Genomic DNA, 273,896 nt, shown 5'->3' with positions numbered 1-273,896 from the left:
CTCAGTGGATAGAGCATCGGCCTGCGGACTCAAGGGTCCCAGATTCGATTCCAGTCAAGGGCATGTACCTTGGTTGTGGGCACATTCCCAGTAGGGGGTGTGCAGGAGGCAGCTGATCAATGTTTCTCTCTCATCGATGTTTCTAACTCTCTATCCCTCTCCCTTCCTCTCTGTAAAAAATCAATAAAGTATATATATTTTTTAAATTGAAGAAGTCAGAAAATTAAACATTTTAAAGTGAGTGATTCAGTGCCATTTACCACATTCACAACGTGCAACCAGCACCACTATCTAGTTCCAGGACATTCTCATCATCCCCAAAAGAAGCCCCATCCTCATCAGTAGTCACGCCCCCTCTCCCTTCCCACTCCTGACAACCACTAACCCACTTCCCATCTCTGTGGACTTGCCTGTTCACAGAAATGGATGCACATACTGTGTGGCCTTTTGTGTCTGGCTTCTCCCACTGAGCATATGTTTCAAGGTTGATTCATGTTGTAACCAGTGTCAGTGCTTCACTCTTTTTAAAAATATATATATACATTTTTAACAATGTATTTTGTTGATTTCAGAGAGGAAGAGAGAGGGAGAGAGAGATAGAAACACCAATGATGGGAGAGAATCATTGATCGGCTGCCTTCGGCACACCCCACACTGGGGATTGAGCCCACAACCCAAGGAATATGCCCTTGACCAGAATCAAACCTGGGACCCTTCAGTCCACAGTCCTACACTCTATCAGCGGAGCCAAGCCGGCTAGGGCTTAAAATATATTTTTATTGATTTCAGAGAGAAAGGGAGAGGGAGAGAGACAGAAACATCAATGATGAGAGAATCGTTGATCAGCTGCTTCCTGCACACCCCACACTGGGGATCGAGCCTGCAACCTGGGCATGTGCCCTGACCAGGAATAGAACCGTGACCTCTGGGGTCATAGGTCAACACTCAACCACCAACTCACGACGGCCAGGCAGTGCTTCACTCTTTTTCATGGCCGAGTGATCTTCCATTGAATGAATGACCATTTATCCATTCATTCACCGATGGACATTTGGGCTATCTCCATCTTTTGGCTATTGTGAATAACACTGTTATGAACATTAAGGTACAGGTTTTTGTTTGAGGAAGAGTTTTTGATTCTTTTGGGTATCCCTAGGAATGGAATTGCTGGGTGATTCCATGTGGAAGTGCCCATCTGCTTTCCACAGCAGCTGCACCGTTTTACATTCCCACTAGCAGGCTGTGAGCTTCTAATTCTTTCACATCCTCACCAACACTTGTTATATTTCATTTTCTTGATCACAGCCATCCTGTGGGTGTGAAGTGGTATCTTCTTATGATTTGCACTTCGTTGATGACTAATGACATCGAACCTCTTTTCATGGGCTTGTTGGACATTTCTCTTTGAAGAAGTGTCTATTCGGGTCCTTTGCCCATTTTTTAATTGGGCCATTTATTTTTCTGTTGCTGAGTTGTAAGAACTTTTAAAAATATATTCTGGGTACTTGACCCTTAGGAGCTCAGTGAATATTTATAAATAAACTCACCACAGGAACCATCACCCAGATGAAAATATCGACAGTGACAGCTCCCCAGAGGCCATCCTCGTCTCCCTTCTGGCCACTGCTCCCCAGGCGGCCATCCAACTTCCATCATCGTAGATTCAGGTCACCTGTTCTTCTTATAAATGGAATTGCACAATGTGTTGTGTCCAGTTTCCCCACTCAACATCAGTGCTGAGGTTCCTCCAGGCTGTTGTGTGTAGCAGCTTGTTCTTTGTAAGGACAGTTCAGCGTGTGTTTGGAAGGCAGAGCCTTCTGGGTCTGCTGGTGGGTGGGACTGAATAGGGCTGAGAGAGAGGAGTCAATGGGATCACCCACCCCTCATCTCCTACATCCAATCCCAGCACATCCCAGAGAGGTTATATCCTCAGTCTCTGGGCAAGGCTAGATCCCCTACCAGTCAGGGAGCATAAGGTAGAACCTCACTCCACAGCCTTCCATTGGGTCTGCCACTCTCCTAGCCCTAGTGCCAAATCAGCCCTTACCCCACCCCCACCAGTACAGAGTAGGATACAAGGTACCGGACAGGAAACTGAGTCACAGAGAAGAGAGTGACCAGTCAGAATTCAAACCCAGGCTGTGTTGCCCAGGCAGGATGTAGAGGGCCAGGCCCCTAAGGGGAGGAGGAGCCTACAGAGACATGGGAAGGCATTGTGGGTGAGCTTGAGGGCTTGGGGTCTGCAGCAGCCCTGGTTCAGATCATCATCTTGCCACCTGCCAGCGTGGTGACTTTAGACATGTTGCTTTGCCTCTCTGGGCCTCAGTTTCTCCACGTGTGGATGAAAGGGGTCTGCAGTCCTGACGCGGATTCAGTGGGCCATCCTCTCACCAGCAGGGGTCCTGCAGTGTGTATACATACCTTATATAACCCTGGAGGGAGGTGCCTGTAATGTCTCCATTGACCAGGGGGAGGGTAAACTGAGACCCAGAGAGCCAGGCAGCCCGCTGTGAGTAGTGGAGCCAGGACTGGCGCTTTTGCAACTGATGTCAACCCATGGTCATTGGTGCCAATTCAACACCAACAGGAATCCCCTAGTTGGCGTGTGTTGAAGGAAGCTTTATTCAATTCTAACAGCTCTGTAGTGTGACAGCACCAGCGTAAGGTGGCCATCCGGGAAGGTCGCTGTCCAGTAAGACAGCTCTGCTCCATCAAGACCCTTTGGTGGTCCAGCCTCAACCAAGGAAACATAGTCCTCAAGTGAAAGTATGCTCCCAGGCTAGCCATAGGGAAGCTGACTTATATAGACAGGAGCCTCGCCCCTGGTTACACTAACATCCTTATGCAAATAAGGACTTCAAATCTCACAGTTTGATTGGTCCTAAAAGCAATGTCCTGATTGGTTGGAATGGAGCCACTCTGGTCAGTGAAGATGCTACGGACATACTGTAGAGCTGTGCAGCTATAATTGGACAGTGAAAACCTCCTACTGGCTGAAATACAATTCCAGCGACTCCTGTAGAAGAGTGGGCTCGGCCAGCAGGCAGGCAGGTCAGTGCAGGCTTCTCCCTGAAGGGCAGTCTGTCTGAGAGGCCTGGGTTTAGCAATGGTTGCTAGGCTCTGGTTTTACATTTGAGCCCAGCTAGCCACCAGGAGCCCTTCTTGGTAGGTATCTTCTTTCTCCAGGTCAACCCTGGACACCCGCCCCGTGCTCCTGACCTCCGTGGGGGGCATGGGTTTGCTCCTGGTGGGAGGGAGGGCATGCACATGCAGGTCTCCCTCTGCAGTGGTTCCTTTTTATTGAAGTCATTTTTTTCTCCTTCTGTCAGCAGACCCAGCTGCAGACAGCCCCTCCCTCCCACTCTCAGAAGAGCTGAGAAGAAAACAAAAGCTTAATTGAATCCCACACTGGAGGAAGGGGGTGCAAGCAGCTGGACAGAGGGGCAGGTGCAGCGGGAAAAGGACCCCAGCGCAGGAGGACCAAGGAAGCCACTGACCTCAGGGGGTCTGCTGGCAGCCTATAATTATCATCCTAATGTGATTATATTATCATTGCTATATTGTGCCTGCTTCCACAGAGCATGAGCTCTTTCCACACATGAGCTTGAGCCTCAGCACCAGGCTGAAGCATTGCTCGTGGGGAGCCTGAGACCCACACAAGTCACATGACTCGCCCACAGCCACACTGTGCTGCGGAGTGGATAGTCCCGGGCTGGAATTCCACCATGGAATGCTCACCGGGCATGTCAGGGTTCAGGTGTGCTGGGGAGATGGGCACCACACAAGCAAAGGCTCCAGGAAGGGTGCGTGGGCTTCCATGTGGGGCATGCACAGCATGTGGGGCCATGATGAGCCATGGAAGGTTTCCAGCAGAAGGCAATGGACAGATCGGGGCAGGCACTGCAGCCGAGGCTGAGGTGGAGTGGGATGGAGGCCCCAGTTGGCTGGACTCCTGAGCCGCTTCCCTTTACCTCTGGGATGTGCCTGCTACCCCAATACTTCTTCCCTATTTCAGGTTCTGTTCCTTCTGCAAACCCCTCCTTGATTAATGCTCACTCCCTCACCCCAGGCCCATATTCCCCAGCTCTCTAGGATGTACAAATCCCAGGTTCTAGGATACTGTCCTCCTTCCTGTCAGACTGGGGCACACCTAGCTCAGTGCATTTCCTCCTTCCTCGTACCAGAGGCTCTCTGTATCAGTGTTCCTTGGCTGCAAATAAATAAATAAGAAGTCAAGCTAGGAAAGGACTTTAGCCCTAGCCGGTTTGGCTCAGTGGATAGAGCGTCGGCCTGCGGACTAAAGGGTCCCAGGTTCGATTTCAGCCAAGGGCACATGCCCAGGTTTCAGGTGTGATCTCCCCGCACCCCCAATAGGGGGCATGCAGGAGGCAGCCAATCAATGATTCTCTCATCATTTCTCATCATTGATGTTTCTATCTCTTTCCCTTCCTCTCTGAAATCAATGAAAAAAAATATATTTTTTTTAAAAAGGACTTTATTGCTTCTCTGAACTGAAATGGTGAGCAGTTATGGACTTCAGGTACAGCTGGATCCAGGTGCCCACAAAGTCTCCAGGCATCTAACTCCTCATCTTTTGGCTCTCCTGTTTGCTGTGCTGGCTCCACTTTGAGAAAGGGGCACCATTTTGTGATTGCACCAAGTGAGGTGCCTACTGTTAGTGGTGGCCCTGGGTGCCCATGGCCCTTCTGACAGGAGGAAGCCTCGGGTGATAGCTGGGCTGGAAGGAGAGTGCAAATGTCACCTTTGTTTACACCGTGGGCTGAGCACTGGGATACTGCAGGTGCAAATAACAGATCATTCCGATCTGATCGATAGTGCAAGGCAGTGTGTTACACTCACAAGGAACCTAAGAAAGGCTCTGACTTTGTCAGGGTAGGGGCTGCCCTGAGGAAGAGGCAGTGGGTCGAGACCTGAAGTCTGAGTGAGAGGACATAGGTGAGGGTGTTCCCAGTGAGGAACCAGCATGGAGAGAGGGGGGAGGGGGCCTTCTGGAGCCACTGGTCCTATTATGTCCTTTTGGACATTGTGAGGCAGAGGGCAGCCACAGCACACACACACAAGCACACACATGGTGACACACATGTGCACAATTACATAGTAATACGTGTGCACACACTCACAAGGTTACATACATGTACATGGGTACGCACAGAAAAAAACCCATGTGCACAGCCCACATAGAAATGCAAGCGCGCGCACACACACACTTGCTGACACACATGGCTACACTTATGTGCATACATGCACACACATAATTATGCCCACACTGACACCTGTGCACAAGCACGACTGCACTCTCACATGTACATCACTACACTAACATGCACATACATACATGTGCATAAGGCATACATGTAGTTACACATGTGCCGAAGCCCACTGTTGTGTGCATGCACACATAGATGGTCCACACAGACACACACAGAGGCACGCAATCCCACATGCACACACACAGGCTGCCCAGTGATGAGTGGCTGGTGGGAAAAAGGAGAGAAGGCGCCCGGTTGCCCTGGCAACACATCCTGGGTCCCGACCAGGCCTCGTTAGCGCGGCTCATCTGGCAGTTGTCAGCCAGTGGAGGGCTGCTCAGGACCCCAACCCCACACAAAGACTCCTGGTGGCTTCGTGACAGCCCTGACCATCTGGGCCCTGGAGAGAGGAAGGAGCAGGCCTGGGGTCAGAGCCGGAAACAGGGACCTGAACTGGGGGCTCTGTGGGGAGAGAGGGCCTGACCTGGGGTATGTGAGAGGGACGGCGGGTGGGGGCTGGCCTCCTGGCTGACATACTTGCTTTCTGATTCCTGTCTGATCGCAGGGACTTGGGCAGACCAGATGAGGATAAGGGTAGGTCAGTGGGGGTGCTCCCGTGGTGGCAGCTGATGGGATCCAAGGGGGTCCCCATTAATGATGGCACCACATGTCCAGTCTCTGTCCCCAGGAAATAGAACCTGGAAGGGGCAAATCCTGCCAATTCTCTCCATGGTGGCCACAGTGAGGGCGCGAGTTCGAATCCTAGCTCCCATTAACTAGGCTGCCTTGACAGGTTACCGAACCTGCGAGATGAGGATGTGGACAGCCTTCTTAGGGGCTGCTGTGACGGCCATTCATGTTGTAGATGGAGAGTGCGAGCAGCGCCCACAGACACCTGCTGAGCAAATGTCAGCTGTTGTTATAACAGGGCTGGGGGTGGGGAGGGCGGCCACCGCATCGCCCTGGGCAATCTTGCTTCCTTGCCTCCTCCCCAAGCAGAGGGCCTGAAAGGGCTGAGGACTTCACTGATCTTGAAGGCTCCCGCCATCCTCCTTGGAATTCAAGACAAAATTCCTCTCTTGTTATTAAACAGCAAAAAAGGCAAATCTCCACCCCCGCATTCCCGAAACACCTTTATTGCACTAAAAACAGCATTTATAAACAAACACACTTAGGAAGGGTGTCATAAAGGTTTACCCACTGTCAACCTCGAACACAAAGATATGAAACAGTGCATGGGGCACTGAAAACGGGAGGCCCCGGAGGGAAAGCAGGGGAAGGGAGAGGTCAGGGTCAGAAAGAACAGGAGGGGCATGCGCTCCAAGCATCTAGCTCCCTGCAGGGCCCTCTGCTGCCTCCTCAGCCCACAAGCCTGGCCCTGGTGGTCTCCAAGTTCCAGAGTGAAGGCGGAGCCCCGATGACGGCAGGAGCAGGAGCAGGAAGGAACAGGCACAGGACAGAGACCAAAAGGGGCACTAAAAGGGACCCCAGCTCCCAGGGCCCCTCCATCTCGGTGCAGGGTGCCCTGGCGCTTTCCCCGGCCCCGGGGGAAATCTGCTTCTTCACCTCTCCCCTCCTGGGACTTGGAAACCACCAAGAGTCAAGAGGGGCAATGTTTGAACAGGGAGGGGCGCCCCAGGATTCAATGGGCTTCCCTGGTCCATCCACGCCCAGCAGGCAGCCCAGGAGAAATGAAGGGACAGAGCTGGCCTGGCCAAACTGCACCATTTGTTTCTCTGAGCTGGAAAACCTCCACAAAAACTATCCTGACACAAGCAAACCCTATGCAGCCCCCTAGCAGCATGGAAAGTCACACCAGGGTACCCCCCGCCCAGCCCGCCCCTTTGTCCCTTTATCCCACCCACCCTAACCAAAGCCTATTTACACACGTGGAGTAAAAGCCACAGCCATCCGTCACTGGGCATCCCTCCCTGGTGTCCAGCTGCCAAGTGTGCTGGGCAGGAGGGGGGGGGGGGGGGGCAGCGTGGGAGGGATGGGGGGATGGGAGTCGTGGGCAAGGGAGCTGCCCCCTGGATGCTTTCAGAGCATCCCTCTCCAGGGGAGGGAGGCTCCAGGTGCCCCAGCCGCGCCAGGGCTCCGAAGCAGATGCAGCCGACCAGCCAGGCAGGAGGCCTCTGCCAGAAAAGCAAGCAAAGAAGGTACTGGAGGGAAACGGCCCCTGGGGAGGGCTGTCTGGCTCCAGGGACAGAAGCGGAGCCATTGTTCCCATCATTGTTCCCATTTTCATCTTCTGGGATTTCCTGCACCATGAGCTCCTCAGCTCTGCTGCCTCCCACAGCCCCCTGGGGCATTGGTGGCAGAACCCGGGCCCTGGCACTGCTTTGGGAGGGGGGGGGTGGAGGGGGGAGGGAGGAGGCGTCTGGCAGACCTGGGGGATGAGGACACTCGTGCCACACAGGAAGAGATTCAGCCCAGCCTCAGGACTGGAGACCTCTAGGTCTTCCATCCACCCCGGCCACCTCCTGGCACAGGTTCCCAGCCACCTGAGAACCCCTTTCCAGACCTCTGTAAGTGCTGAGACCACATCAAGGGACATGGAACTTGGGGCACGGGGGGTAGCGCTCAGCCCTGCAAATGGCCTTCTCTTCCCTGGCAGCCCCCTCTTTTCCTCCTCCAAATAACCGAATCCACGAAAAATAGTATCCTGGTCACCAGGCAGCATCCCCGGAAAGCCCCCGCTACAGCTGAGCATCCGGGCCCAGCCCAGCCGGAGTGTACACCCACCTCCTCCTCCCAGCCCCTGGCGCAGCCAGTGAGTCTCCTGCCGCCCGCCCGTCAGAATTTGAGTGTGGGGGGGGGGGGGAGGGAGGGGGGTCTCCCCCGGGCACCCGCGGGAGGCACGGAGCGTGGGCAGCAAGGGGCCTTTACAAGAAGGGGAGCAGGGAGGTCAGGGGCAGCTCCTTCTCCCCCAGCAGCGTGTCCCGCTTGAGGCTGCTGCCCTTGTTGACCACCTTGATCCTGAGGGCCAGTTTCCGGGCGCTGGCCGGCCCGAGGCCGTCGAAAAAGAAGTCCTCGTTGAAGACGGGGTGGCGGCTGTTCTTGATGATGGTGCTGCGCTGCTTCTGGAGCTTCCCGGGCACCAGGCACAGGCCCACGCAGCAGTTGATGCTCCGGGCGTCGCACAGATGGTCGTACAGACCCTCGGCGGCCAGCAGCCGCACCCGCAGCCGCGCCTGGGCCGCCTCGTACTCGGCCAGCAGCCGCACGCTGCCCCGCGGGCCCATGCGCACCGCGTGCTCCGCGCGGGGCACCGGGCCCGGCTCCGCGCCCGGCTCCGGGGCGGCCCTGCGCGTCAGGCGGCGGCGCCGGGCGCCGGGGCTGGTGTCCGGGGTGCTGTCGTCCGCCGACAGGGAGCCGTGGCGGCCCACCGAGTGCTTGAGCTGGCTCACCTTGGCCTGGCTGTCCTGGGCGAAGCCCTTGAGCAGCGACACGGAGCGCGAGAGCAGCGGGGACCCGAACGGGGAGGACTCGGCCGAGGACCCCGTGTCGCTCTCCCCGCCGCTGAAGTAGCGGCTGGGGCTCATGAGCGCGCCGCCCGCCTCCCGGGACGCTCGGTCGCCCCCGTTCGCCTTGCCGCCCCCCGTGCGGCGCCGCGCCCCCGGGGAGCCCACCTGGGCCAGGGCCCCGTGCTCGCTGTGGAACAGGGACTCCTTGCGCCGCGTGTGGGGGCTCTCGGCCAGCGTGGCGAAGCCGTAGGACGTGTGCGCCTTGGGCACGGAGGGCAGGGACATGGCCCCCTGCGCCTGGGGGTCGGCGTTGGTGGCGGCCTCCTCGGCCGGCCAGTCCTCGGCGCTCTCGATCTGGATCACGTGCCGGGTGGCCGCCTTCAGCAGGCTCTTGCTCTCGGCCGCCAGCTTGGCGGGCAGCCGGGGGCTCCGCGGGGCTCGGCGGGGCGAAGCCGAGGCCGGGCTCTGCTCGGCGGCGGCCGGGCCCTGCTCAGCCGGCCCTTCGGGCTCCGCGGGGCTGGCCGGCAGCTTGGGGGGGATGAAGAAGTCGGGGATCTTGTCGGGCGTGAGCACGTTGCTGTACAGGGGCCCCTTGGAGGCCTTGTCGCCCGCCTCGCCCCCCGCAGCGCCGTTCTCCCCGGTCCCCCGAAGCCGCTCCAGAAACCACATGTTGGTCTTCTTCATGGGGGCAGCGCAGCAGGCCAGGAGGGCGCGCCGCGTCTGGGGAGAGAAGCGGGGGCCGGGAGCTGCAGGCCTGCACGCACTGGGGTGCTGAAAGGGGGTTCCGGGCACCTGACTGGGGGCCACCTGGACAGGGCCTGGGCCAGCAGGACCCAGGGGGGCGGGGCGGGGGCGGGGGTGGGATGGGCTTGTCACCCCCCCTCCTCTCCCCAGAGGTCGCGCTTAACTTCCACGCACAGCCGGAGGAGGTGGGGGTGCGCGGACTCCAGGGCAGCTCCCAGGGGAGAGCGGCCCCTCTCTCGCCCCCACCCCCGTTTTGAGGATCTCAAAGCGCTTTTTAAAAGGGTTTCACACTCTGTCTACAGGGACCACACCTCGGGGTGTGGGTGGACCCCCGCGTGTCCCAGCTCCGCCCCCCCCCCCAATCCGGCTCCCACCCACCTGTGGCTTCTCCCGGGGCTGAGGGTCCAGGCAAGTGGGGTGGGGGAAGGGAGAGGAAAGGAGTCTGGGGACCCACAGCGCAGCCGGCTGATCCCTTCCCCCCCCCCCCCGACACCGCCCCCCCCCAACCCACCCCCCACCCCTCGGTTAACTCAGCTGGGGGTGGGGGTGGGGTCCTAGCAGCCCCTGCGGGTCGTGGCGGGATCCCTGAACTCACCTGCCAGGGGTGGTGTCCCGAGGCTGAGGCTGTCCCGCGGGCTCGCCGGGGTCTCGGCGCGGAGGCTGCGGGTCTGGGGCGGGGGCCGAGGCTGCAGCTTCCACCAGGGCGGCGGCGGCGGCAGCGCAGTCGGACTCATTCACCGGCCGCGGCGGGAAACCGCCCAGCCCGGCCGCCGCGCCGCCGTATTCTCCCTAGTACCGCCGCCGCCGCCCCCGCCCCCCGCCTCGCGGCACGCCCCGCGCCACCCCGGGGCCCGGCGCACCAGGAGCCTCGCGGGGACCCAGGGGACGGACGAGGGTACGTGGGAGGGAAAGCAGGTGGTCGCCGTTTGCTGATGGACGCCCCTAGCGCTGGTCCCTGCGGGTGGAGGAGCAGGAGGAGCGGGAACCCCACGCCTCTGCTTCAGTTCGTTTGGGGAGGAGCGCAGACCCATACTTGCTGTGGGCCCTTTCTCTGGTGAGCAGCTTTCCCGACTTACAATGAAGAATAAAATAGCAGCAGCAAGAATAACCGCATCTGAATTTACTACTGAGCGCTTTCTCAGTGCCAGCCTCTAACGTCCTTCCCCCAACTCTCCCCTCCATGGACGAGAGAGGTGAAAGTTTCCTTCCAGAAATAAGGACCCGGCAGCTAAGCCCCACTCCTCCCGGTGAATGGGCATCGCTCAGCGAAGCCACCCCAGAAGCCAGAGAAGGGACTGCTCCTCCATTTCAGGGGCAGATGTTTATGGAGCACTTGCTGGATGTTGGACAGTGACACAGACGCTAGGGACACAGCTGTGACCGAGGGATGCGGGGCCCACTCCGTGATGCATCCCACAGAGGCGGGGCCAACTGAGGGACACAGGTGAGTAAGAACTGCAACAGGAGCATGTGATTGGAGGACAGCAGGGAGAGCGCAGGCGTGCTACCCACAGAGAGAGAAACCAAGGCAACCCCAGGCCTGGCAGCTTCTAAGATCTCAGGGTCCCTCTGGGGTCCCACCCCCGTCCTGCCTTGTGACCTGCCAGCCCTAACCCCCCTGCTTCCTCACTCTCTGCCCTCCCTCTCAGCCTCACTCTCCCCTTCTGGCACCCAAGTCCAGTCTCAGTTTGTGAGGAGCTGGCAAGATAATGCAGCCAGATGGAGGCCCCGCGCCTCCAACACATCCCCTGGACCTTGGAGTGAGGTGGGGTTCAGAGTCCCATGGTCCACATGGGGAAAGCGGGGCTCAGAGGGGGCCGTGACTCCAGGAGGCCTGTCTCAGAGTTGCTCACCCAGCAAACACTGAGCCCCACTTGGCCAGGGGAGGCAGATACCAGTGAATGCATCACCTCACCACTGCCTGGGCCAGCCCCGTGTTACAGCCTGACAGAGCCCCCGGAGCCCCAACTTTAGCTGTCATGAAGGGTGCCCTAGAGCAATTACGTGTTGATTCTGCTGCCCCACTGGGCTGGGAGCTGTGGTTGGAAGGGTTGTTTCGGTCTTAGCCCGGCCGTGTCGCCAAGACACTGGGGTCTTTAATGAAAACTTGCCAGACGAATGGGCAGACGACAGGAAGGATGACTCCTGGAACAGTGCTCCTTTCTGCAGTCGGGGCCTCGGCCACCTGCCTCCATGGACAGGACAGGGCCAGGGGGGGCCAGGGAGGGGAAGTGACCAGCTAGGGTCTGCAAGGAAGGGCAGCGCCAGGCTGACCTGGGAATTGGGGGCTTCAACCCCCACTCACCCTTGCCTAGCTGGGGGCAGGGTCTCTCTCCCCAGCTGAGTGGAAAGAGGATGCAGTGAACTTATTCTGTGCTGATTCCTGTGCTAAGCAACTCAGACATTAATCCGGAGCCACTTAATCAGGGTTTGAATCCTAGGACCAATATTTCCTGCTTTGTGACTCCTGGCAAGTGTCCAAACCTCTCTGCCTCCTTCTCCTCAGTGGTCCCCGGGCATCACAGCATTAGAGTCACTATTTGCAAAGTACTGAAACACGCCTAAACATGTGTGATGTAAGTACTGGTCATCCGTTCACGAAAGCAGCTACTGGTGAGGAAAGAGACTCAGCCGGGGGGGGGGGGGGGTCTTGCCAGGCCTCAAAGTGAACCCCAGAACCTTGACCACAGCCTTGCTCAGCCAGAAGCCCCACCCCATCACATTTGGGGGCTGGGGAAACTGAAGCCCAGAGGGGGAAAGTACCTGGGGATAGATTCCAAACACCTGTCCTGTGGGCCGCCCTGGAAGGGACCAGGGCAGGGAGGCCACCGGCTCTGACTCCCAACAGAAACCCCTCCAAGTCAACAAAACCTGCTGCTGCCTCTGCAGAGCCCTGTGACTGACAGGTGCGGCCGCCCCCCACCCCTCCGCCAGGACTCCCCCAAACCCTGAGCTGTAGCCTCCCTGGAATCAGAGATGAGGAGGCAGCCCGTTTCAGGCCCACGCTAGGGAGCGGGCCTAGAAGGTATCCACCATCCCCACCCACCCTAAGCTGTGCCCCTCATGCTGCGGCCTTGGTCTTCACCCCTCCCGCCTCAGTCCTCACCCTCTCCTCCCTTCCCAGGAGCATACTATATGGAAAGGGGAAGGTGGCAGGTCTCAGAGGAGAAGCAGGAAGGTGGTACTTCCCAGGATTCAGGCCTGAGTCATAGGCTGCCCCCTGTGGCATCCAGCAGACAGGCTTGGAGGACACACAGGGAGGCGGCTCAGAGACAAAGAGCCTGCCATCCCCGCTCTAGGCCTGAGGAGCCACCTTGTGCCCATGTAGCTCCGGGCTCTAAGCTGCCTTTTCCTTTGAAAAGGGGGAGGAAAGGCCTGCAAGCTCCCATGTTTAGGGGCAAGATAGGAGCAACTTGAGGAAAACAAGGAGCTTTTTGTCGGATATATTGGGATATCTCAAGAGAGAGGTTTGTAGCATTGGGGAGATAAAATAGGTGTTTCCAAAGAGAAATTAGGGTGCATTTAATAGAGAAGTTGGGGTATTCTTATCTCTAAAAATAGAGGTATTTGAGAAATGTTGGGGATTCTAGGAGAGCAGACTACCCTCTTACTCCCCCTAATAGGCCCTCAGCCCCCCAACTCCTCTAGCCCCCAGGAGGCCAAATCTGGTGCCACCTGGCTTTCCACTGGGGAGACTGACTGCAGCCCCCAACCAAGAGGGCCCCTTAATGTGCAGTGGGCTCACGCTCCTCATGGTCATTCCCAAGTTTAATTACAAACAGATTCGAAATGTCCAGTGCAGGTCAATACCCCCAAGACTGCCCCCCACTTCAACATCAGCGTGTGTCCTGGCCTGAGGACCCAAAGCACCTCAATTCTCCCTCAAAAACTGCGCACCAATTTTTCAGGTGAAAACACGGAGTTGGGCCAGAACAGGGCTCCAGCTCCATGCCAGGGACCTGGGAACCTTCCCCTCCCAGGGAGATGAGCTGAAGTCCAGCCAGGAAAAGAGACTGTGTCTCCCTACCCCACCAGGACCTCACCAGGACACCGAGGGTTTTTTTTAATATATTTTCGTTAAAGGCGAGAAATGGTTCTGTCTTTGGTATGTACACCCTCACTCCAGGCAGAAGAGAAGAGGCAGGGGGCTCGGTGAGAGAGAGGGGGGTCTTGGGCCCCCATCTCTTGGCATGGTTGACCTGGCCCAGCGAAGCGTGGGCTGGAGAAGAGAGATTCAAGGCCCACGTGGAGGAAGGAGAGACTGCAGCGGTTCAGCCTGACCAGGGTCCAAAGAAAGGCTGTAAGGCCACAACAGGGGCATCTGGGGAGCAGGGACAGGAGCCCGGGGTGGGAACCATCACCTGGAGGAGAAAGCGGAGAAGTCAAGGGTCAGCGGAGACAGCAACCAGAGACCTGGCCAGATTCACGTGTCAGGTGCTCCAAACCTTGGTTACACTGCAGTAAAGTAACCCAGCAAGGAGTCTCAGGCCCAGGGGCCCGGGTTCAAGTCCCAGCTCCTCCATTTTCTTGCAGTGTGTGCCCGAGGGGAGTGTCTTAATCTCGATGCCGTTTCTTCTGCAAAATGAGAACGCTGATAACAGTGCCTGTCTCTGAACCTCGTGGGAGATGTGGGGACGTGAGCACAGTCCTCAGACACAGCAATGGCTGCATTAGCAACTATTGTAATTGCCATTGGCGTAATTTCTCAGGCCACAAACAACTTCGGGGACAGAAGGCAATCAGGTCGTACCCTGGCACATGCCCCAGAGCACTGCAGATCACTTGAGGTGTTCCACAGGCCCACCCCCAACTCCTGAAGCTCTTCCCCAGACTGGGAACCCCATCTCTGCCAGCAGCCAGGCCTGTCTGGGGGCAGGGAGGAGACCGGCAATGAGTGGGATGGAGGCAGGAAGGAGACCTTTGTCATGGGGATAGGAGAGCAGCCCAACCTGGCCCAGAAGCTCCTCTTGCTCAGCCCTTGGGGTAATTCAGCAGCTGCCTTCCCTTCGGTCCCTCCCTCCCTCCCTGAGCCCAGCTCCAGCTCCCAGACCCTGGAATCCCCAGGCCCTGTCTCTCCCTCCTCCACAAAGGCAGCTCAGGTCACTCTACCCCTCACACCCCAGCTCCGCCATGTCCTCTCCTGCCTGGCCCACCCCTGAGTTCACCCCAGAGCCCTCCTCTCTCACCAGAGAGGTCCTATATCTGCCTGGCCCTCCCCCGCTCAAAACCTTCGGTTTTGACGGTGTGGCTCCCTGGCACTGAAATCGAACGGCCAAGGATGCACCTTCTCATCTCAATCTCACCACCCCCTGACACTCCAGCCCGCAGGACCCAGGCCGCACCAGTTCCCTCTTCCAGGGTAGCTAAATGCTGCCTCCTCCTGGAGATTTTTATCACCAGTTAAACAGTCACCATAACAACTCAGCCCTCCCACTCTTAGGTACAGACCCAACCAAGGGCAATGAAGACACAGCCGCACAAAAACCTGTACACACATGTTCACCGGGGCCGATGACGAATGGACACATACAACGTGGCCCATCCACACACTGAAATATTAATCATGGACAGGAGGTAAGTTCTGACACTCCCTGCAACGTGGATGAACCTTGAAGACATGACGCTCAGTGAGAGAAGCCAGACACACAAAGCCACACAGTGTGAGTCCATTTATGTGAGGTGTCCAGAGCAGGCACATCCACAGAGACAGGAAGTGGGTTAGTGTTTGTCAGGGGGTAGGGGAGGCGGTGGGGAGTGACTACTAAGGGGGACAGGGCTTCTTTTGGGGGTGATGGAATGTTCTGGAATTAGACAGGGGGATGTTGCACAACTCTGTGAAGATACTAAAAACTACTGAGGTGTCCACTGTAATGGCTAAACTGTGTGGCATGTGAATTCTTTCTCAGTTTTTAAAATGAAGAGAAGTGGGATGAATGGGCGATGGCCAGAAGCCAGCAGGGCCAAATACACACCTGGCTCAGGGCTCCCGCTTGACCACACCTCGCAGGTGCAGCTCGCTCTCAGCCGCCACAATGGGCTGCCCATTCTGCAGGTGATAGTCGATCAGGTGGCTGATGCTCTCAAACAGCACATCCTTCGTCCGAACCTGTGGGGACGGAGGTCTCAGCATCAGCACCACCAGAGAGCAAGCTGGGGCAAGCCCGACCTGCTGAACTGGAACCTGCATTTTCCAAGCGTCCCCGTGGCTCTGGTGCACACTCAAGTGTGAGAGTCACTAGATCCAAGGCTTACGGAGTTGGCCTCGGAATTCCAGAACTAGGTATGGTTCTGGAGCCACACTTCCTAGCGGGTTGCATAGTGGCCCCAGAATGATAGGTCCATGCCCTAACCCCTGGAACCTATGAAGGAGAATGTATTTGGAAAAGGCAACTTTGCAGATGTGATTACGGGAAGGGTCTTGAGATGAGCTCATCTTGGGTTACCTAGGAGTGCCCACATCCCAGTGACTTGTGTCCTTAAAAGAAGATCTTAGCCTGGTTGACATGCTTAGTGGTTAGAGCATCGGCCTGTGCACTGAAGGGTCTCAGGTTCGATTCCCAGTCAAGGGCACATACCTGGGTTGCAGGTTCAACCCCCAGCCCCTGTTGGGGTGCGTGCGGGTGGCAACTAATTAATGTGTCTGTCTCTCTCACAACAGTGTTTCTCTCACTCTCTCTCTTCCCTCCCTCTCTCTCTCTAAAAATCAGTGGGAAAAGTATCCTCGGGTGAGGATTAACAAAAAAAAAAAAAAGAAGAAGAAGAAGAAGAGAACAACTTGGACACAGAAACATAAGAAAAACGTGTGAGAAGATGGGGGCAGCCATCGCAGTGATGTGTCAACCGGCCAGGAACTAGCAAGGACTGCTGGCGACCAGGAGAAGCTGGGAGAGGGGCCTGGAACAGACCCTCCCTCAGAGCCTCCAAAGGAACCAGCCCTGCCAACACCCTGACTTCAGACTTCTGGTCTCCAGAGCCGAGAGAGAATAAATCCCTGTCGTTTCAAAACACCCAGTTTGTAGTCATTTGTAAGGCAGCCCTCAGAAATGAAGACATCCCTGGAATCTCAGAGACACAGATCTGAAAATCAGCATCACCAAATCCAAAAACCATCTGAGTCTTAGAATGAGAAAATCTTAAGCCAAAACCGGTTTGGCTCAGTGGATAGAGCGTCGGCCTGCGGACTGAAAGGTCCCAGGTTCGATTCCGGTCAAGGGCATGTACCTTGGTTGCGGGCACATCCCCAGTACGGGGTGTGCAGGAGGCAGCTGATCGATGTTTCTCTCTCATCGATGTTTCTAGCTTTCTATCCCTCTCCCTTCCTCTCTGTAAAAAATCAATAAAATATATATATTTTTTAAAATCTTAACATCGCTGCATGCTAGACCTGGATACAGCACAGAGACCCTGCCTGCCAGACCTGGCATGGGTAATGCTGGGCTCATTGAGCACCTGTCACCTGGACCAGTGGTCGCCAACCGGTGGTCCGCGGACCGCTGGTGGTCCGTGAGGTCCGAAAGGTTTGCGACCGCTGACCTGGACAGCAGGCTTGAATGCACATTTCCGGCCACACAACCGCCTTCCACCTGAGTATGCCCTTTACAAATGGACAAGGAGTGTATGCAGACCGAGGGCAATCCTGAGGATTCTTCTGGACGGGTAAGAGCAGTTGGTAAACTCTAAGGCTTTTGACACCTCCAAGCACCTTCCAACCTGAGAAATAACCTGTAAAGCCCAAGGCCCTTGGATGCTGGAAAATATTTCACAAACCCTAGAACTGCTTGTAAATTGGAGCACGGTTGCGTTTTTCTTTAATATGTTTTTATTGATTTTAGAGAGAGAGAAAGGGAGAGGGAGAGAGAGAAACATCAATCCATTGCCTCCTGCACACACCCCAACCTGGGATTGCACCTGAAACCCAGGTTGCCCTGACCAGGAATCGAACCAGAGACCCTTTGGTGCAAGGGATGATGCTCAAACCAACTGAGCCACGCTGGCCAGGCTGGAACATGTTTTGTAACAACTAAAATGCATTAGGAACTGTAAAAGACCAAATCTCATTGACTCAAAGCAGCTGTTAGCTGCATCACCATTTCATGAGCCATGGTGGGGGAAGGGAACATGAATAATCAAATAATAATGCTGCTCAGCCCTAGCTGGTTTGGCTCAGTAGATAGAGCGTTGGCCTGCAGACTGAAGGGTTCCGGGTTCAGTTCCGGTCAAGGGCATGTACCTTGGTTGCGGGCACATTCCCAGTGGGGAGTGTGCAGGAGGCAGCTGATCGATGTTTCTCTCTCATCAATGTTTCTCTCTATCCCTCTCCCTTCCTTTCTGTAAAAAATCAATAAAATATATATTTTTAAAAATAATGCTGTTCAAAGATGCAACTGATGGGTAAAAAAAGTAATTCAGGCCCTGGCCAGTGTGGCTCAGTTGACTGAAAGGTCCCAGGTTCAATTCCCACTCAGGGCACACGCCCAGGTTGGGGGCTCCATCCCAGTCAGAGGTGCATGCGGAAGCAGCCGATTAATGTTTCTCTCTCTCTCTCTCTCCCTTTCTCTCTCTTAAAAAAATCAATAAAAATATTTTTAAAAACACAAATTTATTATCAAAAAAGGAGACATTTTTAAAAATAATTCAGACCTTAAAAAAAAAATAATTCAGACCTCAGAGACATCAAAATGAGAGGAAAGAAAAGTGTGCATCAGAGGGTTGAAGCATTCAGTAACTTCAGACCTTAAGACCCTTGTAAACTGAAACCTGCTTTGGAACCCTAAAATACACTAGAAACTGAATATGTCATATTTATCAAAGACATCACTATTTGTAAGATGCATTAGTGATAGTAGAATATGAAAAAAAGTGCATCTTACAATTGTTGAAAGATGATATTTTGTAAACCCTGAAAGGCCTTGAAATTGGAAAAGATTTTGTAACCCCATAATGCCTTATAGACCAAGAAATACTCTGAAAATCCAAAAATTCTTAAACTGGAAAATAGTTTGTAATTCTAAAGTACCTGGTAAATAGAACAGAATCTGTAAACATACAGGGCTTTGCGATCCAAAAAAATACTTGATTAAACCTAAAGGGTGCTAAGAAGATGGGCGCCTCGGCTGGCCCTGCATGCCAGCCAGAAGCCTGGCCCGGCTCCCAGACGCCGCCCGGCCACGCCCCACCCGCCCCGGAGCGTCCCAAACCCGGCTCAGCCGCCAGCCCTGGCCTCGACCACCCCTCGTCCCACACCCAGCCCGTTCCCGCCCCGAGTCCCCCTTACCACACCCTCGGGGTCCACAAGAAGCAGGTGCTTGGGCTGCCCCGCGTGCATGCCTGTGAGGACGTACTGCCCGGGGTTGGTGACGCTGTCGCGCACGAGGAAGTCCCCGTCGGCTCGCAGCAGTTTCTCCGCCGCCCGACGGCTCATCTGGCCGTGGTACCAAGGCTCCTGCCGCAGCTGCTCCTCTGTGGGGGCGATGGGGGCCCTGCGGGTCGGGGGGCTGGGCCACTGGTCCTCCAAGGGAAGGGAGGCTGCCGCGCCCGCGGCCACGGAGCACTCGTGCAGCTTCAGCGCATCCTCGAAGGGTCCTGTGGCAAGGATGGGGTGCGGGAGGCAGGGTTGGGCAGCTGCCTTCTGCTGGGAAGGAAGGGGGCTGGACAGGAGGAAGGATCCACCCTGGGGACCTGGGTAACATGGATGGAGCACCTACTGTGTGCATCAGACCTGCACTAAGCCCCCCACAGTGAGTCACTGGCTATGTATGTATGCACTGTGTGCCCGCCGAGCGTGTGCTGGTCTGTGTGCTGTGCACTCAGTGTGCGCTGTGTGTGTTGTGTGCTCTATGTGTGTGTGCAGTGTGTGTGCTGAGTGTGTGCTGTGCTGAGGGTGTGCTGTATGCTGTGTGTGCTTAGTGTGTGCTGTATGCTGGATACTGGATGCTGTATGCTGTGTGTGCTTAGTATGTGCTGTATGCTGGATGCTGTGTGTGCTGTATGCTGTGTGCTGTGTGCACTGTGTGTGCTAATGGCAGCCTGGCAAGAAGCATCTCTTTCTCCACAGGGGCTGCTGGGCTCTGAGGTGTCCAGAGGGGACAGCCTGCCTCACAAAGAGCTCACATCCAGCTCCTCCTTCCCCATCGGAGAATCGTGAGGAGCCGGTGGGGCCACGCTCTGAGTCCGGTGCCTGGCACACGGTAGTGCTCAGGAGATCCACCGCACGTCATTAGTGCAATAAGATAGCCAGCTGTCAGGTGGCAGGGAACGGGCTTTGCAAACATTGTGAAGAAAGAAATTTCCAGCTGGCTTGGGAGGTGCTCAAGGAACGCCAACTAGGGGGTATCCTGAAGGAGGGGACCACTCTGCCTGGCCAACATGGGGCCACACCTCCCACAGTGCTGTGGAAGAGGATGGAATTGTGTGGGAGATAAGAAGGGCATTTTGATCACAAGCCTCCTCCATCAGACTGAGCCCTCCCTCAGGCCCAGGCAGAAGGAAGGAACGAACAAGCTCTACCATCAACTATCAGGACCTGGATTAGAACTCCCTCATTGGACTTGGGGTCCCCCAGAGAGCAGACAGTGCCTCCCCCATCAGGCTGGGATTCCCATCAGAATGGTTTTGGGCCTCCTCCCTCCCTCAGACCATAGAGTCACATGAGGATGGAGCTCAAATCCCTCCTCAGACCCAATGGTAGGGAGCTAGGCCTCCCCCAACAGACTGAAGAGTCCTACCCCCAAAAAAGGGGCCTGAGTCTCCCCCATCATACTAGTCACTCTTTCTAGGTATATGAACTAGGCCTCTCCCATCACACTGCAGACCCCCATAAAGAGGAAGCTGTGTTACCCCCAAGAGACTGGGCCTCACAGAGCGGGAGGCTCAGACTCCCTATCAGACTAGGGAGTCCCATAGGAAGGACCCACCCTCGGGTCCTGGGTAACATTGATGGAGCACCTACTGTGCATCAGACCTGCACTAAGCCCACCACAGTGGGTCATTGGCTAGGCACTATGTGCGGGCCAAGCGTGTGCTGGTCTGTGTGCCGTGCACTCAGACTTCCCACCCCACCAACATCAACTTGGAAAGTCCCAGGGGGAGAAGTCCCCAGGGGAGGAGGCTGTGCCTGTCCCCTAAGACCTTCCCCCTCAGAATGGCTTGTCCCCACATACGCATGTCAAACAGGTCCTTCTTAGGGCTGTCCTCAGGCTGCAGAGGCTCTGAGGCGTCCAGACCCTGCGTGTTGACGTACAGGTGGTCCTCGTAGTCTCGTGGCCCCTGGGCATCTGCCTGCACGTAGCCATCCCCTGGCGGGGCTGGGGAAGGAAGAAGGGGTGGTGAGGTCAGCTTGTGGAGCCAGGGGAACACTGAGGCCCTAGGGTACAGAGGGGGGCAGGGCGGGACCCAACCTGGGAGCCCCACCCACACCCATCTCACTCCAAGAAGGAAGCCTCATGCCCATTTGAGCAGCACCATCAAGAGCAAAAAACCCCAAAGATACCAAATCAGGGGTGAGGGGCACCAGAGGTCCATACTCTGGTGGAACAGCCAGAGGGAACAGCCACCCACCCAGCCTGCCCCCATCTGCCAGGCAGGAAAGTGGCCCAGGGGGCCAGAGCTTTCCAGTTTCAAAAGAAGCCAGAAATCTCGGTGAAAAAAGAAAAAGAAACTGATGCTGTCAAATCTCACAAGAGCTTGTGGAGTGAATACAGTCTCGCAAGTGAAAGCGAAATGATGCAGAGAGGAGAATCTGTGAAGGGGACCCAGGCACCCAGTGGGGGAGGGGCTGGGCCACTCCTATGGCCCAAGGGCATCCTACCCTACCTGAGGGGCCCAGCTCCCAATGCAGGCCGTGGGTATCTCTTCGAGGAGGAGATGCTCCCTGAAAAAGAAAGTGAGGGTTCCTCCTGCAATATGCAAGCCCCTCTTCCAGTATTCCCACCTAATCTGCCTAAATCACTGGGGACAAAAGTCAGATGGGAAGCTCAGCTCACACTCTCTAACCTTCCCCCAAGCCCTGGCTCTCCAACTGCCGGGTGTCCACCAGGCCCAGCTTTGCATCCACTGCCTACCTCTGCTACAGCTTCATAAGGCCATCTCCACTCCGGAAGGTGGTCTGCATGCACCCTCCTGCCACCCAGCACATACTATTCTCTCCTTCCCTGCACTGCTCTCCTGGGCAACTCCTATTCACCAGTCAGAGCCCAGCCCAAACACTGCTGCCTCAGGAAAGTGTACCTGACCACAGACAAGTCAGTCCCCCTTTTGTACATTCTTGTTACCTTCCTGGTAAGCCCTTTGCACAGCCCTGATTGAATCACTGATATCATGATTTGCTCAATGTCTGAGTGTATACATCTGAAGGGTCTAGAACAGGGCGGAGCAGATGTGTGCAGTTTGGGTAAGGAGGGAAGGGTAGGGGGCCTGAGAGACCCTCCTCTAGGATCGAGAACAGGAACAGAAGGGGAAGCTAGGGACAAGGCCCAAGGAGTCAGCACGTGGGGACAGCTGCCACCATCCCTCCCCCATGAGCCCACAGGCGCTGACCTGGCTGACAGCTCCTAGGGTCCCGAGGGCACAGGGCTGTGTCAAGGTGAGCCTGGAGTCCACCAGTCCACCCAGGGGCGGCTCCTTCCCCGGGATGCTGTTGTAGTAATTGTGTTCCATGTCCTCCTCGTCCCCCCAGGCCGACTCCTCCAGCCCGGTCAGCCTGAAGACAGACAGCAAGCAGGCACATAGGCAGGGGCCCCGGGACACAGGGCACAAGGAACAGGGACGCCAAGGCCTTGAGCTCTGAAGGGTGAGTGGAAAAAGCCAGGCCCAAGGGGACTCTGATCACACCTCCCATCCGCCGAGCTTTCACCCAGGAAACGCTTGCTGGGTGCTGTCTATCTCTTCCCTCTTTCATACAATGGGACATGGCTCAGCTACCGCAGGTCCTCAGAAAAGGTGGTCTCCCCGTCTTCCTGTCGGCTTCTGGCCTGGCCAGGCAGCCAGGACACATCAGACTTGCACCCAGGACCGGGATGCCTGCTGTGCGTTATGGTAAGACACCCTCGGCATTTAAAACGCCCTCACCGTCTGGCCCTGTGGTGGCACCTGTAGAAATTTATCCCACCAGTGCTCGTTCAAGTAAGCATCGTTCCTAAGAGCAAAATGGGAACGACCACTGCCTGCCCCTCGATCAGGCACAAACGACAGGTTCCAGTTCGGGCAGCAGAGCAGGACTGTGCCGCCCGTGGAGGCAGAAGCAGCTCCAGGTGCCCAGCAATAGCAGGTGAAACCCGCCAGGCACGCGTGACAGATGTGCAAACCCATGAGAAAGGCAAAGAGGCCATCACATCAGGAAGGCCTTGCGCTGCACTGTGAATTCCTCTTCCTTCGTGTATGCTTATTTGAATTTCCAACAATTAATAGGTATTTAAGTAGCTGAGAGCAGGGTCAGCCCAGGAGCCATAAAACATTTAAATGGTTAAGAAAACATCCAGCCCTAACCGGTTTGGCTCAGTGGATAGAGTGTCAGCCTGCAGACTGGAAGGTCCCAGGTTCGATTCCGGTCAAGGGCATGTACCTTGGTTGTGGGCACATCCCCAGCAGGAGGTGTGCAGGAGGCAGCTGATTGATGTTTCTCTCTCATCGATGTTTCTAACTCTCTATCCCTCTCCCTTCCTCTCTGTAAGAAATAAATAAAATATATTTTTTAAAAAGAAAAGAAAAGAAAAGAAAACATCCAAAGAACAATATTTGGCGGCATGGTGAAAGTTCATGAAATTCAGATTTTGGTGTTTATAAATCCAGTTTTGCTGGCATGCCGCCCATCCATTGCTTTATTACCCTCCACAGCTGCTTTCTCAGACAACAGCCAAGACGCTGACAATATTGACTGTCTGGGCCTTTGCAGAAGCGTTGACTGCCCCCATCTGCACTAATGGCAATAATGACGGCAGCGCTGACTGGCTCCTGAACCCTCACCTCAGCCCAGGGAGCGGGGGCTGCCTTTATCTGGGTTTTACAGCCAAGGGAATGGGGATCCTGTGGTGAGCTTGCAGGGAGCACAGGGGGATGGTGGTGGGACAGAGGAGACCCAAGCCCAGGAGGAGCAGGTGGGGGCTGGTACCTTTCAGGGGGGACGACCACCTTGGGGGGGCTGTGCAGGTACTGTTTGAAGCGCAGCTCGAAGGCTTGGCCCACAGTGCTGATGACGCTCTGGGCGAGGCCCTCGCAGCACTCCAGGATGTGGCAGGCTGGGGGGGTCGTTTGTGACAGCATCAGTGTGGCCTGGCAACTGACTCGGTCTACACCGGGCCCCCCACCACCACCACACCCACTGGCCCTCACCTCTCTGGTTGATGGGGTCCTTGGCGACATAGGCCACATAATCTGTCATGTCCTGGGGAGAGAGGGGGAGGGTGAGAGGGGCCAGCTGGACCTGCCTGGGCCCACTGACCAGGATTCCTGGCTGCCCACCTCTAGCAATGCAGGGGACAGAGGAGGCCAAGTCCACCCACCCGTCCCCTTACCGTGTCGCCACCCGACGCGAAGGAAATGGACTGCATGTGGTGGTTGGCGATGATCTGCCAGAGAGACACACGTGGTCACAGGCTGTCCTGAGGTCAGGGACCTGAGGCTCTGGCGGGCACTAGACCAGGGCCACAGGGAGGGGACTGGGAGGGCAGGGATACACAGGCACATACAGACACACAGACACACACAGGCACACACTCGATGCCAGGAGCACCCCCAGTGGTGACAACTGTGGGGCCTGTGAGGGCAGCAGCTGCATCCCTCCTGGGCTCCAGGGTGGGGCCTCAGCTCACCTCCAGGTGAACATGTCACATGAAGCCCTGCACCAACCACCCCTCAGGGCTTCACCTCCTGTGAGTCCCCAGAGCCTGCCCTTCTGGGGTTGAGGACAGGCCACATGGCCCTCACCCGGCGTGTGGCCCTCACCCGGCGTGTGGCCCTCACCTGGCGTGTGGCAGGCACGGAGAGGTTGAGGCCATCAGTAGAGATGCTGATGGCAATGCTCATGCCAGCGAAGCGCAGGTTGCTCTTGCCCAGGATGGAGGCCAGCGCCTTGTTGGGGGCCTGAGGGGGCAAAGGGCCTCAGGGTGGGGGGCCTGAGGGAGTAGAGGGCCATAGGGTGGGGGGCTTGGAGGAGCAACACAGGGTCACAGAGTGGGGAGGCCTGGCCGGGAGCAGCGGGCAGGACAGGGCTGCAGGGTGAGGGGCCCAGGCTCTCGGTGGGGGCTGCAGAGGGGCTCTAGCTGGGCAGGGTCTGAGCGTGGCCTTGATGTCCCCTCCAGCCCCACTCGGAGACCACAGCCCCTCACCAACCTTCTTCTTCCAGGAGCCCCGGACTCCAGGCACAGCCTCGTGGAGTCGGTTGATGGCCTCCCTATGGGGGGATGAGAAAGGAGCTTAGAGATCTTTGGGGAGAGGGATCTGGGGAGGGGCAGGAGCTCAGAGAAGGGTGGGGGTCAGAGGGCATGGGCTGAAAAAAAAGGGGTGCAGTGGACCCTGAGATGAGGAGGGGCTCAGAGGAGGGAGGGGATGAGAGAGGCAGGGGTGCTAGGGTACCTGGGGAGAAGAGGAAGGGCCAGAGGCATGGGGTGGGTTCCCGGGCATCTGGCAGATACCCCCCTCAGCTGCTTCTCTCTGCGGGTATCAGATTCAACACAACCCCTGAACTTAGACCCCAACTTCTGTGTGGCCACAGAATGACCTCTGTGAAGGGCAGAGCCAATGAAATCAGCTTCCTGGATCCCTAACTCCATTCTCGCTTCCACAGCTGTCTGGAAGGCTCACCTGGTGACCTGGGTGCGAGTGTTGAAGTCCAGGGATCGCATGGAGCGTAGCACCTCGATGCAGCCCATGTACTACGGGAAGAAAGAACGGGGTGAACTGGTGGAGCCCATAGAACCAGCAGAGGAGCCCAGCTGGGGCTGATAGATGAGCTCTCCACCTCCTCCCCTGCACCTGCTGGATTCTAGTCCTTCCTTCTGTCCTTGACAATGTCCAGCCTCAGGGTCTTTGCACCTGCCGTTCCCTCCCATCTATTTTCATACGGATTCCTCCCAATCTCCAGACTCAGCGTCACCTCCTCAGAGCCGGCCTCCCTGGCTCTGCATAATTTGTTCCACAGGATCTGGTTGATTCCTCCAAGCTCATTAAACTATCTGTTCAACCCTAGCTGGTTTGGCTCAGTGGATAGAGCGTCGGCCTGCGGACTGAAAGGTCCCAGGCTCGATTCCAATCAAGGGCGCATGCTTAGGTTGTGGGCTCAATCCCCAGTAGGGGGTGTACAAGAGGCAGCCAATCAGTGATTCTCTCATGGATGTTTCTATCTCTTTCTCCCTCTCCTTTCCTCTCTGAAATCAATAAAAATATCTATAATAATAAAAGGGCAATATGCTAATTAGACTGGATGTCATTCCAGACATCCATCCAGAGGAAGCCAGGACTGGAGAGAAGCCTGGGTCCCAGGTGCCTGCTGGCAGCCGGAGGGAAGCCCTCCTGGGTGCCAGTTGGAAGCTGGTGCCAGCAGCGGGGGAAGGAAGGCCTACTCTTGCATGAATTTCGTGTATGGGGCCTCTAGTATTTAAAATAAATAAACTATCTGTTCAATCTCTTTCTCTGTTCCACTAGAACGCAAGCCCAGGAGGACCAGGATAGTGGGGTCATCCCAGAGCCCAGCACAGGGCCTGCGAGCAGACAGGATGGAGACCGTCGGGCCTATGAAGCCCAAAGCACTGACCATCTGTGATCCATTACAGAAGAGCGTGATCCTGCCTAGGTCACCATTTCCATGGAAAGGTAACTCAGGATCTCCAAGAGAAAATGCTGAGGGACAGAGGAGGTGGAAATGACCAGCAGGGTTCCCAGGCAGCTTCTACTGCTGCCAAGGGTGGGGGCATGAGCAACAGAAGATGGCCATAACCATCCCTCCCATTCTAGGCTGCTGGAGGGTAACTGGTACAATTGGAGAGCGTACAAGTGGCAGCATCACAAGATCCCATTGGCATGAAATGTCCAGAAAAGGCAAATCCACAGAGACGGAGAGTGGGTCTGTGGTTGCCAGGAGCTAGAAGGGGTGAATGATGGGGGTGACTGTTCCTGGAGACAGGGCTTCCTATCGGGGTGATGGAATGCTCTGGAACTAGATAGTGGTGATGGTTGCATAACCCTGTGAATATACCAAATGCCACAGAATTGTACACGTTAGGATGATTAATGATTAAATTTGTTACGTGAATTTTACCTCATTTTTTAAGGTAAACTATGGTGATAGAAGCTGGGATAATGGGAGTGCTGTGAGTGGTGCCAGCGAGGAGGGCACCAGGCAGCTGCCCAGCTCAGTGTGGGCCCCATGCACCTGAGACTTGCCTACACGCTGTGCTAAATGTATGCTGTCCCTCAGTTTTAAAGTCTACCGAGGAGCTTTCCGCGCTACCCAGGGAGCGCTCCATAGGGCGTTGATCTCGGTTCCCACGTAACTTAAAGGGGAACTTTTCACCATGTCCGGCGCCCGTGATGTCCTGCAAATGAAGGAGGAGGATGTCCTCAAATTCCTTGCAGCAGGAACCCACTTAGGTGGCACCAACCTTGACTTCCAAATGGAGCAGTACATCTACAAAAGGAAAAGCGATGGCATCTACATCATCAATCTGAAGAGAACCTGGGAGAAGCTTCTGCTGGCAGCTCGGGCCATTGTTGCCATCGAAAACCCAGCTGACGTCCGTGTCATATCGTCCAGGAACACTGGCCCGCGAGCCGTGCTGAAGTTTGCTGCTGCCACTGGAGCCACTCCTATTGCCGGCCGCTTCACTCCTGGAACCTTCACCAGCCAGATCCAGGCAGCCTTCCGGGAGCCAAGACTTCTGGTGGTTACTGACCCCAGGGCTGAGCACCGGCCTCTCACAGAGGCGTCTTCTGTTAACCTGCCCACCATCACTCTGTGTAACACAGACTCTCCTCTGCGCTATGTGGACATCGCCATCCCTTGCAACAACAAGGGGGCTCACTCAGTGGGTCTGATGTGGTGGATGCTGGCCCGGGAAGTACTACGCATGCGTGGCACCATCTCCCGTGAACACCCGTGGGAAGTCATGCCTGATCTATACTTCTACAGAGATCCTGAGGAGATTGAAAAGGAAGAGCAGGCCGCCGCTGAAAAGGCTGTGACCAAGGAGGAATTTCAGGGTGAATGGACTGCTCCTGCTCCTGAGTTCACTGCTGCTCAGCCTGAGGTCGCAGACTGGTCTGAAGGCGTGCAGGTGCCCTCTGTGCCCATTCAGCAGTTTCCTACTGAAGACTGGAGTGCTCAGCCTGCCACTGAAGACTGGTCTGCAGCCCCCACTGCTCAGGCTACTGAATGGGTAGCAACAACCACTGAGTGGTCCTAAGCTGTTCTCCCACAAATTCTTAACAGAACGGAGATAAGGTTGATGGAAAATAAACAGTTTCTAAAAAAAAAAAAATAAAAATAAAGTCTACCAAGGAAAAAAGTACATCCCCACAGATACTTATTAATTACTAGTGGCTTGGTGCATGGATTCCTGCACATTAAAAGGAAATTAATTAAAAGAAAGATTCACCCTAACCAGTTTGGCTTAGTGGATAGAGCGTCAGTCTGCGGACTCAAGGGTCCCAGGTTCGATTCCGGTCAGGGGCATGTACCTTGGTTGCGGGCACATCCCCAGTGGGGGGTTTGCAGGAGGCAGCTGATCAATGTTTCTCTCTCATCGATGTTTCTAACTCTCTATCCCTCTTCCTTCCTCTCTGTAAAAAATCAATAAAATCTATTTAAAAAAATGAATTGGTTTATAAAAAAATTACATGTCAAAATAGTATATATAATATAGTATTATAAAATTAAAATACAGCCGAAACCAGTTTGGCTCAGTGGATAGAGCGTCAGCCTGTGGACTGAGAGGTCCCAGGTTCGATTCCGGTCAAGGGAATGTACCTTGGTTGCAGGCACATCCCCAGTAGGGGGTGCGCAGAAGGCAGCTGATCCATGTTTCTCTCTCATCGATGTTTCTAACTCTCTATCCCTCTCCCTTCCTCTCTGTAAAAAATCAATAAAACATATTTTTTTAAAAATTAAAATACAAACTATTTTAATATCACTATTCACCCATTGATCAGCTGCCTCCTGCACATACAGAAGTGTCTGACATGAAAGAAAATTAGTAAAATGTATATGAAAATAATATATAAATTGATTAATAAATAAACAATATTCTGTCGACAATGACGATGCTTTTTTTTTCAGCTTCAGAGGTATGTTGTGCCAATATGGGTCTTCAGATACATTCTGGCGTCGCCTGCAATTGGCGCCAGTGAGAGCTTTATATGTATCGCGCATGCCACGTCAACATTTATTTTTAAATTTCCAGTGCGGGTCCTATATACCAGTCAGTCTGACGGACAGACGGTAGGTCACTTAGCCTTTTATATACACAGATAGTTAAAGGAAACAAATGGTAACTTTACCCGGGAGAAAGGCCACCTTAACCAATGTGTTAGTTTCCTGGGACCGCATAACAAAGCACCACAAACTGGACAGCTTAAAACAACAGGGATGTATTCTCTCTCATTCTGGAAGCCAGGCGTCCAAAGTCGAGGTGTTGAGCAGGCTGAGCTCCAGTTGAAGAATCCAGGGAGGGCCATTCCTTGTCTACTCCAGCTTCCCATGGTGGTGGCCAGCAATCCTTGGTTTGCAGATACATCAGTCCAGTGATTGCCTCCATCTTCACATGGACTTCTCCCTGCATATCTACGTCCAAGTTTCCCTCTTTTTATAAGGACACCAGTCATATGAGATTTAGGGTCCCTAATATAGTATGACCCCATCTCAACCTGGTATCATATGCAAAGAATCTGTTTCCAAATAAATTCACATTCTGAGGTTCTAGTAGACATGAATTTTGGGGGACACCATTCTCCCCAGTACACTAAGTGATCACAGTTTCCAGTATGAGTGTTGGGCCACAATGGCACCCCAGCTTCCCGATTCGAAACACCGAGGAGATACAGCATGCCCCTGTGCTTCCTGCCCCCAGATGCACAGCCTGAGCAAATACCAGTCTGTAGCCAAATGGTGTGCACTCGTCAAAAGCTGGGTCACCCCTGGCGTTTCTCGCATTGACGTCCAGCCATATTCTTTTTGTGTTGTTGTCCAAATTTTCCTCTTCTTATAAAGACACCTGTCATTGCATTAGAGCCACCCTCCTCCAGGGATGACCTCATTTTAACTTGGTTACATCTACCAAGACCCTATTTCTAAATAAGGCCATGTCCGCAGGTTCAATGGACATGAATTTGGGAAGGACACTATTCAACCTGTTCCGGAGGAGGGGGACTTTGGTACAAAGGTACAACTAAATGCAAACATCACTTTTCAGGGTGCTGGTACCAAAAAGCCAGCAGAGATGTGAATTCTGCCCAATGGTCACTGACCCTCTGGGATACCTGATAACTTTCGTACGCGTGAAGATGAACTGTGCGTGTGCAGGAGGCCAGGTGGAAGCATTGAACAGCGAGTGTCATGCACTGGCAGCTCACTTCCTAGTGGCTCACCGGGATAGATAAACTGCGCCTACAGAACGTAACTTTTTAACAGTCATGGGTGCAGGCGCACAGGCGATTCGTCCAACGTTCCCGTATGTTTGAAAGGTTCTTAATTTAAAAAAAAAAAAAAAAAACTGGGATAAAGACCCATTCCTCTACCACACCACATTCTAGGTCCCCAGTCTCACAGGTCGAATCCTGAGGTCTGGCTGGGCGCCGCTCCTTTGTAGATACCCCTTCCCTGCGCCCCCTACCTCAGGCCAAGGTCGCAGCGGGTTCCGATTCTGTTGTCTACGAAGGAGCTTTTAATGGGGGTCTGGGTAGCAGAATGCCCCCACCTAGTCCCCTCGGTCCAGACTCTCCCGCCCGACCCGAATGGGGCGGAGGTGGGGGGAAATGCTTGATCTGCGCATGCGTGTCCCCCACCCACCTGCGGTCCTCTGCCCGCCTCTCCACACGTGATGCCGTGGGAACCCCGACCCCAACGCCTCCCGGCTGGGGGCGCCCAGCGGAGATCGGGCTGGAGATGGGGGCCTGGAGTGGTGGGGAGAGAAGGAAGGATGGAGAGGAGATACCTGGCCCTCAGGTCCAGGGTGTCCGAGAGAAAGAAGTGGGGGAGGGGAGCCCCAGCCCCCAGGTTGAAGTGTCCGAGGATGGCATCCCAGCAGACCCGGCCGGCGCACTCACCCGAACGATGTAGGAGACCCCGGGCCCCAGGACCCTGGCGTCTGGGTGTAGCCAGCCGTGCGCTGGCTTGTGGATGAAGCTTCCTTTGCGGATCCACTCGTCGGCGGCCGCGTCTGGGGCCCCAGCCGTCCCCCGCGCGCCCCGCGACCCCCGCGTCCCCGCAGTCCGGCAGCGGCTGAGAGTCGGCAGGGGGCAGGGCGCGGCGCAGCGCGGCTCGCAGGCGCCCAGGACCGCGGCCGCCAGCGCGGGGACGCTAGCCGGGCCGGCGGGTTCCGCCTGGGGGTCGGCGCCCCCGGCAGCTCCTGCGCCCCCCGCCGCCCGCGCCGCTGCTGGGCCGCGGCCCAGGAAACCGGCCGGAGCGGCGAACTTCCACTGTGGCATGCGCGGCAGCAGCGCGCAGAAGGTGGTGGGCGCCTCGGGCTCCGGGGGCGCTGGAGGCGCGGGGGGCGCGCGCCCGCCGGGACCCTGCGTCATGGCCGCGGCCGCCGGACCGAGCCCGACCGGGCGCTGAGCCTGACGCGGAGGAGGCCCTCTCTCTCCCTCCCGCTCCCTCCCCGCCCCCGGCCCGGTGATGTCATCCGCCCGGCCCAGCGCGCAGCCGCGGGGGGCTGCGCCCCTGGGACCCCGGCCCTTGGCGTCGCGGCGCCTGGCGGGGCGGCTGGGTGGGGAAACTGAGGCCCGCCGGGTGCAAGGCGCTAACTTCGATCTGGCCGTCAGGGAGGGAGATGTTTCCAACCCAGGACCCGGGCATGGATCCCCTACTTTGCCCCCAACCCGTAGACCAAGTTCCTAGGACAGAAGTGGGAGAGACTTAGAAATCCCTTCCCTTTTTGACTGATGGGGAAACTGGGGCCTGGAGAGGAGCGGAGGCGCGGTGAGAGAAGAGAGCCCCAACCCCAAGGTCAGCCCCCTCCATTTTCACTGTTCCGGCCGGAAGGTACTCTCCTAGGGAAACCGAGACCCAGGGAGGGAAGGGGTCTGCCTGAAGGCCGTGCGGGGACGGACTGGGGAGTGCCACGCCAGGTTGGCTTGGCTGCGTCTGGAGAGGGGGAGGCTCCGAGCGAAGCTGAGCGTCTACTCTGCAGCCTCTCCCGGAGCCTGTTTCCCAGGCTGGAAGCCAGGAGCACGCGCTAGAGGGTCACAGGCTCCCGCACTTGTGGGGAGCCCTATCGGGCAACAACCCAGCCGAGCCCTTAGGCCTCAGCCTCCCAGGCGGCCGGCCTCTCCGGCCCCAGCCAATTCGACCCCACCCAGGCCTCAAGGGTTGTCACGGTCACCCCAAAACCCAGCTTCTCAGACGGTCCCTGCGGATCCTCCTCCCCCTCCGGCCCCACCCAAGCGGGGCTGACTGCTGGGAAACAAAAGGAGGGGGCCGGGAGTGCGGGCAGGTGAGGAAGGCGGGGCGAGGCCGCTGGGAGCAGGATCGATAAATCAGAGAGATGAGATCACAGCCCAGCAGCCACGGTGGGGGATGGGGAGGAGCCAGCATGGCGGTGATTGGCCCATAACCGGTGGGAGTGGGGGGCGGGGAGGCGGTGATGCTGCCCGAGTGTCACACTGCAGTCGCCATTGTGAGTCCACGTCCACGGGGTCTGGGGTGAATGCGTGCGGAGGGCGTGGCCTTTGGGTCTGTGAGGGTAAGGCTTGTAGGGGTTGGGAGCCCCTATCTGGACTTGGGTGTGCTGTGTCTCTCTGTGGTGGTTTACATGCATGTGGACGGTGCGAGGGTCAGGTTGTGTGTATATTGTGTGCAGATGTGAACATGCAGAGGGGTTCTGGGTCCCCCCAGGTATATGGTTAGGGGGTCATGTGCATTTCGGTGTGGGTGTGCAGGGTCCTGGTGTGTGTCCATGTGTATGTAGGGGTTTTGGTGTGTGTCCAACTTCGGCACCCCCAGGCTGGGGAAGGGGACAGAGTTAGGAGAGAGCGAACACCCACCCTACGTCCCCTCTGGGGTCTCCCTGTGGTGCTGTCGCTGGGACCATCGCCTTCAGGAAAATGCAATGGCAGTTTGTTCCTCCCAAGTTCCTGAGTTAGGGTCTTTCTGGGTCGGAGTTTTTAAGGCCTAGGCTCAGGTGTCATCACACAGAGGGCTTGGTCACATGACATCATCCATGTGTGTGTTTCCTTTCTGTCCCTAGGAAAGAATGGCAGGAACAGAGTCCAATGGCCAGAATTCAGATCCTGGCATCAGACAAACACGAAGGCTTATCTTGAGCCCTTAGACAAGTATCCAATCTCTGAAGCACCATTTCCTTTTGGTAAACATCACCTAACTCCTGAGTTACTGTGAAGCTTAAATGATCTTTATCAACATCTGGCACATTGTAGAATATATCAAACTCCTATGCATCCTTCAAAACCCAGCTTCAATGTCCCCTCTTCCAAAAAGCCTACCTGGCTCCCCCCACTCCAAGCTCTGCCTCTACCTCTGGGCTTCCCCCAGCTCTGGATCCCTCCTCTGGTCCCATCCAGACTCCAAGGTGTTGCAGAGCTGGGGATCTGGATGTTGAGAGCAGTGTTTCAGATCTTCTGTGATGTAACTAGACCCTGGGTTAAATGAATGTGTGTGCGTGCGTGTGCGCTGCTGACAGCTCTTGATGCCACAGAGATTTATTGGCAAACAGCTAGAGGGTGGGGTGGGGAGGGGAGGGCATCAGGACTACTTCCAGCCTGATTTTGGGCTGGGATCAGGGCAGGAAGCTGTCTTCCATGAGTAACAGTTTAGATCCCAAGTTTGGCAGAAACCTGAGCTGTGTTGGGGACCCAGGTCCTAGCAGTGTGGACACCAAGTTCTAGGACACAGGAAGCTCCGTCTCCAGCTAGCCACTGGGGAGAGCCAGGGGTGTCTCTTTCTCTGCCTGGCCTTGCTTGGCCTGGCATGACCAGGAGAGAAGAAACTGGGGCGCTGGAAGGAGGCTCACCCTGCACAGGGCCATGGGGTCACAGGCCCCAGGGACTGGAGGACGCAGGTGGCCTAGAAGGACCTCAGACAGTTCAGAAAAGTGAAGGAAGGAGGTTCCTCCCCCTCCCCCCACTTCTCTGAGCCATCCCACCCCAGCCAAAGCCAGGCCCAGGCGGGGCCTGCCCACACCCCACTTCAGGGTGTAGGAAATCTGAGGCTTAGCCCAGGTGCTGGCCTGCATTCTGTCCCCCAAAGGCGGAAGGGTGCTGGTGTGTCCGGGGTCATGGTGGTGGCCCGTTTGGAGTGCCGGATGCCCATGGTGAATGCCGGGGCTCTGGCTTTGGTCACAGTGACCCGCTCAGGGCTGTGGGTGCCAGGGCCAGGAGTCTCATCCAGGGGACTTGGGGCCCGGGGCCGCCCCAGCATGGTGAAGGCAGGCGGGCGCTGGCGGTAGGCATTGGGGTCTGAGCTCTCATACTGGCCTGGGCCTGGTATCTCAGTGGGGTCCTGTGGGGGGCGGGCAGGGGGTGTGCGGCCCACCACTGTGTAGCTGGGGCTACTGGGCTTGATGAAGATCTGGGCGCCCCAGAGAGATGGCAGAGTGTAGGCGTTGGGGGCGGGGGCTGAGGTGTCCAGGGGCGGTGGACGCAGGCGGGAGCCCAGGGTGAAAGCCGGGGGGGTCCTCTGGCGCATGGGGGCCACCTTCTCCGGGCTGTAGGCCCCAGGACCGGGTGTCACCTCCAGACCTGTGAGAATGGGCAGGAGGTTTGGCAATGGACAGAGTGCTCCCCTGATCAACGACCTTGCATGACTCCCCATTGCCCACATGCATCCCGGAACCCACAGCACTTCTGAAGAAGCCCCCAGTTACTTCTCCTTCTTCCCTACCTTGCCACACTTCCCTACCTTGTTCTCTTTCAAGCCTCCAGGCCTTTGCCCAAGATCAACCCTCTGCCAGGCAAGCCTTCTGTTTCCCAGTCCCACCTCCCAGGAGCTGCTTCTCATCCTTCCAGAGCCCCAAAGTCCCTCCTCCCGGCTGCCTGTGCCACAGCCCTTCTAGGGGTCCCATGGCCTGATTCTTCCCCTCTCCCCAGACATGGCCACACTGAAGGGATGGTCCCCACCTAAATCTAACTCCACCATTCTGAGATCTCATAAAAAAAGCAAGGACCTGTCAAATCTACTTCAACTCCCAGCAGTTGGCCTAATATATGTTTGGGAGGGTGAATGAATAAAGAATGGGTGGTGAAAGGTTGGGTGAGTAGATGAATGGATCCATGGGTATATAGATAGATGGATTGATAGATAGATCCTGGATGGATGGGTCAGTAGATGGGCAAATGGGTCAATAGATGGATTGGATATGAACAGGTGAATGGGTGGGTAGGTTGATGAGTAGATAGCTGGGCAGACGGATGGATGAGTCTGAGTGAAGGAGTAGATGGGTGATAGGTGCAAAGATGAAAGGGTGGGTGAATAGGAGACTGGAGTCGGGTGATTAACACTTTAGGTAACAGTAAGCTGTTTGCAGCCTGTGAAGGGGATTTCCACATTTGCCACAGTGCCCACTGCACCCTGCTGTCTCCTGATGCTGAGGGTGAGCCCCAGATGCCAGGTCACCATCACCTTAGCCCACTTCACTCATTCAGGTCTCTTAGGGCCCCCAGCCCCTCTTCTGAAGTCTTCCATTTCATCATTGCAAAGACACTGAAGTTCTAAGAGCTTGGGGATAGGAGAGGAAGAAGAAGACAGAGGCAGGACAGTCACTGAGACCCTGAAGGGACAGGGTCCTCTTGGGGTAGCACAGGCCAGATACTCACCCCGAGATTTGCCCCTCCCCTGCATGGAGTAGGCAGGAGCGCAGATTCGGCCAAACCGGGTGACTTTTGGGTCCAGGAAGTACACTGGCCCAGGGCTGGAGTCCTGTGGAGATGCTGGAGGGAGGAGTTCAGGGTCCTGAATACATCCCTGATGGCCCCACTCCCCCCATTCAGTGCCCCTGGTTACCTTACCATGAGGCCCTTCTACCCTCCAGGAACCCACACCCCATCTTGGAGAGCAGAGACCTCAGCCTCCTGAGGTCTGATGGCCCTGACCGGGGACCTGGATCTCAGCTTGACTTTGTCTTGAGCACTCCTGTGCCTTCCCGATCAATGCTGTCCACCCCTCCACCTCTCCTCTGCCGTGAGCTAGGGGAGCAGTTCTAGAGAAACCAGCTCGTGGCTTGGTTAGAACTGTACATAAAGTGAGAGTACGCCGAAACCGGTTTGGCTCAGTGGATAGAGCTTCGGCCTTCGGACTCAAGGGTCCCAGGTTCGATTCCGGTCAAGGGCATGTGCCTTGGTTGCGGGCACATCCCCAGTGGGGGTTGTGTAGGAGGCAGCTGATCGATGTTTCTAATTCTCTATCCCTCTCTCTTCCTCTCTGTAAAAAATCAATAAAATATATTTTTTAAAAAAAAAAGTGAGAGTAACTAGGCTCTCACTAAGGTTCTGAGGGGGTTCCTTTTAATGCCCGGGCTTGTTGGCATGTGACAAGCTTAAGGGAAGGGCTCTAGGTCACATTTAAATCCCAGCAAGGCCTCTCTGAGCTGTCACTGGGCCTGTCAGTAGTAGGATGAGAAGCTTGACAAGTGAAAGCATGCATGGGAGGAGTGGTCCAGAGCCTGGCACTTAGTAATTGGGACCAATGACTGTGGTTGTCATTACCATTTATAAGCACCACCAGATGTAAGTGCATGGTAGGTTTGACAAGTATTAATTGATTTACACGTGTATGTGCACACAAAGGGCACCATGCACACACTGAAGCATGTTCTTGATAAATGAGAACATACCAACACCTCCCATTTCCCACCTCCAGGCTTTTGCCTCTGCTACAAACTCTGCCTGGAGTCCCCTTCTCCTCCTGGGGCCTCCAGCGAACTCCTACTCATCCTATAAAGCCCAGATCCCCTGCCTCCACCTCCAAGAAGTCCCTGAACATTCAGCAACGTCTACACTAACCACCCCCACCCTGATTTCCCAGGTGTGTCCTAGGAATAGAGTCGGGGACACAGGTTCCTCGGGGTCGTAGGCTAAGTTTTTAACCTTCCTGGTGACAGATGTGACACTGACTCCCTCACTTGCCTTCTGGGCCCCCTTGCACTTCTTGAGTTCTCTCTCTCTTTTGGTTTGGGACGTTTGCTGATTCTGAAAGTGTGTCTGCCAGCTGCTCCCTCCCACCAAGCCTCTGTCCATGTGAATCAAAGTCCCCACATGGGACCCTCTGGGCCCCGAACCTGGCCTACTTGGTACCTCAGAGCAGCTCTAGAAAATGGGCTGATGCCCTGACCGGTTTGGCTCAGTGGATAGAGCGGTCGGCCTGCGGACTCAAGGGTCCCAGGTTCGATTCTGGTCAAGGGCATGTACCTTGGTTGTGGGCACATCCCCAGGAGGGGGTGTGCAGGAGGCAGCTGATCGATGTTTCTCTCTCATCAATGTTTCTAACTCTCTATCCCTCTCCCTTCCTCTCTGTAAAAAATCAATAAAATATATTTTTTTTAAAAAGAAAATGGGCTGATGGAGTTGGTGGTCACTGATATGAAGGTACGGGCTTGCTGGATGACTGATAGGATGGACAGCTGGGAGCCACCCGCATCCCTGCACTTGGTGTTCCCTCACACATTCTGGCCGGGAGAAAAGTGGACATCACAGAGGTCAGGTCACCCGCTGACTAGGTGAGCCCCACTTCCTTCGGTCTCGCCACCCCTGGCGTGACGAATAATTTTCACTCTCCTCTCACCACACGCTGTGAAGTCAGCAAGGCCTGGAGAGCCCCTGGCTTGTTGATGGAGCAACTGAAGCGGGCGCTCCCTCTCCGGGGCCTCTCTCCTGAGCACTGACCAGATACCCAGCCTTGTAGCTACTTTTAAGGCATTTAACCCTCACCTAATAAACATCTCCAGGCACCTAATGTTTATTTAATCCTGACAACTGTGTGTGCAAGAAGCGCTCTGTCCTTGTTTACAGAGGAGGAACCTGAGGCACAGAGCAGTCTGGTGGCAAGAACTGTGCTAAGTGCGGAAGGCAAATGCGGGTCCTACCCACCACACTATTCCTTGCACTCCCTTCCTCCCTAAGGAAGCAGAGGACCAGAGCGGCTCAGCAGCTTCCTGAATCCCATAGCAACCCACAGGATCCCTGCCTCCCTCAATAGGGCCTAGATCTATGCAGTGAGACAGTGCTCCCTGGGGGGAGGTTGGAGGTTCAGAAGGCCTCTCAGAACCCCTTCTCCCACCCCCACCTCCCTGCCCACCGCTGGCCTTACCCTCGCTGGGCCTCCGGAGGAGGGAGTAGGCAGGACTGGCCACCCTGGTGCAGTCGTGGTTGATGTAGCCGACAGTGGATGGCAGGGCGTACAAGCCTGGCCCGGACCCTGTGACCAAAGCCCCCAGATCACGGCCTGGGCCTAGGTCCCCTGAAACATGGTGGGGAGCTCAGGGCCCAGCCCTGTGCCCCCACCCAGGCTCCCAGCCACCCTCCATGGCAGGGGTGGGGGGAGCAGGGGCTGCCTGCTGCAAATAAGCATTGTGAGTCAAACATGAATCACAGGGGGAGGGGCTGTGGAGCCAACAGCCTCCTCCCACCCAAGGGCACAGGCGATGGGATGACCGAGACCTGCACACACAAATGTGCTGTCACAGGTGGGGAAACGGAGGCCCAGACACAGAGATATCCCGTTGCAATGTTTGACGGCCTCTGCAAGAACGTCAGTGCTGCAAGAGCCAGGAAACCCAGCCATGGAGCCTGACTCCAGATGTTTTGTTACAGACAGGGAAACTGAGGCACGATCCAGGACCCAAACTGAGATCCCACAGTGCACGTCACAGTTGGAGCGTTCAGCTCGCTGATTAATACACCACAAACTCCCCCCAGTGCTTTGCCTGGCATCTGTCCCCCCAGGGCCCGTGGCTGTTTGGTTCGTGGCTGTACCCTCAGCACCCAGAAGGGTACGTGGCCCATAAAATGCTCAGTTCTTGGTGGATGGAGGCATATGCAGGGTCATGGAAGCCCTATGTTCACACCCATCCTACTGGGCAGAAAACTGAGGTTTGGGGAAGGGCAGGGACTCCTCAGAGGCTCCCAGAAGGGGTCCCACCGCCATGGCCCGCCTCCTCCACGGCCCGCATGTACCGTTCTCCAAGGTGGCCATCCTGCAGGTCTTCCTCAGGCCGGTCTCTGGGATCTGGCACTCTGTGCACCGCCGACCCGGGGGTGCTGGCGTCTGCCGCGGAGTGGGGTCGCAGCTGAGGGTCCCCATGGTGAGCAGGGGTGGGCTGCAGGGGGCCCAGGGCTGGGCAGCACTGACTTGATGCTGTCTCAACCGCAGCGGCTCTGGGTCGCAGGGTCCAGCACCGTCCCCAGTCCTCGAGGCTTCTGCCTGTGTTGGCAGAGCCCTGGCCTCACCACACCCTCCCAGGGCCCGCACAGACAGCCTCTTGTCCTTCAGCAGGGAGTCTTGGGGCCCTGGCCCAAGCAGGCTGGTCGGCAGACGCTGGCCTGGAAGTGGGGCTGGGATCGAGTGTCGGCCAGATGGCTGGACAGTCCAGGAAAGAGTCCGGTGTCAGCAGAGCGGGTCCCCTGGGAGACGGTGGAGCTGGGCAGCTGGGGCCAGAGCAGGCCCCGGGGGAGCTGGAGCCACAAACACAACACCCACAGCCTTGTAGCGGGCGGGACTGGTGAGGTCATGGACTTCATGGCCCCATTTCTACACCTGGGGAAACTGAGGCATCACTCAAGGTCATACAGCAAGTTTGCCACTCTGGGCCAAGAAGTTTACCTACTTCCTTCTTCCCTTCCTTCCTTTCCTTTTTCCTTCCTCCCTTCCTTTATCCAACAATCACTTAATGAGCACCGGCCGTGTACTAGGTTTTGTTTGGGTTGGTGAGGACACAACAGGACAGACAGACAGGAAGCTGATGTTCTTGGAAAGAGAAAGAGAAAATAAACAATAGTCCAGCCAGCATGGCTCAGAGGTTGGCCAGGAGGTCACGGTTCGATTCCTAGTCAGGGAACATGCCCAGGTTTCGGGCTCAATCCCCAGTGTGGGGCCTGCAGGAAGCAGCCAATCAATGATTCTCTCTCATCATTGATGTTTCTATCTCTCCCTCTCCCTTCCTCTCTGAAATCAATAAAAATATTTTGTAAAATGATAAATTAATAGATGAGTGTAGTATATTACAAGGTGTTAAATGTGTTGTAAAACACAGAGCAGGGCCGAAACCGGTTTGGCTCAGTGGATAGAGCGTCGGTCTGAAAGGTCCCAGGTTCAATTCCGGTCAAGGGCATGATGCGGGCACATCCCCAGTAGGGGGTGTGCAAGGGCAGCTGATCGATGTTTCTCTCTCATCGTTTCTAACTCTCTATCCCTCTCTCTTCCTCTCTGTAAAGAATCAATAAAATATATTTAAAAAAAGAAAAATATATATAAAAAAAAAAAAACACACAGAGCAGGGTCAGGAGTCCAAGATGGCAATGAGGGAGCCGCCGAGTTCTATTAGGGGAGGATGAGAGGTCACTGCACTGAGAAGGTAGGAAAAGAGGATACAGAATGGCTGTGCAAAGGCTCTGGGGCAGGAGCAAGGATGGCAAGGAAGCAGTGTGGTCCTCCAGAACAGCCACTGCCTCCCAGGAGCCCACAAGGATTTATTCCAGCCCCATCTAGAGTAACATCCCTGCTCACCGAAGGCTACTGCTATGTCAGGCTGCAAGACAAGGCTCAGGAAAACTTGGCTGAACAGAATACAATCCTGTCTCTTCCATGGTATCCTTGTTTGTGGCTGTATTGCTGGGCCCTTTTGAACTGTAATGTTTTAACAGCTTTACAGAGTTACTAGAGGCCTGGTCATGCATGGATAGGGTCCCTAGGCCTGGCCAGCGATCAGGGTCAATCTGTAGGGTGACTGGCAGGACAATCGGGGGGCCCCTGCTGGCACCCGCCTTGGCGGGCCTAGGGCCTACTGGCTGGGGGCAGCTCCTGCAGTGAGTGTTTGCCCCCTGTTGGTCAGTGTGTATCATAGCGACCAGTTGTTACACCAATTGTTCCACCGTTCGGTTGATTTGCATATTAGGCTTTTATTATCTACACTTATAAAAGAGTAACATGCAAATTGACTATAACTTTGTGGCACCCACCAGCCAATCAGGAGTGAGTATGCAAATTAACCCAACAAAGCTGGAGGGATAATTTGCATGTGTAGGCGCCACCAGGGGCGATGACGCAGGCGTTCTGCACCATCCCAGCCACTCTGGGCCTCTGGGCAGCGTGGGAAGGCAGAAAGGTGGCTCCGGCCAGAGCAAAGACGGTGCCGGCAGCCAGGGGAAGGATGGCCCATTCTTGCACAAATCTTCGTGCATCAGGCCTCTAGTATAGGATAATCACATACCATACAATTCACTCCACAATGTAATTTTAATACATTCTGTCATTTTTAAACTTTTTAATAAAAATGTTATTGTCTATGTAAAAGGTTACAAAACAAGTCTTAAATGCTTGTATTAGAAAAGAAAAAAAAAATCTTAAAATCAATGACCAAAGGTTTCACCTTAAAAATTTTGAAAAAGGCCCTGGCTGATGTGGCTCAGTTCATTGGAGTGTCGTCATCCCATACACCAAAGAGTGGCAGGTTGGATTCCTGGTCAGGGCACATGCCAGGGTTGCAGGATCAATCCCTGGTAGGGGCATGCAGGAGTCAGCCAATTAATGTTTCTCTCTCACATCAAGGTCTCTCTCCCTCTTCCTCTCTCTAAAAAATCAATTTTTTAGAAGTTAGAAAAAGAAGAGTAAGTGGCAAGAAGGGGATAAAAAACGTAACAGCAGAGCCCTAGCCGATTTTGTTCAGCATCGGCTCAAGGACTGAAGGGTCGCAGGTTCAATTCCAGTCAAGAGCACATACCTTGGTTGCGGGTTCAACCCCCAGTCCCCACTTGGGGCTTGTGTGGGAGGCAAACAATCAATGTGTGTCTCATACATCAATGTTTCTCTGTCTCTCCCCCTCCCTTCCACTCTCCCAAAAAAAAAAAAAAAAAAATCAGTGGGAAAAATATCCTCAGGTGAGGATTAACAAAAAACACACAAAACAAAGAAACAAGCAAACAAAAATGTAACAGCAGAAATGCATGAAATAGGAAACTGTAGAAAGAATTAACTACCCTCCTCCCCCCCGCCCCCCCAAAAAAGCTGGTTCTTTAAAAGAAACAACAAATTTGATCAACCTCTAGCCAGACTGATCAAGGGAAGAAGAGGAAGAGATACAACATCAGGAATACAAGAGGCACAGCCCTGCAGACCCACACATGGGAGTGAGCGCACGGCCCACATGCGCATTCCGTACGTGCATCATCTTTAATGATCACAGCAGCTCCCTGAGGAAGGCGCTGTGACTGAACCTCACCTGTGGTCACAGACGGAGAAACAGGCTCAGAGAGTGCAAATAACATGTGTAGGTCCCTCAGTAACTCATCAGCAGAACTGGGCCTTGAACCCAGGACTTTGTAATCAAAGCTGAGAGTCAAGGGCTTCTTCTAGGTTCTAATCCCAGCTCAGCTTTCTGGTGGTGCCCAGAGTCACGGTGGATTCCTGTGGCCCTAAGAATAAAAGCCAAGTCCTCACTGTCACACCAGGCTCTCTTGTCCCCTCTGCCCTCCCTCCACCTGGATGCCTTGACCAGCAAATGAGCCCACAGTTGGCTCCAGCCTCAGTCCCCTGTGGGCCCCCCACATTGGATGAGCCATTTGATTTTTTCCAGAAGCAGCAGAAACTTCAGAGCTGTGGCCAGAACCAGGCACTGAGGAGGGAGATGACAGAAAAATACCCCAAACTCTCTCTCTCCTCCTGCCAGTCAGAGCCTCCCATTGACCAAAACTGGCCAGAAGTGCAGGAGCCCAGGGACCCCACCACTGAGGTCAGCCAGGCACAGAAAAGACAGATGTCCCTCTGCAGGTTGCTCCCCGAAACCAGCCCACGCTGCATCAGCCAGCAGGCAGTGCACATCACTGGAGACCCTGGTTCCAGCCGGAACTCAGACCCAACTGCCTCCGTTTCCCACTGAAGGGAAACTATGACCACCTTCCAGGATTCAGCTGGGGCTTGGCCCTGATTGCCTCGGTCTCTCCATTGTCACTCGGGAAGGAACCAAGAGCAAGTGCAGAGTGGAATGGCCACCTGAGCCTGTGAAGGCAGCTTTGAGGGCCTGAGGGCCCGGCCACCTCCCCAGACAGAGATCAGCCCCACTTCAGTCCTAGGTCCCCCACTGATGGCGCCCGATGGCACCCCTTCTGACTGTGACTCACATTTATCGCAGAACTCTTCCCCAGCTGCCAAATAAGTGGCATGCAAATGAGCTGCTATTTCATTTAAAGCATGTGCAAACAAGCCATGGTGGGGGTTTTTATTATTGATTTCAGGGAGAGGAAGGGGGAGAGAGAGAGAAACATCAATGATGGGAGAGAATCATCTATTGACTGTCTACTGGAACGGACCCCGAAACCTGAGCGTGTGCCCTGACTGGAAATCAAACTGTGACCTCCTGCCTCATGGGTCAACGCTCAACCACTGAGCCACACCTGCCGGGCAAACAAGCCATGTTTTTAACTCAGTCTGACCCATTGACAGAAGAGAGCTAATCAGGAAAAGACAAAAGGAACCTGGATTGGGAGTGAGAGTGTGAGGATCCAGGGCATCTCCCTGGGCCTCAGGATTCTGAAGGATTGATACAGTTGGTGCTCCCTAAATTACAGCCTTATCCTGGTTACTAATTCAGCCAGTATTTATCTGTCTTCCCACTATGCGCCGGGCGGGTCTGAACAAAACACATACACTCCCTTCCTCACCGTTTTGTCTCGAGGGGCAAATAACTGAATTTCACACGACTTTGGAAGGTAAGGAGTGCCGTGAAAAAAGATCAAGAACCGGGAGGGTTGGCGGTGTGGGGAGTTTGCAGTTTGAAATGGGTGGTCAGGCCCTAGCTGGTTTGGCTCAGTGGATAGAGCGTTGGCCTGCTAACTGAAAGGTCCCAGGTTCGGTTCTAGTCAAGGGCACATGCCCGGGTTGTGGGCTTGGTCCCCCAGTCGGGGGCTTGCAGGGGGCAGCCAATCAATGATTTCTCTCATCATTGATGTTTCTATCTCTCTCTCCCTCTTCCTTCCTCTCTGAAATCAATAAAAATATACTTTTTTAAAAAAGAAAGAAAGAAATGGGTGGTCAGGGGAAGCCTCGCTAAGAAGGTGACATTGGATAAGAGACCTGAAAGCGGTGAGGGGGGCGGGGGGCGTCTGGAGAAAGGGCTTGCTGAGCAGAGGTCACACAGCCGTCCAAGGCCTGAGGCTGGCCTGTGCCTGGCATGTTGGAGGGACAGCAGGAAGGCCCAGGGGGCTGGAACGGAATGAGTGAAGGGGTGAGAGGGAGGAAGTGAGGGCAAGGAGGTGACAGGGCAGGCCGTGCAGGGTCCTTTTGGCGCGGGAGGACTTGGGCTATTACCCTGAGGCACGTGGGAGCCGTGAGGGCTGTGGACAGAGCAGGAGCCTGCCCACTCGGTGCTCATCGCATCCTCTGGTGGCTACTGCCGGGAGGACAGGCTGTGGAGTCCGAGGGCCGAATCTGACTCGGCTGCTCACAGGCGCCTCCTGGTGGCTGCGAGGGAGAACAGGCCGTGGGCGGCGCCGGGAGACCACGGTAGAGGGGACTGCCTGGTCCAGGAGGGATAGTGGGGGAGGTTGGGGGAGAGAGATAAGGGGACAGGGGGTGGGAGGTTGGTGGTGAGGAGGGAGAAGGATGGTGGGGTCCACCTAGGTGGAGGTGGAGGATGGGGGTGATAAACAAGTGGGTTCTGGGTGTGTTCTTAAACTGGAACCCACAGGTGTGCGTTGGGTGTGGAGATTGAGGAAATCAGATGTATTCAGGCCGCCTCCAGGATTTGGGCCTCAGAACCGGGAGCGTGGAGCCGCTGTAAGGAGGAGGGGGGAGATGCAGGAGCAGGGAGGTGCAGGAGGGGCAGGTGTTAGGAGAAGACCCAGAGTTCAGTTTTGGAATTGTACGTTTGGGGCTCTGCTAGGAGGTGCATGTGGACACCGGTAGGCTGGTTATCTATGCATCATAACAAATCTCCCCAAAAGCAGTGGCTTAAAACAACACGTATGTTATTTATCTCACAGTTTTCAGGCTGCAGAGCTGGATTCTCTGCTCGGACCTCACTGATGGTGTTGGCCAGCACTGGGCCTTACTAAGCTAGACTGGGGAAGGGTACACGCTCAGCTCCTGCAGGGCGTCGTGGGATTTATTCACATGTTGTCCTAGGACTGGGGCCCCCCTCCTTGCTGGCTGTTAGCTGGAAGCCGCTCTCAGCTTCTGGCCGTGTGGCCTTTCATCCCAAGTGAGGCGGGAGCCAAGGAGGATTCGGGGCAGAGGAGGGACGTGGTCTGGTGTAAGAGGAAGGGAAGAGTCAACATGGCTGTTGATTTCTTTAGTTGTTCATTATCCATTTCTCCCATGTAACACGCACACATGCACACGCACAGGAAGAGGCAGGAGCCGAACCCCTTGTGTCCTGAGGGTCCAGAACATCACTGGCCCACGGCAGGTGCACAACAAATACCTGTTGAAGAGAGGGGTGAAGGGGGTCTCGCATCAACACTGTTGCTGCTGCTGGTCTGAGTTTTCAGCATCCTTTTCTAAAATCATTTGGGGCTTCAAGTAAGGACACACACACACACACACACACACACGCACACACACGCCCACGAGGCTGGGTTTATCTGGTGACCCGTTGTTTCCTGCCCTTGGTGCACAGGAGTGGCAGGCCAGGTGTTCACAAGAGCTGCCACCCCATCCAGTGTCAGCTCATGCCTGACCTGTCACTTCCCACCTCCCCAGTGCCTCAGAACTGTCCTTTGTCCAGTGGCCAGTCTCCTGACTCAGGCTCACGTGCCTCCGTGGCCGCCTGCCCCTTTTTCCGTGAGGCCTCTAACAAGGCAGCCTTGTTCTTCCCAGAGGACTAGGACGCAGAGAACCTGCCAGCCACCGCCCCCCCCCTCCTCTATCCTAGAAAAAGCTGGCTCTGCATATGGGACCGAAACAACTTTGTTCTATTGGGTGCCCTGCTGCATGACTGCCAAGCCCCCGTTTTACAGACGAGGACACTGAGATTCAGAGGAAAAGGTGGCTCACATTCAGAGGACGGGGAGACTGAAGAGGGGTCCCAGCAGGCTTTCCTGGAGCCCACAAAGTCCTACCTGACCAGGTCCTTTCTCCTCTCTGGCTTTATCCATCCCTCTGGTACAGCCCCTCTGGCCCCTTACCCCCTTGCCCGCCCCCCCCCCCTTTTTATTTTGAGAACAATTAAACACGTTTATTACATGAACCAAGATAGGAGGGAGGGGAATTTATTTGCCGTTCTGGGCCTTGGTTTTCCTCAGCTAGAACTCCAACGCATAGCCATCTGCATGGCCACACTGGTCTGCTTTTTTTATCCTTACCCAAGGAGTGAGGATCTTTTTTCCATTTATTTGTTAGAGTGGAAGGGGAGGGGGAGGAGGAGGAGAGAGAGAGAAACATCAAGATAAGAGAGACACATTGATTGGCTGCCACACACACACACACACACACACACACTTCACTGGGGTCTGGAAATTACCCACCCAGGTATGTGCCCTTGACCAGGAATCGAACCCGATACCCTCCAGTGCCCAGGCTGGCACTAACCACTGAACCACGTGGGTGAGGCACTGGCCTGGTCTTGAAGCAAAGCATGCAAGAAGCTTGCCCTGTTGGAACTGCTCCTCTAGAAAATTGCTGATTTGGGCATTCTTTTCTCTTTCATCATATTTTTTCTGAATTTTCTTTGATTTTTTTTTTTGTTTGTTTGTTTAAAATATCTTCCTCCTCAGTAGTTAGCTTGGCCTCCTTCTTGTGGCCCAGGCGCAGTGCATAGTGGGACTTGTACCACTGTCGGTAGGGTGTGCTGTCAATGAGCACCAAGCAGTTCTTTACCAGGGTTTTGGTGCAAACTAGGTCATTGTTGGATGCATTGTAGACAACATCAATAATCCCTGCTTTGCACATACAACACTCTGAGCCCCAGAAGAAGTTGCCCGTGTCCAGCCTCGAGGCAAGGTACCTGTTGCCTCCCTGCATGCAGTCTGTGTGCATTCAGTAAGGGCCAGTCTTAGTGGTAACAGCAGGGTGCCCCGGCTCATATATTCAATTTTCTGTGGTAGGGCATTCTCTTGCCCCTGGTCTTATGGTGCTTGTACCAGTTGTCCTGAGAGATGCCCATGGCTCAGCATCCCCTAGAAAGAGGCGGCCCACTTGCTTTTTTTTTTATTTTTATTTTTATTTTATTGATTTTTTACAGAGAGGAAGAGAGAGGGACAGAGAGTTAGAAACATCGATGAGAGAGAAACATCGATCAGCTGCCTCTTGCACACCCCCTACTGGGGATGCGTTCGCAACCAAGGCACATGCCCTTGACCGGAATCGAACCCGGGACCCTTGAGTCCGCAGGCCGACGCTCTATCCACTAAGCCAAACCGGTTTCGGCCCCACTTGCTTTTTAAAAACATACCAGGTAACTCAGCCAGGCGTGACTCGGTGGTTTAGAGTCTACCTGTGAAACAGGAGGTCACGGTTCGATTCCTGGTCAGGGCAAATGCCCAGGTTACGGGCTCAATCCCCAGTGTGGGGTGTGCAGGAGGTAGCTGGTCAATGATTCTCTCATCATTGGTGTTTTTATTTCTCTCTCCCTCTTCCTTCCTCTATGAAATCAACAAAAATTCAAAACAAACAAACAAAAAATACCAGGTAGCCCTGGCGAGTGTGGCTCAGTTGGTTGGAACCTTGTCCTGTGCCCTGAAGTGCTGAGGGTTTGATTCTAAGACAGGGCACATACCCAGGTTGCAGGTTTGATCCCGGTTGGAGCGCCTGGGGGAGGCAACTTATCGATGTTTCTTTCTCTCTCTCTCTCTCTCTCTCTCTCTCTCTCTCTCTCTCTCTCTCTCTCCTGCCCCCCTTCCTTCTTCTCTAAAATCAATAGAAACCTATCCTCGGGTGAGGTTTAAAAAAAAAAAAAAAACTCCAGCCCTCACTGGTTTGGCTCAATGGATAGAGTGTCGGCCTGCAGACTGAAGGGTCCCAGGTTCGATTCCGGTCAAGGGCATGTGCCTTGGTTGTGGGCACATCCTCAGTAGGAGGTGTGCAGGAGGCAGCTGATTGTTGTTTCTCTCTCATTGATGTTTCTGACTCTCTATCCTTCTCCCTTCCTCTCTGTAAAAAAATCAATAAAATATATTAAAAAACAATAAAAACTCCAGGTAGCTCCGGCCTCAGGGCCTTCGCACTCACTGTACCTTCTACTTGGTACATCCTTCCCCACACAGATGTTTGCTAATTCTCTTCCCTTCTTTCAAGTTGGTGCTCACATCTGTTGATCTGAACAAATCTTCCTCTGACCATCCAACTTGATTCTACAACTTGCCCCAGCTGCATGTTGCCAACCCCCCTTCCATTTCCCTTTTTCTTTGTCTCCTAGCTTATCGCCAGCTGGGGCACCCAGCTGAGTGTATTTGTAGGGTAGTTACTTGTTGCACAAGGGGGGGGGCTGGAATTTGTCAGAGGTGTAAAATGTGCAGTTTTGCAAGCTGGCTGATGTAGCTGTGATGCAAGAATCAGGACCCACTACAAAGCAGGGCTGTTTGCCCTGGAGCGCCAGTCCTTCAACATTTACAGTTGTCTGTTTATTATGCTTAATGTTTGTGGCTACCCTGGGCCCCATTAGAATATAAGTTCCTGGGGCAGGGGTCTGCCCACCTTGCTCTCTGCTGTCACCCTGGCACCTAGGACAGTGGTCGGCAAACTCATTAGTCAACAGAGCCAAATATCAACAGTACAACGATTGAAATTTCTTTTGAGAGCCCAATTTTTTAAACTTAAACTTCTTCTAACGCCACTTCTTCAAAATAGACTCGCCCAGGCCGTGGTATTTTGTGGAAGAGCCACACTCAAGGGGCCAAAGAGCCGCATATGGCTCGTGAGCCGCAGTTTGCCGACCACCTAGGTCCTAGGACAATGCTTGGCAACTAGTTGGCACTCAAAAATATGCCAAGGTTGAGGGTTCGATCCCCAGTCAGGGCACACACAAGAATCAACCAATGAATGCATAAATAAATGGAACAACAAATTGATGTTTCTCCCTCTCCCTTCCTCTCTCTAAAAATCAATAAATAAAACATTTAAAATAAATATTTGTTGAATTAATGAGTGACCCTCGTCCGTAACAACTGATACTCACCAAGTTGGACCTCTCTGACAAAATCAGTCCTCACCCTGGTCCCTAGCACCATTATGTCAGTTCCCAGAGACATCTTTTCAACCTGAGATAAAACAGTGGCTGCTCCCTAGCACCTTGACCCTTGGCCAGGCAATAAGACTCTGGATGCCTTAGCAACATGACTCCATCCGAACAACACGACCTTTATCATCATCCCAGCCCCATAGCGAGATGCCAGAGCAGCTCCTGGCGTCCTGATCCCAGCCGGGGGCGGGGCGGGGGGGGGCGGGGCGGTGACATAGAAGAGACACTATGGCCTCGGACTCAGGTCCTAGGGATCATCCTTTGTGGGTTCATTCAGCACCTTGAGCACCTGTCGTCTGGGTTGAAAGATGCAGTAACTTTTTACCTTCCCCGTGACCTCCCCCAAGGCAACACGACCTGCCCCTGTCCCTGGTTCTAGGCAATGCATTGCAGCCAGGGGACAGAAGTTGGTTTAAAGAAGCACGGGGTTTTGTAAAAAGGGGGAGAGGGAGGACGGGAGGAAAGAAGGGAGGGAGGGAGGAAAGAGCCGTGGCGCAGGGTATGCGCAGCGCCTCAAGCCCAGCCCCCGAGCGGAGCCGAGCCGTGCAGGTGGCGCAGGGATGCGGGTGACAGGCGAGTGGGAAGGGGGGAGGCTAGAGAGGCCCTGCGGTGCGCGTGGCCTTGTGGGAAACGAAGCCCCTGGCCGCAGACCCGCGGCGCCCGTAGCATGCTGGGAAGTTTGGTCCCGCAAAGGCAAGGAAGGCACCGGAGCAGCCGGGAGAGACAGGGAGCGCGAGTGCGCGGCGATGGCAGCGGAAGCGGCGACTGAGTCCGGCCGGTCGTTGCTGACGCGATCGAAGCCAGACCCGAGTTCCCCCTCCCCGGCCCCCCGCGACTCCGGGCTGCAGATACGGGAGCCCCACTGGGCCGAGCCGGGGACCGCGGCCGGGGCCCCATGCCCGCGAGAGGAAGCGGATGAACCGCATTGTCCTGCTGGCCAAGAAGATCGTCCAAGGATGGCGGCGCCGTTAGTACCGGAGGGCCGGCCCGACGCGGAACCCCGCCCCCGCCGCTGCCCCTGACAGTGGGCACCCACAGCCCATCTAGACCAGCTGAGACTCAGCGTCCGCCTTGGAAGATGAACCCTGGCCTCATTCCCCGCTACTCAGGACCCGCAAACCCAGCCTGGTCCACCCAGGCACAGTCCTGCAACCCCGACTCCCCACCCTCCCTGCAGATCCACCCCCAACTCCACCTTGACCCTTCTCTGAATCTGGCCCCACCTCATCGCCCAGCCCTGGCTGCCAGCCTCCCATCCCGCCCAATCCCCTGGCCCCACTCGTGTTGCAGGTGCAGACACTGCGACTGAACGAAGCTCCTTTGGCAGAGAACTTCCCTGAGGGGCTCTGGTCTGGGCGCTGACCGAGACATACATCCCCATCCCCTCCCCCTCTACAGTCAGGCCTCTCCCACCCGGGGTTTCCCAGCCTCTGACATTCCCAGCACTGCTGGCATTGGGACCTGACTATTCTCAGGGCATTGTGGGGTGTCGAGCAGCACCTTTGGCCCCCACCCACCCCCTGATGTCAGGAGCACCTCCAAACTTGATAACCACTGATGTCCCCAAACATCACCCAATGTCCGCCAGGGTGGGGAGTGGACAAAATTACCCCCAGGTGAGAACCACTGTCCCAACCCCTTCAAACAGCAGGGGTTCCCAGGTCTCAGCCTGAGGTGAAGGTAGAGAGGGGAGCTCATCACGTGACCAAGAATATTTCCATTCTGTGTCCCAGGGGGGCACAGACCCAGTCTGGGGCCAGAACCCCCTGCCCACCAGAAATGGAATTTGAGCTACACAAGATCATGTAAATTCTCCAGCAGCCATGTTGAAAAACAAAAAAAGAAATGGGTGGCATAAATAAAATTAGTTTTAGAAAATATAAAATAAAATGTACTTTCCTTAACCCATGTTGACCTGGAGAAGAAGGCCAAGAAGGAATCCTTGTGGTTTAGTGGACCCAATTTCATAGCCAGAGTCTAGCAGCCATTGTTTACAGGGGCCTTTCAGCCAAGCTACATATTAGAGAAAAGCCACAGACTGGGCTGTCAGGCTCCTGCACTGTGCTTCTGCAACAGAGTCGCTCTTATGAGAGAACTCCGAGGATCAAAATTTGACCACTAGGACTGAGATGTTCCCCACCCAATTGGAGCTGTGCAGCTGTAGCAATTGCATCTTATGGACCAATCAGAGCATTTCATTCCAACTACTCTATGCAGTGCCTTTTTTTATATATCTATAATAATAAAAGCATAATATGCTAATTAGACCAGACGTCCTTCCAGATGACCTTCCGACCTTCCAGATGAAGCTGGGGCTGCGAGGGAAGCCCGGGTCCCGGGTGCCAGAGGAAAGCCGATGCCGGCAGCCGGGGGGAAGGAAGGCCTACTCTTGCAGGAATTTCGTGCATCGAGTCTCTAGTATATATATATATATATATATATATATATATTATTGATTTCAAAGAGGAAGGGAGAGGAAGAGATAGAAACATCAATGATGAGAGAAACTCATTGAATGGCTGTTTCCTGCACGCCCCCTACTGAGGATCGAGCCCGCAACCTGGGCATGCGCCCTTGACCAGAATCAAACTGGGGACCCTTGAGTTTGCAGGCTGACTCACTATCTACTGAGCCAAACTGGCTAGAGCCATGCAGTGCTTTTTGGACTAATCAAACTGAAGATTTGGAGTCCTCATTTACGTGAGAACTGACCAATCAGGAATGGGCTGGAACTCTTGTTTATATAAACCAGCTTTACCTCTGTCTCTGTGGAGGGCACTTTCAGTTTTCACTGAGGACTGTGTTTCCTTGACTGAAGTTTTCCAGTAACTGAGTTAAGTATCTGTTTTTAAGTTGAAATTAAAATTAAAATTTACAGCCTTGACCCATGTGGTTCAATTGGTGGAGCATCATCCGAAAGATTGCTCGATCCATTCCCAGTCAGGGCACATAGCCAGGTTGTGGATTCCATCCCCGGTTGGGGTGCATATGGGAGGCAACCAGTCCATGTTTCTTGCATTGATGTTTTTCTCTCTCCCTCTCCCTTCCTCTCTCTCTCTAAAAATAAAATAAGCCCTAGCCGGTTTGGCTCAGAGGGTAGAGCGTCGGCCTGCAGACTGGAGGGTCCCAGATTCGATTCCAGTCAAGGGCACATGCTCAGGTTGAGGGCTTGATGCCCAGTAGGGGGCGTGCAGGAGGCAGCTGATCAATGATTCTCATCATTGATGTTTCTATCTTTCTCTCTCCCTTCCTCTCTGAAATCAATAAAAATATATTTTTTAAAATAATAAATAAAATATAAATTTTAAATGACATTTCAGGTGGTCAGTAGCTGAGAGAGGCACAGGGCCGTGCCCTGTCCTGTTTGTTGTGACCTACCTGGTTGTTCTCTGCTGGGTCAATCATCCAGGTGCAGCCAGCTGGTCTGGGACAGGAAATGGCACACATGGGGCCCAAAGCTAGCTCTGGTACCCATGCCACATCCTTCTATTTTAATTCATCACCACCACCCGCTCTCTCCAAGGTAGACCGGATTCAGGCCACGCTTCCTCTTCTGTGCCTGCTCCCAGAGCCCCTTTCATCTACCAGCACAGTCACCTGGCCCTGCAGCCCAACACCCACAAGAAGCCCAGTGATGAGTCCCTGAGGCTCCTCTCCCCCCACCCACCCCACCCCTGCAATTCCCCAGGAAGGAGCTGCTTCTAAAGAACAGCATGGCCTCAGGTAGCCACAGGGCCTGAGGTCAGAGATCAAGCTTCAGATCCTCCTGCCTCAGGGTGATAGAGCCAGCACTCCCAAATCCGCTCTCACCAAGACATGCCTCCCTGCCCTGTGGGGCAAGTGAGGGGCCTTGGCACCCTCAAAGCTCCTCCCTACACCTATCTCCCTTGGAGTTGCTCCCCTGAACCCTGTTCCCCAATGGGGGACCAGCTGCAGTCTCGGGGGAGCTGCTAGCCACTTCCAAACAGCCTGAAACCCAGGTGTCACCACGCAAAGCTTTCGCTCCCCTTGACACTCTCAGGCCCCCAGATGGCCAGAGGGGCTGGGCAGCGTGCAGACCCATAGGATGGCCACCTGCCACCACCTGTTTTGCCAAACTTGAGTTCAGCTTCACAAACAGATTCATCAAACAATGTTGTCTTCACAGGCATTCTGTTAGTTATTTATTCGGGGTCCTGACCCCCCAGCTTGGTGCCCTGGGTGTCACCTCTGCCACGCCCCCTCAGCTTAGCTCAGGGGCCAGCAGGGGATGGAAGACCTGATGAACTGAAACAGCCCTTCCTACTCTAGAGCCTTCCGTGTGGTCATTTATTAAACAGACCCACCCAGGCTTCCACCATCCCCAAGACTCACCAAAACAGGGAGTTACCCCAAGGGGCAGGACTTGGGCTGACATTTCAGGTATGGGGTCCTCCAGCACCAGAGCTGGGTGGGGGGACCTGACAGGGGTCCCAAAGGACCCACCTGCTCTCCTAGCTGCAGCCCACTCCCAAAGAAAGAGCCTCGAGCCCCCAGCTGACTGGTGGTGCCGGTGGTGGCGGTGAGGGGAGCTTGCCCGGGCTGGTGAGAAGGGTGTTCCTGGAGGGAAAAGGCATCTCCAGGGCTCCCTCTCCTGGACACCCTCCTTGGCCCAAGTCCCTGCAGAGCACCAGTGTTGTCGTGGGGCAGGAAAGGCCAGGATGTTGGGTCTTGGAGAGGGGGCTGGGACCCTCTGTGGGAAGGCGGCTTCCTGCCGTGGCCCGCTGAGGACTTCCTCCCTGGTGGGGACAATGCCGGGAAGGGGATCTGCGGGCAGTCTGCAGGAAGCCCAGGCCAAGGGTTGCTGGGAGGAGGGATTGAGCAAGGACCTCAGCCCAAAACCAGGCGGCTCCCACGGACTGAGTCTTCCAGGAACAACACCACATGTCCCAGATGCAGGTGTGAAACTGGTTCAGTCCACAGCTATTGTTGCCCTCAGGCTTCCAGGGGTCTCCCCCTCCCCCCTCCCTGGGGTCCACCCAGATTCCTGCCCCATCCCTTTCTTCTCTCCCTGCACCATTCCTCCTTCTCCCCCACCCCCCACCCCCGTTGGCTGTCTCTTTCTCCTCCCCCTTCTTTCCCTTTTCCCTAGGCTTCACCTCTGCCCAGAACCTTCTTCATCTATTCAGCCCACCTATCCTCAGGGTGGTGGCCCTGACCACCACCCCCACCCCAGGTCATGGGGTTCTCCTCAGTGCTCTCTTACAGCCATGTGAACCTGAATGTGAAGATGCACCCATCACTTACACAGATCGAGCTCAGATCTGGGAGCTTGGGGTGGGCACAGTGGGGGAGGCAGGGCCCAGAGAGCTGGTCACGCCCTGCAAGGGGCCTCAACTGCCAGGGCAGCAGGAAGTAGGGTCAGAGCCGGGGAAGAGGCCCATTCACCAGGCCAGCTGGGTTAAGGGCCCAGCTTCCCGAGAAGGGCCCACACCTCCGGGCTGGGGAGGACCGAAACTTGGAGTCCATCTTCCTGTGTGGCCTTTCCCGGCACCAGGGCGGGGGGGGGGGGGGGTTGGGACCAAGGAAGATGGACACTGAGTTCACACACACGGACCCCTTGCCTCTTGAGGCCTCAGTCCCTCAGCCTCAGTTTACCCCTTCTGTTCCCAGCCCCTCAGAGCCTCCGTTTCTCCCCCTGACAAGAGGCTGGGGAGACACAGAAAGGCAGAGCGGTGGTGCTTAGAAATCCCACCTCCTGGCTGCCCAAGGGAAGCGGTCGCAGGCCACACCTTGAGTTTGGTTCAGGACAAACCAGGATGCCTCGTTCCTCCTGTGTGTCTGCTCTGATGGTGTCTGGGGTCAGGGGGGCCATGGCAGACAAGATCCCCCCCCCCCTTCGGGACAGGGGAGTTAAGGACTCTGAGGAAAGCACACCTGGATTAAGTGAGAGAGAGGAGAGGGCTGTGGGAAGGTGGCTGGGGAGGACGCTAAGGTGGCAGCATTTGGGCAGAGACTGAGCAGGGTGAGGGCACAGCCCTGCCAAGGCCTGATCCCCAAGGGCTCTAGCCAGCACGGAGTTGGGCTTTCCTTTATGCCATGGGCAGCCTTGGCGTGTCTGTGTGCTCAGAAGGTTGTGTGCTGAGTGGTGATCGGGTGGGGAGGGCAGACAGGGAAATGGGAACTAGGCTGAGAGGCAAATTCGGGCGTTGGGAAGATGAGGGCTGATGACTGCTGTGGTGGGAAGCCTGGCCAGGGCCCCTTCCTGGGAGGTTTAGTCCCGCAAAGGCCAGGAGGGCACCGAGGCCACTCCTGTGGACCCCAGACGCAAGTCTCTCTATGGAACAGAGTATGAAGGCACCCTCAGGCCAGGGGCTCCCAGGCTTCCACCAGCCTGCCCCTTTGACAGAGGGGAGCACGCTCAGAGGTAGGGCCTGACGTGTCCCAGGCACGGGTGGGCCTCAGCTCCATCACCCCAGGAGACCCCCACCACCAGGAAAACCCGCTCCCCCAGAAGTTCCATCGCGAAAGACCCTCGCCCCCCAGGAGATTCCCGCAGCCCAGGCCGCAGGCTGGAGCGGGACGGCGGCTGCTCTGCACTGACCCCGTGCGGCCGCTCAGGGCAGTGAAGGCCGAGATTCGCCCGACGGGGCGCGCGCGGGTGGCGCCGACCCTGGGCCTCCTCGGGTTTTCCATTCACATGACCTCACGGTCTCCTTCTCTGGCCCCACCTCCCAATCCTTTCGTCTCTGCAAGTGAGACCTGGAATTGGCCCAGAACTACGCCCCCGCCACCCCCCACCCTCCGCTTGATCTGTGGTGACCTTGGCCCCGCCCCCCTTGGCCCCCAGCCCCAGCCTCTCTGTCGCCTCCAGGGTCGGGGGTCAGGGTGGGAAACCCCCGAGGAACAGCTGGGCGGGGGGAGAGGGGGAGGGAGGAGAAGCAGGGTCTTGGGGCGGCAGGAAGGAGCCCGAGGCACCACTATTTAAGCCACTTTTCTCGAGGGCCTTGGACAGAGCCGGGGCCCCAGCATGGAACAGGGCCTGGCCTTCCTGCTTCCCCTCTTCGTGGGGCTCCTCCAGCAAGGCCGCGGTGAGCAGGGGGCGGGGCTCCGAGAGGGCAGGGGGCTCAGGAAAGAGCAGGAGTGGATGCGGAGGGAGCTCGGGAGAGGAGGGGGTTTAGATGAAAAGAGGGGGTTCTGAGAGGGGAGGGGGCTCAGGAAAGAGCAGGAGTGGATGCGGAGTGCGCTTGGTGAAGGGCGGTGGGGCGGTTCAGGGAAGGTGATGGGGAGCCTCCAGAGGACCGCTTTGGAGGGGCTGAGAGGCTGGGTGCAGAGAGGGAGCTCGGGGCCGGGGTCTGAGGCCGGGGGGCGGGGTGGGGGGGGGGGGGCACTGAGAGCGCTGTCTGCCCGCAGGTGGGCGCCTGGAGGTGGAGCCCCGCGAGCCCGTGGTGGCGGTGGCCGTGGGCGAGTCAAGGCAGTTCACCTGCCGCCTGGCCTGTGCGGGCCGCGAGGCCGCCTCGGTGCAGTGGCGGGGCCTGGACACGAGCCTGGGCGCAGTGCAGTCGGGCGCCGGCAGCAGCGTCCTCTCCGTGCACAACGCCTCGTTGTCGTCTGCGGGGATCCGTGTGTGTGTGGGCTCCTGCGGGAGCTCCACTTTCCGGCACCCCGTGCGACTCCTGGTGTTTGGTGAGCCCCCGCCCCTCCTCTTCTCGCAGCCTTCGCACAAGCCAGGCCCACCCAGCAGCCCTGCTTTATCCCTGTTTCTGTGCCACCTCTGCCCGGGAGCCTTCCCAGACTGCCCACCCTGCTCCAGCTCAAACTGAAATGCGATCCACTTCGTTCTCTCCACATCCATCCCACCCCCCCTCCAGGCTCCCAGCCTTCACTCCCACAACCCCAACCTACCCCCAAACCTCCCATACCTGACCCTCAGCACACACTCTTTCTGCGCTGGGCCCCTCTCCAGCATCTTTTTTGCATTATAGCCACCCAAGGTGTGACCACTGGGTCTGCCCTGTCTCTGCACCGGCAGTCCCTACTCCATCCTGCTGGTCCCACACGCACCACCCTCCTCAGGGCCCCGTCTTCACCCTCCAGGCCGGTGGTTCCCAAAAGGGCACTTTGATCTTTAAGGGGGGCAATTTGAGAATGAGTTATTAACAGTGAATTTTTTTTGCCTTTCTTCTGGTGCTAGGGGCCTCATATACAGCATATAAATATGTATTGTGACACATGTATGCATTTCAGTTCTCTATTATATGTTTTGAAACTTTATTTGCTATTTCTTTCATATCACTTCATGTTATTTTTAAAACAATTTCTTAGTGATTTCTTTCTCAGTACTTCAACTGTCCTTTCGTTCTTTTATTTTTCTCTTTCATGGATGCCATGTTCTTTGGAAGCTTGTTTAGACCAAGTTAATGGCCTTTTAGGCTTCCTCCACAAGAATAGAGTTCACTTTTTGAATAATAAGAATTATATGTAACAGGGGGGACATCAGGATTTCAGAGATGCTTAGATGGACCGTGGCCAAAAAAAGGTTGGGAACCACTGCTCTAGGCTCAGCCCATGCTCCTCCACACCTCCCCACACAGCCTTCCCGAACCAGCTGACTGTCTCCCCAGTGGCCCTGGTGGCCGGGCGGGACCAAGAGTTGGCCTGCACCGCCCACAACATCACGCCTGCCAGCCCTGATGCCCTCTCCTTGTCCCTGCTCCTGGGGGACCAGGAACTGGAGGGGGTGCAGGACCTGGGCCAGGAGGAGGATGAGGAGCCCCAGGAGGGCGAGGACCAGTTGTTCCAAGTGACAAAGCGCTGGCTGCTTCCCCCCCTGGGGGCAACTGCTCCACTCACCCTCCACTGCCAGGCGACCATGAGGCTGCCGGGCTTGGAGCTGAGCCACCGCAAGCCCATTCCAGGTGAGTCTGCAGGGTCCTGACTGCCCTGCACCTTAGTGTCCCCCAGGAAGTGGGCGAAGTCACACCACCCAGCTCCCACAAGCCTTGATGAGTGGTGTACAGCAACTCTTCTGTAATTCTGATTCTGCCCCTCACCTGCTGGGTCCCTATGTAGGACCTACTCTAGGTCAGAGTCCCGAGGAAGGTGGGAAAATTGCATTCCATCTTGAGTCTGTCCCTTAGTGGCAGCCAGAGAGATACTTCTAAATCATTTGTTTATTCATCCATTCAACAAATTTACTGAGCACCTACCTTCCATGTACTCTGGTACCAGCCCTGCCCTTTCCCTTGGTCCCTGGCTCCCACCCTCATCCCCCACAGTTTTACTTCTTGGTAGCAGCCACCAGAGGGCGCCTGTGAGCACCTGAGTCCAACCTGTTCTGCTCACTGCAGTTCAGGGCTCCCACCTCCCTCCAAATAAAAGCCCAAGACCTCCCTGGGGCCCCCAAGGCTCTGCAAGACCTATACCATCATCTCCTGCCCTCACTTCCTCCCTCTCTCCCCCTCACTCTGCTCCAGCCACAGAGATGTCCTCACTATTCCTCCAACAGACACGGTCCAGCCTCCAGGCCTTTGCATGTGCTGTGCCCTCCACTAGGAACGCTCTTCTCCCAAATTTTTCCTACTCACCTCTTTCGGGTCCCCTTCCCAGTGAGGCTTCTCCTGCCTTCCCCCTTCCCGTCACAGATGGACATGTTTACACACACACACGCCCTTTCTCTCTTGTTGAATGTTTATTGAAACATTTTTATTAACATCTGACCTCCCATATGTTCTTTTTATTTTTTCCCCATTATCTATCTCCCCTACTCCTGGCTTCACCAAGATAGGAATGTGTGTATTATTGATGGTGGTGTTCTCATTGGCTAAAACAGTGTCTAGAACATAGGTGTTGAATAGATACACTCTGAATGAATGAATAACTGGTATAGTGCCTAGCACATAGCAGGTATTCAATAAGCAGGTGCTGAGTGATGAACGAATAACATTTAACATGGGCCCTGGCACACAGTAGGTGTTCAGTTTGTGTCAGGTGCATCCTCCCTCTCTCCACCTCCTAGTCCCATAATAATAAAATCCAGTGCTCGTGCTCACTGACCCTACGCTCTGGGCGCATGTGTGGGCCTCGGTGGTGGGCCCTCATCTCCTTTACAGGTGAAGAAAGTGAGATCAGGAGATTCAGAAGTTCCCTTAGGCTGGGGAGGGCCACAACATACCCATCCCACTCTCACCCACTCGCGTACATCGCAATTCACCAAGTGGCCCACGGTGGGAGTTGGAGCAGTTCTGACCCAACCCCATGGTCCAGATGGAGAGGCTGAGGTAAGAAAGCAACTGGGGTGACAGGAAGAAAAGCGGCTGCCCTCTTTTCCAGTCCTGCACAGCCTGACCTCCCCGGAGACCCCGGTCACAACCTCCCTGGAGGCCACCCTGGAGCAGAACTCCCTGGAGGCCACCCTGGAGCAGAACTCCACCCACAGCCCCGGGAGTCCTGGCCCCACGGCTGGGAACAGCTCCACCAGGCCCTGCCACCCTGAGATCCACCAGTCGCCAATACCAGGGGGTCTGGAGCTGCTGTGTGAAGCAGCCTGTGGCCCTGGCGTCGCTGTGCATTGGACCCGGGCGCCCGGCGATCTGGCAGCTTACAAGAGGAGGGAGGACGGCGCCCAGGCTTGGCTGAGCGTGCTGTGGGCTGGATGCAACCCTGAGGGCTGGTTCCAGTGTCGCCTGGACCCAGGGGGCCACACAGCCAGTCTGTACCTACACCCAGAAATCTGTGAGTTTGGCGGGGTGGGGCGGGCACTGGGGGAGCCTAGGGGGGAGGAAGCCTGGCAGACAGGCCTTAGACAAGGAGGTGCCCTGCCCAGTCTGTTTCCCCAACTGTCCAGTGGGTTTACAGTTACCTGGCATGGCAAGGACTACATTTCAGGAACTACATAGATTTCACAGCAGTCTGTAAACTGAACTTTATAGACTACAACAGCCTATGGAATAAAAATAGAACACAGCCACTTAGGTCATTTCAAATGTTCTAGTAGCCATATTCAGAAAAAAAAGTAAAAATGAGTTAGATAATGTATTTTTTAAAATATGTTTTTATTTATTTTAGAGAGGAAGGGAAAGGGAAAAATAGAAACATCACTGAGAGAGAAACATTAACATCAATTGGCTGCCTCCTGCACACACCGCACTGGGGATTAAGCCCAAAACCCAGACATGTGTCCTGACCAGGAATCAAACTAGCAAACTCTTTTCTTTTTAATTTTATTGATTTTTTTTACAGAGAGGAAGGGAGAGGGATAGAGAGTTAGAAACATCCATCAGCCGCCTCCTGCACACCCCCTACTGGGTACATACCCTTGACTGGAATCCAACCTGGGACCCTTCAGTCCGCAGGCGGACGCTCTATCCACTGAGCCAAACCAGTTCGGGCCAAACCAGCAAACTCTTGGTGCATAGGTTGACACTCAACCACTGAGCATACTGGCCGGGCTAGATAATATATTTTATTGAACCCAATATAACTCAAATATCACTTCAACGTGTAATCTGTAAAAAGATATTAATGGGGTATTTTATGTTCGTACAATGTGTATGTTACACTAACAGCAAGCACTTCTCTACCCAGACAAGCCACATTTCAAGTATAGACATGTGAGAGGCTGCCTCTGTGGACAGCCCACTTCTAACTCTAAGGTCCTACATACCTTTCAAAAGATTCACTCCAGCCCTGGCTGGTGTGGCTCCATGCATACAGCGTCGGCCTGCGGACTGGAGGGTCCCGGGTTTGATTGCAGTCAGGGCACATGCTCGAGTTGCGGCTTGATCCCCAGTGGGGGCGTGCAGGAGGCAGCCGATCAATGATTCTCATCATTGATGTTTCTATCTCCCTCTCCCTCTCCCTTCCTCTCTGAAGTCAATAAAAAAAAATTTTTTTAAAAAAGATTCACTCCAAAGTCCTTTGGATATTCCAGTGGTTTTTAGACATTTCAAAAGACATTCTAAGCCAGTGATTTTCAATCAGCGTGCACAAGAATTTTCAAAACATGCAATAATACCTATTTAGTCAGGGGCACCAAACTCCTTTCCCTTATATTGTCCATTTTAAAATGACAAGAGCCAACACAACAATAGCCGTCACGTGTGAATGAATAAAAAATTACACCTATTTTTTTGTCATAACGGCAAAAAATACATGTTTTAATGTGCCACAGAATTTTAATAATTTATGTGTGCCATGGGATGAAAAAGGTTAAAAATGGCCATTCTGAGTCAGTAAGTCCTTGTTAAATTTTAGGGAACTTGGTAAATTTGGAAGCCCTTGGCAGGTTCTGCTGGGCTTATCCCCACAAACCGCCAAGAGGTGCTCAGGCTCCCGATGCTTCTCTCCCCAGGCTCCCCGCCAACGTCCGCAGCCCTGTGGATGGGCAGCTTGGTGCTGGGGCTGCTCCTCCTGGCGTTCCTCACCCGTCGCCTGTGGAAATGCCGCCAGCCACCAGGTGACCACAAGGCCCACCAGCACCTCTGAAGTGGCCTGTCTTTCCTTCAACTCAGTTGTGACTAGAGGACGACTGCAGGGCTCTGGACAGCATGAGGGCTGGCGGAGGGTCCTTTGCCCTGGTGGCCAGGACATCTAGGCTTCTCCGCTGGCCGGGTTTCCCCTCTGTGGGACCCCTGGGCACCTGCCCCCACCTGGGAGAATAAAGAGCACGTTGTCTGACCTCAGTGGCTTCTGTTGTGGTAGGAGGACCCTGGACTTCTCTGCCCTGGGCGACTCCCCAGAGAAACAGGATAGACAGACGCCCCAGCCCCACTAGCCTGGGGCTGGAGGCTAGATACACGATCAGCAGATACCAGGGACCGGGGCCTGTGAGCCTGGGGAACTATGGGGATGTGGAGAGCCCCAGAGGAGACAGTGTGAGGAAGATCCCCCCGGTGGTGAGGCAAGGTCACCGCCTCGGGTGGGGAAATGGGGATTGTGGGTGGTCTACTGACTCCTCAAACACGCACAGGGGTCAAGGGGCCGTGGGAGCCCAGCAGACCGCAGCCTGGGGGTGGCTGGGATGGGGGTCCCCACGCGGTGACCTATAAACTCAGACCAAGACTGGGTTGGGTTGAAGGCCAGGCTGGGGGCAAAGACTCAAAGACAAAAATAAAAAATGGGACAGGGCGGCGCTCAATCCTTGAATCCGGGTGGAACCATCCCCTCTCTAGCACTGCCGGCGGCTCCGGTAACCGAGGAGACTGGTTGCTAGGGAACCGTGCAAGGAAGGACACGCCCACGACCAAGTTGGCAAGCAATCCGGCTTCCTGTCAGAAACCAAGCCCTTCCTTGGGAGCCATTTTTGAGTCTGGCAAAGCTCGGGGCCTAAGCCAGGAAAGGCAACCAGTACACGTAAAGAGGAAACTGGAGCGGGGAATGCCAATTAGAAACTAACGGAAAGGGTGGCCTGCATTACTAATTTCCCAGTTTCCAAGAGTTATCCGGCGTCCTCCGCCCTTAACCAAGATGGCCGCCAAGAGGCGCCAGCGCGCTGTGGAAGGTGACGGCACTTCCGGTCCCGTTGCCCTCAGCGAAGATGGCGGCAGTGGAGAAGCGGCGGTTGGCCATGGCCCCGGCGGCCAATTTCACAGACAGCAGCCGGCCACCGGTGTCCGGGGCGGCAGCAACGACCGAGAGCGAGGAGGACTTCCTGCAGCAGGTCGGCGTGACAAAAATGCTGCGCGCAGCCCTGTTGAAGGTGCTGGAGGCACGGCCCGAGGAACCGATCTCCTTCCTGGCGCACTACTTCGAGAACATGGGCCTGAGTACGCCTGCAAACAGCGGCGCCGGGGAGCCCCCGGGCCAGCTCCTGCTTCAGCAGCAGCGCCTGGGCCGCGCGCTGTGGCACCTTCGCCTGGCTCACCACTCCCAGAGGTGCGGGACTGGGTCGGGCCTGGGCGGAGGGGTGGGATCGGACTTCAATTCCCAGCATGCTCCGCGCGGCTCTTCACCCCGGGTCCCGGTGCTTGAATGCGTGGCATGCTGGGAACTTTAGTCTACAGTGCCTCTGTGACGCTGGATCCACCCAGACCACGATGGGCTAAAGGTCCCCAGGGTATTCTGGCAGTGACCTGCGTGCTATGCGCAGGCTTCAACTTTTGTGATGCCTTTTTGTAGGTAATGAGTTCCCCTTGCAGCCCACCCAACTTTTTTAAAATCATAGAGCCCAGAGAGGACTTTGCCGGAGGTCACTGAGCAATCCTCTGAGCCAGGCCCCTCCTAGCTAGCATAGAAACTCCGTCCATTGAGCCAGAAAAAGAATATTTTATAGGGTTGGGCTGTGGAGACAGAAAGCAACCTAGTCACCCAATGCCCCTATCCTAGAGGGAGGCTCCCAGCGTACTGGAGGGGTGTCCAGGAAGAGCCCTGAGTGACACACAGAGAAAGGTGGTGCCTCAGGTGCACCTGCCTGGGGGCCGTACAGGTGCACTGTGGGACTCACTTCCTTCTCACAGCTGAAGCATGGTGGGGTAGAGGGGGTGGTGCCTTCCCACTCCCCTCAAGTCCCTGCTTACCCACAGTTGTAAGCCCAGGTAAGGTGGTTGAGGAATACGTGTTGAATGCGTGGTCTGCATCAGGTGGATTGGGGAGAAGCATCATCAACTAGACGAAGTCACTGACTGGATGTGGGTGGACTGGGTCTTGGCTAGGGGCATCTTCAGCAGCAGAGCCTGAGGCAAGCATTCATATGGGGGTGATTTTATAAGAGGGTGCTCCCAGGAGACCTCAGGAAGGAGGACGCCAACCAAGGGAGCATTTCAGCTTGATTCCCAAGGTATTTCCAGGTGCTTCTGGGCAGACCTCCAGAAAGAGTCCCAGGTGCAGACCACAAGAAGGAAAGTACAGAGATGCTGGGGAGGGAGCTCAGCTGTGGGAGTGGTGTGGCGAGCAGGCATCTGAGCAGAGCAGCCACATCACCACAAATTACCACAAACTTGGTGGCTTAAAACAACAGAAATGTATTCTCCCACAGGAGGAAAGAATGCAGGGTATGCAAGATGACAGCCAGACAAGAGAGCAGCAGGGTATCTGGATGCTGGGGCCACCCCTGAGATAGGGACTTGGGAAGAGGAGCAGGTGGGACATACATGGGCTCTGGACACGCTCTGAAGGCCAAGCTATGGATTTGCTGGGGCCAGGGTGGAAGGGGAGTGTGTAGGGCAGTCCCAGATATCTACTGAGATGGAAGGTTACTGGTTTGGGGAAAGTTCCCAGAGTCAGGGAGCTAGGAGAACCTCGCAGCAGGAAAGTGGACAAGTAGGTCTGCAACTGAGATGTGCAACTGGGACAGGAGGTTGTCAAGTGGGAGGAAAGGTGAAGGCCTCAGAAGAGCTGAGAAGAGCCCAGGCTCCAACTTTGAGGAGCCCCAGCCTCAGAGAACCCACAAAAAAGTATGTGAAGGCAGACCAGTTGTGAAGGTGGGAACCAGAAGAGAGTGGCATCCCGGGACATCTTCCAAGGAGGAAAAGTGGTCAGTGGCAGGGCCACCATGTGCAGTTGTTCAGGTCAAGCAATGCACAAGCCACTCCCCCCATAGACATCACACACAAGGATATTTATATGAAGGCTTTTTGTAGAGTTTTTCCCTAATTCACACAAAGACACCATGTGGGCAGTAGCCCTGTGTCCAATGGTCCAGTAAATGAAGGCTGAGAAGCATCTGTTGGATTTAGGGTCAACAGGAAAATGTATTAGTTCCCTCTGGCTGCTGTAACAAATTACCACAAACTTGGTGGCTTTAAACAACAGAAATATATTCTCCCACAGTTCTGGAGGCCAGAAGTCTGAAGTCAAGGTGTTGCAGGGCTGAGCTCCCTCTGGAGGTTCTGGGGGAGGGTCTTTCCTGCCTCCTAGCTCCTGGGTGTCCCTGGGCTTGTGGAAGCATCACTTCAGCCGTTGTCTCGTCATCACATGGCTGCCATCTCCTCTATGTCTCTGTCCTCTCTCTTCTAAGAACATTTGGCATTGGACTTAGAGCCTCCTCACCCTATCTCCAGATCCTGAACAAATTACATATTAAATACCCTAGTTCCAAATAAGGTCACACTCAGAGGTTCTAGGTGGATGTACATTTTGTGGGGACACAAGTCACTGCAGTGCAGGGGTATTGGGCTGCTGTTGTAGCCCAGTGGTCGGCAAACTCATTAGTCAACAGAGCCAAATATCAACAGTACAACGATTGAAATTTCTTTTGAGAGCCAAAGTTTTTAAACTTAAACTTCTTCTAACGCCACTTCTTCAAAATAGACTGGCCCAGGCCGTGGTATTTTGTGGAATAGCCACACTCAAGGGGCCAAAGAGCCGCATGTGGCTCACGAGCCGCGGTTTGCCGACCACTGTTGTAGGCAATTGGGAGCAGCAAGGGCACAGAGGGAGAGCAGTGAGCAGGGGCCCTTTATCACGCCTAGAATCGTGACCAGGAAGTCCCAGGTGTGGGAGACAGGTGCTCCACGGTTGGGCAACTTTACCTGATGCTGTAAGGTTGACCAGGCTATCATGAGGCTGTTCTTGAGCATGTCATCACAAAAGATTTAGGGAGAAGAGTGTTCAGGTGTCTCGAGAAGTCAGAATTGCTGGCCTGCAGGACTGGTGATGGCATCCCATCGCCCCCCTGCTGGCCTCAGGACCCTGGGTTTCATCTGGACTTGTGAGGGCTGCATGGCCATGAGGGGACAGCCAGAGTCAGACCCAGGCAGTGTGGCTCCAAGGACTCCTAAGCCATCATGTTGCTAATAGTAACTGCAAGAATGCCAGGCACCAACAGGTCCAGGCTAAGGCTCCTGAGCTCACGCCACCTCTGAGGGCTGTCCTGGGTACTGTGGAGTGCTGGGCATCATTCCTGGCGCCCACCTCAGTGTGACAACCAACTACAAATGTCCCCAGATATTATCCAGTGTGCCCTTGGGGCACAGTTACCCCTATTAAGAACCCCTGGTCTAAAGTGAAAAAGTCTCTGTGATTTTATGAGACATCCCATAAATACATTCTTTTTTTGTTTTAACAAATGCTCACATATTTCACAAATTGCTGACAGGAATGGAGCCCTCAGTAAGTGCCCAGTTCCAATTCACAGACAGGGAAACGGGCCCAGAGTTCCATGGTGGAGCCAAGATGGAACCCAGGCCGACAAGTCCAGAGCCGGCTGCCTTCTTGCCCGCCCCCCAGATGGCATGGTTGCCCCTCATGATTGGGAACCACCTGGGGAGCCCCCCAAAGGGGCTGTTATGAGGCCTCGGCCTAGAGGTTGGTTGTTGCCTTCCTCTGGGCTTCTTGCCCAATCCTCGTCATCGCTCTGATCTCACTGGGCTGTAATTACCCCTTTGCATGCCTTCCTGCCCCACGAGTTCCTCTCCCGAGTTCCTGCCATACAGAAACCTCGTCATAACTGTTGTTGCCATTTTAGGACACTACAGCCAGGAGTCTAAGATAAACAGCTTCTGGACAGCCCGGCTGAATTGCAGCCCAGGTTATAGCAAATGACAGGCACACATGGGGCCCCTCCCATGTGCTGGCACAATCTGGAACACTGGCATAAGATCTACCCTTCTGTCCTCACAAGACTCCGGAGGCTCAGATTACAACCCTCGCTCTCCAGATGAGGAAAGTGGGAGGCAGTGGCTAGGACTTGCGTGCAGGTCTGAGCTGGGGCCAGGAACCCCCAGGGAACCTACAAGCACCTAGAGGTTTGCCCCCTGATGGGTCAACCAGATTCCTGGAAGAGAGGCTTCAGGGCCCAGTGTTGGATGGATTGTGGGCCACTTATGTACCAGTCAGGGTGAGCTGTGTCCCATCAAAAGAACAAATACCCCTGAAACAGTGGCCTCAACACAGCTAAGGTTTGTGCCCTCACACCACTGGCTGCTGTGAGCTTACACCGTGGCAGTGGGCCAGGGGAATGATGTGATGGCTCTGAAAATTTCCATTAAACGTGGCCCTCGCGTTGCTCACATTCACATATCAGTCACCAAAGCAAGTCAGAGGGCTCAGTCACAGGGTGGAGGGTTGGACAGCACAGTGCTTTCCAGCCTTCGAGATGCCCCTGGAGGCCCTCACCTCTTGGTATTCACACCTGCATGCACTCGTCTCCCACATCTACAGGATGTGTCAACTCTAGGTGTCATGGACATGACAGCTACTTCTTCCTGGGAGCACATACTCCATGTGTGGAGGTGCTCAAGTCATTCCATGGGGACACCCAGGGCCGGGACCCAAGGCCTCCTGTCTGAACCAGCATGTGAAACACCTCCACTGTCCAGCTTCAGAGGACCATGGCCACAGCTGACATCCTGACCTCGACCTTATAAGGGAACAGGCCAGAATGCTCCAGCTAAGCCTCTCCCGAGTTCCTGCCATACAGAAACCTCGTCATAACTGTTGTTGCCATTTTAGGACACTAAGTTTGTTATGCAGCAATGGGTAACTGATACAGGCACTCATGGCCGCCACAGTTAACACTAGATTCCCCAACTTCCTTCTTCTGGTGAAAGGAGCTAATAAAAGCTCCTACAAAGGGTTATTATGTGGTAACAGTCGTAATCATGGAAACGAATGTTTGTTGAACATGAAGCTGTATCTGGCACCCCTTCTGCTTCCCTGGATGGTCTTATTCACTGCAAAGTGCCCAGCACATCAAAGGGCCCAATAAATGGGAAGACAGAGGAGTTGGTAGCCAGATGGGTGCGAACTGGGTCCCAGCTGGGAGAGAGACCTCCCAGGCTATTGCCCTCACCTCTGCACCAGTTTCCTGTGTAATGGGGTTTTGACCTACATAGCTCATCAGGTCAGCACAGCTATTTATAAGCCTCGTGCTGGGCAGCAGAGGCCACCAGAGTATAAGTTTACTGGACACCTCCTATATGTTGGTCAGCACTTACTGGGCACCCACTGTAACCCATAGAAATGTGAGGTGATGTGCCCAGATCACACATGAGATAAGAGTGGAGCTGCAGCCCTGGTCAGGTGGCTCATCATTGTCCCGTACACCGAAAGGGTGTGGGTGCAATTCCTGGTCAGGGCACATACCTATGTTTCAGTCCCCGGTCAGGGCACCTACCGGAGGCAACCATTCAATGTTTCTCCCCCTCCCTCCCACCCTCCCTCCCTTCCTCCCTAAAACATATCCTTGGAATTGTTTCTCAGTCTTTTGGCTAAGATCAAGTGTAGTATCTGTTCTTATCAGTTTGAAAGACATCCTTGAGTGAGGGTTGGAAAAAAGTGGAGCTGCAATGTGAACCATGGAGCTGAGCTCCCAGAAAGGATGAATATTGAGGCCTAGGGCAATGATGGCGAACCTATGACACGCGTGTCAGCACTGACACGCGTAGCCATTTCTGATGACACGCGGCCGCATGCCGAGGATGAAACATTTGCTGCTCCTGAGGATGAAACATTTGCGACTACAGTCTTGGAGTTAGTTTTTTCCTCAAAGTGACACATTACCCGAGTTATGCTCAGTTTTTTGGCGAAGTTTGACACACCAAGCTCAAAAGGTTGCCCATCACTGGCCTAGGGTCAGGCCCTTCCTCCCTGGGATCCTTGGCCCACCATCAGCCTGCCCTGAACCTCACTTCCCAGTTGTGACTGTGAAACTAGTAACAGGCCACCAGCCACCCTAGCCCTGGGCCACAGGCCAGGTACTAGGAGATGAGGAGAGAGACACTGGGCACCCACTGTACACTAACTGGTAAAGTGTGTGGGCTCCAGGCTCACCCTACAGCTCACACACTTAACCAGTGCTCCCCTACTTTGCTAATGAAGCTCACAGCACATATGGCCAGGGCACATAGTAGGACCTCAGGCTGCTCATGGCGCAAGGAACCATACCCACCTCATAGCCCCCACCTTACAGCGGAGAGCAGGGTTGACAGACTTCTGTAAAGGTGGCAAGTTCTCCCAGCTTTGCAGGCTGATTTCTGTTGTGAACGATGGGCTCGGCCATTGCAGCAAGAAAGCTGCCATAAGCAACATGTCACTGGATTAACGTGGCTGTGTGCCAATAAAATTTTATTTACAAAAACAGGCAGTGGGCTGGGTTTGACCCATGGCTGTAGTTTGCCGACTCTTGGCCAGTGGGACTTGGGGAATGGAATGAGATAGGCACAGTGTTTGGCCAAGAATGGCCACCCTGTGAGTGCAAGTGTCATCCTTAGAAGGGCAGTTGGAGAGTCCCGAGGGGCAGGTGCTAGTCAGCTGATTTAGCAGACCTTTATTGAGCACCTGCTGTGGGCCAGGCACTGGTTTTGCACAGTGACTGACAGATAAAACCTGATGTGGGCTCCTGGACATTCAGGTCGGAAAAACAAACTCATAAGGACACCATATAGTGAGTCTGATGGTAGTAACTGTTAACAAAGAAAAATAGAGGAAAAGGTTAGGAAGGGGAGGGCCCCACCAGAAAGGCGACTTGGGTTGCCATGGGGAGAGCTGTGGGAAGGGCATTCCAGGGGGAGGTCACAGCCTGTGCAAAGGCCCTGCGGCTGGACCAGGCCTGGCATGTTGGAGGAAGAACAAGGGGGGCCAGGAGCCTGGACTAGGCTGGTGGGCATGCGGGTGGAGGGCTTTGCTGGGCTGGCCCAACACCCCTGTCCGCCTGCAGGACAGCCTTCAACAACAATGTTGGTGTGGCCTATGAGTGCCTGAGCGCCAGCGGGCGCAAGAAGAAGCCGGGGCTGGATGGGCGTACCTACAGTGAACTGCTCAAGCGCATTTGCCGAGATGGGGAGGCCCCTGAGGAGGTCGTAGCACCCTTGCTGCGCAAGATCCAGTGCCGGGACCACGAGGCCGTACCACTGGATGTCTTCCGCACTGGCATGCTCACCTGCTTTGTGCTGCTGGAGTTCGTGGGGCGGGCTGCTGCCCTCTACCAACTGCTGGAGGACCCCACCCTGGCCGTTGCTGACCGCCGCATGGGCCAGGCAGTGCTGGACACCCTGGAGGGGGCCCTGCAGGCCAGCAGTGGTGCCTCTGCTCCCGCCCACTACCTGGAGGCTGGCTCACGCCTCGGGCCTGACAGCCTGGCGCTGGCCATGGACCGTGCTCTGGTGGCTCGGCGGCCCAGCTCCCCCATGACCCGAGAGGAGTTCCTGGAGAAGGCTGCTGCCCTCTTTATTGCCAAAGTCAAGCCAGTGGGCTGAGCCCCTCCTCACCTGCCTCCTCCTCCCTGACAGCTGGGGATGCTTTGAGGCCTGGCTCACCTGCTCCTGGGCAGAACATGGGTATGGGACCAGGACTGGGGTTTCTGCATGCAGGGGGAGGTGCGGAGAGCCTTCACCCAGCTTCAGCTCTGGAATGATATTCTAGCCCCCTTCAGGGGGAGGCCAAGGGTACCCTGAAGTGGACACCCCTCCCCACATACCTGTAAAGGCCCCTCTCCTCAGCAACAGTAATAAAATCTGTATCCAAAGCAGACCTGACGTGTGTGCTCCCCACACTCCAGCCCTGTGCCACAGAAATGTTTCTCCACCCAGCAGGCCCACCACTGCCCAGAGGCCATATTTGTCACCTGGAAATGCCAGAGTGCCCCTGGACACAGCTTTATGGGAGCAGAGGCCAATGGGGTATTCAGTGAGGTGCCCTAGACCCAAGAGGCCCTGCCTCAGGGCTGAGGACCTGCATGACCAATGCTCTGGAAGATGACCCAGTCCCCAGCCCTGCTCTCTACACATGCCCCACCCAAGCAGTTCCTCCCTGGGCCTCAGTTTTCCCAGCTATCAGAGGAAGAGTTCACAGCAGATATTAATGGCAATGATGACAGAACAGCTAACATGTTCGAGACCTGCAATGTCTTATTTGAGTCGTTACAACCCTATGAGGAAGGTAAGTCACTACCTCATTTGACAGACGAGGAAACCCCACGGGAAAATCAGGTGCTGTGGTCAGAAAACAGGAGGCAGAAACTCTAGACATCCACCACTGCAATTTCAGAGCTTGAGCAGGCTTTCCTGAGGGACCAGGCCCCATGCGGGACCAACCCAGGGCAGGGGGCAGAAGCCCAGCACTTCCTTTACATTTGCAGCACTTCCCAGTACATAGGGAGAGACTTTGGGAAACCTCTCTGGAAAGATCATGATTAATCTAATAACTATTTATTGACGAGCTGCCAACACTATGACATTGGTTTTATGGGCAGACAATGAGGGTAACACCTGGACCATTCAGCAAAGGCAACAGCCCATTTGACAGATGAGGGGGCCTGATCCAGGTCCCCACGGTGCAGGGCACAGGCGAAGCCTAGAGCTTTATGGTTGAGAAAGCCAAGGCCCAGCTCTGAGCAGCCATTTGAGCTGCTGCTCTGCCAGGGCTCTAACTCTTCTGTCCTTCCCCACTGTTGACGTTTTATTCCCTTTCCCAGACAGGCTTACCTGCCTGTCAGCTGGGGCAGGGCAAGGGGTCAGGTCCTGGGGCAGCTGGGTGAGGGTGTAATTTTGGCCCAGCCTGCAGTTGTTGCAGGTGTTGGCTGTCCAAGACACCTGCCAGGAAGGCCACAGGCACAGCAGGAAGCCTGGGCCACAACAACATGTTGGTCACCCTCCCAGGGAGTTGTCACCCTGTGGAGGTGGAGGAATGGAGACCAGGGCACCACACCTCACGCTCCTGACCAGGTGTCCTGGGTCCAGGGACTCAGCCAGATCAGAGCTCCAGCAGGTCAGGGTGAAGCCCTGGGTCAGGACTTGGGTGGGGTCAAAGGTCAGCCTGAGATGAGGGCCCAGCCAGGATTAGGGATCAATCAGTCCGGGGATTCCTCCAGGATGGGTGCCAAATGAGTGCTGAAGGGGGCGTGGACTGATGGATTCCCGTTTCTCTGTGAAGCAGCGTTTGGTCCATCTCTTCTGATTCCACTCGGTGGATCCAAATGGTGACTAAAGTTCTGCTCAGGCTTCCTCACCTCCCTCGCGTCCGCGTGGCCGTCGCGGGGCCTTCGCATCTGCCTCGGAGGGCCCGATCCTCAACCCCACCGACGAGAAACTGAGGCACAGCCCGCCGAGGACCGGGTGCGTGAGCTCCAGCGCGGGCTCTCACCTGTCCTCCCGCCTCACTATCGGTTCGGCGCCCCTTCTGGTCGCCCTCAGCGACCCGGGAAGGGAATCAGCCAGTCCCCCTCACTTACAGGAAAATAGTATCAGGACGGTAGGGTCACGACCGGGACACTCGGCCCCGCGGGGACCCCGCCCTGGCCCGGCCCAGTTCCCAATTCTCCGCCCCATCTCCCAATTCCCCGCCCCGGCCCCGCCCCGCGCCGGGGACGTCACAAAAAAAGACCCCAAAAGCCCGGCGTGCGGGCCACGGCGGCTCAGCCTAGTCCTGCCCTCCTCTCTGTGGACAGGCGTCAGGGGTGCTCGTCCGAGCGGGGGGGGCTGCAACAGCCTCCCAGAGGCCGGCAGCACCTAGGCACTTGGGCGTTCGGCCCCCTCCCTCCCGGCTGTCGCGCTCGGCGCGCGCCCGGCGGCCCGAGGGAGGGGGACTTCACTTCCCGGCGTGCCCCGCGGGTGAACGCAGGTGTCGTCCGGGGCCGGGCCGCGGCACGCAGGCGCGGTCGGAGCCCGGTGGCGGCGCGCAGGCGCAGCGCGGGGCGGGGCGCGCGGGCCGGGCCGAGGGGAGCGCCGGGCAGGCGGCGGCGCCAGAGCGAGTGGAGCGCTCGGGGGTCCCGGGCGGCGGCGGCGGCGGCGTAGAGGAGGAAGGCGGAGGCGGTCCCGGCGGCGCCCCCCCGGCCGGCGCGCGGCCCGGCCCGGCCCGCGCCCCCGCGGCGGCCCCGCCACCCATCGCGCCCCCGCTCCCGGGCTCCTCCTCCTCCGCCGCCGCCATGGCCCGGCCGCTGGTACCCAGCTCACAGAAGGCGCTGTTGCTCGAGCTCAAGGGGCTGCAGGAGGAGCCGGTGGAGGGCTTCCGGGTGACCCTGGTGGACGAGGGCGACCTGTACAACTGGGAGGTGGCCATTTTCGGCCCCCCCAACACCTACTACGAGGGCGGCTACTTTAAGGTGAGTCCGCAGCCCATTCGAATGCCGCTACCCTTCTCGCATGGTGACCCCCCTCTCCCTTTGCCCAGGCTCTCCGCTGTCACTCGGGGTTACTCAGTCACTCCTTCTCAGGCCCCAGGAGTCCCCGAGAACTTAAACTCAGACTCCCCCAGAGTGGAGGCTCAGAACGCTGTTTTATTTGGGTGGGTTCTTGTTTACTTCACTCCTGGGAGGTCTCAGCCCCTGGTGCCCCCTTCCTTCGGCCCGCCCGAGCTGACCCAGCCTTCTGCTGCTTTCCCAGCCCCCTGCCCGGAAGAGACAAAGGCCTCCCCAGAACCAGCAAACACTATTGTTGGGGAGCACCGGCCTCGGAGAGGGAAGAAGGGAGGGAGGGTGGCCAGCGGTGTGGGGGTAGGGGTCTGGCTCGCCACTTGCTCAGATTCTAACAAAGGCCTGGATGGGACCTTGGCAGCCAGGACCTGCTTGGAAAGCAGCCACCCTTGCCGATAGCAACGGGCCAAGCCCTCTCAGCTTTATCCGGAGCTATACAAACCTGTTCTCTAGGGAAGGGTGAGGCGGAGGTGTCACTCCTATCTACCCTGTCCCTGGGAGCCACACTACAGAGGTGCCCCCATGGGCCTCCAGGACCATAGCCTCAGAAGCTCCAGCTCCTCTCTCACCCCAGCTGGCCTTTCTTAGGTTCCACTAAGCAGATGGCCAGAATCGCACACTCTGGGCCTTTTATTCTGTGGTTTAATTCCAAGCATTTCCCTTTTGTTGTTGTTGGGATCAGGAAAGGGAAGTTAGTGCTTTCCCTGGGACTGGGGTGACAAAACCCAGGCAGCTTTCTCATCCTCATGATCTTAGTCCAGATGTGGCCTTGGAAGAACCCCTTTCAGGTAGCAGGACTTGACTTTTTGAGGCAGAGGGATGAGGCAAGGGGTCTCCCTGTGGGAGAGGTGAGAAAAAAATGAGCATAGGAACACACCCCATCACAGCCTGCCAAGAGCATGGCTAGGACCTGCCAGGTTTTGCCTGGCTGGGAGGCCTGGGTGGGGAGCAGAAACCACAGCTAGGCCAGGCTTGGGGGTGGGGAGGGAGGGGCAGTGCTGCCCAGACAGATGTCTCTGTTTGCACTTTTGACTAATGTTTTGGTCTCACCTGCTCAGTTGTCTATGAGGGAGCCGCCTGGCCTGCTGGGGTGGGATGGGGGGAGGAGCGTGAACAGCCCTGGTCTGAGTTCTGAATTTGAAGTCAGACTTCCCCATGCAGGGAACAGATTTGGGGCTGATTACTGAAAGGTTTACCCAGCCCCCTCAGCCTCTTTTGTCTGCTTGGAGAGCAGCAGGTTGTGAGGATAAGGGCTCCTTCAGAACCAGGACCCCACCCTTAGGTGAAGCCAGGCCAGGACTAAGTAAGATTGCTTAGAGTAGTAAAGGATGTGGTGTCTAGCTATGGCTTACTAAGTGGTTGCCAGGGATTGTGAGTAGAGCCTCCCAGGTTTTTCTGGAGATAATCTAGTTTTCCTAGAAAAGAATGGATTGTGGAGGGAGCCTGCCAGACTTTGATCACATCTGCCATAGGGTCTATCCTCAAGGAAGCCAGTATGGAGTTCAGGGTGGCTCTGCCACCCACCCAGTCCTCCCATTCAGGTCTGCATGTGGTCAGGTAGGGAGTGGGGGAAGAACCCTCTTCCCCAGGAGATGTGGAAATGCCCATGGGTCTCCATCACTTCGCAACCACTTCCTCCAGCACCTTTTCGAGGCCCAACCCAGCTGCCCCTAATTCTCCTTTATGAGCCTTGGAAGCACTGGGCCCAGGACAGGTCCCCGGACAGTATAGTGTGCTAAAGTGGTGTCAGAGAAACCAGGTTCTGGAGCGCCCTCCATGTTTCACTTGCTGTGTGCCCTTAGGGAAGGTGCTTTCATTCTCAGAGCTTTGGTTTGCTCAGAGGTAAACAAGACATGATGAGACCTGGTAGGTGCTTGGTGCAGGGGAGGCCTGTCCCCCCTGCTTCTGAGGAGGCCTCAACCATTTCTTGGGTTGTCACTTAGAAGTCCAGCACTGGGTTTGGGGGACCCAGGTTCCAGACATGTTCTGCTGCCATAGCTAGTGGCCTCATCATTTAGCCGAGAGCAGAGGGACTTGACCCAAATGGCCTCCACCCAGCAGAGACGCCCTGTTCCTCTGTGGCCCGTAGCCTGCTTTCGCCCCTGGGAGCCTGAGGCACTGCCAGGATCCTGGGCCAGATGTCCCGAAACCTGCGATTTGGGGCTTAAGCAAGCAAATGAAGCTTCCTCACCTACTGAAACTGTGTAGCTCTGTCATCCAGTCAGTCAGGTGGCCCTCCCCGTCTCCCACGTGACCTTCCTGTCTGCCTTCCTGATCTCCCAAGATGGACACCTGCGGGCAGAGAGTGTGTCCACCCAGCACTGACTCATCTCCTCCCACAGGGCCCAGGCCACAGAGGTGTCGGGAAGACCTGCCAAGTGAACACACATCTATTTTAATCCTCCCCACAACCTGGGAACTGATTAGGGACTCCAGCACTGTACTTGAGGCGCACAGCTCCCAGGGCCAGGGCCTAGGCCCCTGCTGGTCTGTGGAGCTGTTTGCTGGTGTGAGCCCACCTTGGGGCCCAGCCTCCTGACCCTCTACAGGCCTGGGCCAGATGAGCTTGGAGCTGCTCCTTGGGCAAGTGCCCACACTCCCCAGTAGCAGGGTGGTTACCAGGCTCAGCTCAGGTGACCCCCAAAAAGCCTGAGGCAACCAATTGTGCACCTGACCCCAGATCTATTAGGGTTTGTGCGGCATCTGGGATTCCTTGTGCACTCATGCACACACGAGTGCTGGTCCCAGCTGAGCAGCCCTTCTGTACTGGGGGTGTCCGTCCCAGCCTGATGTCCTTGTTTGTGTGTTTGTGGATGGAGTCCTCAAGAGGTATCCTGTCCTATCCAGCCTGAACCCATACTCGGCACTGATGGGACAACAGGGCCAGCCCTGGTTGAGTCCTCCTGCTCTCTGCCCACCCCCCAGGCACGCCTCAAGTTTCCCATCGACTACCCTTACTCCCCACCAGCCTTTCGGTTCCTGACCAAGATGTGGCACCCCAACATCTATGAGGTGAGCCTGCCTCTCCCACTTACCCCTCCCAGCCTCTCTGTAATGGGGGCGGGCAGGGGAGGGGCACTGTGTGGCCTTACGTGCTGGTATGGGCACTGATCCCTCCCTCCTGTCCCTGCACAGACAGGGGACGTGTGCATCTCCATTCTCCACCCCCCAGTCGATGACCCCCAGAGCGGTGAGCTGCCCTCGGAGCGGTGGAACCCCACCCAAAATGTCAGGTGAGGCTGGTCAGCAGGTAGATGTGTCCCCCCACCCCCAGCATTTCTGACCTCTTTGCTCCAGACAGAGGGAGACACACCTGTGTCATCCTTGGGGTCACAGCTCCTTGCAGTGCTTTGGCATCGGTTGAAACTGGTCTTCTGCCAGCGTGCTGGGGCCCAGGGGGTCCAGGGCCATCTCTGCTGGCCTCTCCCCTCATTTCCTGACACTCACTGCCCCATCAAATGGGAATCCTATGTCCATATCTTTCTGCTCACAGGATCTTCCCTCTGCCTTACCCTGAGGTCTCCTCTCCTTCAACCTCCACTGAGCCTAGCCAAGTCCCCAGGCCTGGCACCCCGCCTCTTTGTCTGCATATCCTTAGTCCAGTAGCAGGGTGGCCACAGTAAAAGATGGCAGTACAGAGGGACCCATTTGCCAGGCAGGGCACTAGGGCATGGGAGTGACGTGTTTCCAGTGGAAGGAAGGTGCTCCTGGGCTTGGCTGCCCACACACATCTTGTCCAGGGAGTTGGGCATGCGACAAAGGGCAGGAGTAGTCAGGGAAGGCCCAGTGAGAAGTCCAGACAAATGTTGCTTTTGGGATAGGGAGGTACAAGGGGATCTCTGGGTGGGTGTTGGCTTTAGGGTGTGTCCAAAAGCTCCCCCAGTGACATTCAGGCCTGAGAAGCTGCAAAGCTGGGACTTGGCGTGTTCTCCAATAAAAGGCAGGCGCCAGGGGGCTGTGCTCAGCCTGTGGCTCCTGCTACAACGTCGGACTTGGCTTCCAGGATGCAGCCAGTGACCACCACCCACACCCTGTACCTGCTGACTTTGTGTTCCCTCCCCAGGACCATCCTCCTGAGCGTTATCTCCCTCCTCAACGAACCCAACACCTTTTCCCCGGCTAACGTGGATGCCTCTGTGATGTACAGGAAGTGGAAAGAGAGCAAAGGCAAGGACCGGGAGTACACAGACATCATCCGGTAAGGAAGGGCTCTCAGATCAACCTGGCTTCTCACATCTGTCCACAGGGCAGGAGTCACTAATGGGGAAACCTAGGCCACTGGACAGTGGGAAAGATCCAACCAGATTCAAGCCCAACGCATTGGTTCTTTCCTCCTCCCCTCCCCTCCCCCTTTTTAAAAAAAGTTTTTTAAAGAAAATTGGGTGTTTTTTGCAATTTGAAATATCTTTCATACAGGTCCATGTATTTAATGTAGTAGACATCGTGTGTGTGTGTGTGTGTGTGTGTGTGTGTGTGTGTGTGTGTGTGTGTGTGTGTTGGGATGTGGGTGTATCACACACACAGGCATAATAGTGCAGCACAGAAATAGACACCCAGGTGTCCAGCAGCGAGCTCCAGAGGTCCTCCCAGTGATCCCTTTGCCCCTTGCTGCTCCCCTCTCTCCAGGGCAGCATCTTTGAAAATGGGGGCCTGTTACATTTGGCCTGTGGTAAGTGTGTCCAGCAAATGGGGTATGGTTTGCCTATCCACTTTTAGGTGCTTCATGACCCACATCTAAGCATACACGTGTCCTTCACTGCTCGCTTCTGTTCCTCATCAGTTTTTCATTTGGTCATTTTTCATGTTACTGAGATTATGCTTTGTGTAATGTTTTATCTTTTCCACTTAATAATTTGCTGCTGTGAGCATCACTTAAGTTTGTAATTTTGAAACTTGGAATCATTATTTAAAGGCAGAAAAACCATATGGTATCAGCATATTTAGAAAATAGCCTTTTTTAAAAAAAATGTTTTTTCTTGGTTCTAAGAGCAACATATTACTTAAGGATTTGCCAGAACTAGCCTCTTATTCTCATAGTTGTTCCCAGTGCTCTCCCCTCACAAATGAGCAGGCAAACATCTTCCAGACTTTATATAGTGGATTTTCAGCAGTGCAGGTGCCAGATCGGGGACTGAACCTTGTTCAGGGCCCTGGGTGTGCAAGCCATTGGCTTTCTGTCCGAGCTATGTGACCCATTCTTTTGCCTGTTCTATTTGTCGAATTCTGTGAGCTCTTGTGTCCATTGTCCATTGTCACTTTTTATCATGGAGTTTACTGACTTGTTTCATGACAAACAGCCCTTTATTAGGTTTTTTCCAAATACCTTTCAGTTTGTCATTTACCTTTTATTTTTTATTTATTTAAATATGTTTTTATTGATTTCAGAGAGGAAGAGGGAGGGAGAGAGAAATAGAAACATCAATGATGAGAGAGAATCACTAATTGGATGCCTTCTGCACGCCCCCTTCTGGGGATTGGGCCTGCAACCCAGGCATGTGCCCTTGACCGGAATTGAACCTGGGACCCTTCAGTCCACAGGCTGACACTCTATCCACTGAGCCAAACCAGCTAGGGCTCATTTACCTTTTAATTAGAAAAGTAAGTAAGTTAGACACACCCCTGCCTTATGGCCTAGTCATTCCAGACTTTAGTACTTACCCAAGAAAAACAGGCACTTTCTGCACCAGCATCTATGCAAATGTTCAAAACAGCATCAACTCCCCAAAAACAAACAACAACCCAAATGTACATCCACAGTGAAGAGTGAGCGAGCTGTGGCCTGTTCACCAGCCATGTGGACACATCTCCAAGAGTTAAGCTTCATGAAGGAAGCCAGGCAAACAAGGGAGCACGCTCCTGGACAGGAATCCTAGGAAGTGCATCTGTGGCCAACGGGGATATGAGCTTTAAGAGGCATAAGGGCCATAACCGGTTTGGTTCAGTGAATAGAGTGTCAGCCTGCAGACTGAAGGTTTCAGGTTCGATTCCGGTCAAGGGCACGTGCCCGGGTTGCGGGCTCAGTCCCCAGTGGGGGGTGTGCAGGAGGCAGCCAATCAGTGATTCTCTCTCATCATTGATGTTTCTATCTCCCTCTCCCTTCCTCTCTGAAATCAATAAAAATATATTAATAAAAATAAAGAGGCATAGGGGCATCTGGGGGTGATGGGTACATTTGTGATCTCATTTGTGGGGTGCTTTCAGGAGGCACACGTGGCTCAGAGCTCACTGCTGACACATGGGTACAGTTTGTGTTAATAAAGCTACGAAACAAATAACAAGAAGGCAAAAACATTTATGTACAAATAGAAGCAAAAGCCCCATGATCCTAATACCTAATGGTGAATGTCTGGGTGTATCCTTCCAGATGTTTATCCAAAAAATGGGACCATGCTGTATAGGCCACTTTGTAACCAACTTTTTAAGTCAGGTTTGTTGAGATGTCATGTCCAGTAGAGCTCATCCTTTTTGGACTCAGTTTGGTGAAGTGTGATAGTTAACATGATTATCTCCTTGCTGCGGTGCAGATCCAGCTCCACCACCTGAAACTTTCCTCCTACTCCTCCCTCTCTACCATCCCTTCCCTCCCACTCTACCCCGGCAGCCACTGTTCTTACCTAGAAAGTAGGAAAGAGCCTTTAGTAGCTTCCCGGTGCCTGACCTACGAGGCTGTCCATGTGCTTACTTGTCATAACTTGCTTTATCCCCTCCTAAGAAACCAACCATTTTTTTGTCTCTAAACAGCCCTCAGTTCTCCATTTCACCTCATCCTGCAGTTTGACTAATCCCTGTCTTACCCATGTGTGTGTGCACCTGTGAGCAGATGTACGTGTACACATGGCATTGGTGGCCTTGCAGTGTCAGGTCTTCTACCTCTCCTGTGGTACCCCTCTCTATTAACTTCTGTTTTATTTTCCTTTACTAAATTCTGCTGGCTTCTTTTAGTCTGGCCTGTTTTGGCTCGTTGTTCTGTAGTGGTTTATGTAACAATTTTCTAAACCACTTTGACACACACAGCCCCCAGGGGACCCATGAACAACAGGGTGCACCCTTCTCTGCATCCCCCTATGGTCCCGGGAAAGCTGTCCTTGATGCTGGGCAGTCCTGGTTTCCAGTTTGTGGAGCTGATGAAGAACTGTGATGGACATAGCAACACTAGTCCCCCACCAGCCATCCTAGGAGGTGCTTGACAAACACCTGCTCTGCCAGCCTCATTTGATACTTGTGCACAACCCTCAGGGTCTCAGAGTGAGTGCTGGGTGGCACCTTCAGAGTATCCTGCCCACGTGGCCCACTCCTTTGCCAGTTCTTCCCCGCCACCTCCCACATGGTGCTGAAATAAAATCCAGACTATTTTTATCCCTCCAGACTCCCTGTGGGCCAGCTCACATGTGCCCACGTGGGTAGCTGTGATGGCTGCTTTCTGCCTGTTTGTTCACCCCATCTGCATTCCCACATGTTCTTTCAGCATGACCAGGCAGAGCCCCTGGTGGGCTTAGAGGTTGTAGCATCTGTGGATTGGTCCTGCGAGGTTCCAGTTTCACATGTACATGGTGCTGGGGCTAGGGTGTTGACGGTCAGGTGTATGTCCCATGGGATGTTACTACCCTGTCACCTCATTTATCCTCCCTTTCACTGTAAACAGGAGCATTTCCCTAACCTCGCCTCCTGCCTCGTGAGCAGTGCAGTGCTGAGTCCGCACTTTCCTGGGTGAGCCCGTCCTATCCTTTCTCTCTCTCCCAGAGTGCTGTCCCCACCGTCCACTCTTCCTCCCCTCTGCCTGCCTCCTAGGCTCCTCAGCTATGGCCCTGGAGGACTAACCCCCTTTGATATTTTGTCATCTGGGTTAAGTGTACAGTTTGGTGGCAACCTTTTAAACCTAGTGTCTTTTAAACCTAGTGTAGCAATCTTCGGGGATCCTTGGTCCCTGCTGCAGTGTCCCCTGTGGCTTGGCCTCCGTCAGGCCCCTCCCTGGGGCTTAGTGCACAAGTCACCTTCCACAAAACTGCCTGGTCACCTCCTTTCCTCCAAAGGCATCTGGCTATGGATCCTGACAAGGTCATAACTCGCCTGACTCCCTGCCTGTCTCTCCCCCAGGAAGCAGGTCTTGGGGACCAAGGTAGACGCGGAGCGGGATGGTGTAAAGGTGCCCACCACACTGGCTGAGTACTGCGTGAAGACCAAGGCCCCGGCGCCCGATGAGGGCTCAGACCTCTTCTACGATGACTATTATGAGGACGCCGAGGCCGAAGCTGACAGCTGCTTTGGGGACGATGAGGATGACTCTGGCAACGAGGAGTCCTGACACCATGTCCCACGCCGAATAAACTTACAGATTTTACCTCACCAGGCCCAGACTCTGTGGGCTCTCGGGCACCTCCTGACGCCGAGACTACCTCAGGGAGGTGGCTCCGCTCTTGCCTTGTCTCCTTGGTCTCGCTTTCCTTTCCCCATGTTTGTTCTGGGTTTTCCTCTGCTTCAGAGAGGAGGGGCCCCATTAGTGCTGGGCACCTGGTGGGCCTCAGGGCAAAGGTGGCCTGAGGGGCCCGGACTCCAGCCCTGTCTACTGCCCCACTGGCTGGAGCCAGAGACTTGGGGCTCCCAGCTCATGAGTGGACAGATTAACTTGCCGTCACTTCTTCTCTCGGCTTTGGTTTGTTTGGAATCTAAATAAAACAACTTTATGAGAAGCCCAGAGACCAACCTTTCCTTGGGCTCCCCAGGACTACAGGGTACAGTGGCCGGGCCTGATGCCTGCAGCACCTAAGTGTGTGGAGCCCGGGGGCAGGCCTAGCACCTGGGGTGCACTCCTGAGGCTGAGGATGTGGGCCCAAGGTCCTGAGCCGTAGGCTGAAAACAACCTGCAACCTCCAGCCCTCAGGTGGCTCCACCCTACTGCCTGCAGATGCTACACCCAGTGTCACCCAAGCCTCTGACTTTATTTCTGTGTAACTGAAAAGCCTGGAGCAAGCTGGATTCAGGGTCCGATGGTGACATCCGAACAAAGGCCCGAGTGAGCCCTGGCCTGACTGGTTACTGTGGCTGGAGCCTGTGTGGCCCCCGTGCAGGTGGCGGACAGGGGCACCCAGGGCCCTGGCCGACCCCGCAGAGCCTACGCACCTGGTCTGCTTCCTGCTCCACGATGCACCACAGCCCCAGAGCCACACGGCTTTTATAGTTGGCCCTCAATTTTGTTTGTTAACATGAATGATTTTCCTACATTAAAATGTGCAAAGTTTCACCCAGTCGTTATAATTTCTTGCTTTCCTTAAATCAACTGGTGGGCAGCACAGGGCCAGTGAAGCTCTGCTCTTGACGAACACACCCACTCACCAGAGTTCTCAACTGGATTTGAGCAGAGTTCCCCACCCCCATGGCAACTACACCCATCCCTCTCCCTGGGCCTTGTCCAGGAGCCTCTGAGCCCCACTGTGCATTACAGGTGAGGCAGCCCGCAGAGCACCCCTGAGTATTCGTAGACCCCCACATGTGTGACCCTCTGCAGGCACCGAGGCTGGGACAGCAGCCTGTTTTTAATTTGCAGGCACCTCCTGCTGCTCAGGCCTGGGCATGTACAGCCTCTCTTCACTTCCTCTTTAAGTTAGAGGCATTTCCTGAGGGGGAAGCTGAGTCAGCCTCTGCACCTTGTGGGTGGTAAGGGGGAAGATGTCACCCACAGCGTGAGCTGCTCTCTGGGGCTCTGTTTCCTGTGAGCCCAGCAAGTTGGTGGCAGCCTCCGGAATGGCAGTGAAAGGGCAGGGCCTCCTGGGGCCCGGGAGCCACCAGCCTGCACCAGAAAGCCTTGTATTAGCAAACTAGGACCCTTGGCCAAACTAGCCACACCCACTTCACCTGGGTCTGGCTGTTTATGAACTGCAGCTTCAGTACTGAGTAATGGCCCAAAACGCCAAAAATACTTAGTTTGGCCATTTATAGAAAATTTTGTCAACCTCTGTCTTAGAGTCATGCCAGCACCCACTGCCACCCTCCGGCTTGTTGGTTCAGCCTCTCCACTCTCCTTTGGACCTCTTCCCTGTCTCCACACTCCCAGTGCTACAGAACAAACATCTGAACTTGGTGACATAGGGCCACTGCCACTTTATACTCAGCTTCTGTGTGTCAGGAATCCGGCGGCTTGTCCCCTCTTCACCATGTCTTAGGTGACTTAAACCATGGGACCTGGGGTCTTCTGGAGGCATCTTAACTCAGGTTGGGTGCCTGGGCTGGGGCAACTTCGAGCCCAGGCTCAGAAGGACTGAGTGCCCACACATGCCCCCACATCCATCACCAGGGCTTCCTCTCAGCATGGTGGCACAGGCTCCAAGGTGACCGTCCCAGGAGCAAGGTCGTTTCCGAGCAGCCTTGGAGGTCACACCATGCCGCTTCAGCTGCACATAATTGGTCTAAGTAGGCGCAAGCCCACCCAGATTCAAGGAGAGGGGACACAAGACTCTCCCTCTTGATGGGAGCATGTCTGAGAATCGGTGGCCATGTTCTAAAACCGCCACAAGCCCAGCCGGCGTGGCTCAGTGATTGAGTGTCAACCTATGAACCAAGAGGTCATGGTTCGATTCCCAGTCAGAGGGAATCGAACAGGACACATGCTTGGGTTGTGGGCTTAATTCCCAGTGGGGGTGGGGAGGTATGCAGGAGGCAGCCAATCAATGACTCATCATTGATGTTTCTATCTTCCTCTTCCTTCCTCTCTGAAATCAATAAAAATATTTTTAAATAAATAAAACCACCACCATCTGCCCTGGCCCTTGTGGATCAGTTGGAGCATCGTCCCAGACACCAAAAGTTCGCAGTGTGATTCCTAGTCAGGGCACTTACCCGGGTTTCAAGTTCAGTCCCCAGTTGGAGGCAACTGATCCTTGTTTCTCATATCAATGTTTCTCTCTCTCTCTCTTTCTCTGTCCCTTCCTCTCTCTCTAAAATCATAAAAGCATGTCCTTGGATGAGGGTTTTTAAATCTTTTTTTTTTTTTAATATATATTTTATTGATTTTTTACAGAGAGGAAGGAAGAGGGATAGAGAGCTAGAAACATCGATGAGAGAGAAACATCGACCAGCTGCCTCCTGCACACCCCCTACCAGGGATGTGCCCGCAACCAATGTACATGCCCTTGACCGGAATCGAACCCGGGACCTTTCAGTCCGCAGACCGACGCTCTATCCACTGAGCCAAACCGGTTTCGGCAAGGATGAGGGTTTTTAAAAAATAAATAAAACCGCCTCAATCTGTTCCCTTTTCCTCCATAGTCTGTACTGCACATGATTGCCAACAGAGCTTTTGCACACACAGATGTGACTAAAATATCTGAGGCCTCCGGTTTTGAATCATCTTTACTGACCAAGCCAAGGACAGGTGGCTTTGACATGCAGAACTTCAGTATTCTAAGCTGCAAAATGGGGTTAATAATTAGAGTTGAACCCTAGCCAGTTTGGCTCAGTGGATAGAGCATTGGCCTTGGACTGAAGGGTCCCAGTTCCATTCTAGTCAAGGGCACGCACCTTGGTTACAGGCTCCTCCCCAGCCTGGGCCGGGGTCAGGGCGCGTGCAGGAGACAACCAATCGATGTTTCTCTCTGTCTCCCCTGACCTGTGGTCAGCAGGATAACAGCCCCAAAGATGTCCATTCCCTAATCCCAGCATCTGTGCTCTAGGGAAAGGCAGGAAACAATTCTTCCCTGGAGGGTCCTGCCTACACCTGGGTTTAGCCCAGTGAGGCCCACTTACTACTTCTAGCTTCCAGAACTAAAAGAATAAATTTGGGTGGTTTTAGGCACTGAATGTGAGGTAATTCCTTAATCTGTTACAGCTGCAAGAGGAAACTAACATCCCCAAACTCAGCTTACTCTGTGTGGGCCTCATTTTCAGGTGAACTCTCACTTTGGGGCCACCCCCAGGCTGACATCCTTCCAGCTCCAAGTCCAGGAGAGAGTGAGGCCTGTTTCTGAAAAGTTCCAGTAGAAGAAACCCACACCATGGCCCTCAATGAGCCTGCTTAGAACATTCTGCCCCTGAACCAGAGGGGGAGTGGAGCAATCTGATTGGCCAATTTGGGTCACATGGATGGGGAGGGCTGAGGAGTAGCCTGGGAGGGAGGGAGGACAGAAGCCCCTGGGAGCCTTCATAAGTGCCCCCACCATGCCGGGCCCAGAACAGACATCACTGCTCAATACAGCACTCCATGCAGCTGTGCCTGACTAGGACCCTCAGATTTGAGGTCATCCCCCAAGGGCTCATAGCACACGAGTGTTCCTCTCATCCGGATCCAGAATAACCAAAGATTGGAAACAGCCCAAGTGTCCATGGAACGATGAATGGATAAACAAGATGTGGTCCATCCATCCAACGGAATATGATTCAGCCTTACAAAGGAAGGAAATGCTGATACTACAACATGTATGAGCCTTGAAGACATGCTCAGTGAAATAAGCCAGACACAGAAGAACAAATACTGTGTGACTCCACTCATAAGTGGTCCCTAGAGGAGTCAAATCTGTAGAGACAGAGAGTAGATAAGTGGGTGCTAGAGACTGGGAGGGAGGGGGGAAAGGTTTAGTGTGTAATGAGAACAGACTGTCAGTTTGGGAAGATGAGAAAGTACTGAAGATGGATGGTGGGGTTGAGTGGCTACACAACAGCATGAATGTGCTTAATGCTACTGAGCTGTATATTTAAAAATGGTTAAGATGGTACATTTTATGTTATATGTATTTTGTCATGATAAGAAACAGGGGTCCAAGAAAAAAGACACATTAAAACCACACACACACACACACACACACACACACACACACGTGTGAAATGGGGGTTGAACATGATGGGATATTAGAAGGTGAGAGGGAACTTTCGTTAATTTTTTCAGGTGTGATGTGTAGTGTGGTTTTCTCTTCAGAGAGCCTTTTAGAAAGACTTTTCTGAAATGCTTCTGGGTGAAAAGCAACTAGCTGGGGGTGGTGTGTGTGCAGTGGGGAGTGAAGCTGTGAATGTGACCTCCCCTATAGGAAGGGGTGGGTGGGGTTGGGAGGTGCTGGGGGCCCTGGCAGCACCCAAGGCTGAGTTCCCCAGAGCCATGAAGGCCTCCTTATCTCTGCTGCTGCTGCTGGCCCCGGGGGCCCTTTGGGCAGGTGAGTGGGAGCTAAGCAAGGGGGGAAACGCCTGGAGCTTTGGGTGGGCATCACAACAGATTGGAAACAAGTCCATTGTCCGCAGAAGGTGACTGATGGAAGAAAAGTCAGCCACTCCAAGAAGGAGGCGAGGCTGAGCAGGGGCCCTGAGGTAGAGAAGTCAGGTCACATCAGGGCAGACACTTTAAGATTTTTTCATTTTGACTTAACTTTGATCTTATAGAAAAGTCACTAGAGCCCTGACCGGTTTGGCTCAGTGGATAGAGCGTCGGCCTTCGGACTCAAGGGTCCCGGGTTCGGTTCCGGTCAAGGGCACGTACCTTGGTTGCGGGCACATCTCCAGTAGGGGGTGTGCAGGAGGCAGCTGATTGATGTTTCTCTCTCATCGATGTTTCTAGCTCTCTCTCCCTCTCCCTTCCTCTCTGTAAAAAATCAATAAAATATGTATTTTTTAAAAAGTCACTAGAATCCTACAGGTAACTCCCATCTCCTCCTCCTAGATTTCTCAATTGTAAACATGTTGCCTTATCACCCGCCTCTGGGTGTGTGTGCAAAAAATAAATATATATGTTATTTTTATGAACCACTGAGAGTTTCAGGTGCATGGCCTCTCACTCCTAAATGCCATGGCGTGTTTCTGTGAGCAAGGACATTCTCTGCACAATCATAGCAGGATTCTCAACACCGTGCATTCATATTAGCTCATCTACAGACCTTACTCAAAATTTCCCATAGCGTTCCTTGTGGGCACAAACCACCCCCTCCTCCTCCACTACGGGCAGTTTCTTCGCTTCCCCCTGGGTCTTGTGACACTGGTATTTGTGATGCCCACGGGTCTGCCTGCTGTGTCCCTGAGGATGGGTTCAGGTTGTGCATTTTCTGCAGGAATCACAGAGGGTTCACGCCTGCTTCCTGGTGCCATTATCTAGATCACTTGGTGAAGCTGGCATTCACCAGATTCCCCAGAGAAAATCATTAATTCCCTCTTGTAGTTGTTTCATGGGGAGACTTTGGGGCTCTGAGAATATCCTGTGCTCCTCGCATCTCACCCTGGAGCTGGATTCACAGAACACCACAGAAGGTGGGGCAGATGCAGGCTTTTTGCGTCCTGGCAGCACCCGCAGGCAGCGTCCTGATAAACGTGTGTACATAACCCTGGGTTGCCGAGCAAGAAACTACAACCCAGTGAGTGAGGCAACCTGCCCAGGATCGCCTGGTTGGGAAGGACAAAGCTGGAATTTGAGCCCCTGCTAGCTGCCTCACCAAACCATATGCTTAGCCAGGACTCGATGCCCGGGAGCTTAAGATAGAAGGTGGTGGGAGATGGGCATCCCAGAATTCTCGCTGGCCTGGATGAGAATGACTCTGTGATGAATTCGGGGCCCAGTGGGTACGTATTCAATCACCCACCCATCATCATTTCTCTCTCTCCCTTCCTTCCATCCATCCATCATTCTTTCTTGCTTTCTTCCTTCCTGCCATCTATCGTCCATCATCCTTTCTTCCTCTCCCTTCCTTCTACTACCCATCCATCCTTTTTTTTTTTCATTACCACCAAACCAGCACTGCAAGAAATGCTAAAGGCACTGTTGTAAGAAGGAGAAATAGAAAGAGAGGGAGGAAGGGAACATCGATGTGAGAGAAACACATGGATTGGTTGCATCCTACACATGCACCTCAACTGGGTGCTCTACCCACTTAGCAACACCAGCCAGGGCTATCCATCATTCTTTCTCTCATTCTTCCTTCCTGCCATCCATCATCCATCCATCTACCATCCTTTCTCTCTCTTTCTCCTCCTTCCTTCCTTCCATTCATTTATTAACCATCCATCATTCAGTCATCAGCCACCCATTCATCTGTCACCCATCTATCCATCATCCATTTATCATTCATCCATTCATCAGTTATCAGCCATCCATCATCCATTATCTCTTTTGTCATTCATCTATCAATATTTGCTGAGCACATACTGTTCAGGCCTATTGTAAACACGACAGGCACGGGGCCTGCCCCTGAGGACAAGTGGAGTAGACAGTCAATGAGCAAGTCTGTGCGATACACTGGCAGGAAGGGCTGAGTGCTAGGAAGAGAACAGAGCCGAGTAAGGGGGGGAGGGTTATATTAAGGAAGCTGGGGCACAGGGGTCTCTGAGGAGAAGGCTTTCGAGCAGATACCCAGTGAGGAAGCCAGAGTTGGGAATGTCTGGAGGAAAGGCTGCCAGAACAGCGTGTGCAAGGACCCTGAGGCGGGAATGAGGGCAGAGCACTGGAGGAGCAGCCGGGGGTGGTGTGGCTGGAGTGGAGTGAGGAGGTGTGGGGAGGAGGCCGGACTAGCTGATATGGCTCTTGTGAGTCATGGGGAGTTTGGATGTTTAAAGCATGAGGGGAATCATAGGAAGATTTTGATCTGATTTACATTTTAAAGCTTTTAAAAATATATATATTATTTATTTTAGAGAGGAAGAGAGAGGGAAAGAGAGATAGAAGCATCTATGATGAGAGAATCACTGATCGGCTACCTCCTGCACACCCCACACTGGGGATCGAGCCCACAACCCAGGCATGTGCCCTGACCAGGAATTGAACCGTGACCTCCTGGATCATAGGTTGACGCTCAACCACTGAGCCACACCAGCCATGCCACTTTAAAACTTTTAATCAACCTTTTAAAATTAATCATTGGCCCTAGCTTGTTTGGCTCAGTGGATAGAGCGTCGGCTTTCGGACTACGGGTTCAATTCCAGCCAAGGGCACATGCCCGGGTTGTGGGCTCGATCCTCAGTAGGGGGCATACAGGAGGCAGCCAATCAATGATTCTCATCATTGATATATTTATCTCTCTCCCTTCCTCTCTGAAATCAATAAAAATATAAAAAAATAAATTCATGATTGATTTTAAAATAATTTTATAACATCTTTATTTTTATTTTGTTTTTTAAAATATGTTTTTATTGCCGTAACCGGTTTGGCTCAGTGGATAAAGCGTTGGCCTGCAGACTGAAGGGTCCCAGGTTTGATTCCGGTCAAGGGCGTGTACCTTGGTTGCGGGCACATCCCCAGTAGGGGGCGTGCAGGAGGAAGCTGATCAATGTTTCTCTCTCATTGATGTTTCTAACTCTCTATCCCTCTCCCTTCCTCTCTGTAAAAAATCAATAAAATATATTTTAAAAAAATAAAATAAAAATATGTTTTTATTGATTTTTAGAGAGAGAGGAAGGGAGAGGGATAGAGAGATAGAAATGATGAGAGAGGAACATCATTGATGGGCTGCCTCCTGCACTCCCCCTACTGGGGATGGAGCCCACAACATGAGCATGTGCCCTGGCCAGGAATTGAACCTTGACCTCCTGGTTCCTAGGTCAACACTCAACTGCTAAGCCACACCATCCAGGCTATAACATCTTTATTGAGATATCATTAACATGTCATACAATTCACCCTTTTAAAGGATATAATTCAGTGTTTTTAGTGCATTCAGAGTGTTTTGCAACCAGCATCTCTATCTAGTTCCAGAACATTCCCTCACCCCAAAATGCAGCCCCATCCCCATTAGCAACCACTCCCCATTCCCTCTCACAGCCCCTGGCATCCATTAACCAACCCACTCCTGATCTCTGTGGATGTGCCTGTTCCGGGCATTTCACAGGAATGGAATCACGCTGTGTGGCCTCTGGTGTCTGGCTTCTCTCACTGAGCGTCATGCATTCCGGGTCCATCCACGTTGCAGTGAGTGTCAGGGCTTCACTCCATTGTGTGGATGGACCCCTTCTGTTTATTCATCACCTATAGCTGGACATTTGGACTGTTTCCACTTTTTCGCAATGTGTGAGTCCCACTACTGTGAACATGTATGAACAAGATGTGTGTGGATATATGCTGTCATTTCTCTTGGAGGGGAGTTTCTGGGTCAGGTGGTAACACTTTTAACCTTTGAGGAACTGCCAGATTGTATCCACAGTGGCTGCACCATTTTATATCCCATGGAGGGGATGTGAGGGTCTAGTTTCTTCACTTTATTTATTTATTTTTAATATACTTTTTATTGATTTCAGAGAGGAAGGGAGAGGGAGAGAGAGAGATAGAAACATCCATGATGAGAGAGAATCATTGATTGGCTGCCTCCTGCATGCCCCCTGGCATGTGCAACCCGGGCATGTGCCCTGACTGGGAATCAAACCCAGGACCCTTCAGTCCGCAGGCCCGATGCTCTATCCACTAAGCCAAACCGGCTAGGGCTAGTTTCTCCACTTTACACAGCTCCTCCAGCTGCTGCAATAGGCTGCCGCGCTGTGGAGCCCAGGGATGGGATGTGAATGCCAGATGGCCACCTGCTGGTAACCAGGATGTGGGAATGAAGGATGAGGAGGGATCAAGGGCAGCCCAACCTGTCAATCTGAATGTCTCAGGCAGGGGTCCTCAAACTTTTATTTTTTATTTTTTTTTTATTTTTTTAAAATACATTTTTATTGATTTCAGAGGGGAAGGAAGAGAGAGAGGGAGATAGAAACATCAATGATGAGAGAACCATTGATTGGCTGCCTCCTGCACGCCCCCTACTGGGGATCGAGCCCACAACCTGGGCATGTGCCCTTGACCGGAATCGAACCCGGGACCTTTCAGTCCGCAGGCCGACGCTCTATCCACTGAGCCAAACCGGCTAGGGCAGGGGTCCTCACACTTTTAAAACAGGGGGCCAGTTCACTGTCCCTCAGACGGTTGGAGGGCCGGACTATAGTTTAAAAAAAAAAAAAAACTATGAACAAATTCCTATGCACACGGCACATATCTTATTTTGAAGTAAAAAAACATAACGGCAAAAACACCCGCATGTGGCCCGCGGGCCGTAGTTCGAGGGCGCCTGGTCTCAGGCAACAGAGGGGGCTGTGTTAGGGTCCAGGCTCCTCGGGCCTGGGGTGGAGGGGTCAGGGTCGTGGTGGGGATGGGGATGGGGCACCCAGCCCTAACCTGGCACTCCGTTCCTCTCCCCAGGAAGTGTCCCATTTAAGACCCACATCATCGGTGGTCATGAGGCTGCCCCCCACTCCTGGCCATACATGGTCTCACTGCAGAAAGCCGGCGCCCACCTGTGTGGGGGAGTCCTTGTACACCGGTGGTGGGTGTTGACAGCTGCCCACTGCGTGGCTCAGCCGTGAGTGACCCTGACCTGCCCAGCCCTCTGTCACGCCAGGCATCGCTGACTCTATCTCGTGGTTCCCTAGTCTCACCAGGGGGTGGGTCCTGACAGATTTAAGCCAATTATAGGGTCATAGGGGCGTCCCCTTTCCCTCTCCTGTGATTGCTATGGTGTGTGTACTTGACATCGACCTGAGGCATGCGTAAGTGACATTAGACTGCAGGATTCCTAGGGAAGCTTTACTTGCTACCACAAAGCACCTTCCAACTGGACAGAGTTGGGCCTCTTGTGACACCCAGAATGTGTCTTCCACGGTGGCCACGGGGATAAAGCTGGTCTGTGGAGAGTGGCATAACCAACCCAGGAAGCCACCAAATCAATCAGTCTTGGAACTGCCCTACCTCTGGACTAGCCAGTAATAAAGACCCTAGCCCAGTGGTCGGCAAACTCATTAGTCAACAGAGCCAAATAGCAACAGCACAACGATTGAAATTTCTTTGGAGAGCCAAATTTTTTAAACTTAAACTTCTTCCAGCGCCACTTCTTCAAAATAGACTCGCCCAGGCCGTGGTCTTTTGTGGAAGAGCCACACTCAAGGGGCCGAAGAGCCGCACGTGGCTCGCGAGCCGCAGTTTGCTGACCGTGGCCCTAGATCAAACTGGTCAAAGGAACCAAAGGGGATCTGTTGGCTCATGTAACTGAAAAGTCTAGGAGGACATCAGGCTTCAGGAACAGCTTGATCCAGGTGCTTGCATGAGCTAGTCAGGAGCCTGCCCCTCAGCTCTTCTGTTTTGTCCCTTGGCCATATAATCAGGAAGGTTCTCACATGGTGGCAAGGATGGGCCCCCTTAGATCCTGTGGAAAGGTTGTTTCTCTATAGTTTGGGCAAAGTTATGAGGATCGATACTGATGAGCCTACCTAGGTCTTGTGCCAGCCTTAGAACAAAGCACCGTGCTTGAGGTATAGCATTTGCACCGGATGAGGCTGGAGCCCCTGCTGAGGGGAGCCCCAGACTGAAGGTCATCATTTTTGGACACACAGAGCCTACCTCTGGTCAGGAAAGAACTGGAGTCTGGGGCAGGGGTGGCAGCAGGGAGAGCTTCCTGGAGAAGGTGAGGAGGCAGTTGAGAAGGAGCAGGGGAAGGGCCAGGCAGAGAGAGGCCAGGGAGCAGGGGGAGGGGCAGGATCAAGTACCCCTTGGCCTTGAACACAGCCTAGATGGACCCTGGAAGCAAGGCTCAGGGTACGTGGAGGGGTCCGCAGGCTGCAGGATGGCAGCCCGTACCCTGATTCTGCCGCCACAGGACCCAACGGCTGAGGCTGGTGCTGGGGCTCCACAAGCTCAGAGACCCTGGCCTCACCTTCCGAGTCAGGGCAGCAGTCCTGCACCCCAAGTTCAAGCCGGCCCCCAGTCTGCACAACGACCTCGCGCTGCTTCAGGTGCTGGGGCTGGCGGGAGGAGTGACAACTGCACCTAGGTCCCCCCTCCCCCTGCCGCTACCCCAGTCTCTCACTCACCTGTCTCTTTCTGTCACCGGTAGCTGGACTCTAAGGTGAGTCCCAGCAGGATTGTTCGGCCCCTGGCCTTGCCCCGAGGGCACCAGGCAGTGGCAGCAGGAGCCAGGTGCAGTGTGGCAGGCTGGGGGCTGACCCAGCAGAGGGGGCAGCTGGCGGGAGCGCTGCAGGAGCTGGACATGCATGTGCTGGACACCAGGATGTGCAACAACAGCCGCTTCTGGAAAGGCAGCATCACCCGCAACATGATCTGCCTGGAGGCCAAGTCCAAGAATCAGGCCCCCTGCAAGGTGAGGGGCAGCAGCAGGGAGGCGGGGCAGCCTGGCCTGAGGGGAGGGCAGAAGCCTCGGCCAAGGAGGACTTGGGTCCCAGGTCTGTCCATTCTCTGGGGAATTCTGGAGATTCTCAGATACAGAAACTGAGGCACAGAGAAGTTTAATAACTTGCCCACGGTCACGTAGTCAATGAGCAACAGGGATGTGCTTTGAGCTCTAGCACTAAAGATAACTATAGCACGTGCAAAGGTCCTGGGGTGGGAAGAAGAAGCAAAGAGGGTTAAAAGAACAGGAAGGAAGGAAGGAAGGAAGGAAGGAAGAAAGGAAGGAAGGAAGGAAGGAAGGAAGGAAGGAAGGAAGGAAGGAAGGGAGGGAGGAAGGGAGGAAGGGAGGAAGGGAGGGAGGGCGGGAGGGAGGGAGGGAGGGAGGGAGGAAGGGAGGAAGGGAGGGAGGAAGGAAGGAAGGAAGGAAGGAAGGAAGGAAGGAAGGAAGGAAGGAAGGAAGGAAGTGGGGTGGGGGGTAAGATGTGTGTAGTGACATGTGGGACCAGGGTACACAGTCAGCCTCCCACCCCCAGGAATAATCATGCTTTGTCCAAGTGACAACAAATGTAACCTGTATCCTGTGGGTCTGGCAGGGGGACTCAGGCGGGCCCCTGGTGTGCAGCAAAGGCCGGGTGGCTGGAATCCTGTCCTTCAGCTCCATAGCCTGCACTGACATCTTCAAGCCCCCTGTGGCCACCGCCGTGGCCCCCTACGTGGCCTGGATCAGGAAGATCATCAGACGCTCGTCGGCCCCACCACACGCCTGATGCTCCACGGGTGACCCTGACCCCTTTGTTTGCAGGACCCTGCCTTGCAGAATTATGGGGAGGGGCAGCGAGGGGACCGGACACAGCTCAGAGGACCAATAAATTGTAATAAAGAAATTGTAAGAGTCCTGCCTGGATTTTTTTATTATTATTATTATTGATTTGAGAGAGAGAGAGAGAGAGAGAGGAACATCAATGATGAGAGAGAATCATTGATCAGCTGCCTCTTGCATGCCCCCTACTGGGGACCAAGCCCGAAACCCCAGGTGTGACCTCCTGGTTCATAGGTCAATGCTCAGCCACTGAGCCATGTGACAGGGCGAGGTTGCACTTTTGAGGCTGCTGTGAGGAGCCCAGCAGCAGGCGAGGGCAGGCTTCTCCCAGGAGGGGTTCCAGGGTGGGTGGAGCCCCAAAGGATGGCAGGGATGGCACTGGGCACAGCTGGGAGCCACAGCCAGAGTTCGGCTGGCAGGGGGTGTGCTGGTGCTGGGGAACCGGGTGGAGGTCACTGAACAAGCATTCCAGAATATTCTTCCTTTCATTTTTTTAGTAAATCTTTACAGTATTGAGATGTAATTCACATGCCTTACAATTCGTCCATTTAAAGTGCATAATTCAGTGGTTTTTAGTATGTTCATTAAGTTATATAACCATCACCTTTAATTCCAGAACATCCCATTATCCCAAAAAGCAGCCCTGTCCCCATCAACAATCACCTCTAGCCCCCTCCCCAACCCCTGACATCCATGAATCCACTTCCTGTCCCTGTGGATGTGTCTGTTGTGGAGTTATCTCATGAATGGACTCATACAGTGGGTGGCCTTTTTGGCTGGCTTCTCTCACTGAGCACCATGTGTTCGAAGCCCATCCACACTGTAGTGAGTGTCAGAGCTTCACCCCTTTTCATGGCTGAGTGATATTCCCGTGTGTGGACGGGCCACGTGTGTCCCCTGAAGCACCTCTGAGTCGTGTCCACCATTTGACTGCTGTGGACTCACTGCCATGGACACGTGTGCACCGGTGTTTGTGTGGGCCCACCTTTCAGCTCTCTGGGGTGGGCACCGGAGGGTGAGACGGAGTGGCAGTAGTGACTGTGACTGTCTGCGGCACTGCTGTTCTCCAGCAGAATCTTTCATCATGAACATCTGAAACACACAGCAAAGTTAACACAGGTGCTTCCCGCTCCCTGCCCCTCCGCCCCTCTGCCCCTCTGCCCCTCTGTCCATCTGGCTTAGCTGTGGGCATTTCACAGCACCGTTCCCCAGACCCTTCAGCAGGGGTCTGAGCCCTTCCTCTTCCTCTCTCTCTCTGTGTCTTTGTCTCCATCTCTATCTCTCTCTCTCCTTTTCTCTTGAATACAGTAAAGTGCATAAATCTAAGTGGATGGCTTGCTATTTTGACAAAAACTGACAATTGCTTGTAATCCCAATCCCAGCAGAGATGTGCATTAGTCACCCAAAAAGACTCCACTGCCCCTCGCAGTCTTGCCTGATATTTAGTTTTTACCCGGGTGGCTCAGTTAGTTAGAGCATCATCCTGATACAGTAAGGTTGCAGGTTTGATCCTTGATCAGGGTATATATAACCATCAACCAACGAATGCAAACACTATCCACTGGGCGGAGCCTGGCTGTCAGCAGCAGGCCTGCCCCACCCCCAGGGCATGTACCAGGAGCCTGAGCTGTCACCCCGCTTCCTCCTGTCCCTCACCTCACCTCACCCACCGTCATGATGAACCTGCCAGCCCAGATGTGAGGTTTGCTGCAAAGGCTGGTGCTTATTTTTTCCTGGTCCCGGAACAGCAGTCATATTCACTGAGCACTCACTAAGTTTCAGTCCTCGGTAGAGTATCAGGAAACATCAGAAGACTCTTTCCTTCTTTATCTATTTCAGAGCAAGAGTGAGAAGGAAGGACAGACACAGTACAAGGACAGGACGGGGAGGATAGAAAATGCAGATTCTCTCTCCTTTAAAGAAATGTTTTTTTATTTCAGAGAGAGGAAGGGAGAGGGAGAGAGGGAGAGAAACATCAATGATGAGAGAGAATCATCGATTGGCTGCCTCCTACACACCCGCTACTGAGGATTGAGCCCACAACCTGGGCATGTGCCTTTGACTGAAATCAAACCCAAGACCCTTCCGTCCACAGGCCGACACTCTATCCACTGAGCCAAATTGGCTAGAACAGGATTTTTTTTCCCCATTGATTTTTAGAGAGTGGAAGGGAGAGGGAGAGAAACATTGATGTGAGACACATAGATTAGTTGCCTCCCAAACTTGCCCTGACTGGGCTGGGATCAGAGCCTGCAACACAGGTACATGCCCTTGACCGGGAATTGAACCCGTAACCCTTTGGTGCATGGGCTGACACCCCAACCACTGAGCCACACCAGCCAGGGCTATAAGTACATTTTTAATGTTTAACTTTCTACTAAAGCATCACCTTTGCAGATAACACACCCAGGTCACAACAGCCTGGTGACTCCTCACAAACCAAACAGTGATGCTGAAATTTAATCGGAATGTATATTTGGGCTTCATCCACATTCCTGGCACAGGGTTTCTAAAACCTTGGGAGTTTCCTAACTGACAAGACCAACAAAGGGGTCTTTTGTTGATAATAAGCTCCCCTCAATCACATCTAGGACGGGGCTGACAGTCAGAGGGACCCCAGGGGTTAAAACAGCGATTTTCAACCTTTTTCATCTCATGGTACACATAACTACTAATATTTGTGGCACACCAAAAAACATGTTCTATTTTCTGCCTATCTGACAAAAAAAAAAAAAAAAGGTGTAATTTTGATTCATTCACACTGGACAGCTATTGTGTCGACTGTTTTTTAATTGGACAATCTACGGGAAAAGAGGCCAGTGCCGCTGACTGAACAGTCAGAAAGTGCATGTTTTAAAAATCCTTGTAGCGCACCGGTGACAATCGCTGGCTTAGAAGGTCGGGATTTTCAGTCCCAACCCGGGAAGGGAGGATCTGCCGATTGCGCTCTACACAAACTCACACCCTGCTCCTTGGAGACAGAGGCTCCTGCACTCTCAACCTTCTGGGTCTCACCCCGTGTGGCTCCTCTGCTGTCAGTCTGTGCCCTTCATCACCGCACTGCTTATTATTCTGTACTAGAGGCCCGGTGCACGAGATCTGTGCACTCAGGTGGGGGGTGGTTCCTCAGCCCGGCCTGTGCCCTCTTGCAGTCCGTGAGGAGCAGGCCTAAGCCAGCAGTCCGACATCCTTAGCGCTGCCACAGAAGCGGGAGAGGCTCCTGCCACCGATGCTGTGCTCCTGCTGTGCTCGCCAGCCATGAGCCCTGCTTCTGGCTGAGCGGTGCTCCCCCTGTGAGAGTGCACTGACCATCAGGGGGCAGCTCCTACATTGAGCATATGCCCCCAGGTGGTCAGTGTGCTCATAGCAACCGGTCGTTCTGCCTTTCAGTCAATTTGCATATTAGCCTTTTATTATCCTATATAATAACAGGCCAGGGATCATAAGCTTAACGACCGGAATGACCACTTGACCAGTCTCCATGACCACCTCTCGGTCCCTCCCTTCCCCCACCTCCCCTACCTCCCACTCCTGCCCACAGGCGAATGGGGAACCACAGGGAAGCAGGTGGGTGACAACGGGGCGGGACTGGGGACTGGCCAGCAGGTGGAATGGCTGACCTCTTGGTCCCTCCCCCCGGCCCGCAGGCTCCGATGGATCAGCGATAGTGAACGGGAGAACGGGGGTGGGTGGTGGAAGGACCAGGCTGGCTGTCAGGCCGTTGGGATCCCTGGCTGCTCAAGGGCTCAGGCCAGCGAGAAAGCGGGTGCTGGCGACTTCACCTCCATGTGCGCGCACCGGGCCAGCTGCTGATGGAACACGCTGTCCTCTCGGGGCTGCTCCTGGGGGCGCCACCGCTGCTGCCGCTGCTGCTGGGGCTTGCGGCACTGACGGAAGCTGCAGGGCGCGCCCACGACCTACCTGCCCCGCCGGTGGAGGTGACATTTGGCCTCAGGACTGGGGAACGGGTAGAAGATGGCCCTGATCACGGGCTAGGCCTTGGGACCCTACCTGCATGATTTCATGCGCTGGGCCTCTAGTATAGGATAATAAGCAGGTACCTACATGTAAGGAAGTCTTTTCCTGAGGTCTGTGAGCAGCTCGAGCAAATTAATCAAACCCAAGGAGGGGGCTGTGGAAACCTCTGACTGTAGTCTGTCTGTCGTCAGAAGCCCAGGTGACAACCTGGACTCTTTTTATTTTTTAATATGTTTTTATTGATTTTTAGAGAGAGAGAAAGGGAGAAGAATAGAGAGATAGAAACATCGATCAGAGAGAATGAGAGACGAATATCATCCATCAACTGCCTCCTGCACAGCCCCACTGGCTCCCTCAGGGCTCCCACTGGGGACTGAGTGGGGATTGAGCCTGCAACCCAGGCATGTGCCCTGATCACTGAGCCACACCGGCCAGACACAACCTGAACTCTTGACTGGCACCTGAAGTGGGGGCAGTCTAGAGGGACCTGTCCTCCCCTCCACCTTTCATGGTGTGCATTTTCAAACTGAAAAGTTGGAAGGTTTTACAGACAACAGTATATCCTGCCTCTGGATTGGGTAACATTTTGCCATATTTGCCTGACCAATCATATATATATATATATATATATATATATATATATATATAAAAGCCAAGCGACTGGAACAACTGGTTTCTATGACACCCACTGCAGCTGGCCAACTGGCCCAATCGGGGGTGAGACCGACCAGCCAACCTCCCACGGCCCCTCCCCTGGCCAGCCCTGATTGGGGCCGGGCTGACCGGACCCTACCTGTGCACCAATTTGTGCACTGGGCCTCTAGTATATATATAATTTAGAGGCTGAATGAAGCATTTGAAAGTGAGTTCTGGCCCTTCATCCCTACATTAATTTACTTGTCTCTTGTCCCAGGAGGAGTGAGCACTCCCCCCATCTCCCCATGAGGCCTTCACTAGGGGTCACCAGGAATCCCACCCAAATTCCAGTTCCTTTGCACTTTAAAAAAATATTTTTAAGCTCTGGCCGTGTAGCATTGGTTAGAGCCATGGTCGGCAAACTGCAGCTCACGAGCCACATGCGGCTCTTTGGCCCCTTGAGTGTGGCTCTTCCACAAAATACCACGGCCTGGGCGAGTCTATTTTGAAGAAGTGGTGTTAGAAGAAGTTTAAGTTTAAAAAATTTGGCTCTCAAAAGAAATTTCAATCGTTGTACTGTTGATATTTGGCTCTGTTGACTAATGAGTTTGCCGACCACTGGGTTAGAGCATCGTCCCAATATGCCAAGGTTGTAGGTTGATCTCCTGTCAGTGTACATACAAGGAGCAACCAATGATGCATAAATAAGCAGAAAAGCCCTGGCCGGTGTGGCTCAGTCGGTTGATCATTGTCCCATGCACCAGAAGGTCGCCAGTTCGATTTCTGGTCGGGGCACATGCCCGGGTTGTGGGCTTGATCCCCAGTGTGGGGCGTGCAGGAGGCAGCCGACTGGTGTTTCACATTGGTTTTTCTCCCTCTCTCTGAAATCAATAAAACAAACAAACAAATAAGCAGAGCAACAAATCGATGTTTCTCAAATCAATAAAAAAATTTAAATATCTTTTTAGCCCTTGCCAGTGTGTCTCAATGGTGAGAGTATTGGCCCGTGCACCAGAAGGTCATGGGTTCAATTCCCTGTAAAGGGCACATACATGGGTTGCAGGTTGTATCCCTGGCCCTGGTCAGGGAGTGTTCCGAAGGCAAACAACGGATGTGTCTCTCTCACATGGATGTTCCTCTCTCTCTCTCTCTCCCTTCCTCTCTCTCTGTCTCTTCCCTTCCCTCCCTTCCTTCTATTCTCTCTAAAAAAAAAAAAAAAAAAAAAAAAAATCAATGGAAAAAATATTCTGGGGAGAGGATTAACAGAAAAAAAAGGAAAAAAATCTTTAAAAATTGTGATGATATTTACATAACAAACTGTTGGAGAAGGGGGACTATTTCCTGCTCTACCCTTCTTTAGTGCTTGTGGCTGAACTAGTAATAAAATAATAAATCTACACAAGGACTAGATCAACAGGAGAAACACCAATTCAACACATGTGCATGGGAGAATCAGAATCTGATGCTCAGATCATAAGATGAGGCTAAAAAAGTGATCGAACCAGGCTCTTTCTATACTTTGTAGACAAAGAAGCGGTGCATTTGTGAGAAGTCACAGAAAGGAATCTGAGCAGGGCGTGAGTGTGGTGGGGAGTCAGCAATGTGTTTATAGAAGCTCCATGCTCTGGTAATGAGGGGAGACTTATATCCTGAGTTTAGGGGGACAGAGAGGTCAGGGTTTGCTTGTTGCACAGGCAGTTTCTTAAGTAACTTTGATGCAAAATAATTATGTGCCGTGAATGTGGGACCTCTTGGGGCAGCCTGCCCAGGGCCCTGACAATAGTAGTTACTCATTTAAAGTATACGATTCAGTGGTATTTAGTTCATTCACAGTGTTGTGCAACCATCCTCTCTATCTAATTCCAGAACATTCCATCACCCAAAAAGATGCCCCATCCCCATCTGCAGTCACTCACTAGAACCTGACAGCTACTGATCCACTTCCTGTCTCTGGATGTGCCTTTCCTGGACATTTCACATTGATCGAATCACACACGCTATGGCCTTGTGGCTTCTCTCACTGAGCATCATGTGTTCAAGGTTCATCCACACTGTATTGAATGTTGGTGCCTCGTCCCTTTTCTTGGCTGAATAATATTCCACCGTATGGATGGATAGAGTGTGTGTATCCATTCATCCACTGATGGACACTTGGGCTGTTTCTCTACTTTTTGGCTCCTGTGTACATGGCGGCCTTTCCTCTCTGACTGTTGGTTTCCCTGCTTAAGCTTCCAGAGACTGGCTGTCATCCCCTGCCCTCCCCTCTCAACCAGCACATGGTTCCTGTCTTTGCAAGAAGCTTTGGTTTTTATTGTTCTTCATCCTCCTCAAGTGAGACTGGATTTGTAGGCACCGCAGATGTGAGAGGCACCACTGGGCCAAGATCAGGGGAGGCCAGGCCTGTGTTTGCAGGGCGGGAGCCACCCTAAGGGAGAAAGCTTATCTTGCCTTCTCAGCTGTTCCTTCCTGGCCCAACTGGGTCCCGCTCCACCCCCAGGTGTACAGGAGGTCTGGGGTTGCTTAAAGGGACAGAGGAAGCCACCAGCTGGAATGAGATGCTGCAGCTCCCGAGGGCTGGCGGGCTGGGGGGCTGGATGGCTGGGGGGCTGGCGGGCTGGCGGGCTGGCAGGCTGGGGGGCTGGTGCGGACGGTGCTGAGCAAGGTCCTGCACCCGGGTGCCCCGTCCTGCCTGGTTTCTGAAGGCGTCCACGGCCGAGTGCGCTGTGCTCCGCTTTCTGATGCTTTCAACTGGACAGATATAGAGGGGAGGGCGACAGTGCCCCTGAGTGCTGTCCCTGTGGGGGCAGAACAAAGCACCACAGACCAGGTGGCCCAGAGAACAGACATTTTCTCCCCCACCTTTCTGGACCCACACATTGGAAATCAAGGTGTCGGGGGACCACACTCCCCCGCTGCTCCCGAAGCTCCAGGGGAGGGATGCTCTTGCCTCTTCCAGCTTCTGGGGGTTCCCCTGTCCCTGGGCCTATAGAAGCCTCACCCCAGTCTCTACCTTCTGGGGGCTTATCCTCTGTGTCTGTGCCTCAACTTTTTTTAAAAATGTGTTTTTATTGATTTCAGAGAGGAAGGGGGAGGGAACATCAATGATGAGAGAATCACTGATGGGCTGCCTCCTGCACGTCCCCCTTCCCCCACTGGAGATGGAGCCCACAACCTGGGCGTGCGCCCTGACTGGGAATCAAACCGTGACCTCCTGGTTCATAGGTCAACATTCAACCACTAAGCCACGCCGGTCAGGCTATGTCTCATCTTTGGTCTCCTATAAGGACACCAGTAACGTTGGATTTAAGGCCCACCCTAATCCAGGATGACCTCATCTCACGACCCTAAACTTAATTACACCTGCAAAGACCATTTTTCAAACTAAGCTACCACAGGTTCTGGGGGCGACCATTCAGCCCACTGCACCATCCTGTCCCCTACCCCAGTCCACTCCCAGCGCTCCCGGCCCCGCTCCCCTCCGTGGTACAGATGATGGTCCGCCCTTTCTCCAATCCCTCCCAGGGCTCCCTAGTGCCCAGAGAACAGAATCCACACTCAGCCCCACCCCTGGAGTCACCACCTGGGGAGGGGTTGGATTTCAAAGCCCCACCCTTTCAGAAAAAATACACATAGTTAAGCTGGAACATTTTAGGATAAATGGATGGAGTGGGTGTGAAGAGAATAAAAACCCTATGCCCTCTTCTCTCCCTGTGTCTGTGAGTACGAAAGGTTTTATAAGAAAAAGTAGGAAGCAAACAAACCGAAGCCAACACCCTGTGATGGAACCCTGTCTGGTGTCCTGAGTATGAGGCACTTGAGCCAGGACGGCCAGGCAGGGCCTCTGCCAGGAGGTGGCCAGTACCACAATATAGGGAAGGAGCCAGGCAGCAACCTGGGAAGGGCATCCCTGGCGACAGGCCAGCCCAGGCAAAGGCTTGGAGGCAGCAAACGGTGCCAGTGAGGCGAGAGCCAAGGCTTCGAAGAGACGGAGGGTGCTGACGCCCACGGGGTCAAGCAGGGGCCAGGCCTGTGGGCTGCGGAGAGAACCGTGGCTTTTCCTTTTCCTGCACGAGTAGCTGGAACAACGAAGGAAGGGCTGCAACCTTCTTCTGTGGCCTCTCTAACCAGGGAGGCCTGTCCACTGCCCAGAACAAAGTTGGAGAGAGAGTTGCTTGCCCAGCCAGCGAGCGTGGCTCAGTGGTAGAGCATCGACGGTTCGATTCCCGGTCAGGGGCCATGCCCAGATCTCCAGTATGGGGTGTGCAGGAAGAAGCTGATCAATGACACTCTCTCTCATCATGGATGTTTCTATCTCTCCCTTCCTCTCTGAAATCAATAAATATATATATATATATATATATATATATATATATATATATTTTTAATTATTATTATTATTATTTTTTTTTTTTAAAGAAGAGAGGTGCTTGCCTTGCCCTTTGTTGGAGAAAGATGTCCAGATCTATCCCAGAGGGTGCAGGCATCAGAGGTGGGGTGGGAGGGGAGGGGAGCGAGTGAGTGAGGACCACCCACAGCTAAGCAGGGCAGCTGTTGTGTGCAGATGAGTGCACAGCAGGAGCCCAGATGAGGTGGTTGTCCCTGACCACACACAAGGTCAGAGAGCGACCAGGGCCATGAGGGCAATTACAAAGGGGGATGGAGCCAGGCTGCCTTCAACTGGGTCAGAGATGCCAGGTGAAATACAGGCTGGCCAGTTAAGTTTGAATTTCAGATATAGAGCAGATAATGTTTTTAGTGAAAGTATGTCCCAGATACTGTGTGGGATATACTTCTACTAAATATATATGCTGATTTTTTAAAAATCTGAAATGCAAATTTAACAGGGAGTCCTGTGTTTTTACTTTCTAAGTCTGGCTACCCTGACCAAGTGGTCCTGAAGGCCTGTCCTGGGAAGCAGAGGGGGACTCAGATTCTTCTGCCCTGGGGTGGGGCCAGGCCTGAGCAAAGCAGGGATCTGGGAAGTGGGAGGGGACAAGGCAGGCTTTTGAGGGAGAGGATCAGAAAACTGGGTCTTCAGGAGACTGAGCTTTATTTTGAAAACAAAAGCAAAGGCTATTTCCCACGAGAGCTGTCCTCAGCCCGGCCTAGGGAGGGCAGGGTAGGAGAAATTCCACCGCCCCGGCTGTAGGGGTTTTGAAGCCAGCTGGCTGTCTTCCTCCCTCATTCTGCACGTAGCTCTCGACCCCCATCTGTGTGGCCTCATGGCCTTGTTAAGCCTGGGGCTTCTAGTTGGCTCTGAGGCTCCCAGAGCCTGAGAGTGGATCTCCCAGGAGTGAAATCCTCACCCTACAGTCCCATTATCAGCAGGTTGTGGCCTATCTGCTACATCCTTCCAGCCTTTTCCTTGAATGTCCACTGTAGCTGGGACTCCACACGCCCTGCCCAGCCTCCTCTCTGAATGCCTCCCCCACCTGACAGACTGTTGTCAGACTACCGCTCATTCCTTCCTATGGCTTCTGCCTCCTCCTCATTCTTATGTCACCTCATATGTCATTGACAGCAAGAAGCTGTCTGACCCCTTATGCAAAGCAGCCCCCCTTACATCACCTTATTATTTTTTTAATCCTCACCTAAAGATATGTTTTTATTGATTTCAGAGAGAGAGAGAGAGAGAGAGAGAGAGAGAGAGAGAGACATTGATGTAAGAGAGAAACATGGATGGGCTGCCAGGGCCACCCTTTTTTGTTGTTCATGTTCACCTGAAAATAGTTTTTTCATTTTATTATTATTATTACTAGTGGCCCAATGCACAAAATTCGTGCACGGGGGGCGGGGGGGGGGGTGTCCCTCCCCAATCTGGGACATCCCTCTCACAATCCGGGACCACTGGCTCCTAACCGCTCACCTGTCTGCCAGCCTGATCACACCCTAACCGTTCCCCTGCCAACCTGATTGACACCTAACTGCTTTCCTGCCGACCTGATCGCCCCCAACTGCCCTCCCCTGCCGGCCTGATCACCCACAACTGCCCTCCCCTGCCAGACTGATCGCCCCCAAATGCCCTCCCCTGCCGGCCTGATCACCCACAACTGCCCTCCACTGCCGAGACCTGCCTCCTCCGCCAGGACCTGCCTCCTCCATGTTTGTGGCCATCTTGTGGTGGCCATCTTGTGACAATGTCACCCGAGGGTCACCTAGGCTTTTTTTTTTAATTGTTTTTTGTTGTTTTTATATATATTTTTTAATATATTTTATTGATTTTTTACAGAGAGGAAGAGAGAGGGATAGAGAGTTAGAAACATCGATGAGAGAGAAACATCGATCAGCTGCCTCTTGCACACCCCCCTACTGGGGATGTGCCCGCAACCAAGGTACATGCCCTTGACCGGAATCGAACCTGGGACCCTTGAGTCTGCAGGCCGACGCTCTATCCACTGAGCCAAACCTGTTTCGGCACCTAGGCTTTTATTAGTATAGATTATTGACTAGAGGACTGGTGCATGAAATTCGTGCACAGTGTGGTCCCTAGGCCTGGCCAGCAATCGAAGCACAAGCGTCTGGTGTGGAAGGGCAGGTCCCAGCTGACCTCTGGGCCCTGGGCAGCACCTGGGCCCCTGGGCCTCCACACGCCCCCCTCCACCCAAGTCCCCACTTGGAGATGTGGTAAGCACGGCTGGATGCCATGGGCTGGGGAACAGTGTGGGTCTCTGGGTCACCCATCAGCACCACACAGAAGCCGGGCTGGCCTCGCAGACTGGCTCTTGCACAAACCCATAGGGAGCCCGACTGGCCCCTGTGGTCCCCGCGGCTGCGGCCTGGCTCACCCGGAAGACACAGCGCAGGTGTGGGGAAGACTCCTCACTGGCACCTGAGTGCAGGGGCTTCCCCTGCGCCTGCGCGAGAGCCCTGGTGTCCCGGGGGAGAGTAGCAGGGGGAGTGAGAGCAAGCTCAGCAAACACCCTGCATTCTCACGGCACCTCTGTCCCTGTCACCCCCATGTTTCACGCTGTCCCCTGGTGGTCAGTACACGTTATACCGAGCAATCAAACTCTCATTCTCCTGTCAAACTCCTGAGGGAACATTTTGCATATTAGCCTTTTATATATATAGATTTCAGAGAGGAAGGGAGAGGGGAGAGAGAGATAAACATCAATGATGAGAGAGAATCATTGAGTGGCTGCCTCCTGCACGCCCCACACTGGGGATCAAGCCTGCAATGTGGGCATGTGCCCTGACCAGGAATTGAACCATGATCTACTGGTTCATAGGTTGAAGCTCTACCACTGAGCTACGCCGGCTTGGCTGTTTGTGTTTTAATACTCATCTGAGGGTATGTTTTATTGATTTTAGAGAGAGGAAGGAAGAGAGACATCATTCATAGGTTGCCTCTGGTACACTCCCCGACCACGGATTGAACCCACAACCTAGGTATGTGTCCTAACTGGGAATCGAACCTGAAACCTTTTGGTGTACGGGACCATGCTCCAATAACTGAGCCACCTGGCCCTGACCAAAGCAATAATTGTGTGTTTAACTGTTGGGGTATTTTTTCATTGGTTGCACCATTCTGCATTCCCACAGCAATGAATGAGGGCTCTAGTTTCTTCACCTTCTCCAACACTTATCATCTGCTTTTTTATATTTATTTATTTATTATTTTAACTTTCACCTGAGGACATGTTGAGAGAGAGAGAGAGAGAGAGAGAGAGAGAGAGAGAGAGAGAGAGAGAGAGAGAGAGAGAAACATGAATCTGTTGCCTTCCATAGGTTCCCTGACTGGGGATCAAACGCAAAACCCAAGTATGTGCTCTGACCTGGAATCCAACCAGCAACCTTTTGGTGCACCGGATGACGCTCAACCAACTGAGCCACTCATTATCTGCCTTTTTATTACAGTCATCCTAGTGTTTGTGAAGTAGTGTCTCACTGTGGTTTTGATTTGCATTTCCCTGATAGCTCATGATATTGAGCACTTTTCATGCTCTTATTGTCCACTTGCTCGTCTTCTTCAGAGAAATGTGTATTCAGATTCTTTGTTCAGCCCTAACCCATTTGGCTCAGTGGATAGCGCGTCGGCCTTCAAACAGAAGGGTCCCAGGTTCGATTCCGGTCAAGGGCATGTACCTTGGTTGCGGGCACATCCCCAGCAGGAGGTATGCAGGAGGCAGCTGATCGAGGTTTCTCTCTCATTGATGTTTCTAACTCTCTATCCCTCTCCCTTCCTCTCTGTAAGAAAATCAATAAAATATATATATTTTTAAAAACCCACCCCAAAGGCTATTTCTCCTTGTGATGTGAGTTAAAAAAAAAAAGATTTTTGTTCATTTTTTAAAAATATATTTTATTGATTTTTTACAGAGAGGAAGGGAGAGGGATAGAAAGCTAGAAACATTGATCAGCTGCCTCCTGCACACCCCCCACTGGGGATATGCCCGCAACCAAGGTACATGCCCTTGACCGGAATCGAACCTGGGACCTTTCAGTCCGCAGGCCGACACTCTATCCACTGAGCCAAACCAGCTAAGGCTCTTTGTTCATTTTTAAATTGGGTTATTGTATTTTTAAATTAAGTTGTAAGTGTTCATTATCTACCCTAGATATAAGTTCCTTATCAGATACATGATTAACCAATATTTTCTCCCATTCTATGAGTTGTGTTTTCACTTTCTTGGTATTCTCTGAAGCACAAAAGGTTTTATTTTTATAAAGTCCAACTTATTTTGTTGGACTGTGTGCTTTGTCATATATAAGAAATTATTGCCTAATCCAAGGTCACAAAGATTACATTACCCTGCTTTTGTTTGAAATTATTTTGTAATTTTAAAAATATTTTTATTGATTTCAGAGATGGAAGGGAAAGGGAGAGACAGAAATATCAGTGATGATTTCAGAGAAAGGAAGGGAGAGGGAGAAAGAGAAACATCAATGAGAGAAAATCATTGATCAGCTGCCTCCCACACGCCCCATACTGGGGATCAAGCCCACAATCCCGGCATGTGCCCTGACTGGGAATTGTTAACGTAAAAAAAAAACACATTGAAACCTGTAAAGAATTTTTGTGAGTTTATTTGAGCCAAACTGTTGACATATGCTGGGAAGCAGAACCTCAATGAATTGAGATAATGCTCCGGAGCATGGAGGGTTACATCTGTATTTATACATTGCAATCAAAGGAAAGGGACGTAGGTGAGTTACATGAAATTCATTGGTGATAGATTAAGGAGGTGGGATAAAGCAAAGCGGGGAAACCTCTGGGATAGGGTAAAAGTGAAATGATGGACATGTGCTTCTTTTACAGAGATGGGTACAGGATACTTTAACGTAATTAACAGTTGACAATTAACTTGATAACAATAACAATGAGGGAATGTCCCGGTGCCATTTGTTGTGCCCTGAGGGGTCCAGAAAAAAAAGGGAAGTTACAAGTTACCCAGACATCTCACAGATATGTTATCTTAGAAGCAAAAAGGCAAATGGGCTCAGGAAAGATCTAAGTTGATCTTTGTCAGGGAAAATATTGGCCTAGGACATGACTGCCCACTATAACCTGTTTGTAGTTAAATATTTAATTTTCAAACCATCTTTTGTGGTTATTTTAGGTCTCTGAGTTTGCAAGACTGCCACGCAGGCCTCCCCTGAGCTTGTCAGGTTAGCATGTGGCTCCTTTCGTCCACAGAGTCAAACCGTGACCAGTTCATAGGTTGATGCTCAACCACGGAGCCACACCAGCCCGGCTATTTTGTAACTTTTTAAAGTGTTGGTTGAAAAACATTGGGATCTCAGGGTAGGTTTTCCAGACAAAATACAGGACTGACAGTTACATATGAATTTCAAATAAATAGTTAATGTTAGATAAATAACAAATACTTTCCTTGCATCACTGTGTCCAAATATTGCATGGCGTAGTTCCATTAATAAATTACTCATTTTTTAAATAAAATTCAAATTCTAACTGCCTTCAAGGTGTTTTCACTAAATCTGGCAGTCCCAGCCAGAGGACTTATCCCACTTGTTCACAGGGATCCCTATGGCCTCCCTTAATGTTTTGTGTGTTTTTTTGGAGAGTGGTAAAACACACAGGATATAAACTGAGCATTTCAACTACAGTCACAGTTTAGTTATCAACACTTTCTGGACAAATGAAGGCCCCGCCCCCGTTTCCTAGCAAGGTAGCCACACCCCAGCTCGCAGGGCGTGGCCCAAAGCGGTCACGTGATGCGGCCGTCCAGCCTTACGTAGAGCAGGCTGGCCGGCCTGCCGGGGCTTGCGTGAGTACGTGCGTCTGCACGCGTGCGCAGACGGCTCCTCCCTGTGCACCGGGGCCCGGCCCGCCTTCCGGGTTCTTATAGCGCCGCGGGCGGCGGTTGGCGACGGGGACGGCGGCGACATGGCGGCGGCACTACTCGTGGTTCTGGGGCTCGTCCTGCTGGGCGTCGAGAGCGGCTCCGGGGCGGGTGAGGACTGGGAGGGGCGGGCAAGAGCCGCAGGCGAGCGCGGGCTCGGCCTCCGGGGTCCTCCGGCAGGGGCGGAAGGGGATACCCGGAGAGCTCCGAGGGCGGGAGTACCGGGGTCCGGAGGCACCAGGTGTTTGGAGGCACCCACGGGACTCCCCGCCGAGGTAGTGTGTGGGGAAACCTTGACTTAGGGGACTGAGGTCCGACAAGGGAGATCCCAGGAGGTGAAGTCCTAGGTTTTCGACAGCCTGGGGGAGGGACGGGGTCCGGGAGTGGCCTGGCCCCTTGGGAGGGATTCTGGAGGCGGCCTCCCATACTCTCCCTGCAGGAAAGAGACCGTCCGCCTGGGTCTTGCAGCGTCTCCTTTGAACGGGAGCCCAGGAGCCTGGGGAGGTAGCTTGAGGATGGGCCCCCGCCCGGGGTGTGCTGGGGCGAGGGGTGCGGCGGGGGGCCCCCTGGACTCCCCGGACCCTTGGCTCTCTTCTGGAAAGCAGGCTGTTGTTCTTAAGTGGACGCTGGAAGCGAATGCATGTGAGTGTCCCTGAGGCAGGCGGCTCTGGGGTTGGCAGGGATTGTCATTCTTGACGGGATTTAGTTCTGAGTCTTGCTCCGGATATGCCCCTGCTCCTGGTATTAGCACAAACATTTAAGTTGAAACCCTGGTAGAAAGCCAACAGGCTCTGCTGCCTGTTTTTCTGATTTCTCGGCACAGATAAAACGTCTAAGTCCACCTACCTCCCTTTACAGGGGTGGAGTAGGCTGGGAGGGAGGGGGGATATTCCAAGGTCACCATAAGGTCGTCCCGGCCACTAGTAAAGAGCAGGAAGTGGAGAGAGTTTTTGCCGAATATCATCCGGCATTCAGTTTTAGAGCTCTTCTTGGGAATGGACAGATGTGTGGTTTGAATGCTCATGAGAAATGGACTGAGGTATAGTTTTCCAGGGCAAGGCCTGATAGAGACGTTTTTTCCCCGGATGAAGACTTCCCATTTGGTTCTGGGTTAAAGATTTCTAGTGACCAGAATGTAGGGAACAAAGTGCAGACCAGAATGGTCTGGGGCTCTTGTGGGGAGGCAGGACCTGTTGGGCTCTGAGAGGCTTGTCAGCTGTCCTGGGCAGGAGCCCAGAGAGACTGCCTCTAGTAGAAGCTTCACTGGGTTGTTCCTGATCTATTTTATGGTCTCAGTTCGCCTCTTTTGTCTTCATTATAATCAAAACAGCCATTTATTGAATGCTTCTGGGTAAGGGCCTGTCTTCCTGCCAGCACTCTCTGGAAAGACTCGGGAACCTGTAGACAAGTGAATTAGGAGGACACACAGCTGCATTTGGCAGCTTGAGCCCTTTGGAGATAGCCCTCGATGGCTGCGGACAGCCAGTGGGTGGGAGCCCCTGTGGTCTCGTCTGCTGGGAGCACAGTTCCTAAGTTTGTGCTTCTGAGCCCCAGCCAGGAAGCCAAGAGGGTCTGTGCCATTTTGCATCTTTGGAGCTGTTCTTGCACATTTGCCTGAGTCTGGCTCCCCTGGGACTCCTCTCTGTTTTGTTCTTTCACTTTTGACAGCTCCCCTTTTCCTAGGGTATCTTGGAAAGATCTGAAAGTCTTTCAGAGAACGTCACCACATGTCCCTTTTCTGCCTAGAAGTGTCTTAGTGACAGTGTTTGCCTCTCCTGGCCGGGTCAGCACCCCAGGAATGCTTTGGGGGCTCTGCCAGGAACAGGTTCCTTGACCTGAGCATCAGCATCAGCACCCTGTCCCCTGAGGCCCTGCGTCGCTTATCCTGCCACAAGACCCTGGCTCTCCCTGAGATTACCTAGAATCCTGGTGTGTTGGCCAGACAGGTTGGGAGGGCACGGGCTTTCCAGCTGGGTCCCTTGGGCTGATGACTTGGCCTCCCTGAGCCTCAGGTGAAGGGAGCAGGAGCTGCTTCCTGATGGGATGGGAGGGAGAGGTGAGGAGCCACGGCTGGTATCCCTGAAACATTCTTGGCTCCTATCTGAGCCCTGCAGTGTTGCCATGGGTGGGGAGAGGGCGGGTGCCTTGTCTCATCCTGCAAGTTCCTTGGCTGTTTACCACGAGGCCTGCCTGGCCCTACGCCCCGGCCTGGCTGCCGAGTGGGCACGGAGGAGGGGTAGCTGTTTTTAGATGAAGGTGACCTTACTTGAGAACGTGGGTTACAGTCACGGGGCCAGAATCACAGAATGGAGTTTTCACTTTTCTCTCCCTGGTCTCCTAGTGTTCTAAGGGTGGAGGCTCCTGCCTCTTCTCCCTGTGAATTCTAGGGGTGCTTCCCCCAAGTCACCTGGGCAATGGGTTTGGTCAGGGTTTGCCAGAGGATTGCTTTTCAACCTTTCTCCAGCATTGCTCAATCCCCTCCACCCCCACCCCCTTCCCCACCCTGCGCGGGAGCCTTTTGAGACTATTTTTCCTAATGGCCCTGTCCCAGTGATATTTTAATATCACAGATTTTAACATCACTTATAGCAGCAGGTCTCCGTTGTGTGGTGACCCTGGGTAGGGCAACAATCCTTGTAATGCCTAAGACATCCCCCTGAGAGTGTTGTGGCCCTATTGAGAATGCACGAGAGAGATGTGGTAGCATGGTGGCCAGCTCACAGGAGGCTCCTTGGTGGGAAGGCTGGCAGGTGGCCCAGGTGGGGCCTTGGTCCCCTGCTGTTCATGGCCCTCAGGCTGGAACAGGGGTGTCTGCCTACGGGGCTTTAGGCTCACTTTTGAGCCACCTCATTCTCCCACAGGGAGGCAGGTGCAGCTGAGACAAGATCTGACTGACCTCCTTTCTAGCAGCTTCTGGGTGAGGGAATGAGAGCACAGATGGGGGTCCCAGGCTCTAGAGTGGAGAGAGGCAGGCCTCAATAGGGCTGCCTTGGCCTCAATTCGTACCCTGACTGCTCCCAGCTTTTCATATAGCTGCTTGTTTCACAATCTTGGAAATTTTGATTCCTAAGTAGTGTGGATTACCAGGAGGCTTCCAGGACAGGCAGTGGAGCTTCTAGCTTCACGCCCCTGTCTGGTTGTAACTGTGCCTGTCCTGAGTCCTGTGAGTTGCTTTTGGGCCACCGCAGGTAGGGAGACTTGAAGGTCCACTTGTTCCTGGGGCTTTGGGGCCATCTTGTCCCAGAACAGATAGCCTGAGGCCCCAAAACCTCCTGGCCAGCAGTCTGTGCTCTCCTACACGCAGCAAGGGAGCAGTGTGCATGTATGCACATGCATATGTGTGCAGGTACACATCTATGTGTGTGCCTGCCCCTATCACCCACATATGCACACATGTAGTGGTGCATGTATGTACATGGCCTGGGAGCAGATGGGTGCCCCAGCCCCAGAGGCCTCCTTCTATTTCCTGTCTGGCTGTTGAACTTTTTAAAAAATATATATTATATATTTTTATTGATTTCAGAGAGGAAGGGAAAGGGAGAGAGAGAAACATCAATGGTGAGAAGGAATCATTAATTGGCTGCCTCCTGCATATCCCTTACTGGTGATCAAGCCCACAACCCGGGCATGTGCCCTTGCCTGGTATCGAACCTAGGACCCTTCATTTCCCAGGTGGATGCTCTGTCCACTGAGCCAAACCAACTAGGGTTGGCTGTTGAACTTTTTGCTTCATCCCCTGCTTGCCTGGAATTTTGAGTCATCGTGTCCTCTTTTAAAGAAAGCCAGCAAGTGGCCAGTGGTGGGTCAGGAGGACTGGCCTGCTCAGGAAGAGACCCTGCCTGGCTGTGCATGTGTCCTGTTCACAGCCAGGCCACCATCCTCCCAGACTAAAAACACAGCTGGGCAGCTGGGTCTGCATGTGTCAAGTTCGCAGTGGGACAGGATGGGGGTGCCAATAGCCCACTGAGGACATAAGTGCCAGGCCCCTAGCTCTTGCCCTGGGACCCAGTGCAGGTGTGGGGGCAGTACTGCACCCTCAGGGCATGCTGATCTCAGCTGCCCATGGATCATGTCAGATCCAGCTGTGATGTCTCTTGAATAAAGTTTTCCTGCTGCCCTTTGGGTTTTGAGGTTTAATTTTCTTTTGTTAATCATCCGGGGATATTTTTCCCATTGATTTTAGAGAGAATGGAAGGGGGGTAGGGAAGGAAAGAGAGAGAGAGAAACATCAATGTAAGAAAGACACATCAATTGGTTGCCTCCCACACATGCCCTGATTGGGGTTGGTAATTGAACTGTGACCCTTTGGTGCCCAGGCTGATGCTCTAACCACTGAGCACACTGGCCATGGCTTGAGATTTAATTTTCTTAATGACTAACCCAGTCTCTCTATGAATGGGTGAGGCTGAGCAAGCTTTGCTTATGTAGTGAGAACCTGGTGTCCAGTGGATGCAGAATACCTTTCCTGTCATTTTCCTCTGGATTGGCAGTTTTAGGCCTGAGCCAGAGGTTTGCTGCCCAAGGAATCAATTTGTACTGTTGCTGAGTTCCAGGCAGCTAAGATAAGCATTCAGACAGGGATCACTACCTTAGCAATTCTGCCCAAATTTCATGTGTTTTGTTCTGTGATTTCACAGTTTTGCTCTAAAAAGTCACTATGTGTCCCCAGTGAGGAAGCAGGTGTCCAGGTGGAGCAGACCTGCTGAATGGCTGCTAGACTGCTGGGTTTCTTGTAGCTGCTTTTCTGGAATGGTTGACTCTGAGAAGTTGTTCAAATATAGTCTCATATTCTGCTTTTTTGCCTAGCTTTATACCACTGGCTTCTCCCCACAAACTAAAAGGAAAAGAAGCTCATTGCATACAGTTATGGCTGGATTTGTTTATGCTCAATCCTGTGGGCATAGCTTTTAGAAGAGATGCCTCGCCCTGAGCATCATCCCAAGCATCAAAGGTTGCTGGTTTGATTACCGGGTCAATGTGCAGGTTGAAGGCTTGATGCCCAGTAGGGGGCGTGCAGGAGACAGCTGATAGATGTTCTGCTCTCACATAGATGTTTCTCCTCTCCTTCTCCCTTTCTCTCTAAAAATAAACCATTACAAAAAAAAAGCCATAGCCAGTTTGGATCATTGGCCCGTGGACTGAAGGGTCTTGGGTTCGATTCTGGTCAAGGGCACATACCCCAGTTGTAGGCTCAATCACTGGCCCCAGTTGGGGTGCATGCAGAGGGCAACCAAGGACATCCCCAGGGTTCCAGCCTATGGGTGACCATCCTGGAAAAACAGACACTTCTGAGTAAAGCTCTGCTTCGGAGTGGTTCCAAAGAAGACAAATGGAGGCCAGTGTGGACAGCCCTATGGTGCCTGGGACCCTGTGATGGTGGGCAGGGGTGTCCCCACAGCACCTGTCCCAACCTAGGGACGGCTCCGGTGTGGATATGGGTGTGCTTGCTGCCCCACCAATGGTGGCATGGCTGGGCAGTGGCAGGCCTGCCCTCAGAGGTCTCCATTTCCCGCACCCTCAACTTCTGGTCCATGGAACACCTGCCTGGCTTTTTTTTTTTTTAATTGATTTTTTACAGAGAGGAAGGGAGAGGGATAGAGAGTTAGAAACATCGATGAGAGAGAAACATCGATCAGCTGCCTCCTGCACACCTCCCACTGGGGATGTGCCCGCAACCAAGGTACATGCCCTTGACCGGAATCGAACCTGGGACCTTTCAGTCCGCAGGCTGACGCTCTATCCACTGAGCCAAACCAGTTTCGGCATCTGCCTGGCTTTTTATCTGAACACTGGGAGGGCTGGGTTTCACCTCCCATCCCTGGTCCCTGAGGAGGAGTTCTCCCAGCTTACTACCTCCAGTCTCTTGTGCTTCTCACTTTCTGATTCCTATTGATTTTCACATTTTGATTCTTCAAGAGACCATCTGAAACTAACGGGAATATTTGCCTAATTGGAAATCGAGTTGAAGGGCCTTTACTCGATTTGAGTCCACCCTCAGTGTCCTGGGCAGGACAACATATTGTCTCCTGTACAGTGGTTTTGTGGCTGTTGTGAGTGGGCTGTGGGAACTCTTGAGCTTCAAGGAAATTAGGATCTATTCTGGGCTGGACCCACGAGTTGGGACCCTGGGTGGGTATTGGTCTCTGTTCCCACACCTGTGATCCATGTCTCCTTGACAAAACCTGCATTGAGCCCTGCATCCTGCCCAGTAGCCCATCACACCCAAAGCCCATTAATTCTGTAGGAGGTATCCTTCCTGAACATGCCATGTGATTCAGACTTGTTAACAAGGCTGTGTGTGGAGGAGCCACTGTAAATTAGCTGCGGGACAAGTAGGCAGGTGGCTGTGGGGTCACAGGCTTTGTCCCTCTCTGGTCCCTTGGCTAATCTCCTCTCACTTGGCCACACAGGGAGCAATATCTCGACTTCCATAGTTGATGTTGGCTCCAAAACACGCCTCACCTGCACCTTGGATTCCAGTGACACTGCCATCCTGGGACACCGCTGGATGAAAGGGGACAGTGTGCTGCAGGAGGACTCGAAGCCCGATCTGACAACGCAGTATGAGTGCGTGAGGCCCATGGAAGCACCCAAGCCCCATGTCCCGCTGGTCCTAGCAGAAGAGGGGTGGGCCTCATTTCAGGGAGCTGGTTTCACTCTGGGCCCCCTGTTGCCCTGTTTGCTCTGATGTAGTCTCGCTGATAACAGCCATGTGGTCAGCAGGAATGAAAGCTGTGATCCGTGGGGCTCACTTTGGACAGACGTTAGATACAAGCTCTGTTCATATCCCTCAGTTGTGAAAAACTCAGGAACCAGGGAGGGACCAGTAGCTGCCAGACATCACGGCCTCCATGACCCTTTCCTTTTCTTCCAGGTGCTGAGGGGAGGGGGGCACTACAGGAGTCCCCCTCAGCCTGGAATCCCTGTGTTCCCAGTTTATTAAGGTCTTGGGCACTCAAAGCTGCCCAAGCTGAAGCCTTGTCTTAACTGAGCCCCAGCCAGCTCTGGAAACAGCTCTGTTGTTTATGGGCTTCTAGGGTCATTGGTTTGGGTGCCAGGTCAGGAGTGGGGCCAGACCCATCTGCCATCCCCAAAATCACCTCCGTTCTTGATGGGATATGGACAGTATGTGCCCTCCTGCAGGATCTCCTGATCATGACCTCCGAGGCTTGTTCTGGCCCCACAGGGTCACCGGTAGAGGGTCAACTCATGGCTGCGTCTGCTTGCAGGGTAGACACACACGAGAGCGCAGGACAGTACTTATGCACCTTCCTCTCGGAACCTACAGGCAGATCCACCAGCGTGAATGTGAAGGGTGAGTCAACGTGAAGGGTGAGCGGCTTTATGGCCCCCAGAGCACGTAGGAAGGGGCAGGCTCATCCATCCCTGGGGTGAGAGGAGCCGCACACTGAAGGAGGGTTGGCTCCTCCAGTCTGTGGGACTCAGGCTCCACTGTGCTCTGCTCCCCACCAGGCCCCCCCAAGATTAAGGCTGTGAAGAAGTCAGAGCATGCTACCGAAGGAGAGACAGTTGTGCTGGCCTGCAAGTCTGAGTCTTTCCCCCCAGTTACCGACTGGTTGTGGTACAAGATAAACGATGATGGGGTCCAGGTGAGGGCTGCACCAGCCTGGGGTGGGGCAAAGGCCTGGGCCTGTGCCCTACAAGGTCTGCCTGTCCCCAGGTTTTCACCAATGCGTCCCAGAGCAAGTTGGTGGTGTCCTCGGAGACCAAGACGGAGTTGCACATCCAGAACCTAGACCTGGAGGCAGACCCTGGCAAGTATGCCTGCAATGGCACCAATACAGAGGGCACTGACCAGGCCATCATCACACTGCGTGTACGCAACCGCCTCGCTGCCCTCTGGCCCTTCCTGGGTATCGTGGCTGAGGTGCTCGTGCTTGTCACCATCATCTTCATCTACGAGAAGCGGCGGAAGCCGGACGAGGTCCTGGATGGTGAGCTTGCCCCATGCCCTCTGCTCCCACCTGTAGGGACCTGGACACCATCCTGAAATGCAGTGTAATGGAGAGCGTTTGGGGTTGAGGGACAACCCCCTCTTATAGGTCAGGGTCAGGTCCCCAGGCTTCTCAGGAGCTGCTCCACCTTTTTATTTTTTTAAATTTATTTTTATTTATTTTAGAGAGAGAAACATCTATTTGTTGTTCCACTTATTTATGCATTGATTGGTTGATTCTTATATGTGCCTTGACTGGGGATTGAACCTGCAACCTTGGCATATCAGTGCTCTAACCAACTGAGCTACCCGGCCAGGGCCTCCTGCCACACCCTCTGAGGCTGGGATCTGCTGCCTCCATAGCCTCACTTGGCTGCTAGCAGGTATCCTCTAGGGAGCATCTGCCCTCAGTTGCTCAGCCTCCCTTCACATCAGCTGCTTGGGTCCAAGGGCCAGGGCCAAGCAAGCCTGTGACTACCTGATGAAGCTCAGGAAACCTAAGGCGCCCAGGCCAGGTGAGGGCACCTGCATGCCTACCTGCAGGTGGACAAGGAGAGCAGGCAGGGCTCCCGGAGGCCCTTGGGCTGACCCCATAGCTCATTTTGAGGGTACATGTCCCAGGGATGGACTGCCTCCCCACATGACCAGTCCCTGCAGCACAGGAACCACCTCTGACACCTGTTCTTCTCTTGCACATGGCTTGGCTGCGCGTCTGCACAGATGAGGACACGGGCTCTGCTCCACTGTGAGTCCTGGCCTGGCTGAGCGTGGGGGGATGGGGAGGTGGTGTGGGCAGGATTGGAGGAGCTGCTGACCTGGATGCCCTTCCATCTGTGACTGGGGGTGGGGGGCAGTTGTCTTGTCCTCCTGAGCATTGAAAAGCCCCCTCCTGTCCCCAGGAAGAGCAGCGGGCACATGAATGACAAAGACAAGAACGTCCGCCAGAGGAACGCCAACTGAGTGAGCAAGTGAGTGAGGTGAGGAGCGTGACAGGGTGGGAGTGAGGGCTCCTGCCCTGCCAGAGCTGGCGTCTGAGTGCCCCTTCCTTCCTGCAGGCAGTGAGGAGGAGTCCGCAAGGCCTGAGCTGCTGTCCAGAGGAGCCAGGTGTTCCAGGTGTTCCTGGTGTCCGCACCATTCCAAGTCCTCTCCCCTTAAAGGAAACCTACCTTGCAAAGTAGACCACACTGTTGACTCAAATCACATGTTTTCTCTTATTTTTTAAAGAAACTAAGCTAGAGTTTTCTCTATGTAGAATTCCATTCCTTAGGGGTTTTGTTTTTTTATTTTTAAGAGCACTCCAGGGGAGCTGCGCGGTTCTGTGGGAAGCCCCTGCTGTCCCCTGCCTATCCTCTCCTTGTTCCTTCCTTCCACCCCCAACCCGTACCCTTGGTGTCCCCTGGGCATTTAATTTAGCCTCTAGTCCGTCATGCTGGGGGGCTGTGGAGGGCAGACTGGCTTTTCCCTGAGACAACTCCTTCCACAGCTCACCTCCTGAGGCCGCTTTCTGCTGCTTCACTGCCCTTTTCAGGAGGTCATAGGTCACAATGCCTGGTGTCCTGCCTGCCTGAAGCAAGTCCCGTCACATCACTGCAGGTCTATGTGACCTGGTTCAGCCTGACTTCATGGCCACCCCTCAGAGTATCCCCCTCACTGCTCCTGCCCTCCCCACGCTGGGGGAGGGGCGTCTGGATGACCATCATGGAGTGGGAGTTGCTGTAACAGTCCCATTCGCACCTGTGCCCATGGTGACTGAAGAAAGCCCCTCCCCAGTTGGGCCTGAGGTTTCTTCCTTCATAGCATCCTGACTTACATGGGAGCCCCCAACCCCACCTGCCTGCTCACCAATAAAGGCTGACCCACCTCTCCCACTCCTGGCTCCTGTCTGTGCCTGTCCTGAATCTTACCAGGAGAGTTCATAGGGCAAGCGCTAAGCTGTACTGAGACCCAGAGGTTGCAGTGCACGTAAGAGCCAGGCAGTTCAGGGTGGAATGAAGCTGAGCACTTGGATTGGGAGATTTGTTCCTAGGACAAGGGGTAAAAGGACTGGTGGGCAGGCCACAGGACCATGGGGGGCCTGTACCAGGTCTGAATGGAATGATTGGTCACCAAGTTTTAGAGGTCCTGGACAATTCCTGGGATCCTTCCCACTGGCTCCCCAGTAAGGGATAGCAGCCTCTACCCACCCGTCCTGTGTGGCCTGTGAGTGGCCGGGGCAGCCGGGACTCCCCAGAGCTGTGTAGGGGAAGGTGCAAGTGGGAGCACCTGGAGCCTGGCCTCTTGGGACTGTTCCAGCTGAGGAGGGCTGGGCCCTAGAAAGCAAGAAGGAGGTGCCTGCTCATCCAGACTGCACCCCGACAGGTGAGGTATGGACAGGTTGAAGGGCCAGGGAGCATTCTGGTGGAGCAGGAGGTCTCAGGAGGGACGGCCTCACTGAACCCTGGACTAGCAGGTACCATATGGGCTCCCACCTGGTACAGTGGGGAAACTGAGTCCAAGAGAGGGGAAAGAGCTTGTCCCGGCTAAACCCATTTCCACACCTAGGGAACTCCTGGACACGGGCTCAGACTGTAAGCAGGTCTGGGTGAGGGTTGTGGGGAGCATTGGACCAGCTCTTCCCGGGTCTCCAGAGAAGCAAGCTTTTTCCAGTGTTGGGGAAAGGTGCAGCATAACTGCCACAAAGCTGACACTATCGGCTATGCCCACAGCCACCAGGTGCCCATCCACTGACCAGCACTTCACTGAGCCCTCTAAGGCCACAGCTGTCAGCTACCAGTCTGATTTCCCCAAGTTTCTGGGGGGAGAATAGAGGGTTCTTTAAAGGCTCCCTCACCCTGTTTGTCCTGCACCCCACAGCCTGGGAAAAGCCACCCCTTATTTCACAGAAAGGAACCAAAGTTGCTCCATGCCAGAAAACCAAAGCCTGGTTATTGGGGATGTCCCTACCCGGCCCTATCCTCTGGCCGCCACCAGAGGGTGCCACGTGCACACTGCTGAGCGGGATGGGCCAGGGAAGTAAATTCACAGAGCCCCTTGTTTTTTATTTAATTACCTTTTTTTTTTTTTTTTTTTAAATATATATTTTATTGATTTTTTACAGAGAGGAAGAGAGAGGGATAGAGAGCCAGAAACATCGATCAGCTGCCTCTTGCACACCCCCTACTGGGGATGTGCCCGCAACCAAGGTACATGCCTTGACCGGAATCGAACCTGGGACCCTTGAGTCCGCAGGCCGGTGCTCTATCCACTGAGCCAAACCGGTTTCGGCCTTTTTTTTTTTTTTAATATTTTATTGATTTTTTTACAGAGAGGAAGGGAGAGGGATAGAGAGCTAGAAACATTGATGAGAGAGAAACCTTGACCAGCTGCCTCCTGCACACCTCCTACTGGGGATGTGCCCGCAACCAAGGTACATGCCCTTGACCGGAATCGAACCTGGGACCTTTCAGTCCGCAGGCTGACGCTCTATCCACTGAGCCAAACCGGTTTCGGCTTAATTACCTTTTAACAATGTTTTTATTGATTTTAGAGGGAGAGAGAGAAACATCTATTGGCTGCCTCCTGCATGCTCCCCCTGCTGGGCATCCAGCCCACCACCCAGGTATGTGTGCCCTGGTCTGGATCCAACCAGCAACCTCTTGATTCATGGGTTGATGCCCAACCACTGAGCCACACCAGTCTGGTGGGAGCCCCTTGTTTTTACTGCCTGGTCCTGTGTGCCTTCCAGCTGGACACACCTGAGTGCCAACCTCCCTGAGCCCAGGGGTCCCTGGGAACCCACCACTTGAACTTTTCTGTGGCCCGTAAGTTACACATGCCTACTCATGCTCAGCAACATTGGTTGGGCACCAATGATATACATGGGGCTGAGGAGTCTTTGGAGAGGCCTGAGGTCCAGTGGGAAGAGCCAAACCCGTGATGAGGTGACAGTGAGGCTGACCCCTCACTAGGGATGGCTTGGCTAGGCCTCCTGGCCAGCCTCTCCAACGCTGAGGGCTTGAGTGGGTGTTTGCTTGCTTGGGGTCAGATGAGGCAGCTGCACTGGGTTCTTCAAGATGGGCAATGCTGCCCCAGTTGGGTGGCTCGGTTGGAGCATTGACCTGTGCACCAGAGGATGGTGGGTTTGGGGTACATACCTGGGTGCAGGTTTGATCCCTGGTTGGGAGTGTGGGAGGCAACCAATCAATGTTTCTCACATCAATGTCTCCCCCGCCCCCGCCATTCTTCTTTTTCTAAAATGATTTTAAAATTTGTTTTTGAAATAAAAGATGGCCAGGGCTATGGGGTGAGATGTGATTTTTGTGGAGCACAGAGCAGCAGATGGAGGGTATAGCATGGAGAGGTGAGCAGGACTCGGCCTCCTTGGCAGGTTTACATAAAGCATCCTTCCTCCAGGGAGAGATGCTGCTCATGGTGTGTAGATCGCCATCCACTTCTGTGCACATAGAAAATAAACATAATTAGCAACTGGGCCAGCAGCCTGGTCCTTTTCCTCACACTAGGTATTGTCCCTTCATCCACTCAGCAAGCAGCCCTGTGCCAGTGCGGGGTGTTCTTGGCGACAACGCACTGAAATCTACCTCAGTTTCCCCAGGGGTGAGATAGAGAAATCCAAGCAGCCAAGTCTGGATTTATGAGAACATCTTTGGCAAGTGCTCGGAGGGTTCAGGAACCAAGGTCTCAGGGTTACAGCCTGCTCAGGGCAGAGGGGCTGTCAGATGAACAAGGGCCCAGCCCCCAGACTGCTTTGAAATATTCCACCTGCTTCTCTGGGACACCATGAGCACAGGGACTGTGGTGGAGGCCTCTGTGGGCCTCCCTGAGCCTCTGCATCAACCCCCATCTGATGTCCATCTCAGACTACCTCTACCTGAAACAAAAAGGGCTGTCAGACTGGGCCTCCCACCCCTCCTGACCCCCGGCAGAGGTTCTGGGGGCAGTGAGCTCAGCAGGGAAAGGAAACCCAGATGAGTCCTAAGTCAGCACAACTGGAGACCCCACCCTATGGTGCAGACTGAGGCCCTGGGGAGGGATGCTCTGCCTAAGGTCACTTGCCACTTGGGGTGGACACAATGGTGTTTAGACATGCCACCCCCCCTTCCTAGAGGTGAATGTGGGGTCCCAGTCCTGCCACGCATGGCTGGCCGGCCAGTCAGTATTTCTTGAGTGTGGCCATGGATTTTCCAGGTAGCTCTTGAAACTTAAACTCCAGGGCTCCTCACTGGTCCCCAAACTATGGACTTTAGGGCTTTGAACCTGGGTCTGCCCCAGCTGCTGAGAGGGGTGTGAAGTGGTGGCTGAGAGGTCATGATCAATGCTGTGGGGTGGCCTCGAGGGAGGGGAACAATGGAGTAATAGCCTGGAGGCCTGGCTATAGCGGAGGCCTGTGTGCCCAGAGCTCTGGATGGTGGGAGAGACAGGTTCCTTTCAAAGCAACTGGGGAGTCAGGAGCAGTTTTAGGCAACAGACCATTATAAACTTAGAGTTTTATACTTGTCTACACAGTCTAGCCCTATGCTGCCATCTCTGGGTGTCATCTACACTCATCCCCTAGGTCCTCAATATCCCTTCCCACACAAGGCAGGCACAACCTACCTCAGGGCCTTTACACAGGCTGTTCCGTCTGCCACTCTTCCTGCAGATGATACAACACTGCCTCTCCCTCCCTCCAGGTCTTCATTCAGACATCACCTCCTGGGGCCTCTGGACATCACACCACACACCTTCCTTACCTCTTTCATGGCTCTTCATAGCTGTGTAGCACTTACCACCTGCTAAAGGACAATATGTTGCCCTAACCAGTTTGGCTCAGTGGAAAGTGTATCGGCCTGCAGACTGAAAGTTCTTGGGTTCGATTCCGGTCAAGGGCACATGCCCAGGTTTCAGGCTCGATCCCCAGGAGGGGGCATGCAGGAGGCACCGATCAATGATTCTGTCATTGATGTTTCCATCTCTCTCTCCCTTCCTCTGAAATCAATAAATAATATATATATATATATATATATATATATATATATATAATTTAAAAATACATATATATTAAATATATATTTAAAATGTTTATTTAAAAAAAGGACACTATGTCTACTAAACATAATGTTTGAAATATTGGTTATCTGTGTTCTCCGCTCAACTGTCAGCCCTACCAGGAAAGGGTGGCCCATTAGGTTCACTTTTGAGTCCCAACCCCTGATCAGATGCTTAATAAATATTTTGGAATGAATGAATGAGTGAGTGCATTCAGTGCAAAGAATCCTCTGACCTGGCAAGTAGTGAGAGTGAGTGGGAGAGATGTGGGAGGCTGGTGGCAGCCCAACCCAGGGGTGGAACCTGTACTTTGTGGAAGAGTCACCGGGACTTGGGGACAAAACTCCAAGGCTCAGAGAGAGGCTGGAACCCTGTAGGCCCCAGAGTCCTTTGACTTGAAGGTCTATCCCAGGTCCCTAGGAAGCAGTTGCAGGTCTGCCTCTCCGGCTGCCAGGCATGGTGGGTTCTCAGGCTGGTCCGCACAAAGTTCACTTCCCCACTCTCAGCAACCAACCCCAGGGGTTCTGGCGGCTTGCCCAGACTGACATCTTCCCAAGGCGCACATAAAAGATCCCCCTTCAGCGGGAACACACATCTGCCTTGGGGGAGGGGGGGCGCACAGCCTGGCACTGCCAAGTCTACCCAGCCTCTCTTGCTGCCTCTGGACAGACAGTGGTCCTGCCTGCCTCCCCAGGGTCTGGCTGAGGGCAGCACAGAAGTGGTCCCTGGTGAAGGCGTAGGAATTCCCAGGGCTCAGGGCAGCCTGATGGAGGCAAGAGATGGCCTAGCTCAGCTCACCCATTGTCCAAATGTGCAGGGAAAAGTCACATCTCCACTCTCATGGCCCTGACATCCTGGTGGGTGGAGGCACCCAATATGACAGCAGGCTGAAAAGTGCCATGAAGGCTGGAGGGTCCCAGGAGGTCAGGGCTCCTGTGTCCTAGGCTGGGGTGTTCCTCCCACTCTTTGAGACTCCTCCTTTTCTCTCCTCCCTCTGTCTTTCCTTTGTGTCCATCTCTAGCTATCTCCATCCTCCTCATGACACTCTCTGGTTGAGCTGGGGGAAACGGGAGGGGCAAAGGACAGAGTCCTGGGCCTGTGCCCCCTGTCTCCTAACACCAACTTGGCTCCAGAAACAGAACCTCGGGTGCCTTCTCGGAGCTGGAGGCAGAGGGGCTGGAGGCTAGGGGCCTGTCTGGGGCAGAGTAATTGGGCATCTGGTGGGAAGGGATGGCAGGCTCTGGGACTTACGATTTTTAAAAAATATATTTTTATTGATTTCAGAGAGGGAGAGAGAAACATCAATGATGAGAGAAAAGCATTGATTGGCTGCCTCCTGCACATCCCCTACTGGGAAAGGAGCCCACAACCCAAGGCATGTGCCCTTGATTGGACTGAACCCGGCACCCTTCAGTCTGCAGGCCGATGCTCTATGCACTGAGCTAGGGCCAGGGTTTTTTTTAATTATTATTTATTTCAGAGAGGAAGGGAGAGGGATATAAGAATGATAAGAGAGAATCACCAATCTGCCGCCTACTGCTCACCCCACACCGGGGATCAGGGATTGAGCCTGCAACCCGGGCATGCACCCCACCCAAAAATTGAACTGTGACCTCCTGAGGTCGACGCCCAACCACTGAGCCACACTGATTTTAAAGCCCACTAATTTTGTTTCGGTTGGGTAGCTCAGTTGGTTAGAGCATTGTCCCAATACACCAAGGTTTCCAGTTTGATCCCTAGTTAGGGCAAAAATCAACAAATTAATGCATAAATAAGTGGAACAACAAAGTGATGCTTCTCTCTCCTGTCCTCTCTCTAAAACCAATAAGTAAAATTTTAAATGCCCAGTAAATTCACACTGTGTTCCACTGTGATTTAGGACCCTGTTTGAGGGTGTGAGTCACCAGCACCCTTAGGCGGCTCTTCCTATTGGCCTCAGTTTCCATATATGCAGAAGGTGGGGGGAAGGGGCGACTGAGGAATGAGAACAGCGGCATTGACCCCACTTTGCCCCTTCCCACATAACACATTCTCACTTGAGGGGGCCCTCAAGTGAACAAGCAAGGCTCTCCTAGCCTTTAAAAACAGCCTTTTATTATGGAAATCTTCAAATCCAAAGAAAGGAAAGAGGCTGGCACGGGAACGCCCCACTTCTCCGCGTCCCGCCGGTAATGGTTACCGCCCCGCCGGGTGCTCTGGAAAGAGGAGAAACCCAAGGCCAAGGTCGCGTGCAGAGGTTCAGGCCCCGTGGCTGGACTCGGTGACCTTGAGCGCGTCCTGCCGTTTCGTGGGCCTTGGTTTCCCCTTTTGGGAAGATACCTGAACCGGTCTTTCAGGTCTCAGAGCCGCGTGACCTTGGGCTGTCCCCGACGCGCGGCCTCAGTTTCCCGGCGCGTACACGGGCGGAGGCGGGATTCCCGCCCCTGCCCAGCCCCTGCGAACCAGGCTCCACCCCACGCGACTCCGCCCCGCCCCGCCCCCGCCTCCCCCCTCCCTCGGGCTCCGGCCAGCGGCGGCGGCGGCGGCGGCTCCGCTCCGCACTGCCCGGCGCCGCCTCGCCATGGACGCGCGCGGGGGCGGCGGGCGGCCTGGGGAAAGCCCGGGCGCGACCCCCGCGCCGGGGCCGCCGCCGCCGCTGCCGCCCGCGCCCCCCCAGCAGCAGCCGGCGCCACCGCCGCCGCCCGCGCCCCCTCCTGGCACCGGGCCCGCGCCCCTCCAGCAGCCGCCCCGTACTGAGGCGGCGCCCCCGGAGGCGGCGGACGAGAGCGGCCCTCGGGCCCGGCTCCGCAGCCGCGACAGCTCGTGCGGCCGCCCGGGCACCCCGGGCGCGGCAAGCACGGCCAAGGGCAGCCCAAACGGCGAGTGCGGGCGCGGCGAGCCGCAGTGCAGCCCCGCGGGGCCCGAGGGCCCGGCGCGGGGGCCCAAGGTGTCGTTCTCATGCCGTGGGGCAGCTGCGGGGCCCGCGTCGGGCCCGGCTCCGGGGCCCGGCCCGGCGGACGAGGCGGGCAGCGAGGAGGCGGGCCCGGGAGGGGAGCCGCGCGGCAGCCAGGCCAGCTTCATGCAGCGCCAGTTCGGCGCGCTCCTGCAGCCGGGCGTCAACAAGTTCTCGCTGCGGATGTTCGGCAGCCAGAAGGCTGTGGAACGCGAGCAAGAGCGCGTCAAGTCGGCGGGGGCCTGGATCATCCACCCGTACAGCGACTTCAGGTACTGCCACCGGGAGGGGCGGGCTGGCGCGGAGGGGTCGCAGCGAGCGGAAGCGCCGGGGCTGTCCTTGGAGCGTCTCGGGGAGGGCGGGGCGGTCGACCCGCGGTTGACCTCGGGGCCCCTCGGTGACCTCGGGCGCGTCCAGGACCCGCCTGGAATGACCTGGGCGCGCGAGGCTCCGCCCTTGGAGGGGCACTGGGAGGTGCGCGCAGACTCCTGCCTTAACCCTGGTGCTCCCCCTCTCACGCACCCACACATCCCCAGCCTTGCCGGGAGGGCGCACGTCACGGCCGCAGAACTAGGGTCTGAGCGCGGAGGGACGGAGAGGACGAATAGAGGGGAACGTGAGCGCCAGGGAGGCGGCAAAGCGGAAGGAAGGAGGAAGGAAGTGCGCCCTGGAAGGACGCGCCTTGGAAAGGCTAGCAGAGAAAGGGTTAAGCGGACACGGCCCGCTCCACGATTTCCACCTGCGCTTCACACCCCTGGGAGGTGCGTCCCGTCCCGAGCCTGGGTATTGCGCGAGGAGGGGGCGCTGAGCATCCCGGGGTCTCCCGGCTGTGTCTTCTCTGAGCCGCCCAGCCTCTGGGTGGTATGCACATGTCTCAGTGGGTGTGTAGATGTTATGGATAAAACCGGTTGATTGATGCGTGGAAAGGCTCAGAGCGAGGTTAGGCGCAGGGTCACCACCGTGCCCCCATACTACCCCTTCTGCAGCCAAGAGGAAGCCTAGGGCCACCCAACAAGACCTGTATTATTGCTGTTCTTGTTCCTTGGCTTGTGCTCTGTGGCCTGCGAGCATGGACACTGCAGACCTTGTGTGTGATCACCAGCATGTGACTGGGGGGCGGGGGTCCTGGGGGCGTGTGCCGAGTAATGGGGAGGAGCGTGTTCCTAGGGGTGTGTCTGTGTGGTGGGTCATGGTATGTGTTAGGGGGAAATGGAGGTGTGTGTGCGTGTGCCCGGGTGGGTGTGCAGCGGTGGGCAGTGTTTGTGAGTTGTATGCACGGTGTGTGTGTGAAGTTTTGTGTTCGCGAGTGGGGTTCATGTGGGACGCTTCCAGGCCTCCCAGCCCAGCTCTCAGGGCGGGCGCGATTTCAGCACCACGGACAGCATCCCAGCCGAGGCTCCCAGCCCGCCAGAGCTCCCCACACAGAGGTTCTCCACCTCCCCCGCCATGTCCCCACGTCCGAGGTCTCCACTTGACAACTGGGGAAGCCCAGGGGCACACAAATCTGGGACAAGGCTGGAAGAAAGTCTGGGATTTCGACTCCTCAGCCCTCAGACCTTCCCTGTGAAGTGAATATAGCCTTAACCAGTGGCTTGAGTTTTGAGAGAGGCTGTGGAGGGTGAGGGATGGGGGGCCTAGGGGCAGCCCAGATGGTATGCATCTGGATGGTCTTGACCTGCAAGGGGGCTCAGCATTCCTTTGTAGATGGTACAGGCTGGGAGAGCTTGGGTCTCAGCTGTGAAGGGTCATGTTCCAGTCTATGAAAAGGGGGAGCTAGGGCCAGCTGGCTGAGACAGTGCACTGAGGACATGGTAGGCAGGGGGAGATGTCGGCAGGAAGTAACCATCCCCTCATTCCCTCCAGCACTCAGGTGGTCCTAGGCTTCCTCTTCTTCACAGAAGGGGTAGTGTGGGGCGTGGTTGAGGGGTGCTGGGAGGAGCAGTTGGGCTCCCCATCCTGTGTCCCTTGAGCACAGTCGCTTGTGGGATCCTGGGCAGGTTAGATAATTGTAAAATAGGATGAGCAAGTGGAGGGTAGCCTGTAGTCGGGACTAGGGGAGCCACCGTCAAATTGAAAAACTTAGGTAGGGGAGGCTGGGGGAAGGTCAATGGGGGTTTTTGAAAAAAAAAAAGAGATATATGTACTACTATATGTAATACTTTAAACAATAAAAAATATTTTTTTAAAAAGAAAAACTTAGGCTGCTGCCAAGCTGGGGTGTAACAGGACCTCCTCAACCCCACAGCTTTCAGAACTTTGCCACATCTAGAGCCTCGGATTCAATATGGAGACAGACTCCAAGCACGTGACCAAAACAGTTCCTCCTGAGCCCCGCCTGGGCCAGGTGTCGTAGGAGCACCTTAGGAATATTGATTCAGTCCTCCCATCAGCTGTGCCGTGGTGCTGCAGCTACCTGCATTTTACATGTGAGAAAGGTGGGGCACAGAGAGGTAAAGTCACTTGCCCAAAGCCACACAGCTAGTCAAGGGCAGACCAGGTATTTACACCTAGGCAGACTGGCCCATCCATGTTCTTGACTACTGGGCAGCCTGGCCTCTGGCCATGTGCCTTATGGGAGGAAAAGGCTTTCTGGGGATTGATCAAGATATTGGGAGCACCTGGGTGTGTGCTAAGTGGTTAGAGCGTTGTCCCGCACGAGGAAGGGCTGCAAGTTCAATTCCCGGTCACGGGCACGTACCTGGGTTGCAGATTTGATCCCAGCCGGGTCAGGTGAGTGTGGGAGGCAACCAATCAATGTGTCTCTCTCACTACGATGTTTATCTCTCTCTCATCTCTATCTCTATCTCCATCCCTTCTACTCTCTCTAAAAATCAATGGAAAATCCTCGGGTGAGGATTAACAAAACAAAAACAAACAGTTCACAGAGCAGTGGGGAGGGGCCTTTCTGGATCCACTTTTCCACTTCGGCTTCCTTGTGTCCTCAAACCCTGAAGATGCAGATACCACTTCCCGGGGTGTCCCTCCCTATCTGCACACCATTCCTGATTTTAAGTGGAAACTGGGGTGGTGAGATGGAGGTTCCCTCCTGAGCAGGCCCCAAGGTCCCACCTGGGGCCACAGAGTCTCCACTTCCTTGAGCTATGACTCCTTTGCTTGCCAGTGGAGCCCATCTCTGCACACTGGCCTGGCACTTGCCTGGTACCGAGAACAGGACAATTACTGTTTGGTGTCCTGGAAGAGCCCTGGCTGTGCCTCATTCTGTGAGGGCTGCATGGCGTGTCCAGGGAGGAGGGCATTTACAGAGGCCCGTAGGAGGGAGGCCTCTCAGCCAAGAGGTACTGAGGAGGGTGTCTTCCTCAAGCCCCTGTGTCGTCTATGGCTGGTCTTGAGTCCTCTCTGGAACTCCCTGCTCAGTTTCCCCAAATGTGAGATGGTGGTGGTATGAGCAGAAAGGGGTGTCTGGCTTTCACAGCTATGCCAGCATCACGCCAGGCCTCAGGTCTCACACTGTTCTCCTCTCCTTCCTGTGGAATGATAGCCTTTGTACAAGCTGGTCCCCCTGCCACACATGTCCTCACCCAGTGCTTCTGATTTCCAGCTCCCAGCCGCTTCCCCCCGGACCCCATGCAGCATGTGCACCTGCTGTTCCCACCTGCGTTGTGCCTGCTGCCTTTTCACTTGGGTTGTCTACTTGCCCATCAGTCCCCCACCATGGGCAAGAGATCCCTGTCACAGTGGGTGCCCACGACATCTCTGAACTCCCTGAGGGGCATGCTTGGGTGCTGGGCAGGTCGAGGGGAGCTCTCATCTGGGGGTGGAGTCATCTCCCAGAGAGAGTTTAGGCAAGTGGCTTCCTTGCTGCCTTGCATCTGTTGTTAAGTCTGTAAGTGCCTCTGAGATCTGACTTGAGTCTTTCCTACTGCTGTTGATTTTCAATATAATGTTCCTGAACTGTCTATTGCTGGGAGGCCTGGCATGGGAGGAAAGAGATGAGTGGGTCCCTTTCCTGACCCTCAGAGAGGTTTCTACAAAGCCAGCATCTGTGGATGCTGACCTGTTTTTGAGTCATGTCCTCTGGGGTCGCCCAGACTGGGGTAGTAGAGGAGGCTGACTTGAAGAAACTTACAGGACTGGACACCCTGTCCCCCCCAGAGGGCCCAGAGGATCAGCTGGAGATCAGGATGGGGGGGAGGGGGCTCTCTGCAAATCTCTACATTATCTCATAGGAATAAACCCCACTTTATCCAGAGTGGGTGGGCCAAGCCAAGGGCTAGGGTTCCCTGGCTCCAGACCCAACATGAAGGCACTTGGAGTCGGGAGCAGTGAAAAAAACCATTTCCCAGGTGGGAGGATTGAGGCCCAGCCCACCCCCCACCTGGGAGGAAGTTAACTCCATGATCCTTGTAAAGGGGTCAGGGCTGGGGTTCACCGAAGCCTCTCTCCTCACTCCAGAGGCTTCCTGCGAGAATTTCTAATCTCTGGTCCCTGAGCTCCCTGCTCTAAACGTTCACCTCCCCAAGCCTTCTCAAGGGGATGCTTGGGGGTTGGGAGGGAGGAGCTTCCCCAGCCACTCGCTCGCTTAGGCCAGACCCTGCCACACTTCCCGCCTCAGCAAACCCACTCCGCATCCAACCAGCACAAGTTATCTCATCTCCTGTCTGAATGTCATCCTCGGCCCACTTCCTGGCCTTCCGGCTGCCAGCAGGGGCGTCTCGAGGTACCTATAAGTCCACCTTTCCCCTCCCTTAAAGCCTCCCTGGCCCAGACTCCCAAGGCCCTGTAGAGCCATCTTCTGTCCCCTCCCATCATCTCCTCTCAGCTCCTTTGCTCCCCTCTGCTCCAGCCCCAGGCCGCCCAGCCAGCCTTGAAAGGGGAAACCCCACGGCAGCCACAGGGCCTTTGCACTTCCTGCTCCCTCTGCCTCGGCGCAGTGCCTCCCACACCCAAGCAAGGGTCCTTCTCCATAATCCGTTCAAATGCCACTTGCTTCAGGAAGTCCTCCCAGACCACCCTGGCTAAAGTGGTCCCTCTGAAGCACCCCTTTCATTTGTCTGTTTGTGTGGAACACCTGTCTCCCCGCCCGAGTTTGGGCCTGAGGGAGGGCCAGGTCTGTCTGGTCACTGTGTGTCCTCGTGGCCTGGCGCACCATCAACCCCACAGTGCACCCTGGCTTGGGCTAAGCTGGGAATCCGGCATCTTCCCTGGCAGGAGTATCCCTTTCCTAATCCCTGACACTCGCCTCTCCTGAGCTCTGCATCCGAGGGCTCAGGCCCCTAATCCTCTGTCCCAGCTCTCCCTTAATCACCGACGTGGCCCCTAATCCCTCAGATTTGCCAGATATGTAATTCCCACGGCTCTGGATTCTCGCATCCTGGAGGGAGGGAGCCGGCTGCCTTGTTCGCCGTGTCTCCCACCAGTGGCTGTGGGGGCCTCAACCCAGGTCCTGCTGGGAAGTCTGGCTGTGTGGGTCCTGTCCCTTAGCACTGGCCGTGCCTCAGGTTGTCTGTCTGCGCCAAGAGAACAGCTGGGCAGCTGCTAGAGGAGAACTGAGCTCATGGTGGTGGCAGCCACCAGGGCCCCACTGAGTTCACCAGCCTGTGGGGGTGCTCCTGGAAGAGGTTCCAGGCCCTCTCTATAATCTATAGCAGGCGTCCTCAAACTACGGCCCGCGGGCCACATGCGGGTGTTTTTGCCGTTCTGTTTTTTTACTTCAAAATAAGATATGTGCAGTGTGCATAGGAATTGGTTCATAGTTTTGTTTTTTTAAAACTATAGTCCGGCCCTCCAACGGTCTGAGGGACAGTGAACTGGCCCCCTGTTTAAAAAGTTTGAGGACCCCTGACCTATTAGGGTGTGGGGGCTGAGGATCCTGGGCCTGGGGCCAGGGGTCTTTGCTGCTGAGCCTTCCACTCGCTGTGTCTCTCTGGCCTGCTTTTCTCCGTGAACAAGGTGTGAACTGGCCAGTCTGTCCACTGCCCTCTTGGAAGAGCAGCCGGGATATGGGTGCCTCCACAGAAGCAAGGGCCCCGATACGATTTATTGGGGAGCATTTTAACATCCAGGACTTAACTGTGGTCGTTGGAGGTGCCGGGTAACAGGGCTGACTGTGCATCCGCTCCTGCTTCGCTGCCTGACGATATCCCAGTGGTCCCTGCATCCTGGTGGTACCTGGGGTGCCCAATGAGGAAGGGGCTGCTGGGATTGGGGGGATGAGGCATTGGGGCTCAGAGAAGGAGAGTGATTAGCCCCTGGTGGCACGGTTCAAGGGGTGGGCAGGGCAAGGAAAAGGGGAGGGTGCTGGGGCACATACCCTGGGTTCCTCTACCCTCAAGCCAGTTCCTTTACCCCCAGTCTCAGTTTCCCGTTGGGGGGACCAGGCTGGCTGGAGAGGATAAGGGTCAAGGCCCCAGGCCAATTTGGGGTCATCCAGTTGGAGCAGGTGAGATGCCCTGTGCATGATACCAGGTCATCCTGCCCATCAGCCCCTCTTCAGTCCCCTGCCTTCTGCTCCAACACCTTAAAGCCCAGGGGACACCACACAGAATGGGAAGGTTGTGCACAGCATGTGATCGGGCTGAGCCTCAGAGCCTGTGGGCAGAGTCCCAGACAGCGGGAAGATAGAGGACAGGCCCTGGGGGTGGCAGTTCTGGGTTCCAGTTCCTTGCCCCAGTTCCCTGGCTGGGGCACCTTCCTTGTTTGTCAGTGGGGAAGTGTGGTGCCTGTCCCTACCTCCCCCACCCCAAGAATAAAAGGAGAGAATGTCTGGAGAATCTCATGTCAAGGATGCCCTCATGCTCTGTGGCCATTTAGATAGTTTCTAGGCCCCCTGGTGGTTTCTAGGCCCCCCTGGCCTTCTGTTACTCTTTCTTGCTTACTCTGTAACAGGGTGTATGTCCAAAAATGGGGGTAGCAGTTGTCATTTCAGCGAGGGTGGGGATGGGATTAGGAGTTCTGTAGTGGATGCTCTGGGTATTGGGAGTTGAGACTAGAAGGAGCAAGCAGGTGGGGCCCCTCAATCCTATTGGATGTTGAGGCCTTGAGGTCTCAAGGATGAGTAGGTGTCTCAGATGGGAGGCCTGAGCCCCACACCTTGTCTAGATTCAAGTGAAAAAAGGTCTGGAATTTCTAGTAGTCATTTGATTTTGCCCTTAACACCCACCCCCAGTTCAAGTCAGCCCTTTAGTTCTCTAAGGTCTTTATCCCACCCCAGATGGGTTTGTCCAGGGCTCTCCCAAAGGACCGTGCCCTCCCCATCATGGCCAGAGTGCCCACGACCATTCCGAGAAGGTCCCATCACATGTGGGCGGGACAGTTCCCTAGGAGGACCCTCAAAAGCTGCCACGCCCTGGGCTCCTCGGGATGAGGAGAGGAGACTGAGGTTCCCAAGGACTGGAAGGACGTGCCCAAGGTCACACCTGCCAGTGGGCCAAAGCGGGTGTCAGCCAGCTCTGGCTGCGGCCACCACAGTTGTAGATGTTGGGTCTCTTCCAGCCTTTGGCTCTCCCAGGCTGAGCTATTGTGACTATGTTGGTACAAATAACTTTTTAATTTTTTTCTCTTCCTCTTGGACAGTTTCCTTGGGATCAATTCCCTGGAGTGGAACACCAGCCGGCAGGCGTGGTGTTAATAGCTCTCACAGTGCCATCAGAAAGGAGCCAATTTACAGCAGCTACCAAAACAGGGAGCTCACTGCAGCCAAGCCAGTGCTAGGGCTCGCGGCTTTTTATTTATGTGTGCTAGTTTGGGCGAGTCCCTCCAGCCACTGAGAACCTCAGTCTCTTCTTCTGTCCACCCGGGAGGAGCCCAGGGAGTTGTAGGCTTTGAGGTTCCTTCCGGGCAATGCCCCACCTACATGTGACAGAGCCTTCCCTCAGTGAACGTGGGGTCTCCAGCCATGAGGGGGAGAGTGCTGGTCCTACAGGAGAGCCCCGCACAAACCCACTTGGGGATTGAAGACCTCGAGAGACACCTGAGAGGACCGACGTGATGGGGGGAGGGGGGTGCCTTTCCCTCCACATTAAAGGCAAAATCTCATCATTGTCTGTTCAAAATTCGAGGCCCTCCTTTGCCTGAATCCAGCAGGTGTGGGCTCAGACCCATGATCTGGGGCAGCTGCTCATCTCTGAGACCCCCCAGGCTTCGTTTTGGTTTTTTATAATGTTAACGTGTGTGTGTGTGTGTGTGTGTGTGTGTGTGTGTATGACATAAAATTTGGCATTTACTCATTTGAAAGTGTACAGTTCAGTGGCATTAAGTACAATCACAATGTGTTGTGCACTCCTCATCCCACCCATGTCCAGAACATTTTCATTTTCCAAAACAGAAACTCCCTATCCCCCTCCTCACCCCCAGCAACCATGAGCCTACTTCCTGTGTCTATGGATTTGCCTGTCCTGGACGTTTCACATGATTGGAATCACACGCTGAGTGGCCTTTTATGTCTGCTTCTCTCACTGAGCATCGTTTTTTCAACGTTTACACATGTTCTCGTGTCAGTGCTTCATTCCCTTTCATGGCCAAGTAATATTCCTGCATGTGACGGACCACCGTCATTCAGGGATGGACATTGGGTTGTTTCCACCTTTTCGGCGTTGTGAATCGTGATGCTGTGAACATGGGAGCACAGTACCTGTTTGAGTCCCTTCTTTCAATCTTTAAATATATATGTATTTTAGAGAGGAAGGGAGAGAGAGATAGAAACATCAATGATGAGACAGAATCAGTGATCGGCTGCCTCCTGCGTGCCCCACACTGGGGATCAAGCCTGCAACCCGGACATGTGCCCTGACTGGGAATCGAACTGTGACCTCCTGGTTCATAGGTCGACGCTCAACCACTGAGCCATGCCAGCCGGGCCCTTCTTTCAATCTTAAGATGGAATTGCTGCATCATATGGCGATTCAGTTTAACTTTTTGAGGAACTGGCAGTTCTCGCTCAGGGTGATTTTGATTCACATTTTCTTGATGGCTCCGAGGCCGGCAGTTTGTCCATGTGGCCTTTTGCTGTGTCTGTATGTCCTCATGAACGCTTCATTCAGGACACCATGCTTGGCCATCTGTAGATATTCCTTGAGTGGACGGGCCCTTTTCTGAGAGCACTCTCCCGGTGGAATATCGGAATTGACCTTGGGGTCTTGTATTTGGGAATAGAAGCAACCCATCATCACTTTTTCAGGCGTATTTATGGCACCAAATGTCCGCACAGCTGCCAAGTCCTGTTGCTCAGGTTCCTCCCACAGTCTCAGCCCTTTGCCCTGGCCCCACCTCTCTCCCCCAGCTGGACTGCCCCCCCCCCCGCCCCCCGCTGCCTCCCTGTCTGTGGCACTCAGGGAGCTTCTGGAAATGGAAGTACAAGCACATGGAAGCCCACCTGCTGGTGTTGGTGTCCTGGATCACCAGGTCAAAGCTGACGTGTCCAGCTCCCACCCTGCACTCTCCAACCCCTGGCGCCCCCACTGAACCCGCCATCCTGTTCCTCCTTTCCTGCCACCACCACCCACTCCCCACCACCCTGGCCTCTCTCTGCTTAGCTCCCTCTCCTTTCAAGCCCTTGGACTCCACCCTTATGCCAGGCACATTGGGTGTTTTTGGTCAAAGGAAACATTTAGTCAATTTTTGAGTGACCTCTTTCTTAGGCTTTGTGAGGTCTGGAGCTTCTTCATGGAGGGAAGGTTAGAACTGAGCCAGCGAGAGGGCCTCGGGCTGGGGGAGCCCAGCGGGCTGTAGGGCTCTATAAGGGGTTGGGGGAGGGGGGTACTTCCTGGGTACAGAGTCCACACTAGCGACACTGGGGCCACAGTCTCGGATTTGCTGGAGGAGGAGAGATCTGGGCTGGTCCTCGAAGGCGCATGTGCACAGTGGGGAGGGCAGGCCTACAGAGCGCACGGCGTGGGCCGGGGCTCCAGGGCCGACGCCACGCCTCTCCCCAGGTTCTACTGGGACTTCACCATGCTGCTGTTCATGGTGGGCAACCTCATCATCATCCCGGTGGGCATCACCTTCTTCAAGGACGAGACCACGGCCCCGTGGATCGTGTTCAACGTCGTCTCGGACACGTTCTTCCTCATGGACCTGGTGCTGAACTTCCGCACGGGCATCGTGATCGAGGACAACACGGAGATCATCCTGGACCCTGAGAAGATCAAGAAGAAGTACCTGCGCACGTGGTTCGTGGTGGACTTTGTGTCCTCCATCCCCGTGGACTATATCTTCCTCATCGTGGAGAAAGGCATCGACTCCGAGGTCTACAAGACGGCGCGCGCCCTGCGCATTGTGCGCTTCACCAAGATCCTCAGCCTGCTGCGGCTGCTGCGCCTGTCGCGGCTCATCCGCTACATCCACCAGTGGGAGGAGGTGAGGGCGCTGTGGGCGGGGCCACGCTGCAGGGGCGGGGCTCTGAGGGCCCGGGAACCACCTGGCGGGCGTGAAGGGAGGCTCAGGGTGGGGCTATGAGGGCCCAGGGGCGGGGCTCCAGGCACAGGAGAGGGGTTTTGAAAGGGCTGGGCTGGGGTCACAAAGGCCGCAGTGAAGGGCCTGTGCCGTAGGGGATAGAACTTGGTGGCGTTGGGCACGTTGGGGTCTCAGGGGCCCCTACAGGGCGGAGCCCCGGGCTGTGGTCACGGGGAACACAGCGCGGACTCTTGACGCATCTGCGCCCCTTTCCTTCATTCTGCCCTGTAAGGAGGAATCCACTGCCCCGTTTGGCAGTGGGGAAACTGAGGCCCAGGGAAGCGAAGTCATGTCCCTGTCCCCCAAGTCGGGACCACCTCTGGACCGCCCATGCCCAGTGATGTCACCCCCGGTTTCCAGGGCAGCGACAGGCTCCGAGGGGGGAAGCGGGCAGGGACAGGGTTGCTGGAAGGGACAGTGGTCCTGCCCACACGCCCTCAGGACATTTCACTAACCAGAAAGGTGGCAGAGCCTCCTGGGAGTGTGGGATGCTGGGCGGGGATTTGGGTCCTGCGGGGCGTGGGGCGGTGTTGTGGCGGGAGGGTGGGGGGGTGCTCCTTTCTACCTCACTGCGTCCACGCCCCAGATTTTCCACATGACCTACGACCTGGCGAGCGCGGTCATGCGCATCTGCAACCTCATCAGCATGATGCTGCTGCTGTGCCACTGGGACGGCTGCCTGCAGTTCCTGGTGCCCATGCTGCAGGACTTCCCTCGCAACTGCTGGGTGTCAATCAACGGCATGGTGGTGAGCGCCCCGCCCTGGGCCACGCCCACCCGGGCCTCGTCCTGGGGACCCAAAATAGCGCCCCTCTGGGACCAGGAACAGGCAGCTCCTTGATCATTCCAGTGACTGTAACAACTTTTGTCACCCAGACATAATATCATCTGCTTACTGCCCCCGCCATTGAGTCTACTTTCTAATGTACATCATTTATTCAAAGACAAAGAAAAAAAAAGACAGATGGGAACTTGGTATCATGGGCCATAAGATACAACAATCCCTGGAGAGCCCGGTCACCCATCGCTGCCTCGCTGAGATGCCCACTGTTGTAAAGGGCGAGTCTTGGGTGCTCTTTAGCTCCACAAGGAGCCTTTCTCCCACCCCTGGAGTGCTGTGCCTCTGGCACTGGTGGGGTGGGTTGCACCCGGAGCTGGGCAGGAGTGGGAGGAGGGACTGGGGGCGTTGATGGGCGAGAGACAGCAGAGGGAGCATCCTCAGGCGCGCACCCAGCGCCTGGCACAGCTGCCTGGCTGAGGCAGCTCATTGTCTGGCCGGACACCCGGGCATGCTGTCCTGTTTCCTGAATGGGCCCCTCTGCCCCCTCCCACAGCCGGGTTAACTGAGGACTGTGGTGGGGGGCGGGAGGGGAGCATCCTCCTGGCCCTGCCAGATGCCTCCACCCTCCTGGCCCTCTGATCGGATGCTGGTGTCCCCAGCTCACCGTCCACAGGGTCCCTGGAACTTTCACTTCCTCTTGACCCATTCTAATCAGAGGCTGCAAAGGGGCGGGGCTCCTGAGCACCCAGGGCCACCCTGACCCCTCTGATCCTCAGTTTCTCCAGGAGTAAAGTGAGGAAGCAGCTCCAGACCTGCTCTTGCTGCTCACTCACTGTCACACGTGTACACGTCACATCACCTGCCTGCGTCTTAGTTTCTTAGTTGTCTCTGGACATGGGAAGCTCACCACCTTGGATGCCTGGGGGAGGACGGGCAGGTGGGGCCTTGGGGTCAAGGAGCTCCCTGGGGCTGTGAGCACCTGCCCACCTGCCCACCTGTGTATGGCCTTGCAGAATCACTCATGGAGCGAGCTCTACTCCTTTGCGCTCTTCAAGGCCATGAGCCACATGCTCTGCATCGGGTACGGCCGGCAGGCGCCTGAGAGCATGACTGACATCTGGCTGACGATGCTGAGTATGATCGTGGGTGCCACCTGCTACGCTATGTTCATCGGACACGCCACAGCCCTCATCCAGTCACTGGACTCCTCGAGGCGCCAGTACCAAGAGAAGGTCTGGGGGGCCCACCCCACTATTCCTCCAGCTCCATGGGTCGGGGGGAGGACCCTAGAGGGAAGTCTGGAGCCTGGAAGGGACATATGCCGAGGAGGGGGATGGAAGTCAGGGGTCCAAACAGGGCAGGGCCAGTCCATGAGGCATCAGGGAGCTCTCTAGGGGCAGGGAACACAGGGGGACCTCTCTAGGAGGTGAAATTCTGGGGTTTCTGGGCTGGCTTAGAAGGGGCTATGGTGGGGGGGCACTGAGCAGGGTCCAAGAGGACTGGGGTCACTTGAGTACATGCTGGTCAGCCAGGTCCATGGGGGAGGCCACTGAGGGAGCAAATATATTCAGCCACTTGGACCTGGCCTCAGGTTTGGGGGAGCCTCCATGGGGCTAGTCCAAGGGCCCGGGGACTGGAAAGGCTGAGGGAAAGCAGGTGCTGGCCCCGCAGACCAGCCCTTTCTGGAGTATGACCTTGATGTCTACCCTGTGCCTCAGTTTCCCTAAGGGCCAAGGGTGAGCTTGGCCCCCACCCCACTGCTGCCCCTATCTATCCTGCCCTGCTGCCAGATGGCTGACCCTGGCTGGGCAGCTGTGAGCACCCCCAGCAGTGCCAGTCGGGTCAGCCGGGTCAGCTGGGCCCAGCGCCAGCTATCCTGGCTGTCCGGAAGCCACGGCCTCACCCCCAAACATGAGCTGGTGCTGCCAACCGCCCACCATCACGGGTTCTGCTGAGCTCAGGGCAGCTGTGGCTGGGTGGGGCTGGAGTGGAAATGGAGCTGGGGCACCCCTGTGGGTGCCACCCGGGGGCTAGCAGGGCCTGGCACCTCTGCCACGTCCCCTGGGTTTATAGAAGGATCCTGGGGAGGAGCACCAGGGCCATAGACAGAGTTGGGGGTCTCTGAAATGGGGGACCAGCATCTTGGGGGCCTGGGGTCAAGCTGTCAGGGATAGGGTTGCTAGACAATTTAGGACACAAGGAGTGACTTCTGTTAGCATAAGCACATCCCAAGTATTGCACGGGATCCACTTACACGAGACATTTTTGCTGTTGATGTGAAATTCAGACGTAACTGGGTCTTGTGCTTGTTGTGGTTGTGGTTAAACCTGGGAGCCCCATTTAGGCTGAGGCAGGGGTTCCCTGGACCGCAGCCACTGACCTCGGCCCTCATGCCCCCTACAGTACAAGCAGGTGGAGCAGTACATGTCCTTCCACAAGCTGCCTGCGGACTTCCGACAGAAAATCCACGACTACTATGAGCACCGCTACCAGGGCAAGATGTTCGACGAGGACAGCATCCTGGGAGAGCTCAACGGGCCCCTGCGAGAGGTGAGGCAGGGCCACAGGACCCTCGCGGTTGGGTAAGGTTTGCGACTCCCCTGCTCTCCGGCTCCCAGTCCCCAAGACGAGGAGGGACGGGTCCAGCTGCAGTACGAAGGACTCAAGCTAGACTTGTACACACACCGGTGTCCCTCCCTGAGCCTCTGTCACCTGCACTCCCATGATGCCCCAGCCACCCTGGGTTCCTAACCCTAACCCCGTACTGCTTACCTTGTTTGGGGCTGTGTTAGACAGAGGGAGAAGGCGGAGGGAGGAAGGCTGGAGCCAGGCAGCTTAGGCGGGTTGTGGAGTCGATTCCAGCTCTGCCCCCCAGCCTGTGCGACCCTGGGCAAGATTCCTGGGGCAGCCATGAGGAATGACCACCCACTGGACAGCTTAAAACAACAGGAATTTAGTGTCTCCGATTCCGGAGATCAGGAGTCCCAGATCAAGGTGTCACAGGGCTGTGTTCACTGCGGAGCCTCCAGGGAGGGTCCTTCCTGCCTCTTCCTGCTTCTGGTGTAGCCGGCAGTCATTGGTGACCCTGGGCTTAGAGATGTGTCAGCCCGACCTCCACCGCTGCTTCGCGTGGCCATCTTCCCGTGTGTGTGCGCCTGTCCTCTTCTCGTCAGGATGCCAGTCATTCAGGGCCCGCCTACTCCAGTGGGACCTCATCTTAACTAATGACAACTGGGAAGACCCTATTTCAACATAAGGTCCCATTCCCAGGGACCCGGGTTCGGGACTTCAACGTACCTTTTGGGGAGACATGATTCAACCCACAACACTCGCCAAGCAGCTACTGAGCGAGTCTGTGAGCCCTGCTCTGTGCCCTCAGGGCGGTCCAGAGGGAGGAGCTTTGGGAAGGATGGGAAGGCAGAGGGGAGAAGGAGGTGACATCTTCTTGAGGCACTGTGACCCTGTGGGTATCCCAGGTGGAGGGCACAGCTAGGGAAAGGCCTTGAGGCGGGAAGATGTTTTTTTCTAATGCTTGTATAGTTTCATTCATTTTTATTTTTTAATCTTTATTGTTGAGAATATTATAGATGTCCCTCTTTTTCCCCCCATTGCCCCCCTCCACCCGCTTCCTGCCCCACCCCCAGTCTTCACCACATTTTTTTTTTCTTCTTTATTTTTTTAAAAAATATATTTTATTGATTTTTTACAGAGAGGAAGGGAGAGGGATAGAGAGTTAGAAACATCGATGAGAGAGAAACATCGATCAGCTGCCTCCTGCACACCCCCTACTGGGGATGTGCCTGCAACCAAGGTACATGCCCGGGACCTTTCAGTCCGCAGGCTGACGCTCTATCCACTGAGCCAAACCGGTTTCGGCAGTCTTCACCATATTTTTAAAAAATATATTTTTTTATTGATTTCAGAGAGGAAGGGAGAGGGAGAAAGAGATAGAAACATCAATGATGAGAGAGAATCATTGATCAGCTGCCTCCTGCATGCCTCCTACTAGGAATCGAGTCCACAACCCGGGCATGTGCCCTTGACCGAAATGGAACCCGGGACCCTTCAGTCCACAGGCTGACGCTCTATCCACTGAGCCAAACCAGCTAGGGCATTCACCACCCTATTGTCTTTGTCCATAGGTAATGCATATCCTATATAATAAAGATGTGCCCTGACCGGTTTGGCTCAGTGGATAGAGCGTCGGCCTGTGGACTGAAGGGTCCCAGGTTCAATTCTGGTCAAGGGCATGTACCTTGGTTGCGGGCACATCCCCAGTAGGGGGTGTGCAGGAGGCAGCTGATTGATGTTTCTCTCTCATCATTGTTTCTAACTCTCTATCCCTCTCTCTTCCTCTCTGTAAAAAATAAATAAAATATATATTTAAAAAAATAATAAAAAATAAAGATGTAATATGCAAATGGTCGTTACGCCTTGACGCGTAACTACCGACAGCATAACGACCAGATCACAGATCAGCAGGAGTGTGGGGCAGTGAGCCCTTCAATTCTAAATGATAACTTTGCTGGGTAGAATAATCTTAGTTGTAGATCCTTGCTATTCATCACTTTGAATATTTATTGTCACTCCCTTCTGGCCTGCAAAGTTTCTATTGAGAAATCAGCTCACAGTCATATGGGCGTCCATATGTAGGTAACTAACTGCTTTTCTCTTGCTGCTTTTAAGATTTTCTCTTTGTCTTTAACCCTTGGCATTTTAATTATGATGTGTCTTAGTGTGGGCCTCTTTGGGTTCCTCTTGTTTGGGACTCTCTGCGCTTCCTGAACTTGTAAGTCTATTTCTTTCACGAGGTAGGGGAAATTTTCTGTCATTGTTTCTTCAAATAGGTTTTCAACATCTTGCTCTCTCTCTCCTCTTTCTGGAACCCCCATAATGCAAATGTTGATACACTTGAAGTTGTCCCAGAGGTTCCTTACACTATCTTCATTGTTTTTCTTTTTGCTTTTCTGATTGGATGTTTTTTGCTTCCTCATATTTCAAATTATTTATTTGACTCTTGGAGTCCTCTGCTCTACTGTTGAATCCCTGTAAATTATTCTTTTTATTTTATTTATTTTACTCATTTATTTATTTATTTATTTTAATATATATTTTATTGATTTTTTACAGAGAGGAAGAGAGAGGGATAGAGAGCTAGAAACATCGATCAGCTGCCTCCTGCACAACCCCCACCGGGGATGTGCCTGCAACCAAGGCACATGCCCTTGACCAGAACCAAACCCGGGACCCTTGAGTCCGCAGGCCGACGCTCTACCCACTGAGCCAAACCGGTTTCAGCTTACTCATTTATTTTTTAAAATATTTTTATTTATTTCAGAGAAGAAAGGAGAGGGAGAGAGAGAGAGAAACATCAATGAAGAGAGAGAATCATTGATCGGCTGCTTCCTGCATGTCCCCTACTAGGGATCGAGCCCACAACCCGGGCATGTGCCCATTACTGGAATCGAACCTGGAACCCGTCAGTCCACAGGCCAGTGCGCTATCCACTGAGCCCTTTAGCTAGGGCTGTAAATTATTCTTTTTTTTTTTTAAATAAATCTTTATTGTTCAGATTATTACAATTGTTTCTCCCTTTCCCCCCCATAGCTCCCCTCCACCCGGTTCCCACCCCACCCTCTGCCCTTACCTCCCCCCCACTGTCCTCATCCATAGGTGTACGATTTTAGTCCAGTCTCTTTCCACACCCCCCACACCCCTTTCCCCCTGATAATTATCAGTCCACTCCCTTTCTATGCCCCAGATTCTATTATATTCACCAGTTTATTCTGTTCCTCAGATTTTTAATTCACTTGATTTTTGGGTTTACTTGTTGATAGATATGTATTTGTTGTTCATAATTTTTATCTTTACTTTTTTCTTCTTTTTCCTCTTTTTAAAGAATACCTTTCAGCATTTCATATAATACTGGTTTGGTGGCGATGAACTCCTTTAGCTTTTTCTTATCTGTGAAGCTCTTTATCTGACCTTCCATTCTGAATGATAACTTTGCTGGGTAGAGTAATCTTGGTTGTAGGTTCTTGCTATTCATCACTTTGAATATTTCTTGCCACTCTCGTCTGGCCTGCATAGCTTCTGTTGAGAAATCAGCTGACAGTCGTATGGGTGCTCCCTTGTAGGTAATTAACTGTTTTTCTCTTGCTGCTTTTAATATTCTCTCTTTGTCTTTTGCTCTTGGCATTTTAATTATGATGTGTCTTGGTGTGGTCCTCTTTGGATTCCTTTTGTTTGGGGTTCTCTGTGCTTCCTGGACTTGTAAGTCTATTTCTTTCACCAGGTGGGGTAAGTTTTCTTCTTTTTTTTTCTTTTTAAATATATATATTTTATTGATTTTTTACAGAGAGGAAGGGAGAGGGATAGAGAGTTAGAAACATCGATCAGCTGCCTCCTGCACACCCCCTACTAGGGATGTGCCCGTAACCAAGGTACATGCCCTTGGCCAGAATCGAACCTGGGACCCTTCAGTCCGCAGGCTGATGCTCTATCCACTGAGCCAAACCGGCTAGGGCAATGGGGTAAGTTTTCAGTCATTATTTCTTCAAATAGGTTTTCAGTATCTTGCTCTCTTTCTTCTTCTGGCACCCCCATAATTCTGATGTTGGTACGCTTGAAGTTGTCCCAGAGGCTTCTTACACTATCTTCAACTTTTAGGATTCTTTTTTCTTTTTTCTTTTCTGGCTGAGTGTTTTTTTTGCTTCTTTGTATTTCAAATCTTTGACTTGATTCTTGCATTCCTCTAGTCTGTTGTTGGGTCTCTATATAATATTTTTTATTTCAGTAAGTGTATGTTTAATTTCTAGTTGGTCCTTTTTCATATCCTCGAGGGTCTGGCTAAATTTATCGGCCTTTTCTAGGAAATTCTTGAAAAACCTTATAACTGTGGTTTTGAATTCTATATCCAGTCGTTTGTTTTCTTCCATTTCTTTCATTTGTGATCTGTTTCTTTGTCTCCGCATTTTCGCTGCTTCCCTGAGTTGGTAGGGTAGCTTTGTGTGCTAGGTGTCCTACAGGGCCCAGTGGCTCAGCCTCCCTAGTTACCTGAGGTGGACACTCTTGGTGCACCCCTTTGTGGGCTGTGTGTACAGCCTTGTTGTAGTTAAGTCTTGATTGTTGTTGGTATCACTGGGAGGAATTGACCTCCAGGCCAATTGGCTGTATCAGCTGTGTCTACGCCGGGAGACCTTCTGTGCTGGAGACAGCCTTATAGGACCAGACTGCAAAATTGCAAAAGCTTCTGTGCTCAGCTTGGATGGAGCAGAGTCTCAGGGCTGAGCAGACAGTCTTGGCTTCCCGTCAGCCCTGCCCTTGCGCATGCGCCTCTAGACCCCTGCCTTCCACGGATCCCCTGAGTTTCCGCCTGACAGTCCAGATTCCCCCTGTAAGAGTGTGGGTCCCCAGGGGCTCGCCCAGAACGGGTTCAGTGCAGTCGGAACTGGGACTCAATGCAGTCAGGAGCTTCTAACTCCCTTCCGCTACAGAAAGCCTGCGGCAACCTCCGCAGTCAGACCTCTCTGCGCGCACTCACGCCTGCACCTCCAGACCCCTGCCCGCCGCGGCTCCCCCGAGTCTCCGAGTCTCCGAGTCTCCGTGTACCTTTCTCTACAGTCCAGACTCCCCCTGTATGAGCCTAGGTCCATGGGGTTTCGGCAGGAGCTGGGGTTCAGTGCAGTCGGAACTGGGGTTCAGTGCAGTTGGGGCTTCCTTTCCCCTCCCGCCAGCCAGGCACTCGGCTGCCCTTCCTCCCTGTGCACGTGTCTCCATACCTCAGTGCTTTGCAGCTCCTCTGATCCATGAGCTTTTCTCTTTCCTTCTAGTTGTAGAATTTCCACTCAGCCAGCTTTCCTGTGGTTCTGGATGATGTCCGTTCTGTCTTTTAGTTATAGTTTTGAAATTGTTGTGCAAAGCAGCAGTTTAGGTGCTTACCTAGGCCGCCATCTTTGTTTCTCCTCTGTAAATTATTCTTTATTTCAGTTAGTGTGTGCTTAATTTCTGACTGGTCCTTTTTCCATATCTTTGACATTCTAAGATCCTTGAAAGTCTTACTAAGTCCCTTGAAGCTCTCATGAAGATCCTTGAGTAACCTTATAACTATGGTTTTAAACCAGGCGTCCTCAAACTACGGCCCGCGGGCCACATGCGGGTGTTTTTGCCATTTTGTTTTTTTACTTCAAAATAAGATATGTGCAGTGTGCATAGGAATTTGTTCATAGTTTTTTTTTAAACTATAGTCCGGCCCTCCAACGGTCTGAGGGACAGTGAACTGGCCCCCTGTTTAAAAAGTTTGAGGACCTCTGTTTTAAACTCTATATCCAGTAGTTTGCTTTCTCCGTTTCTTTCATTTGTGACATGTTTCTTGGTCTCCGCATTTTGGCTGCTTCCCTGTGTTTGTTTCTATGTATTGGGCAGAGCTGCTATGTCTCCTGGAGTTGGTAGAGTGGCCTTGTATAGTAGGTGTCCTGTAGGGCCCAGTGGCTCAGTCTCCCCAGTCACCTAAGCTGGGTACTCTAGGTGCACCCCTTTGTGGGCTGCATAGTCTTGTTGTAGTTGAGCCTTGATTGCTGCTGATGTCACTGGGAGGAATTGACCTCCAGGCCAATTGACTGTGAGAACCAGCTGTGACTACAGTGGGAGAGCTGCTGTGCAGGAAACACCCCTGTGGAGCAGGACTTGCTTCAGTGGGGCTTTGGTGGTTACTGAGTCTGCCCCTTGAGTGTATTGTGTGTCGCTTTCACACACAATACACTCAAGGGGCAGACTCAGTAACCTTGTAACATTAACTCAGTAAATGTGTAGAGTTGTAATCTGGTATGGTCTGAAGCCGTCTACTGGTACACTGGCTCTAGGGTCTCCAGGGAGGTGCAAAGTCAGCCACTGCCTGGGGCCACTCAGCAAGAGCTAGAGAAATCTGCAGATGCCTGCTATTTGTATTGGGCTAGGAAGTGCCCAGGCAAGACCTAGCTGTGAAGCAAAGCAGGCTGGTGCTAGTGCTGGGTCTTTGGCCTTTTATTGATAAGTTTGGGGCATGCTGATATCAGCTGCAGCTTATTTGAGAGGTTTTAACAAAGTCTGAAGTCTGAGCCAGGACAGGCCGTTCATATGGAAAAGCTGCTGCAATCAGCTTGGATGGGACTGCAAATTGGATGGGGCGGGTTTTCAGGGAACCACCAGGTGGAGCAAACAGTGTGCTCTAGGCCAGCATTCACCAACCTTTCGGACCTCACCTCACGGGTCACCAGGTCCGCAGACCTGATTGAGACTCAGCTATGGCGCCTGCCAGTCAGCCCTGCGACAGGGGAGGTCTGAGCACAGGAAACAATCCCCATCTGGGAGAAAGCAGCCCCCGAGTTCCTGCCTCAATGCCAGACAATCCAGTTCCTCCCTGTATGTTTCTGGGTCCCCCAACACCTCCTGGCACTGGAACTCAGAGGGATAGAGTTCAAGTAAGTTTGTGTGCTGGCTCTTTAAGAGGGGCAGCTGGGTCTCCGGCAGCCTCCCTTTTCACTGAGCCCAAATCCCCACTGGTTTTTACAGCCCAAAGTTACTGGGGCTTCTCTTTTCAGCCCTGGGAGCCGGGGCTGGGGGGCTGGTGTGGGGCTGGGCCCTTTGCTCCTCACAGGCAGCCTCTGCAGGGACAGTTTCCCTCCCGGTTGAGAAAAGTGGGCCACGTGGGGTGTCGGACCCTCTCGTTCTGCGCCTCCTTCCCTCCTACCAGTCTCAATGCGCTTTCTTCTCTACTTCTCTAGTTGTAAGACTTCCATTCAGCCAGCTTTCGAGGTGGTTCTGAATGATGGTTGTTCTGTATTTTAGATGTAATGTTGATGTGGTTGTGGGAGGCCGCAAGTACCAGCGTTTTCCTTCGTTCTCCTCATTTATTTTTTTATTCCCATTTCCCATCTCCTCCCCTCCGGCAACCATTAACTTCTTCTCAATATCTGTAGTTCTGTTTCTATTTTGTTTTGTTTATTCATTTATTTATTTATTTATTTTTTTTAGATTCCATATGCAAGTGAAGCAATACAGTATTTGTCTGTATTGACTTATTTCACTTGGCATAATACCCATAATAACCATAGACATACATGTCCATTCACGTTGCAAATGGCAAGATTTCAATTTCATTATATATATATATATATATATATATATATATATATATATATATATATAATTTATTTTATCCCTAGCTGGTTTGGCTCAGTGGATAGAGCGTCGGACTGCGGACTGAAGGGTCCCAGGTTGGATTCTAGTCAAGGGCACATGCCTGGGCTGCGGGCTCCATCTCCAGTGTGGGGTGTGCAGGAGACAGCTGATCAATGACTCTCTCTCATCATTGATGTTTCTCTCTTTCTCTCTTCCTTCCTCTCTGAAATCATCCGGGGCATATGCCCTGACCGGGAATCGAACCGTGACCTCCTGGTTCATAGGCTGACGCTCAACCACTGAGCCACACTGGCTGGGCTACTTTTTTTATCCAAACACCTAGGTTGTTTCCATATCTTGGTTATTGTAAATAATGATGCAATAAACATAGAGGTTCATATACCTTTTCAAATTGGTATTTGCCTTCTTTGGATAAATACCCAGAAGTGGGATTGCTGGGTCATATGGAAACTCTATTTTTAATTATTTGAGGAACTTCCATACTATTTTCCACAGTGGCTGCACCAATCTGCAGTTTCACCAACAGTGCTCAGCGTTCCCTTTTCTCCACATCCTCACCAACACTTATTCTTTGTGTCTTTTTTAGAATAGCCATTCTGATAGATGTGAGGTGATATGTCTCATTGTGGCTTTAATTTACATTTCTCTGATGATTAGTGACATTGAACTTCTTCATGTCCATCAGCCATCTGTAGGTCCCCTTTGGAGAAATGTCTATTCAGGTCTTCTGCCCATCGTTGAACTGGATTATTTTTTCTGATGTTAGATTCCTTATATATTTGTTTTGTTTTGTCTTGTTTTTGTTTCTTTTTCTGTTTATTTTCCCTTATATATTTTGGATATCAATCAAATCAGATGTATCGTTGATGAATACCTTTTCACCTTCAATAGGCTGTATTTTCATGTTGTGGTTTTCTTCAGTGTGCAAAGACTTTAGTTTGCTGTAGTCCCATTTGTTTTTCGTTTTCCTTGTCCAAGGAGACATACCCAAAAGGATTGCTAAGGCCCTGGCCGGTGTGCTCAGTGGTTAGAGCATCGGCCTGCGCATTGAAGTGTCTCGAGTTTGATTTCCACTCAAGGGCACATACCTGGATTACGGGTTCACTTCCCACCCCTGGTTGGAGCATGTGCAGGAGGCAACCAATTGATGAGTTTCCCTCACATCAGTGTTTCTTTTTCTCTCTCCCTCCCTCCCTCCTTCCTTCCCTCTCTCCTTCCCTCTCTCTCCCTTCCTTCCTTCCTCTCTCTCTCTGAAAAGCAATGGAAAGAATATCCTCAGGCCCAGCCATTGTGGCTCAGTGATTGAGCACTGACACATAAATCAAGAGGTCACAAGTTCGATTCCCCGTCAAGGGCACATGCTCTGGTTGTGGGCTTGATCCCCAGTAGGGGGCGTGCAGGAGGCAGCCAATCTATGTGTTTCTCATCAATGTTTCTCTCTATCCCTCTCCCTAAAATCAATTAAAAAAATATTTAAAATAAATAAATAAAATATTTAAAAAGAAAAAACATCCTTGGGTGAGAATTAACAACAAGATTGCTAAGACCCATGTCAAAAAGTTTACTGTTTTCCTCTAATAATTTTTTGGTTTCCGGTCTTATGTTTAAGTCTTTAATCCGTTTTGAGTTTATTTTTGTATATAATGTAAGATAGTGATGCAATTTATTTTACTTTTATTATTTATTTTAATCCTCACCTGAGGATATTTTTCCATAGATTTTTAGAGAGAGTGGAAGAGAGAGGGAAAGACAGAGAGAAATATTGATGTGAGAGGAACACATCGATTGGTTGCCTCCTGCATGCGCCTGACCAGGGTCCGGCCTGGGAGAAGCCTGCAACCAAGGTATGTGCCTTGACCAGAATTAAACTTGGGGCCCTTTGGTCCATAGGCCAACGCTCTATCCACTGAGCCAACGGGCCAGGGCAGAAAGTGATCCAAATTTAACTTTTTTTCATTTATCTGCCCAGTTTTCTCAATGCCACCTATTGAAGAACCTGTCTTTATCCCATTGTATTTCCCTTTTCTTTATCCTACATTAATTGGTCATATAAGCAAGGATTTCTCGGCTCCGTGTTCTCTTCCATCTATATGTCTGTTTTTATGCCACTACTATTTTATGCTATTTTTTTTTAAATTAAGTGTATTGGGGTAACATTGGTTAACAGAATCATACAAATTTTTTTAAAATATTTTTTAAAATATATTTTATTGATTTTTTACAGAGAGGAAGAGAGAGGGATAGAGAGTCAGAAACATCGATGAGAGAGAAACATCGATCAGCTGCCTCTTGCACACCCCCTACTGGGGATGTGCCCGCAACCAAGGTACATGCCTTGACCGGAATCGAACCCGGGACCCTTGAGTCCGCAGGCTGACGCTCTATCCACTGAGCCAAACCGGTTTCGGCCAGAATCATACAAATTTCAGGTGCACAACTTTGTAATAGAGTCTACTGGGTGTTCACTGCCTGAAGCCCAGTCTCCCGCCTCCACCATATATTTGACCCTTTTACCCTCTGTCTGCCCCTCTTCCCTTCTGGTAATCCTCTTCCTGTTGTCTGTATCAATTACTTTATTTGTTGCTTTTTGTTTTATATCCAACATGAATAAAATCATATGGTTCTTATCCTTTTCTATCTGATAATCTCACTTAGCAAGATTTGTTGCAAATGGCCATACTTCATCCTTTTTATGGCCGAGTAGTATTCCCTACCACCTCTTTATCCAGTCATTCATCAAAGGACACTTAGGTTGTTGCCATACATTGGCCACAGCCAACATAGGGATACATATATCCTTATGACTAAGTGCTTTCAAAATGTTTGGGTAGCCCTAGCCGGTTTGGCTCAGTGGATAGAGCATTGGCCTGCGGACTGAAAGGTCCCGGGTTCGATTCTGGTCAATGGCACATGCCCAGGTTGCGGGCTCGATCCCCAGTGGGGGGCATGCAATGATTCTCTCTCATCATTGATGTTTCTATTTCTCTCTTCCTCTTCCTTCTTCTCTGATTAAAAAAATTTTTTTTAAGTTATAAAAAAAATTTTTTTGGGGGGTGGGGGGGATAACTACCCAGAAGGATTGCTGGATCATGGTGGTAGCTCTATTCTTTTTTTAAAAAATATATTTTTATTGCTTTCATAGAGGGAGAGGGAGAGATAAAAATGTCAATGATGAGAGAGAATCGTTGATTGGCCACCTTCTGCACACTCCACACTGGGGAACTAGCCCGCAACCTGGGCATGTGCCCTGTCCGGGAATCAAACCGGGACCTCCTGGTCCATAGGTCCACAACCACTGAGCCACGCCGGCTGGATGTCTCTCATCCTTACGATAGTGAGGTTGTGAGGTTTTCTGTCTAAGAACACATGGTATGTTCATGTTTCCTTCAGTGCCTTTCAGGAGCATTTTCCAGTTTTCCTATATAGGTTTGGACACGTCCTACTACCTTCAGGCCACATCTGTTTGTGTAGCTCTTTATGCTGGTGTAAATGGGGTCTTATCATCCATTATATTTTCTTCTTTTTTATTTTTTTAAAATATATTTTATTGATTTTTTACTAGAGGAAGGTAGAGGGATAGAGAGTTAGAAACATCGATGAGAGAGAAACATTGATCAGCTGCCTCCTGCACACCCCCTCCTGGGGATGTGCCCGCAACCAAGGTACATGCCCTTGCCCTGAATCGAACTTGGGACCCTTGAGTCCGCAGGCCGACGCTCTATCTACTGAGCCAAACCAGTTATGGCTTTTCTTTTTTAATTAGAGAGGGAGAGAGAGAAATATTGATTTGTTATTCCACTTATTTATGCATTCATTGGTTGATTCTTGTATGTACCCTGACTGGAGATTGAACCCACAACCTTAGTGCATTGGGAAGGCGCTCTAAGCAACTGAGCTACCAGCCAGGGCTCATCCATCATACCTTCGCTGCGAAGTTACTGTTTGTGTATACAAAAGCTGCTGATTTTCTTTTAAGGTTTTTTTCCTTTTTATTGAAATACATCTTACAGAAAACTCATGTCATAAGGGCACACTCGATGTTCTATAAAATGAAATTCCCATGTATCATCACCCAGTTCAAACAGGAAACATTTAAGTCTCCCAGCTTTTTTGTCAAGGTTAACTGTCAACCTGACTTCTTCCACATTGGTTTATTTTAATGTTCTTAGTTTTTAATGTTTATTTTTTATTGATTTCAGAGAGAAGGGAGAGGGGGGAGAGAAACATCAATGATGAATCATTGATTGGCTGCCTTCTGCACACCCCCTTCTGGGGATCAAGCCCGTAACCCAGGCATGTGCCCTTGACTGGAATTGAACCCGGGACCCTTCAGTCCGCAGACCGACGCTCTATCAACTGAGCCAAACTGGATAGGGCTTTATGTTTATTTTTGTATCACTTGCTAGTATGATTAACTTCCACTATAGCTTTCTATTGATTCCTGGCAGTCACATTAAAGGAGATAGTTTTAATTTTTCCTTTCTAATTCTTATGTCTGCAATTGCTTTTTCTTGTCTCATGGCCACCATTGCCAATAGTGTTAAATTATAGGGAATCAGTGTACGTAATTTTCTTGATCCATTCTTTTTAAAATATATATATTTTTATTTCAGAAAGGGAGATGGAGAGATGCAAACATCAATGATGAGAATCATTGGCTGCCTCCTGCAGGTCCCACACTAGGGATCAAGCTTGCAACTCGGGCATATGCCTCACCGGGAATGGAACCCTGACCTCCTGGTTCACTGGTCAATGCTCAACCACTGAGCCACACTGGCCTGGCTCTCGCTCCATTCTTTGGTGGCAAAACCTCTAGCATTTGTCCGTTAAGTAAAAGGCTGGCTTTCAGGCTGAAGTGTTAAACACATTTCACAGACAAAGAAACTGAAGTGAAATAAGTCCCAAAGGTAGACTGAGATGGAAGCAAGAGCTCAACCTGTATCCTGATGTCAACCCTGCCTCCTGCCCCTACAGGAGATTGTGAACTTCAACTGCCGGAAGTTGGTGGCCTCGATGCCACTGTTTGCCAATGCTGACCCCAACTTTGTCACGGCCATGCTGACCAAACTCAAGTTCGAGGTCTTCCAGCCAGGTGACTACATCATCCGTGAAGGCACCATTGGCAAGAAGATGTACTTCATACAGCATGGCGTGGTCAGTGTGCTCACCAAGGGCAACAAGGAGATGAAGCTATCCGATGGCTCCTATTTCGGGGGTTAGTGTCTGTGGGACCAGGGAACAGGCCATACAAAGCTGGGCCCTTCCTGGGGATGGAGGGCTATGTGGGAAGGCCCAAGGTGTTGGCAGGAAGGACCTCTGACCAGCAGGGCCACATTAGCAGAGGGTGGGCTAGACTGTGTTCAGGGCAGCTGGGAGCACCCCAGGGATGAATGGGTGCAGCCCAGCCCCTGAGGTGCCTCCCTTGACCACACACAGAGATCTGCCTGCTAACGCGTGGCCGGCGCACAGCAAGCGTGCGGGCTGACACCTACTGCCGCCTCTACTCACTGAGTGTGGACAACTTCAATGAGGTGCTGGAGGAGTACCCCATGATGCGGCGGGCTTTCGAGACCGTTGCCATTGACCGCCTGGACCGCATTGGTGAGTGGGCCTGGTTGTGGTCATTGAAGAAATTGTGCTGAGATGGGAGATGGCGTGGCCTAGATGACCCACAGGAAATTGGTTCTGACTGGCTTTCTCCCCTGGCCAAACACAGCCCTGGTTTCCCAAGGAAGAAGTGTGGGGTGTTTCCAGTTGTGCAGAACTCTGATGATTTGGCAAACACTTGCTGAGCACCTACTGTGTGCCAGGAGGTATAGCTGGTGGGCCGTGAAGATGCCTCAGGCGCTGCCCTCAGGAAGCCTGAATCATAGAGGGCATATGGAGTGGTGGGGCTTCCTGGAGATGCTAAGTGGAAACTAGCATTAATAGGTGTTGCTAGGATGACATGGATACAATATGTGCAAGGGCCCTGAGTCCAGAGCCAGGGAAGCTAAGAGGGAGGCTGGGGAGGTAGGCAAGAACCCAGGCACACGGGGCCTAGTGGGCAGTGGGGGGAAGACATTTGGACTATAAATCAGGATTAACAGGGAGCCACAGACAATTCTAGGCAGGGGAGGACCTGACCAAATTTATATTCTACTAGGGTATACAGATGGGTGGTTACATGGTAGCCTTGGGTGTAAGGTGAAGTGGAGGGAATCTCGGGAACTAACTAGAGCAGTGACGGGCAACCTTTCGAGGTTGGTGTGTCAAACTTCGCCAAAGAACTGAGCATAACTCGGGTAGTGTGTCACTTTGAGGAAAAAACTAACTCCAAGACTCTAGTCGCAAATGTTTCATCCTCAGGAGCAGCAAATGTTTCATCCTCGGCATGCGGCCGCGTGTCATCAGAATGGCTACGCGTGTCAGTGCTGACACGCGTGTCACAGGTTCGCCATCACTGGACTAGAGGCAGGGAGATAGTGGCCCTTGCGGTATTTGTGGGAATAAAGACAATGGCTGAAAAGCAGGACTGGATGGGTCCGACAGGGGTTAGAGGGAAGACTTTTTTGTATACAGAAAGTGCTCGATACATGTTTATATACAAGACACTCAACAATGTGCTCTATACAGTAGGTATTTAACATATTTATGAGTGAGAGGTGCTTGGACTTATTTGCTATATACAACAGGCACTCAACACATGCCTATTATGTGTTATACACTTGGCACTCTGGCTGTGAACAGGCAGGTATTCTGGGTATGTTGCTGTATACTACAGGTGCTCAGTACATGATTGCTACATACAGGAAATGCTCCATGTATGCTGGCAGTTTACATAGGTATCTCATACCTGCTTTATGTATGCAGCAGGTGCTCTTCGCTCACTACACACAACAGGTGCTTGATACCTGTTTGTATATAGATCGTGCATACCTGCTATGTACAGAGGTTCTCAATTTTTGCTTCCCATACACAGCACACTAGTACCATCCCTTTGTATACAGGAGGCTTTCAATACACACAATAGAGAGTAGGTGCCGAAACCTGCTTGCTATATGCAGGAGGCCTCAATACACTTGATTCTTATCACTATATGCAGGAGGTGCTCAGTAGTGCCTGTGGTATGCTTTGCATACAAGCTATAGAGAGTAGGTGTCCGATACATGATGCTTGGTGTGTACAGGAGGCAATCGCTATACATCTGCATATGCACAGGCTGTAGAGAGTAGGTGAGAAGACCTGTTGGCTGTAAGCAGGAGGCCTGCAGTACACACAGGTGTATGTGTACTGGCTCGAAAGAGTAGGTGCCTTACCTGCTTGCTTTATGCAAGTGTTCTGTGCCAATACCTGGTTGATGTATGCAGGAGGTGCTCAGTACATGCAGCAGTATGCCTACTGGATACACCTGCTCACTGTATCCAGGAGGCGCTCCCCTGTGCACTGACAACTCCCCTGTCCCCAGGCAAGAAGAACTCGATCCTGCTGCACAAGGTACAACACGACCTCAACTCGGGCGTGTTCAACAACCAGGAGAACGCCATCATCCAGGAGATCGTCAAGTATGATCGGGAGATGGTGCAGCAGGCTGAGCTGGGCCAGCGTGTTGGTCTCTTCCCGCCGCCTCCACCGCCGCAGGTCACCTCGGCCATTGCCACGCTGCAGCAGGCCGTGGCCATGAGCTTCTGCCCACAGGTGGCACGCCCACTCGTGGGGCCACTGGCACTCAGCTCGCCCCGCCTTGTGCGGCGCCTGCCCCAGGGGCCTGTGCCTGCTGCCACTGCCTCACCAGGGCCCCCACCCGCTGCTAGTCCCCCGGGCGCACCTGCCAGTCCCCGGGCACCACGGACTTCGCCCTATGGCGGTGCACCCTGCTCTCCGGCTGCACCCCGAGCTGGGCCCGCACTTCCAGCGCGCCGCCTGAGCCGCGCCTCACGCCCGCTGTCTGCCTCACAGCCCTCGCTGCCCCATGGCGCTCCGGGCCCTGGCCCCGCAGCTTCCGCGCGTCCAGCCAGCAGCTCCACGCCACGCCTGGGGCCCATATCCACCACTCGGGCCGCTGGGCCCAGCCCGGACCGCAGGGACTCGGCCTTGCCCAGTGTCACAGGAGGCCTCGACCCGCTGGACTCGGCGCGCTCGCGCCTTTCGTCCAACTTGTGACCCTCGCTGCACCGCCCCACGGGCCCGGGTGGGCCAGGGGCGGGGCCTTCATCCAAACCAAAGCCATGCCATTGCGCGCTGCCCCGGCCGCCCACCCCAGAAGCCATAGAGGAGACGTAGGTAGTTGTAGTCGGACGGACGGGCCCCTGCCGTCCCCCCTCATCACCCTGCGCCCACCCATATTGCCCCCGCATCCCGGTGGTGGCCTCGCAGGCATGTGAGGGGGCTCCCTTCACCTCGGTGCCTCAGTTTCCCCAACTGTGAAACAGGGAGGGAGCCACCCCCTGGCCGAAAGGAGATAGCTGTGGACTTCCGCCCACCCCCACCCTCGTAGCTGGCCCGCTGTCCGATGAGGATTCTGTTTAAGTGCAATACTTGGCCTGCTGGCTTCCCTGCTGCCCACATCGCACTCACGCAATAACCGGCCCGGCCCCTGTCCATGCGCACCCCGCGGTGACCTCCCTGGAGCGGGCACAAGCAGCATCCTCCAGCACCCAGCGCCCAGGGGTCGGCAGTCCTGGCTACACCTGGGTGTGGGGGCAAGGCTGGGGACTCCCCGCCTTTGTGATGAATGTACTGACTAGCCGAGGCAGCAATGCTCCCACCACACCCCCCACACCCCACTAACCTCCACACCCCCATTCCGCGCAATAAACGACAGCATTGGCGCCCAGCCTGCCCGCATCTGCTTGCCGGGAGCCCACAGACAGCAGGGTAGTACACACCCTCTCCCTGCAGAAGGCAGCGCTCCCCTAGGTAGCAACAGAGCTTTATTTACACTATGGTACAGAGAGCCCTGGGGTCAGCCCAGCGGCCTGCATCAGCTGAAGAAGTACGTTGAGTGCTTTACCTGGTCCAGGTCGAAGGTCCCTGCAGAACAGAGCAGGAAGGCCATGAACTCTGGTCCTGGGATGGACTAGAAAGGCCCAGCCCCCAGCCAGCAATTGGGACACCCCTCCCCTGCCCATGGCCCTACCTGTCTTGGGTACTGACAGTAGCATTTCCTGCAACTTGGCGACTTGGGCATTGGTGGACCTGAAGTTGAGAGCAGAGTCGAGAGTGAGGTCCAGGAAGGATACGGGGAGGGGTGGTGGGAAATACAGAGGGTGCGGTGTCTCACCTGGGGCCAGAGCAGTACCGCTCCACCAGAAACCTGGACAGGTCGTGCAGGATGGGCTGACTGTGCAGGCGAACAAACTGCTCACGGCACACCTTGGGGATGAGGGGACTGCTTCAGGAGCTGGGAATAAGGGCCTGAGGGATGGTGACCACCCCCTGCCCCAACACCTGAATGGGCCCTGGGACCAAAAGCCAGACGGAGGCTTTGTGGTTCAAGGTCCCACATGGAGTGAGCCATGGGACCGGGGTGTCCATTCTTGGGCAGGTGGGACATGGCAGGCACCTGATTCATGATGGCGACATCAGCTGCATGGGTCCAGAAACAGTCGTGCACGGAGACAAAGGTCAGGCCCTGCCTGCAGCAGAGGAGGGGCTTTCATGAGGAGGGGCCAACCCTCTGGGTCCACTCAGGGCCCAGCTCCTGAACACTGGTCTGGGGGCTCAGTCCAGTGATGTACCACCACCCTCTTCTCTCACGCCCCACCTCCCCCCCATTCCTGACACTGTCCCCTCAGCATACAGATAAGTTCTCATCTCAGAATGAAACCTGCTCCACATCCTCTTCACCCTGCTCCCAATTGCGGCCTGGTTGATTCTCAGCGCCCTGTAGGGACCAATGAATGCTGTCCCCCAGCCCTATCACCCACCACAGGGCTTCATCCCATTGGTTCCCATGACATGCACAGGAAGGATGGGAGCAGAGAATTTGCCCCTGACTCCTAAGCTCAGCCCAGCCAACCCTCCAATTTTTAAAAAATGCATTTTAGAGAGGGAGGAAGGGGGGGGGGGGGGGCGAGAGAGAAGGAAATATATCAGTTGCCTCACACATGCATTCCTATGGGGGATCGAAATTGCAACCCAGGTATGTGCATGGGATGCTATAACCGAGCCATGCGGCCAAGGCTTTAAAGGTCATTTCTAACAGAACTGTCCACACACCTGCCCCATTACCACAGGTTCACTGTCTCTGAGAGGCTCAGGGCAGAAAATCAGGAGGCTCTGCCAGCTGCCACAGGCCCATGCACTGACATGACAACACAAGCCCCTAGAACTGGCCTGCAGTGTGTGCCTGCACTCACCTGGGTGGATGGGGTCACACTCAGAGGAACTCCCTTCCCTCCATGGCCCCACACTCCCCCATCACTTAGACCTCACTGCCCCAGGGCCATTGCACCTGCTGGCACAATGATCTTCTGGGCACCAGACCCAACAGACTCACATGGCTGGGTTCCCCGCCTGCTGTAGTCTCTGCCCCAACTCCCACCTGCAGGAAGGGCTGCACTACCTGTCTCCCGCACTCTGAGGGTCTCCCCATGTCCCCAGCACCAGGCCTGCCTGCAGGTGGTTAATGGATGTGTGCTGTGCAGATGTAGGACCTACCTGTAACAGTGCAGGGCTGTAAGCATCATGTGCGAGGAGTCCAGGGAGTGGATAAAGTTGGGTGGGAAACCATTCTTCTGCTTCAGTGTGTTGGGCTTCCTGTGTGTGGGGTTGGGCTATGCTCAGGTAGAGGACCCAGTACCTCTACCCTGGTCAGCACCCCCCTCTGTCCTCACCCAGCTGTCTTAGTCCAGCCACCCCCTCCTCTGCACTCACTGGTTGGTGTCCCCACTGCTGCAGAAGGTGAGACTCTGGATCCCTCCGCTGATCTGTAGGATTGGGATGGAAGGAGAATGGGGCATGAGGCCTGCCCTGGCAACTGGGGTGCAGGTGGGGGTGGCCATGGAGGTGGGGGCCATACATACCGACACTTTGGAGTCGTGATGATAGGGCTGAATGATGGGGATGCCCAGAGGAGTGACCCACTCCACAGCCAAGCCAGATCGAGCAATGAGCCGGGCACTCTCAGTCAGCCAGCGCTGAGGGATGGGAACAGGCTCAGTGTGGGGCCCAATCTGGGAAGTCACACTGGGAAGAGGAGGAGGACATACCTGGATGGCCCGAGTGCTTGAGAACATTTCCTGAAGACTGTTGAACACCTGGCGCACAAGGTAGTGAGAGGCCTGCCACACGAACTCCTGGGATGGGCAGGGCACAGAAGTGGTAGGGCAAACTTGGAGGGAAGGGGCAGCCTCCATGCCCACCCCACAGCCCAGGGCCAGGCAATCTCACAAGGCTGTCCCAGATACCTGAAGTCCGCACCCCCATTTTTCAGGTGTAGAAACCAAGGCCTGAGGGCCCAAGAAGATAGCTTGCTCCTCTGGATCCCTCCCCCCCTCCCCACAGTGGGGGGAAACAAGCCCCTCCCCCAGAGCTGCCTGCTGCCCAGCAGGGGACGCTGCAGGCTGGATTTGGGGTAAAACTGCACACCTGGGGGAAGTCGCTGAGCTCCCGGAGGCGCTTCTCAATCTGCAGGCGGCCCCCGTAGCGGGTGACCCCATACACCACGGTCATCACCGTCTGCTTGACCACCTTGCGGCTGATGAAGCCCTCCAAAACCTTGGCCACCTGCACACCCCGCTCGGCGTCCTGCCTGCGGAACACCTCCACCTGGGCAGGTGCTGGCAGTCAGTAGGTAGACCCCGGGACCCTCTGCCTGCCTCCCTGTCTGGGCTCACCCACCCTACCAGCAGCACCCCCATGAGGTCCCTTCTCTGTTGGCCTCACAGTTCCCCCTTCTGACACCTCCCCTAGGAAGCCTACCCTGACTGCCCAGTCACATCATATACAACAGGAGAGGCCAAGGGGTTGGCAACACACAGGTATTCACAGGACAGAGACCCGAAGTAGGCTTTGGGGAAGAGAACAGGTTAGGGGGCCATGGTGCCCACCTGTGCGGCTACGCTGCTGTACACATCCTGTGGCACGTCTGAGGGCACCAGGTTGACAGAGGCAGCCCCCACGCTGTCCCGGCCCAGGGCGGCATAGTGTTGCAGGCCATTACAGGAGCCATCCTAGCCGAGGAGGAGATGGTGAGGCGTCTGGGCAGGGCTGGCAGGAGCATCCCTGGCAATGAACCACAGCTCTGTGCTTCCGCAGCACTCTGCTCATATTGCCAGCTTGCTGGATCCCAATGCATAGGGGCAGGTGTTGTTAACCCACCACAAAGAGGAAACTGAGGCACATGAAACAGGGAATGTGCCTACATGAGGCCCCCAGTACAAGCCCCGGTGGACCCATAGGGGCTGGCCCCCACACAAAGACACCTACTGTCCTGCAGAACCTCAGACTCAAGACAACTTTGGATAGTCCCCCTCCACACCAGGGTCCCCACCAACTCACCTGGTGAACGGGGAAATGGGAGATGTAAGCAGCAGGGTTGGGGGCACGCACAGCCCGAGCAATCTCCATGCAGCAGGCCAGGGCCTGCCAGGGCTCATCTGCCTCCATCCACCACTTCCGGCCCTGCAGGAGGGCAGTGTGCTGGGTGAGGCTGGGTTGGGGTCAGTGGGCTGGGGCTTCCCGAGCATGGATGGGAGCTGGGCTGGCCCAGGTGATGTGAGGACACAAGGAGGCTGAGATAGAGCCTCTGGGACAGCAAGGTGAGGACAGGAGTGATGGGCCACGGAGGAAGACTGGGCCCAGCCCTGAGTGAGCAGCCAGGGGGATGGAAAGAGGGCTACCACAGAGGGGGAGGTGGCAGATGGACTGGGGCAAAGGAAAAGGCCAGAAAAAAAAAGTTTGTCCTAAGGGGAAGACTGGGGGGACTAGGGTTATTGATTTTGGCCTAGAGGGGATGCCTAGAGGGTGTCCCAGGTGGGTGCTGAGGTGGCTGGAGCCAGTGAGGACAGGCCAAGATACAGACAGAGGGAGAAGGCCGCCCCTACCGTCATGGGCTGGTCGGCTGAGTCCAGGATGTCGTTCATTATCTCATCAGCAAAGGCCAAGCGTGCCTGCAGTGACTCACGCTTCTTGAGCCCGGTGAGGTTGACCAAGTGAATCTTGAGCCAGTTAAGGCCATGGGGGCCAAGAGGTCGGCCCTGGGCAAACTCCAGCAGGGCACGTGCCAGGTCACTGCCCAGGTGGTTGAAGTGGGGTGGGCAGGGGTAGGTGCGTCCTCGGAAGTCCATGTTGTGAGGCAGCCAGAAGACACGGTGCCGCAGGTGCTGGGCCAACGAGAGGCGGTAGAGCGCATCCGTCCGCAGACTATGCATCTCCCGCGCCACCTTCAGGCAGCGGGCCAGCTCCCGCCGCAGTTCCGTCTTGAGCTCTGGAGAGGCATTGGCTGGCAGGCGGTGCTTGGATGGGCGGGGCGCCTCAGAGGCAGGGGATGGCACGCCCAGGCGGGGGCAGCCCTTGGCATTGAAGATGGTTAGCACCAGGTCCAGCACTCGCCCATTGACACGCCAGGCACAGTTGCCCAACTGGGTGAGGGCATCCAGGGCACCATGCAGCTCAGTGGGTGGGCAGCCCTCCAGCAGGCGCTGGTGCTGTATGGTGCCCTCCAAAGAGCGCATCAGCTTGGTGGGGCTCAGCAGGAAGGCACCTGAGTGTGGCGAAGTCCAGGGCAGTGGCGGGCACAGCATGGGCACTTCGGCTGCCTCAAAGGTCATTGTGCGCTCGGCCGCAGTTTCCAGCAGCTGTACGAAGGCTGGATGTGGCTTCAGGATCCCAATCTGGGTCAGAATGGGCAGACACCGATCAAGGAGTCAACTGCCCCAAAGGCAAGCAGCAGGCAGAGGGCCCCAAGGCCCCATCAGATGCCTCATCCTGAGATCAGGCCATGAGAGCAGGATTTCCACAGTACCCACCATGGCCCAGAGTTCCCACACCACGCTGAGCCCCTAGCCTCATCTCAGACCCCCACACTCTAAGTGCCTTCTGCTGCTGGAGACAGGGGAGGGCTCTTTAGGCCCAGAAGCCAGTTTCACATCCTTTTACCTGGCGAAAGCTCTGGAAGGAGTACACATGGTAGAGGACGGGGATGAGCTTCTGGGTGTCCTGTTGCTGGGCCAGGTTGCTGGGCATCTTCACTGTCTGCACGAGCACCTCAGCCAGCTGTTTGCCCAGCTGCACCACCAGAGTCAAGGGCCAGGGTTGGTCTTGGGAGGCCTCAGGCGTCCCTAGTGCCTCCCAATGCTGCCGTGGCAGACGGGACATCACCACCTGTGGGGAGCATTATATGGGTCAGGGGGCTGGGCACAGAGGACTCCCAGACAACCCCACAGGTGCAAAGTTACAGATGAGGAAACAAAGTAGGGGCAGCCAGAAAGTGACAGGGGTTGGGGGCATATCCAACTGCCCCAGGGAGGGAAGTAAGGGGGATAGTTTCCCCACCTGGAAACCCACCTAGGCTCCCTAGCCCTGAGGAACCCCTAAATCCCAGGCCCAGGAGCAGCTCCTCATTCTGCTCCCCTCCAGACCTTACCTGTGTGTCTGATGCCAGCAGGTGTAGGTACTTGAAATAGCGCTCCTGCAGTGCCTGCACCTCATCACTGAGCTGCTTCCTTTGCACCACGTGTCGGTTGAAGATGCGCATGCCCAGCTCTTGTGCCAGGGAGAGAAGTGACTCTCCCTGCTGGGACAGCACCTGCAAGGTCTGGGGGTGGTGCTGTAAGCCTCTTGCCCCACAGATACCCACACTCTACCCACCCCCCATTTCCTGTCCCATCCCCACACTGCCCACCTGCAGCATCAGCTGCGTAAGCTCCCCCTCGCTGAGCAGGCACAGGTACGGGAAGAGTGAGGGGCGGCCCTCACGGGCAGCTTGGGCCTCTCTGTCCTTTGTCTGTCGCAGCGCCAGGCACAGCTCTGCCTCCCAACGGGTGCGTAGCTCCTGCAGGGTCTTTCGCTGTGGGGCAGGGTACAAATGAGGGTCACAAAGTGCCCGATGAGCCCAGTGCTCCCAGGAGGAGTCCACCAGGAGGTGGTGCCAAGGTGAACCAAGTAGCTGCTCAGCACTCTTCTCTAGCAGTGAGAGGGCACACGGTGACCTCAGCTCAGGGAAAGGGAAGGAGGACAGGACAGCTGCAGGGCGGGAGGAGGGGATGCGGCACAGCAGGCAGCACGCCCAGACCAGGGGACGCCCGGTTTAGCCGAGCATGAACCTGAGCATAGCTGGGTCCCTTACCGCTTGCAGGACCTCCTCGGTCAGCGACGGGGCCTTCTCCACGGAGTCCACAGTGACAATGGTGGCCATCTCCACACTGAGCTGCTGCTGAAACAGGTCCTTCAGTGTCTCCAAGGGTAGGTGCTGCTTTGGGTAGGACGCAGGGTTGTCCTGCCAGTGGGGACAGGCAGGTGGTGAGGCCCCAGGTGCCTGCTCTGCAGACCTACATCTCTCATAGGAAGAACTCGTCCACAGCCAAGGTAGAGAAAGCAGCTGCCCGCCCTGTGCTGCCCAGAAACGCCGCCCCCTTGCAGATCACACCGTTTCTCCAGGTCTCCTGGAAATCACCCATCCTGCACATCACAGGGAAAAGGCTGGTGCGGAACAGCATGAAAAATAACTACACTGGTTTAAAAACAGAAAGCTCTGTATTTGCCTAGCCTCACTGGGCTAGGTGCTCGACAGCCCAAGAAGGCAATTCAAATCCCTGGATATCGCTTTTTGCTTTTTAAACTTGGAACTGAATGTGTGACCCGCTTCAAAATAGATAAATTAAAAATAGCAAAACTCAACATGCTGAGAATCAAAAACACAAAACTTGCCCAGCTGGCATGGCTCAGTGGTTGAGCTTTAACCTATGAACCTGGAGGTCATGGTTAGATTCCGGTCAGGGCACATGCCTGGGTTGCGGGTTCAATTCCCAGTAAGGGACATGCAGGAGGCAGCCGATCAATGTTTCTCTCTCATCATTGATGTTTCCATCTCTCCCTCTCCCTTATTATAAATTTATTATATTTAAAAAATATATATAAAATATTTTTTAAAAACACCACAAACAGCCCTAACCAGTTTGGCTTAGTGGATAGAGCGTCTGCCTGCAGACTGAAGGGTCCCAGGTTCGATTCTAGTCAAGGACATGTACCTTGGTTGTGGGCACATCCCCAGTAGGGGGTATGCAAGAGGCAGCTGATTGATGTTTCTCTCTCATGATGTTTCTAACTCTCTATCCCTCTCCCTTCCTCTCTGTAAAAGATCAATAAAATATATTTTAAAAAAACTAAAAAAACCACAAACACTTGTATATGCACACCCATAGCAGCGTGATTCACAACAGCCAAATAGTGGACACAATCCAAGTGTCCATCAGCTAATGAATGGATAAACACAATGTGTCTATCCACACACTATAATACAGGGTGGGACAAAAGTAGGTTTATAGTTGTGAATACAGATTTTATTCTTTCTTTTTTTAAAAATACATATTTTATTGATTTTTTACAGAGAGGAAGGGAGAGGGATAGAGTTAGAAACATCGATGAGAGAGAAACATCTATCAGCTGCCTCCTGCACGCCCCCCACTGGGGATGTGCCCGCAAACCAAGGTACATGCCCTTCACCGGAATCGAACATGGGACCCCTCAATCCGCAGGCTGACGCTCTATCCACTGAGCCAAACCAGTTAGGGCCAGATTTTATTCTTGTATTCTTATTTATTATATTGTTCTCCATGTCAACAACTGTAAACCTACTTTTGCCCCACCCTGTATTACTCAGCCATGAAAAAGAGTGAGACACTGACACTCGCTACAACATGGATGAGCCTGGAAAACATGACACTCAGTGAGAGAAGCCAGACACAAAAGGCCTCACAGTGTGTGAGTCCATTTATGTGAAATGCCCAGAACAGGCACATCCACAGAGACAGTGAGTGGGTTAATGGTTGCCAGGAGGTTGGGATTTCTTTTGGGATGATCGAATGTTCTGGAATTAGAAGTAAACCTATTAAAACATACTGAATTAGCCCAGCTGGGTGTAGCTCAGCAGTTGAACATCAGCCCAGGAACCAAGAGGTCACCGGTTCGATTCCCAGTCAGAGCATATGCCTGGGTTGCGGGCTCGATCCCCAGTGGGGGGCATGCAGGAGGCAGCCAATCAATGATTCTCTCTCATCATTGATGTTTCTATTTCTCTCTCCCTCTCCAAAATCAATAAAAATATATTTTTTAAAAAAATACTGAATTATACTTTAAAAGGTCAACTGTATGGTTGGTGAATTACATCCCAATAAAAACAAGAACCCAAGGCATCCAGGTGGTTATCCACCCTTAGTGCTGTCCTCTGTCCTGGGCAGCGGTGCTGAGGTCTTGCCCCACCAGCTGCCCCTGCTGCTTTAGACTGACAGTTACACCCTGCTCTGCCACCACTCCTGTGCTCAGCCTACAGCCGAGTCTCAAGCAGGACAGTGACTGCTGTGGTGTCCGAAGTGCATGTGGTTTTTCCTCCTTCTGGCACCTTCCAGCTTCAACCCTGGGGTGATGGCCCTGCTGGGGGCCAGGAACTTGCCAACTCTGAGTTGGTTCAAACTCCGAGGAGCAGGGAGGAAGTCCCAAATATGCAGGCAGCTCAGTGAGGAGAAATAAAGGGAGGGCTGAGGCTCCTGATGCCCCATAGGGACAGGATGACCGACACTCAGCCCACAAGTGATAGGACCCCACCTGCAGGCTGAAGCTCACCGTGCTGTAGATCTCCTTGAGCAGTGGGGAGGTGTTGACCTTGAACGAGGGCAGGGGCGGCTGTGGAGGTAAGAAGGTGGGCTCAGCCTTGCGCACAGCCCTCAGGAGTACAGCCTTGTCCTCCTTGCACAGTGGCAAGTTTGTGAAGAGCTCCTGCAGCTGCAGTCCATCCTGGGCCATCTGCTTCAAACACCTGTGGGGAATACATGGTGAACCCCCAACTCACAGAGCCACCCCCAACCAACCTAGAGGTCTCAGCACCAGGAGGCCATCAGGTCCCGCAGGGAATCTGGGCCCCCAGCGCAGGCTACGCCACCCTCCCAGGCCCCACAAGTCACTGTGTTCCTGGCAGGACCACCAGGACACCCACCCACCTTTGGATGGTGCTGGCATCCTGGTTCAGCCGTCCCATGCACTGCAGGGCGGCCGCATAGGACAGCAGGTCTGGGGCGAAGCCGGCATCTTTCATCATGAAGAACACATAAACCAGCTCTTTGAAGGAGCCCTGGGGAGACCAAGCCAGGGTGAGGGTCTGGGGTGGCCCAGCTTGCTGCTCCCAAACCTCTCTCTGCAGTTATAGAATCAGGCTGAAAAGGGCCACTAGTTGGGAGTGGCGAACTCAGCTGATGGCCCATCCAAGGTTTCTGTGTGCAGCAGAAATGCTAGCACTGTGGTAAAATCATGGCTGGGTCACAAAGGAAGCTTAGGTACCAGGGGGGAGGAGTGTTAATACTTTTTGGTTTTGTGGCTATGAACATGCACAATTTCAGGGCAGCTAAAAAGGGACCCCTTTCCAGGTCACTGAGCTGCAAGAAGTTCCTAAAGTTCTACTACCTTCTCAAAGCACCCACTTTCAGGCTTGTTGGTTTCCTGCTGTTCCTTTTCTCTATCATGGCCTTTGTATTTCTCCCTGACCACCTGCTTTGGGTTTCAGTTGCTTCTTTTCCCTAGTTTTCCAATGTAGAAGTTGTGTTACCAGTTGGAGACAGCTGTTGTCTTCCTTCCGAGCATGTCTCTACTGCGCCTGTACAGTCACTTAGTTAAATTTCAATTAAATATTCAGTTATTCAAATGCTTAGTAACTACACAGACTGGTGTAGGGAAAAAAAACATTTCCACAGGGAGTCTGAGATGGGGCAATGTGGAATTTGCCCCCTCCCATTCCAAACTCAAATATACCAGTAAGACAACAGTTATTTCTGTGAGACAACTGAGGACTATGAACAGCTTCTGACAACAAACAAGAGAAAGAGGTGAACAGAGAAGGCGGAGGGCCGCAGGAGCCCTCTGGGCGGAGGAGCCTTGAGCACCTCTGTACACGTCCCCTCCACCTCCACAGGGCCATGGGATTACCACAATGGTTCCCAACTACACTGCCAGAGCCTTTTGCCTCTGCACAAAGGGACAGTAGGACATCACCACACCTACCTGGCCTCCCAACCTGTGGGCCAGTGCTATGGATGCCCACTGACTTCCAAAAACCACCCAGCACACCCAGCCTGTACAGAGGTCACTTCTATATCAGGCCACTTTTTCATGACTGGGAGAGAGAGCTATTTTCTCTAATTCATATAAACAATTATAGAAAGTCAACAAAATGAAAAGACAGAATATCTCTCAAATGAAGAAACACGAAAAATCTTCAAGGAAAAAAGAAACCCTAAGAAAACAGATAAGTAATTTGATTAAATATTTAAAGAAATGGTTATGCCCTAGCCAGTGCTGCTCAGTGGTCAGAACGTCGGCCCACACATCAAAGGGCCATAGGTTCGATTCCCAGTCAAGAGCATGTACCTGGGTTTCAGGTTCATCCCTGGACCCAGTAGGGGCATGTGCGAAAGAACGAACCCCAAAACAATGAACAAAATGGCAATAAGTAAACACTTCTCAATAATTACATTAAATGTAAATAGATTAAATGGTCCAATAAAAAGATATAGGTTGGCAGAATAAACTCATCTATATGCTGCTTATAAGAGACTCACCTCAAATTGAAAGACACATAGGAACTCAAAATGAAGGGATGGAAAAAAAAAATATTCCACGCAAATAGAAACAAAAAGAAAGCTGGAGTACCAATACTCATATCAGACAAAATAGACTTTAAAACAAAAAAAGGACAATACATAGTTATAAAGGGGTCAATCCAAGAGGATATAATTGTGAATACCTATGCACCCAACATAGGGCCACCTAAACATATAAAGCAATTTTTAATGGACATAAAGGGAGAAATCCACAGTAATACAATAGTAGGGAATTTTAATACCACACTCACATCAATGGACAAACCATCCAGACAGAAAATTAATAGGGAACATTGGCTTTAAATGTCACATTAGATGAGATTGACTTATAGTCATTTATAGCCCTAACCGGTTTGGCTCAGTGGATGGAGCGTCAGCCTGTGGACTCAAGGGTCCCAGGTTCGATTCCGGTCCAGGGCATGTACCTTGGTTGCGGGTACATCCCCAGTAGGGGGTGTGCAAAAGGCAGCTGATCGATGTGTCTCTCTCATCGATGTTTCTAACTCTCTGTCCCTCTCCCTTCCTCTCTGTGAAAAATCAATAAAATATATTAAAAGAAAAAAAAAAAGAGCACATGCCCGGGTTGCGGCTTGATCTTCAGTAGGGGGCGTGAAGGAGGCAGCCAATCAATGATTCTCTATCATCACTGATGTTTCTATCTCCCTCTCCCTTCCTCTTTGAAATCAATAAAAATATATTTTAAAATAAAGTAATAAAATAAAACAATCCCATTTACAACTGCATCATTACCTAGGAACAAATTTAACCAAAGAGGTGAATGAAAGACCTGTACTTGGAAATCTATGACATTGAAGAAAGAAACTGAAGAAGATACAACTAAATTGAAGAATATAACTTGCTTGTGGATTGGAAGGATTAATATTGTAAAAATATCCTTACTACCTAAAGCAATATACAGATTCAGTGCAATCCCTATCAAAATACCAGTGCCATTCTTCTAAGAATTAGAACTAATCCTAAAATGTATGTGAAACCACAAAATACTCCCGAAGAGTCAAAGAAATTTTGAGAAAGCACAAAGTGTGAGGTATCACACTCCCTGTTATCAAACTACACTATGAATTGTGAAGAGGCTGTTCCTTGAGCTAGATCCAGCCAGATCCAAGCTGAACAGAGATTGCTTTCCATAACCTCCACAGAGACTGTCTGATCCCCATGTACTTACGAGTGGCCCATAAGTTAGATACTGTGAGAGTGTGGGGATGCTGGAAGATGCTGGCTGGCCTTATACATCTGTTTCCCAGATATGCTGGTTCCTGAGACAGGCCCTCACCCTGCCCTGGGCAAGGATGTAAGGAGCACCTGGTGGAGTTCATGCCCCAGGTATTCCATCCATCCTGCCCTGTCCTACATAATCGCTTAGCACCCGCCACATAGTGCAGAGGAAATCCACATCATCGCCACTGCCCAAGACGCACCTTGCATGTAAGTTCCCTTAATAAACTCTATTAATTACCAGACTAGAGTGGCACCCTATTTCTTGGGTCTTAACCTGCCCCCACGTATGGAGGTAGATTTCTAGTCTCGAGGCTTTTCCCTGGATCTGAGTGTACTGACAGTTGGTGAGCTGGCCAGAAGACTGAAGAAATGGGGTTTGGGAAAGAGGCATCCCCACAGGAAATCTCAGGCTGGCCATCCATCAACCCCCATGTGGGGAGGGGAGGTCTGAATGCTAGATACCACATGAGTATGGGGATGCCCTGAAGATGCAGGCTGGCCTTATGCGTTTGCTTAAGTACTCATACACCAGCAAGGAAGGGGTGCACTGGGCCACAGCTGTGGGCCGGCCCCTCTTACAGGTGATGCAGCTGGCCACTGACACCTAGATGGAGGTAGAAGCCAGGAGTAACAACTAGAGAAAGAACTGAAACTAGAAAAGGATGTCAGACTGTCTACAATTTTGTTAGCATTGGAACTGGCTGAGGTAGGGAGCAAGGCAATAGCTGGAAACCTTGGCTTGTCACTTTGTGAAACTGGGAGAATGCAGGCTCCCACAGTCTCAGGTCCAAGCACTTGTGACTAAGCCAGGGTTGGGCCAAGTTTCAGCAAAAGACCAGAGTGGTCCTAGCTGGTTTGGCTCAATGGATAAAGTGTCGGCTTGCGGACTGGAGGGTCCCAGGTTCGATTCTGGCCAAGGGCACATGCCTGGGTTGTGGGCTCAGTCCCCAGTAGGGGGCGTACAGGAGGCAGCCAATCAATGATTCTCTCTCATCATGGATGCTTCTATCTCTCTCTCCCTCTCCCTTCCTCTCTGAAATCAATAAAAATATATTTAAAAAACTAAAAAACTAAAACGTTTTTGCACAGCAAAGGAAACGATCAACAAAACAAAAGAACAACCTACTGAATGGGAGAATATATTAGTCAAAGATACATCCAATAAAGGGTTAATATCCAAAATATATAGGGAACTCATACAACTTAACACCCAAAAACAAACAATCCAATTAAAAACTTGGCAGAGGATCTGAATAGACATTTCTCCAAAGAGAATACACAGATGGCCAATAGACATGAAAAGATGCTCAATGTCACTAATCAGCAGGGAAATGCAAATTAACCACAATGAGCTCTCACCTCACACTTGATAGAATGGCTATCATCAATATACCAACAAATACCAAGTGTTGGCAAGGATGTGGAGAGAAAAAGAACGCTTATGCACTGTTGGTGAGATTGCAAATTGGTGTAGCCACCATTGAAAACAGAATAAAGGTTCCTCAAAAAATAAAAACAGAACTGCCTTATGAACCAGCGATTCCACTTCTGGTATTTATCTGAAGAAATCCAAAGACTACCAGTATATATGAGAAGACATATGCACCCCCATATTCACAGCGACATTATTTACAATAGCCTAGATATGGAAGTAACCTAAGTGTTCATCGAGAGACAACTGGATAAAGATGTGGTACACGTATACAATGGAGTATTACTTGGTCATAAAAAAAATGAAATCTTATCATTTGTAACAACATGGATGGTCCTAGAGGGTATCATGCTAAGTGAAATTAGACAGAGAAAAACAAATACTGCATGACCTTACTTATATGTGGAATCTAGAGAACAAAACAATTGAATAAACAAAACAGAAAGAAACCCATAAATAGAGAACAAGCTGATGGCTGCCAAAGGGGATGATGGGAGTACAAAATAAAAAAATAAAAGAGAATATTTCCAATTGGATTGCACTGGTCTAGAGTAAGCATATCTATCACACCTTCCAAAAACATTTTTCAGTAGTATCATCACCCATTTGAAACACATTTTAAAATATCACATAACTAAAGAATTATTTTTAAAAATAAAAAGATAAACAATTCACACACATACACACACAAACACACACCTCACATACTCTCCCAGCCCTCTCCTACACACATGTGGAGGAAGTCTTGGGTTCAGTGCCTCGCTCCTCCCAAGACACTAGCAGAACGGTTCCCCACCTTACAGATGAGAAAACTAAGGCTCATAAAGAAGTGCATGGCATGACTGCCAGTTCCATCCCACACATGCCGGCCATCCAGACACATTACTGAAGAAGCCAAGGAAGCCATGCAGCCCCTGCAGTGTCATGGGCCCCAGCTAATCAAACACATCCTGCTGTAACAGTGCTCTTTGCTGGGAATTCTGGAAGGTTCATGGACTCATCTCAACTAACACAGGGAACTGAGTACATCTCCAACAATGATGCAAGCAAAACACCAGCTGACTGTCACCTGGGGAGATGTCAGCATCTCCACGTCATAGCACAGTGATGCAGATGGTAGTCGCCAGCTGCTCCTCCCAGGGACTCCTGGGCCTCGCTGTTAGTACGTCAGTCAAGCACATGGACGTCTCCACCACAGATGTCCTCACATGTCGGTGCATGTGTCTACACAAAACTGGCTCCTTTGTCCCCTCAGCAGTAAGTTTTCCTACAGTTCCACGAATTGAAACTGCATGTGAAGAACATTCTCCTGAACAGCCAGAGCCAAAGAAGGAATCGCAGGGCGACTGGAAAATACTCGAGATGAAGAAAAGGGAGAAACACGGGAGCCGGCTAACGCAGCACCCAGAGGCAAGTCCATAGCTATGAATGCCTGTATTCAAAAAGAGGAGTCTTAAGGCAATCACCTACCCTTCCACCTTAGGAAACAAAGAAAAGGAGCAAACTACACCCAAAGCATGGAAGTCATTATCCTGGTGAGGGTCTGCAGGGTGCTCTAAACCCCAAAGTGTCCCTTGCCCTAGCCCAGTGGACCAGAAGGAAATGCACTAAACATGAGCAGGATTTCTTCCTTCATTTTGGTTATTTTCAAAACTTCTTTTGAGGGCCACATGAGATTTATATCCATCAAGCCTACAAGAATTAGAGTAGTAACAAAGCACTTGAACTTTGGGTCTAAAAGACAAAAGCATAAGAATCTAAGTGCAGCCACAGGCAAATTTCGCCCCCCAGCCTCACCTCCACCTGTGACAGGTGGTGACCCCATTTTCCCTGGCCCACCTAGCCCCGCTCACCTTGCGAGCCCAGCCAAGCAGAAGGGTGTTGTACATGGGCAGGGTGAGTGCCCGCTGCTGCCGGGACTTGCTGTGATGCATGACCAGCACGTGGTGGGCGAGGGGCAGCTGGTCCACAAGCACGCAGCACTCCAAGAAGGCCAGAAGCCTCTGCTGCTGGCCCTCGTACCGCATCTTAGAGATCCTACCCGTATGACCATGCTCCTCCTTGTGGCTCAGCCTCTTAGGGGCCTCCTGTAGCAGCTGGGCCAGCTGCTCCTCCCAGGGACACCTGGGGGTGCCGTGTTCCCAACGCTTCAGCCAGCCTGCCAGCTGCCTATTCAGCAGTTGGGGCTCCACACGCAGCTGATGCTTGCGGGCCTCCTTCTGCAGGGTTTCCTCCAGCTTTTGCTTGCGCTTCTGCATCACGAGCTTCTCCTTGTGCAACTTCTGTGCCCAGTGGGTGGGGAACCCCAGGGCAGCAGCCTCATTTCCTGCCTCCACCTTCCTGGGTGACTGGGAGCCATCGGCCTCTGGGAGTCGAGCCACATCCACCAGCTTCGCCCTCACCTCTGAAACATTGTCGGCCTGCAGCTGCCGCACTCTGGCCTCAAGCACTGTGGGGAGGCAAAGGGCAAGGATGTCAGGGGAATCTGGTTCAAATCCTGATCTCTCCAAACACCCTGCCAGCCAGGAGATAGGAGGCAGCTGGTCTCACCTGCTCTTGAGGCCTCCCTTCTATGTATTCGTTGATAACTCCCCCATGTCCCTGGACTTCTAAGCATATGCACCCCACTCACCTACTTAGCACCTCTCCACCCAATCCCCATAGACTCAACTTCCCATACAAGCTCCTGATGTCCCCTCCGCATCTGTCACCACAGCTCTGTCTTCCAGGCGCTCAGCCCAAAACCCCAGGGATGTCTACACCGCTCTCCCTCCAAGTCCATTCTGTTGGCACATCCCCGGGGCTGTTCTCAAAATCTACCCAGGTGCCCCCATGGCCTCCCACTGCCCTTACCACTCACTCTGCTCCAGCCATAATGGCCTTGGGGCCTTTGCACTTGCTGCTCTTGCTGACTCAAAGGTTCTCACCAGGGATTCCCAGCCCAGCCCTGCTCTACAGGACCAGCAGCTCTGTTCTCTGCAGTTCTGTTCTCAGAGTTGCCAAGACACTGAACTAGCAAATACAGAGCCACTGCTCCTGGGGAAACACAAGGTTCCTGAGAGCTTCCATCACATTTCTGCCAGCTGATCAGCACATCTGTCTTACATATGTTTCTGTTTAAGAGCCCTTACCTCACATATATTACTAATTCAGTAACATCAAGCTCACAGGAAACAGCACTATTGCTCACACCTGAACAAAGTGAGCTAACATTTTCTCCAAAAGGCACAGCACTGCCTTCCTGCTCAGGGTCAATGGACAGAACCCCAGCTTTACACCTGATGCCACTTAAACAGCAAAATCACCAACAAACAGCACAAAAATGTAAGAGCGTGGCACCAAGTACACCCTGAAAAGGCCACTGGTTTATAGGATGTACTGAAATAAAGCAGAACGTCCTTGGTTCCACCTCAGTGGGGTACATGCACATCAGGAAACTGCAATGTTCACTGCTCTGCACATGTCTATACACGATCGTGAACACTCCTCAAGAATTGATTTGAGGTTGCAAATGAAATTTAACTGCCTTGCAAATATGCAATCAGTGGATCAACTCCATTTATCTTCTGCCTGGGTTGCACCACTTATTAGAACATCAAGCCCCAGAGTAGGGGGCCAGCACACAAAAGGGGCTCTAGAAGGATTCATAGAAATGAAAAGACAAGCATAAACTTGGCCCTCAGAGTGGCTGAAATTCAGGAGAATCAAACACACAGGAGATACTTGCAGGCTGGGACATGTCGAAAAAGAAATGAGGCAGATGTGAGAGGGACCGGGGACATCTAAGCTGAGCTGGAAGACTCAATCCCTGACTCCTGTGGGAGGCAACCAATCAATGTTTCTCTCTCTTCCCCCTCCCCCCATCCACTCTCTCTAAAAATCAATGGAGCCAAAACTGGTTTGGCTCAGTGGATAGAGCATCAGCCTGCGGACTGAAGGGTCCCAGGTTCGATTCCGGTCAAGGGCATGTACATTGGTTGCGGGCATATCCCCAGTGGGGGGTGTGCAGGAGGCAGCTGGTCAATGTTTCTCTCTCATTGATGTTTCTAGCTCTCTATCCCTCTCCCTTCCTCTCTGTAAAAAATCATTAAAATATATTTTAAAAAAATAAAAATAAATAAAAATCAATGGATGCTGCCCTAACTGGTTTGGCTCAATAGATAAGAGCGTTGGCGTGCAGACTGAAGGGTCCCAGTTTTGATTCCAGTCAAAGGCACATGCCTGGGTTGCGGCTCAATCCCCAGTAGGGGGTGTGTAGGAGGCAGCCAATCAATGATTCTCTCTCATCATTGATGTTTTTATCTTTCTCTCCCTCTCCCTCCCTCTCTGAAGTCAATAAAAATATTTTAAAAATATAAAAATAGCCCTAACCGGTTTGGCTCGGTGGATGGAGCGTCGGCCTGCGGACTGAAGGATTACAGGTTCAGTTCCAGTCGGGGGCACGTGCCTTGGTTTCGGGCACATCCCCAGTATGTGCAGGAGGCAGCTGATAGATGTTTCTTTCTCATCAATGTTTCTAGCTCTCTGTCCCTCTCCCTTCCTCTCTGTAAAAAAATCAATAAAATATATATATTTTTAAAAATAAAATAAAATAAAAATTTAAAAAAATCAATGTATGCTGTACACTTGAAACTAATACAAAATAACATTGAACACTAGAGGCCCAGTGCACAAATTCGTGCACAGGTGGGGTCCAGCCAGCCCAGGCCCAAATCAGGGCGATCAGGGCTGGGCCAGCTGGGGGAAGGGGCTGCGGGCAATTGGCTGGTGGGCCCTGCCCGGGGTTGGGGCTGGCCATGGAGAGGGGCTGTGGGGTGTGGGGGATGCTGGTCGGGGGCCAGTGGCCTGGAGGGGCCATGGGTGCTTGGCCTGCCGGCCCTGCCCCTGATGGGGTGGGGGGGCTGATCTGGGGTGGGACCAGGCGGGAGGAGAGGCTGCAGGAGGTTGGCCGGCCAGCCCCGCCCCCTATTGGGGTGGGGGGTGTGATCAGGGATGGGCTCACCAGGGGGAGGGGCTGATCGGGGGCAGGGCAGGCTGGGGGAAAGGGAGGAGGTGTTTGGCCTGAGGCCAGCTCTTGATCAGGGTAGAAGTCTGATCAGGAGCAGGCCAGCAGGGGGAGGGGCCTCAAGGTTGGCCAGCCGGCCCTACCCGCTGATCGGCCAGTTCGCTGGCCACAGTGGACATCATAGTGACCAGTCATTATGGTCGTTATGGCCACTGGCTTTTTATATATATTTAGATAAACTGTAACTGAAAAAATAAAAAAATATTTAAATTAAAAAAAATCAATGGAGAAAATATCCTTGGGTGAGGAAAACAAAAACAAAAGAAAAAAGAAGTACCTGCAATAAACCTACGCAAAGCAGGTCTCTAGCCAAGAGCCCTGACCTGGGCTGTCCAGCCTCTCTCTTTATGCTCTTTATTTTTTCCTTAGATGCTCTGTCCTTGCCTTGCTTTCTGTATAGAACTCTATCTCCAGCTGTGATATAATATTTGTTTTGTTTCTGTTTTTTATTTTTATTTATTTTTATTTGCGTGTCATCCTTGTGCAGGAGCCATGCTAATCTTCTCTGTATCATTACAATTTTAGAATATGTGCTGCCGAAGCAAGCACTGTTTCTGTTTTTTAAATTAAATCTCTGGTTGTGTCCCTGTGGTGCATATATTAAATAAATACATTGTAAGCTGCAGAATGTGTATAAGTTGCATAGGGAGTGTGGATGTTGCAGAGGTGTGTGGAGGAGGGATCTTAATAATTTTAGCCCCTCCAAGGCAGAGACTCAGCCTGAGTCACCCAGCAGCATCTGTTGGGTCAGCAGCATGAAGGGCTTGCTGTGATGCATCGCAGGGGCCTCTTGGCCCATTGTGCTCCCACAGGTTGAGCTCCCGCCCATGTCCCTGAGCTGGTCAGGGGATCCAGACAACACTTCCAGCGGACCAACTGTAACCAGAGACCCAAGCAGATGACATCAGGAAGCACATGCTTTACTTCTACTATAGCCAAGTGGTGCAGGGCTTTGACTGCGGTTCCAAATGGCTGGGCGTCCCCACAGCTAACTTTCCTCAAAAAATCATCCTATCTAATAATAGAGTAACATGTAAATTACCATCACTCCGCTACGCCCACTATTGGGCGGCAGGAGGCTGGGGGGCGGGACTCGGGGTGGCCTATCCGGCCATTGAGAGGCATGGATCTGCTGCCACTGAAGGGGGGCTACCCTGCTGTTGAGAGGCGCAGGGGGCGGGACTCCCGCCCCTGCGCCTCTCAACAGCCAGATCCACGGCTGCTGAGGGGGCCTGCCGCGGACACCCAGCTGCACCTCTCAACGGCAGGGTAGCCAGGTGTCCGCGGCAGCCCCCCTCAGCGGCCGTTGAGAGGCGCAGGGGGCGGGAGTCCCACCCCCTGCGCCTCTCAACAGCAGGTTAGCCCCCCTCAGCGGCCGCGGACCATCAAAAGCGTGGGAGCTGGGTGCCTGTCTGCTCCGGCACCAGCGGACAGGCACCCAGCTCCACCGCGAAAAGCGAAAGCATGTAGGGGACCCTACACGTGCATGATTCAATCATGCACTGGGCCTCTAGTATATAATAAAAGCCTAATATGCAAATCAACCGAACAGTGGAAAGACAGGTGGAATAACTAGTCACTATGATGCGCACTGACCACCAGGGGGCAGACACTCAACGCAGGAGCTGCTCCTAACCTGCAGGCCCCAGGCCAGCCAAGGCAGGTGACAGCAGGGGCCCACCAACTGCCCCACTTGTCACCCCACAGATCGACCCTGATTGCTGGCCAGGCCTAGGGACCCTACCCGTGCACGAATTTCATACACCAGGCCTCTAGTAGTAGATATTCTTCCAGATAATGTATTCATTGGCATTTTTTATGGATGGGCCAGTGTTGTAAGTGGAGATGTCTATAAAATGGTGGTGAAAACAGGATGAAAATCATACTACAAGAATACAAAAAAGTCCATGGAAATTCATATTATGCATACTTTCAAAGAGGACTTCTATGAGGAAATCTTCAATGTGGCCACTGTTGGCTACCTCAGACCAGAAAAGAACTTTGATTCTCTAGAGTTACTTATTTCAACAATTCAAGATGATACTGAGGAAGCTAAGAAACAACTAAACTTACAAGAACATTTGAAACTCAAAGAAGACAATTTCTTATAGGTTCCTAGAAGTAAAATAATGGCCACTGATGAAAAATGATATTTACTCATTCACTGTTTTCTACTATTTACTACTCATAACTATTTATTTTGTTGTTCTTTTTAATCCTCACCCAAGGATATGTTTTTATTGATTTTTAAAGAGAAAGAGAAAGGTAGGGAGGAGGGAGTGGGGGCAGGGGCAGAGAGAGAAAGAGAAACACTGATGTGAGAAACATCGATTGGTGCCTCCCAACTGGGGATTGAACCCACAACCTAGGTATGTGCCCTGAGTGGGAATCAAACCCACAACCTTTTGGTTTATGGGACGATGCTTCAACCAACTGAGCCACTGGCTAGGGCTCATCTTGGTTATATTTTAAAAATCAAACAATTTCCGCCCTTCCTCCCTCTTTTTCAAATCAGTAAATAAATTTTAAAAAGTAAATGTATTTCCTTAGCCCAGTGGTCGGCAAACTCATTAGTCAACGGAGCCAAATATCAACAGTACAACGACTGAAATTTCTTTTGAGAGCCAAATTTTTTAAACTTAAACTATATAGGTAGGTACATTGTTATTAACTTAATTAGGGACTCCAAAGCTGGCCTTTGCTAAAAACTCAAGGGGCCAAAGAGTTTGCCAAACCTCGAGCCGCAGTTTGCCAACCACTGCCCTAGCTGCTTTGGCTCAGTGGATAGAGCACTGGCTTGTGAACTCAAAGGTTCGATTCCTGTCAAGGGCACATGCCCGGGATGCGGGTTCGATCCCCAGAAGGAGGCCTGTAGGAGGCAGCGGATCAATGGTTCTTTCATTATTGATGTTTCTATCTCTCTCTCCCTCTCCCTCCCTCTTTGAAATCAATAAAAATATATTTTAAAAAAAGTAAATGTATTAAACAGAGGTTGGATAATTTATTATAAACCTAAGGGGGGAAATTCATACATTGTATTTTCGGTATTTTGTTCATTAATATATTATAAACATGAAGACTTGTGAAATTTTATTTTAATTGGTCATTTCCTTTATAAGGTCAAATCATTGTATTGTGTTCATTTTTGTTACTGCTGCCTTAGTTCTAATTGGTCTAGACTCCCTCTGCTATCATTTTTTTGTCTGTCTTTTCAAACATTAAAATGAGTTTTTCAGGGGGAGTGAGGGGAAAGAATTTTATATATGACAAAGCTAACTAAGATTGGAATGGATAACTAAGCCAGTTGCATTACTTATCCTATCTAATAAAGAGGGAATATACTAATTGACCATCACTCCCTCACAAAGATGGCTGCACCAACAGCTGAGGCCAAGTTCCCATAAGGAGCCTTAACAAGCAATCAGCAGGGACCTGAGGCTACGCCCTCTCCTGCCCCCATGGGGCTTGACAGGGATCTCAGGCTGCGCCCCCCACCCGGTGGGGCTTGATGGTGGACCTCAAGGTGAGCTTCCGACCTGGTGCAGGGCTAGGGGACCTCAGGCTGCTCCCCCAGCCCCAGCACCAGGCCGGGGGACCTCACGGCGCACCCCCTGCCCGATGGGGCTTGACAGGGGACCTCAGGCTGCGCCCCCTGCCCCACCACCGGGCTAGGGGACCTGAGGCTGTGCCCTCCTGCCTGGCTGGGCTTGACAGGGGATCTCAGGCCATGTCCCCCACCTGGCGGGGCTGGATGGAGGATCTCAAGGCATACCCCCTCGCCCCCCACCCCGGTCTGGGCTGGAGGACCTCAGACCACGCCCCCCATCCTGGTGCCAGGCCAGGGGACCTGAGGCTACGCCCCCTGCCCAGCAGGGCTTGACAAGGGTGGGACTGACCAGGTCTGGGTCTCACGTGATTTTGAGGTGCATGTGGGTGGGCGGGGACTTGACTCTGGGTCCCATGGTGAGCCCCAGACTCTGACAGGAGGATTTTCATATACATTTTACTAATTTTCTTTCATCTCTGACACTTCTATTATAGAGAAAGGGCAAATAGCAATATTAAATTATTTCCTCTAATTAATCCCCTTTTAATGTGCACGAATTACACACATGCACTGTATATAGTATGTGTGTAAACTCTCATCAGATCTTTAATCATGGTCAGCTAAAAATCTTCTGTCACCCAACTGGTGTGGCTCAGTGGTTCAATGTTTGGTCAGGACACCTGCCTGGGTGGCGAGAAGCAGTCAATCAATGCTTCTCTCTCATCATTGATGTTTCAATCTCTCTCTCCCTCTCCCTTCCTCTCTGAAATAAAAATATATTTTAAAAAATATTTTTTTGTCATTTACAGAAAGTTATTGTTTTACTCTGATCAGTAAAATGTTTCTAAAAATGTTTCTTCTTCAGAGAAATTTATGGAGAAGACTGACACTCTAAGATACAGATTTCTAATTAACTTTCAGGTCACAACATTGAATACAATTAAGATTTAAAGAATTCTAAGAAAAACTGGATTCACAAACTGCTAACAGAAAGATCAAGATCAATAAGAATAACATGGGAATAAATGAACTGATAAGACTGTTGTTTTTTTTATCCTTGTTTTCCAGATATAAGAATTTTTTTTCCTCCTAGATAGCTATGACCAGCCCCCCAACCCCAGCATTTAGTAAATTATAATTTTGTAGGCAGAATTAAAACTTACCTTTCCTTCCTACTTGATTCCTTCAGAATTATATATATATATATATTTAACTGATTTCAGAGAGGAAGGGAGAGGCAGAGAGATAGAGACATCAATGATGAAAGAGAATCATTGATTGGCTGTCTTCTGCATACCCCCTACTGAGGATTGAGCCTGCAACCCCAGCATGTGCCCTTGACCAGAATCGAATCTGGGACCCTTCAGTCCACAGGCTGACGCTCTATCCACTGAGCCAAACCGGCTAGGGCCAGGTACTCTTAACTAATCCACATGACCAAATTTAAAGGTGTTGACTTTTGGATTCATGTTTCCCAATTTAAAGAAAACTCTTGCACCTAACAGACTGCTCAACCAAAAGAGAATGTGAAATTTAAAGTTACTAGGAAGTGAAGGAGACAAGTGGACAACTAACCCAAGATTTCAGATCAGGCCTTTATAATCTACACACCTTCCTTTTCCTTACTTCTCACAAATAATGAGAGGCCAAGCACTCACTATATATTTTGTTTCCCCTTAATTTCTGTCTGGTATGATAATGCCACAAAGGGCATCTTGTTTAAACCTACTTCACAGGTCAAAACATGCAACTATTTACATACATAGTCAGGTTTAATACCTGGCAATGTCAGCCCCAATGAAGGTACCCGGTTTGGAAGTATACTCTTCCTCGGGCAGGTATTACAATGAATAAATTTACACTATTAGAAACTTATCCAAAACCTTAGAGGAAATTGCTGGAGGTACCGCTAAAACAATAGCCAATCAGGAAAAAAAATCTTTAAGTTCCCTTGTGTGAATTATATTACACAACAGAACTGCTCTTGACCATATCCTAGCTGAGCAAGGAGGGGTTTCCTCTGTTAGTACCTACTGCCGTACTTGGATAAAACACCTCTGGTAAAATAAAGAAAAAGCTAGATAAAATTTAGGCACAGGTCTGATTAAAAACAGTGCCCACTGACACCTCATGGTTCTCTAACATCTTCAGCTGACTTCTCTCAGGTATCACCACTGGTTCAGATCTAGTCTTCATATTGGACTTAGCATTTTTTTTTAATAATTTTTATTTTTTATTTTTTTATATTTAATTAATTTTTCACAGAGAGGAAGAGAGAGGGACAGAGAGTTAGAAACATCGAAGAGAGAGAAACATCGATCAGCCGCCTCCTGCACGCCCCCCACTGGGGATGTGCCCGCAACCAAGGTACATGCCCTTGACCGGAATCAAACCCGGAACCCTTGAGTCCGCAGGCTGACGCTCTATCCACTGAGCCAAACCGGTTTCGGCAGCATTTTGTTTGTATAGAAACTTTTTAAAAAATATTTTTATTGATTTTAGAGGAAGAGGGGGAGAGAGAAACATTAATGACGAGAGAGACTCATTGATTGGTTACCTCCTGCACGCCTCTACTGGGGATCGAGCCCACAACCCAGGCATGTGCCTTGACTGGGAATCGAACCCAGGACTGATGCTCAATCCACTGAGCCACCACAGCCGGGCTGTGTAGAAACTTTTGCTGTTATAAATCATTGTTTTTCACAGCTCGATGTTATAAAGGTACCATTTTGATAATGGTTGTTCAAAGTTTTGAAACTATCACTAAGGCCTAAGACTTCATATGAGAAACCTCAAGAAACTACAGATGTTTATCCTTAAAGAAATATGATGATGGGCGGAGGGAGGGGAATATGATGGCAAAGCCTTCCTTCTGTTCTGGCACTCATTGCTCAAATGTATCCTGAGGCTCCTAAAAAACCACTTTCCCTCCTACAGGGACATGACATACCAGGAATGAGCCTTCCTGGTGATGAGGAACCAGCAATGGCATGACATATCCAAAATGAGCCACCCGACAACGAAGGGCCAACGATGCTTTGAATAACTGATCAGTGCTGCGTTTCGATGGATGACCAGCAATGTTTTCAAGGAAAGATCTTAAACAAAGGGGGGGGGGGGGGGTGAAAAAAAAAAAAAAAGGAGCCACTTTAAAATAGAGCTAGAGCAGCCATCCCAAAGGAACTGCCTCGCACATCTCTTACCTCAAACCTTGGAATGTTAAAACAGAGCAAGCCTGCCTTGCCAGTATGGCTCAGTGGTTGAGCATCAACCCATGAACTGGGGGGGATGGGGGGGGTCACAGTTCAATTCTCTTTTTTTTTTTTTAATATATTTTATTGATTTTTTACAGAGAGGAAGAGATAGGGATAGAGAGTTAGAAACATCGATGAGAGAGAAACATCGATCAGCTGCCTCCTGCACACCCCCTACTGGGGACACAGTTCAATTCTCAGTCAGGGCACATGCCTGGGTTGCAGGATGGATCCCCAGTTGGGGGCCTGCAGGAGGCAGCTGATCAATGATTCTCTCTCATCGTTGATGTTTCTATCCCTCTCTCCCTTTCCCTTCCTTTCTCGGAAATCAATGAAAACATACTTAAAAAGGATACAGGGCAAGATAACCTTTGGACTGGGCCTAAGCAAACTTGTGTCCCAAAAAAACTATTTGTAAAGATAGTAAGAAAGCAGATAATTATGACTACTGGACTGATGGCTATCGGACTAAAAATTTAAAATGTTGTGTAGAATTAGCACCACTTCATTATGTTACCTGCACCAATAACAATGCCTTCCTTCTATGGATGTAATTGTTCCCCTTCGCTTTCTCATGAATACCCTTTGCCTTTGTCTCCTAATTGAAACAGTTTGGGTTTCTGCCTGAATTAATGACTCCCAAAGAGCTATTCTTATTGGTCTCAATAAACACTTGTTGCCTCTCACTTTGAAAGCATTATTAAGTTAGCAATCCCACCAGGTGCCTACTCAGAAAGCCCAGCTGGGCCAACATGGATCAGTTCAGGGTTCTAATCCTGGCTCTACCCGTACAGCTTCGTGTGGCCTTGGGCCAGTCTCCCCAGCCACAATTTCGGTTGTCGGCTGTCTGGAAAGTGGGAGTACCTGGTGGGTATGGGAAAGGAGGGAATTACAAGTGTTCACTGCATCATGGTGGGCCCTCAGGACCACCAGAGAGGTGGGACCACATTAGTTACACCGTTTTACAGACTGACATCCCTACTTGTGGGGTCACTGTGAGAAACGAGGGAGGTGACCCCTAGCAGAGGGGACAATGAAGGGGCTTCAGGCCTCACCCTCCAACAGCTCCGCGTGGCCCCAGTCCCTCCGGCGGTCTTGTTCACAGGGGCGGGCAGACGAGCTCCTTCTGCAGCCCCGTAGGCCACCCAGGGTCCCTGCGGGAGAGAGGGGTAAGTTAAAGGGGGTCTGGAGCCGGGAGGAGTGGGGCTACTCACATGGACAGATATTGCAGGATCCAGGGGCAAAGAAGCCCTAAATTTTCAGTGGAAGCTGTCAGTAATCAGAGGTCTCAAATTGGAAAGAAGAAAAAAAAAAAAAGATCAAAGTTAAAGGGGACCCCACGCGCTAAGAAAATTGCGGTGAGGGAACAAGGATATAGAGTTCCTCGAACCAAAGGAACAGCGAATTCAAATGTCAAGAGCAAACAGGGGTTCAGAAGGCACCAAAACAAACCAAGAGTCGAAGGTCAAAGTGTCCTGCCGACCCCTGTCAGAAGAGTGTGCCAAGGGCAAGTGAAAGCGGGGTCGTGTTAATGGGTTCCTCGGAACCTCAGAAGGCAAAGGTCGTGGGTTTGTAGCTAGATCCCAGGGCGGAAAAGCCAAAGGTCACGGCCGGATGTTAAGGGTTGGGAGTGACAGTGGCCGCGACGTCGCCCCTGAGACTCCCCTGTGTTACCTTCCTCGGCCAGGAGGCCGGGGCGGCCCACCGGCCACAAGGCCCATCCGAGCCCAGCCGCGCCGCGGCCCCAGCGCAGCGCCGACATGCCGGACGCACGAGGACCCAACTATCCGCCCGCTCTGCGGCTGCGCGGCCCGTGCCTGCCGGGAGTTGTAGTTCCATGGCCTACGGCGGCTGCGAAGGCACTCCCGGGCTGCAAAAAACACCCTCGGAACCACAACTCCCAGGAGCAGCGAGGCCCCGGAGACGCAAGGACAGGCGCAGATACAGCTTTCTGATTGGCTCTTCCTCTGTCAAGAGAGGGTGGACAGAGCAGTTGTTTGGGCGACACTGGGCCGTCTTTGGGAGGATCCAGAACCTGTTTTTTTTTGTGTGTTTTTTAAATTAAGATCGCATAATAATTAGGACAGCGTTCTACAATTTAGAGATTTCTTTTTTAAAAAGTATGTTTTTATTGATTTGAGATAGAGGAAGTGAGAGGGAGAGAAACAGTGATGAGAGAAAAATCACTGATGGCTGCCTCTTGCACGCCCCCTACTGGAGATCCAGCCCCCAACCCAGGCATTTGCCCTGGCCGAGAATAGAGTGGCGAGCTCCAGGTTCATGGGTTGACGGTCAACCATTGAGCCACACCAGCCGTGCACAATTTAGATTTCTGTTCGAAATCTTCATTAATCCAATAACATCTTTGGGGCAAGAACTATTATTATACCCAGTTTAGTGTGAAGGAAGCTGGGGTTCAGTTGCCCAAAGGTACAACTCAATCAGAGTGGGGGTTGGAGAGAGGAAGCAGAAAGGACATTGGAGTGATGCTCAGGAGCCTGACCACAGTGGGCCTAGGGGCCTCAGCTCAAGCTGCCACCAGTCCCCTTATGCGCCTACTTCCATTTCCCCACTAGCTCAGAGTGGAGGTTGAATCTGTGCTCTAGAAGGGCCAGACTCCTGGGCCTGGAGGCCTCTTGACAGCACATTCCAGATGCACCTGCCCACATGGGCAAGTGCACTGTGAGGCACAGTGATGTCACTGCTGGAAATGTCTTCAACAGATGGCAGCATCCTCCCAAACCTATCCCAGTGCACTCCAAGATGCCCTGAGGGCCACTGACTTCAGACATGACTCAAACTGGTTGCCTTTCTGGTTCAGGGGGTGGTGGTGGCTGAATCAGCTGGGTCTGGTACCCTAAGACCTAAAGACACCCCCTTGTACCCCAAAAGTCTGAAAGAGCCAGGAACCTAGGCTGGAAGCCAAGACTTCTGAATTCTTTCATCTTTCCTTATGCCTCAGTTTTTCTTCTATTCTGTGAGACAACAGATGCCCTAAGCCAGTATTTCCCCAAGACCTGGATTCCTGGATCTTAGCGTCAAGAAAGCTACTCTTCTTTCAGTCCCACTAAAACATGGAAAGTCTCACTTGGTGCCCACCTCTATTTAACTCCTATCTCAGCTCCCTGGCTGTGATCCTTTTGATCTGAAACTTCTTCTTGTATTTCTATTTAAAGTCAATGTGTCAATATATGACACTAGCTTTCCACTCCCAATGGTGATGACAAGTTAGTTTCCTTGTAAACTTAAGCAAACAAAACATTAGTAAGACACAAGGTAGGTGGAAATAAATGTAATTAAATGGGGAATATGGGTCCTGACCGGTTTGGCTCAGTGGATAGAGCGTCAGCCTGTGGAATGAAGGGTCCCAGGTTTGATTCCGGTCAAGGGCATGTACCTTAGTTGCGGGCACATCTCCAGTAGGGGGTGTGCAGGAGGCAGCTGATCGATGTTTCTCTCTCATCGATGTTTCTAACTCTATCCCTCTCCCTTCCTCTCTGTAAAAAAATCAATAAAACATATTTAAAAAAGGGGGAGGGGAATATGGTATCAAGAGGTTGGAGTTTGGCCATAGGCAGCAAAATCTCAGCCATCTCTCGTTGCAATATGTTTACAGATGCATCTCCTAAGGCAAAGGAAACTAAGGAGAAAATAAACAATGGGACTACATCAAAATAAAAAGCTTCTGCACAGCAAAGTAAACCATCAACAAAATGAAAAGGGAGCTCACTGTATGGGAGAACATATCTGGCAATGATACATCTGATAAAGGGTTAATATCCAAAATATATAAGGAACTCATACAACTTAACAAAAGGAAGACAAACAATCCAATTAAAAAATGGGCAAAGGACCTAAATAGACACCTCTCCAAAGAGGACATACAGCCTCCTTTCCCCAGCTGCCGGTGAGGTGTTCGGTTCTTCCGAGGAAGCTAAGGCCACGCTGGGGGGAGGCCCTCACTTCATCTGGCGACTAGCACCGCTCCTGAAAGTGCTCGCCCAGCACTCACCCTCACCATGGCCTCAGTCTGGGAGCTCGCCTGCATCTACTCAGCCCTTAGACGACGACGATGAAGTGACGGTGACGGAGGATAAGACCAATGCCCTCATTAAAGCAGCTGGTGTAAATGTTGAATCTTTCTGGCCAGGCTTGTTTGCAAAGGCTCTGGCCAATGTCAACATTGGGAGTGGCATCTGCAATGTAGGGGCTGGTGGACCTGCCCCTGCAGCTAGTGCGGCACCAGCAGGAGGTCCTGCCCCCTCCACTGCTGCTGCCCCAGCTGAGGAGGAGACAGTGGAAGCAAAGAAAGAAGAATCTGAGGAGTCTGATGATGACCTGGGCTTTGCTCTTTTTGACTAAACTAGCTCATTTGTAACACATTCAATAAAAGCTGACCTCTGTTGCTGTTGGACTTTAAAAAAAGGACATACAGATGGCCAAGAGACATATGAAAAAAAGCTCAAAGTCACTGACCGTCAGAGAGATGCAAATTAAAATGACAATGAACCCTAACCGGTTTGGCTCAGTGGATAGAGTGGTGGCCTGCGGACTGAAGGGTCCCAGGTTCGATTCGGGTCAAGGGCAGGTACCTTGGTTGTGGGCACATCCCCAGTAGGGGGCAGCTGATCGATGTTTCTCTCTCATCAATATTTCTAACTCTCTATCCCTCTCCCTTCCTCTCTGTAAAAAAAATCAATAAAATATATTTAAAAATAAATAAATAAAATGACAATGAGGTATCACCTCACACCTGTCAGAATGGCATCAACAAATCAACAAATGACAAGTGCTGGAGAGGATGTGGAGAAAAGGGAACTCTAGTACACTGCTGGTGGGAATGCAGACTGGTGCAACCATTATGGAAAACAGTACGGAGTTTCCTCAAAAAATTAAATATGGATCTGCCATTTGACCCAGTGACCCCACTTCTAGGAATATATCCTAAGAAACCAATCAGAAAGAATGTATGCTCCCCTATGTTCATAGCAGCACAATTTACAGTAGCTAAGATCTAGAAACAGCCCAAGTGCCCATCAGTAGATGAGCGGATAAAAAAGCTGTAGTACAGCCCTAGCTGGTTTGGCTCAGTAGATAGAGTGTCGGCCTGTGGACTGAAGGGTCCCAGGTTCAATTCTGGTCAAGGGCACGTGCCCTGGTTTCCGGGTTGGATCCCCAGTGTTTGGTGTGCAGGAGGTAGTCGATCAATGATTCTCTCTCATCATTGATGTTTCTGTCTGTCTCTCTCCCTTCCTCTTTGAAATCAATTAAAAAATGTTTTTAAAAAATTTAAAAGGAAGAATAATGTGAATATATCTTTGGGAGCTGTTATTCAGCCAATCCCAGAGACTAGAGAAATGAATGTACTTGATGGTTTGGGAACAGAAAAAAAGCTATTCAAGGACACTATGGGAACACTAGGGGGCATTTGCGCATGGATGGTGAATTAGATTGCAGCGTGGTTATGACAAAGGACTGAGCCTTTAGGAGACACATCTAATGTGCTTACAAGGGAAGAGGCACCATTCCTGGGGCTCACTGTCAATTATCCACTTATGTAAAACATTACATGTGTGCCTTTTTAAATATATTCTTTATTGATTTTTTACAGAGAGGAAGGGAGAGGGATAGAGAGTTAGAAACATCGATGAGAGAGAAACATCAATCAGCTGCCTCCTGCACACCTCCTACTAGGGATATGCCCACAACCAAGGTACATCCCCTTGACCGGAATCAAACCTGGGACCCTTCAGTCCACAGGCCGACACTCTATCCAATGAGCCAAACCGATTAGGCCTACATGTGTGCATTTTTTGAGGTGTAATGTAAGCAGTGCATACATCAAGAATACAGTTCAGTTAACTTCCACAAATGGAATACATAAGTGTTCCAAAGAACATCCAGCTGCCCAAATCCCCTCATGCCCCACCCTGTCACTGCCCCTGCGGGTGACACACCCCTATCCTTATGCCTCACACCATATATTGATTTTCCTGTTTTAGAAAGTCACAGAAATGGACCTCTTCTGTGCCCGGCTGCTTCTACTTAATATGATGTCTGAGGTTCATCCATGTTGTGTTTCAGAAGGTTATTCCTTTTCAAGGTGGCATTGTACTCTCTGTGTGCATTTGCTACAGTGCATTAACCCATTCTACTGCTGATGGAGAGCAAAAAAGAAGATATATATAACTGGGGACTCCAGGAACAGAGCATGCATTGTGCTTTACCCACTAAGACGGCTATACTCAAAATGACAGACCATCACAAGTGCTGGTGAGAATATGGAATAACTGAAACCCTCACACACTGTGGACGGGCATGTAAAATGGTGCAGGTGCCGTGGAAAACAGGCTGGAAGCTCTTCAAAAGGCTAATCCTAGAATAACTATATGGCCCAGGAATTCTACTCCGAGGTATATACACGAGAGATATAAAAACGTATGTTCACACCAATGCCTGTGCACACATGTCCACAGCAGCAATGATATATAGCAGCCAGAAGGTAGACACAAGCAAGTGCCCGTCAGTGGGGAAACAGATAAACACAGTGTGGCCCATCCACACACTGAAATATTACTACTCAGCGGTGAACAGGAATGAAGCACTGACACATGCCATAACGCGGATGGACCTTAGAAACGCAAGCCTCAGTGGGAGAAGCCAGACACAAAAGGCCATGCAGTGTGATTCCATTGATGTGAAGTATCCAGAATAGGCAAATCCATAGGCATAAAGTGGGTTAGTGGGCGCCGGGGGTTGGGGAAAGTGGTAGGGAGTAGGTGCTAAAGGGGAAGGAGTTTCATTTTGGGGTGACAGAATGTTCTGGAACTAGACAGAGGTGGTTGGAAACTCTGCATGTACTGCAAGCACTGTGTGGTATGTGAACTATATTTTAATGAAACTGTCATTGAACTCCAACAACACTCGGGGCAGGGCCAGCTTCCCAGGCGTGGGTCCCACCTGTCACACAAGGCCCCCCAAATTATCCTCCTGGGGAGGGGCTGGGAAACACTCTAGGAAGTGAGGACCCCATTTCTGGCTGGCTGGCAAGTGGGGAATGTTATTTCGAGCCTGTGGGCTGTACCTCTGCCCAGCAAGGTGTAGAGTATCTCATTCCATCCTTCTAGCCTTTCCTTGCCTGGCACATTTCACAGAGAAGGAACTGAGGCTTGGGGAAGTGATGAACGCATGCAGGAGCCTCAGGTGCTGGCCTCAGGGCCTCCAGTGTGGCCAGACAGGCTGAACTGGACCAGGCCATAGAAACATCCTCCCCCATCGGGAGTCCTGGGGCTTGGGCAGCCCCTGTGGGGCCCTCCTGGGGCCAGGACGAGGGATCATGGAATCCCCCAGAGCCTCCAGGAAGATGAGTCAGTTACCCCTCCAGTGTTCCAGGAGGGTGGGCTTGTCACCTTTTCTTCACCCTGGTGCAATTTAAAGGTGCCACCTAGGGCTCTAGCTATAGGACTGGGCTGATGGGAGCAGAGGGTCAGGGATTGGAACCCTGGGATGTGTCCTCTGAGGGGCTGTGGGTAAGTTGCTGCCCCTCCCAGGCCTCAGTTTCCCCACCTATCAATGGTGCCTCTTGGCTTTGAGTCTGTGAGGTTCATTGTACTCACCATGCAGGACCAAGGGCACAGGATGGTTCCCGGTGAGGCTTGGACGTCTCTGTAAATGGTGAGCAGATGTGGGTATAAATGGGGCCACCCCACTCCTAATGCTTAGGACATGCAGCTCCAGACGCTGGGGATGGGGTGCTGGCTTCAGTCACCATCCACTGGCTACAGACATGCCCATGAGTCCCCATCCCCCCCACCCACAACACCCCATTCACCCACCTGCTCAAATGCCTGTGTGCACTGTCTCCCAAGCGATCATTTGCTCTTGTACCCACATGCTCCCCCACCCCCATGCCCACCCCTCAGCAAAGCCTCCTGCCCAGAGGCCTGGCTCTCAGGAAGCTCCAGTTTGGAGGGCAGACAAGTTCCATCTGGACATGCTCAGTCCAGGGGCCTGGCTAACACAGACAACAAACACTCAGGCCAGAACTTCCCACCCAATCTCTGACCCCTAATCAACTCCACTTCTGTCTCTCCGTCTGACTTACCCTCTGTCTCTCCCATATCTGTCTCTCTCTGTCTTTTCCAACCATCTTCCCGTGCCTCATACTCATCTCTCCAGCTTAGTCTGTGTCCCTTTGTAGCTCTGTCTCTTAGTCTCTTGGCCTCTCAGTCTGTGTATCTCGCTCTTTCCATGTCTCTCAGGTCTTTCTCTGCCTCATCCTCACTGTCTCTGTCCCTCAGTCTCTATCTCTGACTCTGCGTTTATGTCTGTTTCTTTGTCTATCTCTGTCTCTATCTCTCTCTCTCTGTCTCTGTGCCCTGCCTGCCTCACACTTACACCCCGCAGCACTTGCAGGCCAACCCGGTGATTCACAGACACGCACCGCCCTCCCCACAGCGCAAGACAAACACACGCCGCCGAGGCCCCAGCAGGTTTTCCCAAATGGGCCGCCCCCGCTCCCGCCCCTCGCCCACTGCGTCCTGGCGCCACTCCAGGTGCCCCGCCTTGTCCCCAGCCCCAAGGCTCCCCATTGGCCCAAACGGGGCGGCCCCTTCGGACTCTCCGCCCCTGAGTCAGCAATGGCTGAGCCGCGGACTGGCTCCGGGAGGCAAAAGCCGGCAGAGAGCGGGCGGCAAGGCCATGCGCTGCCGCCTGTGGCTGGGCCTGGCATGGCTGCTGCTGGCGCGGGCTCCCGGCGCTGCGAGGACCTCGAGCGGTCCCCGGAGACCACGCAGCTACCCACACCTAGAGGGCGACGTGCGCTGGCGGCGCCTTTTCTCCTCCACCCATTTCTTTCTGCGCGTCGACCCCAGCGGCCTCGTGCAAGGCACCCGCTGGTGCCACAGCCCTGACAGTGAGTCGCGTGGGGCTGCCGGGTGACGGGGGTGGAGGGGTGTGGGGGGGAGAAGGTTCTGGACAAATAGGCGGGCAATAACAACTGCAGCAGTAATCTTCACGATGAGCTGGGCCCTCCCTCACGCGACGGATGGTCCTGGGGGCTCCTGTGGTGGTATGGCATTGGCCAAGTCATTTACCCTTTTGGCTTCATTTTCCTCCACAGTAAAATCGGCCAAACCTAGATGGTCACAGAGGAAGCTCCCAGCTCCAGGCCTGGCTCACTAGCAGAGAAAGGGTGTTTACAGATAAGTTGAGTTTGGGGTCACTGGGCCCATTTGTAGAGGGGAAACTGAGACTCTAGAAAGTTACATAATGCAGTGGGGCAGAGCTGGGCTCTGAACTTGACTCCCACAATGCAAAACAAAACTCAGGATCAGCCTGGGTTAGGCACCCCTCTATTTCTAGGAAACTGAGACAGAGAGGGGAAATGACCTGCCCAGGGTCACACTGCTGGGGGGTTGCGTTGCTGGGGTTCCTTGATGCTCCAGGACCTCATCGAGATGGAGTCACTGTCCCAGTTGCCCCACCCAGTAAACAATAGGCTCTCAATAAGTATCTGTGGAATGTATGAGGCAAGAGGAGATGCAGGGGCAAAGAGAAGGGGGTTGGGGACAGTTGGGAAGCCAGGGCAGTTGGTGACGCCATGGGCCTGCCTCAGTCTCCCCACAACTCTGAGCCCTGGGTGGGGGTGGGTGGGGGGCTGGGGGAATGAAGCTAATCGCTGGCCACTGCCTGAATCACCACCATTAGGGCAGATAATCACCCCTGCCCTTCCCAGATGCTTTCATCTGGGGCTCCCAAGGCCCTCATTAGATTCACTAGACCAGGGCAATGACAGGGGACTGGCTGGGCCGGTTGACTGGTGGTGGACACAGCCAGGCAGGGTGGCCTCAGGCTGGGGTTGAGGCCTGGCTCTGCTGGGTGACCTGAGACAGTTGCTTCTTCTATCCCAGCCTCAGTTTCCCCATCTGGGCAGTGATGGAGTGATAGATGGTTGGTCGATGGCTCTGTGTGGGTTGGACTTGGAGGTCTTAATGTCCTTCATTAATTCAGTGGTTACTGGGCAACTCTTGTATGCTGTACTGGGCACGAGGGACATAGGGGTGACCAGGACAGCTCACCTTCATGCGGTGCCAGAACAGAGGGTAAAGCGGTTAAACATGTAATATAATTTCAGAGGGGACCACGTGTGGTGCAAAGAAAATGAAAACAGGGCAATGTACAAGAGGTGACTCGGGGACTGCTTTATCTGGGAGGTCTTGGGGGCCTCTCCAAGGAAGTGGGCTTGAGTTGAGCCTCATATCAAGGAAAGGAGCTGACCATGCACAAGAGGAGCCGGGGCCTGGCTGAGGGAACAGCAGGTACAAGTCCCCATAGGGCATGGGGTGAGCTCATTGTTATCTCAGGTATCCAAGTACAAACTGAAGAGGGCAAAACCTTGACTCCAGATTAGACCTCCGTGCACAGATTTGACCCCATGAAGGTGAGCTGTCTCTGGTCACCACTCTGTCCCTCATGCCCAGCACAGCATATAAGAGGTACCCAGATTAGACCCCAGTGCATGGCTGAGGGTGTGTGTGGCTCATCCTGAAGTCCTGCTTCACTGGACAGGAAACATTGGCTCAGAGGCAGGCAGAGCTCACCCAAGGTCACCCACCGACAGATGGGGCCTGAAGCTGCCTCTGCTCCTTCCCAGGCCTGTGTCCCCCTTGGGAAGTGGGCACAGTCAGCACCCAGTATCATCACAAAGGCCCTCAGAAGAGGAAGGCAGGAGGGTCAGATCAGAGATGGAAGAGGCTGCGCTGCTGGCTGTGAAGACGGAGGAAGGGGCCATGAGCCAGGGATGTGGCGCCTCTAGAAGCTGGAAAAAGCCAGAAATGGTTCTTCATGGAGCCTAAGGAAGGACCAGTCCTGCCTGCCCAGGACTGGTCCTTCCTTAGGTTAGCCCCCTAAGATTATGTAAGACGCCTGACCCCAGAACTGTGTGGGCTTAGTGGGGTACAGTGCTTGGCAGAGAGTTGGCACTCAGTGTTAACAGCTATCAAGTTGAATGCACTGTGCTATAAACACCCATGTCCCACCCTCAGGCCTTTGCCTGGGCAGTGCCTCCCTTCTGGAGTTTCATCTCCCTGTAACTGAGTGGCTACAGTTGTCAGGGCCAGACATGGCAAAGGCAGTGAGAACTATGGGGGAAGCTGCACGGCCCATGGTCACAGTTACACTCAGTACTTGTTCTTACTGAAATCAACAGCTCACTCAGGCAAGCACCTAACTCCTCTCGCTTGGTTTTCTCATCCCTGACCTAACCGGGACTCTCCTCTGCTCCACAGCTTGCTCTGGTTCCCCAGTACCCTTTGGAAAAAGCCCGACTATTCCCCACTTACATCCTCCAATGTGTCAGGGGCACATCCTCTGGACAGGCCCACACAGGTGAGCCTGTGTGGGCCCGTGTATTCCCATTCCCAGCACAGGGCCAGGCACACAGGTGGTGCTTGGTGAATGTTACTTGAATGAATGAATGAGAGAGCAAATGGGAAGCAGATGGGGCTGAGGGCCCTGACCGAGCCCTTCCCAGCAGGCATCATTGAGATCCGCTCCATCCGCGTGGGCGTCGTGGCCCTCAAGGCTGTGCACACCGGCTTCTTCGTGGCCATGAGCCGCCGGGGCCACCTCTATGGGTCGGTGAGTGCATGGTGGGGGTGGCCGGTGGTGGGCAGGCACTGGCAGGAAACAGGGTCCAGTGGCCTCATGTTCCTGACCCCCCGCAGCGGATCTACACTGCTCACTGTAGGTTCCAGGAGCGCATTGAGGAGAACGGCTACAACACCTATGCCTCACTTCGCTGGCGTCACCGAGGCCGGCCCATGTTCCTGGCGCTGGACAGGCGGGGGGTCCCTCGACGCGGTGGCCGGACACGGCGGCACCACCTTTCCACTCATTTCCTGCCCGTCATGGTCTCCTGAGGCCCCAAGGGGCCATGAGGAACAGCTAGACAAGATCCAAAAGACATCTGGGCATGTGGCCAGGGACCAGAGGCTGGAGGAGGCCCAGGCTGTGGCCAAACCATGTCTGGTCACTCATTCCTTTCACAAGCATTGAATGCCTGCTGTCTGCAGGGCTCTGGGGACCCTGCAGGAACCCCACACCCATCCTTGTCTGAATCTGAGGCGGGTGAACACTGAGCTGAGTAGGGGCTGTAGGTGTTGAGTCATGAGCTGGGGAGCGAGGAGTCCCCAACAAGGCACCTCCTGGACTAGAGACTGAAGGTCACCAGGTCTTGGAAGAGTACTCTGAGCCGGGATACAACCTATCAAAGACTCAGCAGTGGGAACCCATTGGAGTGTTGAGGTAGAGGAGAGGGGAAGCTAGGGACCAGGGAGTCTGGGGACCAGGAGGGAGAGGACAACATGGACATGTCCTGACCTGTGGACATGTTGCCTCACACTGTAAAGGGACTTTGCAGGTAGGATTAAGTCAAGGCGCTGAGATGGGGATGATCCTGGATTATGGGGGGGCGGGGGGAGCATTATCATTACAAGGGTCCTCCTAAGAGGGAGGTCTGAGCATCTGAGTCAGAGATGGAAGAGGCTGCTGCTGGTTGTGAAGATGGAGGAAGGGGCCACGAGCCAGGGATGTGGTGCCTCTAGAAGCTGGAAAAGGCCAGAAATGGTTCTTCCTGGAGCCTAAGGAAGGACCAGTCTTGCCCACACCTGGGGTTAGTTAGCCCCTGAGACTTATGCAAGACTCCTGATCCCAGAAGTGTTCAAGAATAAATGTGTGTGGTCACAGCAGATATAGAAACACACATACAGGGTCTGAAATTGAGTAATGTCTTCAAAGCTTCTCAGTTCTTCAGGGGGAGGGGTGCCATGTGCAGACCGAGGGGCTTCATGTCAGTGTCCTCCATAGGCTGGGGATGGAGGGGAGTACATGGGAAGTGCTGTGCCTGGGGGAGTGCCCACCACTCTCCCAGAACCCGAGAAACCCCCACCACAGGGCTGAGTTCTGGAGCCTTGGGTCAGACAATTCCATTCTGGGCCTCAGTTTCTCCTCCTATAAAGTGAGAATAATGATCGCCCAGCTGGTGTGGCTCAGTGGTTGAACGTCCACTTATGAACCAGGAAGTCACAGTTTGATTCCTGGTCAGGGCACATGCCAGAGTTGCAGGCTCGATCCCAGTAGGGGGCGTGCAGGAGGCAACCGATTGAGGATTCTCATTATTGATGTTTCTATCTCTCTCCCTCTTCCTTCCTCTCTGAAATTAATAAAAATATATTTAAAAAAAATAAAGTGAGAATGATGATGCCATTTACCCCATGGGGTTTTATGGGGGTGGGGGTCGGGGGGCTAACGTGGGAGCTCCTCCTAAACTAAGGTGGGACATTCTGCTTGGGGCAGGTAATCCCTGGGGAGTGAGGTGAGGGCTTCCACCCATCCCAGCCTCCTGCCACTTAAAATACAGAACACAAAGCCAGGGGTCACTTACGGGGGGGTGGGGAGTGGGGGGTGGAGGGGGGGTGGTAGTACAGAGTGGACACTCACTGTGGTCAGGGCCAATGGTTCCACCCTGGTGACCCTGCACTCCAGAATAGCCTTCGTACATGAACACCATCAGCTGCAGTAAGCACGGGCTGGGGAGGCCCCACCTGACAGCTCAGCACATTGGGGTTTCCTGTTTCATGTTTCCAACGCAGTGACCCTCTGCACCTTCTGGTCGAACGTCACCAGTCCACTTCCAGGGTTCTGGTTTGGGACAGCGGTGTTGGCTGGTGCCCAAGAGCCACAACCCAGGGTCCGGCGCAGAAGGAAAACGCCAACCACCTGCTTCTCTAAGTAGGTGTATTTTTAAATAACTTCCAAGATACATATATTTTTTCCTTTAAAAAACATCTGTCAGAGCAGTGTAGTTCTGTTTTGCTGGTCATTCTTGTGGTCCCGAGCCCCCTGCACTCAAGGCGGGGGACTGTTGGCCTGTCTGGTGGGGCCAAGACCCCAGCTGAGTGGCTCTACCCCGTCTTTCCACAGATCATGCAGGGCCGCATGTGAGCTAACGTCCATTTATTTCAAAGCAGTAATAATTTAAAATTATAAAAACCTTTCCACTGTTGAACATGTAGAGGGTGAGGTTAGAGACAAATGGGACAGGGGATGTTGGGGACGCCTGAGGGCGACATATGCCCTGCGCCCCTCTGTGCCCAGCCCCTCAAGGGACATCCCTGGGGGAGGGCCGGGCTTCCTCCACAGACTGGAGGCAGTGGGTCCTCCGAGCCTCTGCCCACAGCTGGGGGCACAGCTGGCACCGGAGTCCATGGGAGCCATGGTGGTGTGAGAGCTGAGGCAGGTGGGGGGCACCTCCTGGCCTCTGGGATGTCCATGTCCCCCCTGCCCACAGGGCCTGGTGCTGGCTGGGGTCCTGTGCTTACTCTGGGGACTGGTGGGGGGACTCAGGAGTTGCTTGATGGGTTCTCATTGCTGGGCGAGCTGGAGGAGGAGGACGATGATGAGGAGGAGAAGCTCACCGAGGTCAGGCCTGGGGGGTTGGTGGCCGTGTTCTGTCCTGTGAGGCTTTTTCGGCAGACAGGGCAGCTGTCGTGCTTTGTGGGGAGAGAGGGAAGCAATTCAGAGGCTGGCAGGGGGCAGGGGTGGAGAGGGCCCGTGGCCATAACCACCCACCTGCTCACCTGCTCCAGCCAGGGCACAATGCAGCCGTCATGGAAGAGGTGGTTGCAGGGCAGCTGCCGCACACGCTCACCCAGCTCGTAGTCGTCTTTGCATACAGGGCACTCCAGCCCAGAGCCTGCGGGGAGCGGGGATCCCGTGACACATCCAATCAAAGGTGTCCCATTGGGGAGACTGCCCATCCAGAGCCACCTTGGACCCAGGGGAGGGAAAGAGACTATGTCCTGAGTCTTGTGTCCCAGGGGAACAGAGGAGACATTGATAAAGCCTCCCCTTCAAGCCGACCTTTGGTCTAACATAAAAGTCCTAGGGAAAATACCTTGAAAATAAAAGAAGCTGGGTGACTGAGGGCCACGTACCTACGTGTTCCTCGGTGACAGTGACGGTGGGGAGGGCCTGGATTTTCTCTTTGTCTGCGGGTGGGGGGCCTGTGTTTTCAAACTGATTGAGGAGCTGAAAGACAAGAGGCCAGAGTGCAGGAGCCCTGCCCGACTCTGAAATGCAAGGCTAGGTTACCTGCAAAAGCACTGAGGCCGCTTTTGTCCTGGTCCCCCAGATCCTCCATTTAGGGATTAGAGGTCAGTCACCCCATGAGGCCCAGCCACCGGCTCCTGCCCACTCTTCTGCTCATCTAGTTAGTGTCACCTCACAGCCAGAGCAGGAAGACAGGGCCCTGGGCTCATGCGGTCTTGTGTCCTGTGAGGCATCAGCTAGAACCAGAGGGCCAGATCCCGTCAGAGACAAAATACTCAAAGGGGTCACTGGCGAGCAGCCCTGAAAGTGGCAATGTTCCTGCCTCACAAGTGCCACAGAGGTTATGGCGAACACCCATCCTTGGCACGCCGTTTCCTGCTCTACAGTGGTGCCATGCCAGGAGGAAGCATTTTGGCTGGTGTGCCCCAGCCTCAGGATGAAAGTTCTGGGGCACTAGGAAACTGAGCGTCCACGCCAGGGATGTAATCCACCAGAACATTCCTACAATCCTCTCATCCTCTCAATGCTGGGGGGCTGGCGGGGAGGAATGGCCTGTTGAAACGATGGTGATGACCCTAGTGCACCTGGGGAGGCCCACCCTGTACCTGCGTGATGATCGCATCCAGCCCGTTGGCCCCCCAGGCGTAGTCCATCGGGTTTGAGTGCAGGACACCCCTGGGCAGAGACGTGTGGGGTTCAAGTAGCAGAGGGGCTGGGGGGCACTTAGGGGACCCGCCCACCTACTCACCAGGGGCCCAGGCCCAGGTTGGGGATGGTGGCTGGAGTGATGATGCCATTGACCAGCTGCTGGATGATCCTGGAACAGAGCAAGGCCAGGCCTGTGGTCAGTGCCTTCCCAGGGTCAGGGCCCCCTTAGGGAGGACACACAGAAAACTGGAGCCCCGCTTCTAAATCCACAACATTTAAAGGTTGTGCTTTCGACCAGTAAGATTTGTGATGAGGAAGAAGAATGAAACATGAGAGGGACCCAAGAAGCATCTCCCTCACGGAGTTCCAGGCCAGGTTTCCCCAAGGCCCGGATGGCACCTATGGCTGTGACACCACATCCAACCCCCATTATACAACCTGGGGGAACATCCTGGAGTTCATGAGAGCCATGGGGTCAACCCTGCTGTTTGCAGCAGACCCAAACATCCTGCTGTACCCAGAGTCCAAGGTCTGTAGGGTGTGGGTGCTGCTCAGACAGGAGACAGCAGGGGCATCAGGAACTGGCTGGGCCGAGCTAGAAATGCCTCCAGCTCAGTGGGGGAAATGGATGGGCTGTATGTAGATTTAAGCCCATTTTAAGTGACACAAGGGCTTCATATACAGTCAAGTCTATCTCAGAGATGTGTGAGAAGCCTAGCCTCGCCTCCTCTGGAGAGATGGGGCCTGCAAGGAACAATGCTTTTATTCTCCGTCTTTCTGAGCGCCTTTCCCCTTCCTGTGCAGTCATCACGCTAAAAAGCTGTTTGGGTACCTGCACACAGGAGGGGGCAAGGGGCCCCGTTACAGGGCAGGGATACCAGGAACTACCAGCTCGCTGCTGCTCTGGGACAAAGACCTGAAGGTGAATCAGCCACATCCAATGAAGCCCTGCTCAGGACAATGGGGACACTCAGTGGACATGAGGCTCTCCCAGCCCTGTCCAGGTCCATGAGCCACACTTCAGCCTCCCCAGCCCCCCAGCGAGGGCCCCGACCCCTATCTGCACCACCCCATTTTGCATGGTGGGCTTGGGTGGCTCTGCCAGAACTCATGGGAGAACTGCCCTGCCCAGAGGTAACATCCAGACCATCTTCTGGATGGGCAGATGGTCTCCGAGTGGGGTGGGCAGGCTAGAAGCCCCAAGAGCAACCCACCCACCTGCCCCCCACAGCCCCCTCACCCTTCTAACGTGGGGACGCCTTCATGCCGGCCGGTGGCCCTCCTCGCAGTGAGGCGGGCTCGGGGCTGCCGGGCGCCATACCGGTGCCGGGACTGCTGCTCTCTCTCCCGCCGGCTCTCGGGGTCTCTGCCATTGTCGGCCAGCGCCCCTGGGGGGAACGTGGGGATCTCAAAGCTGTCATCAAAGATGCCGAAAGCAAACTGCCCGTAGCCCTGCGGCAGCGTGAAGAGGTGTTGGTCCACGTTCTGCGGGAGGAAGGCCGTGACCGTGGGCCCCTTGCATGGGCGCCACAGCTCCTCCCCACTGTGGCCACTGTTCTAGGCTCAGGGCTTCAAGGGGACAGGAAGACACCAGAGAAATCTTGGTGCACATGCAGGATGCAGGAGGCTCTCGGAGGAGGGACCAAGGATGGGGAGTTCAAGAGATCCCAGGGCTCTGGCCAGATAGCTCAGTTGGTTAGAGTATCATCCCAATACAACAAGGTTTCAAGTTCGATCCGTGGCCACAGCACGTATAACAATCAACCAATGAATACATAACTAAGAGGAAAAACAAGTTGCTGCTTCTCTTTCTATCCGCCCCCCTCCTCCCTCTTTCAAATCAATTAAAAAAAATTTTTAAGTTAAAAAAAAAAAAAGGCCCCAGTAGTCGGGGAGAAGGACAACCCTGCCTGTTGGGGAGCGGGGTGAGCAACCACCTGCAGGACGAGGGGCTGAGTCTGTTTCCTCAGCCATGCAGGGCATCATCCATTGTCAGGGGAGGCCAGTCAACTCACCTCAAATGGCTGCCTGCTTTGGTCTGTGGGGGCTGTGGAGGGAGCGGAACCGTTCTCTGTACTCCTGGGTGGACACGGTGCAAGTCAGCAGTGGGGCGACCCGCTGGAGAAGAGGCAGGACCCCCGCCTGACCCCCACGGGCCTCAGGGTCACTCTCCACCCTTAGCAGCCCCTGCCCTCATCCCAAGTCAGGAGAGTGAAGACCATCTTAATCTCTGGCTGCCCAGGGACTTGAGGGCACTGCCCCAAGCCCACCCCCTGCCCACTATCACCCTCCCAGGCTCTGTCCACCGAAACGGCTCTGAACCAGCACTGGGTGCAGCACGCACATGTCCCCTCGGCACAACTCTGCTCTCTCACCCCAGAAGCCTGGATCCTACCAGCATGCACCTGGGCCCGAGACCTCTGTGACCAAGGGGCTGCATTACCTGGTCTCTTCTGGCAGCTCCTCGATGAAACCAGACTCACATCGTGGGCAGATGTAATCCTGTGGGAGGAGAGAGCAGGTGAGTGTGATCTCAGGATCCTGGCCCCCATGGCATCTGCCTCTGTGGGCTCACTGGACATCCCTGCCTGGAGCAGGACACATCTTGGGCCCTGGTCTCAGGCCCCAGCAAGCAGCAGAGGATAGGAGTGAGGCCCAGGATGGGTGTCACCTCAAGAAACCCATCTGTGAAACTGCTGCATTCCAGGGTCAGAACCAGCAGAGGCCCAGCTGGTGGGTATGGACAGGGCTTGGGCACGGGCACACATCAACCAGAGCTACAACCTCTGTATCTTGACCTGCTCCTCTGCAGGGGATCTCCCCACCCACCCACATCCCAGTTACAGAGTTTCAGTGTGTCCACTCAGCATATTAGCTGATGAAGGCTCTGACAAGGCCTGTAGCAACCACAGGCCAGCTAATGAGGGTCCAGTAAAGCTGTTTGAGAGAATGTTCAAGTGACCCCCCTACACACACATGAAGGAGATGTGGTCCTGAGCAGGCCCCCGACCCTATACTCCTAGATGGCTGCACAAGAGACTGTGTATGGGACTCCAGGGCTATCTGGCCTCAGAGGAGGTTCAGCTCCTAGGAGGATGGCCACTGAGGGCAGAGGGACCGGCCTGTAGATGCCCCACAATGGAATTTCTGGAACATACTGGCAGCCCTGGCAGAGGATCTGTGACCCTAAGCTGAAGTGTGACCTCATCCACACTGGCCACGCCCCCTGCATCCCTCCCTCCCGCAGCCAGGTGGCAGAGGCTGTGATGTCGTGAGGGGAGAGGAGAGGACCAGCCTCAGGCACAATGTACATGAGCCCTGAAACCATGCTGATGTCCCTCCAACAAGCCCAGCCTACATCGTGTTGTTGGGTGTGTGCAGATTTCAGGGTTATCACAGGTGTCCCTAAAGCCATAAAAAGGACACAAGACGTGTGCAAGACCTGCTTCTGCCCAAGGTGACATTCAGAAGCACGGCCCATGTGCTGTGAGAGAGAAGGTGGGGCTGTTTACAGTCCCATGTGGCACCGCTGGTGGGGTGCTGGACACCTGCATCTGGACAGTGGGAGTAGCCCCATGGTGGGGTGCTGGACACCTGCATCTGGACAGTGGGCACTCCATAGCGCACCCCTGGTCCCTCTCACCTGCCTGGCTGCCAAAAGCAAAGCGGCCGGAGCCAAGTAGGGAGGGCAGGTGGGAGCTGCACAAGTCATTGGGCCTTGTATCCAATATATAAAGAATCCTTACAATTCAACATTAAAAAGACAACAACCCAGTTAAAAAATGACCAAAGGATCATTTCTTCCGATACACAAATAAAAAGACGCTTGACACCACCGGTAACAGGGAAATGCAGGTCACAACCAGTGAGACGGACTGCACACCCATGGGACGACTACACTCAAACAGACGACAGTGAAAAGTGCTGGCGAGGACATGGAGGAATCAGAACCTCCAACACGCTGGTGGGAATGTGCAACGGGCAGTCTCTATAACACAGTGAACAGTTCCTCTGAAGGTCACACAGTTACCACATGACCTTGAGATGCCACTGCTAGGTGTCCTCCAAGAGAAATAAAAACACACCTACAAAGAATCCTATCCATCCATGACCATGTCTCGAGTCACAAGAGCCACAACCCAAGTGTCCATCAACGCTTGAATGTGGTCATCCACGTATTGGAACATTCCTCAACCATGAAAAGGAGTGATGCACTGACACTCACTATAACAAGGATGGATCCTGAACACATGAAGCTCAGTGGGAGAAGGTACAAAAGGCTACACACAGTGCATGATTCCTTTTATGCGATCTCTCCAAAACAGGCAAATCCACAGGGACAGGAGGTGGGTTGGTGGTTGTTAGGGGAGGGAAATGAGGTGACTGTTGATGAGGACAGGTTTCTTTTGGGCTGATGGAATATTCAGAAATTGGATGGAAGGCTTTGGTGCAGGACTCCAAGTATACTAACCACACTGAAGTGTACATTTTAAATGGGTCATCTCAGTAAATTGTTATAAGAAATGGTGAGGATAGCAGTCCTCTGCCCTCCTAAGAAGGGGTGTGAGGGCAAGGGACAGCTCTACCACAGTGAGTGATCACCATAATCATAACCCAACACAGGATTCCCAGCCAGTGGGGTGTCACTCAGGTGCTCCTCCTAGCACCCACCTGCCAGCCCTCAACCTGTTGTTTACTTCAAGGTTTCACATGAGCTACAGGAGGCTTTGTGAACAGGCCCACAGGGAAATGTGGCTGCAGGGGCCACAGTTAGGATGCAGGGAACCAGACACCCCATAAACATGGCAAGGTCAGACAAACCTGCCCATCACCAGGAGTCTGCCCAGGGAACCCCTCAGCTCCGGGTTCACAGGAAGGTCCAAATCCTAGTAGAGCCCTCACCCCAGACTTGCAGATGTGCCATGTGGCCTCAGAATGAACATCAGCTTGACATGCTGGAAATGGGCAACCTATTCTCCCACTTTTAAGGCTCATTACAGCTCCTGGGCACTCACTTCTCTCAGCCTGTCTCATCGTCCTTGTCCTCCAAGGTCCCAACACCTGCCTGAACCCAACCACTCTGTGCAGGTCACTATGGAGCCCCATCTCAGCACTAAGCACAATCAGCACATGGTCAGGTCCAGAACCATCTGGCCAGGCCACTCCCACAGCTCCGCCCCCTCCAGACCCAAGTCCAGGCTGCCTCTGCCCTCCCCCTTGCCCTCTCACCCTGGCAGCCTCACGCTGGTCCTGCCCATCTCAGGGCCTACACACCATCCCCTCTGGAGGAGCACTCTTCCCCATATATCTACCTGGCTGGCCCCCTCACGGAAGCTGGGTCTCTGCTCAAACGTCACCTCCCGGCTGCAATCCTCGGTCTCCCCACCTGTAAACGGAGGATGGCCTCAACCCCAGGGCTCTGAAATCCAGCAGCTGCTGAGGACTCAAGGGCTGTGGTCTGACATTGGGTCGTAGTTAGGCTCTGCCTCTGTGCTCTGTGCAGAGTCCAGAGTGGCCCCTCTGAGCCATAGGCTGCCCCAGACTTGAGGCAGGGCTCCAGCCTGCTTGCAGGCGGTGGGGAGGAGCCAGAACCAGGAGTCTCCCATGCTCTCCTTCTCAGAGAGCATATACCAGAGATTTTTATTAAATCAGAGTGGCCAATGGTAGAAACCCACATCCCAGCAAGGGGACTGTGAGATGGAATGTATCCCTCCCACAAGGCAGAACTTATCTCCAGTGACAGGGCCAAGGTGGCAACCGCTCCTCTTCTAGGTGGGGGAAACAGCCCGCTTGCTGGGCCCTAACTTGTGAGCACCTATCCTTAGCCAATGACTTGTCAGGAATTACTTCTCCCCTCAGAGGAAGGGTGAAAGGGGACCACCCCAGCATCATCACCATAGCAACAGCAGTGGCCAGAGCACCAAGGATGACACACAGATGCTAAATTCACCGGGCACTCACTCCATACACTGGGCCCCTAGGACATGGTCAGAAGGTACTACGGTATTTGGATCCTCCTTGGTGACGGGAAGGACATGGGGGCTTTAACATGGGGGCCCATGTCACCTGGACTAGCCCTCAGGACAGGCACCATCCTTTGTCTAAGACTCCTTCACACCACACATAGGCAGAGGGCCCACGGTGAAGTTGGGAAAACTGAGGCAGGAGCTGGAGAGACGCCTGCCCCATATGATCACCTACTACAGTGACAGTGCCTCAGTGGCCCAGGCCCCTCAGGGTCCCTCGGGAAAAAGCAGAGCTCCAGGTGCAGCACAGACCCCATAGAGGGCTGGTGCAGAGGTGTAGCAGGGGTACATGGACTCAGACCCAAACACAGACAAAATGAGACCTCTATAGCCCCCAGACCCTTTGGGTGCACTTGCTGCTCCCTCCACCCCCTGTAAACCTCCTCAGATGTCACTGGGAACACTGTCCCAATCCCATCCCTGTCCCGTACACCCCAGTCATGCCCCATCTGTCTCCGTGAGCCCTACACACACTGCTGGATGCCGGAGTGCAGAGCCCTGCCAGGACCTGGCATCATCTAAGGCCCACTTCACACCAACCACACACACACAGACCTCAGCAGATAGTTTAACTCAGGGGCAGGAAGTGGGTTGGAACCTACCTAACCCAACCTTCCTCAATCTTCCCAGGCTGCTTTTGACACCATCATAGGGACTGAGACTCCCATCTCCCACGGACACAACTGGTGTGCAAGAACCTGCCCTGAAGAACTGACCTCTGCACAAGCCCCAAGGATGTCGGGCGCAGCAGGTCCACATCCAGGACCCTGCAGTCATGCACATCCACCACGTCCCCAGCACTCCAGTTTCCAGGTAAGGATCAAGTCTGGGCCTGTGCATCAGCCTCGAGGCCTCCAAGTCAGCTGGCCTGTCTGGTTCCTGCTCTCACATGCCACACTCCAGCTAAGCGACCCACCTTTCCCTTTGCGTTCTGGGAGTCAGGTGCTGGGCTCCTTTGTACAAAGATACTCCCAGTGGACCCCATCGAGTGAGTGTGGATTATCTCATCAAACCCATCTGACAGTGAGGAGACTTGAGGCCCAGGGAGGTTGAACACCTCACCCACACACAGCGGAGAAGACGTGCAGCTGGGTGCAGCCTCAGCAGGATCCTAGATTCGAGCCCAGCTGATAGAGCCCATGAGTCCAGGGTACCTGAGAAAGAGCTACTGTGACAACAGCCATTTCCTGTCACAACTGCAGTAGGAGCTGCATAAAAATCAGCCCAAGTATCTTATAGCAGATACAGTGGGGCTAGTTTCCCAAACATAAGTCCCATTTCTGAAGGCGAGTGCTGGCTGGGACCTTCTGCTATTACCAAGAACCAACTTTCCCTCCTTAAGAATACCAGGTGTTCCCCTTAATGATAAACATCACCCTGTCTACTGAACCTCATTGAATCCCACGCCAAGCACCCTTCCATCCACCCAGATACCCCCTCCCTGCCATACTTGCTCTTAGGATATTTACCACCATTCCTGACTAAATACTTGACAATCAGTGTTCCAGGTTCACTCCCTGACCAGTCTATAAACCCTGAGGGCAAAGGTGATGGCTATCTTGACACCACTGGATTCTGTCACTAGGAAGGTCCTCATCAGCCCAGTGACAGTCAGAAGAGGTCAGAGTCTTTCTGGTCAAAGGCCATATAGTCAGGAAGTGGCCACACCAGGCCAGGCCCCAGGCCCTGTGCTGGCCCCAGGATGGGAAAACCTAGGACAGCTAACTGTGCAGATGCCCAGCTGCAGCCTCAGCCTCCACCCAGGGCCTACCCTGGGGCTCACACCAACTGTGAGGGACTGTATCCGACTAATCCAGGCTGGTGGGCTGTCAGGCGACCAGCCCCTTCCTGCCACAGTGGAGAAAGCAAGAACCAAGAGCTGGGGCTCAGGAAGCCCGAAGAGACAGAAGCAAGACTGGAGTTCAGCTCCCCAAGTCTGTGCTCACCCACCCCTGGTTCCGGTTTCATTTTATTTTCCCCTTTCCCTAGGAAGGGGAGGAAGTCCCTTGCTTCTGGAAGCCACACCACTCCTACACTTTCTCTCCTCCTGGACCCTAGGCACCCCTCTTCAAACCCCAGCCCTAGTTCCTTGTCTTCTCTGTGGCTAGGATCCTTTGAACAGACTCCTTCTCCTGGCTCTTCCTGGCCCCCTCCCAGCAGCAATCCCTCTTCCCAGGGAACCCTAGAGCTGGAAAGGAAGGACTAAGTGTAGCTCTGAAATCAAAACAGGCTCCTCCACCCACCAGCCAGGTGACTGTGAGGAAATCAAGTACAAGGCGCGCACCCTGTAGGTGCTCAGTAAATCCTGGCCACTTCCAGATCCCACACCTGCTCCCGGTGAACTGGCCCAGCAGCAAACGTCAGGTCCGTGGCCGGCATGAGCCGCCGAGGGCCTGTTTTTCCACCTGTGAAAGGGGACCGGGTCAGCCAAGAGCAGGGGAACACTGGTCCCACCCCAGACCTACTGACTCAGAATCTCCGGGATGAGGGGCCTGGAGAACTGTCTTTATCAAGAAGCCCCCTCCTGTACCACTCGGCGCGATCAGGCCATCTTGGGAAATACTGGCCTAAAAGAGCAAGATGTTGGGTGGGCTCAAGCCCCAAGGAAGCGCAAGAACGCGGGCTCGGGTCAGCTGTCAGACCGGCGCAGGGCCACAGCCCCTCGTCCCGACGACGGAGCGCAGGTGGGGGGCCTTCCACCGGGCGGCCCACAGCGAGGCGCGGCGCCGACGACGCGCTCCGGGAACGGCCCCCGGTCACCTTTCCTCCAAGGCCCCGCTTCCTCCTGGGCGGCGCGCCGGAGCAGGTCACGCGGCCTCCACGAACCTCCGTTTCCCCGTCGGGGACCCAGCGGCCTCACGGGGCGGGAGGCCGCGGATCGGGATCACCGGCCCCGCTGCGCCACCGGAGACAGGCCCCGCCTCGGAAACCCCCGCAGGGCCCATGCCGCCGCCGCCGGGGCTCAGTTTCCTCGTCTGGGCCAGCTCGCCGCAGGACGCAGGAGAGAGCCCGCCGCCCAACGCCCGGCTCGGGGCTCACCGGCAGACGCGGTACGATCTCGACCGAGCAGCAGTGGCAAAAGTACCGTCCGGGCTGCGGCGACGCCTCAGCCATGGCCGCCGCCGCCTCCTCCGCGCCGCCCGCCCACCGCGCGGCGTTCGCCGCCGGCCGTTTGCTGCTCACTCGCCGGCCGACGAGCCCGCGCACGCTCACGCACGGCACGCACAGCGCACGGGGCGGAGTGGGGAGCGCGGGAGCCGGTCTGGCGGCGCGCACAGCGGGCGGTGGCCCGGTCGACGGTGGCCGCCGAGGGGCAAACTAGGTGCAGGAGCCTCCGGAGCTGGGCTTCGGACAGAGAGGCGGGGTCTGAATGGGGCGAGGTCGAGCTTCTTCTAACCTGTAGAGGCCCCCCACTTCCCCTCTTTATTCCTCCGACCTCAAGTCCCAATATCTCCCCTCACTGTCCTTATTGCTCCTGGAACGCAACAGGCGCGCTCTCACCTCCGGGCCTTTGCACTGGCTGTGCTTCTCCTGGGTGCACAGTTCTCCTAGACACAGGGGCATTCTTCCTCATATCTTTCAATTGTTTCAAAATGTCTAATCTATTGAGATGCCCTCCTCACTAGCACTATTTTCACCTAGTAAACTGTTGGGTCAGCTCCACAGCAGATGGGATGTTTGTATTTTGTTTCCGGCTAGACTCATAACTGCCTGGCACACGGGCATTCCCTAAACAATTGTTGAATGAATACAGACAAGAGACTCATTCCTGGATCAAAGGAGGTCCCGGCCCAATCATGCATTTACTAGTATTTCTTTCTCTACTCAAACAATATCCATTGAGCACCTGGCTGCAAGGACACAGCATGGGAAACGACAGTGAAAAGGGTGGTCTGAAATACTCTCTGGCTGGAGCAAACACAGATAGGTTCAGACACCTCTAGCTGCTTGAGGTTGAGCCAGAGGATGGAACCCTAAGGTGGCCCTGGCTCTTCCTGGGGAGACAGTCAGAGCTTCCTAGGGGAGAGGGCATTAGCCACGGTGTTGAGAAAATAAAAAGTGCCGCCTATGTGTAAAAGGTCTTGAATGTCAAGAGGCTAAGGAGAGGGAGTTGTCTGCCAGTGTCTTGACTCACTCAAGGCTCGGGGTGATTCCTGTTCTGACCACCAGAGTGCGCACTGGCCCCATCACTGGGAATCCAGGAACTCTCAGATCCAGGGAGGAGTAGATCCTTTGCCTAAGACCTCTCATGCCCAGCTACTGGCTCACTTCACACCGCCGACATTCATTCTTTAATTCTGCAGAAGTGTATGAAGTACTACTCAAGAGGCCTTGGAGCCAGTAGGCTCATGTTCAAGTCTCACAAACCACACTGGCTGTGTGACTCTGGGCAAGTTGCCTGACCTCTCTGGGCAGATGGCAAAAACTGCCTCCCAAAGCTTAGATGAGACTTGGGACACACATGGGTAGCCAAAGCACCTCCTTGGTCTTCAGTGGGCCCTGCTGCCTGCCCTGAGGTCATCTGCCCCTCACCCATCCCCTCTCCAGCTCAGCCTCATTGGCCCCAGCGGGGTGGGCCCAGCTGGATCTCACCTCAGGACCTTTGCCTGGGCATGCCCTCTGCTGGGAGCGCCCTTTCCACTGGCCCTTCTCTTTTTCTGCTTCTCGGGAGATTGTCCCCACCCCTTCATGGGAGAGCCCCATCCCCCATTGCACCCTGCTGCTCAGCACCCTGATCTCTTCCACTACAGCCATCCCCTAATCCAGGAGTTAGCAATGGTATCTCCCAATATGTGAGGCCAACACCCAACATACAGTACATGGTCAACAGTCTTGAGTAACTAAACATTAATGAGTACCTGCTAGGTGCCAGACCCATGCAGTGGGAACCAGAACCCATTGTTTCCATGTTCTAAAACTACGAGTTCAGGCCCTGGCCGGTGGCTCAGGTGGTTGGAGCATTGTTCCGTACACCAAAAGGCTGTGGGCCTGGCCAAGGTGGCACAGTCTGGACTGGGCTTCTACAGACACCTCCAGGCCTCAGGGTCACCGCTTCAGAGACCCCACAACCTTCCTGTTCCCAGGGTCTCCGTACTGCCCCCTGTCTTCACACCTTGTTCACTCCCTTGTTTGTTTCCAGCCTGGCAGGGACTGTATCGTTGTGTCAACACACTGAACCCAAAGGTCCACCTGTATTGGCCTATTGCTGCTGTAACAAATCACCGCCACTTACTTGGTGGCATAAAAAAACCCACAAGTCGCCCTGACTGGTTTGGCTCAGTGGATAGAGCGTCGGCCTGCGGACCGAAGGGTCCCGGGTTCGATTCCAGTCAAGGGCATGTACCTTGGTTGCGGGCACATCCCCAGTAGGGGGTGTGCAGGAGTCAGCTGATCGATGTTTCTAACTCTCTATCCCTCTCCCTTCCTCTCTGTAAAAAATCAATAAAATATATATATATTTTTTTTTAAAAGAAAAAACCCACAAGTCTTTCTCTTCCAGTTATGGAGGTCAGAAATTCAACATGGTTTTTGCAGAGCTAAAATCAGGGTATCAGCAGAGTTGCATTCCTTCCCATAGGCTCCAGGGAAGAATCTGTTTCCAACCTTTTATAGCTTCTAGAACTTGCCCACATTCCTTGGCTCTTGGCCCCTTCCTCCATCTTCACAGCCAGCAATGGCAGGTCATGTCCTTCTTATGTAGCATCTCTCTGAACACAGAGGGAAAGGTGTTCACTTTTTTTTTTTTTTTTTTTTTGGTCTCAACTTTTAAGGATCCTGTGATGACACTGGGCTCACTGGGAAATCCAGGATTATCTCCCCATCCGAAGATCCTTAAAATGCCAAGTGTCTCTGCCATGGAAGGTGACATAGTTACAGGGTCCAGGGATTAGGATCAGATGTCTCTGGTTGAGTTGGGCTTTCTCTTACTTATAGTACTGTGCATTTGTGTCCACCCCCCTCTTCCCCATGGTTCAGTCCAACTCTCAATTTAAATGTCCTGTTCCTCTGAAAAGTCTTTCTTGGTCTCTCCCAGGCTGGGTCAGGCATGGCCTTGGGGTGTTCATCACAACTCTGATCACAATCAGTTGTTACTGCCAATTTACCTGTGGGGTCGGGGTAGAGAGAAGCCTGGAATGGTAAGCAGGGGCTATGGGGAGTCATGGTGGGTGTTTGAGCTGGGAGTAGCAGGTAAGGTTGAGGCTGGGTCAGGGTAGAGAAGAAAGTACAAATGGAAAAAACTCAAAAGGGAAGGCAGAGGCTCCCCAGAGAGGGCCAGTGACTTGCTTGAGGTCACCCAGCACATGGCCTCTGGGGTGGAGAGACACGCCAGGCTAGGGAGCAGGAGGCCACTGGCAGCTGGCCCCTGTTTGGAATCCACACCAGGCTGACAATGACCTTCTGATTTGCACAGCCCAGGCCAGGATGTCTGAGATCAGGTCTCGGCCAAGGTCGCACTGTCCGGCCCCCACACATCCTTGGTGAGAACACAGAGTTTTATCCCTGCTCCATTCCCCAACCAAGGGAGAATCTCCTCAGACTGTTAGAGGCCAAGGCCAAGTCAAGACAGCTGGGCATCTTCCCTCAGTGCCTCTGGGCAGTAACATAGCCCTTGGCCACTGGCTAGAGGCTACGGGTCAGGCTGGCAGCTGAGGTGGAGGAAGAGGTCTGGACTTGGCACCTGATGGCAGAAATTCTTGAGCGTGCAGAACAGGTGCTGTGCTATGTGGCCACAGGGACCCTCAATTTCCACACCTGTAGAGCAGGCAGATGCAGGAATGCGGGGGGGGGGGGGGGGGGGGTGATGAAGCGGATGCGGCCCTGGGAGATATCCAGTTGTTCTCCATTTTTAAATTTTTCCTGAAAGCATTTGCCACTCTTTGAAGTTATACATCAATTTATTTGTCTGTGGGTTTTATTGGCTATGGTCCCTACAAACCATGAGCTCAGGGATGGCAAGATTGGGTCTGCCTTGGTCACCCTGGTGGCCCAGCACCCTACAACAGTCCCTGCCACCAGGAGGTGGTCATTCATTATTTCTTAGAAGCACAAACACAGAGGAGCTGCACAGAACCCATGAGTACTTTGAGGGTGCCCTGAACAATTTGGGAGGCCCCCACGGTAGAAGGGATCAGTTCTAAAACAGGAAGAGTATCTGGCTGCACCAAGGCCCCTGTGGACTCACTTCCCAGGTCCACACTGATGTTGCCATCATAAACTGCAGGACACCCAAGATTCCAGGGAACAGAACCTGAGCAGAGAGGAGGGAATTCCCCCTAAGACAGTAAGTTATTGTGGGTGTGGTTCTGGCACACCTTCTGCAGCGGTCTGGGAGGGGTGCACAGTCCCCCAGGGTGTGAGGGGCAAAGAACAGGTACACAGTAGGCACTTTGGAAGTCTGATGCTGTGATTATTGCAGTCAGTGATGTTCGGACCATTTGTGTCCCTGGTCTCTCCCTGCAGCCCCCAGCTCCTCCCCTCCCCAAAACACTTGCTCACACCCAGCTGTGCCCACTGGCTAGAGCAGCCAGGTAGCTAGCTAGGTGGGTGGCCTGGGGGTGTGAGTAGCCAGTCTGGGGCTGAGGTCCCCCAGTGTGGGTATGAGGCCGAATAGGGATGGGAGGATCACATATGAGCCATACAAGTGACCACATGCAATCCACGAGGTGGTACATACTCCCCATGAGTAACCAGTTAGCTCAGCCACAGCCCTTCAGCTGAAGAACCCCAAACTCACGGTGACGCCTGGAACTCACACACCACGATCACAATTTGGCCCCCTAGCCTTCGCTACAGCCATAGTAAGGCTCCCAGGTCGGGGCCACCACCCACCAGCCGCCACCCCGGTGGCCAGGCCCAGCCCCTGCACACATCGCGCACGACTCTGCCTCGTGCCCCGCCATTCACGCGCCCCGCCCCGGCCCGGCCCCGCCCGCGGGACCTTTATAGGGAGCGCCGGCCCGGAGCACTGGGAAGTCGGTGCCGCCGCCCTCCCTGCTGCCCGCCTGCGCGTCCCGGTCCGACGCGGGGGCCGCTGCCGCCGCTGCCGTCTCTGTGTTCGCCATGCGTCCCAGGGCGCCCGGGCCACTGTGGCCACTGCCCTGGGGGGCCCTGGCTTGGGCCGTAGGCTTCGTGGGCTCCGTGGGCTCGGGGGACCCCTCGCCCGGTGAGTGGGGTGGCCGGAAGAGGCGGGTGGGGTGGACCACCCACGTGGGCCTGCCCGGAATGCGGACGGGGGGAATGTTGGGGGTCGAAGCAGCGGTGGCAGCTGGGAGGTGGAGGGCGATGACCAGAGGCCGCTGCAGATTGAATCTGGGAGGGCTTGGGGCTCCCCCTCCCCCAGCCCCAAAGGGCCTGAAAGAGGGTAATCAGGAGGTCAGCAGAACAGATGTGACTCTCTCACAATTATGGTCAATAGTAGTCACAAGGACTGACATTTATTGAGCGCTTAGTGTCTGTCTCTTACCTCCCTGAATCCATATAACAGTCCAGTGGTGTGGGAACTCATCGTGACTGTTTTCCAGATGGGGGAAACTGAGGTTTGGGATCACACAGCTTGTAAGTGGCAGATCCAGAACTGGAACCCGTACTATCTGGGTCCTGACACCTCAGAGAGGCAGGGCTCGGTGGCCGGACCCAGGACCTCCAGCAGGGGCTTCAGATTTTCCCTGGGTCTGGCTTAGGCAGACGGGTCATTAGCGCGTCCTACCTGCCACTCACTGGAAGACGCCAGGCAAGTAACATCCCCACTCTTGGTCTCAGTTTCCCTTTTTATGAGTACCAGGTGCTGACTTCCCAGAGTTGGTCCCTGGGAGGCACTTAGTACAGCACCTGGGAACCAGTGAGCTCTCTGGGATGGGGGCCATGGCTATTCCTACCCCCATTTAAGGGTGAAGAAACTGAGGCCATCTACCCCCGCCCCCGCCCCATACCCAGCAGCTCCACCCAGCCCTGCACAGAGGGAAGGGAGGGAGAGTGGAGCCCCCTCCCCGAAGGCCATGTCCCCGGGGAGACAGTGAGCTCATGCAAAGGGAATGTTCCCAACTTGGAGTGAGTAAGAGGCAGTCCAGGCTATGGAAAGGGGGGTGGTGGTGGTGGTGGTGGTGCAGTGCTGCAAGGAGAAGGGGGTTCTGCATGCCCTCGGGTGCTGTTTAGACAAAGGGCAGGCAGCTCCAGAGCCTACTGACCCAGACACATCCAGCTCTGGGTGTTTGGGCAAGATGCCAGGCCTGGGTGGGTAGCGGGGGGGGGGGGGGAGATGGAGGGGGTGCATGGATAGAGGAGAGCTTCCAGGATGGTTGGGGGTTGGCTAGGGGTTGGTGGTGGAGTAGTTGGGGGATGAGGCTCAGAGAGGAGGATCCCAAAAGGATCTGGAGCTCCCCCTTCCCAGGCTGGGAGTAGATCACCCTCATAGTAATTACTGAGTGCCAACTATATGCATCCCCAGGGCTGGGAGCTGGGTGGAAGGTCCAGGCTTGGGTGTCAGGAATGGTACAGGAGGGCACCTCTGGTCCCATAGGAACTGCCCTCCTGGTCCACAGGTGGTGTCTGCTGGCTCCAGCAGGGCAAAGAGGCCACCTGCAGCCTGGTGCTGAAGACCGATGTGAGCCAGGCTGAGTGTTGTGCCTCTGGCAACATTGACACCGCCTGGTCCAACTTCACCCACCCAGGGAACAAGATCAGCCTCCTGGGCTTCTTGGGCCTTGTCCACTGCCTCCCCTGCAAAGGTGAGACCCCAGGCATCAGCCACAATCCAGGGTCACTATAGTCGAAGGTGGACCTGCTGGAAGTGAGCTTCCTGGCTCAGGGGCATGCAGGAGGAAGTTGAGGCTGCTGAGAGGAGCAGTTGTGGAGGGGATCCCGGCCTCAGCTCCCCTCAGTTGAGGATTCAGGAAGAAGCTCTGAGGACTCCCCAGCTTGGTTTCCATCCTCGAGGCCTTTACTTATCCCAAGCCCTCTGCCAGGATGGCCTTTCCCACCTGCACCCCACCTGGTGGAAGTATACTCAACTCACAGCTAGCTCCTGGGAAAGTAGATGTTCCTGACTGGCCACTCTGGTTTGTGACCCCACACTCAGGGTCCCAACTATCCTTATCTGCCCTTAACCCCACGGATTCCAGGGAACTGTGGTGGACCCCAGTTGCATGTTTAGTAATCATGTTCCTTCTGGACCATGTTCTGAGAAATGCGGCCTCCTCCATCAGACAAGGAGCTCTTCCAGGGCTCTCCCACACCCCTGTGGTCAGGGCTGAACCTGCAGGGACCCAGAAGGGACATGACTTGAAGGAGGTGGGCATCAGAGACAGGTTGTTGGGGGATGACTAGGAGTCTGTCAGCTGTAGAAAGTAAGGGGGGAGAGCATCAGCAGAGACCATAGCCTGGGGTGAGATCCTGGTGGGTGGGGTCAGGGCAGGGGAGCAGGGAGGAGGCTGGAGCTGAGGGCTGCAGACCTGAAGAAGGCCAAGCTGAGGAGGCTGGCTGAGCTCTGAGATGTGATTAATCCCAGATCAGCCTGCCTGGGTGGTCCTAAAGTCAACGCCATGTACCCTGGCTCACTCTAGAACCCCCTTTGGCTTCTGGGAGGACAGACTTCAAAAAATGCCTGGCCTGGACATGAGATGGTCCAGGACCCCACCCCCCATTCCGGCCTTGGGGACAGGAACTCAGCCCCCACTTCTCCCTCTTGTATGAAGCCACACAGGCAGAACATTTCCAGATGTGTATGTGGGCGGTCGGCGCCCAGGTGCAGCCCACATGCCCTGGCATGGGTAACCAATGTGGGGGCATAATCCATTCTCTTAGTAGCATCCACTTATTTTACGCTCATCCTGTAAGGTGGATTCCCCCATCAGCCCCACTCTATACACAGGGAAACTGAGGCTGGAATGTAAACTTTGCTCACAGTCTGCCCTCTAGACCCACCAGCAACAGAACTGAGTTGGGCGGGTGGGGATGTCCATCCAGGATCTGGCCTGGAGTTATGCTGAGGTGCTCCTGGCTTTTCTCCACTCACAGCAGTGTGGGGCCTCGGTTTTCCAAGCAGCGTGACCTCGTACAGTGAGTGGGAGGCTGCAATGAGCCTGGGAGAGCCGAGAGGCAGGAGCAGCCGTTAGTGGGGCCTGATTTGCATTTCCGAAGGACCGGGGCCTGTGTAGGGGCAGGTACCCAAGAGGCAGACTTCCCCTGGTCAGACCCGTTTCCCTACCTGAGAAATGGGGCTGCGAGGGGTGGGTAACTCCCAGTTCAGAGGGCTCGGACTGTGGGAGGCCCGCTCCCCCAGGAAATGAGTCTCATGTCAGGCGCCAACGCCCCGCCCTGCCCTGCCTGTCCCCTCCTCTGGGGAGGTTCTGGCAGGCAAAGGGAAAGGACACTGTCTGGATGGGGTGGAGCCCCCCACCCTACCCCCGGACTGACGCAGCAGGGCCTCCCGCCGGCCTGCCCAGAAACGCGAGTCCAGTCAGGGAACAGACGTCAGTAGAGCGGGCTGGACCCCAAGATTGGGGCAGAGACGCCCTTCCCGCCCACACTGAGCCCCGCCTCCAGACACAGCCCCCAGCCCCAGGCGTCCACCAGGACAGTGGCTGAATCTCTCCCACCACAGACCTCCACCCAGACCCCGAACCAGTATCCTCGCCGTGCGCCCCGACTTCGGACAGTCCCCCACTCCGGCCCGGCCTCTAGCCCTCAGAAAAGGGGGCGAGGCGCCGTGGACTCAGAAGACCTCTGGCCACGAGCCCCAGCCCACGGGCGTATGTCCTGTGTCCGCAGATTCGTGCGAGGGCGTGGAGTGCGGCCCCGGCAAGGCTTGCCGCATGCTGGGGGGCCGCCCGCGCTGCGAGTGCACCCCGGACTGCGAAGAGCTCCCGGCGCGCCTACAGGTCTGCGGCTCCGACGGCGCCACCTACCGCGACGAGTGTGAGCTGCGCGCAGCGCGCTGCCGCGGCCACCCAGACCTGCGTGTCATGTACAGGGGCCGCTGCCGCAGTACGTTGGGGCGGGGCCTGCTGGGGGGTGGAGCCACGGGACAGGCGCCTCAGTACCCGGGGCGCAGTGCGGGAGGGCGGGGCCAGAGGGAGGGCGGGGCCTCCAGGCATAGTGCCTAGCAGTGTAGGTATAGGTCTTGAGGGTTGGGGCAGGGCTTATGGTGGGCGGGGCCTAGGTGGCGAGGTCGTGGGCGGAGTCTAATAAAGGGAGTCTTTATGCTGCTGAGAGAGTATCAGTGGGTTGGGTCTTTTGTGGGATCGAGAATAAGGAAGAGCAGGGTGGAAGTTTGGAAAGGGGTTCTGGGGCTCACATGGGGTGAGAAGTATGGGTGCTTGACTCAGGGGCTTGAGGGTGCAATAAACGGGGACGGAGCTTGAGGGTGGACTTGGGCTGTGGGATGGGTCTCGTTGAAGGGGTGTGGCTTCTGCCACAACCGAGGAGGCGGGGCCTGAGGGTGCCCTCAGTATTGTGAGCCGGGTTCGTCATCCAGGTGGCGCCCCTGACCCACCCTGGCGCCCTATCCACAGAGTCCTGCGCACACGTGGTGTGCCAGCGGCCACAGTCGTGCGTGGTGGACCAGACAGGTAGTGCCCACTGCGTGATGTGTCGCGCTGCGCCCTGCCCCGCGCCCTCCAGCCCTGGCCAGGAGCTCTGCGGCAACAACAACATCACCTACATGTCTTCGTGCCACCTCCGCCAGGCCACCTGCTTCCTGGGCCGTTCCATTGGCGTGCGACACCCTGGCAGCTGCGCAGGTGCGGGGCGGAGCGGGGAGCAGTGGTGGGCTGTAGGCCCCAGCCCCTCTCCGTACCCGCATTTCTCTGTTCGTCCCTCCCACTCAGCAGGCACCCCTGAGCCAGCAGATGTTGAATCGGAGGAAGAGGAGGAGAACTTTGTGTGACTTAACAGGGTGGCCTGGGCCCGGCGTTCAAGGCCTCCCCCATTTTATTTATTGCCAGAGCAAAGCCTAATTTATGTCCCATGGACACTCCCCAGAGCCAGGACCGGACCACTTGCGGGAGCCCTGGACCCTTCCCCGCAACCAAATCTTGGAAGAACTGGGGGGAGGAGGCCTGGGAGCAGTGCTGGTAGGTGAGCCCTCCATTCCAAACACCCTATTACTGTTCAAGAGGACCCTGCTTCTGTTCCCTCGGGAATAACTATTAATTATCACTGCCACTGAGAGGGCTGGGAGTTCTTTGCCAGCAATTAATGAAAAGGCACCCTAGTCTTCTAGAACAGGAACCAAGGGATAAGGAAGGGTCCACAACCTGGGTGCATATACATGAACCTCAGAACATGCTCAGAACCCTGGACAGGCCAAGGAAGCAGTCTGTCCCCTAGCAACCCAAGTATTCAGGGCTCTCCTTCCCCACTGCCTCCATGAACCGAGTAGGTCCAGTAAAGGCCCCTGAGAAAAGCCCAGCTTATCCCCTGATGGGGGAGGCACTGTCTATGCCTCCTGACACAAGCCTCAGCTCAGTATTAGCTCCGAACAGGACCCATTCCACTTCTGGTGAGATCTCCTGGGGCCCAGGAGCCCCTACTCACCCGGTGGGATGTAGACACCAAGGCCCACTGCACACCTGGCCTCCTGGAGCTATGTGTCTGAACAGCACCCCTAGTGCCTGCTGACCCGTCCACAGGTGAGGTCCAGACGCAGGACCCCCTGCTATCATGAGGCCCACTCTTGGGTCTCTAGGCCCAGTTCCTAGGTGAACCCTCTTTGTCCACCAGCTGGGCTCAGGGTTCTCAACCCCAGCCAACGCTAGCCTAGGGCCAATTCCCTGCATTCCTGGGCTGTCACTCAAAGCCACCTCCTTGTGCCTTTGTGTAGACCAGAGGATCAGACCAGATATGGGAATTCAGCTCCTCAAGTTTGGGGCAAGGAGCTCAGGGGGCAGTGTGCCCACCATCTCCCAGCCCCCAGGAAGTGCCTTACCTATGTCACCCAGAAAAGTGTCCTTGAGTAGGTGCGTTTGCCCAAGCCACCCAATAATAAGGCAATTTTCCTCACCCTGGGGTCCTGCCTCACCAAAGAAATAAAGATTGTAAAAAGCCACCTTGAGGCCAATTCCTGGTCTGCTCCTCTCTCTCTGAGCCTCTGTGCTGCCCACTTTGGTAGAGGGTTACTAGTCTGGAGCCTGGGTTACTATTAGGGTAGTAAGTGGGGGCTCTAGAAGCATCTGGAAGAGCATGAGCCTATGTCCTTGGGGCAGCCACTGTCCATCTTGGCCTCAGTGTCTGTCTCTGGGCAGTGGGCAGCACCCAGAGAGAGGGCTGAGACAGGTAGAGTGGTGGTGGGAGTGGGTGGAAGAGAAAGGAGGCCAAGCAAGTGGCTCAGGGAGGAAGCGGCTCATCTGGACCCTCAACCACCTTGAGGCCAAGAAGAAACTCAAGGGATGTGGGTAGACCATCATGTCATCATGTTGTCAGTTAACATTTTATTCAGTTATTTTGGCCCTTTTTGTTTGGAATTTATGCCCCTTCTTCCTCCCCCCACGCACCCCTCTCCCCACCCCAAGCTCCCTGGAAGGTTCTGTGAACCCCCTGCCCCAGCCACAGAATCTTCCAGGCCAAAGCTGTTTGCATGGGTTGTATTCTCATTTGTATACACAGTGCTGCTGTGGTTCAGGAAGCTCCTGTGGGGGCCCCAGTGGTCCTGGGTGAGGAGCTGAGTTGGGGGCTGTGGGGTCGCTGCTGAACCACATCCCAGATCCAGGTCACGAAAGCAGACACCTGTGTGTATACATCTGGGGTCTTGGGGTCGCCACACCAGAGGCCAGAGAAGGAAACGAGGCCATGGGCCAGGTTCCTGCACACCAGGGGCCCCCCGGAGTCCGCCTGGGATGAAAGGAAAGGTGAGGTCAGGGGTTCTTCTCTCAGCCTCACTTAGCCTGAAGGAGCTTCTACATGTAATGCCCACCAGGACCCTTTCCTGCCCTCAAAATCCTTCCATGACCCCCCTAGTGCTCTTACAGCAAAGACTAAACCCTCACCTCAGCCTTCAAGACCCTGAAGGTCTACATCTCTACCCACATCTCCCTCACTCATCTGGTTCCAGCCACACCAGCCTTCCTGGCTGTTCCTGGAGCAAGCCAAACTTATTAGCCACTAAGCTTTTGCGTGTCTTTGAGATCTGTTACTGCCCCCTACTGGACACTGCTTGTATAAACATAGAAGCCTGCAGCTGTTTGTGCAGTACAGACCTGAACAGCTGTGCGTGGCAGCCCTGTGACTGTCTCTCTGCCTGTCATGCCTTCCCTCAGATCTTAAGGCTCCTTCAAGTCTCAGCTCAAAGGTGCTCTCCTCGGAGAAGCCTTCCTGAATATTCACCCTAAAATTCCTGCTTTCTCCCTTCCCCTCCTCTCCTGGTCCTAGCACCCTAATTGTCATCTGGAATTAGCTCTGCTCCTATGAGGTGACAGTTCTACAGATGGAGAAGATGGAGTGAGGTCCAGAGAAGTGAGGCGACTTTTCCAAGGCCTGGAAAGTGGCACAGTCTGGACTTGGGCCCAGGCAGTTGGGCTCCAGAACCTGTGTTCTGAACCATTGAACTCTCTTGCCTAAAACAAAAGATCCTCCAGGCTGAGTTTCTTCCTCTGCACCAGGGCCAGGGTATTAGGAGCAGGAGCTGTTACTGCCTGTTCTGGATGCTGTTTATAAATACACAAATCTGTAGCTCTTTGTGCACTGCACAGCCATACATGGTCTGGTCTAGGGTAAGCTGGACTTGGTTCCCAAGGCTCTGCCCAGCTCTGACCTTCTCTGTGGGCCTTGGTTTCCCCATATGGCAAGTGGGAGGGATGGACAATGAACATCTTACCGAGCAGAAGCCTCTCCGCCGTCGGTCCCCACTGTGGGTGCAGACCATGGCAGGGCTGAGCTGGCCCTTCCAGGAGCTATTGCAGACGTCCAGGCCCAGCACGCGGACCTCGGCCTCCATCAGCCCGGGTGGCAATTCCTCAAAGTTGGACACAGAGCCCCAGCCGGCCACATGGCACCTCGTCCCGGCCCTGGGCGGCCTGGTGCCCCTCTTTGGCAGCCTCAGCAGCCCCACTGCAGGACCCAGGATGGCAGAGCTGTTCAGCTACGGGGAGAACACTGAGTTTTGGACCACCCAAACCATCACCACGGCTCCTGCCTCAGTTTACCCACCTGTGACACCTGGTCTCTTGGCCTTACGGAAAGAAAGCAATGGCTGTCAGAAAGCCCCACTGCTTTTGCCACCACCTGCCCCCTGTCCATCAGCCCTTACCCGCTCAACCCAAATGGTCTTTCTAAACAGCACCTCCTTCCCTGCTCTAAGCCCTCCCATTGCTCCTCATTGCCCCTTGGAATAAAACTCTTGCCCCCCCCATAAGTCCTCCCCTCTAGCAAGAATGAATTTGCTGCCATGTCCTGGGCCCACCCCCACACTTTGGCTCATACTGTACCCCCCACCTGGAGCACCTTTCCTATCCAACTTTTAGGTCTCCGCTTAGACGCCACCTTCTCCAGGAAGATTTCCAAGACTCCCAGGGTAGGGCAGGTGCCTCCTCTGGGCAGCCATGTGCCCCTGTCAAGGCCAGTTTACCCAGCTGCCACCCGGTTATACTGAAGGCTTTAAGGGGGTCAGCCCCATGGCTTGCTCCTGGCTGTGTCCCTGCTGACCGGCACATAGTTGGCACTCAGTCAACAGTTTTTGAATGAATGACTCGGAACCCTAATTTTGGTACACACCCCCGGAACTTGGGCACATCCCTGACCACCCCCAACCTCAGTTTCCCCATCTGCACAATGGGATGGGTGAGTCAGAGCAGTGGGTTCCAAGCTTTGGGGTCCCACAGGTGAGTAAAATCCAGGCTTTGGCTGCTGACATCCACTGCCCCCTTTTTATTTGCCAAGAGAGCCCCACACCCCAGACCTTCCTGTTCCCAGGGACCCATTCGGTCATATTGAGTATCTCTCCCTTTCAATTTTTCAACACATTTGGAGGGCAAGTTTGGGACATTCCCCCTTTGAAACAGAGGCCCTGGCGGTTCCTAGAGTTGGATTTGGGGTGCCAGGGTGGGAACTGCAGGGGGGTGGTTTGAAAGGGCACGCCTCATGGGGAAGCAAAGGGAAATTCACATTTATGGGTGAAGCCACTTCCTGCCCAGAAAACCCCAAGAAGGGCCCAAGTAGCAGGGGACTGAGGTCTTTCATGGCCCTAGTGCCTCATTTGTTCCCCCCTACCAGCCTGAACATTGAGCACCTGCTGTGTGCCATAAATGGTCATAAACGAGGTAAAAATCCCTGTCCTCAGGTCCAGAGGAGGCAGTGAACAATGGTGAAGTAGCAAATGTGCAGGTGCTGCTAGCAGGTGACAGTTGTGCTGGACATAAGAAAGGTGGAGCAGGGAGAAGGGACAGCAGGGCAGGGGCAGGTTGCAGGATAAGGGGGTCGTCCAAGAAGGTCTCCTGAGAAGGTGACATTTGAGCAAAGACTTAACCTGACTCGGGCGTTTCAGGATCCTTCAGCTATTTTAAAACAGGCTCAGTCATCCTGGGAGTAGCTGGGACAGGTCAGACTTACATCCAGTGTTCCTCCCCACGAAGCTCACCTGCAGCAGGCAGATGTCATTGGCGTGGGTTGTGGGCTGGTAGTCAGGGTGCCTGATGACAGCTGAGGTGCTGAACACCTGCTGGGTGGGCTCTGAGGTGCGAATGTTGTGAGCCCCCAGCACCACCTGGACCGTTCGCGGGTCTCTGCAGTGGGGAGGGGTATAGTGAGTGAGACGGGGTTGCCTATCACAGGCTGTGGTAGCCCCATTGGCAAAACTGGTGCACAGCAATCCATTTAACCTTGATAATAATTATGTTTGTTTCATTCCCACCTCAATCACAGTATTAACGCTAATCATTGAAATACTAATTCTAATAACTAAGCTATTATTTAGGACGGGTTGGATATGTTTATATTTATTATAATCCCCACCTCAATTATAACACTATCTCTGAAGGGGTTCAGAACATGCCTCCCCAAGATGTGCCCCTTTGGCATTTGGAATTTTTTAAAAAAAAATTGATTTCAGAGAAAGGAAGGGAGAGGGAGAGAAACATCAATGATGAGAGAGAATCATTGATTGGCTGCCTCCTGCACGCCCCCCTACTGGATATCGAGCCTGCAACCCAGACATGTGCCCGATTGGGGATCCAACCGTGACCTCCTGGTTCATAGGTCTAAGCTCAACCATTGAGCCACACTGGCCAGGCTGGCATGTGGATTATTTTGAGCTAAAGGCCATCAAGACCCTCTGGGCTCACAAGAAACTTCTGCCTCTTGCTTAACCACCTACATGAATCTAAATTGGGGGCCTGGCCCATAATGAGCCTTACCACCAAAGAACATTTTATGACCTATCTAGAGGGCAGGGCAAGCTTCTAATTACTGAAGGTCTTGAGGATGACCCTTCTCCCCTCTGATGCCTCAGGCACCTGACCTCATCCCTAGCTCAGGTGACATGTATACCTCAGCTGTCCTTTCTGTTCCTGAACCTCTCATGGATGTGGGGTCTCTGACTCCCTCTGTATGTGGGTCATCCACATGTATGTATGTATTAAATGTGGTTATTTTCCCTTGTTAATCTGTCTCATGTAGATTTAATTATTAGATCATTGGAAGAATCTGGAGGAAATTTCCTTTTTTCAATAACTTCAATGTTAATGTTATTAATTATTATAAACCAAGCACAGCAATGATAACATCTACTTATTGTCATGGAGGTTCCTTGACAAGGTGGGGGTAGCCCCACCATTTCCCCTTGGTTGTCCCATAAAGCTGGCCCCAGAGATGCCTCCTCCTTCAAGAGACCCCCAGGGAAGGGGGTGGGATCTGGCTATCCCAACCCGCCCCCACCTGGAATGTAGCATTGCCCACACCGGGAACACCCCTCACCACTCCCACCCCTGAAACACAGCCAGAGCATCCTGGGGTCCCAAGTGGCAGCAGGCAGGAGGAGGGCCCCCAGATGGGCTCACCTGTTGCTGAGGCAGTGGGCAGCTGTGACCACCCAGCGGGCGCGGAGCAGGAAGCCACCGCAGTGATGCTGGCCCTGGAACTTCACCGACGCCATGTAGGGACGGGAGTGCGGGGCCACCTCTCGGCCCCCGATGATCCTAGCCCCCCAGGAGCCTGCAGAGGGGAGGAGGGGTATGTTGGGAGGGGCAGAAGATGGGTTAATGGGACAGCTTAGGCACTGGATGGGATGGGGGTCGAGTTGAGGGAGAAAGAGTCAGAGATAGAGATGGAGGTAGAAAGAGAGACGCAGAAGGACACAGAGTGAGTGACGAGGAGCCCAGAGAAGGCCCTTGAATGTGCCAGGAGGAGGACTGGACCCCAGAAAACCTGCGCCTGCACCTGCGCCTGGTCAAGATCCCAGCTGGGCCTCCCACCCCACTCCCCGGTGAGGCCCTAGAGGGAGACCAGCCAGGGGTTGTGTAGTTGCACCAAGTCAGGGCCCGTGTGTGGGGTACCTCAGCATTTCCTGGGGTAGGTCTGGGAGGGGGCCTTGGGGTACCTGGGGAGTTCCTGGTCTGGCTTCTATATGGGGACTCCTGGAGATCCTCACCTGGAAGCCTCATGGACAGCATCAGAGCAGTGGCCATAGTCAGCAAAAGTTGGTCCCAGGCCTCCGCCCCAGGCCCCATGGCCCCAGACTTCTCAAGGCTGAAGTCTCCCTGAGAGCTTTGAGGACCAAGGCACCTGCCCTCACCCAACGGCCTGGAAAGGGGGAACTCAGCTGTGGTCTGTGGTTGGAGGCCCCTTCAGCCCCCACCAGCAACGATCAGATCTGAGCTGGTGATACTGGGAAACTGATGATTTGACTGCCTTGGGGTTGTTGATCGTAATTGCACAGGAGGAAACAGCAGTGGGGGAAGCAGGGGGCTGCCTGCCCAGGCAAACCCTGGCTCCACCAGTCCCTGGGACCCTGGAGATCACTTACCCTCTCGGTGCTTCAGTTTACCCAGCATCTTCCCCAGGCCTTGGTCAGTTCCCCCAGCCACACACCCTTGAGGGGGTTGGTATAAGCATCACTGAAGCTGCAGGTGTGTGGAACCTCATTTAGTCCTGGAGTGGCCCGAGGATGTCAGTATTGTTTCTATCCCCATGCTACAGATGGGGAAACTGAGGCACAGAGAGGTTAAGTGCCTTGGCCAAGGTCATACAGAGAGGGAGTGAGAGGCCAGGGTTGCAGCCTCAGGACAGCTCCTATTGCTCCTGCCAGGGGCCAGTTCTACCCACAGCCAGGCCCGTTTCCTTCCCATCTGATAAGCAGTTGTGAAACAGACAACTGTCCTTCATGGTCCCAACTCACCAAGCTCTCAGAAGCCCTGCAAAATGGGCTGGATGGGGGTCAATATTTCCATTTTCCAACCTCAGGTGCAGAGAGGGGAGCCTGGTTTGTTTGGGCTGCATGGAAGATGGTCGTGAGCCCAGAACTCTTGGACTATAGTCCTTGACTGTTCTTCCCATGGAGGATTTGGGTGGCTTTCCCAGTCAGAGCAGACACAACAACAACAGTGACAATGATGATAACAACAATCCTATATAATAAAGAGGTAATATGCAAATTAACCCTCACGCCCTCACAACATGGCTGCCTACGACCAGGCTGGCATGGGGGTTAGTGAGGGACGACCAAATGACTGAACAGCAGGCCGTGTGGGGCAACCAGGCCGGTGTGGGGGGGCAGTTGGGGGAAACCAGGTCCACAGGGGGGACAGTTGGGAGGTGACCACACTGGCAGGCATGGGCAGTTGGGGGTGACCAGGTCGGCAGGCAGGTGAGCGATTAGGAGCCAGTGGTCCAGGATTGTGAGAGGGATGTCCGACTGCCAGGATCAGGCAGGCCTAAACTGGCAGTCGGACATCCCCCAAGGGGTCCTGGATTGGAGAGAATGCATGCTGGGCTGAGGGGGACCCCCCCCCCCACCGTGTATGAATTTTGTGCACTGGGTCTCTAGTAATGATAATAATAGCTCCCTTTACTAAACACTTACTATTATTATTTTTTAAAATATATTTTTATTGATTTCAGAGAGGAAGAGAGAGGGAGAGATAGAAACATCAATGATGAGAGAGAATAATTGATTGGACGCCTCCTGCATGCCCCCTACTGGGGATCGAGCCCGTAATCTGGGCATGTGCCCTTAACCAGAATCGAACCCAGGACCCTTCAGTCTGCAGGCCGATGCTATATCCACTGAGCCAAACCGGCTAGGGCCTTACTTTTATTATTAATTTGTTAGAGCTCTTTATATGTTGAAGAGATTGACTCATGGTCATATTCATTTCTTTTCTGAGGATTCTCAGGTGCAGAGGACACAAGCCCTCCTGGGGAGTGAGTTTGGGTTCTGTTGATCTGTAGATGGACCAATGCTGAACCAGCCAGAGCTGGGTAGCCCCATCAGGTCCCCATTCCTCTTGCCTGTGAAGGCCGGGCATTCCAGGGCCATGGAACAGGCCAGGAAGACAGCAGGAGTCGAGGCTCTGGCATGTTGCTCTGTAAAGGGCCTGACCTAGTCTGGGCCTGAGGTTTGGGGTTATAAAGCTGGGGTGGGGAAGCTTGAGCCCCTTTTTTCTGGGATACAGTCCCTCTCATGTTTAGCTTACACCTCCTTGGCCCCTTTTGGGGTGGGAGACACAGGCCTGAGCTGAAGTCAGGGCTAGGGGGAGGGAAAGGGATCTCTGACTCAGGGACAGAGGAGGAGTGGGCTTTGGGGGCCTGCACAGAGCCCAGTGTGCAACTTCCCCGGGAGTCCAAGGACCCCAGAGGATGTCCCGGAGCAGCCAAGCTGTGAGGTGGGTTCAGAGCAGGGGCAGGGGTGCTGGGCAGAGGTGGCTAAGGAGGTGGAAGGAGAAGAAGCATCATCATGGAAATTGTGGTTGCAAGTGGTACAGGGAGGGGGTGTGGCCCAGAGGAATGGGAGCTGCAGCACACTGAGCAGAGAGGATTAAAGAGTGGGCGATGTGGCTGCTTCTCTGGAGGGTGAAAGGTCAATTCAAGCCTACTGCTCTAGCTCAGGACACACCCTGCCTGGTCCCATCTCCATGCCTTTTGGGGGGCTGTTCCTGCTACTTGGGATGCTTCTCCCCACCACCTCTGCCTGACCTGATTTCCCCAGCGCATGTTTCACTACCTCTAGGAAGCAACTGCCTGCATGCCTGAGTCTGGGGTGTGGATGTTGGGGTCTTGGGGCCCCCAGGCAGGGCCTTGAGAGCTGTGGGAGGGAATTTCACTTTTGATGTAAGGGAGGTGGGAGCCCTTGAAAGTTTAGGGCTGAGAAAGGTGTAGAATGTTTTGTGGGAGGGGAGATGCGCCCAACAGTCCCTCTCCATCCTTCTATTTTCTTTCTTTAAAAAAAAATATTTTTATTGATTTCAGAGAGGAAGGGAGAGGGAGAGCTGGAAACCTCAATGATGTGAATCATTGATCTGCTGCTTCCTGTACGCCCCCTACTGGGCAACCTGTGCATGTGCCCTAACTGTGACCTGGTGCATAGGTCAATGCTCAAACACTGAGCCACATCTGACCGGCTTCTTTAAAAAAAACAAAAAAAAAACAACTTCATGAATTTACTTGTCATCCTTGCACAGGGGCCATGCTAATTTTCTCCGTATCCTTCCAATTTTAGTGTATGTGCTGCCAAAGCCAGCCCTCTTCCTCCTATTTTTAAACAAAATGCATCCAGCATCCCTAGAACCTTGAATCATTTACTTAGGAGACAAAAAAAATGCCATTTCTCTGAGGACAAGGTTCCTGCATCCCTGGCACCTAACCCTGCTGGGTGCACAGTAGGTGCTCAATAAATCTTTTTGGACTGAATGAACACAGAGACAGAGGGGCAGCGATGGAATTACTCGCAGCATCCTTTTGCTGAGCAATACGTGTACTAAATATTGCCTCTGGCTGCTTTCATGTTGCAATGGAAGACCTGCGGCTGCAATGCTGAAAATATTTATTATCTGGCCCTTTATAGGAATAGTTTGCCAAACCCTGAGCTACTGTGTGCTGGGCCCTGTTCCAAGCCCTTCCTGTGTATTCACTCTGCTAACCCTCCCAGCTGCCCTAGGAGATGGGGAAATGAGGCTCAGAGAGGTTAAGAAACAGACCCAGGGCCACACAGCACATGTGGCTCTGAGCTGGGACTCAAGCCTAGGGCTCCTGATGTTTCTCTGGGTCTTTTTTTTTTTTTTTTTAAGTTTGCTAATTTATCTCATTATTTTAATGCTAAATGAATGCACATTCATTGTAAAAAGGGGGAGATGAAAAGGCGTGTAAACAGAGATAGCAGTGTCCCTGTCCCCTCTGGGGTGCATCCTGATGCTTCTCTAGAGCCCATCGAAAGCTATTTCCCTTTGCACACACATCCGTTTATTAAGCACCTGCTGAGTAGAACTATTTTACTTACAAGAAAATAGTTTAGAAGGGTTTTAGAAGAATCTCTCTTCCCTGCCCTCCCTGCAGTCAGACCCCAATAAGTAAGTGTGTTTGGGGCCAGGGGACTAGAGTTCTTATAATAACCTAGGAAGTCAGGGCCGCAGAATACATGTTGGCAGTGACAGGTCCTGCCTCTCTCCTAGTCTGTGGGATTCACACGGTGACACATGCAGCATGAAGGACTCAAGATAGCCTGCAAGAAATCAAGGGGAAGGCAGGAGAACTGGTTGCCTCTGTCTTCTGCCTGTGCCTGCTTCTCATATGATCTTGTCCAGACTTCCCCTAGCTCAGCCCAGGCCTCACCCTAAACCCCGACGGCCAGCTGCCCACCCAATGTCACCCTTTGTTGTCCCCCCACCCCCACCCCATCATGTTAACATGTCCTTCCAGTGGCTCAATCTGGAAATGGGGAGACCCCAATGCCTGTCATCCTACAACCCATCCTGTCAGCTCCCTTCAAGATCCATCCACAATCCACCTGCCTTTCAATCTTTTTTTTTTTTAATATATTTTATTGATTTTTTACAGAGAGGAAGAGAGAGGGATAGAGAGTTAGAAACATCGCTGAGAGAGAATCATCGATCAGCTGCCTCTTGCACACCCTCTACTGGGGATGTGCCCACAACTAAGGTACATGCCCTTGACCGGAATTGAACCTGGGACCCTTGAGTCCGCAGGCCGACGCTCTATCCACTGAGCCAAACCGGTTTCGGCCTGCCTTTCAATCTTATTCAGCCTGAGGGGGGTCCCAGTTCAGCCTCTGCCAGGCCTCCAAGCCTCTCCGCTTTGCCCTGACAGCCAGAGGGGCCATCACAAAAATAAATCAGGTTGGTTCCTCTCCTGCTCTAAACTCTGCTGTGGCTCCCTAGTGCCTTCAGGACAAAGCCTGAGCTCTCCTTGCTCCCTCCTCTAGCCACCTCACTCATTCTTGGCTACAGAGGCCTGCAGTGTGTGCTGTGAGAGCTGAGGCAGATTTAAATCATTTACCCTCCTCCAACTCCAGGACCAGCGCCCAGCAAGTGCTCAGAAGCTTAAGGAATTGCTGTGTTATTATCATTCCTCCTCAACCGGGCCTGGCTCGGTCCCACAGCCCCGCCTTTGCACTTGCATTGCCCTCCACCTGAACGCTCCTCTTGCAGACCGCCAGGCTGCAGCAGAGGCGTCAGCTCCTCGGAGCGGCCTCCCGGACTTCCCCCGGGGTCCCACTGGTCCTTTGCCCCCTGCCTCCCCTCCCCCTCTTCCCTTCTGGACCGGGAGCTGGGAGGGGCAGGATTTTGTCCAGGTCAAGTCTAGGGCTAGCGCACAGACCCCGCCTGGCCGACAGCCTCGAACCCTCTAGACTCTCGATTCCAATAATTACAGGCTGTTGTTGTTCCTTGTGATTAAGCCCCGAGGACAAGGGATGAATGACTCCGGGCGGGGGGTGGGGCGCAGCTCCAGGGAGGTTCCAGGCCAGGCCCACGGACGGCGGGGAGGCTGCGGGCGCAGCCCGCGCGCGGGGATGGGGGTGCTGCGGCAACGCCGGCGGCCGGCAGGAGGCGCAGCGCCGACCGCGGCGCCTGGAGGTGGGAGGGGACCGAGCGGGGAGGGGAGCGACAGAGAAACGCGGTGGCGGCGGCGACGGCGCGCGCGCTCAGCCCACCCCCCGCGCCCGCCGCCGCCCGGACAATAAACAGCCGCGCGCGGGGCGATGCCGGAGCCGGTGCCTACGCCCCCGCGCCACGCAGCCCGGGTCGCTTGGCCTTAGCCCACCGCCCTCCTCCCGCCTGCGCACCCACCGAGTTCGCCCCGGCTCAGCATCGCCGACCCAATCGGACCTCCGCGGGGAAATGGAGTGAGTAGGCGCGCCCGGGCCGGGGCCGGGGGGCTGTGGGCGGGGGCCCAGCAAGGGGCGAGGCCTCTTCTACCGCCCCCATCCGGAGCGTCGCGGCCCCCGCGTGGAGAGGGAGGTGGCGAGGGGCTTCCGGGACCCCCAGCTCAGCTCCGGAAAGACTCGGGCTGGGCAGCGCCGGTCCTGAGACCTACCCCTACCCCACCCCAGCGGCCCACGGGCTCACAGGGACTCGGGCGCGAGCGGCTGGGGGGCAGCCCAGGACACTGGGAGGGGGAGGCGCGTGTTTCTGTCCCCGCCCGGCCCGCGCCCTGCCCGCACCCCCTGGGCTAGCCTCGGCCACCTGTGGGCTCCTGAGTGGGCCCCCTGGGGTGATGGAGCGACCCCTCCCCATTGCACAGTCAGGCCTTGAGCTCACCCGCCACCCCTCACCCCCTCACTCCCTAGCCTGAGCTGGCTGCTCCCTGCGCCCTGGACGCGCCCACTGGTCAATCCTCCCTCCGTCTGGCTGCCCTCCCCACCGGCATCCAGTGCTGTCTAGAGCCCCTGTTAAGGCCAGGCGGGGAGGGGGGGAGGTGTCGGCTGCCAGATGTTGTCCCGAGTTACCACTGGAGGGAGGGGCCTTCTCTCCAGGCTTCCGGTCTGGTGTGTGTGAGACTGGGGTCCAGGTGCCTTCCAACAGGGGAGCATGGAGTTGATCCCCTCCGGGAAAGTGTCCCCAAATGGTGTAGCCAAGAGTGCACTGACCCCTGCTTGGAATGGAATGGGTGGCCTGGGTCTGTGGAGGGTTAGGTGAAGAGTTCCTGGGCCAGGGCTCTTGCACAAGCAGGTGCTGAATGAGTGTGCATGGTCATTTCAGACAGTCCTTCTTTCTGCCGTCAGGGTGGCCCCACGCCCCCACTCCCACAGGTGGGCGCTGGGAGGTTGTACTGTGTGTTTGCCAGGGCAGGGAGTGGGAAGCCGGTGTGTGGGGTCCCGGCAGCCTGCTCACTATGTGTGTGTGGGGGGGACATCTGCTGTCCTGCTCTGGGTCAGGCCCCCATGGGGCAGGGGGCCTGGACTTGTAGGTCTAGCCAGTCCAGCTCCCCCTGCCCTTCCCACTGGGTGTGTTTTCTGAACATACAACTTTCCTCCAGGGATTCACCCGTGACCCACCACACCCTCAGCTGGGTGGGAGCCCCCGCCTCGTGCCCTCCTCGGAATGTGACACCCGGTGTCCTCTGCTTTTGAAAACCCAGACAAAGGCCTAGCTGCTCCCCAAGCCGCCCTGGGAGCCCAGCCAGGGGCTCAGGGGAGCCAGGGCCCAGACTTGTCTGCACTACGATCCCCCACTTGTTTACCTGCTCTGCTCCCTGGGACCAAGGGGAGCCTCTGGGCCTCCTGACAGCAGACCCTGGGCAGGGTGTGGCCTTGGGGAGGGGGCTGCCTTGGAGAGTGAGGGGTGAAAATCTGGAAAATGCCCACCCAGAGCAGAGCAATGAGGGATGTTTTGATCGGTCTCATTGTTTCCTTTCCCACCACCCCTTTCTTTCTCAGTGTGGATACTGAGGCCCCGGGGAGGGGCAGTACTGCCCCAGGGTCACACAGCACAAGTAGGGTGCCCTGTCCTGTACCTTCTTGGTCACAGGTCAGATATGGTGCCATGCGCGGCCCCCCCCCCCCCCTTCCATTAGGTGGATCACTGGCTTTTCTGGGTACCGATGTGGGGTGGGACTTGGCATTACCTGGCTCGAATAGGCATGAGAGAAAGCCTCTTTCCCCAGAGCTTGGGTTGACGATGGTGAGGAGAGGCCGCACACGGTGCTGCCCTGACTGGAACACCAGCCCCTCGCTCATTCCTTGCTCACGGTCCTTTTCCGTGAGGGCAGAGCAGGCTCCAGGCACAGAGGCAACGGCCCCTAGAACAAATCACTCACCTCGTTCCGTCTCCATGGGTTTTGCCATCAGAGTCACAGGAGATGGTTGTAAGGCTTATGGTGGTGCTGGAAACTTTCTTTTAAAAATAAAATTTAAAAAAGAGAACCTGAAAAAAATAAATTTAAGAATTTCACAAAATGTTGTTAAAGGATTAAACACATTTTCATTCGTTTAAGAATTTAAGGATTAAACACATTTTCATTCGTTTAAGAATTTAAGGATTAAACATGTTTTCATTAGTTTAAGACTTTAAGGATTTATTGAAAAGTAGCAACTGATCACCGAGCTATTGGGATAGATGGCTGATGCTGCAAAGATGGGACCAGGGTGGGAGTGGCAGAGCAGGGACACACTCCTGGTGGGGAGAGCTGGATGCCGGTCCTGCCCTGGGAGGATTTGCTGTGTGGGCCCCCATGAGGCACTGCTCCTCTAGGAGCCTCAGGGTCTGGCTGATAAAGGAACGATATTTAGCTTAGGGCAGCCCTTCTCAAATGCCCGAGCTCTATCCTGGTTGAAGGCAGGGCTCCCGCCCTGGGAGAGGAGCTAGAGATCGGAGCTGGGGCAGAACCTTCCCAGGTTTCTTCCCACCCTCAGGCCGGGACATTTTTAAGAAGCCTCTGTTGGGTGCTGACTGGATCCTTCATGTTTCTTTCACACTTGCTCATCTCCCTTTTTAATGAGAGACACGGCCGGTTAAAAGGCAGCAATCTCCAGTGATAATTGAATAACAAGCTTTCATTTTCATTGTGTCTGTTTTTTCAATGTTTTTTACTCTGTGGCTGTGGCTTCTTATTTTCCCAGTCTTGGGAACAATGAAATGTTTCCTTCTAAAACCAGGGGGTTCGATTCAAACAGTGAGTGATGTGAAGGGAAGGGACAAGCAGATAATACTAGAGGTAGTGGCAGGAACATGGGAATGTGGTTCGAGAAGTGCTGGCATCATTTATTTACTTTAAAATCATTTAGTGAGCCGAAACCGGTTTGGCTCAATGGATAGAGCGTCGGTCTGCGGACTGAAAGGTCCCAGGTTCGATTCCGGTCAAGGGCATGTACATTGGCTGCGGGCACATCCCTGGTAGGGGGTGTGCAGGAGGCAGCTGGTCGATGATTCTCTCTCATCGATGTTTCTAGCTCTCTATCCCTCTCCCTTCCTCTCTGTAAAAAATCAATAAAATATATTTAAAAATAAATAAAATAAAATAAAATCATTTAGTGAGCACTTGCTGTATGCCTGTACTGAGCACTCTGTCCCTGTGAATTAATTTTCTTCATCTTTACAGCAGCCCTATAAGGTGGGGAAACTGAGGCATGGAGAGATGACATGACATGCTGGAGGCCACAGCTGATAAGGGGTAGGGCTTGGGTTTGCTGGGCTTTCCTCTTAACGGCCAGGGTGGGAAGGGAATCTTTGTACCTTCCTATGTCTCAGGGGCTTTGGTCTACAGGGTTCCTAGGTATTTAGCTTTCCATCCTGGTTGGTAGTCTTGGCTCCTGGGGACATCTGCCCCTGCACCCCTCCCCCCCAGACCTCTTCTGTGACTGCTGATTTGAGAGTAGGGCATGGAAAGGGAGTGTCCTGACTCCTTATGGGAATGGGTATGCCACTCACCTTCCCTGCGCCTGCCACACTTTTCACATTTGGTGAGTGGAGACATGAACCTACCTAGCCCCCTCCCAGGTGGGGCACAGTTAGAAGAAGAGTGGGTGCCATAAGGACTTGGATCTTGTAATACCAACCCCAAACGAGATCCACCCTCAAGGGTCTCAGATTTTGATGCTGGGAAATAGGTTGATGTTCTGGGGGGGAAAAAAAAAAATCACATCACCTCTTTCCAAGTCTGGGACCCTGCTCCTGTCCATCCTTCCTCCGCCAAGGAAGTGTCTTATCCATTCGTTTAAGGAACACTCCCTCCTGACCATCCTAGCCCCATGCTGGATCAGAAGGCCCGGGGCAGGCCCTGGACGATTTCCTCCGAGGTGTAGAGTAAGGTTTTCAGTCCTTTCCATCAGGGACCTTTTCTGTGAAAGGTATTTAAGGGTTTGCCCAGTAGACAGAAGGGAGCACCTGGTAGAAAGGAGTGGCCTGTGCGTTTCTGCTAGAGGTGGGAAAGCATGAGGAGAAGGGAGCACTCTCTGGTTTGTGCTCTTGGGGCCAGGTCCTTACAGGCCTCGAGTGCCCAGCTGGGGACCATGGGGAGCCATGGATGGTGTCTGAGCAGGGGAGAAGTGAGAGCTGATGCCAGGCACCAGAAGAGACTCTTGCAGGTGAGGGGCCAGATTGGCGAGGAGCTAGTCAGGGTTTAGTCTAGGCGGGGCAGGTGAGGGCAGCTCGGAGACAAGTGCCAAAGTCAGGGGAGCAGGACCCAATGTCTGGGTGGGCATAGACCTGATTTCAGGTCTATATTGTTGTTTTTTTTAATATATTTTATTGATTTTTTTCTCCCAGAGAGGAAGGGAGAGGGATAGAGAGTAGAAACATCGATGAGAGAGAAACATCGACCCGCTGCCTCCTGCACACCCCCTACTGGGGATGTGTCTGCAACCAAGGTACATGCCCTTGACCAGAATCGAACCTGGGACCCTTCAGTCCACAGGCCGATGCTCTGTCCACTGAGCCAAACCGGTTAGGGCTGATTTCAGAGTTTTGTGGTGTCAGAGCTATGCACAGGGCCAGGCTGTCCTGGTCAGAGAGAGATGGCCCAGCCCCTGGATGCACAGAGAGGCTGGAAGGTGCCCTGGCCACGCGCCAGAGGGTCTCTGTGCAGCATAAGATGGCTAAGTAGAGGTCTTGAGTCTAAGGAGTGTGGAGTTGGGCTGGAATATCTGTCTCCTGCCCAAGGGTTTCAAGCAAGAATTCAGAGACGGTCAAAGCCCGTCTCTGGGACAGTATGGATTGGGCTGAAAATTGAGAGGTAGAAAGCAAGCCAGGCCTTGTGGTGGGCAGATTAAGTAAGGACCAAAGTGAGGCCAGGCTGCCTGGGAGTCACGGCATGGACAAGGGTAGTGGTGGGATGGGGCCACGCCTCAGAGCCCAGCTAGGGTGAGCAGAGGGGGTGGGGGGTCAGTGATGTGGGGGCCCTGAAGGCTGAGTGAAGGGAAGGGGCTTGGCAGAGGACTTGCAGGGAATGAAAAGGTGATGTCCTAGTCAGTTTGTGTTCAAATCCTTTTGATCATGGAGAGTCTCAGGGCAGGGCCAGCAGGGCAGGACCTGTGCTCTGACCCTGGCCTGGCCCCTTGGTGAGAGGGTCAGCATTTCTGCTATATAAAGGTATATATTTATTTTTACCAGCTGTATGGTGATATCATTCATACACCACACAATCCACCCCCCTAAAGTGTACAATTCAGTGGTTTCAGAACATCTACAGAGCTGTACAACCATCACCTCTAATTCCAGAACATTCCACCAGCCCTAAAACAGGCCCCATCCCCTTTTGTAGGCATCCCCATATCCCCCACCCCGTAGCCCCTGGCAACCACTAACCCATTCTCTGTCTCTGGAATGTGCCTGTCCTGGACATTTCACGTAAATGGAACCACATACTATGTGGCATTTTGTGTCTGGCTTCTTTCGCTGAGCATCACATGTTCAAGGTTCATCCACATTGTATCGGCGCTTCACTCCTTTTCATGGCTGAGTAATATTCCACCGAGTGGGTGGGCCATATTGTGTTTATCCATTCATCATTGGTGGGTGTTTGGGTTGTTTTATATATTAATTTGTATAGTCACTCCCAAGGTAGTCGGGACCTGTCCCTTGTCCTCTGTAAGATGGGGGCAACCCAGATCCTGTTTTAGATCAATGTGACAGTGTTTCTTTAAAAGGAAAAAATGGAGATGGTCATAAGACAGGTGGTCAGTCCAGGGGGTGGCAGGAATGTGAAGAGGGAAGGGGAACCTTTAGGTGGGGCCTCCTCTGAAAATGGAAATACCCTAATTGACTTGCTGGCACAGTGAATATTTATTGAGAACCTGCTGTATCCTGGGTGCTGGGTACATGGCAGGGACAAAAAGAGACAGTTACTGTCCTCGTGAGGAAATAAGAAAAAAAGTAAGTAAAGGTCCAGGGTGTTGCATGAGGGTGAGAGCTGGCAGGGACATTGGGGGGTCCAGTGGCTGAACCTAAGTAGGGAGATCAGAGGAAGCCTGAATAAGGAGGTGATGTCTGAAGAAAGCCCTAAGGCAGTGGTCGGCAAACTGCGGCTCTCGAGCCACATGCGGCTCTTTGGCCCCTTGAGTGTGGCTCTCCACAAAATACCACGGCCTGGGCGAGTCCATTTTGAAGAAGTGGCGTTAGAAGAAGCTTAAGTTTAAAAAATTTGGCTCTCCAAAGAAATTTCAATCGTACTGTTGATATTTGGCTCTGTTGACTAATGAGCTTGCCGACCACTGCCCTAAGGGAACGAGTGAGGTCTGTGGATGCAGGGACAGCCTGTGCCAGGCAGAGGACACAGCCAGTGCAAAGGCCCTGGGTTGTAACGTGCTTTGGATGTCTGAGCGTAACGTGCTTTGGACGTCAGAGTGACGTCTGAGTGTGGCTGGAGTCGTGTGAGGGGTGGGCAGGAACCATGGGCTTTGGGGTTGGTCTCTGCAGCTGGATTTGCCTTGGCCCCTGGGGAAGGCCTCTGTCTACATGGCCTCCATTCATGCTCCACTGCCCTCCTGTTGAAGGGCCCAGGGCAGGGTCCAGCTCTCCCTGCTCTCTGCCCCAGGTTAATAGGCAACAGGTTTGCTCCTCTAGGTCTGTGTCCTGCTCTGACCTCCGTCTCCACCATGGGGCTGATGTCTCTCTGCCTTGAACCTCCAGGCAGCTAATGCCTCATGGGCTGTCCGCCTCGTTAGTGACATCCGTGGTCCTGGGAGTCCCCGGAGGAGGGGAGGAGATCCAGGAAAGCTTGCTGGAAGAGGGGACTGCGCGTGAGCAGAGCTTGGAGGTGGAGGGGGGAGAGGGGAGGCCCAGGGAGCTGATGAGGAGTGACGGGTAAACTGTGGAGGCCGAGGTGTTCTCAGGGTGACAGAGCTGTGGAGGGTTTGGCGACAGGAAGGTGCTGGGCAGACAAAGGACCCACAGCGGGGAACCAGCGAGTGGAATGGGGACTTCCCCCCTCTCCGTCCCCCTCCTCCAATGAGGGAAAGGGCCCATTGGGCCACAGGACTCCCTCTCTCCCCCCCACCTCCCAGCCCGCGTGACTCTGCCCCACCCTCCCCTCATGGCCAAGGTCGTTGTCAGCTGTTTCCTTTCAATTAACACAGGAATGTTCCAGCGCTGGGCTTTGAGCCTGCCTGGGCCAGGACCCCCTCATTCTGGCTGGAGCTGCCCAGGCGTAGGCTCTTGGAAGAACTAGTGCGATCCCCACACCCGCCTCCGGCCCGCCTGTTCTGCCCGCTGGGTGACCTTGGGCCCGTTGCATAACCTCTCTGGTCTTTAAAAAATAAACGCCCGGCAAAGCTGGGGCCTCAGCCCGGCCCATTGGGTTTGGGCCTCATTAGCTCATCCTCTGGGGCCAGGATTATCTCACACGCTCACGGCCGACACCCTCTCCTTGTCCTGAGCCGCCCGCCCACATTGCCTCCTGAGCCCAGAATTTGCTCCAAGCGCCATAAAAATAATCGCGCAGGGACTGGAGCCTTCGTAGCGCTGAGGGTGGGCGTCCAGGCAGCGGGCCGGCGGGTCCCTCCACCAGCAGTTGCTAGCTGCGGCCCGTGGCGAAGCGCAGTCCGCGGAGGCTCAGAGACGCCAGCGCCTCCTCCCGCCCCCCTGTGCTGAGCCAGTGGGGGCAGCTGCCACGCAGTTCTAAATCCTCCCCTTGTGTTTTAGCCAAAACCGAGCTTCTCCACCCAGCCTGTCAGATCTTCGGTGATCTGGCCTCGGGCTTTCCTCGCTGAGCCCTAGAGGGCATTTCAACCATCCCACTGGCCCACCCCCTGCCCTGCCAGACCTCCGTGAGCGTGAGCGCAGGTCCCACCGTCCCCACTGAGCAGCTTCATCTCATCCACTGGTAAAATGGGTCTAAGGGCCATCAGGAGGATGGGCACTTAGCATGTGTCCTTTACAGACTTCCCTCCTCCCCAGCCTCAGTTTCCCCTCCTGTTAGATGAGGCTGGGACCGGCCTGGAAGGTGGGGAGCGCCCGGGAAGGGGTTCTTACTTATAGCTGTTTCACGAGAGGCCTATGGCCCTGCTTTGTTCTGTTTTTCTCATTTATGATGCTGAACATTATCTTGGCTTAAACTTGGCTACCTCGCGCCAGGGGCGGGTCCAGACCCTTTCGGGGTAGGAGCCCCCTCCCTGGGCGGGTGCCCCTGGACCCAAGATGGGACTCCACCCCAAGCGGTGGGGGGCGGGGCAGACGCAGTTACCTCCGCCTCCCATCCTTTTTCGGCTGCCCCTGAAGCTGGGGCTGGGGGCGGGAGAAGCGTGGCGGGCCCACACCCTCTTGCAGGCCTCCGAGTTGCCTTGGGGATGGCGCGGTTGCCAGGGCAACCGCCTTCCACGGGCCTGCCATCCATCACCAGGAGGCAGAGGCGCCCCCGGGCCCGGGGAGGGGCCAGGAGAAGGGTGCACAGCCGCGCCCCTTGGGCTGTGACAGGGACGGGAATGGGGAGGGATGACCCGCCACCTAAGGGAGGACACTACCCGCCTTGTCTGCAGCCTGTGGGGCTGGCCTCACAGCCGTCCCTGTGTCCTTGTGTCCGGTCTGAATGCCCACCTGCCCACCAAGGTAGAAACATGGCATTAGGTGGCTGGTCCCTCTGCCCAGCAGGCCCTGCGTGCCCTGGGGTCTCACCAGCTATATGGCCCCTCCCCAGCTCCGCCTCCTTCTGGAGGGATCCCAGGAGGCTTGATTGGAGCTGGGAAAAGGATGGCTGGCCTGTGTGTGGTCCAGAGCTGGGCAGTCGTGGTTTGAATCCGAGCTCTTCCCCTTCGTAGCTGTGTGACTTTGGGCAAAGAACTTGCCCTCTCTGGGCTTAGTTTCCAGCCATGGGAAGAGCATACCAGGCAGAGGGAACAACACGTGCAAAGGCCTTGAGGTAGGAATGGCCTTGGTGTAGACGAGGCACAGCCAAGAGGTCCTGCTAGCTGGAACAGTGAGGAAGGAGAAGAGGGAGTGAGGGCAGGTAAGTGGGAGGGGGTTGGGTTATGCTGGTTTCATCATTTCTCTCAAGGGGTGATGGGAGCCAGGGAGACTTCGAGCAGGAGCGTGACAGGGTCTGATTCTCCTTTTGAGATGCTGCCTCTGGTTAGGGGGTGGAGAGAGGCTGTCTGGTGCCAGGGAGCCAGCAGGTAGTGGTAGAGTTCTGGGCTGTGGTGGGGAATGTGGGGTTTGTGAGAAGTGAGGGGATGGGAACACGGGTGTGGCATGCTGCCTCATCACACAGGGCAGTGGGACAGACCCAGAAACCTAGCTAATCTGGCCCTTCAGGAAGGGCCTGTGAGCTGAGTAGGTGGATCAAGCTTTTCCTGAACTCCATCCAGCGAAGCAGCTTTTCCTGAGAAAGGAGAGAGGGAAGTCGCAGAGGGTGCTGCTGGGGCCCTAGGAGGCGCGGGCAGGGGGGGGGGGGGGAGTGAGGTAGGGAGAGGGGCAGGTGCCACCCGCCAGGAAGGGAAGAGTTGAGTGGGGTCACCTGGCTGGGGCGTGGGAGCCAGATGACTTCAGAGGTCTCAGTGAGGCCAGGAAACTGAAGCTGAGTAGGACAGGCGGACAGGGCACTGTGGTCCAGGGTAGATCACCCCAAGGGCACCTGGGCGGGACTGGGGGCGGGGCTTTGGCCCAGGGTGAGCCCAGTACACTGTGTGATTCGAGCCTGTTTTCCTGCTGAACCACAAGGGAAGGGGGTGCTTAACAGGAGGGTGTAGAGCTGGGTGTCTGCTCCAACTATCCATGTGGGTAAACTGAGACCCAGAGGGGCAGATGGTCTTTGGAGACCACAGGGTGGTTCTGGGCTCTGACCCAAGGCCTAGGGGTGTTGGGGTGGCAATAGAACCAAAGAACGGTCTGTAATTTCAGTCCCTGTGAAGATAAGGGGCTTTGGGCAGGGAAGGCAGACAGACCCCACCGCCACCACTGTGCCCAGCTGGCCCTGGCCCTGGCCCTGGCCCTGTAAGACTGGGCCTCCTGTCCACGCCTCCCAGCCTCCCTGAGGGGCCCTGGGATCATTTGGGATTTGGAGCAGAGGTCAAGAACCACCCACCCCAGGACTGGAGAAGGCTCCGTAGGCGGGAGGGTGAGCAGGGGCTGTCCTGATCTGCCTCCCCGTCTGGGCAAGGAGGTGAGACAGCTTGTCTTGAAACACCCTTCAGCCTTTGATTCCTGGTGAACCCCTATCTTTCCTTTACAGCCCAGCCTCCCCAACCCTTCCTGGGGCTTTGGACAGAGCCTGGCCACCCCCCTCCCCTCTCTTGGTTCTGCCCTGAAGGGAAGGCAGGAGGATCTGTGGGGAGAATTAATGAGGTAATAAGGCTGGATAGAGAGAATGGTGCTGCTCCGAGGGGGGCAGGTCCCGCTTTACCGAAGGGAAACTCGGGAAGGCCGGCCGAGCCTCTGGCCACGATCACCCGATCACCCAGCTGGAAGACCAGCGCGGGGATTTGAACCAGATCTGCTGAAAGGAGGGGTGGGGCGGACCCCTGGCTTGACCTTGTCTGTCTCTCCCCTCCCCCAGGGTCCTGGCCGGGGAGACCACGTTCCAGCAGGAGCGGCTGCAGGCCATTGCAGTGAGTTCTTCCAGCCCCTTGGATGGTGTGGCCAGGGGGGACGGGGCTCTCATGGGCTCTTACACTCAGCACAGGGACCCTGCGACTCAGTGGTGCCTGCTGGTGCTTCCCCACGGACAAAAGCCTCCTTAATCCTTGGGATGTGGAATCTTAGACCACTAGCCGTCTTAGAGCCCCTTAAAGGTGGGGAAACTGAGGCATGGTAGAATCCTGCCCTTATTTATGCCCAGGCTGGGGGAATGGGCTGGTCGGGGGGCAGGTCGGAGGCCAGTGGGCCAAGTGGGTGCCGTTTACAGAAAAAACGGGCTCTTTGTGGCCAGAGCCTTGGGTGGGCTGGTGAGGTCTTCGTGCTGCCCCTGCCTGGTCCTGACCCCACCCCGTCCGTCTGTCCGTCAGGAGAAACGGAAGAAGCAGGCAGAGATCGAGACCAAGCGGCGGCAGCTGGAGGACGACCGGCGGCAGCTGCAGCATCTGAAGGTACGTGGCGTCCGGGCCGCCCCTCCAGAGCCTGGCCGCGGCCGAGGGGCGGGCGGGGGCGGCGGTGCCCGGAGACCCCAAGTCTCAGCCGAATATGGGGGTTGGGAGAGCAGGAAAGCTGAAGTGACCCTGATCCAGACTCCGACCCTGATTTTGACCCCGCCTCCTGCTGCCCCCAGTCCAAGGCGTTGCGGGAACGATGGCTGCTGGAGGGGACTCCGTCCTCTGCCTCAGAGGGGGACAAAGACATGAGGAGACAGATGCAGGAGGATGAGCAGAAGGCCCGGCACCTGGAGGAATCCATCTCCAGGTGGGTGGGGAGCCACACAGACCTGCACGAAGTCTGGGTGCGGGAACCCCGAGCAGTGGGCCCTGAGGCCTAGGATGGGGTTTGGCCACCTTGCTCCGTGTGTGTGTGTGTGTGTGTGTGTGTGTGTGTGTGTGTGTGTGTGTGATGGGAGCAGGGAGACCTCCACGTGCTGGATATGGGGGTGCACAGGCTTTGATGCCACACCTCAGTGCTTTAATGGGGATGTGTAACCGGGCTTAGGGTGACTGAGGGAGGCAATGGGAGCTGTCGGGGGCATCGGCTGCCCTCCTCGACCCCTCTCTTCTATCGACACTCCAGCAAAGCAGGTGCAGGAGGTACGCGGAGTCAGGGCGGGTCCCTGAGTCCCTGAGGATGGGAGTTGCCAGCAGTGGCCTCCCCAGGGGCTTCCTGGCGCCAGCCCAGCCAACGAGCTCTTCCCGGCTACGATCTAATGGAGGCCACAGAGGCACTGGCAGCTGGGCCTGCAGGAAGGCTGGGAGGGGCAGGCTGGGGAAAGTGACCATCCCCCCTGGGCTGGGACAAAAGGCCCAGAATTTCCGGGCAGGCGAGAGGCCCAGGCTCAGCTCCAGGGTAGCAGGGTCAGGGTGGAGGGAAATGACAGCCAACATTCCAAATGTCCACTTGGCCAAGGAAAGGCTGAGAGGCATGAGACCTGCCCAGGTCCCATAGCACACTGGGCCATCGCCCCACCGAAGCTGGCCCTATAGTGGGGACTTAGGATCTTGTCCTGATGTGTTTGGTTTGGAAGAAAGTGGGCCGGGATTTCCCTCCCTGGGCCTGTTTCCTGCCTGTGAACAGAGAAGGCAGAAGTCCTCCTGTGCATCTTAATTCTTTTTCTTAAGTATATCTTTATTGATTTCAGAGAGGAAGGGAGAGGGAGAGAGATAGAAACATCAATGATGAGAGAGAATCATCGGTTGGCTGCCTCCTGCACGCCCCCACTGGGGACTGAGCCCACAACATGGGCATGTGCCCTGACCAGGAATTGAACTCTGACCTCCTGTTTCATAGGTCAACGCTCAATCACTGAGCTATGCCAGCCAGGCTGTGCATCTTAATTCTAACAGACATTAAGCTGAGGGCTGAGACAGGTCTATGTAGAGACAGTCAGGACTGACCAGGCAGAGCGGCACAGGCTGGGTGGGGTGGAAAGTCAGTGGAAATGACTGGCCACTGGAATTACTGGCTGGACAAGGTGGACTTCTTTACATCCCACCTTGTTGAGTGCAGCCCTGGGGTCAGGAGGGGCTCGCTTGACCCCTACTGTGAGTTTAGCGCATGCTGAGTGCTGTGGAGGGGCCTTGGCTTTCTCCTTCTCAGAGTAGCTCCACGGTGGCTCTCCCAGCCGAATTTTGCCCATTTGGTGTCCCCTGACGGGACACCTCCTCCAGGAAGCCCTCCAGGCTGACCCAAGCTGGTCCATCCTGTTGACGTGGGCTCATTTTGTTAGAGGGCTGCAGACTCATCCTGGGTGGGGGCAGCTGGGCAGGATTTAATACACCAGCTTTGTTTTCACGGGTTTATGCTTAGTTATCTTCTGATACTTGGAAAGTGACATGTTTTTTCCAGTTTTCCTGTAGAGATAAAGCTTCCTGTAAAAATAAATGTATTTGAGTGGGGGAAAAAGGAGAGTCAGTTGGAAGCAAATGAAGTCAGCAATGGCATGGGTGATGAAAGGACCGAGCAGCCTGGGTTCAGGTTCCAGCTCTGCTACTCGCTGGCTACGTGCATGCTTCACTCTGCCTCAGTTTCCCCAACCATGAGGGGAAGTGACAGGAATACCTCACAGAGTGTTGGGAAGCATCGAAGCCAAGGAGTCCCCTTATGGAAAGTGCCCAGAGTGGTGCTGGGCATGCAGAAGGGCCTGGTGAGGGCTGTCACTGCGCCCTCTCCCCAGGCTGGAGCAGGAGATTGAGGTGCTGGAGAACGCAGACGCACGCCCAGCCACCGCCAAGGAGAAGGTGGCAGCCCCCAGCCCGGCCAAGGAGACCCAGAAGGCAGAGGTGGTACTGAATTCTCAGCAGGTAAGGAGATCCCGCCGGCTCCAGAGTGGAACCCCACCCCTGGTGTGGCCAGATTTTAGAGCTTGCATTCAAACCTCATGCCCTGGCCGGTTTGGCTCAGTGGATAGAGTGTCGGCCTGTGGACCGAAGGGTCCTGGGTTCGATACTGGTCAAGGGCAGGTACCTAGGTTACTCCTCCCTGGCCTGGCCCTCACTGGCGCATGTGCAGGAGGCAACCAATCGATGTGTTTCTCTCACATGGATATTTCTCTCTGTCTTTCCCTCTCTCTTCCACTCTCTAAAAATCAATGGAAAAATATCCTCGGGTGAGGATTAAAAACAACAACAACAACAACAAACAATTCTCAGCCTGCCACTTCCCAGCCACGTGACCTGGGACACCTGGCTTTGCCTCTCTGGGCCTCGGTTTCCCCACCCATAAGAGCACCCACGTGCGGGGGACGTCACAAGGATTAAATGAATCCATGGACAGCAAGCACTTCATACAAGACCTGACACTTAAGGAGCTTTCCACGAATGCCATCCCCTTCTCATCTTTGTCATTACTTTTATTGAGCCACCTGTGCATGCCTGGTCCATTTGACAGAAGACAGTGTCCCCATTTGACAGGAGACAAAAACTGAGGCCCAGAGAGATTGAGAGAGGGGTCCAAGGATATACAGTGAAGAGTGGTCTTTATTGGACTTAGCTATTGATTTTAGGGCCCGATGTCTATACCAGGTTCTATTGATACCAGACCCTGGAGCAATGGGCCCCAAGCTTGTCACCGCAGTACATTCATGCACATCCAGGAGGCTCCCAGCCTCATTTGTGCTTAGGACCCAAGGCGCCAATGGGACCTGCTTCCTTTCCCCCTACCGATCCTTGTTACCCCCACCCCAGATGCCCAAGGAGGCATCTGATTCATGGGGGGGCTGGGCAGGCTTCTGGGAAGGAAGCGGGCTTTGAAGGTTGAGTAGGAGTTCTCCAGGTGCAGACTCAAGATGAGAGGGGGCTTTCAGTGAGATGGATTGAGCGTAGACTGTTGGCATGGTCCCTGCCCTCAGGATGTCCATATTCTGGGGGTAGGGGGGCAAAGACAGAAACACTGGCTGGAAGAAAATAAAAAGAAACACTGGCTGGGCAGATAATACACAGTATTAACTAACTTGAGAGATTGCAGTGTGTTTGGGGACTGCCTTTGGATTGGGTGGTCAGGGGGCTGAGAGGAGCCAGACAAGAGAAATCCAGGGCACGGCCTTCCTAGGCAGAGGGGACACACAAAGGCCCTCCCTAGAACAGGACTGTGTCCACGGAACTATGAGGAGGCCGGGGAAGCCAGCCAGAGAGGGAGGCAGGAGAGGCCGGGGGGCACGGGTCTGCTTGCACAGAGCCCAGGGCAGTGTCAAATGGGATTCTGGAGCACTAGGGAGCCACTGATACCGCTGAGCTGGGCAGGGACACCTGGCTGTCAGGGCTAGGGGTGGGGGATGGGTCCAGGAGGAGATGGCACCTGAGGTGGGGTCACGGCTGAGTCAGACCTTCCCGGGCTCCTACCCCCATATGTGGGGCCCTGGTTAATGGGAGGGGGACATGGGCACCACTAACCCCTCTCCGTTCTTTCTTACAGACCCCAGTGGGCACCCCCAAAGGTATGCTTCTGGAAGGGACTGGCTGAGCCTCAGCACACTCTGCTGCCCAGAGTGGGGATGGTGTACGTGGGGAGAGTGCCTTGTTGCTAATAAGTAACAATAATGGCAACAGGACTGTTATTGCTACTATTCCCAAGGAGCCCGACTTGGAGCCTGGCCCCAAGCCCTCATCATTGCATTTGGTTTTCACAAGATCCCTGGGGTGGAGTTGCGGCAGTACTCCCCACACGCACCCCCTTAAAGATGAGGAAACCCAGGCCTTGCAGGGCTGTGACTGGGCGAGTTCTTAGCCTTGGAGTTGATGGTGTGGGTCCATCCTGTCCACTTGAGGGTGTCTGGCCTTGGCTGACCCTCTCTGTCCACTTGCTCTGGCAGGTGGTGTGTGTGTATGGGGGTGCCTTGGTTTTCACATCTGTAAAATGGGATCTGTGGGGATGAGAATTCAGAGAGGCTCGTGGGGAGAACAAGGTCCCCACTGTCCTGGGGATCAGGGACCATTTAAAAGAACAAGAGTCCAGGAAACAGATTAAAAAAAAAAAAAAAAGCCCAAAATTTGAACTCTGGGACCCATTTTATTCCCCCCTAAATTATTATAGGTATATTATACACATTTGCAAATATTTGACATGTATATGCTTAGGTATAAATATAATAGTTAATTAAATATATTAATTATATTAAAATTATTTAATATAAATTATATTTTTAAAATATACATTAAACTTGTCTACTTTCCTATGGGGAGTATGGAAGGAGAGTCACCAGCTAGAAATGAAGGTGGTGGCCAGAAGTGTCTTGGCCTGATTTCTTTTGTGTTAATTATTCATAAGGAGAGTCTCCTTGTCTTACTGGGGAATTAAAAATTTATAATTAAAAAAAATCTACGCAGGCTTCTCAGGGATTTTGTGGAAATCACTTGGGCCGAGAGACAGGAAATGGACTGCGGGCTGATGTGTGTTCTGTGAGGGGAGGGGTTCCATGTGTGCCTGGGAGTTGGGGCACGTGGAGTGGTCCGGGTGTGTGCGTGCAGGGCAGGGGCCAGGTATCTGGGCAAGTGTGCCTGGGAGGTGTCCGCGTGTCTGGGGGACGTCAGGTGTCTGGGTGGTTGTGTCGGGGGGGTCGGTATCACCATCTCTCCTCTGACCCTCCTCTCTCTCTTCACTTTGCTCCCGAAGCAGCGAAGTCAGTCTCCAACACCCCTGTGAGGACGGTGGAAGGCTCCACCATGATGAAGGCAGGTAGGTCAGCCCCCAGCCTCGGGCCCCACGTGCAGCGGCTGTCCTGGGCCGAGTGTCGGCCCGGGGAGCCTGTGGTAATGGGGGGGGTGGATGGACCGAGGCTGTAGCTCCAAGCCTGGGGTAGGGCCTGGCCGATGCCTCTGCTTTGGCTCCTTGGTCACATGCCGGTCCAGCTTCCACAAGAAGAGGGGCCCCCTTGCATGGCTGCTCTAACCCGTCACTTTCTCACAGCTTCCATCCCCTTAACCATGCCACTCGCTCCTGGAGCCCCGAGGGGGTGGCGCACATGTTCAAACACACGCGCACACCGTAAATCCTCCTCCTCCACACGCAGGCTGCCTCGGGGGCGGAGGGGGGGGGCGGCGTGAGTGCCCTGTCCCTGGAGGTGACCAAGCTGGGCCTCAGGCATGCCTTCTAGGAAGCAGGAAGAGACAGGGTTAGCGCTAAGCATTCTACAAGGTCAGGTTCAAATCCCTGCTCTGCCCCCCAACACCTGGCACCTGAGTCTCCACCCGCGGGAGGGGTGGACTTGCAGTGACCTCACACCGAAGGCCTGGCAGGGAACCGTAAAAGTCATAAAAGTCACAGAGCCTTCTTGCTACTCCTGCTGTTATTGGGGCGAGACAGGAGGCGAAGACCCTCTTAGGGGCAGGGTGGCTGGGATGTAACAGCACTCGGAAGGCAAAGGCAGCAGCAGAGGTCCCGGGTCTCCTGCAGGGTCCGGGTGGAGTTCTGCCCCAGCGGGCAGGAGGCAGAGGGTACTGTTTTCCAGAGAAGAAGGGGGTGTCTTCAGGGCGTCTGTGCCAGTTAGGCCACCCCCGAGGCCAGCACTTGTCCCCTCAGTTGGCAATCTCGTGCAGTGTACGTCCCGTCCAACTCTGTGTCTGCAGATCGGGGTGTTAGGCTGTGTAGGGACATGAGATTAAATAACATTCTTTCAACAAGTGCTTATTGAGCCCCTGCTGAGTGACGCAGCCTGGGGGAGCTGGTATGCTGATGAGTCCGCAGCCCATAAAATGGACTTACAGAGAAAACAGGGTAGACCATGAGGAGTTGAAGGGGGGACAGTTTTAATAAGAGGGTTCAGGAGAGGCCAAAGTTAGGAGGTGACATTTGAGCAAGGACCCAAAAGACGTGAGGGCACACGGCATGCAGACACCGGGGGTCAATGTGGTCCAGGTGGAGGGCCCTGCACCTGCGAAGGCCCTGAGCCTGGTATGCTGTGTTGTGGCAGGGGAACACGTGAGGGAGAGGGACGAACTGAGGGCATGGAGATGACAGCCAGGTCTTACAGGGTCCCGTTGACATGGGAGCCAGGGAGGGCCCTGGGCAGAGCAGGGATGTGCCCACTGGGTGCTCACTGGCGTCCTCTGGTGGCGGTGGGAGGCCAAGGCCAAACCTGACTCGAGTTCTCACAGGTGCCCTCTGGTGGCTTTAGGGAGAACAGACCGTGGGTTGCAGAGGGGGTGAGAAGTGTACTGGGTTCAGGGTGTTCTGATGGACAGCTTAGGCGCAGCCGGAGCCGTAGAGGGTGAGAGAGGGAGAGGTGGGAGCTGCTCTTCCCCCGGGCAGCAAGACCCAGGAGGGGCAGATTGGGAGGGGCTCTTGGACGTGGTGATTCCCATGGGTAGGGTGGAGGGAGGCAGTGTGATACTGGATTTTGGGGTGAGGTCCTGGGGGTCAGTCTCCCCATGTAGTGTTGTGGTAATGAGTTCCACAGAACGTGGGTGAGATGCTGGGCATGGAATAGTGGCCCTAAGGGGTAATGCCATTCACTTGTTTTGAGAGGAAATGATCCATTCTTCATAGAGGTAGATGAGGACAGAGTCCATAGTCGACTAAAGAGAGGGGTGGACAGGTAATGCGGGGTCTGGCCTGTTAACCCAAGTTCCGATTGTAGCTGTGACCATGGCAAGGCAGCCCTCCTTCTACACACTCTCTCCTCGGAGCAAATGGGATAGTTTAAGGCTTCCCAGATAGGGTGGGGTGGCAAGGATGGGCCTTGTGTGGAGCGCAGGAATACAGACCTGCGGCCAGGGCACTGGGGAGCCACAGAAGGATGATGAGCTGGAGAGGTCTGCGCTTAAGGTGTCCCTGCTGCTTGGCTCTGTGCTGCCAGCTCCCCTCCCTGGCTTGGCTGCAGCCCAGCGGGGGGCACTTGAGCGGGTGGCCATGGCATAACCCGTGCCTCTCGTGCCAGCCATGTACTCGGTTGAGATCACGGTGGAGAAGGACAAGGTGACCGGGGAGACCCGGGTGCTGTCCAGCACCACCTCGCTCCCTCGGGAGCCGCTCCTTCAGGGCGTCAAGGTCTACGAGGACGAGACCAAAGGTACGAGTCCCCCACTCCCTGCCCCAAACCCCCTCTCACTGCCTGAGCCAGAGCCTGACCCCCATCTGACTTGACAGGGATGCCTTTCAGGGACAGGGCCTCAGCCCCCTCAGTTGCTTAGAGCTTGAACCCGTGGCCCAGTCCTTCTTTCATTGCCTTGAAGGCTGACTAAGCACCAGGTGCCAGACTGGGCCCGGGAAGCAAATCCCCAGTGGGACTCCCTGTTCAGTGAGCCAAGCCCTTCAATCCTGAGCTCACAAATAACTTGTTGAAATAATTACTGTTGTGATAGAGGCTACAAAAAGTCCCAAAGATAGAGGGGGGCCACGAGCTGGTCAGGCAGGAGGGGGCCAGGGAAGGATCCCCAGGGGAAGTAAACAGGAGCTTATTGGATGCACAGCACCGTGTAGGGGAACAGTGCACCTGTTAGAGGCCACGGCACGTGCAAAGGCCCTGAGGTGGGATGGAGTTTGCTGGACCGGAGGAACTGAGAAGAGCCTGTGGACTGATACAGAGTGGAGGGAGGAAACTAGAGAACTTTGGGAGGGGTGAGCAGGCAATGAGATCTGACTTGTTTGTTAGGGTCCCCCTGGTGACTGGGAGGCGAACAGGCTGTGGGAGACACCCACTAGGAAGACTGGAACATAGAGGAGCAGGGGAGCTGGGGCAAAAGGCCTAAGTCCGAGTGTGTGTGTGTGTGTGTGTGTGAATATAATTCATTTACCATCAAATTCACTCTTATTTAAATAAGGAAAATGTTTATTTAACTGTACACTCCATCAGTATTTACAGAGCAGTTTCTCTTTTTTAAAAAGTATATTTTATTGACTTCAGAAAGAAGGAGAGGGAGAGGGAGAGAGAGAAATATCAATGATGAGAGAGAATCATTGATCAGCTGCCTCTTGTACACCCCCTACTGGGAATCGATCCCACAACCCAGGCATGTGCCCTGACTGGGAATTGAACCACAACCTCCTGGTTCATAGGGTGATGCTCAACCATTAAGCCACACTGGTCAGGCCACAGAGCAGTTTCATAAACATGTTTGTTCACTTTTGGCACGAGCGGTAGGATATACGTAAAGGACCCTGGGGAGGGGGAGTTTTGGCAGCGTTTTTGTGATTAGTAAAAGAAAACAAATCCACTTTAGTAAACAAAATATGTTTTAAGAAGACATGCTAAAAGGTACATTAAAAAATCAAGCAGTGCTCGCTTCGGCAGCACATGTACTAAAAAATCATTTTTAAAAATTTGGAACGATACAGAGAAGATTATCATGGCCCCTGCGCAAGGATGACACGCAAATTCGTGAAGTGTTCCATATTAAAAAAAAAAAAAAATCAAGGCAAACATTAGCTTTCTTGAGGGAATGGAGTTCACAGGACCAGTCCCCTGAGCCAAGTATAAGGTGAATACAATTCAGCTCTAGAGCCCATTAGCACGTCCACAAACATTTCCCTTGTAAGGAAATGGTATATAAAGTGCTCAGTGCACGATTCAGTGGGTTTGGGCATGTTCACCACGTTGTACACCCTCACTAGCTAATTCCAGAACATTCTTGTTCCCCAAATAAAAACCCCATCATTGCCCAACCCTCAGCCCTTGACCCACTTCCTGTCCCTGTGGCTGTGCCTGTCCTGGGCATTCCACATAAATGGAATCGCTCACTGCGTGGCCTTTTGTGTCTGGCTTCTCTTACGAAGCGTCATGTTTTTAAGGTCCATCCATGTTCATGTCCTAGGACTGAATGGTATTCCCTTGTTTGTATGGATCACATTAGGCTTATCCAGCCATCCGTGGATGGAGGTTGTTTCCACCTTATGGTTTTATAAGTTTGTGTGAGCGAATGATTTCATTTCTCTTGGGCAAATACCTAGGAGTGGAATTGCTGGGTCATACGGGGACTCTTTAACCTCATGAGGAATTGCCGGGGTGTTTTCCACAGTGACTGTACCATGTTATTTTCCCACCAGCAGTGCATGAGGGTTCCAATTTCTCCGCATCCTTGACAGGTTAATGTGGGGTTTTTTTTCTTTGTTGGGTGTGAAGTGACATTCCACTGTCGTTTTGATTTCCAAAGCCTCATGTTCTTAGTTGTTATTTGAGTGTCTGGGGTGTCCAGAATGCTATCATGGGGGTCCTGTTATAGCCCAGCTCTGCCACGCTTTAGCAGTGGTCACCAACCGGTGGTCCGCGGACCGCTGGTGGTCCGCGAGGTCCAAAAGGTTGGCGTCCGCTGCTTTTGAAGATAGACCCAGGTAGGACTCTGGTCCAGTTCTCATCAGCTGTGTGGTCTTGGCAGAAATGACTGCATGAGGCTGAGGGGCAAAGATTTCTGTGCTAGCAGAAGGTCCTCACCATGGCCATTCTGCCCAGCCTGGCCCAGCCCCTGTGGAGTCAGGACCCTCCAGACTGGACTCTGGTTGCTTAGCAATGGGAAGGTGATCCACTTCCATGGCAGCTGAGGGCTCAGATTCCTATCGTGGGGCAATGGCCAGTGGGAAATACTCAGCTTGATTCTGTATTACCTGGGCATACCCATGCTCTGGGCCTCCAGCTCAAAGTCACTTTGAGGCCTTGAAGCGTGGACAACCCCCGCCCCCCCCCTCTGGAAACTGAAAGTTGAGAGCACTTTCCGTCTGGCCAGAAGCCAGAAATCGGAGCCCTGACCCTTGGCCAGGGAGGAGTGGAATCCTTAGGCTCTGTAAGTCCCTCCTCCCTCCCCAGTCAGCCAGGCAGCTGTGCTTCGAAGGCTGTGATCTGGGGCTGGTGTCAAACTGTGGTGGGACTCCTCTTGGTGCTGAAACCCCATCCTTAGAGACGGCAACACAGTTCAGAAAGTGACAGATCAGAGAGACACAGAGCAGGAAGGTTGGAGAGATTTGGAAAGTGCATTTCACAGATTGATTGCAGGGGGTTGTGGGGGAAAGGTTGATTGCAGGAATAAAACTCTGCCCCATGGAGAAGGAATGTTCTTGTCAAACACAGGTAAAGCATTTTCAGAAAGTGACCATGTTCTGAACTGCAAAGGTGTCTGTAATATCTTATGCTCTGTATCCCCCGATCACAGTCTCTCACTCCCCAATATTTAAAAGCATCTTTTGTAATATATCTTGGCTTAGAGAGACAATCAGTCAAAATGGAAATTATAAGATATTTAAACTTGAAAGAGGACAAAGTAATTCAATACATGGGTGCAGCCAAAGCTGAACTCAGGAGAAGGTATAGCCTTTGGGCATTTACAGGAAAACAAGAAAGACTGGGTGAATGAACTAAAATTAATTCGGGATCAACCACATAAACCAGAAGAAGAAAGGATCCTTGCAACTCCTCAGGGCCAGGAAACAGACCTGGACCAGGGTCAGGGTCCACCTGTGTAGTCTCCTGATAATTACTTCCCTTCTCTGAACTTCCGTTTTCAATAGAAAAACAAACAGAAGTACAAATAGTTTAAAATGCAAGACAATAATATCCCAATTCATGGAATTCCAGTCTTTCTTTGTTTATAACAAGTGCTTTTGTGCCCAGGAATTTTCCTGTGTACTCCAGTTTGGCTGTGTCCACAGATCCCAACAGGAAGCTTAGACTGTCCATCTAATTTGGTTTATGGTTTTCTCTCTTTTAAAAAATATATATTTTATTGATTTCAGAGAGGACGGGAGAGGGAGAGAGAGAAACATCAGTGATGAGAGAGAATCACTTATCAGCTGCCTCCTGCAAGCCCCCTACTGGAGATCGAGCCTGCAACCTGGGCTTGTGCCCCGACAGGAATCGAACCGTGACCTCCTGGTTCATAGGTCAATGCTCAACCCTTGAGCCACGCGGGCTGGGCTGTGATTTTCTCTTTAGCCTAGAGTGTGGCTTGCAGACCTGCCAGGCCTTTCCTCCGGTCTCAGGTCTCACTCTCTCTCTTTACCCCACCAGTGGTCCATGCCGTGGACGGCACCGCGGTGAACGGGATCCAGCCACTGAGCTCCTCCGAGGTGGACGATCTCATCCACAAGGCAGATGAAGTCACGCTGAGTGAGGCAGGGCCCGTGGCTGCGGCAGCGGAGACCGGGGGGACGTCTGAGGAGGCCGTCCGGACCACCACACCCTCCAGGCGGGAGATCACTGGAGTTCAGGCGCAGCCTGGCGAGGCCACGTCAGGCCCACCAGGCATCCAGCCTGGCCAGGATCCCCCGGTCACCATGATCTTCATGGGGTACCAGAATGTGGAGGATGAGGCAGAAAGCCAGAAGGTGCTGGGGCTGCAGGACACCATCACGGCGGAGCTGGTGGTCATCGAGGACGAGGCTGAGCCCAAGGAGGCCGCCCCACCCAACGGCAGTGCAGCCGAGCCCCCTACCACTTCGGGCTCCAGGGAAGAGAACCAGGTGGGGCCTGAGGCCCCTGCCAGCGACGCCCAGGACCTTGACATGAAGAAACAGCGTTGTAAATGCTGCTCCATCATGTGAGCCGCAGGCCCCAGACCCCGGCCCCACCCTCCACACCACAGAGACCCGCAGCCCGGCCCCGGTGCCTGCCCACCCTCCACCCACAATCACGGACCCCAGGACATGCTATGTTGTCACATCTTCCTTCTGAGTTTTCTTTCACTGGAAAGAGAGGGACAGGGGTCCCGTACCCACTACCACCCTGACACGCCCTAAACCACTGAGCTGTGTGCCCGTGCCTGGTAGGGCAGAGACACGGACAGACCGACCCACTTTTCCCAAAACGAGGATCCCCCACATGTCACGGCAGCTCCACAGACGGGCTTTTGCCCACAGAGTTCCTGGCTGGTGGGACCCAGGCCTCTGTGCCGCCCCAGGCAAGCCCGCTACCCTGCGGGCCTCCTGCCTGTGCCTTTCCGCCACCTCCGGTGAGGTCTCCAAGGGGGCGTCCTGCAGAGAGGGACTGGAGAGCCGAGGGGCCCTGGGCGCCTTTTCTGTCCCCACTCAGCCCCTGGAGGTGGGGTTCCCCGGCAAAGGCACTGGTGTCGGGATCCTGGGCCGTTGGGGTGAGGCTGTGCCTCATTGGGGAGCCTCAGTCGGAGACCAGGCTCCAGTCCTTAGAATAAAGCAGGGCCCCCCACCCTGGCACCCCAGCCCAATGTGCCCTTCCCTTGATGCTCTCCGTGGGCAGGACCAGTGCACGATGGAGCCTAGGAAGGGGGATCCCAGAGGACGCACACCCCACTTGGGGGGTCTTTGACCCCTGTGCTGTCTTCTGGATGGGGCCGGTGAGGGTCTTTGAGGTGCACCCTGCACAAGGCAGGGTCACGTGAGCCACTTCTTGTCCTGAGCTCCCACCCTCACTGGGCCCTCCTTCCTCCTGGTGCTAATTTGAGGACCCTAGGGGGCCGCCCCAGCCCATTCTCCAGCCTACTTGGGCCAGAGTCCGGGGTCTCCCTAACCGTACCCCAGAGATCAGGCCTACTGCCAGCCCTGCTAGGCTCGGCACATTCTGGGCAGTGGAGGGGCCCACAGCCTGGGGCAGGAGCTTCCCCTGGGTTGCAGCAGGAGACCCCCACTGGCTACCCAGCCCAATGTGAGCCTCCCCCACCTCGTTGGAAGGGGTGAGGGGTGAGGGCCTCTCCTCCTCTGGGTAGCTGACACCCAGGTGTGCACACACCTCTCCCAGGTTGCAGCCACACTCATCCTCAGAGGCACATTCATGCCCACGCTTACGCACCCTCTCCTGTGTAGGCTGTAGGATGACCAGGCCCCATCTTGGGCCCCTCCCCTGGGCCCCCACTCCTGGTGCCCAGGCTGCGGCAGCCCCCTCACCACTGCCTCCGCGGAGCCATGCAAGGGCTGCCTGAAACCAGCCCGGCCTGTCTCAGCTCTGCCCCTTGGTGGTGGGAGGAGAGGCCCTCTGAGGTGGCCCCCGGCAGTGGCATGGACCCCCTCCCTCCTCAAGCCGCCAGGTCCTCGAGCTGAGAGCCTACGCTGAAGTGCCCTTGCTGCCCCCTCTGCTTTCGATGTGTGACAGGCCCGTGTTCCTGACTTCCCCAGAGAAGCAAATAAACCCTGTGAACGCCCTGGGTCCTGGAGTTCTTGATTTCTCTGGGGCCGGGAGGATGTGGCCAGCCAGGGGGTGGGTGGGGCCGCCTGGATGGCCTTAAAGGGAGGCTGTGTGGGGCCCTGCTCTCCTCCAGCTCACCTGGTACCGAGGTGGGGACATCGGTGGAGGCCACACCTACACTTGAGCACATCTGAGCAGCACCTGGGCAGGTAAGACCTGGAGGTAAAGGGGCGGCAGCCAGTGTCAGGACTTGCTTTCTGTTTCCTGTGGAACCCTCCGTTCCAGACCCGCCCTGCCCCTCTCTCATCCCTTGGCTGTGAGGCTGCCCCTTGCTGGCTCGCAGCACCCCAAGAAACCGGAAGGATCCCACAGACACTCCCGAGTTCTGTAGGGAACCAGGCTCTGAAGAACAGATGGGGCCCTGGGGGAGGACGCATTTATGGGGGCTGCAACCCCATTTTCCCTCACTGACTGGGAAAAGCCGCCGTCCCCTGGGGCCTCAGTTTGCCCATCTGTTCAGTGCTTTGAACCCTGAGTGGGCCACCCGTCTGGGAGCAGGCCATTGGGGTGCTTGTCTCCACAGTGCTCCCAGCACACGGGGTGACAGTCTGCCATTTGGGCTTCAGTGTCTCCAATAGGGCGGTAAGGATGGTGGGCAGGTCCCAGTCCGGCCCCCCCCCCCCCCCAGCACTGTGTGCCCTTAGCCAGGACTGGGGGGAAACTGACGCTCGCTGTGCTTCAGTTTCCGAGTCTGCAAACAGACAAGAGGACGTGCGGTGAGCGGTGTGGAGGGGAGACAGCAAGGCTGTGCGCCCCAGGTTTGACAGAACTGGCCCAGGTTGAACGCTCAAGCTGTCATTCTGGGCTGGGCCCTGTATGTGGACCTGTCTCAAACCCTCATCCCAGGCAGGCCTGCCAGGTGTGGGGCTCAGGCCCATTCGATGGGAGAAGAGACTGAGGTTGAGAGGGACCCTGCAGCCAGCCAAGGGCAGGACTGAGCCCCAGCCCACTCTACTGTGTCCCCTGCCCCGTAGACTGGCCACTGGTCCCAGTGGCCTGACTTCCCTGCAAACCCTGGGCTCCCGCAGCCCTGGCCATGCTCTGCACCTCAACCAAGAATCGGGCGGGTCAGCTGAGCACCTGGGAGGACCCGCCGCCCAGTGAGGGCCTCTGTGCTCCATCTGTCAGTGGGACCCGGGCCTTGCCCACCCACCAGCATTCCCCGCCACTTTTGGGTTTTCAATCGGCTCTTTGTGTCCGATCCAAGTGGCCCGGGGCCTCCTCCCAGCTGTGTGATGGCCCCATTTCATGAGAAGGAAACAGGCTCAGAGAGGCTACGGGGATGTGAACCCAGACCCGCCGAATCCCCCAGAAACGGGCGGGCAAGCCGAGCTTGTCCCAGAAAGGACTCTGGTGGAGAAGCCCCGAAGGTGGGTGGAGCCAGGTGGCACCATGGAGGTATGGGACACGGACCCCCACAACCCAGAAATGGGCAGCTGGCTCATGTACCTGCTGTGTGACCCTGGGCAAGGTGTCCCCTCTCTGAGCAGCACTGAAAGGTGTGGGAGAGCCAGGTAGCAGCTAGAGGGAGGTTTCGGGTGAGTTCCAGCGCCACCGGGGGCTGGAGGCCCTGGGGGCTGGGGCTGGGGACAGAGTGCAGTGGGCAGGGTGCCTGCCCTCCACGCCGCCAGGGTATCGGCTTTCTCCCTCCTCCTCCGGACTTTGTTTCCTGATCCCGGGTGGGGCCGAGGAGGAGGGAGTGCACCTGCCTCCCTTGGGTGGGGCCCTTCCCCTGGCAACCTGTGGGCAGGGCGGCGCCGCCAGAGTGGAGCCGGGCTTGGAGGCTGCTGGGGGCTGGAGCTGGCAGGTGAGGCTGGGGGCGTGAGGGGGCAGGATGCACTCAAAGCACCGGCCGCGGGGTGGGTCCTGCATGGGGTGGGGTCTGTGTTTGGAGTGGGGATTCCTGTGTCGGTTGGCATCCTCCACTCACCTGTGAGGCCCTTGGGAAGCAGGGAGAGAGGCACTCCATTCTCACCCCATTCCCCTCTGGACCCAGCTGGGGTCTCAGGGGCTGGTGGGATTCTCCCATGGTTCTTCAATCCCATTGCTCTGAAGTATTGAGGTCTGTGTCCTTCCTGCCCTCCCCACCCCCGCCCCCGCCCCTGTCCCTGCCCCAGAGCCCATCCCTGAACCTTGCTAAGCTCTCAGTCTCCACCCTGGGCTTCTGACCTCAAATCTAAGAACCTTGAGCCCTGACCCCCCCAAGAGAGGGGCCTGCCTGGCACCATGGCCAGAGGCCAGAGAGGCCCCCAGTCCCCCTCCGCCTGTGGGTTCTGAGAATCCTGGAGGCTGATGGGGAGGCACGTAGCACCAGCCAGAGCCTTGCTTGGGGGGCAGCACCTAACAACTGCATGGGGCCCGGGGCTTGGGTGGGGGGGGCACTGGGGAGGAGGGGAGGGGTGGGGCAGTGTGTTCCTGCCAGCATAGAGGCTCTGTCCAGCAGGAGACACAGAGATTCGGTTGTGTGTCAAAGGGACGGAGGCTCTGCCCAGCCAGGGCCTGGGAGGCTGTAGCACTGAGTGATGGAAGGAGGAACGCCTGGAGCCCCTTCCTGCTGTGTGACCTTCCCTGTCTGAGCCTCCGCCTCTCCAGCAGGCCTTTGCCCTGATGGCGGGAGGCCAGTTTCGCTGATGAGCAAGCAAATGTGTGGCCCCAGGGGCCATAAACCCCCGTTTCAGTTTTGTATTGACATGGGTACGGAGGTGGGGCTGGGAGGGAGCAATCCAGGAGGGCTTCCTGAAGGAGAGCGACCAACTGGGAGTGAGGGTTTGAACTTCAGGACCTGTTTCCCTGTCACTCCTGTGTGACCCGAGGCGAGCAACTTCTCCTCTCTGGGCCTTGGTTCCCTCTGCTGTAAATTGGGGACAAGAATGGTCCCCTCATCACAGGATCTTGTGAGGAGCAAATAAGATGAGGGGTGAGCTGAGATTTGCCCAAGGTCATAGGTGAGAGGGGCCCTGGGGCCTTGAACCCAAGACCCAGACTGAGTCCCACCCCTTGTTGTCCTCAGTGAATTACCTGGGAGAAATGGGCCAACGAGGAAGCGGTGCCCCACCCTCCCCCCACCTGAAGGAGACACCCAGCACCCTCCGGGCAGGCAGATCTCTTTTCCAGGAATCAGTGTGCCCTGTGGGTTGTAAATCCTGGTGAATGAACATCCAGCTATTCACTCAGCAAACACTCCTGAGTCACCCCTGCCACACCTGTCCTTCCCAGGGAGCCCCAGGGCATGGGGACAGAGCTGACCCAGAGGACAAGCTGTGGTCTATAGCGGAGCCCCAGAGGGGTAGCCAGGTCTGCAGCTAAAATAACTCAACCCCCACATCCTGAGAACCTGGAGTGAGTAATGTTTGCAGAGACCACACCCTGATCAGCCAGCCATTATTAAATTCCTGCTGAATACCAGATACTGGCTGGGCTGCAGGAGAGATGCTCGCTCACCTGGGGCCCCTGGGAGAGAGGGTCCTGGGCTAATAGGTGGGAGAAGACAGGCCTTAAGTAAACTTATTCCCCTTCCAAAGACATGTTTACCCCCAATAACTTCCAAAGAGGAAACCTCTGTGGGGGACTGCTCTGTCACTGGTACAGGGGCTCAGCCCAGTGTCTGGGATTTACTATCCAAGCCGCTGTTTTAAATAATTGTTTTTCTAATTATAGTTTCAACAATTGATATATATACAAAAGATTGCATGATAGATAACCTTGTTAGTTGTAACATTGTTCCCAGGATCGATTTTATGTTGCTTGATAACACTTCCCCAGTTCAAGGATATGCTGTATTTTTCCTTTTAGAACCACATTTAGCGTTTACAAGCAAGTTGGTATAAAAAGGTAGCGGACGTGCATAGCAGCTCAGGTGGAACCAGGGCCCAGGGCAGAGAACAAGAGCTGCTTGAGGAGTTGGGAACAACCTGCCTTCCTTTTCTCATAAAAAGGTGATGCCTAACATTAGGTGCTGGGCCAGGCTTAGATGATAGCTCCAACAATGGGGCAATCTGGGGGACTCCCTGGAGGAGGTGTCCTGTGGGCTGTAGCTAAGGAGGCTGTGGAGGTGCGGAAATGATGGACCTTCAGGCAAAGGGAGCTTCAGGGGGATGAGGCAGTTCAGATTTGAGGTGGAGGCACCTACAGAGTTTGGGAATTTGTGCTGAGGCCAGATGGAGGCCTCGAGCACCTGGGGAAAGCAGTGAGAACGGAACCATGGAGATACCAGGAACCACAGAGATGTGAGATCAGGTGCGTGACCTTGTAGAAAGCTCCTGGACACTCGGGGGAGGGGGGAGGCGGCTCTGGGCCTCCCTGGGGCACTGGGTTAGGGTGTGGCCTGGCCTAGCAGGATAAGGTCCAAGCATTCCTAGCCTATCCTGGCTTTATGTGGCTGAGGTGCAGTGGGGTTGGGTTGGGTGAACTGAGTGAAAGAGGGGAGGAGTAGGATTAGGGCAGCAAGGGATCCCCAAGACTGGCTGTGCAGTGTCTGGGAGATGATGAGCAGGGGTGCCTGCAAATGGCAGATATACATGAGGCAAGTTGTTGGGTCAGTACAGGGGTGAGATTCAAGTATGGCTGGATCCAGGAGTTCAACCAACATTTTTAGGATGTTGTGTTGGGGCTGGGGTTGCTCTTGAGCAGGCTGTGTCCACAAGGGGACATGTACGGCCCCCAGAATTTATCAGTTTCATTCCACCAACCTGACAAGCCTAACAGGAAGAGGGTCCAATTTCCACAGTCAAGTGTCAGGATTTCATGTCATTGACCAGGTTGAGTCATATGTCCATCCCGGAACCAATCACAGAGGCCAGGGGAGGGGGTGCTCTGATTGGCCAGGCGGGGGTCACTTATCTATCCCTGGACCAATCACAGAGGCCACTTGGGCAGGACTTTGCCCTTGGAGGAACTGGACATTGTGCCCCACCCCAAGTGCTCTTACCTGGCGGCTTGTGCTTCCTTCTCATCCTCAGGGAGCTGAGAGCGTCTCCACCCCAGAACCTGTGGTGGCTGAAACCCCCAGAACATGGACCGAGTGACCAGATACCCCATCTTCAGCATCCCCCACTCGCCAGGCATGGCGGGCCTGGCTCTCAATGGGGACACGGGTTACACATACCAGCTGGTGCATGTGGAACCCTCGGCCAGCGACTGGGGCCAGGACCAGACTGTAGGGTGGGGAGGTGACCGCAAGGCCCAGCCGGGCGTGCTGAGGGCCGGGGCGTCCTGCAGCCTGCGCCCCTGCCTCAGCCAGCCGTCCCTGCAGCCCGAGGACGATGAGGATGAGGAGATGAAGGCCTACCACCTGGACACCAGGGACGCCCTGCTCAGGCGGCCGCCGGACCTGGAGCGAGAGCGCTGGGCGGTCATCCAGGGCCAAGCGGTGAGGAAGAGCGGCACGGTGGCCACGCTGCATGGCACCCCTGACCACGGGGGCCCCAGGACCCCTGCACGACCTCAGTTCGTCCCCCTGGAGGAAAATGTGGTCGACAGGGAGCAGATCAACTTCCTGGCAGCGAGGCAGCAGTTCCTGAGCCTGGAGCAAGCAAATGCCAGGGCCCCTCAGACCCCGCCAGCCAGGGCGGCACCGGAGTGTGCCCCACCCAGGGTCAGCCCGGCCCCCAAGGCCTCCAACAAACCGCTCCTCGCCAATGGCTACGCCGTCTCGGTCAAGCCCCAGGTGAAGGAGGTGGTCATGGAAGAGAAGAGGGTCCGCGGTTTGCCCACGGGGCCCGGTGTCCAGGCCATGGAAGACCCTGGTGCCCGGTCCCCAGCGGAGTCCCCGGGGGCCCCCAAGGAGACGCCCATTGAGCGGGAGATCCGGCTGGCCCAGGAGCGCGAGGCAGCGCTGCGGGAGCAGCGGGGGCTGCGGCGGGCCGTGGGGCGCCAGGAGCTGGTGGAGATCCCCACGCGGCCCCTGCTGACCACGCTGAGCCTGCCGGCGGCCCCGCGGCGGGACCGGGGGCGCCCTTCGCTCTACGTGCAGCGTGACCTGGCGCAGGAGACGCAGCGCGAGGAGGACCACCGGCGGGAGGGCCTGCAGGGGGGCTGGGTGTCCAAGCCCGAGTGCAAATCGGGGGCCCCCCAGCCTGGACTCCGGAGAGCACTGAGCTCAGACTCCATCCTTGGCCTGGCCCCAGACCCCACCCGTGCGGCCGACCCCGCTCCAGAGCTGAGGAAGGTGAACCGCATCCCCCCTGACGCCTACCAGCCATACCTGGGCCCTGGGAGCCCCCAGCAGCCGTTCCCAGCCTTCCGCGCACCCGGCAAGCCGAGCAGTCTCCCCGCAGACGAGGCCAAGGCCGTGGCCTTGCCGAAGGCCGCGGGGTCTCAGAGGCATCTCTCGGAATCCTCCAGGAAACCCCCGGGCACAAAGCGGGAGTCCTGGAGGCCCTCCGGGGGACCCCCACCAGCCAGCAGGGGTGTCGTGCGGTGGGAGTACTTCCGCCTGCGTCCCCTGCGGTTCAGGGTCCCAGATGTGCCGCAGAAGGCTGAGACCCCCCGAATCTGGGGCTGGGAAGTGGCCGGGGCCCCAGCTCTGAGGCTGCAAAGGTCCCAGTCCTCTGAGCTGCTGGAGCGGGAGGTGGAGAGCGTCCTGAGGCGGGAGCAGGAGGTGGCGGAGGAGCGGCGCAACGCTCTCTTCCCGGAGGTCTTCTCCCCGCAGCAGCCCGACTGGGACCAGGACTCCAGGAGCTCCTCCCGGGCGTCGGGTGAGGATGGGTCCGGGGGCAGGAAGGCTACTTGGATCTGGTCTGGGGGTTGGAGCGGAGAAGGGCGGAGAGGTGGAGTTTGGGGGTATCCAGAGGGACGGAGAGTAGAGGGACCTCTGGAGGACTCTGTCCACTCCCCCAGTTGGCTGGTCTCTCTGCCTGTATGTTTCCGTAAACCGTAGATTTTGGAGAGAGATGTCAGCTTTGCCCTGTGGCGTTTGCTTTATGGATTTGAGGGTTTTGTTATTAGGCGCATAAAAGGTTTACAGGTGCTGCATCCTCTCGGTCAATTGTTCCCCTTTGTCAGATGAAAGATCTCCTGTGTCACTTTTTAAAAATATATATATTTTATTGATTTTTTTTTTTTACAGAGAGGAAGGGAGAGGGATAGAGAGTCAGAAACATCGATGAGAGAGAAACACCGATCAGCTGCCTCCTGCACACCCCACTACTGGGGATGTGCCCGCAACCAAGGTACATGCCCTTGACCAGAATCAAACCTGGGACCTTTCAGTCCGCAGGCCGACGCTCTATCCACTGAGCCAAACCGGTCAGGGCTCCTGTGTCACTTTTAATGTTTTCACCTGGCATGGTTGCCCATCCATCTGTCCAGTTCTTTCCGGCTGGCTGTTTTGGTCGTTCTATCCGTTTTCCTGACAAGCTCTCTGCCCTGCACCTCTGTTCATTCACCTGTCTCCTTAAGTGGTCCAGATGTTCTGTGTCTCCCAGGCCTTGGTCTGATAGATGTTCTGCCCTCACGGGACTATGGCACCCTCCCTGATGCTCCATCCTCCCCTCTACCCCCCTGCAGGCACCACAGGTAGTTACTCAGTGTCCGAGTCACACTTCTTCACCCCCATCCACCTGCACTCGGGCCTGGTGTGGACGGCAGAGGCCCCTGCGGAGGCTACTCCTGGGCAGAGAAAGAAGAAGGAGCAGTGGGTGAGTCTAGGACCCTGGCCATGCCCTTGGAGGCCTGGCTGAGTTCTGACACCTCCGACAGGAAGGTGGAGCGAGACTTGTCAAAGGTCGCGTGGCCCATGAGTTCCTGAGCTGGGACTTGAACCCAGGCCTGATTGCATACCACACATTTGTAACTATGAGGCCATCTCCTCCCTGAGTGGGGTACTGGGGACGCCATGGAGAATAACACCAACTCCAGCCTCACACACCCTGGCCTCATGGGTTTGGGCACAGGGAACTGGGTTCCACTCTCAGCTCTGCCACTTGCCTGCTGTGTGATGCCCTCTCTGATCCTCAAGCTCCTCCTTTGTGAAATCACCATGAAAGGAGCCATCTCCGAGCCTCATGGGTAAAGTTCCATAAATGGTGACTGTCTTTATTAAGCTGAAGTTGACAGAAAGACAAAAAAACTGCAAATGGTAGCCTGAGGCTGCACGAGGCGGGGGTGGGGGGTGGGGGTGGGGATAGCATGAGGCAACAGCATGGTGGATGGCTGAATCTGTGGTAATCAAGGGGCACTCAGAGGACCATGAGGGCATGGAACACCTTCCCTCCTGCCTCAAGGGCTGACTGAGGGGACTTTGCATCGAGTTCCAGGCGGGCTCTGGGGTGGGGCAGGGCCAGAAGGCCCAGGGCTGACGTGTGTTCCCTTCCTGTAGTATGCCGGCATCAACCCCTTGGACGACGTCAACTCGGAGGTGAGTGTACTCCTGGGGGCAGGGACTGTCTTTTCCTCCCCCGTCTGTGCCCCACTCCTCCCCCCCCCCCCCCCCCATGGCACCGGGGCCATCAAAAGCTTTTCTTTGGGATGTGGAAACTACACTGAGTAGCTCCTGGATTGGCAGTGTCTTCCCGCGGTGGATTTTGCTCTGATCTGCTTGTGATGCCTGAATGGGCACGGATCGTGCAAGATGGGTGCACTTGCAGCTTCTTTGTCAAATGATGAAGGTTTTGGACCAGACTGGGCCCAAACAAGGGCGTTTTCTTTGAGGGAGGGGCTCATCTGCGCGTGTGGAGAAGGCCAGCTACCTCAGTGGGTTTGTGGAATATATTTGGGGCCATCTTTGAGCTGAGCCTACAAAGCCAGACCCAGATATCTCCCCTGCTATGGAGCTCAGCATGAGTTAGCACATCCCTTGGTGCTGTTAGTAGGAGTAGAAGGTCTGAAACAGAGGAGGGGATGGCCCTGCTTTGCCCCTGTCCTAAGCCTATCCTATGAGCTGGCAGTGGTGGAGGGGGGAGGACGCTAATGGGGACCCTGCACCTCCTCTTGCAGGTCCTGGAAGCCACGAGGGTGACCCGCCACAAGAACGCCAAGGCTGAACGCTGGGAAGCCGGTGTCTATGCCAGTGAGGACGAGGACTGAGTCTGAAGACGGGGCACCTTGACCCTCTGGGAACTGCCAAGACTATCCCCTAGTCCCCCACTTTAGGAAACAGGCCCCCTTTAAACCCACAATCCGAGGACCACAAGTGACACGCCCACCATCCCGAGGGTGGGTGTGCCCCCTGACTCGAGGGCTCTCTTTTCTGATTTTATTTTCCTAGAGAAATCGTTCTGCTTTTTCTGGGTCTAAAGCCGGGGATAAAACGGGACCTCTGTCGATTCTTCCTGCTTCTAGGACTTTGCCAAACGCTCTTGGTCCAAGAAGAAAGGAGACCAGCTCCCCTCCCCCACCCCAGTTGTCATTGTTCCCACTCGTCTGAGGGCAGAGAGGCTGGGTGGGGGAAGGCATGGGTCCTGGCACCTTGAGGAGCTGCAGGTCTGAGAGGCACACTCGGCCCCCCTCTAAGTCCCAATCTGAGAAGGGGGACGTGCCCCCACTCCACCCCTGGGAAACCGTCCAGTCTGAGGAAGGAAACCTGAGTGTCCAACCGGAGGGCTCCGCACTGCCCTGCCGTCCCCGCCGCAGCGCACGGCAAAGCCCTGGGGACGGCACATGACCTGCAGAAAAAGGGCTTGATTTGTGGGCTCCTAGGGGTTCTTGTGTTCCCCCCAAACTGCTTGTCCACATCCACCATGAAATAAACCCTCCGCCCTCTGGTTCATTCCTCTTGGTGACACTCACTGCTCCCAGCGGAGCCTCTGGCCTTCACCCACCCCACGGGGTGTCAGGGTCCACAGCGTTCCCAGCACACGGCACGGCACGCAGTAGGTGCTCCATCAGTGCTGGTGGGGTGGCCCTCTTCGGTAAGGCCAGGCCCAGACGTCCCATCCCACTGAGCCAGGCTCTGCTCTGCAGTCGGTCCGTGCTGACTCAGGACAAGAGTGTGTGATTCCACTCGCAGGCGGTGCCTAGCGGAGTCAGATTCACGGAGCCGGAAAGCCGATGGTGGGTGATGGGCTGGGGAGGAGGGGGTTCGTGTTTAATGGGGTCAAAGTGTCAGTCTGGGAAGATGAGAAAGTTCTGGAGATGGGTGGTGGGGTTGGCTGCATGACAGTGTGAATGTGCTTAATGCCACTGAGCCATACACTTAAAAATGGTTAAGACAGTAAATTTTGTTATGTGTATCTTAACACTATAAACGGTGGGGGAGTGGGGGTGGGGGGAGTGGTGGCTCTCTTGAAGACATAAGAAGGCCGTTGGGGACCATCAGGGAGGCTTAAAAAAATTAGAAGTGGCCCTGGCCGGTTGCTTAGTGGTTAGGCCTGCACACCAAAGGATCACAGGTTCGATTCCCAGTCAAGGGCACGTACATTGGTCGCAGGTTTGATCCCTGGCCCGGTAGGGGCTCATGCAGGAGGCGACCAGTAGATAGATGTGTTTCTCTGGCATCAATGTGTGTGTCTCTCTCTCCCCCCACTTCCCTCCCACTCTCTCTAAAAGCCATGGAAGAATGTCCTCAGGTGAGGATTAACAAAACACGCACGAACTTGAAGTGCCCTAAAAATGCAATGTCCTCTGAAATTCTTGACTTGTCCTGACTGGCATGTCCTGAGGAGGCCAGAAGTTCGACCACTGGAACGGTCTTGTTTTTCAAATGCATTTTTCATTTTAATTCTTTTAATGAGGCAGCCCCCTTAGAAAGCAGAGGGAGAATTCTATCCTCCGGCCCGGCTGGCTGCCCAGGAGGTATTTGGTGAAAGGTTTAAATAAATTCTTAGTGGAATTCCCAGCGGAGGGCGGGTCTGTCTGGAAAGTGGAGGGACTCTCAGGGTGAAACGAAACCGGGCGGCCCAGTGGGCGGCACTTCTCAGATCTTGTATCTGGGCCCGGGCTGCCCCTCACTCTTTCCTGCGAGCTGTAGATGCTTTTCCCTGGTTTTCCCAGCTCGCTGTATTGTGATCCGCGAAGGGAGGAGCGTTTTCTCCCAGGCCATTAGAAAGGCTGAAATACAAACCGAGCTCCGGACTAAAATGCCAGAACCCTGCCTCCCTCCCTCCCAGGCCTGCTTCTCAGCACTTTTTGCAGCACCCGCCCCCCTTTTCCTCTGAGCATCCTTGTTTAATTGACCTCTGCAGGGCCGTGGGGTATTCAGGAGGCCATGCCTCGAGGGAACCCCTCTTATGCAGGTGGACTGCCATCCGATCAGGGGACAGGGTTGTGAGATAAAACCAGTTAAATGTAAATTTTAGGCCAATAACAAATGACTTATTTTTAATAATAGCAGATTTTTAAAAAAATATATTTTTTTATTGATTTCAGAGTGGAAGGGAGAGGGAGATAGAAACATCAATGATGAGAGAGAATCATTGATTGGCTGCCTCCTGCATGCCCCACACTGGGGATCACACTCCCCACAGTGGAGATTGAGCCAGCAACCTGGGCATGTGCCCTGATGGTGAATTGAACCATGACCTCCTGGCTCATGGGTTGACATTCAGCCACTAAGCTCTGCTGGCTGGGCAACAAATGACTTTTTAAATATATATATAGAGAGAGGTGGGGTCTCTCGGCCTGGCCGGCGATTGGGGCTGATGGGGGGGGGGGGGGTGCGCAGCCAGGGGGAGGTGGGCCCCAGCAGCAAACCAACCAATGGCTGATTCCACGAGGAATGGGGCTCCCTCCCCCCCCCCTGTCTGGGTCCTGTGTGTGGGTGAACCAGATTCGGGGCTGTCAGGGCCCCAGCAATAAGGTCCGGGTCAGTGTGTGTGATAGCTACTTGCTGGTCGTTCAGTTGTTCCAGTCATTCAGTTGTAAAAGTCGCTTAGGCTTTTATATATATAGATATATATTTTTTTATTGATTTAAGAGGAAGGGAGAAGGAGAGAGCGATAGAAACATCAATGCTGAAAGAGAATCATTGATCGGCTGCCTCCTGCATGCCCCCCACTGGGGATCGAGCCCACAACCCAGCATGTGCCCTTGACAGGAATCGAACCCGGGACCCTTTGGTCCGCAAGCTGATGCTCTATCCACTGAGCCAAACCAGCTCGGGCACAAATGACGTTTTTAGTATAAGCATGTCCCAGGAAATATTTGGGACATCTGTATGCTTAGAAAAATCACTCACTGTTCATCTGAAGTTCAAATGTAACTGGGCATCCTGTATGTCTGGTTACTAAATCTGGCTGCCCTTGACGGGGCGACTGCCAGACTGGCCGGCTCCTCCCCTGGGGGACCTGTAGGCGTCCAGGAGCAGCAGGCCGGCAGGTCCCAAAACATAAGGACTTCAAATGCATGTGTCACACGTGCTGCTGTCCCTCCAGCCGCATGCGGCACATGACCAGCCCTGAGTCAGGACAAGAGGGTTACCTAGGAGCATGGAGGCCGGGGCCACCAGGACTATTCCTGGATTAATCTGTCAGACGGTCGGGCCTGGGGAGACCCTTACCCTCCCTGTGCCTCCGTTTCCTCACTTGTACTATAGGATATCAAGGGTATAGTGTCACCTTCACAGGGCAGTGGTGAGGACTAACTGATTAACAGAGTACTACTACCTGGTATACATACAATAAATGCCAAATTAGTGTTGGCTCTGATTAACCATTGTGTGATTATTGGATTCATATCTATTGTCCCACCAGGCTGGCCACCGGATTGGTGGGGGAAGGGAGTGTCTGGTTTGTCCCTGTCATGTGCCCAGAGCCCCGACCAGCACCTAGCAAACCATAGGTGCTCAGTAAACATCACAGTCTCTCGTCAGTTACTAAGGGTCTGGTGCTGTTCAAATCACTGCGACCCAGCCATGACCTAGGGGCATGGTGTCCATGCCACAGAGCTCAACGACACTTACATGGTGACATAAAAAACACGGTAATGAAAACCGACAGCAGGAACAGAACACAGGGAGTGATGAGGTGGCTTCCTGAACCAGGGCGGTCAGGGGAGGCCTCTCGGAAGACGTGACCTTGAAGCAAAGGCCAGAATTGGATGAAAGAATGAGCCAGAGGAACATAACTAGGAAGCGGGCACAGCACATGCAAAGGCCATGATGCTGGACCATGCCCGGTGCGTTCGGGGAACAGCAGGGAGAACTGTGTGGCTGGAGTGGAATGAGGGAGGAGATGATGGATAGGGCAGGACTTGGGCTTTTACCCCAGGGATGTGGGAGCCGTGAAGGCCGGCAGAACAGAGTTGGTGCTCACAGCGCCCTCTGGTGGTCTTTGGGGAGGACAGACCGTGGAGGACAGGGCAGAGCTAGATAGGGGGACTGACCTGGAGGTCCCTACGCTTTGCTAGTGCTGGTGGATGAGAAATGTTTGTGGAGAGAAGGCAGGGAATAAATAGCCCCAAAGGTGACCCCTCCTGGTCAAACGGCCCTGTGGCTCCCGGTTTTCTTGCTGCCTCCCCAGGTCCTTGCCACATGGCACCCTGCATGAGCAGCTCACTCAGGGCTGTTGGCTGCTCCCCAGGCCCTTACGAAAGGCTTGCCGGATTAGGTCGGGCCCACCCGCCATAATCTCCTTTGGATCAACTCAGAGTCAACTGATTTGGGAACATTAATTACATCTGAAAAAGCCCTCTCCACCTTTTACCAAATAAGGTCCTTCACACACTCAAGGGGGTTACACGGGGTGTGTACACGAGGGCAAGATTCTTGGGACCACCTCAGAATTCTGGCCATTTTGGGAGGACCTAAAGTGGGGTTGGGGCATGGGCTCTGGTAGGGTGAATTGGGTTCAAACCTCATCCCCAGCGCTTAATCATTGGGTTGTCTTAAGTTAACCAGCTATGTTCCCCTTCTGAGCCTCAGTTTCCCTATCAGTAAAGGGGAGATGACCCCTGAGCCCACAGGACAGATGGGCCCATGAAATGAGGTGAATGATAGTTACTTGCCCTTGAGTCTCAAACTGGAGACATTCAGAACACAGACTTCTCTTCCTCGGCCACCAGTGTGTTACTTTTGTTTGTTTTAAAGATTTTGCCAACAGCCCTGGCTGGTGTGGATTGGTGGTTGGAGCGTTGGCTGTGCACCAAAGGGTCATGGGTTCGATTCCTGGTCAAGAGCAGGTACCTGGGTTGCAGGTTCAATCCCCAGCCTCAGTTGGGGTGCATGCAGGAGGCAACCAATCGATATGTCTCTCTCACATCAATGTTTCTCTCTCTCTCCCCCCCCTCCTTTCCACTCTCCTTAAAAATAAATGGGGGGGGGGGGAGAATCCTCAAGTGAGGATTAACCAAAAAAGAAAAGAAGTTGCCAACAGTTAAAAAGCAGGTCATTTAAAAAAAATCTGGATTTCTCACTTCTCTCGAGAAGTCCCCACTCTCTGGCCAGGCTGGCCAGGGTTTTATGGAGCTGCACTGGGCCAGAGTAGAGCAGCATCCACTCTTCAGACAGGCCCCAGGCCCCCGAGGTCGCTCCTGACCTCGCTCTAGGTGGGCTCTGAGTGGATCCATTAGGGAGAACACCTGTCTATTTTGCATCCCATACAAATCCACAAGAGTGGATTTTACAAGAGTGCTGAAGAAACTGTAATTGGATAAAAACCATCGATGACCTTGTGAGAGCAGTTTCTTTAAAACTGTATCCTCCAATCCCGGCTGGCGTGGCTCAGTGGTTGAGCGTCGACCTATGAACCAGAAGGTCATGGTTTGATTCCCTGTCAGGACACATGCCTAGGTTGCCAGCTCAATCCCCAGTGTGGGGCATATGATGCCCAGTGTGGGGTGTGTATGATGCCCAGTGTGGGGTGTGTATGATGCCCAGTGTGGGGTGTGTATGATGTCCAGTGTGGGGTGTGCAGAAGGCAGCCGATCAATGATTCTCTTTCATCATTGATATTTCTCTATCTCTCTCTCTCTCTCTCTCTCTCTCTCTCTCTCTCTCTTCCTCTCTGAAATCAATAAAAATACACGGTAGGGTGGGGAGCGGGTTAAGCCTGGTCCCTGAAGCAAATTCCAGGTGTCTTTCCAGTAGGACCTGCCTTGGGGTGAAAACTGGATCTGAGTATGAGGTCATTTGCAGGGCCCCTGTGCCCTGCTTAGCAAAGGCATTTGCTGTCTGTGTTAAACAGGGTTCCCCCAAACTCACGTCCACTCAGAACCTCCGAATGTAATGTCACTTGGAGTCAGGGCCTTTGCAGGCATGAGGACAGACTGAGTAGGTGGATATAGTGGTTTATGTCCCTCCGTGCGCTTATCTGTGACACGATGGGCTGTCAGTGACTGCAAACGCCAAACGTTGGACATGGAGCTCATGTGTCCCCAGGCTGGGCTCCTTGGCTTGCTGGCTCAGGTGTCCATCATCACTGCCCATTCCTCTCCCAGCCTCATTGACCCCCAGGGGCCTTATGAGGGTTACCAGGCACCTGGCGCACGATCGGTGCTGAATAGATGTTAGTTCTGGTTGCTATAGATCAAGTAAATAAACTAATCCTCACCAGACAACCAGGGACTTAAAGCAACTTCCTGGTTTGAGGCCGAGATGAGCGACTGCATGCTGCCACCAGAGGGCAGCAAAACACCAGCAATGTGGTATCTGCTCCCACCCGCCCAGAGACGCCCGCCCACTGCATCTTGCAAGTTCCAGAGCCTCTCCCTGGCCTAGGCTCCCCAGCGCCCCTGAGCGCCCAGGCTGGAGAAAACACAGCCCCAACCCCACAAAACGCCCCTGGGCTGCTGGGAACAACAGAGAGGGGAGTGGAGGTGGACGGAGTCCATCAAGCCATATTACAGAGAAAGATGCACACCCTCTAATACATTTTAATGTATTTAAACGTATCTTAATGGTTTTCTTCCCCAGCACATTCAAGTAGTTGAAAATTTTTGAAAAATTAAAAAAGGATGTGTTGGCTGGGTGGCTCAGTTGGCTGGAGTGGCGTCCCATACAACAGAAGGTTGCAGGTTCCATTCTCAGTCAGGGTGCATACCTAGGTTACGGGTTCAATCCCCAGTTGGGGTGCATGCAAGAGGCAATCGATTGATATTTCTCTCACATCAATCAATGTTTCTCTCTCTCTCTCTCTATCTCTCTCTCTCTCTCAATATCAATAAAAACATCCTCGAGTGAGAGTTACAAAAAGTATGTGTATTAAAACTCACGGCAAAAACACACACACACACACACACAAACACCTCATGGCACTATTTAGGTTTAAATGTATATTTTTGTTTTATAGTCCAAACAGAATGCATACATTTCTTCCAGTCCTGCTCCTGCAAACTAGGTTTCCTGTGTTGGTTTCCTGCCTGGGACCTGCTGAGTGAGGAGTGACAACTTGTGAGCATGGAGTGTCCTTTGTGAGATGATGACAATGTTTTGGGATTAGACAGTAGTGAGGGTTGCACAAGTCTGTAAATGTACTAAAAACCACTGGATAGTCCACTTTTAAATAGTGGGTTTGTATGGGATGCAATTACATCTCAATTAAAAGAAGACATCGCTAGAACTTTCTGAAGGTGGCTGCCTGCTTTGCATTCGCTGTCTGCTGTGACACGGAGGGTTCCCATTGGCAGGTGCTGGCCAGCACTTGGTACTACTGATCTTGGTTTTAGCCGTTCTCATAGGGCCCTGGTCCCTCTCTGGGGCTTTAATCTGCACTTCCCTGTGGACTGGCGCTGTCAAGTACATGCTCACGGCCTTCGGGGGTCCTTTCCCAGGACCTGCCCTTTCAAGCCCTCGGCCCATTTTCTTAACTTGGGTTGGCTGATTTCGGGTCATTGATTTGTGAGAGTTCTTTACATGTGTTAGACCTGAGTTCTCGGTTGTATTATGCGCTGCAAATACCTTCTCCCAGCCTGTGCTTTGCCTTTTGACTCCCCTAATGGTGTATTTGGATAAACCAAATTGTTTAAAATAAAATAGTAAATATTTTAATTAGAAATACATTCTACAGGCAAGGAGGCTCAGCAGATGAGTCATTGAGGAGATAGTTTGCCAACAGTAGCATCAGCTTTTCCATGTGAAGGGCAGAGAAAATGAGATTGGCTTCATTCACAAAGAGCCCAAAGTTCTCAGAAGCACCCTGACTTATCCTGGGTCACCTGAGGCAGCAGCCCCTGATCTGAGTAGAAGCCTGGGAGGGATGTTTCTGGAAGACGCACCGCCCTGCTCCCTCCCCCCGCCGCCACCCACATTAGTATATTTCTAGCAAATCTGCAGGTTTGGCATGAAACCCCCAGTTTCAAGTTACAAAACCTCATTTCCTGCCAAATGTAATGGAAAAGGCTGGAGACGGAAGGCCACTATTTATGTCTTGTCCCCTCTGGCTGGCTGCCTCCTAGGTCAATCATTTGTAACTATGTGGTGTGGAATGAGGACATGGCCACCCAGAGGGGCTCCCTGAGGATGTGCCCCATCCCTGTCCACTTCTAGGTCCCCCAAGGGGCCATGGGTGCTGGGAGGTGCCAGAGCGGGCAGCTGGAAGCTGTGTGTTCACCCTGGGTCATCAGTGCCCAGCCTTTCTGGGCATTAAATGTCTGGGGTCTTAGAATTCTTTTATTTCTTTTTCTGTTTTTAAAAATATCTATATATATAAAAGGCTAAGTGACTGTCCAACCAACCAACCGTCCGACTGACCATCTGACCAACCATCTGACCAGCCGGTAGGTATGACCTGCACTGACCACCAGGGGGCAAATGCCCAACGGCGGAGCTGCCGAGAGCGACAGCAACTTTGCAGAGTGCCCTCTCACACTCCGGGACCCCTTGGGGGATGTCGGAGAGCCAGTTTCAGCCCCATCCTCGCAGGCCAGGCCGAGGGACCCCACCTGCCTAAGTGACCTCGCTCACTCTGCCCCTTTGAGCCCCGCGGGAGGTTGGCTCCAGGGAATGTCCAGCCAGTCTCGCCCAGTCCCGCCCCAACGGCCTCCTCCTCCTCCTCCTCCTCCTTCTTTTAAATCTTTTTATTGATTTCAGAGAGGAAGGGAGAGGGAAAGAGAGATGGAAACATCAATGATGAGAGAGAATCACCCATCAGCTGCCTCCCGCACGCCCCACACTGGGATAAAGGCCACAGCCTGGGCATGTACCCTGATGGGGAATCCAACCATGACCTCCTGGTTCATAGTAAGACGCTCAACCACTGAACCACGCCAGCCGGGCTGGGGTCTTGCAATTCTTCACAAAAGAATTGAAAACTGGCTGGTGGCTGAGGGGCAGGTCAGCCCGAACCACGCCCTCTCTTGATTCCAGGTGGCTAGGAAGTGGCACAGGCAGCATCTGAAGCAGAGCTCCCTGACCCGGATCCTGGTAGGAAGTGGGGCCAGGACCCTCCCCCCTTGCCCAGCACACCAGCCCTGTTTATAACAGGAACCCATGGAAAGTTCTCTTGGTCCCAGGGAGCTGCTCTCATCAATAAGTCATTGGCAGGATGAATGATTCCTCCCCAGGGAGCAGCAGAGAGGCAGCCGCCTCACCCTTTCCATGCCCTGGATGAGCCATGTCGGGACGTCCAAACTGCTGGCCAGGCCAGGCCTCAGAAGTTCAAACAGGGGATTACTGTGTGACTTAGCCATTCCCCTCCTCGGTGGAAATGAAGATGAGAACTGAAAACATAGGAACACGCAACAACCTGCACACCCATGTTCGAAATTCGCAATTCACAGCAGCACAATTCACAACAGCCAAAGGTGAACACAGCCCAAGGGCCCACCGATGGGGGAATGGACAAACACGATGCGGTCCCTCCACACACGGGAATAGCACTCAGCTGAGAAGGAGGGAAGCGCTGACACTCACTACACCCTGGATGGGCCTTGAACACAGGACGCTCAGTGAGAGAAGCCAGACACCAAAGGCCACACAGTGTGTGGTTCCATTTCTGTGAAATGCCCACAACAGGCACATCCACAGAGACAGGAAGTGGATCAGAGGCTGGGGAGGGAGATGGGGGTGACTACTAGTGGGGACGATTTTTTTTTGGGGGGGGGGTGATGAGGATGTTCTGGAATTAATAGTATTGTTGGTTGGACAATTCTATGAATATGCTAGAAACTGTTGAATTTTATAATTTATTTCTCCTGCATGGTTGTGGGTTTTTTTTAAATCCTCACATGAGGATATGTTTTTAATTGATTTTGGAGAGAGGGGAAGGGAGAAAGAGAGACAGAAACATCGATGTGACAGAGAAACATTAATTGGTTGCCTCCCAGCCCCTACTGAAGATCGAACCTGCAACCCAGGTAAGTGCCCTGATCAGGAACCGAACCCACAACTTTTTGGTGTAGGAGACGATGCTCTAACCAACTGACCTGGCCAAGAGCTCTGCATAGTTTTAAAATATATATTTAAGCCCTAACCGGTTTGGCTCAGTGGATAGAGCGTCGGCCTGCGGACTCAAGGGTCCCAGGTTCAATTCTGGTCAAGGGCATGTACCTTGGTTGCGGGCACATCCCCAGTAGTGGGTGTGCAGGAGGCAGCTGATTGATGTTTCTCTCTCATTGATGTTTCTAGCTCTCTATCCCTCTCCTTCCTCTCTGTAAAACAATCAATAAAATATATTTTTTAAATTTATATTTATTTATTTACCAGGTACAATTTATACAATGCAGGTAGGTATACTAAAAAAGTCTGGTGTGGCTCATTGATTGAGTGTCGACCTATGAACCAGGAGGTCACAGTTCAATTCCCAGTTAGGGCACATGCCCGGGTTGCAGGCTCGATCCCTAGTGAGGGGTGTGCAGGAGGCAGCCGAACAATGATTCTCTCTCATCATTGATGTTTCTATCTCTCTCTCCCTCTCCTTTCCTCTCTGAAATCAATAAAAATATATTAAAAAACAAAACAAGCCCTAACCGGTTTGGCTCAGTGGATGGAGCGTCGGCCTGCGGACTCAAAGGTCCCAGGTTCGATTCCAGTCAAGGGCATGTACCTTGGTTGCGGGCACATCCCCAGTGGGAGGTGTGCAGGAGGCAGCTGATGGATGTTTCTCTCTCATCGATGTTTCTAACTCTCTATCCCTCTCCCTTCCTCTCTGTAAAAAATCAATAAAATATATTTAAAAAAACAGAACAAAAAGTCTGTTCTAACTCACCATTTCACTTATTCCACCAGTTCATCTTTCTAGGAGCAAACCCTTTCCACACTCCTTGTTCCCAGCTTTACTGAGGCATGATTGACCTATAAAAATTGTATGTGCTCCTAGGCCCGGGTGAGGCCACGTGCCCCTGGGTCTGGGAGAGGCCAAGCGTCCCTGGGTCCGGGTGAGACCATGTGTCCCTGGATCCGGGTGAGGCCTTGTGCACCTAGGCCCGGGTGAGCCCAAGTGGCCCTGGGTCTGGGAGAGGCCAAGCGTCCCTGGGTCCGGGTGAGACCATGTGTCCCTGGATCCGGGTGAGGCCTCGTGCACCTAGGCCCGGGTGAGGCCACGTGCCCCTGGGTCTGGGAGAGGCCAAGCGTCCCTGGGTCCGGGTGAGACCATGTGTCCCTGGATCCGGGTGAGGCCTCGTGCACCTAGGCCCGGGTGAGCCCAAGTGGCCCTGGGTCTGGGAGAGGCCAAGCGTCCCTGGGTCCGGGTGAGACCATGTGTCCCTGGATCCGGGTGAGGCCTCGTGCACCTAGGCCCGGGTGAGGCCACGTGCCCCTGGGTCTGGGAGAGGCCAAGCGTCCCTGGGTCCGGGTGAGAC

General features: G+C 54.0%; 17 protein-coding genes, 2 non-coding genes and 5 pseudogenes across 36 annotated transcripts; 15 read left to right on the top strand and 9 right to left on the bottom strand.

Annotated features, from left to right (window-relative positions):
* Positions 1-8,085: 8,085 nt before the first annotated feature.
* On the bottom strand, positions 8,086-9,421 carry C2CD4C (C2 calcium dependent domain containing 4C). Its single transcript, XM_054716929.1, has one exon. The coding sequence runs from the start codon at positions 9,419-9,421 to the stop codon at positions 8,156-8,158; it is 1,266 nt and encodes a 421-aa protein (XP_054572904.1). The 3' UTR covers positions 8,086-8,155.
* A 4,115-nt stretch (positions 9,422-13,536) lies between these two features.
* Positions 13,537-35,511, bottom strand: SHC2 (SHC adaptor protein 2). Of its 3 annotated transcripts, none has more exons than XM_054717591.1 (13): positions 35,456-35,511; positions 25,277-25,347; positions 24,806-24,866; positions 24,437-24,556; positions 23,989-24,042; positions 23,807-23,858; positions 23,586-23,712; positions 22,016-22,178; positions 21,293-21,350; positions 20,641-20,784; positions 18,756-19,063; positions 15,454-15,587; positions 13,537-13,842 (listed from the first exon to the last, which is right to left on the bottom strand). In XM_054717591.1, the coding sequence occupies exons 2-12, from the start codon at positions 25,342-25,344 to the stop codon at positions 15,459-15,461; spliced, it is 1,284 nt and encodes a 427-aa protein (XP_054573566.1). In that variant the 5' UTR covers positions 25,345-25,347; positions 35,456-35,511; the 3' UTR covers positions 13,537-13,842; positions 15,454-15,458. The 3 variants fall into 3 exon arrangements, with proteins under 3 accessions (XP_054573566.1, XP_054573567.1, XP_054573565.1); XM_054717592.1 differs by lacking the exon at positions 35,456-35,511 and adding an exon at positions 32,669-32,678; XM_054717590.1 differs by lacking the exon at positions 35,456-35,511 and adding an exon at positions 30,731-31,204 and having other exon boundaries at positions 20,641-20,787; positions 21,290-21,350; positions 22,025-22,178.
* On the top strand, positions 26,984-27,904 carry LOC114234829 (40S ribosomal protein SA-like). Its single transcript, XM_054717593.1, has one exon. It carries the CDS (start codon positions 26,986-26,988, stop codon positions 27,871-27,873), a length of 888 nt encoding a protein of 295 aa, XP_054573568.1. The 5' UTR covers positions 26,984-26,985; the 3' UTR covers positions 27,874-27,904.
* Positions 33,054-38,936, bottom strand: ODF3L2 (outer dense fiber of sperm tails 3 like 2). The gene is made up of 4 exons (XM_054718371.1): positions 38,810-38,936; positions 37,944-38,111; positions 35,456-35,569; positions 33,054-34,381 (listed from the first exon to the last, which is right to left on the bottom strand). Exons 1-4 carry the CDS (start codon positions 38,934-38,936, stop codon positions 33,831-33,833), a joined length of 960 nt encoding a protein of 319 aa, XP_054574346.1. The 3' UTR covers positions 33,054-33,830.
* Positions 38,937-42,065: 3,129 nt separating this feature from the next.
* Positions 42,066-46,947, bottom strand: LOC114234841 (40S ribosomal protein S8-like; annotated as a pseudogene).
* Positions 46,948-56,008: 9,061 nt separating this feature from the next.
* On the top strand, positions 56,009-61,464 carry MADCAM1 (mucosal vascular addressin cell adhesion molecule 1). The gene is made up of 5 exons (XM_054717589.1): positions 56,009-56,069; positions 56,392-56,664; positions 57,573-57,896; positions 59,311-59,712; positions 61,331-61,464. The coding sequence occupies exons 1-5, from the start codon at positions 56,009-56,011 to the stop codon at positions 61,462-61,464; spliced, it is 1,194 nt and encodes a 397-aa protein (XP_054573564.1).
* A 1,021-nt stretch (positions 61,465-62,485) lies between these two features.
* Positions 62,486-70,379, top strand: TPGS1 (tubulin polyglutamylase complex subunit 1). Its single transcript, XM_008150722.3, has 2 exons — positions 62,486-62,853; positions 69,575-70,379. The coding sequence occupies exons 1-2, from the start codon at positions 62,516-62,518 to the stop codon at positions 70,110-70,112; spliced, it is 876 nt and encodes a 291-aa protein (XP_008148944.1). The 5' UTR covers positions 62,486-62,515; the 3' UTR covers positions 70,113-70,379.
* LOC114234878 (U2 spliceosomal RNA) lies at positions 68,107-68,216 on the top strand (annotated as a pseudogene).
* A 2,151-nt stretch (positions 70,380-72,530) lies between the features above and the next one.
* On the top strand, positions 72,531-82,283 carry CDC34 (cell division cycle 34, ubiqiutin conjugating enzyme). Of its 4 annotated transcripts, none has more exons than XM_054717585.1 (7): positions 72,531-72,955; positions 75,971-76,057; positions 76,181-76,278; positions 77,109-77,243; positions 80,411-80,588; positions 80,688-80,752; positions 81,140-82,283. In XM_054717585.1, exons 1-7 carry the CDS (start codon positions 72,779-72,781, stop codon positions 81,345-81,347), a joined length of 948 nt encoding a protein of 315 aa, XP_054573560.1. In that variant the 5' UTR covers positions 72,531-72,778; the 3' UTR covers positions 81,348-82,283. The 4 variants fall into 4 exon arrangements, with proteins under 4 accessions (XP_054573560.1, XP_054573561.1, XP_054573563.1 ...); XM_054717587.1 differs by having other exon boundaries at positions 72,889-72,955; positions 76,014-76,057; XM_054717586.1 differs by lacking the exons at positions 80,411-80,588; positions 80,688-80,752 and having other exon boundaries at positions 72,537-72,955; positions 75,893-76,057.
* Positions 82,284-86,123: 3,840 nt separating this feature from the next.
* Positions 86,124-94,005, top strand: GZMM (granzyme M). Its single transcript, XM_054716928.1, has 5 exons — positions 86,124-86,178; positions 91,170-91,329; positions 92,620-92,755; positions 92,857-93,120; positions 93,743-94,005. The coding sequence occupies exons 1-5, from the start codon at positions 86,124-86,126 to the stop codon at positions 93,914-93,916; spliced, it is 789 nt and encodes a 262-aa protein (XP_054572903.1). The 3' UTR covers positions 93,917-94,005.
* A 14,825-nt stretch (positions 94,006-108,830) lies between these two features.
* On the top strand, positions 108,831-118,709 carry BSG (basigin (Ok blood group)). Of its 3 annotated transcripts, none has more exons than XM_028159316.2 (8): positions 108,831-108,998; positions 115,298-115,454; positions 116,117-116,202; positions 116,361-116,497; positions 116,569-116,842; positions 117,562-117,586; positions 117,741-117,818; positions 117,897-118,709. In XM_028159316.2, the coding sequence occupies exons 1-7, from the start codon at positions 108,932-108,934 to the stop codon at positions 117,799-117,801; spliced, it is 807 nt and encodes a 268-aa protein (XP_028015117.1). In that variant the 5' UTR covers positions 108,831-108,931; the 3' UTR covers positions 117,802-117,818; positions 117,897-118,709. The 3 variants fall into 3 exon arrangements, with proteins under 3 accessions (XP_028015117.1, XP_054573558.1, XP_054573557.1); XM_054717583.1 differs by lacking the exon at positions 108,831-108,998 and adding an exon at positions 109,388-109,529 and having other exon boundaries at positions 117,741-117,809; XM_054717582.1 differs by lacking the exon at positions 108,831-108,998 and adding an exon at positions 109,388-109,529.
* Positions 118,710-125,425: 6,716 nt separating this feature from the next.
* Positions 125,426-155,963, top strand: HCN2 (hyperpolarization activated cyclic nucleotide gated potassium and sodium channel 2). Its single transcript, XM_008150719.3, has 8 exons — positions 125,426-126,069; positions 135,688-136,111; positions 136,794-136,955; positions 138,002-138,220; positions 139,392-139,538; positions 152,142-152,382; positions 152,604-152,768; positions 154,615-155,963. The coding sequence occupies exons 1-8, from the start codon at positions 125,426-125,428 to the stop codon at positions 155,307-155,309; spliced, it is 2,697 nt and encodes an 898-aa protein (XP_008148941.2). The 3' UTR covers positions 155,310-155,963.
* A 27-nt stretch (positions 155,964-155,990) lies between these two features.
* Positions 155,991-183,276, bottom strand: POLRMT (RNA polymerase mitochondrial). Its single transcript, XM_008150718.3, has 21 exons — positions 183,169-183,276; positions 182,550-182,648; positions 171,482-172,077; positions 165,305-165,435; positions 164,931-165,123; positions 162,439-162,588; positions 161,995-162,159; positions 161,737-161,907; positions 161,250-161,474; positions 160,196-160,984; positions 159,651-159,773; positions 159,200-159,322; positions 158,739-158,918; positions 158,360-158,446; positions 158,174-158,287; positions 158,025-158,077; positions 157,809-157,907; positions 156,712-156,784; positions 156,430-156,521; positions 156,286-156,344; positions 155,991-156,179 (listed from the first exon to the last, which is right to left on the bottom strand). Exons 1-21 carry the CDS (start codon positions 183,254-183,256, stop codon positions 156,130-156,132), a joined length of 3,660 nt encoding a protein of 1,219 aa, XP_008148940.1. The 5' UTR covers positions 183,257-183,276; the 3' UTR covers positions 155,991-156,129.
* On the bottom strand, positions 175,135-175,242 carry LOC114234864 (U6 spliceosomal RNA). Its single transcript, XR_003621046.2, has one exon. It is a non-coding gene; the product is annotated as a U6 spliceosomal RNA (small nuclear RNA).
* Positions 175,521-176,843, top strand: LOC103294367 (riboflavin kinase-like; annotated as a pseudogene).
* Positions 183,277-185,513: 2,237 nt separating the features above from the next.
* Positions 185,514-185,856, top strand: LOC129149311 (60S acidic ribosomal protein P1-like; annotated as a pseudogene).
* Positions 185,857-190,158: 4,302 nt separating this feature from the next.
* FGF22 (fibroblast growth factor 22) lies at positions 190,159-194,220 on the top strand. Of its 2 annotated transcripts, none has more exons than XM_008150717.3 (3): positions 190,159-190,408; positions 193,031-193,134; positions 193,221-194,220. In XM_008150717.3, exons 1-3 carry the CDS (start codon positions 190,195-190,197, stop codon positions 193,413-193,415), a joined length of 513 nt encoding a protein of 170 aa, XP_008148939.1. In that variant the 5' UTR covers positions 190,159-190,194; the 3' UTR covers positions 193,416-194,220. The 2 variants fall into 2 exon arrangements, with proteins under 2 accessions (XP_008148939.1, XP_028015376.1); XM_028159575.2 differs by having other exon boundaries at positions 193,028-193,134.
* A 48-nt stretch (positions 194,221-194,268) lies between these two features.
* Positions 194,269-206,489, bottom strand: RNF126 (ring finger protein 126). 6 transcript variants are annotated; one of them, XR_008556330.1, is made up of 11 exons: positions 206,319-206,489; positions 199,697-199,755; positions 199,269-199,332; positions 198,494-198,738; positions 197,354-197,422; positions 197,211-197,280; positions 196,491-196,584; positions 196,134-196,249; positions 195,876-196,046; positions 194,995-195,195; positions 194,269-194,505 (listed from the first exon to the last, which is right to left on the bottom strand). XR_008556330.1 is itself a non-coding variant. In XM_008150716.3 (9 exons), exons 1-9 carry the CDS (start codon positions 206,391-206,393, stop codon positions 195,897-195,899), a joined length of 942 nt encoding a protein of 313 aa, XP_008148938.1. In that variant the 5' UTR covers positions 206,394-206,489; the 3' UTR covers positions 195,278-195,896. The 6 variants fall into 6 exon arrangements, 4 of the variants coding, with proteins under 4 accessions (XP_008148938.1, XP_028015350.1, XP_054573555.1 ...); XR_008556329.1 differs by having other exon boundaries at positions 194,269-194,362; XM_008150716.3 differs by lacking the exons at positions 194,269-194,505; positions 194,995-195,195 and having other exon boundaries at positions 195,278-196,046.
* A 4,774-nt stretch (positions 206,490-211,263) lies between these two features.
* Positions 211,264-217,323, top strand: FSTL3 (follistatin like 3). Of its 3 annotated transcripts, XM_054717578.1 has the most exons (5): positions 211,264-211,443; positions 212,819-213,004; positions 215,046-215,261; positions 215,789-216,016; positions 216,104-217,323. In XM_054717578.1, the coding sequence occupies exons 1-5, from the start codon at positions 211,341-211,343 to the stop codon at positions 216,160-216,162; spliced, it is 792 nt and encodes a 263-aa protein (XP_054573553.1). In that variant the 5' UTR covers positions 211,264-211,340; the 3' UTR covers positions 216,163-217,323. The 3 variants fall into 3 exon arrangements, with proteins under 3 accessions (XP_054573553.1, XP_028015360.1, XP_054573554.1); XM_028159559.2 differs by having other exon boundaries at positions 215,789-217,323; XM_054717579.1 differs by lacking the exon at positions 212,819-213,004 and having other exon boundaries at positions 215,789-217,323.
* Positions 217,324-217,795: 472 nt separating this feature from the next.
* Positions 217,796-222,931, bottom strand: PRSS57 (serine protease 57). Its single transcript, XM_008150833.3, has 5 exons — positions 222,853-222,931; positions 222,263-222,416; positions 220,846-220,990; positions 219,088-219,351; positions 217,796-218,105 (listed from the first exon to the last, which is right to left on the bottom strand). Exons 1-5 carry the CDS (start codon positions 222,929-222,931, stop codon positions 217,893-217,895), a joined length of 855 nt encoding a protein of 284 aa, XP_008149055.2. The 3' UTR covers positions 217,796-217,892.
* A 2,904-nt stretch (positions 222,932-225,835) lies between these two features.
* LOC114234866 (U6 spliceosomal RNA) lies at positions 225,836-225,942 on the bottom strand. Its single transcript, XR_003621048.2, has one exon. It is a non-coding gene; the product is annotated as a U6 spliceosomal RNA (small nuclear RNA).
* Positions 225,943-228,332: 2,390 nt separating this feature from the next.
* Positions 228,333-253,190, top strand: PALM (paralemmin). Of its 2 annotated transcripts, XM_028159523.2 has the most exons (9): positions 228,333-228,558; positions 239,136-239,187; positions 239,584-239,664; positions 239,844-239,974; positions 241,893-242,019; positions 243,629-243,650; positions 244,826-244,888; positions 247,089-247,220; positions 251,145-253,190. In XM_028159523.2, the coding sequence occupies exons 1-9, from the start codon at positions 228,554-228,556 to the stop codon at positions 251,675-251,677; spliced, it is 1,146 nt and encodes a 381-aa protein (XP_028015324.2). In that variant the 5' UTR covers positions 228,333-228,553; the 3' UTR covers positions 251,678-253,190. The 2 variants fall into 2 exon arrangements, with proteins under 2 accessions (XP_028015324.2, XP_054573552.1); XM_054717577.1 differs by lacking the exons at positions 228,333-228,558; positions 247,089-247,220 and adding an exon at positions 234,066-234,110.
* LOC114234863 (U6 spliceosomal RNA) lies at positions 248,451-248,548 on the top strand (annotated as a pseudogene).
* Positions 253,191-253,376: 186 nt separating the features above from the next.
* Positions 253,377-263,022, top strand: MISP (mitotic spindle positioning). 2 transcript variants are annotated; one of them, XM_008150714.3, is made up of 5 exons: positions 253,377-253,438; positions 258,248-259,984; positions 260,796-260,926; positions 261,607-261,645; positions 262,224-263,022. In XM_008150714.3, the coding sequence occupies exons 2-5, from the start codon at positions 258,301-258,303 to the stop codon at positions 262,311-262,313; spliced, it is 1,944 nt and encodes a 647-aa protein (XP_008148936.2). In that variant the 5' UTR covers positions 253,377-253,438; positions 258,248-258,300; the 3' UTR covers positions 262,314-263,022. The 2 variants fall into 2 exon arrangements, with proteins under 2 accessions (XP_008148936.2, XP_028015296.2); XM_028159495.2 differs by lacking the exon at positions 253,377-253,438 and adding an exon at positions 255,045-255,096.
* The last annotated feature ends 10,874 nt before the right edge of the window (positions 263,023-273,896 follow it).

The sequence above is a fragment of the Eptesicus fuscus genome, chromosome 6, assembly GCF_027574615.1.
Source record: "Eptesicus fuscus isolate TK198812 chromosome 6, DD_ASM_mEF_20220401, whole genome shotgun sequence".
Classification (NCBI taxonomy): Eukaryota; Metazoa; Chordata; class Mammalia; order Chiroptera; family Vespertilionidae; genus Eptesicus; species Eptesicus fuscus.
Note: the sequence above shows the minus strand (reverse complement) of the source record. Positions and strands in the feature narration are given on the sequence as shown.

Coding starts and splice junctions, on each gene's coding strand:
- C2CD4C (XM_054716929.1), bottom strand. CDS start 9,421: ATGAAGAAGACCAACATGTGGTTTCTGGAGCGGCTTCGGGGGACCGGG.
- LOC114234829 (XM_054717593.1), top strand. CDS start 26,986: ATGTCCGGCGCCCGTGATGTCCTGCAAATGAAGGAGGAGGATGTCCTC.
- SHC2 (XM_054717590.1), bottom strand. CDS start 31,204: ATGACGCAGGGTCCCGGCGGGCGCGCGCCCCCCGCGCCTCCAGCGCCC. Junction 23,713..23,806: donor GGACCCCATCAACCAGAGAG/GTGAGGGCCAGT, acceptor CGACCCCCCCAG/CCTGCCACATCCTGGAGTGC. Junction 20,788..21,289: donor GGAGCTGGGCCCCTCAGGTA/GGGTAGGATGCC, acceptor TTCTTCCTTCCC/CAGCCCCGCCAGGGGATGGC.
- ODF3L2 (XM_054718371.1), bottom strand. CDS start 38,936: ATGGGGACCCTCAGCTGCGACCCCACTCCGCGGCAGACGCCAGCACCC. Junction 35,570..37,943: donor CCTCCGGAGGCCCAGCGAGG/GTAAGGCCAGCG, acceptor TCCTCCCTCCAG/CATCTCCACAGGACTCCAGC. Junction 34,382..35,455: donor GGGGAGGGGCAAATCTCGGG/GTGAGTATCTGG, acceptor CCATTCTCACAG/GTCTGGAGGTGACACCCGGT.
- MADCAM1 (XM_054717589.1), top strand. CDS start 56,009: ATGGAACAGGGCCTGGCCTTCCTGCTTCCCCTCTTCGTGGGGCTCCTC. Junction 56,070..56,391: donor GCTCCTCCAGCAAGGCCGCG/GTGAGCAGGGGG, acceptor GTCTGCCCGCAG/GTGGGCGCCTGGAGGTGGAG. Junction 59,713..61,330: donor GTACCTACACCCAGAAATCT/GTGAGTTTGGCG, acceptor TTCTCTCCCCAG/GCTCCCCGCCAACGTCCGCA.
- TPGS1 (XM_008150722.3), top strand. CDS start 62,516: ATGGCGGCAGTGGAGAAGCGGCGGTTGGCCATGGCCCCGGCGGCCAAT. Junction 62,854..69,574: donor CTGGCTCACCACTCCCAGAG/GTGCGGGACTGG, acceptor GTCCGCCTGCAG/GACAGCCTTCAACAACAATG.
- CDC34 (XM_054717585.1), top strand. CDS start 72,779: ATGGCCCGGCCGCTGGTACCCAGCTCACAGAAGGCGCTGTTGCTCGAG. Junction 72,956..75,970: donor ACGAGGGCGGCTACTTTAAG/GTGAGTCCGCAG, acceptor CCCACCCCCCAG/GCACGCCTCAAGTTTCCCAT. Junction 76,058..76,180: donor GGCACCCCAACATCTATGAG/GTGAGCCTGCCT, acceptor GTCCCTGCACAG/ACAGGGGACGTGTGCATCTC.
- GZMM (XM_054716928.1), top strand. CDS start 86,124: ATGAAGGCCTCCTTATCTCTGCTGCTGCTGCTGGCCCCGGGGGCCCTT. Junction 91,330..92,619: donor GCCCACTGCGTGGCTCAGCC/GTGAGTGACCCT, acceptor CTGCCGCCACAG/GACCCAACGGCTGAGGCTGG. Junction 93,121..93,742: donor AGAATCAGGCCCCCTGCAAG/GTGAGGGGCAGC, acceptor TGGGTCTGGCAG/GGGGACTCAGGCGGGCCCCT.
- BSG (XM_054717583.1), top strand. CDS start 109,403: ATGGGCCCCCGCCCGGGGTGTGCTGGGGCGAGGGGTGCGGCGGGGGGC. Junction 109,530..115,297: donor GACGCTGGAAGCGAATGCAT/GTGAGTGTCCCT, acceptor TTGGCCACACAG/GGAGCAATATCTCGACTTCC. Junction 116,203..116,360: donor CACCAGCGTGAATGTGAAGG/GTGAGTCAACGT, acceptor GCTCCCCACCAG/GCCCCCCCAAGATTAAGGCT.
- HCN2 (XM_008150719.3), top strand. CDS start 125,426: ATGGACGCGCGCGGGGGCGGCGGGCGGCCTGGGGAAAGCCCGGGCGCG. Junction 138,221..139,391: donor GGCGCCAGTACCAAGAGAAG/GTCTGGGGGGCC, acceptor TGCCCCCTACAG/TACAAGCAGGTGGAGCAGTA. Junction 139,539..152,141: donor TCAACGGGCCCCTGCGAGAG/GTGAGGCAGGGC, acceptor CTGCCCCTACAG/GAGATTGTGAACTTCAACTG.
- POLRMT (XM_008150718.3), bottom strand. CDS start 183,256: ATGTCGGCGCTGCGCTGGGGCCGCGGCGCGGCTGGGCTCGGATGGGCC. Junction 165,436..171,481: donor TGCTTGGCTGGGCTCGCAAG/GTGAGCGGGGCT, acceptor TGGTCTCCCCAG/GGCTCCTTCAAAGAGCTGGT. Junction 161,908..161,994: donor TTACGCAGCTGATGCTGCAG/GTGGGCAGTGTG, acceptor CACCACCCCCAG/ACCTTGCAGGTGCTGTCCCA.
- FGF22 (XM_028159575.2), top strand. CDS start 190,195: ATGCGCTGCCGCCTGTGGCTGGGCCTGGCATGGCTGCTGCTGGCGCGG. Junction 190,409..193,027: donor CTGGTGCCACAGCCCTGACA/GTGAGTCGCGTG, acceptor AGCCCTTCCCAG/CAGGCATCATTGAGATCCGC. Junction 193,135..193,220: donor GGGGCCACCTCTATGGGTCG/GTGAGTGCATGG, acceptor GACCCCCCGCAG/CGGATCTACACTGCTCACTG.
- RNF126 (XM_008150716.3), bottom strand. CDS start 206,393: ATGGCTGAGGCGTCGCCGCAGCCCGGACGGTACTTTTGCCACTGCTGC. Junction 199,756..206,318: donor AGATCGTACCGCGTCTGCCG/GTGAGCCCCGAG, acceptor CTCCTCCCACAG/GATTACATCTGCCCACGATG. Junction 199,333..199,696: donor GAGCTGCCAGAAGAGACCAG/GTAATGCAGCCC, acceptor GTGTCCACCCAG/GAGTACAGAGAACGGTTCCG.
- FSTL3 (XM_028159559.2), top strand. CDS start 211,341: ATGCGTCCCAGGGCGCCCGGGCCACTGTGGCCACTGCCCTGGGGGGCC. Junction 211,444..212,818: donor CTCGGGGGACCCCTCGCCCG/GTGAGTGGGGTG, acceptor CCTGGTCCACAG/GTGGTGTCTGCTGGCTCCAG. Junction 213,005..215,045: donor CCACTGCCTCCCCTGCAAAG/GTGAGACCCCAG, acceptor CTGTGTCCGCAG/ATTCGTGCGAGGGCGTGGAG.
- PRSS57 (XM_008150833.3), bottom strand. CDS start 222,931: ATGGGGCCTGGGGCGGAGGCCTGGGACCAACTTTTGCTGACTATGGCC. Junction 222,417..222,852: donor GCTGTCCATGAGGCTTCCAG/GTGAGGATCTCC, acceptor TCCCCTCTGCAG/GCTCCTGGGGGGCTAGGATC. Junction 219,352..220,845: donor ATGACATCTGCCTGCTGCAG/GTGAGCTTCGTG, acceptor TTCTCCCCGTAG/CTGAACAGCTCTGCCATCCT.
- PALM (XM_028159523.2), top strand. Junction 239,665..239,843: donor GGCAGCTGCAGCATCTGAAG/GTACGTGGCGTC, acceptor TGCTGCCCCCAG/TCCAAGGCGTTGCGGGAACG. Junction 242,020..243,628: donor TGGTACTGAATTCTCAGCAG/GTAAGGAGATCC, acceptor TCTTTCTTACAG/ACCCCAGTGGGCACCCCCAA.
- MISP (XM_008150714.3), top strand. CDS start 258,301: ATGGACCGAGTGACCAGATACCCCATCTTCAGCATCCCCCACTCGCCA. Junction 259,985..260,795: donor GAGCTCCTCCCGGGCGTCGG/GTGAGGATGGGT, acceptor ACCCCCCTGCAG/GCACCACAGGTAGTTACTCA. Junction 261,646..262,223: donor TGGACGACGTCAACTCGGAG/GTGAGTGTACTC, acceptor CTCCTCTTGCAG/GTCCTGGAAGCCACGAGGGT.